The following is a 246,146-nucleotide window of genomic DNA, read 5'->3' on the forward strand; positions in this document are numbered from 1 at the left end:
GGATAAAACTGAGGCCTTGCGCCCTAAAACTGAGGGTTTGGGGCCTAAAAATGAGGGTTTCGACCAAAAAATTAGGACCTGGGGCCTAAAAACGATGGCTTGAAAAGGAGGATGTGTAAAAAAAAAAATTGAGGGTTTGGGATTTAGAATGCAGGCGTTCATTGCAAGAATCGAAGCTTTGGGCTGTCAAAATGAAGCTTTGGGACCTAAAATGGAGGCGTTGTGCCCTCTGTGAGGCACGTGGAGCATAAAAATTGTTATAAGTAGATTTCTCAAACTGATGTGAGTCAGAGCCAATCAAAATTTCAATTGTTTACTTAGCAAGCGGCAACAAGCAAAACAGCGCTGGGCGGCCGGGGAGTTCAACTCCGCCAATGGCGCGCGCACACTTCCTGAAAGTCTTTCCTTTTATATCCTCCGTCTTCCGGTATCTGTGTCCAGTCGAGGGGTGTACTCTGCGTCTGCGCGCCTTGTTGCTAGGGGGTCGTTTTCTGCCTACACGTGGTCGTGGGGATGAAGGCTCGGCGTCTTCCTCGCGTCACGAATTCCTCGTGTATCTCCTGCTTTCCTGAGAGTAGTCTCACAAAGCTTTTGTTTATACCTTATAAGGTAACACAGAGTACAGACACTTCCCCTTTGCCCTTCTCAACCCCCCTCCTTTTCCCTCCTTTCAGTCTTTTGCACAGTAGAAGTCCTTGCTTCAGCATTTTAATTTACATAAGCACTTATAGTCTGTTAGTCGTTACACAATGTAATAGTTAAGATTAATCTTAGGCTTACATAGTTTATGGAATAAAACAGCACAAGCTTCCAGTATCTTTGACGGAATTTGATGAACAAACACTTTACTGTCTATCACAAAAATGAGGGATTTTAAACTAAGAACTTGGATTTGCAGGATAAATCGGAGGCCTTGCGCCCTAAAACTGAGGGTTAGGGGCCTAAAAATAAGGGTTTCGACCAAAAAATGAGGGCCTGGGGCCTAAACAGATGGCTTGAAAAGGAGGATTTGTAAAAAAAATGTGAGGGTTTGGGATTTAGAATGCAGGCTTTCATCGCAAGAATTGAAGCTTTGGACTGTTAAAATGAAGCTTTGGGACCTAAAATGGAGGCGTTGTGCCCTCCGTGAGGCACGTGGAGCATAAAAATGAGGGGTTTTACATGGAGGATTTGGATTTGCAGAATAAAACTGAGGGTTTGGGGCCTAAAAATGACGGTTTGGACCCAAAAATGAGGGCCTGGGGCCAAAAAAGATGGCTTTGACCTTGAAAAGGAGGATATTTAAAAAAAAATTGAGGGTTTGGGATTTAGAATGCAGGCGTTCATTGCAAGAATCGAAGCGTTGGACTGTCAAAAAGAAGCCAAATGGACTGGGACAAAATGCTCATTTTTAGGCCCCAGGCCCTCATTTTTTGGTCCAAACCCTCAGTTTTAGGGCACAAGGCACAAGGCCTCCGTTTTATCCTGCAAATCCAAATCCTCAGTGTAAAATCCCTCATTTTTATGCTCCAAGTGCCTCACGGAGGGCACAACGCCTCCATTTTAGGTCCCAAAGCTTCATTTTGACAGTCCAAAGCTTCAATTCTTCCGATGAACGCCTGCATTCTAAATCCCAAACCCTCAATTTTTTTTACAAATCCTCCTTTTCAGCGCCCAAACTCTCATTTTTAGTCCTCAAAACCAAGTTTTAGGGCACAAAGCCTCCGTTTTATCCTGCAAATCCAAATCCTCCATGTAAAACCCCTCATTTTTATGCTCCAAGTGCCTCACGGAGGGCACAAAGGCTCCATTTTAGGTCCCAAAGCTTCATTTTGACAGTCCAAATCTTCCATTCTTGCGATGAACGCCTGCATTCTAAATCCCAAACCCTCAATTTCAGTGTAGAAATCCTTTTCTGTAGGGTCCAAACTGTCATTTTTAGACCCCAATCTGTGGGAGACGTTGGCCTGTCAGCTCTGCGCAGCCCCTGAGAAGCAGCCAGGCTTTGATGAGAAACAGGCCTTGGGCGAAAGATCAGAAACTGCCGAGTTGTGCCAAGGGGGCAGGGAAAAACAACGGCCAGCTGCAACACTGAGCTGTGGGAAAGTGCTGAGCTGTGAGAAGTTACCGCCGCGTGAACAGCGCGTGAACGAGAGGGTGATTGGTCTGCACAGCCGAGTTAGAGGGGTCTGATGCTGGTAGGAGAAAAGGTTGATAGCTGTCTAATTGCTGATTTGCTAATGATGAAGTAAGAGCTTTGGCGAGAGCAGAAGTATGAACTATTGGAAGAATAAAGGGTCTTTCCTTCTGCACTTCAATGGAGAGTCCGTGCCTCAATTGCCACAAATGGTGCCCCGTGTGAGGCAGTGATAAGTGTGACCAGCTTGGATCACTGCGGTGGCAAACCCCTCAGAACTGAAGAGCTGCTGTGAGGAAGCAGGAGCCGGCATCAATCACCGTTGCAGGGTGAGCAAGATGAGCTGTGGGGAAGCGGTGGGTAGGTCAATATCCTCGGAAGAAAAGTCAGTGCTTGCACTGATGGAAAGACTGTTAGCTAAATATAAGGTGCATATTAACTCGCGTGCCTTGAAGAGAATTTTAAAGTGGGTAGCAGCCGCGGTTATTATATTCACTGTTCCGATATGGGATGAAGCAGGAGTAAGACTGTGGGACTGTGCAACCTGAGGGAATGAGGTTGCGGCAGAACTCTTAGCGACATGGAGATCTCTTTTTGAGATAATAAAAAGACAAGATAAGGAATGTGGCCAGGCTGTTAACACAGAGGATGAGGACACAGAGGGCGAGGACACATGTTGTGAACCCAGGCAGCAAGCTTTATATGCTGGGTCTCTAGACTGTGATAATCTTTTAGACCCTGACCCTGTAAATCCTAAAAGAGATCCTGGCCTGTGTCCTCCCTTAGCTGGGGATGATCCGTGCGGAAAAGTGAGGCAAGAAGCCTTGGTGAAAGGGGATATGGACATGGCAAGAAAGATTGTTGCTCCTGTAATGTATGAACTGGGATGTCAGTCACATTGGGAAGGACTGCAGTTTTCTGTTATTAAAGAACGACAGAAAAGCGTTAATGAGGACGGGCTTTGGAGCTCATTTACAGCGGGTGTACTGGAGGTGGTTGCTAATGGATATCAATTGGTCCCATGGAATTGGCTGGCACTTTTAAAAATGGTATTAACGCCGGCACAGTGTTCTATCTGGAAAACTGAGTGTGTGAATCTCTGTACTCAGCATTCGTGCCCCCCCACCTGCCAGCACGGAGTTGGCGGTGGCGGTCTGGGGCCTCCCCAAGCCCCCCCTGCCGCGGGGCGACCGCCTGCGGCCAGTCTAGCACCACGCCCCCAGCCGCCCCCCCCTCCCCCGCCCCGCCTCCCCCGAACGCCAAAAGTGGCAGTTTTTACAGAAGGTGCTGACACTGGGATGCAGTGCCCCTTGTCTGCCAACACCACATAATCAACTGGCAATGGCTTTATATATTCTTGATGGTGTTTTGATGTTTGTAGTGTTTGTCATTTGATGTTGTGTGAGTAATAAGTGTGAGGGGCCCCTTTGTGTGAGTGTGGGACTGTTCTGCGGGTGTGAGACGCAGCCCAGCTGCAGCTGCGCAGTGCGGAGTTCTCTGACCCGCAGTTCCGTTACCCCGCGAGGGAAGCGGCCGCAGAGGAACGAAGCGCAGGGCAGACTCTGTACCAGTGGGGGGTAGTGCAGGACGAGGGAACATTCCTTAGGACAGAGCGCCCTAGTGCCCGCCCGCTGGGTCACTGGTGCTGCCTGTTTGTTCGGGTCAGTGTTGGAAGTGTCACAGGTGAAATATCTCCTCTAGCGGGAGGCAGTAATTCTGTGTTCATTGTTGTCTTGAATTTAGGTGCATACTCTGTGGGGAGAGTGCACCCTTGTACCATCTGCCTGAGGGGGATATTGTCAGCTTAATCAGGTAGCGTTTTAAGGTAAAGTAGGCGAGATGGGAAGTGGCCAGAGTGGGGGAATAGTCAAAAAGAGTCCCCTAGGCTGTATTTTAAAACACTGGAAGAAGATAGGGGGAGCTCCAGGCACAAGTGTGAATAAAAAGACACTAATAAAAAATTGCAATCAGTGGTGGTTTATAATAATTTAGTTGATATCGATCAGGCATGGACCTGGCAGCCTCTGAGTCAGTAATTATTGAATGGATTTTTTTGTCACACCAAATGCACAAGACGGTCACTACTCGTCCAGAAATGTTTGCCAAACTGATCATGAAAGGTAGGCAGTGCCTACTATTACTTGCTGGGCAGGAACCTGTGTGTATCATTGTTCCGGTTACTATGCACATGTTACAGTGGCTAATACAAATGTCTTTAGAATTCCAGACAGAGATCTGTGACTACCCCAGACAGCTTTTAGTACACAGCCCGTCACATAAATTATTACAGCAAAATTTTTTATTATATGCCATGCCAAAGTGCAGCGATGTACTGTTACAAGCCTTAACAGTGTTTACTGCTGAATCTGGAAAATGGGAAAGTCAGTCATAGTATGGCAAGACCCACATACTCAAATTTGGCAATTAGACATTACCCAATCCCTGGGATCACCACAGATCGTTGAGCTAGCTGCAGTATTACGTGTATTTCAACGCTGGGACACCCCAATGAACATTGTTACTGATTCTGCTTATGTTGCCAATCTTGTACAGTGTATAGAGAATTCATGTTTGAAGGACGTTAATAATCCACTGTTATATCCATTAATGCACACCCTTTTACGATTATTAAATAATCGCAAGACTTCTTAGTTTATTCGAACGCATACTGCACTACCTGGACCTTTGGTTGAAGGCAGTCGATGACCAGATGCGTTGACTCTGGCGGCTCAGGTGGTACCTAATGTCTTTGAGCAAGCACGGCTTTCGCATGCATTTTTCCACCAAAACGCCAGGGCAATACAAAACCAGTTTTCTTTATCAGGGCGTCAGGCTAAAGACATCATTGCCACTTGCCCTGAATGCCAGCAGGACTCCCTCTCTTCAGCAGCCAGTGGTGTCAACCCTTGGGGACTCACCTCCTTAGAATTATGGCAATCTGACGTCACTCACTTCGCTGCATTTGGAATGTTAAAATATGTACCTGTGTTGCAGTAGAGACAGACACGACAAACATCAGATTGTGTGAAATGGCCAAAATGGCTGCAAAAGCCCCTTTATTGTTCTAACAAGCCTTTTTATAACCTTCTTCAAAGTAGGTGTTCATACAGGATTGGTTTACTTTAGTAACTAACAGTTCACGATTGGGTGATAGTTTCTCGCCTGAATCGTCAGGACAGTTCTTCTTATCTTAGTTCTCTAATCTTGTTTCCGTGGCACTTCTCGGGACTTTCTGGCCTCTCATGGATACACTGGAATTTCTTCAAGGTTAAATTCTTCTTCAGTTAGACTAGAGGCAGACCCGCTGCCTCCCCCGACAATTCCCCCTTTTTGTATTTGTGCTAGAAATATTGTGAGAGCAGTCTTCTGCAGGGCCCTTTGCAGAAGACTGACAAGACAGGGCAACATTAAAAGCACGGTCACAATTATCAAGATCACTACCCCCACAGTTTTGACCAGAGATATCAACCATCCAGAAAGTCCCCAACCTTTAAACATCCTTGTTAGCCAATCTAATCCATCCTCTTCTGTTAAACGCTTGACACCATCCCTTAGCTGCTGTATGCTTTTGAAAATAGATTCTGAGTGGTCAGACAAATTCATGCAACACATTCCATCAAAATCTTCACATCCATGTCCTTGCGCTAAAAGCAAAAAGTCAGTAGCAGCTCTATTCTGTAACGTAGCATGTCTAACACTATCAACATCAGTTAAAAGGCCACTTAAAGCTAAAGAGGTAGCATTAGTCTGTTTGCTAAGCCAGCATCCCAACTTATTTAAAGTTCTTAAGGCATTTGCAACACCAACTCCTGGTGCCAATATGGAGGCTGTTATGATCTGGCCTGGATTCCAGAATCCAATGTTATCTTGACAAGAACTGCTAAACTGATGAACAGTCCTTTGGACTCGCTTATGTTTTCGAGTCATATTCAGAATCATTGACACATTAATAACGTGAGGCATCCGAGGCTACACGGGCCTCCATTCAGTTTAGATGGGACGCCTCCCCAGGCACGATCTCCACAGATTAAAAACACACCAGGAGGTAATACAAGAGGAACATTAGAAGACCATGAGATGTTAGTCGAGGTATAATTGCACCAAGCAGTTGAGTTATGATAAGCAGCATTAGTTGCATTCACATTTTGCCCTCTCCGTGCGGAAGTATTATAAGAGTAATTAAAAAACACACAAGCATCCATTGTGACAGAGCCTAGCAACTCTAGTTCTTGGGGTTCTTGCGTAACCTGTGGAAGGTGACTATATACACCATCCCAATTATCTATACAATTTTTTGGAGAGTTGCAAAGAGAGAAAGGCTGAAGGGTTTGTGGGATTGGCCATGTGTCTACTGGCAATCCCACCAAACAGGTGGAGAATGGATTTTCCGGGTTCGCAGTAGAGAGGCACAAGGCTTCTTGATGTGTCATGTTTGCCAAAGTTACCCAGACATTCTGCTTGGGTTGTGGAACTACCCATCCTTCACTCTGATGCAGGTTCCAGCACAGGCCGAACACACCGAGCAGGAACCCAGCAAGGGCCGGCATCTGTAGAGACACAAGCATAACCCCTGCCCCAGGTTAATAGCTCACATGGTCCACTCCACTGGCCAGTAATTAGATCTCTGACATGCACTTTGACACCCTTTTGCAAATCCTGTTTTGAAAAAAGAGAAGAGAAATGCTGAAAAAGAGGAGGTAGAGAAGAATTATCCCCGTAATGGAGAAAGTTAAGAACATAAACTGCTTTATCTAAACATGCCTGTGGTGGTTCCCCAATCATTCCCCCTTTTTGTTTTTGAAGCTGCCGCTTCAGTGTGCCATGTGCACGCTCAATAATTGTTTGTCTTGTTGGGGAATGGGGAATTCCTGTAACATGAGTAACACCCCACAAATTAAAAAATGTTTGAACTTTCTGTGAAACATATGCTGGCCTATTGTTGGTTTTAATTTGGTGTGGTACCTCAAGCATAGAAAAAGCCTTTTGGAAATGTTGAATTACATCTTTTCCTGTTTCTCCATTATGTGCTGTTGTTACTAAGGCATGAGAATAAGTATCAATAGAAACATGAACATATTTCTGTCGGCCAAATTCATTTATGTGAGTAACATCAGTTTGCCAAATCTGTAAAGCCTGCATACCTCTGGGGTTAGTACCAAAATACACTGGTGTGTGAGTTCCTTGGCAGTCAGGGCAGGCAGCTACAATGGACCGAGCTTCAGTATGAGACAAGCCGAACTGCCATCGTAAAGCTCAGTATCCTTGGTGAAAAAATTGATGTGATAATACAGCTTGTTGCTTTATGTTAGGAACAGTATTAAGAGCCATAGCGGAAACAAGAGCATCCGCTCTGGCACTACCTTCTGTATAAAATCCTGGTAAAGTGGTATGACTACGGACGTGCATGATAAAATAAGGTTCTGTTCGTAGTCGAATACCTTTCCAGAGTTCTAAAAGTACATTAAATAATAATTGATTGTCTGACATGGTCAAAACCACTTTGTCTAGTCAAGAAACTAAGTTAGCTACATACGCTGAGTCAGTTACAATATTTACAGGAGTGGAGAAAATAGAAAAAACAACAGCCATTGCACGCAGCTCTACTACTTGTGGAGAGCCATTTTGATATACTACTTTGTTGTTCCAGTTGTTGTTTTCATACCATACTACTGCTGCTTTACCTGTTTTTCCTGAGCCATCTGTAAAAACAGTAAGGCCGTTCACTGGTTCTGGGTGGTTTAAATTTTTCTGACCAAATGGTACTTCTCGAGCAAATTTCAGCAGCGGGTGTGATGGCAGGTGATATGATATCTGTCCCTGAAAGCCTGCCATGGCTGCTTGCAGCTCATAATTATTCACCAGACACCATTCAAAATACCAGTTTTGAACAGGTAAAACAATCGTAGCTGGGTCACGCCCTGTTAGTTCTGTACATCGTTTTCTGGCTTTTATGATTACATCAGCAATAAGCTCAAACAGTCCAGGAGCAGTTTTTCGTGGTCGGAATGACAGAAACATCCATTCCAGAATATGTAATGGGTCATCCCACTCAGAATTCCACTGCACTAAAGCACCAAATGGCACAGTTCTGTCAGTTAGTACAAAGAGTTGTACCAATTGAGACAGATCTATTCGAGAAACAAATTTCTTGTGTATAGATCGTTCCACCATGTGAATTACATTTAATGCTTCCTCAGTTAATATTCTGGGTTCTGTTGGATCATTGGAATTTTTTAATAATTCCAATAAAGGTTGCAGTTGCGAATTGGTCAGTCTGAGATAGGGCCTAATCCAATTCAGGGATCCCATTAATTTCTGTACATCATTAAGGGTTTTAACTTCAAGGTTAAGTTTCACAGGTTGAGGCATTACCTGCTTACCTGTAACTGTCATTCCTAGATATTTCCAGGGTTCTACTTTCTGCACCTTTTCAGGGGCAATAACTAATCCATATTGTTGTAACGAGTCTCTGGCTAAATTCTCCATGTCATTCAACTGCTCCTTGCTGGGTGATGCTAACAGGATGTCATCCATGTAATGGTAACGATAACTGGTTGGGAATCTTTCCCTTACAGGTGACAAAGCTCGTGCCACAAACCATTGACAAATTGTTGGTGAATTTTTCATGCCCTGCGGCAGAACTCTCCATTGATATCTTTTTGCGGTTCTGCATGATTGACAGAAGGCACAGAGAATGCAAATTTTTCTCTGTCTTGACAAGCTAATGGTATTGTAAACAAACAGTCCTTAAGGTCCATGACAATGATTTCCCAATCTTGAGGGATCATGGCAGGTGAAGGCATGCCTGGTTGCAGAGCCCCCATCGTGGCCATGACAGCATTGACTTGCCGCAGGTCATGCAAAAATCGCCTTTTTCCTGATTTCTTTTTTATCACAAACACTGGAGTGTTCCATGGGCTCTGAGAGGGTTCAATGTGTCCAGCAGCTAGCTGTTCTGCCACCAATTCTTGTAGGGCCTTTAATTTCTCAGTTGGTAGGGGCCACTGATCCACCCACACAGGGTTATTCGTTAACCAAGTTAAAACAAGCGTGGGCTGTGTGACACCCTGCAGCACAGTGGCCCCCGTTAAAAATCCGTGGTAATTCTCACCCCCCATTGTGACAAGCAATCCCTCCCCCATAAATTGAGGGGAGCTGCCGTCACATATGGTTTGACGACTGCTTGTTGGCCCTCAGGATTGGTAATCAGAACTGCTGTGGCTGCCGTCCTTGCTCGCGCGGATCCTCCCAGCCCCACTACCCCTGTGTCTGCCACCACCATGGGACAATTAATTGGCCAATTAATATGATAGATAATAGTTACGTCCACTCCAGTGTCCAGAAGTTCACAGATTGAAGTAGAAGGATGTCGGGGGAGGCAGCGGGTCTGCCTCTAGTCTAACTGAAGAAGAATTTAACCTTGAAGAAATTCCAGTGTATCCATGAGAGGCGAGAAAGTCCCGAGAAGTGCCATGGAAACCAGATTAGAGAACTAAGATAAGAAGAACTGTCCTGACGATTCAGGCGAGAAACTATCACCCAATCGTGAACTGTTAGTTACTAAAGTAAACCAATCCTGTATGAACACCTACTTTGAAGAAGGTTATAAAAAGGCTTGTTAGAACAATAAAGGGGCTTTTGCAGCCATTTTGGTCGTTTTCATACAATCTGATGTTTGTCATGTCCGTCTCAACTGCGACAGAAGGAGGAGAACTGTCTTGATTGTAGATGATGCACTTCATGGACAGATGATGTGTCTCAATGGGTTGTGACTAAAAAGCCATCGGCACCCCGGTCGATCCAAAGCTGTTATCCCCATGGAGGCACTGTTCTGCTTTTGGAACACAACTCAAAAAAGGTACAAGTTGAGCAATGCGAGTGTCTTTTGGAATTGTTACAGGTGGATAAGGAGTAGAAATCATAGCACAAATTTGTCCAGTAAAATCAGCATCAATAATTCCTACATGTACAATTAATCCATTCAAAGTGCTACTAGATCTTCTAACCAATAGGGCACTTAGACCTTGCAATTCCATTGTCTTTCTCAAAGCGGTGAGTCCCACCTGTTGAGACTGTTCCAATATAATAGGGGGTCAAATGGCTTGTAGTTGAGGATTACTAAATGGCCCCTCACCAAGCAAAGCATCCTCTCCAAGGTCTAGCCTCGGGTCATCCTGTGGCAGTCGTAAATTAATCTGCGCGGCTGCGCGTGCCATCTGCCTCCAAGTAGATTGAAACACTTGAAATTGCACCGGCTGAAACAGCACTTGTGCGAGATGCGTAACGTCATATGGACACAGCAGAACTGTGCTGATTATTCAAATAAGTTGTATCTCCTCAGGAGAATTGATTCCAAATTTCTGTGCTTTATTCTGCAAATCCTGCACCACTTTCCAGCCGATTGGATTGTGCTCATCGTGCTGGTTTGTGCCTGCAGCAGCTTTGTAAACAGGGAATGCACCAGGAGCCTCTGCTGCCATATCTACAGGCTTTGGACATGCCGGGGTTGGAGAGTATGGGCTGAGGCGTTCAACTAGATCCCGGTTGCCAGCTTCAGCAGCATACTTCCTAACTCCCTCCCAAAATCGATCAGGGGATCTTGGGACTACAGTTATTGTAGATGGAGGGAGAGTCCACGGCTGGGCTTTTTTCACTATGGGTTTATCTGTAATATGCAGAGTTCGCATAGCGGCAGTTAAAGCTTCTTCTCCCTCACTTTCACTTTCGCTCTCACTCTCCGGCTCTGTGTTATTCGCCGGATTCGCCGGATTTTCCTCCTCGGGGGGGGCCGATGGAGTCACCCCTTCTGCCGCTGCACCACTAGGTGGGGGGGGGGGCCCTCATCGCCCGCAAAATATTTCATGGTGGAGGAGGAGGTGGGCGAGGGTGTGATCTGCTTTTGCCCATGAGGGGTTTCCTGCCTGCTACCGCTGACGCTGAGGCATCAGCTTCATTTGCCCCTTGGTCACAATCTCTCCCCTTCCTCACATTTTCTGGTTTCTCATCTTTCTTTTGCTTATCATTCGCCTCACATTCTGCTTTCCATTCCTTCAGGGTCTCGCTTAACAGAGGCCATGTGGTTGCCAACTCACATGCCTCTTTTTGTCCTTTAGAGACCTCATCCAATATTTTCCATCCTATTGCTTGCCATGCACTCACACCGAATGCAGTTACTGTTGTGGCTTCAAAGCCTTGCATCTTACTCCATATCAAAGTCTTTTTCAGGCTTTGTTCTGTGGTTTTAACCCCCTTTCTTTTTAATAGGGCTTTCCAGGTAGACAAAATCGGCTCCTCTTCTTTTGTTAATTGCTGCCCCATAATTACAGTCCCGTTCCCGGTGGCTCACCTTTTTAGGTGTCAAAGTTCAGGACCGGACCAAGCAGATTCCCTCTGCTCTCAGCTTCACCAGGCTCCGTCTCCGCAGCTCTTCCCGCCGCCGTTATACTTCTCCGCAGCTCTCCCCGCCGCAGAATACGTCGCCTTTAAATGATCACTTCACCCGATCACGTCGGGGTCACCATTTGTCGCAGTAGAGACGGACACGACAAACATCAGATTGTGCAAAATGGCTACTTTATTGTTCTAACAAGCCTTTTTATAACCTTCTTCAAAGTAGGTGTTCATACAGGATTGGTTTACTTAGTAACTAACAGTTCACAATTGGGTGATAGTTTCCCTGCTGAGTCATCAGGACAGTTCCTCTTATCTTTGTCTTGCAGTTCTTTAATGTTGTTTCCATGGCTCTTCTTGGGACTTTCCGGCCCCTCATGGATACATTGGAATCTTGTCAAGGTTAAATTCTTCTTCAATCAGACTAGAGGCAGACCCACTGCCTCCCCCGACAAAGCTAACCTCGGCCTCCAGTACTGACAGTTCTTGACATCCGCCTGTCACTCCTGAGATCCAGATAGGTTCTGCCCCTCTATAACTTGATGGCATTAATGTACACTGTGCCCCGGTGTCGATTAAAGCCTGGTACTTCTGTGGATTTGATGTGCCAGGCCATCGAATCCACACTGTCCAATACACCCGATCATCCCTTTCCTCCTCCTGGCTGGAGGCAGGGGCCCTCTATTCCTGTTCTTGGTCGGAGCATTCACTGTCTGACCCTTGCCGTGCCAGGCTGGAGATTCCTTCATCAGGGCCAAGGGAGGTGATCTCAGTCTTCCTGTATCTGGGAGATTGCTGATTACTTTCTTGCGGTTCCACACCAGCTACATTAACAACCTTCTTGGATGTCTTCTTCTTGGCAGGGGTCTTTCCTCGCAATTCATGTACACGGGCTTCCAACTTGAAGGTGGGTTGACCATCCCACTTCCTCATGTCCTCCCCCTGGTCATGCAGGAAGAACCAAAGTTCGCCACGTGTCATGCGCCTGGGTTTCCCTTTCCCTCTGACTGGGGTGGAAGAGAACTGATTTCTTGGGGTGCTCCTGACATCCAGGGAGCTCGCCCGTAGAGATGAGGAGGTACCAAGACTCTCTTCAAAGTTCTGAAGCCAGGAAGAGACTGCCTCCACAGTTGGTGTACATCTTAGTCCTTCTCCCACATCCATTTCTGGATAGTACATCGCAGCCAAGCCCGCAGAATACAAGGATGGTGCACCTTTAATCACCTTCCTCCACATGGCCCGTGTGCACAGGACATCCTCTGGATTTTTAGGGGCTTCATCACTATCTGGATCACCATAGATGACTTCCAGCACTGCTAGTTCTCTCAGGTACTGGACACCTTCATCCGCAGTAGCCCACTTCCCTGGGGAGTTGTCCGTAAGATCTTCCTTGAAAGGATATCTTGCTTTAACACTTGAAAGGAGCCGTCTCCACAGACTGCAAATTCCTGTTTCTTTTCCAATTCCCCTTTCAATTCCTCGATCTCTAGCAAGGGAACCCAGCTGTTGGGCTTCCTTACCTTCCAGCTGCTGAGCATCAGCCCCATTATCCCAGCATCGAAGCAGCCAGGCAGCAATCCGCTCACCCGGCTGGCGGCGATAGTCTTTCCGCAGATCTCGCAGTTCTGATGATGTCAGGGACCGGGTAGTTTCTGCCTCCTGTTTGAGTTCTGTTATTCCCTCTTCTGACCCCTTTGCTGAAGGACCCGCTTCTTTCTCCTCTTTCTCATCCCTTATTAATCGAGGGTATGGCCCTGTTGTTCTCCTTGTCCACTGTTTCTTTTTTACTACTGGGGCAATCTCTGCTGTTGTTGTTTTTGTTTGAGTTCCCATCTCCACCACAGTCCTTTGAGAGCACTGAACTGCAGCTCGATAAGCACAGGCCAGGCCCCAGTACAGCGCTGGGAGTTGCTGATGTTCACTGGGATAGACAAGGCACCCTTCTATCAGGTGTTGTGTCAGTTTTGCGGGGTTGCTTGCCTGTTCAGGGGTAAGATCCCAGGCTACAGGAGGTGATAACCGTCCTGGGAATCTGCCCAAATCCTTCCACTCCCCCTGCCACCCAGGGACAGGCCGCCTCAGGGCACATTTTGGTATTGTCTCACCCAAAATTTGCCTTCTCTTACACCAAAAACCTACCGAGCTCCACACAGCCCACAATAGGCGAATAGCATTAATGAACAGTATCAAAGAGCTAACGTAAGGATTAATAAGTACTTCGGGAGCCTGCAGAATAAAACCACTCATGATGTTCCCAATTTCTTCCAGCATGTTCCCGAGCTTAGCAAAATAAAGATAAGCAGCGCAATCAACAAACCCGTGACCAGCACAAGAGCTTGTCTCTTACTAACTGCTATAGCTATAGCACAATTAATATAAAACTGCCGTTGTCCCACCCCACGTTGGGCGCCAAAAAACTGTGGTGGTTTGACCTTGGCTAAATGCCAGGTACCCACCAAGTCGCTCTATCACTTCCCCCCCTTCCCCTTTTTTTCTCAACAGGGCAAAGAGGGGAAAGAAAATAAGATAGGAAAAAAAGAACGACCCTTGTGGGTAAAACAAAAGGAGTTTCAATATAAGCAAAGCGAAGCAAAGGTCCGCGCGCAGAAGCAAAAAAAAGCAAACAGATTTATTCTCTACTTCCCATGAACAGGCGATGTCGGGCCTTCTCAGGAAGCAGGGCTCCCATACGCGGAGGGGTTGCCTCGGAGGACCAAGGGTGACCCCCCCCCTTCCTCCTTTCTCCCAGCTTTATACTGAGCAGCCGTCAGATGGTCTGGAATATCCCTTTGGTCAGTTGGGGTCAGCTGTCCTGGTTGTGTCCCCTCCCAAGATCTTGCCCACCCCGTCCCACTGTGGGGGGGAAATGTCGGAAAGAGCCTTGGTGCTGTGTAAGCACCACTCAGCAGTAGCCACACCACCAGGGTGCTATCAACACCCTGCCAGCTCCCAGCATCAAACACAGCACCATGGGGGCTGCTACAGGGGAAAACCAATTCTGGCTCAGCCACACCCAGTACAACTGTTTAATTGAGAAGCTGATATAACTTTACAGCACAGTTTCTGATGCTTAAATGAATTTACTTAAACAGCTTTAATATATATTTCCCTTATTTACATAGCTTGAATACTGGTATCTGACATTCCCTTGACATCTCCCATGAGCAAGGGCCTTGAAAAACTTCACTTGCCATAAGCATTGGCTGAAAATCTGTAGGCATTTAAATAAATTAGAGAAGTTTCACTTCCTAAAGAAAGATGTTTCTTTCCAAGTAATGCTCGGGTTCTGGGAGAAAACTTTGTAAGTGAAAAGTAACAACCAGAAGTACTCTGTGGCTGTAGCAATACAAACCCTCAAATTAGAGATGATATGCACCACTACATCTTACTCTAGCTTAGAAACAAGAGCAACTTGCATCCTCTGTAAAGAAGAATTTTACACTGACACAGTTAAACTAGTGCCTTCAAACCAATCAATGATATTTTGTTGAAAATCCAGATCTTATCCAAATTGAGGAAGGCTTTGCTCTCAAATATTAAGCTCCTTCTCCAGAATAGTTCTGATTTGCAATTAAAATTACAACTCACTCCCCTTTGGCATCATCATTCAAACATTGGAATAATTTGCCTAGAGAGACTGTGGTATCTCTATCCGTGGAGATATTCAGAACTAATCTGGACAAGACACTGAAAACCTTAGCTAACTCAGTCCTACTCTGAGGACCATGATGGACCAGACAACCATCAGAGGCCCTTTCCAATGTGAACTATTCTATCATTCCAGAAGTAAACTGATTCCTTTCCTTAACATAGCAGAAAGGAACAGGACAGTAAAACTTCCACCTAATACATTCTGGAGCACCATAACCATATCCTTTTTCATACAAGTCTCACTAATGTGATTTTTTGCCAGATTTTAATTAAAACACTGTTTCTTAAAACTAATAAAAGCCTTTTAACTACTCTCTCTTCCTTTCTGGTAAAAAGAAGACAGGAAGAAAAGTCTGTCTCCTAATTTATATATGGATTTCATATTTCCAAATGCTGTGTGTAGATCTGAGGTTCCCATTTCTGGTAAAGAAACAAACTCTAAATGTCAAAGTGATATCTGGATCTGGACTCAGATTTTAGAGCCTCATCACAGACAGAGATGAGAGGTGTTGTTTCAGTGGTGAAATAAGAACAAATGTCTTTTTTTTTTGCCACTACTGTTTGCAAGCTCTTCCGTCTCATCTCATTTTTTCTTTAGAGACATTAAGGCAAGATAACCTGGATCACTTGGGGGTGTCAGTTGACAAGAAACTCAACATGACCTGGCAATGTGTGCTCACAGCCCAGACAGCCACCTGTGTGCTGGGCTGCACCCAGAGCAGTGTGGGCAGCAGGGCGAGGGGGGGGATTCTCCCCCTCTGCTCCGCTCTTGGGAGACCCCCCTGCAGTGCTGGGTCCAGCTCTGGGGGCACCAACAGCAGAAGGACATGGACCTGCTCGAGCGGGGCCAGAGGAGGCCACGAAGATGCTCAGGGGGCTGGAGCACCCCCCTGTGAGGACAGGCTGAGAGAGTTGGGGGGTTCAGCTGGAGAAGAGAAGGCTCCGGGGAGACCTTAGAGCAGCCTCCCAGGACTGAAAGGGGCTACAGGAAAGGGGGGGGATGACAGTCTTTATCAGGGGGGTAGGGATAGGACAAGGGGTAACAGTTTTAAACTGACAGAGGGGATATTCAGATTAGATCTAAGGCAGAAATTCTTCCCTGTGAGGGTGGTGAGGCCCTGGCACAGGTTGCCCAGAGAAGCTGTGGCTGCTCCCTCCCTGGAAGGGTTCAAGGCCAGGTTGGACGGGGCTTTGGGCAACCTGGGCTAGTGAAAGGTGGCTCTGCCTGTGGAAGGGGGGTGGAACTGGATGGGCTTTAAGGTCCCTTCCAACCCAAACCAGTCTGTGATTCTATGATTGTTAAGGTATCTTTAGCTCAGAGGGCAGAGGTCATATTGCTGCCCCCCCCTCCCCTCCACCATATCTGTGATGTGGCTTCTTTACTATCAATATTTCTATGTAACCTCAGCTCCCGTATTCACCAGAGCTAATACATGTAAAATCCCCCAGACTGCCACTCTATAGTTAAAGGAACATAAGGGCATTGGTCCCTCTCACTGTAAGAGGCTACAGTAGCAGCAATTTTGGGGGACCTACCAAACTTTAATTTGTACTGTTTTGGCATTTGCCAGGTAGTGCCTTGCATTGAGGTGGCAGGTGGGGTGGAGTGTGAGTGCAGAGTTGGTGGCAGGTCTGGGGGTGGTCGACTTTTTTGCATAAATGCTAACTTTTGCTGTCAGGGAAACATTTCTAATGTTGTGATCACATCTATTTCTGATCTGGGATATGGGCTCGTACAAGATCATTCCACATTTGTTTCCTCATCACCCATGCTGTAGCTCCTTTTGGTTCTGCTGGCTTTCCCTTATTCACCATCTGAACAGATGGCCCCGAAATTACAGCCCCAATTTCCCTCAAGGTATCTGCTAGGGCACCTACATTACTCGTAGCATTTGCCACTGCTGGTATAATCAAGGGTTTTAGTGAAGCAGGTGCTCCTCTTAAAAAATGCATTTTGATAGTTCTCATTACTGCTACATTGTCTGGTTTGGATCCCACAACTAATGCATGAGCCATCCCCATCTGCCACAACAAATTCATACCTTCTTCCATTGTACACCAGCTTCCGAGGGATAACATTAATTCGGCAGATTCTGTATATGCTGTTAAAACTGCTGCACACAACCACTGATAGAGCGTAGGTGCAATAATATCTCGCCCATCAGGGCCTCTGATATTTTGCAGCTGAACATACCCTTGTTCTATCTGATCATTATTGGCTATGGGGCTTAATAAATCTTTTTCACCCACTAATAAATGAATAGATGCAGCTCCACTATCCCAAACTCACAAAATCCATGCCAGTATGCCTTCCCCACTCTTTTGCTGATAGTTCTCTAAAAATTCCTTTAACTCTTTTGGAGTGTAAGTACATGTGATCTGCACTCCCCTGTCTGCTTGTTCCTGCTGCCCCATCACTTGTATGAGGGGTTGTGCTTCCTCCACCTCCCTGCCTTTTAAGTCCGGATCAAATTCAAAGTGAGACTCGGAGTCTGAGGATTCACTCTGAATATTACCATCCCATTCCTTGGAATCCCATGACCATTTTGTGGTGAGAGCACGAACTTGGGAAATCAAAAACTTACTTTTTCCATATTTGTCCCTTAGTTTATTAGCGATACATGCTAGCAACCGCTCTATGTTATCTTGCAGCTCATAGCACCACTCTGCTTGAACAGTAATTACTTTTCACATGATCACCTTTGCATCTTGTAAAGTCCCGACTTCCTTTTCCAATTCTCTCATTTTATTCTGTAATGCAACAACTTCACATTCAAGAGCTCTAAGACAGATAACTAACAACCATGCCAATCTCCCCGCTACCCTGTGAGAAGAATCTGATGCTGCTTTCCATTGCAATCCATGTATAGCTGTTTTAATTGTCTCGGGGGTAACCACCACCCCACCATTATTTCAGGCCATGCTTCCAGCAGAGCCAGTTTAACCAGGAAAGTGGCCATGGGGGTTCAGCACTCAGTACTGGGCCATCCCAGAATATGGGGAGTCACCATCGTGGCCTCCCCAGTCCCCAACTTTTTTGCCAGTCATGGCATGGCTGTTCCTGGATCCTGCCAACTATGCCAAATGTGGGAGCTGACACAGGCAGGACGCAGGAACAACCACAAAACCACGGATGAAATGCAGAGTAAATTTATTCTTGTTACCTCGTGACCCGGGGGATCTCCACAGCAATACCTGGGCAGAGGTATGCAAGTGAGGATGCAGGCACTGTGGAGCTCAGGCCTTGCTAGCAAGAGAGAGAAGATTTTGAACCTGCTGCGTTTGCATGTATATCTGGGATTTTTGCAGGTGTAGTTTTTCCACTGTGCTTTGATCTTTCCCACAGCAGGGCAAGAATCTCAAGGATGTTCAATAAGGTGCCTCTGAGTCTCTCACAGGCCTATGTTATCTAAACACAGATGTTCTACCTGTCAAGCACACAAGACTAAACAATGATTAGCATGATATAGGTGTTTTTTGGCATCCCAGCTGCAAGTCACTTGAGCATGTTTACAATCTTCCTCGCCAATCTTCCATTGTATTCCCACACCTGTATTTCAGTTTGTGCCCATTGCCTCTTGTCCTGTTATTGGACACCACTGAGAAGAGTCTGGATGTCTTGTTTATACTCTTCAATCTGGTACTTATTCACATTGATAAGAAGCCTCCTGAGCTGGGGAGTTCAGCACTGGACACAGCATTCCAGATGTGGCTTCACCAGTGCTGAGTAGAGGGCAAGGATAACATCCTCAACTTGCTGATGATGCTCTTGTTAATGCAGCCCAGAGGGCTGTTTGCCGCCTTTGCAACAAGGGCACATTGCTTGCTCATGTTTAACCTGTTCAACAGGATTCCCAGGTCCTTTTCTGCCAGCTGGCTTTCCAGCCAGTTAGGCTCCAGCATATACTGGTGCATGGGATTATTTGGGCTCAGGTATAGGACTTTGCATTTCTCTTTACTCAACAAGATGAGATGCTTGTCAGCCCATTTCTCCAGTCTTTTGAGGTCCCTCTGAATAGCAGCACATACACTCTGATGTATCAGCTGCTTCTCTGAATTCTGTATCATCTGCAAATCTGCTGAGGTCACACTCTGCCCCACTGTCCAGATCATTAATGAAGATATAATAGTATCAGACCCAATACTGACCCTGGCATACACCACTATTGACTCATTGCCACCTGGATTTTATGCCACTGAACCCAATCCTTTGAGCAGGGCAGTTCAGCCAGCTTCCATTGCACCTGATTGTCCACTCATCTAGTCTGCACTTCATCAGTTTGTCTATGAGGATGTTATGGAATGCAGTCACAAAAGCCTTGCTAAAGTCAAGATAAACACTATCAGCTGTTCTCCCCTCATTCATGGAGCTAGTCATTTCATTGTAGAAGGCTATCAGGTTGGTCAGGCATGATTTTCTCTTCATAAATCCATGCTCGTAACTCCTAATCACCTTCTTGTCCTTAATATGTTTGAAAATGGCTTCCAGGAGGATTTGCTCTGTCACTTTCCCAGGGACTGAGGTGAGGCTGACTGGCCTGTAGTTTTCCAGACGCTCCTTCTTGCCCATCTGGAATCTAGGGATGACATTCATCTCCCCCAAACACCACAACCTTTCAAAGATAATTAATGGTGGTCTTGCAGTGACATTGGCTAGGTTCCTCAACACTCATAGGAACATCTCATCAGGTCCCATGGACCTGTGTATATCCAATTTGTTTCAATATTCTCTAACCTGATTCTCCTCTGTCAAAGGTATGTCTTCCTTGCTCCAGACTTTCCCACTGGTCTCAGGAGCTTGCAATTTCCAGAAGCAAGTCTTACCAGTAAAGACTGAGATGAAGAAGGCATTAAGTACTCCAGCCTTTTTCATATACTTTGTCACCAGGACCCCTGCCCCATTCAGAAGTGGACCCATGCTTTCCCTTGTCTTCCTTCCACTGCTGCTATGTTTGTAGGATGTCTTGTTGCTATTCACCTCCCTCATTTGATTCTACTCTAGATGGGCTTTGGCTTTCTGTTACGGAGGCTTCCAAATAAGCAACCCACCACCAATTTAAAAAAATAAATAGATTTATTTTTTTCATAAAACCACCAGTCAGCTCTCCGTAGATTACAGATCCGGATGTCCACAAGAGGAGAACAAAATAACTTTCTGGGGTTTAACGATAACCCGAAATACTTTACAAAGCCCCACACCCCAGGGGTTTAATAGCAACCCCAAACGTAAACTTCACTTCGTGGGTTTAATGAGAACCCAAAACGTAAAACAAAGCCTCACAGCCTAGGGGTTTAACGACAACCCCAAACGTAAACAAAACTTCACTACCTAGGGTTTAATGACAACCCAAAACGCTCTATCGCTCACCTGGAAAGTGAGGGCTCTCAACCTCGAGGACCTGCTCAGGGCAGCGTCCCGACCCAAAGTACCTCGAGGAGTTTCCCTGGGCAGCGTCCTGACCCAAGGGGAGAGTCCTGACTGCAGCATACTGCTCCAGGGGACGAGCTCCAAATGGCTCCCCCAGGGGACTCCATTTATACCCAGGCCGAATCTGACCTGTAGTCAATAGCGGCTCCCATTGGTCAAAGGTCTCAACTACCGTGAGACCCTGAAAACAAAGACAGCCAAAAGCTGCCACGTTTCAACAACCAGGAAGTTCTGTTTTCACTGGGCGGATGCACCTGCCACACTTTCCTAACCCTGTCTTTCTACACTCAGATAGTGCCTCTGTATTCCTTCTGGGTGATCTGACCCTGCTTCTACCTCATGTATGTTTCTTTATTATGTTTTACTTCTGTCAGGAGCTCCTTGTTTACTTCTACGAGCCCCCTACCACCTCAACTTGACTTCCTGCACATCAGGAAGGACTGTTCCTGAGCTTGGAGGAGGTGATCCTTAAAAAAAACCCCAGTTCTCTCGAGTCCTTCTTCTTCTTAGAACCATCTCCCATGGGATTCTTCCAGGCCAGTCCATGAGTAGGCAAAGGTCTGCTCTCCTGAAGCCCAGGGTTGTGATCCTGCTGTTTGCTTTGTTCCCTCCTCTCAGGACCCAAACTCCACCATCTAATGATCATTGTATTTAGGCTGCACAGCCTAAAGGGCCCCAGGAGTAGAATCTGAAGTTAAATTTTACCTTTTGTAAATTGCTTAAGACTTAGAACTATTTGATTTTATATCAAATATATGCACTCTGTGGATTAACATTTTTTTTGAAATCTTTAAGGCTCCGTTTAAAGAAGACTTTCTAATGTTTCTGTCTTTATCCTACCTCATTTGATTTCCATTCCCTAAGCACGGAAGTGCAGTAAATGCCATACTGATGTCCACCTCTAACAGACTACCCAATATCTGCTTTAAAGGTGAGTTCTTGTAAGGAAAAAGACTTTTCTCCTGATCATTTAAACAGGTTTTACTGTAACCTCTTCCTGAATTGCAAATATTTTGCTACTGCTACTTGCAATTAACATTTCACAGTAAATGATTTTTAAACCTTGTGGAAAGACCAGGAAATACAATCTTAGACAAAAGGTTAATAGTTATTTTTGTCTAAAGACTTTACCTTTTTACACATAAGTAACATGGAATTTAAGTTTCATGATCTTTGTAAGGGTAATATATTGCTGTTGTTTTTTCAGAAGCTAAAAGGCAGAGGATGCAGTTTTAGGGGAAGATTATTTTCTATACACAGGAAAAACTCAGCTGATTAATGAAACAAAAGAAGTGTGTTGTAAGGGCAAGCAAATGCTCCATATTCTGAGATTTGCCCTGTACCTCTAAAAAAACCCCACTTTTTTGTTTTCAGAAAGGATTGCTTATTTGTCCTCATGAACAGTCGTATTGTTGATGCATGGATGGTTTATCATTCATTTTCACACTATCTGAAAACTGTGCTCACCAGGGGAACCCTATGAATTGCAAAGTCCCACTCAGTCTAATTTCTGGAGCAACTTTGAAGGAAAGGGAAAGGAGAAACAGAATGTACATGTTTTGACTACACAATGGTTGCTGATAAATCAGTTCTCTTCAAAGCATAGTTTGCACCTGTTTTTACACATTAAGAATATGAATTATTAAGTAATAATTTTCCTCTTCCAGGAAAGGTGTTAATGCATATTTTTGAGAATTTAATGCAATGACTGTAAAGCTGTTCTCTTGAGTACCTCATCAACTCTGGATAACTCTGCAATTGCAAAGGGATTTCTGAAATCACACTTAGAGTTCCAGGATTGGAGCTCAGTCAAAATCTTTTGTTTGGATTGTCAGGAGATTGATGTTGGAATCCCCAACTGGGAGAAGATTAAGGATTTCTGTACTGCAGACATGGAATACCTTGGTCTTTGCTAGTTAACCTGACATTATTGCTTGTACGAGTGAGTTGAAGGTAAAATGAAAGAATTTATTTACTGAATCTGTTACGGAGGCTTCCAAATAAACAACCCACCACCAATTTAAAAAAAAATAAATAAATTTATTTTTTCTAAAACCACCAATCAGCCCTCCGTAGATTACAGATCCGGATGTCCGCAAGAAGAGGACAGAATAACTTTCTGGGGTTTAACAATAACCCCAGAGACTTTACAAAGCCCCACTCCCCAGAGGTTTAACGAGAACCCCAAACGCAAATTTCACTTTCTGGGGTTTAACGGGAACCCGAAACGTAAACAAAACCTCACACCCCAGGGGTTTAATGACAACCCCAAACGCAAACTTCACTTCGTGGGTTTAACGAGAACCCAAAACGTAAAACAAAGCCTCACACCCCAGGGGTTTAACGGCAACCCCAAACGTAAACAAAGCTTCACTCCCTAGGGTTTAATGACAACCCAAAACGCTCTATCACTCACCTGGAAAGTGAGGGCTCTCAACCTCGAGGACCTGCTCAGGACAGCGTCCCGACCCAAGGCACCTCGAGGAGTTTCCCTGGGCCGCGTCCCGAACCCAAGGGGAGAGTCCTGACCGCAGCGTGCAGCTCCAGGGGACGAGCTCCAAATGGCTCCCCCAGGGGACTCCATTTATACCCAGGCCCAATCTGACCTGTAGTCAATAGCGGCTCCCATTGGTCAAAGGTCTCAGCTACCGCGAGACCCTGAAAACAAAGACAGCCAAAAGCTGCCACGTTTCAACAGCCAGGAAGCTCTGTTTTCACTGGGCAGATGCACCTGCCACAGAATCTAAGTGCAACAATCCAGTTACTAAAAGTATATAAACAGATGAGCAAAACTGAAAAGAAGCCCCTACATGTATTAATCCATTACTTAGATCACAGCTAAAGTTTTCTCTTGGCCTACAGCATCCGTAAGATGTTAAGGCATGTCTGTTAACCATTGATTAGAGAGATGACGTTAGGGTGCTGCTTGTGCATTGACACCCCTCCTGCATGTCTATCCATTGTATTTAACTTTTTTCCTCAATAGCTGTTTTTTATTATTGGAGAGAGAATGGCTCTTAAATACTTCTAAATTTTGAAGAGTTTGGCTAAAACAGATTGTTTGCTTCTGTCATTTTAATGGCAGCCTGTGTGAACCAAGGCTTTCAACATTGTTTCTTTTTCTTGCTATTCTTCTGAAATACAAATTAATTTTTTTCATAATTTTGTCCTGAGGTAGGGACTGACAAATATAAAATTTAAACAGTGTTTTGGTTTTGGGAAGGAGACCAGTAGCTGAGAATTTCATATTTACAATTAAAGGCTTTACCTGAGGTGGGGTATCTCAGTCAGTTCTGACAGCACAGAATTTTTCTATTTTAGAGCTCATTTTCTGGTACCCTCCACTGAGAGATGCAAGGAGAAAGGACATGAATTTTCAAAGCAGTAATGTTATAAAAGGATAAAAGAGCAAAAATTAAGCAAAAGATAAAAAAGTTTCTCATATGATCTGCAGCTCAGAATCAAAGTTTTGTTTTGTAACCAGGATCACACTGTAGAACCAAACAGATTAGCTGTTAGAATAATGGTAGAAACAAATAATTAACCTTGAAACAATCCATTATTGTATATAGAACCACAGAATCCCAGAATCATTCAGGTTGGAAAAGCCCCTTGGGATCATCGAGTCCAACCCTCAGCCCTACTCTACAAAGTTCTCCCCTACCCCACATCCCCCAACAGCTCATCCAAACGACCCTTAAACACACCCAGGGATGGGGACTCCACCCCCTCCCTGGGCAGCCTATTCCACTGTCTGACCACTCTTTCTGGGAAACATTTTCTCCTAATGCCCAGTCTGTATGCATGTATGTATGACAAAAAGCCAAAGCCTAGGTAGGATTAACCGGAAGTAGAGACAACAGACTGCAAGGACGTGCCTATGTCTGCCAAATTAGGAGGAGACTAGGTAAAAGGTAATTCTGGCAGGGGGAGATCACAACCACCAACTCATGGACCACCAACTCTACACCCCAGACTCAAAAGAAGGCAGAGAGGGCAAACTAGGCATGTGTGCTAATTTACATGCTAAGCAAAGATTATGACCAATCACTTAGTGGAATATACATATACATATATCAGTGTATTGAATGCGTAAAATTGTGTGTATAAATAATTGTAGTCTTTGGGGCCACGGTGTGCTGTCTTGGGACAGGCACCCGTGCATGCGCATTCATGTAATAAATACAAATATCTTGACTCTGTGTGTTAATTGGCTCTTTGCACACCGGGGGAAGAACCCAGTTTTTGGGACAACAGTAACAGCTTCTACACCTCTACTAACTGTCTTTGGATGAAATGTACTACTCAAAACACAGGAAATCTTTATGCAATGTTCCTATAGATAGAATAATCATACCAGAGTTTAATTTTGCATAATATATAACAGAAGATCTTGAATTCTCCAGTTAAACTTCTCTAAGCTTAAGCTAAATAAGAAGCTATCAGGATGGCTGAAAGAAAGGATTTAACTTGGATCTTAAATCTTGTAGTTTTGGGAATCTGGATTCCATTTAGAAAAAAAATATGAGTGCACTGATTAGCATTTTGAAATAAGTACTACCTCAAACATATGCGTAGGCATTTTTAAATAAAATAAATCTCTGACAATTGGTTGGAATTACCTAAATTCCTGTAACATATTAAGCATCAAAGGAAGCACTACCCAGGATTATCTATGGAGATTCCATAACAACTGACCTACTTGCTCAGGGAAGTATCACAAATTTGCAATCTTTTTCAGCCCAGATAGCTTAAAAAATACTTCAGTCCCTTCTCAGTTCAGGTTTACGGTATGGAAGGTCTTAAAAGCTAGAATATTCATGTCTGAAACCTTAAGTCTTTCAATGCCAAGACACACAGATCTTTACCACCTAAGCAAGACTGCAGTTAGATCCTTAATACTGATCACCCACATGCATAGTGCTCAGTCTCATTTTCTCCAGTCAATTTAACTTTTAAAGAGAACCCGAATTATGACTCCAGGTAAAAATCAATTTAATTGGTATAGATTCCCAGTCAAGTTATAACAAAAGCATTAACAACCTATTCCATTACAACCCTTCCTGTTTAAATGTAGTTAGGGTAAGTTTTCAAGGGTTTATTCCCTATGGTAATTAAACTGCCTTTTAGTGAATTTGGCTACCAAAATGGGAAATCTATTTTTCCTTCAATTTCTTGTGGGTATATTTTAATTTGCTGGCAGAGCATTCAGTGGATTTAATGTCAAATCGATTAATAGAGGTAAACCCGACCTATTAACGGTGGGGGTTTGTACCTAGACTCTTTGGTATTCCGGTTTTAAAATAAACAGCCTTTCACTTTGCTAAAGGACAAGGAAACCACTTAACAAGGTATTCAGGCCCCGTTTGTGCAGGGATTAGTCAGATGTACCCACGGCTGCACCTTCCCCACGTGTGATGGAGCTATCTAACCTCTTCAGTCACCCCAGCAGGGCGCTGCGTGCGGTGTCCGGGACGTTGTGCTCGCTTCCTCTGTTACGCGGGCGCCGGGGCTGCTCATTCCCGCCGTCCCCCACACCTACCCAACAGGATCTGCAGCCTGGGATGGGTAGCGTGTGCGTGAAGAGAGGCCGGGGGAGGGGGGGATGCGGCCCCGCGCTGGTCCCGCCCTGGTAACGACGGCCTGGCTGGCTCCTTGGGAAACCGGAGGGAAGAGGGGTTTTTTTTACTCCCCTCACGGCTGAGCACGGATTCCCGTCCACGCGGAGCGAGGGCACCCATTCCCCCGTGAGCCTCATCCAGCAGGGGAAGAACGGCCGCCCGTCCAGAAACACCTCTAGGGAGCAGTCAAGTTCGCCGCTAGAGCGCCCGCATGCTAGGACGCTCTGGCAGGCGCCGCACGCTCCTCTGTCGTCAGGTTCGCCTCTCCGGCTGTGTGTGACACCGCCGCGAACGGAGCAGTCGTGCAGGCTCCGCCATGATGAACAGTGGAGGGATCGGGGTGCCGCTCGGATTCCCCTTAGGCCCCACGTCTGTCATCCAGGTCACGAACCTGTCCTCGGCAGTGACCAGTGAGCAGATGCGGACTCTCTTCGGCTTCCTGGGAGATATCGAGGAGCTGCGCCTCTATCCCCCGGAGTAAGTAGGGTCTGCACCGGCCTCCGGGATGAGGAAGAGGCCTAGAGGGGTCGAGAGGGTGGAGGGAAGAGGCAGAAGGCCCTATGTGCTATCTTGAGTGTGAGCATCAGAGTCTCCCGCACAGGCGGGGAGGGACGCGTGGTCCCCCCCTTTGTTATGGGGCAGGAGCCTTAGCGGAAAGCGGCTTCGCCTGGACCTAAGATGGCGGCTCTGGTCCTGAGGGGGGGAGCAGTCGCGGCGTCTCCGGAGCGGCCCGTAGAAACACGTCGGGTTTTATGTTCTCGTGGTGGCGGCGGCCAGGGCCGCGGCCACCCGATGGGGGCTGTCGGTACTGAGTCATAGCCTAAGGCCTGACGAGAAGCGCGCTCCCAGGCTGCCCTGAAGCGCTTCCTCAGCACAGGTCTCGTTTCCCCCCGTTTCCTGAAAACTTCTTTTCTGTGGCCCACCTTTCTCTTCGCTCGGACTTATCCCAAGTGGAGGGGGGTCGGGCAGGAGGCGCCCCAGGCCCGACCCTCGCTTGGCTGGCTGCCAGTCCGCGCCGCCCGGTCGATGCGTGCTGGTGGGACCAACTCTTTTTGTTCGAAGGGCTCTTTTCTCCTTCGAGAAAGGGCCGTTCGAACAGAAGCCAGCATAGCTGTTAACAGAGGAACGGTACTTGCCCTGTGCTCAGAGATGTCCCCGATAAGACGTTTGACGTAAATGAAAGTTAGTAACGGACATTACACGTTTCTCTAAATTGTAGCTGCCCTCATTATGCCAGCTGCATGCGAGGGATCCGCTTAAATGGGAGATAATATTGTTATTTTGCAAGCCTCAGTGTTTCTTCCAAGCAGATGGTGGCCAACAGAACAGGGGAGGAAAAGAAATAATTTTTTTTAACGCATCTGTTTTATTAGAAAGTGAATGACAGATGTGCCCTTTCAAACCATTTATCTTTTCTTTTTTCTTATGAAAATTAAATAGGAATAGCAGAAAGGGGCAGGGGGAGTCATTCACATCCATACTTCTATTTTAATACAAAGAAGACAGAGGAATAAAATTTCAAATTTTTAAAAAACTAAATAGCAAAAAAGTTCGTATTTGTCCATTTTTATCTGTTACTAGATTATACTTGGCTAGGTTTGAATGAGAGCCATTCAGAAAAATTAAACGTGATTTAATGTGTATAAATCATATGTAGTAGGCATCCATTCATGTAAAGATAAAACATCCTTACCAAATTTTAAACACTCTTTAATAGATTTATGGTGATTTTTGTACAGTTTTCTAGGTTTTTTTTTATTGTGGAACAAGTCTAAAGTCACTTAATACACTTGTTTTCTCCTGACTGAATATATTTTGTTATAGCTGTTGCTCTTAATTTTCACTAAGTTATGTAGCAGATCTTAAGGCAAATAGATATTTTATTGACATTTTGTATGTAAATAATGTTTGTGCCTATATATAGAATTTTGATAGTCTGTGTATACACATTAAAATATTAAAATCCAGTGCTAGCAGGGTTTGACCTGGAAATGTCAAGGTTATAATGCAGTAAAAATCAGTTTTAAATGATTAATAGTTTTCAGAGATAGGATGTGGGATTGTGATTACTTATTTTACTCTTGGTTTTATTTACAATTTTTATGCATAATTTTTAGAAATATGCATTTCCTTTCCAAATAGCTCTTGACATTTGACCTGACTTTCAAATTATTCCCTTGGAAAAAAAATTATTTAATCTAATATCCTTCTTGTGAAACAGTAAAAACATGCTTCCTATTGACTCTCTGAAAATATATTTCATTGATAGGTGTACGGGTAACAAAAATATCCCAAGCAAAAAGATGCTACAATAGATGTCTGCAATTTGTTAAAATTATTTTCTGCTCCTATTTTTTCCTTAGGTATTTAACAATTTAAGGCTTAGATTTTTTAAAAATAAATTCTTTCTATTAATTCAAGTAAAAAGAAAGTTTGCTTTTTACATTAGAGTCAACATTGGACAAAGATTCATGTCATCCCAGTCTTAGCTTTAAAAACATTTCTGTAAGCATTCCAAATTTCCAATGTATTCTAGAGCATGAATTTTGTTACCTTCGTGGAATGGTGGGAAAGTCTCCTTGAGTCTAGTTTATAGCTGAAAAAAGTAATTGAATTAGTGCATTACAGGTCTCATGGATATTGACTACTGAATGACAAATATTAATATGCTCTTTTAAATTTATTTCATGCTGAGGAATAAGAGGAAGGTGACATGGTAGCTTTCAGTTGTTCCAGAATATTTGTGTTACTTAAGTAGAAGTTTTCACTGAGATTGGGATCCTGTTTGCTAGCCTTTATACAGAAGCACATAGTTAAGAAAATAAAGCCAACAGTTCTTGTTTCAAGAATAGTATATAGTGTAATAGATAAAGTGATGTGGTGAAATAAAGTTACATGTTGCATTGTGTAGAATTCTAACCTGTTTTCTCTAATTCTGTGTTGCAAATATTCAGTGTACACACAAAATATTTTTACTTAGTCAAACATGAGTTTGCAGAGCAGAGTGAAGTTGTGTTCTCTTTATGTGTCATTTCATGTATTAAAAAAAAAGGGCATTCAAGTTAAGAGATTTACTGTAATCCCATTGCCTTTGCTGGGCATGTTTATTTCTAATGGATATGAATTTGTAGTTCTGTTGATGCTCTACAGTAAACAGTATATAGACATATGTATGTATATGTACATGCATGAACACACTTTATAAAGCATATAAACTCCCCTTTTTCTAATCCAGCATTATTGTCTTTCCAAATAAAAGTATAAATTATCCTTCACCTCTTCCAAGTCAGTCATGTTTGTCAGCCTTCTACTTTTTCCCTTAATCTGCTGAAGTCTAATCCATAAAATCTAATTGTATTAAATACTCAAATGTTTTAGTAACAAAAGTACTTTTTTTTTTCTTTTTTGATTGAAAGGAAATAAATTGCATTCTGGTATTTGTGAATTAATTTGGTCAAGGACATGGACCATTTTGGAGCAATGCTCTTGATAATTTAATTTCTTTTTGAAATGTTTTTTCCCATTCTTGGAAGATGCTGTATTACATGTTGGTTTCAGATTTGTTTTTCTTCCTAATCCTCTGATATTTTGCTCTGTCAGAGCAATCCAAGAGGTTTGTAGAAGTGGTGAATTTGATCAGGTGATTATTTCAATCTTATAGGAAATTCCTTTGATAGCACTGTTCCACTATAATTCATTGTATAGCATCCTACTGCTGACTTGAATGAAAAAAAAGAGAAAGTTTATGACTTATTGGGGAGTGAGGATGATGTATTTGGCACCTATAGAGGCTCTTCAGTGATTGCAGAACAAAGTATAGGGCTATGCTATGGTTGTCTGAACTAGCATTAGTTCAGAGAGAGGAGTTCCTTTTTATCCATTTTCTACATTTCTCCAGTCTCCTGTCATTAACAGGTCCCTTGGTTTTATAGGGTGCAACAGAGAATTTCTTTAAAAAACTAACAGGAAGACTCAATTGTTGAATATGATTACTTACAGATTACATTAAATAGAAAGCATATTAATGTTAGATTAGTTCACTTAAAAGTTCTTTGTAAGCATGCAAAATTTGGAGGGGAAGAAAGAGAAAACACTTCAGTTTTTTAATGCATTAAATAAAATGCAGGTTAAGATGATTCTTCAGTATTCCTAGCGAGTTTCCTGAACCTGGTGACTTTTCCCAGCAATTAATATCTTAAGACTATGATTTTAAAGTAGCATTTTCTGTTAGGGTCCTTTATTTTGTATACAGAATTGATTGGAAGGACTTTTATGAATGTTGAGTTAAATCACACTGCTCTTTGGTAGTTTGTCACTTCATGTTTTATCTTCATTCATCAAAGCTCTTCAGTTTCTTCGGTCACTGCTAATCAGACATCCCTTTAAGAAGGATGGATTTCATACCTGTCGTTCCTGAAAGCCTAGATCTCTGTGAGGAAGTGTCTATCTTGTGTATTAGAGGCTTTCACACTTTATGCAGATGGAAGTAAATGCTACTTTATTGTTATTTTCCGAAGAGGCCTGTGTGGACCTTCAGATTCAGCGTTGAGGGCATTGGAAACTATTGGCACTGAAGAAGTTGTTTCCATATGGGCATCATCCTGATTTTAGCTACTTGCCAGCGAAGCTTCATTGGCACTGAAAGCAATATTTCTTTTTATTGAAAAACCATCAACATGAATCATCTTTCAGTGGATCAGAGATGCTTGTTTGTATTTACTGATTTTCTTACAAGAAAATTCTAAATTTGATGACTGTAGAACTATATACTGTTCTGCTCTCTGGAAGGCTTTCCATTGAAACTTTAATCTAAAAATTGAAAGCATCTATTTGATGAATAACATCAGTAAACCAGTATAAGTTATGTGGAGGTGGGAAAAGAGGTGGGGTTTTTTATCCACTCATTTTACTCTTAAGTAATTTGTACTTGATTATCAAATCTTAAAGAGACTGAGTTTGTTTTATCATGTTGCATCTCTCTGCTGTATTGGTTTAAAATTGGTGTCAAAAACTTGCCCAAGAAACTGACTTCATGAGATTTTTAATAAAACCCTTTCCTTGTAAGACTTGTATCATAAAGACTGCTGTAGGTGGCTTTCAGTGCTCAAAGGCCCTTTATTTCATTTCATTACTATTGCCAAGCATTTTGGTCACCTCTTTTTCCCTGTCCCATAAACAGAGCTTTTAGCTTTGAGAAAAAGGATATTCAGATAATTTGTGCTTTTTTTTTTTTTTTTACACCTACTGCTCAGAAATGAAAGTAAGGGATGATTGTAAAATCCATTCAGAAAATAGGATTTCTATGTTGTTGGGTTTTTTAATTTACTTGTAAGCAAAAGGGAAAATACTATATGTACATCTTAAGGAAATAGGACTGAATTGCAGGTTTCTAATTTTACCAAATGAGATCTAGTTTCTTTCTGAAACTAAAGACTTAAATATTGTAAAGAAAAGTTAAAGGTGTATGTGAAAATTATGGTTAGATAGAGTGAAACAGTCAACAAGAATCAAAAATAATATTACAGTCATAGCCTGTGTAAGAGAATTAGTTTATGTACTAAGAGTTGTTATTACATCAGGGCCTCAGTGTGGATTTGCCAATTCTGTGTAGAAGAGGGTGGCTGTAGTGGGGCTTTGCTGTCAGCTTCAGTGATATTTTGTCGTCAGTCTGAGGAAAAACTCCTGAAGTTTTGAATATCTGTGTTTAGTCCTGATTTGGCTAGAGATTTGAATTCCCATGTTGAGAACAGAGAATTTCTGTCATTGTTTAACAAGTGCTCCTCAGTTTGCCATTTGCAAAACTTTCAGTGCTTATTGAGTTTTCTCAAGTGAGAATACACAGAGGCCATTAAGGAGGTAGGAGGGAGGCATCCTGCAAGCCCTTGTGTGCAAAAGATCTCTTGAGAGACCATGCTTGTGTGGTGATGCCAGAAGCATGAGAGGGTATGCTGTTTTTCCTGCTTTGTAGAATATTCTCTGAAACTTTTGTCTCTTTGCTGCTTGTTTTTTGTTTTTGTTTTGGTTTTTTTAATCAGCCTAAAGTTACTTGCACTTAAACTTACAAAATGTGTTGTCCAAGAAAGTATTAATTTGGTACCTTTCTGTTGGCTGTTTAAATAGACTTCTGTGTGAAGATGAAGTAAGACTGCTTCTTCTCACAGTTCTCACCAAGACTGAGACCAGTCTTTCAGTTTGCTGAACAGTTGAAATCTGAAGCTGGTTTGCAGGGTGTGACAGGTCTTTTGCCTTGGGTATGTACTCTGGTATGCCAACTACTCATACAACTTAGAATTGTTTTTTGGCACACTAGGAGACCAGTGACATCTGTAGTCAGATCCTTAGTCCCAGTCACGCTTTTGCGTTAGGCTTGTCACCTAGTTGAAGTCTGTGTTCCAGAGAAGCCTTCAAAATTACATTTGCAGTGATAAGCCTTCAAATGTGGCTGCAAGAGGAGTTTTGAACAGTTAAATATTGAAAAGCTTTATTGAGCAATAATTGAATTTTTGCAGAATGAATTGTTTGAAAGCAGGGAGGCACAAAGTGTCTGCATTAGGTGTTGAAAGCCCTGCTATAATACTGTTTGCTTCTGGATGTTCTGGAGTGGTCTTGGAGGCTAGTACACACAAGTGTTTCTTAGACATTGTTATATCCTTTGGTGACAGCAGTATAGATAAGGCCTTTGAGATAAAACACACAGAGCCTTATCTAAATGTAAACTGCACAATTATTCCAGAACATCTTATTTTGATAGGTTATTCACTTCTGTTGTTGTCTCCTCCACCACCACCCTGAGAAAATTTGGACCCTTAGAGGTATGTTTCATAGCCTTTTATTTGATTTTTCACTGTAGCTTTCAGAATAGGTCATTCTTATGTTTTTGGTTGGTGGTTGTTCTGTTGGGAGGTAGATGTTACTGTCTCCCTACCAAGGAAAACAAAAATTGCAGAAACATCTGAATACTATTCAGATCTTTATTTCCTTTTTGAGTTTTCTTGCTTTCCTAAAGAAACTAGATTATAGTAACTTTAAATCAGAGATGTAATACTTGCTTTTTTTCATCAGTGCTTTGTAACCCTAGGAAGAAGACTATGACTACCTCAATTCAGCCTCAGAAAAGATTGGCAGAAAAAATGGAACAGAAGGAATTAAAACAGAATAGGATTTTTCTGCTTTAAGAACAACTTCTTATGAAGTCAACTGGAGAAGTTTAGGAGGCCCACTTTGTAAAAGGAGAGGACTCAATTACTGTGAAACCTTTTAGAATTTTAGACCTTTTGGATCTTAATCATCTCCCTTGATGTAGATGCAACATTGATGTGTTTTCAGCAGAAGTGATCTCCTTCTCCACTTCATCACTTCTTCAGTGAATTGCATGATTAGCTTTACCTTCAGAAAACACTTTGTACCAAGATTTCTTTTTAGAGTCTTGTTGCAGCAGTGTTATGATTTTAATATTTTTTAACATACTTTCCAGATAGCATTTGTGATTGAAATACAGGAAATACAGGGGGGAAAATATTATAAAAAATACAGTTGTCATAGCTGGCTATATGGATGTTGAAATTTATAAGGTTAATTTATGAAGCCTGGAACAGAATTATGTTTTTGAGTTAGCAATGAAAACAAAAAAGGAAAAAGCCAAGACATGTTAAAAGTCTGGACCACAGAATCTTCAGTGAAGGCTTCGGCCATTTGGATTGTAACATTGGCATCTGTATTTAAAAACAAACTTCAAACAACAACAAAAAACCCAAAACACTCTCCCCCCCAAATGCATGCACACAGACCCCTTTCCACCCCCCAAACCAAAACAAACAAAAAAAACCTGTGGCCATTAAAAAACCAAATCTTTGCAGTGAGTAAAGACTGGCTTTTCAGAATATGTAAGATTATAAATTGTATGCAAACATTTCTGCTGAGTACTGAGAAAGTCATAGCTCTTTGTCAGCCCTGATGGAAAATGTTCTGAACCAAGACCTTATAGATGGCTCAAAAGCCATTTTATACATTTATTTCCTTCCTGAATATGAAAGCGTGAAACTGAAAACATTGTCCACTACAGACAAACTAAACGGACAGAAGAAATGTAGTCATCTTAAATGTTTTTCTAAATTGTATAAGGTTGACTTTCATATTTATGTTTCTCCCCCTCCCTGTTTATTTTTGCTTTCTCAATGTCTCTGTTTTCACAGAATTTTTCATCATAAATGTTTCTGATTGCCATTTTGAAATTGGTTGGCTCTCTAGATATTTTACCTAGATGTTACTTTTCTGGTAACCAGAAACGTACCAATCTGCCTGCTTCAGACTAGGTTCCTGGTTCATTTATGTAATTAATATGATGAAATAATGTGTCTAAAACTTCTGAGTTTGTATTTAAATACTAAAGCCTTATTAATTCCATATGACAACTTTGGGAGCATCTGCTTGGAATTTGAGGGACTACAAGATGGATTGGGCTAAACTTGAACTGCTTCTGATACTTCCAGAAAGTTGACAAGTATTTCAGTTGAGGGAGAGTCAGGCTTAAACAGTTCATGTAGTGCATTTTCCATGATTTACTCCTTTGCTAGAAGACAGATGATTTTTTCAAATGCAACTTGCTGATGTTCTAGTAATACCCTATTGCATTCTGTCTTTGAAGGTTTCACCTTTATTTCATATGAAGAAATAAACTACTTGTATAAAGACTATAAACCTTGACTAGGGAATACATTTTTTTTTTTAAAGCAAACTTTGTTTTTGATCAAGATTACAAAGTCTATGTATTGTGCTTTCTGACATCTCTGTTGGTGTACTTTCTAATGGAAAAGCAAATTACCCAACATACAGATTTTAAATTTTCTTCCTTATTCTAGCCTAATAGTGAATTCCTCCTACCTCCTCCAGTGTTATCCTGTACTACACACTATGCCAAACTAAGGCAGATAGATGATAAGGATTTTTGTTACATTAGTGAACTAAGACCTAACATTTGAAAGAACTCTCAAGAACTGCTTTTATCTTAATATGAATTAACAAAACTTTTTTCATGAAGGCCTAAGAAAGAGTATCAGTTAATATGGGCTAGTATCGGAAGGATCCACTAAAAAATGACTGGCTTGTTTGACTTTCTTAAACAAGAATTATTTGGAAGATGAAAGATAAACTGTAAATTATTTACTCAACAAATGTGTCTAGTAAATATGCTACTTACAACTGTAACTTGGAATGTACTGGTGATTGTTGTTTAGCAGGATTGGTAAGAAAATCAGCCTTGTTAATTTGGGATTTTGGCTTCTGTAAGTTTCCATTAAAAAGGAGGAGGGGCTATGCTATGCTTTTTTTTAGTGACATAGTAAGTAGGCAAATTAGTAAATTTCTATACACTTGTCTTTTGGGTAACTTTTCCAGGAAGTCTAAAAACTTTTTTTTTGTTAATTAAGAAATAATAGTTGAAAATACATGCATACAATTATTTAATATGGCTAATTATTTTTTTCCTTTTATCTTGCAGCAACGCACCTCTTGCTTTTTCCTCCAAAGTATGTTATATTAAGTTTCGTGAAGCATCAAGTGTTGGTGTGGCCCAGCATCTAACAAACACGGTTTTTATTGACAGAGCTTTGATAGTTGTGCCCTGCGCAGAAGGTTGGTATTTTAGACATTCTTTTGTAATGTTGGTCTTTGTCCTGTCTGCTAATTGTTTTAAGCTTTCTATGTAAGGAGGTGGTGCTCTGTTGTTGTTTTATTTTATTGCTTTTTAAAAAAAAGTCTTGAAACAAAATTAAATTAAGAAACCCAATTATATAGATTTAATTGAAATTCAGCATTAGAAAAAATTAGTTGGTTTAAAGTAGGATAATTCAGGTTTTCATCATTATTACATATTTGGGGGGAAAAGAAGGTAAAATAATTCCCTTCAATATGGTTTGTGTTGGCAAGTTTATTCCCACACAAAGTTCTCACTGAAGTCAATGGAGCACTGAAAAGATTAGGCAATTTTCTGGCACTGATAACACCACAGTTTGGATCTTAATGTATTGCCTTTAGTGTGAGGTTTTTTGTGTTGTTGTTTGTTTGTGTTGTTTTTTTTAAGTTACTAATTATTTTTCCATTTTTTTTGTCTGAATCCCAATTTTGTCTTGTAGACATGTGATATATGCATTTGACCATTTTAGATTAATCTAATTAAAATATTTTGCATTTGTGGTGATACTTACTGTTTGAATATAAATGTTTACCTGCTAGTTTAATAAAAAAAAAAAATTCAGTTTTCCTTTCTTGTTCCTGTGGAAAAAAATTACTTTGTATGTAATAAAAAGGCTTTCTTATGCATACTGGTACTCCTTTTTGATTTTAGATATCTCTTTAAAAATGCAGTCAGCTGTACAGAATGCTTCTAGTGTAAAATATTTTTATAAAATAAAATGCTTGGTGAATACTAAATTTACAAGTGTTCCTTTAACTAGCTTTGAGGTCATGCTTTTACAGATGTGTTGAATACAAGGTAATTCTTATTGTTAGTATACTATCCCAGATCTGAATACAGTTCTATGAAGCATGGCTCTACTGTAGGCAGATTGCTGGAGTTAGGCAGAGCCCCATTGACTTCATTGGGTTCATTGTGGGAATTGAGCATCTGCCCATTTGGATCTGGACTTTTTGCCTCTTTGGAGTGGAAACATTCCAGCTGGTGGAGTGAAGTTAACTTCACTTTGAACATGGTAGCTTTTTTGCCATGGACAACAATATTTAGAATGATTGATCCATAAACTGCAGCAAGTCCAGAAATATCTCCTATTAACAGGACTTTTCTAACTGCAAGAGTCAGGTTTTGGTTCAAAAAATACTGTTGACATCTTGGAGTTTGTTAATAGTGGTCCCATAGTACCATTTTTTGCATGTTTGCCACATCATGATCTGTATAGTATGAGATTAGTGCTGCTGTAGTAATGGTCTGGGGTGTTCCTAGCAAACTGACAAGTCTCCAAAATGTCATAGACTCTGAAATTACCTACAATATACTGTCTATTCTTGTAGCCTTGTTAATATGGGCATATTAACAAATCTTTGTGAAGCCTAGATTTTTAGTTACTTTTATGCTTTGTTTTGGGGGCTTTTTCGTTTTATTTCTGCAACTTGTTCTTAAACCACAAAGAGAATATTGCTGTATCCACTTGAAGCTTTGTAGAGGTTTTGGGTAGGCAAAATATATCAGACCAGAGTCCTTATTGAAAAATTGCCCTTAAATAATTGAGTACAAATTCTTCAGGATCTTAGTTTTACATTTCATTGAAAAGACTGTAACACTGGTTCAGTACTGCCAGACAGGAAAGGTTGCTGCCTAATGAATGAACAACACTTCCTGGTGTTTTTCTTGTGATGAGATCACTGCCTGACTTGATATGGCAACAGGCAGGTAAAGCTACTTTTCCTGTGTCTCTTGTTGGTAGACAATGAGTGGAAGGAGAATAAAATCAAAGTTCTGAGAAATCTTGTTCCAACCCTGTTTGTAGCCGACTTATTAGGCATTTCTGAGGAAATATATTACAGAAAAATTGTCACTGTTCCAGATCATTCTGGACCCCACAGAGATTTATGCATAATTAGGTGAACAAGTGATTGGGTTGTGAGGTCAATTTTTTTTTTTTCTTTAAGTCAGAATGCTGTTTCCATATAACTTTACCAGAATCACTAATTTTAATTTGTAAAGATGTGAATTCATATAGGTTTAACTTTCTGAGAAATTTATTCTGTGGAATAAGCATTGCTTTGGAGACCACAGTGCAACATTTTTTATTTACTGTGTATCATTGTTAATGGAGTCTGTGGAGTGTATCACAGGCTTTAAAAGTAGCAATGGCTATATTCTACTGGAAGATTAAATTATATCATAGTCAACAGTGCCAGTAATAAAACGTTTTATGTGCCGAATTGAACATAGAGGAGGGGTAAAAATGAAACTCTGAAAACTTGTTTTAAAAAAACAGAATAAAATCTGAAATTTGAAGTGTATTTAAACTGGTAAATCAAGGGAGTATGAAGAGGGAATTGCTAAACAGTGAAAGCAATGTTAATTTTCTGACATTTAAGAAACAATTTAACAAACATGTAATTGTAAATGAAGTAACATTGAGTTGTCAAAATATGACCCTTTTGTGTGTATCAGTAGGTTTTTCTTTAAACATTATACTTTGAGAACGCAAAGGTTGAAAGATAAACAAAGATGCCACCCTAATCATTCTAAATTTTATGTCCACATTGTCTAGTAGATGGATTTTGACTATTAATTTGGTTTTGTATGTTTTCTCTGTGTGATATCTGTGCATTATTAGATGACTAGACTGGCCAAGGCAGACCTGTTACACTTGCCTGAGTTAGGCATTGTTTGCCGCCAAGTGAAACCTTCATGGGGGAAATGAGATCGAAGTCTGGCCTGCTGAAGATGGACGCCCTGTCTCTGTTTTTATTTTATTTTGCTTTCTTTCCTTTGTTTTGTTTATTTTTATTTTTTCCTTTTTTTGTTTTGTTCTGTTAAATCTCTTTCCCTTGTATTTGTGAACTGGCAATTCAGTTCTGAAAAAATGCTGTTTTGTAAAGGGCTCACTGTTTTATTTTGAAGTTGACCTGAAGCTGCTTGTGGATGGTATACACAAAATGTAGAATACGATTAAGTTTTATGCTGTGATTTATGGATAAATTTGGTTTGGAATACATTTAAGTGTCTAAATTCAACAGATGAGCACATTGTGTCAGACTGAGAATAGTGAAAAATATATCAGTTTTAAGGTGCATTCTATTCATATGAAATGTTATGCTTTATGATCTTATCTTGGAAGAGGACAGTTGAAACTCTTTCTGGAGAAATTAACTTTACAAAGTAAAATCATGATTGTTCTCTGCTATTTTTCCTCTTTTCAGCAGAGTAGTTTTATTTTAGGTTGCATGGTCTGTTTAAAAGAAGGCTTTCTATTTATATCTAATATGAAGAGTTTAAAATAACTATTTCAGATATTGAACTTTCATGAATATTGAATGTCATGAAATATTTGTTTGCTTCTGATGAAACCTTTCTCCAGTGAGGTCAGTGGCAGTAAGATTTCATCCTTTTGTTTTTGTAATATTTAGAAAAATTGTTTACCACTCATAAGTACAAATGCCACCTGAGGCTTTGGTTGAAATGTGTTATGTGAGGCACATTGTCTTTCTTTTAACACTGTTATTTGTGGGAAGATTGAAAAGTTCTGTATGCGTGTGTGTGTGTATGCATGTATTGCACTTTTCCATGCTCCAGTGGTGATTATTTCAAGAAGAGTTTAAAAAAAAAAGTGTCATCTTGCAATCTCAGATGCCCTGGCAGTTCATGCTGGAGTGACTGAGAAGGTTCTTATCCCTAAATGTTCATTCTTATTTCTTGTGAAATGGAAGCCCTGAAACAGAAGTGCTGGTCCAGGTGGTGTGTCTAGTCCTCAGGCATTGCTCTTCCTAGCCAGCTGCATTAGGACCAATTGGTTTCACTCTGGTAATGCACCAGGCTGTGAACTGCAGCTGGGAAGAGCTTTGCGATCTCTGTTGGATTTAGCTGTGCTAGTTGAGGTAATTACCAGTAGTTGTAATCTCTTTAATCTCTGCTGCTAAATCCAATAAGAATCATGAATTGGATCATACAGAAATTATTTTATTTATAAGTGTGTGTTTTCCATTGATTTAAATTAGTAGGAAAATAACAATTCCTTTAATTATGTTTCAAGTAGATGTGAACAGAAAGTATTTTTAAAAGAAACGTATTTATTGCTGAAGCAGTTTTGAGGAAGGGGAGGATTAACCATGTAGTTTCAGTACAAAGAGTAGGAAATTAATTTCTTCTGAGCACATGGAGGGGGATAAAAATACTGTAATTAGTACCTGCTTAACACAGATACTTCTGTTCAGCATTTAGCAAAATGGATTCTAGGTTGAATAGGGCTCTTAAGTACTTTGATACAAAAAAGTAAAAATCATAACTGATATTTAGGACAACTGTACATTTCTGAAGAAGCATAAGGTATCTCTAGGCAATGCAATCTACATTTGCTTCCAAATTCCTTTGGAAAGTGAAGAATAAATAAATGATCATAGAATCTGCAATTTATTAAACACTCATAATCTTCTAAGAAATATTTCTAAGGATGTGGTATAGATGTGGCATATTTATTTTGTCTGTTTCTCTTATTAGAAAATAAATATATTTACCTCATGTCCATTCAGCTTTTAAATACCATGAATTTAAAAACCAAAGCAGTTATTCTTAAACTAAAGTGTCCTAATTTGTTATGTCATTACCCACATGTTTTGTTGTATCTTTGTGGGCTTGTATTCCTTTTATAAATAAATTCATGGAGATAACACTCCAAAACTTAAAGGGTGTAACTCGTGAGGTTATTTGGCCTCACATATTAATTTGTTTTTCAAAACTGTCTAAAGAACCAGGGAAGTAAACTTGCAAGATATTTCAGGTTTGTTTTTTGTTTTTTTCACCCACAACAGTTTATTTTCTATAGAATTTTTTAAAAAGTTTGACCTGATCTTAAAAACTAGAGGGGGATCTTTTGAAAAGACAGTATGTCTGAAAATACAGGCAAATTTTCAGGGTTCTGTCTGTATAGATAGACACTTCTTCATTCTTGAATAAAATAAATGAGCAGATCTTTGTTTGTGGCATGAAACTGGCCAACTAGATTTTTTGTATTTAAAATAAAACATTATGCTGTTGAGAGACCAAAGTATTCTGGAAATAATGCTGCTAAATTTATAATTTAAATATGTATGTTGTTCATTTTTTGAACTGCTATAATAGTTTACTTAATTGAAAGTGTTCAGTTGATTCCTTAAGCAATGTTTGAGCAAATAAATAATTCCAATTATTTCAGTAAGATGACCCGTATGCTTAAAGTTTAGAATTGTATTTAAGTACCTTTCTGAACTTGACTCCCTGTCTGTTTAGTTATGTGCATAACTCAGTTACTATTTAAAATGGGCTAAATGCCTTAAGCATTTCTTAAGTTTCTCTGGTTAAGTGTATGTTGAATTGGCTGTATGTACGTGCATACTTGTTAGGCACATACTTGTTAGGCACATGCTTATGTACATTACTGACCCTGACCAAGGATCTAAATTAGAATGCAGATGCATCACTTTAGGAGCCATTTCTTCCATTGAATTTACTTGAGCCATGTCTGATCCTGTAGAAACCTGTGAGTATCCAGTTAATTGCAAGATGCTGGCTGTTTAGGATAAGGTCTGGTTCATCAATCACTTGAAAACACTTTAAGTATTTTGATCTTCAGAAGCTACATTGACACTGACCTAATTTATTCTCAGTAAAAAAATATTTAGCAAGACGAAAAAGAAAGACAAAAAAAATTGTTAGCAAGACGTTTTGGCTTACACTGGTATATAACTGCATGCCTAATTTGCACACACAATTGGTGGAACTGTATGTTTGGAAGCCTGTTAGCTACATAGTAGACAGGATGTGAGGCAAGGTACCTGATTCTCATGAGCAGTCAGGCAAATCAGGTACACCTCTCATTGCATGCCTGACTTCAAAATGAGACCTGTAAAGACTGCTGAACATTGTGACGATGACTCAGATTCATGCATGTTTTCATAAAAGCCCTAGAAGACATAATTGCACAGTTAATTCTTAAGTGCTAATAATTTTCCTATTTTTCTCCTTTAGATAGCAAAATCAAGTGGTTTGTTACATGTTAAGGAGCAAGGTGCCTCAAAACTTAGCGTAAATAAAATAAATCTAATAGGAGGCATGAGAAAAAAAAAAAAAGTACTGATATTTTATCTTTTCTATTCCACCCATGCTGCATATAAATTAATTTTCATTTAGATTTGTTTTGTCCTTTGGTCATATCCAACTGTAACCTTAGTCCTTGCTGCAGATCTGTAGAACAGGTTTGCAACACTTTTGTCATCTTTTTATTTTTTTATAGTATGATTCCTGTGGGGTTTATTGGAACTTGTATAGCTAAAATTGCACAGTGTTTTGAAACTTATATTTTTCTTTTTTGATAATATTATTAATTTTTAAATCCTGAAGTTAGGTGTTTTATAGTTAAAACATATACAGTTTGAACCAAAGCAGTAAAAGCCACAGGCACAGTATTTGTATATACCTTGACTTTTAAAACAATGTTTAAATAAAAGCATTTACTTTATTAAAGTGCATGGGGTAATACCAAAAGGCTCAGCTGGATAGCATATATACAATTACACCAGTAATTTTGAATAGATCATAGATACCTAGTATAATTAGAACTTCCTTTCTGTAGTTTTTCAGTTCAGTGTTTAATGTTTGTACCAGTTTAAATCCCTTTGCATTTCAAATTTAATACATACATTTAATTTTATTTGTAATTAACTATTACATCTTTTGATTTTTGAAGATTTTTATTGGGGTTCATTTAGCAGTCTAATTGTAACTAACTTTGAATGAAGCCCATGTTTAGTTCAGATTAAATATTACTTAAACTTTTAGCATGATGGGGAATATAATATGGTTAAAATAGTTAGAAACACATATTTCAGGAAAATATAGTTTGCTTAGCTGATCAGTTATGTTTTTCTTCAATCTCAGTAAATTTAAAGCAAATTTATCAAATTTTCACATAAACTGAGGTGACCTAGAATGTAAGACTGTAAGACAGTACAAATCTGAATTTTTCTGCATTCCCCTCCTCCACTCCCAACTTCACTTGTAGTATGTCCTGTGTGGTGTCACAGTAGTTTTTATTTTATTTTTATTTATTTTTACATCAAATATAGGTAACACCAGAGGGGGAAAAAGTGCACTAGTTTCAGTTAGCACATACTTTGTTCTCTTCCTTTTTTTTTTTTTTTTTTTTTTTTTTTTTTTTTTTTTTAACTGATTTGGTTATTTGCCATTTCTGGGGAGATTAAACTTTAAAAAATGTTCTTCTTTTCTGTATCTGATGTTCTGTGTGCTATTAGTGATGCAGCCAACACGAACGGTTGTCATGTGTAAAACAACTTTCGATCACCGTGAAAACACCGCCCTGGGAAAGCGTCCATGCTTGATATCGTTTGGTTCATGAACATTAAGTTTCCAGTACAGGTGACCCATAGCTCAAAGTGTTAAATAATTGTGTACATTATTCAGTTTTTAAAATAATAATCCATTAATGAGATTGTTAGTCTTTGACGTTTTGCTCACTTCTGTTTTTCCTAGTAGAGGCAGGGTAAAAGGAAATACTTAAGTTCATATTTGTTTCTTTGTAAGGATCTGGTAGATAGATTCTTTCTTATTTATTACTATTTTAAATGCAAGGGTAATTGTAAAATCATAGAAAGAGTAACATCTGTGTAGTGTTCCAACTCTGTGTAATGCTTTCATTTGCTTCTTCAGGTAAAATCCCAGATGAAGCCAAAGCCCTTTCTCTATTGGCACCTGCTCCTACTATGACAAGCCTGATGCCTGGTGCAGGGTTGCTTCCTATACCTACACCAACCCCTTTGACTACAGTAAGTAAAATTCAGTCCCTGTTGGATTTCCAGTTTTCCTCTATACTTGGTAGTCTTTCTGTGTTCAGAGAACAAGAACTATTTGATCAGTGGCTGCTGTCCTCTTATATGCTAAATCAGTGAAGATTTAGCTGTGGTGTGTCTTCTGAGGGTAGATCACAAGATATGCATTCACTACCTTTCCTGGGTGTTTCTTTCAGATTCTTGTTTTGCAAAATAGTGGGTAAATACTGGGTTTGGCTGTGTCAATTTTAATTGTTGTCCCTTCCCTAGACTCATTAATTTGATCCAGTGTCAATGCTATCCACCTCCTAAAATTTGTTAAAACATAATAATTAAATTGACACACTTCTTTGGAATATTAAAATGCTGCATTAGGGTGCTTTTACTTGATATCTCTATGACAGGGTTTTTGACTGTTAGCCTAACAATGTTTTCACTGCAAAAAGCATAGGAGCTAGCTGCTGCTGCTTCTGCTCACTTCCCTTTTGCCTCTGTAAGCCTTTCTTGATATCAGCAGGCTGCTGTGCCCTATTCAGGGAGAATTCTGGAAATAGTAAATCCTACTTCAAAAAAAATTTGGCTTAATGTCACTAACCCCATGTTAATTGAAGATGAAAGTCCTCAGTCTCCAAACATACTGCAGCAGGGGCTCTGAAGCGGAGGATAGCAGCGGGGGACCCTTCTGAAAGCATAAAAAACCCGCAGCAAAACCACAAGCCGAGAAGGCAGAAGCCCAGGGAAGAGGGAGAGCCTCAAGCCGCCTCCCCCTGAGCGGGAAGAGTGAGCTGCTAATGGGGGCAGCGGGGACTCAGAGTGGGCAGAGCCTGGAGTGACAATGCCCAACGCCCCTCATGGACAAGAGCAGCCCCTGGGGAGCGCGAGCGACCAGGAACGCAGTGGACAGGACGGGCAAACAGGGCATGGCGCGTCAGAAGGGTGAGGCGCGGCAGTTTGCGCGGCATTTCGCGCAGACAGGGTGCAGTCCATCTCCTGGGTCTAGAACTTATCTGAGCTAGTTTCGTCTTATCGTCCTCCACGAGTGGACTGAACCATGGTCTCCACTCGTGTCAAAACCACCACCAGAAAGAACGTGGTGACCCAGACGGAGCTGCCACGCAAACACGCAGCGGTCCAGGTCCCGGGCTGCAGGGAGTGCCTGAGCCCCTCAGTCCTGCCGGAGGGCAGCAGTGACAGCACCCGTGTGCGCTGCGATCAGCTGGATGACCTGCTCAGCCTGGTGGCGGAACTCAGAGAAGAGGTTGAAAGATTAAGAAGTATTAGGGAGTGCGAAAGGGACATTGATTGGTGGAGTAGCACCTTGGCACCCATGAAGCAACAGGAGCAAATAGAGGCTCCAAACGAGGCAGGCGATCCCTCACCCTCTTGCTGCCAGGCAGGAGGAGGGGACCTAAGAGATGGGGGAGGCTGGAAACAGGTCCCTGCTCAGGGAGGCAGGAAAATCCTCTCCCGACCTCCCTCACCCTCCATGGTGTCCCTTCACAATAGGTACAGGGCCCTGGAACTTGTGAATGAAGTAGAGAAGGACGAAGAAAATGAGTCAAATAAGGAGGAAGATCAAGGTCCATCAAGGCCGGGTCACTCTAGACCAGGTATTAAAACCAGTTCTAAAAAGAACCCCAGAAGAGTCATTGAAGTGGGTGACTCCATTCTGAGGGGTGTCAAAGGCCCAATATGCAGACTGGACCCGCTTCATAGGGAAGTCTGTGGCCTCCCTGGGGCCCGGGTCAAGGACCTCACGGCAAAACTCCCTGCTCCAGTGAGACCCAAGGACTACTACCCGCTCTTGGTTTTTCAGGTGGGTAGCGACGATATTACCGGGAGAAGTCCTAAAGCAATGAAGAGAGATTTCAGGGCCTTGGGGAAACTGGTTAAGGGGTCGGGGGCACAAATAGTGTTCTCCTCCATCCCTTCAGTTGGGGGGATGGATGAAGAAGAATACCAGAGAACTCAGCAGATGAACTTGTAGCTCCAAGACTGGTGTTATCGGCGAGGTTTGGATTGTTCAGTCACGGGTTAATATACAGGACGCCAGAGCTTTTGGCAACAGCTGGGATGCACCTGTCCCAGAGGGGGAAAAGGATCTTGGGGCAGGAGTGAGCTGGGCTCAGTGACAGAGCTTTCAACTAGCTTTGAAGGGGGAAGGGGACAAAACATCAGCCCATCTGAAGTGTGTGTATACCAATGCACACAGCATGGGTATCAAACAGGAGGAGCTTGAAGCCGTGATGAAACAGGAAAATTGTGATGTAGTGGCTATTACAGAAACATGGTGGGATGTCACCCGTGACTGGAGTGCGCCTGTTGAGGGCTACAAGCTCTTTAGGAGGGACAGACAAGGCAGGAGAGGCGGTGGGGTGGCGCTGTATGTTAGGGACTGTTATGATTGCTTTGAGTACAAGTGTAGTGAAGACAGGGTGGAGTGTCTTTGCGTTAGAATCAGGGGGAAGGCCAAACAGGGCAGATGTTGTAGTGGGAGTCTACTATAGGCCACCCACCCAGGACAGAGAGGTGGATGAAATATTCTATAGGCACTTAGGAGAAATCTCACGATGGCTTGCCCTTGTTCTTGTGGGAGACTTGAACTTCCCAGACATCTGCTGGAAATACAACACAGCAGAGTGGGACCAGTCCCGGAGATTCCTGGAATGTGTGGGAGACAACTTCCTGACACAGCTGGTGAGGGAACTGACCAGAGAAGGTGCCCTGCTGGATCTCCTCTTTGTGAGCAGAGAAGGACTGGTGGAGGATGTGGCGGTTGGAGGCTAACTAGGGCACAGCGATCATGAAATAAGAGAGTTCTCTATTCTTAGAGAGGCCAGGAGAGGGCTAAGCAGAACTGACATCCTGGACTTCCAAAGGGCTGACTTTGTCCTGTTTGGGCACCTGCTTGACAAGATCCCTTGGGAGACGGTCCTGAAGGGTATCGGGGTCCAGGAAGGCTGGGCACTCTTTAGGAAGGAAGTCTTAATGGCTCAGGAGCAGGTGGTCCCCAGGTGCTGTAAGAGAAGCCGGCACCAGAGAAGACCCCCCTGGCTGAACAGGGAGCTTTGGCTGCAGCTCAGGGAGAAAAGGAGAGTTTACAGCCTTCGGAAGAAGGGGCTAGCCACTCACAGTGATTACAAAGAGGCTGTGAGGCTATGCAGGGCGGAAATCAGGAGGGCTAAAGCCCAGCTAGAAATTAATCTGGCTTCAGCAGTCAAGGACAACAAGAAATGTTTCTATAAATATGTCAACAGCAAAAGAAAGACCAGGGAGAGCCTCTATCCCCTGCTAGACGCAGGAGGAAATGTGGCAACAAGTGCTGAGGAGAAGGCTGAGGTGCTTAATGCCTTCTTTGCCTCAGTCTTTAATAACAAGACCAGTTGTACTGAGGGAATCCAGCCTCCTCAGCCAGAAGACAGAGACTGGGAGAACGACCCCCCCACAATCCAGGAGACAGTCAGTGACCTACTGCATCACATAGACACACACAAGTCTATGGGACCGGATGGGATACACCCGAGGGTGCTGAAGGAGCTGGCTGGGTGCTCGCCAAGCCGCTTTCCATCATTTCCCAGCAGTCCTGGCTGACCGGGGAGGTCCCGACAGATTGGAAACTGGCCAATGTGACGCCCATCTATAAGAAGGGTCGGAAGGATGATCCGGGAAATTACAGGCCTGTCAGCTTGACGTCGGTGCCCGGGAAGCTGATGGAGCAGCTCATCCTGAGCACCATCACACAGCACATGCGGGACAACCAGATGCTCAGGCCCAGTCAGCATGGGTTTATGAAAGGCAGGTCCTGCTTGACAAACCTGATCTCCTTCTACGACAGGGCGACCTGCTTATTGGGTGAGGGAAAGGCTGTGGATGTTGTCTACCCTGACTTCAGTAAGGCCTTTGACACCGTTTCCCACAGCATTCTCCTGGTGAAACTGGCTGCTCGAGGCTTGGATGGGCACACGCTTTGCTGGGTAAAAACTGGCTGGATGGCCGGGCCCAAAGAGTTGTGGTGAACGGAGTTAAATCCAGTTGGCAGCCGGTCACGAGTGGTGTCCCCCAGGGCTCGGTGTTGGGGTCACTCCTGTTTAACATCTTTATTGATGAGCTAGACGAGGGGATCGAGTGCACCCTCAGTCAGTTTGCAGATGACACCCAGTTGGGTGGGAGTGTTGATCTGCTCGAGGGTAGGGAGGTTCTGCAGAGGGATCTGGCCAGGCTGGAGCGATGGGCTGAGGCCAACTGGAGGAGTTTCAATAAGGCCAAATACCAGGTGCTGCCCTTGGGCCACAACAACCCCCAGCAGCGCTACAGGCTTGGGGAGGAGTGGCTGGAGAGCTGCCAGTCAGAGAGGGACCTGGGGGGGTTGATTGCCAGCCGGCTGAACAGGAGCCAGCAGTGTGCCCAGGTGGCCAAGAAGGCCAATGGCATCCTGGCTTGCATCAGAAATAGCGTGGCCAGCAGGGACAGGGAAGGGGTCTTACCCCTGTACTCGGCACTGGTGAGGCCGCCCCTCGATGAGTGGGTTCAGTTTTGGGCCCCTCACTCCAAAAAGGCCATTGAATGACTCGAGCGTGTCCAGAGAAGGGCAACGGAGCTGGTGCAGGGTCTGGAGCACAGGTCTGATGGGGAGCGGCTGAGGGAACTGGGGGGGTTTAGTGTGGAGAAGAGGAGGCTGAGGGGAGACCTCATGGCCCTCTACAACTCCCTGAAAGGAGGGTGCAGAGAGGGGGGATGAGTCTCTTGACCCAAGGAACAAGCGCCAGGACAAGAGGGAATGGCCTCAAGCTGCGCCAGGGCAGGGTCAGACTGGCTCTTAGGAAGTATTTCTTTGCAGAAGGGGCTGTTAGGCGTTGGAATGGGCTGCCCAGGGCAGGGGGGGAGTCCCCATCCCTGGAGGGGTTGAAGAGTCGGGTTGACCCAGCGCTGAGGGATCTGGTGGAGTTGAGAATGGTCAGTGTGAGGTTCATGGTTGGACTGGAGGATCTTCAAGGGCTTTTCCAACCGAGATGATTCTGTGATTCTGTACTGAAACAGTGGGACTAAAGTCACCAGTTAGAGGTTTAGGGTAATTCTGTTTATGGTTCATAACTGTCATTGTATAAGAGACATTGCATGACTTTGAAAATAATTTTTACTTCACAGGAATATTGGCTTTTTTTATCTTAAAATGGCAGATACTGCCCTCATTGATATGTGAAGTAATAGTTTAGGCATTTCATTTCAAAAAAGTGCTTACTCTTGGTTCTGCTGCATAATTGCTGCTAATGAAGCATAAATAATCATAGAGTCATTTATGTTGAAAAAGACCCTTAAGATCATTGAGTCCAACCGTTAACCTAACACCTAACCTAAGTCCACCACTAAAGCATGTCCCTAAGCACCACGTCTACGTGTCTTTTAAATACCTCCAGGGATGGTGACTCAACCCCTTTCCTGGGCAGCCTGTTCCAATGTTTGGCAATCCCTTCAGTGAAGGAATTTTCCCTAATATCCAATCTAAACCTCCCCTGGCACAACCTGAGGTAGTTTTATCTCCTCCTATCACTTGGTACTTGGGAAAAGAGACTGACACCCACCTCACTCCAACCTCCTTTCAGGGAGTTGTAGAGGGCGATGAGGTCTCCCCTCAGCCTCCTTTTCTCCAGACTAAACCCCAGTTCCCTCAGCCGCTCCTTACAGGGCTTGTTCTCTAGACCCTTCACCAGCTTTGTTGCCCTTCTTTGGACATGCTCCAGCACCTCAATGTCTTTCTTGTAGTGAGGGGCCCAAAGCTGAACCCAGTCATTGAGGGGCGGCCTCACCAGGGCCGAGTACAGGGGCACAATCCCTTCCCTGTCCCTGCTGGCCACGCTAGTGCTGATACAAGCCAGGATGCCATTGGCCTTCTTGGCCACCTGGGCACACTGCTGGCTCATGTTCAGGGGGCTGTTGACCAACCCCCCCAGGTCCTTTTCCGCCAGGCAGCTTTCCAGCCGCTCTTCCCCAAGCCTGTAGCATTGCGTGGGGTGGTTGTGCCCCAAGTGCAGGACCCAGCACTCAGCCTTGTTGAACCTCATACAATTGGCCTCGGCCCATCCATCCAGCCTGGCCAGACCCCTCTGTAGAGCCTTTCTACCCTCGAGCAGATCAACACTCCTGCCCAACTTGGTGTCATCTGCAAACTTACTGAGGGTGCCTGGATCCCCTATCCTGGTTTGAGCCCAGAGGGCAATTGAGCACCACACAGCTGCTCATTCACCCCTTCCCCCTCAGGAATGGGAAGGAGAAAATAAAGCAAAAGGCTCAGGAATCGAGATAAGGACAGAGAGGAGTGACTTGCTCATTATGGTCACATGTTAGGGGAAGAAAAAGAACATCACCTTAATTCAGACACTAACAACAACAACATTTAACAGACAGAGTAGGACAGTGAGAAATACAAGCACATCTTAAAAGCACCTTCCCCCACCCCTCCCTTCTTCTTGGGCTCAGCTTTGCTCCCAATTTCTCTCCCTCCTCTCCCACAGTGGTGCAGGGGGACAGGGGATGGGGGCTGCAGTCAGTTCATCACCTGCAGTTTCTGCTGCTTCTTCCTCCCCAGGGGGAGGACTCCTCGTACTCCTCCCCTGCTCCAGCGTGGGGTCCCTCCCACAGGAGACAGTCCTCCACGAACTTCTCTGACATGAGTCCTTCCCATGGGCTGCAGCTCTTCCTGAACTGCTCCGGTGTGGGGCCCTCCCCGGGCTGCAGGTGGGCATCTGCTCCCCCGGTGACCTCCATGGGTGCAGGGGCACAGCCTGTCCTCTCCCCACGGGCTGGGGGGGGTCTCTGCTCTGGCGCACCTTCCCCCCTCCTCCTTCCTTCCACTGACCTCAGTGCTCACACAGATGTTCTCCTCACAACTCCTCCCAGGTTCCCCTTCTTAAATACGGTACCGCAGAGGCGCAGCCACCGTCGCTAATTGGCTCGGCCTTGCCCAGAGGTGGGTCCAAATCGGAGCCGGGGGAGCTTCGAGCAGCTTCTGACAGGGGCCACTGCTGTAGCCCCCTCCCCTGCTACCAAAACCCCGCCACACATACGCACAAACCCAGCACATCCCCTTCATCAAGATCATTGATAACGATAGAGATATTAAACAGAACTGGTGTAATAGTGGTGTTTAGAGACATTTGTTTCCAAACTAACCTTCTATGGTAAATTCACTTTGTTTTATATACATCTTTAATAAATTATCTGTGAATTTTAGTATATCAAAGAGGAAGTCAATCTGTATAACCCTGTGTTCAATAATAAAAGGATGAACTCAAGTAAAGCCGAAGTAGTTTTCTCTTGTTACATTAAAAAAAAATTACTGGTGGCTTGTTGAGAATTTCTAACGCTTGTTAGAAACTGTTTGCTGGAAAAGCAGTTGCATTTTTGGGTGGAGAAAATCAAATTCATACCAGGAACTCAGCAGACCAATTTAGTAGTGATTTTGAAGTGACTTTTTTAATAACATTCCATAGGAGAAATGTCAATTATCAGTTCTATAAATTAGAGTTGTATTATCATCCTTCTCCAGGAAGTGACTGTGTGTGTAGGGAAAGATCTTAGACTTAATATCCTTTGCATTTCAACTGTAATTAATGTTGCCTTACATGATACATTTGTCCAAAAGTTACCTTATCTGTCCCTTTGGTGGACTGATGTTTGTTATGGAACAAATTGGCCCTGGGCACTTAAATTCCCTTCTCCCCTCATTGGGCGGGGCCTGAGGAATTCCTTATCTGCTTATAATACTACTTGTAGCAAAAAAAAATAAAAAAGAAAAGACAATATTAGCAGTGCTTGAAGTCATCTTACTCAATTTGATTGACTGTAAACATTAGAAATTCAAGCCTGTATGATTTCTGATTGATATACTACATCCCTGGCCAGACCTCTTTGATAAGATGGTAACTGATAGCACACAGAAAATCTTAACTTAGAGAAGGTTAGTTATGAATAAGTTTTATTCTTTAAAAAAAGTATTTGTGGTGGGTTGACCCTGGCTGGCCGCCAGGTGCCCACTAAGCTGCTCTATCACTCTCCCTCCTCAGCTGGACAGGGGATAGAAAAATATAACAAAAGGTTTGTGGGTCGAGCTAAGGACAGGGAGAGATCACTCAGCAATTACCGTCAAAGGCAAAACAGACTCGACTTGGGGAAATTAGTTTAATTTATTGCCAATCAAATCAGAGTAGGATAATGAGAAAATAAAAACTAAATCTTAAAACACCTTCCCCCCACCCCTCCCTTCTTCCTAGGCTCAGCTTTGCTCCCAATTTCTCTACTTTCTCCCCCCCAGCAGCACAGGGGGGCAGGGGATGGGGGTTGTGCTCAGTTCATCACCCGTTGTCTCTGCCGCTCCTTCCTCCTCACCCTCTTCCCCTGCTCCAGCGTGGGGTCCCTCCCATGGAGACAGTCCTCCACAAACTTCTCCAACGTGGGTCCTTCCCACGGGCTGCGGTTCTTCATGAACTGCTCCGGCGTGGGTCCTCTGCACAGGGTGCAGTCAGTCCTTCAGGGACAGACTGCTCCAGCGTGGGTCCCCCACGGGGTCACAGCCTCCTTCGGGCATCCCCCTGCTCCGGCGTGGGGTCCCCCCCAGGCTGCAGGTGGATTCTGCTCCCCCGGTGACCTCCCTGGGTGCGGGGCACAGCTGCCTCACCAAGGGCTGCCCCACGGGCTGCCGGGGAATCTCTGCTCCGGTGCCTGGAGCACCTCCTGCCCCTCCTTCTGCCCTGCCCTGGGTGCCTGCAGGGTTGTTGCTCTCACACATTCTCACTCCTCTCTCCAGCTGCAGTTGCGCAGCAGTTTTTTCTCCTTCTCAAATATGGTCTCCCAGAGGCGCTACCACCGTTGCTGGTGGGCTCGGCCTTGGCCAGTGGTGGGTCCATCTCGGAGCCAGCTGGCACTGGCTCTGTCGGACATGGGGGCAGCTTCTGGCAGCTTCTCACAGAAGCCACCCCTGTAGCAGCCACCCCTGTAGCAGCCCCCCCCACACCCCCCCCCGCTACCAAGACCTTGCCATGTAAACCCAATATAGTATTCAGCTGGGACCTTAGAATTTAAAGTCTTGCCTATGTTCATTAGATTTATTTTTACAGAAACGTACAAGGCAGGCAAGTATTAACAAGTGAAGTATCTCCCACCAGTGCTTGGTTGCAAAGCATATTCTATTTTTGTGGTTTCCAGCTCGGTGTTTCACTTGGCACTTTGGGTGCTCTACCTGCAGCAGCATTGGACCCTAACATTACGGCACTGGGAGAAATATCACAGCCACCAATTATGGGGAATGTGGACCCATCCAAAATTGATGAAATCAGAAGAACAGTCTATGTTGGAAACTTGAATTCACAGGTAGCTCCTTTTTTTAGTTGGCTATACTTAATAGAAGATGCAGAATTGTAATTTATGAATTATAATCTTACATTTTAAGAGGTTTTGTTAGTTGATGCCAATAGGAATTTAAACTGAACAAAATCATGCTCTTTTTGGTTACTAGTCATATTTCAAATTCTGAGTGCTCCTTTGCTAATGAGATCAGTCCAGACTGTGGAATTCATTCTAGCAGTATACCATAGAAATCACACTGTAGCTGAATTCAAGAAACATGCTTATGAGTATGTGTTGATTAATGTCCAGCTGAGTTGTGTAAGCTGAACAGTGCCTCAGAAGTTGTGAGATTATGGTAGCTGTCCCCCACAACACTGTGCAGTTGTTTAAGTGCAGTAAGAATGAATTATTTGTTCTAGGGGGAATTGCAAAATTACCATAAATACCTTTGAGTTTCTCTGACAGGAAAGTTAGGTCTGTCAGAAATTTGTTTTTTCAGAAATTAGTTTTTTCGGCAATTGATTGAATTAATTGAAAAGCAGTTTGCTTTTGACTGATGGCAATATAAGTATTTGATTTGGGGTTTTTTTGACTGCCAAAGTATTACTAGTGTATAAAAGTAGTATTGATCACAATAGAATAAAACAAGGTGGAAGCTAGTAAAAAAAACAGATAAAAGCGGTCTTGTAATACTGTTTGGATTTACAGTCAATAGCTTGAACATAGGTGTATAAGGAAATTCCTCACCAGTTATTTCAAATGAGTTGTTTAAAAAGTGCAAAATCCTGTGCAAGTGCTTTTTTTTAATGTAGATGTAGGACTTCAGGGCTTGTGGTTGCACTATTTTTAATTGTAGTATATTCTTTAGATTAATAAAAGAAAAAAATACCTTTTTCTTTTAAAGCATAACATTACCAAATTCATGTCACCTGTGTGATAATGGTGAGATGCCTTTCCAAAATCTGTAGCTCTTAGATTACCTGATATGTTGGATAAGTGGTTTTCATTATCTATTTTACTTCAGCTGAACTTTTTGACTCTTTCTAGACTACAACAGCAGATCAACTGCTTGAATTCTTTAAGCAAGTTGGAGAAGTCAAATTTGTGCGAATGGCAGGTGATGAGACACAACCAACACGATTTGCTTTTGTGGAATTTGCAGACCAAAATTCTGTACCTCGAGCTCTTGCCTTTAATGGAGTTATGTTTGGAGACAGGCCACTGAAGTAAGAAATGAATTATCCATATGAATATTGAATGAGAGATTTCTTAGTATCCTTATATATTTATGACTCTCATGTGCAGGAAACTCCTGTGATGTATATTTTTCAATATAAGGACCTATTGTTAGTAAACTGGAACACTTTTATGAACTCCAATTACAAGGTTGGGCATAACTTTCTTTAAGAAGAATATGGGATGGCATTGAGTAAAATATTTCTACATCTAATCTTGAGTTAGTGAAAGCCATAACAGTGAAAGAATCTGCAAAGTCCTTGGTACTAATTAAGCTTTATATATGATGTATATGTAATTAGTAGGCCTTAATGTAGAGATTTGATCTAAAATAGAGAAACAGATTTGTACTAGAAAATATTTTAACACAGAAATATTGCACTGCATGTATTTAAAAGTGGTAAGATTTGAAAGCAATGACAGACATTTCAGATACTTAAACCAGAAAAAATCTGTAGTTTTGTCAAACCTTTAAGTTTTTAGTCATATATGGAAGTTGAGGTGTTTTCTTATTTGTTTTCCATTTTCCCTTTTCAAGAGTTTGGGAGTTAAAGATTTTATTTTCCCTTAATTTAGAATAAATCACTCCAATAATGCAATAGTGAAGCCTCCTGAAATGACACCACAAGCTGCTGCCAAGGAACTGGAAGAAGTGATGAAGAGAGTAAGGGAAGCCCAGTCTTTCATATCTGCTGCTATTGAGCCAGGTAGGTATATTATGTTCGTTACCTAACAGACATGTTCTGTGCATACCTTGGCACATGCTTTTAAGAGCACTTTCAAACACAGGAAAAGGTTGTTCACCTTTGAGTACCATGTGTGGGGGAAAACAAAAGAAAATAATCAAAATTGTCTTCATGTAACAAAGCGGTAGAATGAAGCTGACTTTTTATTTCATCATCTTATTTTCAGATACATGCTCACTGAATGTTTTCAAAAATACAAATTCAATATTAAATACTTAATGTTGGTGCTTTTCAAGTTCAAAGTAGCTAAAAACTTAAAAAAACCCACTTTATTTTTTTTTGTTCTCTTCTAGCACCCATTAATGCCACAGTTTCATAATCAGAGGAGAGCTAGCATGCTGCTGAAAGCAGCAATATTATGCTTTCCTTCAGCAGGTTAATTTTGTCACTGTGCTATGCTTTTTTTCATGCTGGCTCAAGACTATGTGCATCCTCATAGCAAATGGGATCAGAGAATGAATCTGGGATAAAACTTAACATATTGTAGTGGACTTTTTTTCATCCAGACTGGTTCCCTGATCCCTGTTAATACTGAAATGCCAGGTCAAGGAGGAAGGTGTTGGGTGGGTTGAGTGGTTAGACAGACATTTCAGTGCTGATTTATGCTGACTTTAAACTGATTGCAAAACCACAGCACAAAAAAACTCAACTTGTTAAACTTGCAGTTTAAATCCTCCTTTTTCTTTTCTTCAGAAAGATTTCCAGACATTGACTGACATAGGTTAGATAATAGAGGGTCTTGAGGGTTGTTTTGGGGGGGGGGTTATGGGGAGTGTGTGTGTATTTTCTGTTGTTTTTCAGGGCTGGGAGAAAAATAGTTCTAACATTTCCTCAATGTTAAGCAGCAAAATAATAATTTTTAAAGTCTGAACCAAAGTCTGCTGAGGTCACTGGTAAGCTTTCTGTTGACTTTCTGGCCTTTGGATCAAACTTTTCACCCCCTTCTCTCCATCCCTTCCTCCTCCAAAACAGTGTTTGATGAATAGAACTTCCAATATTTGTGCAGCGGTTGGAATATCTAAAAGTATAAAAAGTAATTATTATTATTTACATTTTATGCTTGTTTTCAAAATTATGCCCTCTAAATTTACTCTATTCTTCTGAGGTTTTTTAAAAAAAAAGAAAAGTAGTTATATTAAATAATATACCAAAGGAGAATGTGTTGTAATCTTGTGCATTGTGGCAGCAACATAAATCCCATTACTAACAGAGCTAGATGTTTATAATTATCTGGTTTATGTGTACTGCTGCAGGATGGCTGCACTCAACAAGTATATGCAATGACTTTCTTGGATGTTTCTGAAGGATATTTGCAAAGAATGAAGATGTGCAAAGCATAGGCTCCTTGCACTATATGTGTGGTACATTCCACTTGTGCCAGATTGTTAACTGGGATCTTTAAATGTTCTGAGCTTACACTGCAAAGTGGTTTTTTCCTCTCAGAGTCTGGAAAGAGCAGTGAAAGAAAAGGCGGTCGATCTCGTTCCCATTCTCGTTCTGAATCCAGGTCTAGTTCAAAATCCCGATCTAGAAGGAAAAGATCAAACTCAAAACACAGGTAGGTATGTTTTTTATTTTGGACTAAGAGATCATACTGGGGTTTTTTTTTGATTGGTGGTGGTTACTGAGATTTCTTACTGAGTTACGAGAGAAGTATCCCTGTAGAGAAGATTAGTAACTTACACTGACCAGATCAGAGTAACTAGGAAATTTGTCTCTGAACAGATACTCTTTCCCTCTAAATGCTAAATGTTTTCAGGATTACTTTCAGGTAAAACATACTAGAAGGTACTTTTTGTGCCATGTAGCATAACCATTTCTGTGGTTTCATGGTACATTTTGTGCTATGTAGCATAATTTCATTTTGTGACCACTGTATTTTAAAATGAAATAGTTATCTCTGTTTTGTGGATGGAACATTTAGTTTACACCCTGAACAGATAGGCTGGCTGGTTTTGCTGGTAGAAAGTTCCTGCTGTCCTGAACTTCTAAACATCTAGTTAACAAATGCAGTATTTATATTTACTGTACTGTAAATGTAAAGCTATATCTTTTTTAAAAGCCAGAAGAAAAAGGCTTTAGGGGCAGTTTTTCATTCTTCAGAGTTTGTTTGCTTTGCTAATTTGTTCAGTTCTGAAACAGGCTTTGAAATATAGGAGGAAATAAGATTACTAGATCACCCTTAAATTTTACCCATTGAGATTTTTTTCCAAGAATGAGACAGTCTTGCTATGTGAGACTTACAAATGCTTCCTGAAATGGTTCAATGTCAGGAATGTCTTCTGATCATTTACATAATCAATCTAAAGATATTTGGCTTCATTAAGTATCAAAAAAAAACCAAACCAAAACTCAATGTATTTGATAGCTTACACTTTAAAAAGGTGAGTGTTGTCAGTGTTGCAACAGCAGCACTGTTGCATTCTTTCATCCATTGTCTTTTAACAGGGCAACTAGAGTCCTTTTACATACAGAAAAGCTGGCTAGAGGAACACACCACATCAGTTGTACTACCAAACAAATATGATTTAAGTGTAGGCTTCAGTTTTGTAATAGTGTTACACAGTACATGTTATCTAATGACATCAAAACATTGGGTACCTTTTTAATGCAAGGAGAATCATTTGTTCATTTCTTTATTGCTTGCTTCTCTTCTGTTTCTTTAACTCAGGACATAACTGAAAAACAGTCTTTTTTTGTGTAACACTGCAGTAATCTCGGTGCTATTTTGTAGTGACACAAACCAAATTGATTTTTAGAAGATAAATTTACTTTTTTTTTACTTGCAGAAAACCTGTGCTTTAATCAATTGATGATAGTAATACATATATTTTTTAAAAAATATATTTTACCACTGTTACTATCAGGTTTGAGAACATGCTGAAAAAAGGCCAGTCTGATCTGTTGAGGCAACTTCATCCCTAAGAATAAACTGTCCATGCCACTTTGCAGTTTTATTGTTTTATAAAACCCCCAAATCGCTTTCATCTCTATGATATAAAATTTATTCAAGGTCTTATTTGGACTAAATTGTAATTAATTTTCCCTGTAATTAGTTTATATTTCCACACTGATACGTGGAGCAAAGCTGTAGGTAAAAAATCATTGCCTCTCCTCTTGTGGTATATCTTACTCTGTGTGTCTTGAGCTGCAGAAGACAGGTGGAGCTGGTATTTTTTGTATCTCCCTGTTCTTCAGGCTTTATTGATTAATACACATTAATTTCTGTCTTTGGTAAGTTTAACTTCATCGTACCTTAACCTCTCAGGCAAAGTATCCAATGATGTGTTCTTTTGAAACTTACTGTTCAAATTCAGCTTTTTATTTTTGTTTTCCTAGGGAATATGATCTTCCAAATATAGGTAATATTTTTTGGGGAAAAAAAGTATAGTAATTTTTAAAAGTCTTGTTTTCTTCATCAAATCTGAGACTGTACTATATATGTTTCTCAGACTTTAATTGGATTTTTATTGGAGTATCTGCACACTATTTGCATTCATTATTTATCGTGTAGTAAATACTCGTTCCTTTTCTTGAGAACTCTTATAATTCAAATCCATGCTAACATATCCTTTCAACTGAAAAGGTAACTTGACTAAATGCTGAACCAGACATAGTGGGGTTCTTTTTATTTTTTTAAAGTTCAATTGAATTGTTAGGCTGGAGAACAAAGAGGCCAGTTAAAGCCCTCTTTCTTCATTGACCAAGACTGCAATAAGTGACTGGGCCTGGAAAAGAAAAAAAATGTAACTTAATTATTTTTACAAGCTATTAGAAATTGTCTATAGTAATTTTATGCACTAGATTTACTAAGGACAGTTATCCTAATATGATATTAATTTATATTTTTCCAGAATATTCATGGAAGTTATGAAACATCAGTATTACATAAATGGTGCATTGTTTCAAAGGAGAGCATGTGCACCTGGTGAAGCTTAAAGTATCTGTATTTACAAAAATGTTGGTAGGCAGTATATTACTGAGGTGTAACTATATAATTTTATATAGTGAGGCAAGATTTATGTGTGGTTTTTCCCTTCTTGGTTGACCTAATTTTTATGAAGTTTCAATATTGAAGTATTTTTCTTCTGGCGTTTTTCATATAAAAGTAGATCTGGCAACAGATCTCTCTCAAGACACAAGGACAGACGCAGATCCAGAAGTCCCCTGAAAAAACGGTCTAGATCTAGGGAAAGGCAGAAATCAAGAAGTCACTCTCATTCTTGGTGAGTTCAGTTCTGAAGAAATTATACTGTTCTTAGCACACAGTACAAAGTTTTTGAAAAAAAAAATCTAACAAACCTTTTAGGTGATGGCAAAGGATGGAATCTCTAAATGCTTTAGCCTGTCCCTAGGCTTTGTTTGTGGGACAAAAGAATAGAAAGTCAATTTTTATGCTAAGTGTACTGGTTTTGGCTGGCTGGCATATAGTTAATTTTCTTCATAGTAAACTCATATCATGCCTATGGGGGTTAACCACAACACTGAGGTACCTAAACTTTGATACCAATGTCTAGTCTATATTTATACCAATGTGCAAGCTGATTGAAAATAGGTAATTTTAATTGTCAGACTTTAACCAACGGATTAGGTATGCTCCGTGTAGCCCGTGCAACACACAAAAAAGTGGATGATGCTTTTTCAACCTTCTCAACAGATATAGATTGGATTCAGGTTAAACTTGAGCCCATGTTCTGAGAATATGTATAAAGTTTTTGTGCACGAGCTTTTATTTTTGCCTTTGGCTATTTCATATTGGCCATGCACTGTTGTAGGCACAAACGCATATGTTTGTTATGGGGCATATTTACATTTCAGGATCTAATATGACTATATTTTACCTAGTTATTAATTTTTAAGTCTGATTGTCTAATTATTGAACTGAAATTCCAACAAGATAATTCCTTTATCTCCTTGGATGATAACATAATTTTCTGAGGGATGAAATAGTGAATATTCACAAAACAAAAGTGCCTATGAAAGTCGCTTCATGAATAGAAGCCTTGGTACTTTTCTTTCTGTTTCATCTCTGTAATTCCCCTGACTCTTAAAGGGAGCTTTATACTTAGGTTGTGCAGTTGTCTCTTGTTTTCTGAGGGGAAATGTTTTGTGGGAAAGAGAACTGCAGATCTGTGGACCTCAGTGGGAACAGTTAGGAGTAGGCTACATAGCTGGGCTTTGTTGATGGATCCTTTTGAATCTGCTGTTGTCTAGAGCTTCTTGAGATATCTGCTCACTGGAAGGGGCAAGTCCAATGAAATTTCTGTGATAAATAAGTGGAAGGTGCTTCTTGGGTCGTTGTGAGACCCCTTGTTATTGCAGGGAATGTGTGCTGTTTCATCTTTATGATCTTACATTCCTTCTGTGGTACATCTAAAAGAGGTATTTGCCAAAACTTGTTGGGAACCAAAGTCTTCAGGTCACAGACCATGAAACAAGCCTACTATTTATTAGTAACCAAACACTTCTTCCAATGAAGAAAGGTGAGGACTGTGTGTAGGGCCTTTCACATCTGGAGTCTGAGAATCTTTAAGAATCCTAGAATAGGTACCAATACCAATAGACACAACAACTTCTGTCAGTCTGGTCCTCTTGGACATGAAAAGGCCTGGCGATCAACTACTTCTTTTGTGCTTTCTCCTGTTTTTGTCTCTGAACAATTGTTCATTTTCATATATCCTAGAGGCAGATCTAGGAGTCATGTGTCTCTTCTCTGCCAGAAAGGAAAGATGGTTCAGAGTCTCGCACTTCCAAATAATCCTTTACCAAAATATAATCTTCCAGCCAAAGCTGTGATCTAATAACATTTTATAATTACTATTTTTCAACAGAAACATGTATTTTCTCTTGAACAATTACTGTATGTTAAAGAGTTAGTTGTACCTTTTATTGGAAAGTTCAAAGATTAATTTAATGGATTTCTGTTTGGCTTTTCACAGGGACAAGAAAAGAGACAAAGAAAAGGAGAAAGATAGAGACCGAAACAGAGAGAAGGAGAGAGACCGGGACAGAGACAAAGAAAGGGAAAGAGAGCGAGATAAAGAAAGAAACGGGGAGAAAGAGCAAAACAAAGGTCGAGAGAGAGCCAGAGACAAGGATAGGGACAGGGAAAAGGACGAGAAAGAGGTAGACCAGAACAAGGAAAAAGATGATGTTGAGAAAGAGGGGGAGAAGGACAGAGAGAAGATTAAGGACAAGGAGGGAGATAAGGACAGAGGGGACAAAGAGAAGGAAAAAGATGAGGATAAGAAGGAGCAAGAAAGAGAAAAAGAGAAGAAGAAAGAGAAGATACCCAGAACACCCCCAAGAAGCTACAGCTCTTCAAGAAGATCTCGTAGCTCCAGCAGGTTTGTTAGAATTTTTTCATGCTTTTTTGGACTTGTCAGTAGAGTGACGCACCATTAAAATGCGCATCCTAATTTTTATGTATCAATATCACCATGTCGCTTATTAATTCACTTTGTAATTTTTGTTTTGTAGATTACCCTATAAAGTCTGTTAAAAAGATGCTTGATAGAAAATAGTTTCTTGTTGGGCAGCTGCTGCTTGCCTTTCACATAACTGTATAGTATAGTCCTTGAGGACAGTAAGTAGATGGTTCTTATACCTTTTCTCTGTGTTGGAGTCATCCAAAAGTTATGATAGAGGGACATCTTTGTCCCGATGGAAGTTTGAGTCACTGTTACATAGTTCCTTGGTTACTTACATACTGTACAGTGTTGGTCTGTAGAGCAATTGTTGGGTTTACTGTAATGGTTTAGCCCCTGCCGGGGTCTGAGACCACGCGGCTGCTGCCTCTCCCCCACAAAGGGAGTGAAATACAAAGCCCCAAGACTGAAATAAGGAAAGGTTTAATACAACAATGCAATAGCAACACAACAAACAACAACAATAACAATAACAGTAATAGTGATAGCAATGAACAGAGCAAAATAGCTACCAAATACAGCAGTGAGAGGAGCAGATGTACAAAACCACGAGTGCACCGCGCTCCCGCGCCAGGAAATGTGACCTGCCAGGATGTGACGTCCGCATGGTATCTGAATAACCCCGGCTAGAGCTCCCCCCCACTGCTGGGGAAACTTAACCCTATCCTGGTTAAACCAGGACATTTACAAACAGTTGGGTGGTAGTATTTGCCACTTAGCCATCTTAAGGATGGTGGGCAATGAATTTTCTTGGCTGGATGGCTGAACAGCAGGAAGCAAGCATGTCATTTGGCTGGCTAGCCATTCAGAAAGTGAACATATCTCAGCTGGAAGATAAGGATACCTTGTTTAGCTGGTTAAATGGCCAGATACAAGTAAAATTTAACATTCCTTAACCATGCTGATGGTAAACAGCAAAGCATTCATGGTTAATCTAGCTGTTGTTTTTGCCTCTGAGGGAGGGTAAACTGGGTAGAAGTCTGGATAAATTCAGTACAGCAAAAGGAGGCTGTGAGATTGATTATAAGCTCTGTAAGTGAACTAACTCAGGTATATTATAAAAGTGTTGCAGCTAACTTAAATTCAGAAGCTTTGGTGGAAAAAGTCCTTTCTGAATACCTCAGCAATTACGGAGTTCAGTAATATCACGTGTCAAATTTAGATACCAAATTTTATCTGTTACCTTGAGAGAATGAAATGCTGGATGAATTGGGAAAAGTTCTATGTATTATCATCACTTCCCTGGACAAAGGCAAAATTTCCATAGCCCTCAAAACTCAGGAGTTCATGGTTCATATAATGCAGAAAAGACTGTAATGGTTTCTGAACATTCTGTTTGGGTTATATGAAATGTCCATGTTGTTTTGGAGATTTATGGGCAAAATACTGTGGCTTCTTCAAGCATATGCAGCTTCCTGTTTTAATGCATTGTTAACATTATTTCATGGGTTGAATACCTGCACAGAGTAGAGAGAGTTTTGTCAGCTTTGAAAACATAACATTTTCTGCCTGTATGCCACAGGAGTGTTGAATTAGATAAGTATTTGTGGTGGGTTGACCCTGGCTGGCCACCAGGTGCCCACTAAGCTGCTCTATCACTCCCCCTCCTCAGCTGGACAGGGGATAGAAAAATATAACAAAAGGTTTGTGGGTCGAGCTAAGGACAGGGAGAGATCACTCAGCAATTACCGTCAAAGGCAAAACAGACTCGACTTGGGGAAATTAGTTTAATTTATTGCCAATCAAATCAGAGTAGGATAATGAGAAAATAAAAACTAAATCTTAAAACACCTTCCCCCCACCCCTCCCTTCTTCCTAGGCTCAGCTTTGCTCCCAATTTCTCTACTTTCTCCCCCCCAGCAGCACAGGGGGGCAGGGGATGGGGGTTGTGCTCAGTTCATCACCCGTTGTCTCTGCCGCTCCTTCCTCCTCACCCTCTTCCCCTGCTCCAGCGTGGGGTCCCTCCCATGGAGACAGTCCTCCACAAACTTCTCCAACGTGGGTCCTTCCCACGGGCTGCGGTTCTTCATGAACTGCTCCGGCGTGGGTCCTCTGCACAGGGTGCAGTCAGTCCTTCAGGGACAGACTGCTCCAGCGTGGGTCCCCCACGGGGTCACAGCCTCCTTCGGGCATCCCCCTGCTCCAGCGTGGGGTCCCCCCCAGGCTGCAGGTGGATTCTGCTCCCCCGGTGACCTCCCTGGGTGCGGGGCACAGCTGCCTCACCAAGGGCTGCCCCACGGGCTGCCGGGGAATCTCTGCTCCGGTGCCTGGAGCACCTCCTGCCCCTCCTTCTGCCCTGCCCTGGGTGCCTGCAGGGTTGTTGCTCTCACACATTCTCACTCCTCTCTCCAGCTGCAGTTGCGCAGCAGTTTTTTCTCCTTCTCAAATATGGTCTCCCAGAGGCGCTACCACCGTTGCTGGTGGGCTCGGCCTTGGCCAGTGGTGGGTCCATCTCGGAGCCAGCTGGCACTGGCTCTGTCGGACATGGGGGCAGCTTCTGGCAGCTTCTGTCACAGCCCGGACTGGAAGCCCAGAGAATCGCAACAGTTCTGTGATCCCCTCGGGTTAAATTAAGGTGAAACGACACCAAACGACTGGTTAAAATGTTTTACTTGCGGTAGAAAGCAATTTAAACTTGGAAAAGGGTAATAAGCAATGTGGTCTCTTATAAATCTATAAGAAAGAAAAGAAAAAGAAAGAAAAAGAAAGAAAAAGAAAGGAGAGGAGAGGGTCAAAGCAATCCAGATCAGCACCCCTGGATCCAGATCTGTCTCAGGTGGTGGGTGCACACCCAGCAAAGTTTCTGTCGCCTTTTAAGCTCATCTTATCAGCTGATTAGCATACTAGACGAGGAGGGGCAGGGATTCCACAAACTCATTCCCATGAGAGACGAGGAAAAGGTGGAGCAGGGGTTCTGCGCATGCGTTGGGGGGAATGGGGTGCACCACCCCTTGTCCAATTGAGTCGGTGGTTGTACTCACCCTGCCCACCTTTGGTTTTTCCTCTGTTCCCACAGATTTTTGCTGACTTCATACTTCTTGAGCAGTCATCCCACTCTTGGGGCAGAAATGCTCACCTCTTATCAGTTCTTGTCACCTCTTTGGGCTTACACAGTGGAGCCAGTGATTAGCAGTCCTTGTGCTTGAGGGGAAACATTTGGTTTCACTCGGTCCAGTTTCCCCCCTTTGAGGCTTATCTAAGGAGCTTGTCAGTACAACTGTAAGGGAGTGGGGGGGCATCCTTCCGTACACTCCTGCTTCCTTGGGGGACATTCCTTAGACTAATCACAAAGGCCACAGCTGGTCCTTGAGGTTTTCTGTGTCGATGAATGTTTGAGGCATTACTTCCTTCAGTTCCTTACAGCTTCTCACAGAAGCCACCTCTGTAGCCCCCTCTTCTGCTACCAAAACCTTGCCACATAAGCCCAATACAGAAATGTGTAGCTTATATAAGAGCTTTGGTGGAAGACCCAGTTGCTAATGCCGAATAGCAAGTGTAGTTAGCTGGATGTTACAAAAAGTTCATACTCTAGTTTGCAACAGTTATGCTCCCCTTTTAAGCATCCTGCTATTTAAGAAAGCATCACAGAATGCTCAAGTGTCATGTACTTGGGTAGAGTATTCTAGTGAAATTTAGTGCATCTCTTCTAATGGACTTGCAGTACAAAGCCCTACTTTGGTATGAAATTAATTTTTTGTACAGATGCTGTCACGTCCCGCTCAGATGAGGGAGACAAGTGACTCAGATTCGCAAAGCCCCAATGGAGCGGACAACAAGTCTCCAAGTCCAAACATTTATTAACTACCCACAATGTACTAATTGAACACACGATAATTGGCTAAGTATATAGCGAGTTGTGGCAAGCAATACAATATGCCTTGCATTGCTTAATGGGAAACGGGAAGGAGGGAGATAGAGAGAATAGAGGAATAGAGATCACCAGTCTGGGTTTCTGCATCGATCCCGCCAGCGAGGGTTCCAGGAGGCATCTGCCTTTTTCACTTCACTGCACTCTCCAGGCCTCCCCCTTTGCCCCCCCTCAATTTATACCCACTTTCCTTGGGTCCGTCCCCCAGGTCGACCCACATACCTACATATCCCATGTATGGGGAGGGCTCAGGAGTTTCATGGGATGATGTAATTAGCATGATCATGTCAGCCTTCATTAGCATACTGAGGGGTGTTAACTTTAATATGCATTTTGTGGATAATGAAGCAAAGGTCATTCACCGGACAGATGGCCCTTGAAGTTTTGGCCAGGTGCCCCAGAGCAGAGCCGTCCTGTCTCCACAGGGCTCCCTCCTCCAGCTGCATCTTGTGTTATTGGGGCAGCCTTATCAGCTTCGACCTCCACACCATCCACCCTGGGACTCAGAGTTTTGTCTTGTGAGTGTTTGAGGCATTTCTTCGATCAGCCTCAACTTTTGCTTTCTCAGGATGTTTTTCTTAGTTTCTTGCAGGCCTGGTTTCTTGTCTCTCACAGATGCCATGAAACAGGGACAGTGTTCTTTTTGAAGATGGAAGATGAGAGAAATACATGGGTTTTATATATATTTGTCATACAAGGAGAGGGTGAGAGGGCAGGGATTGTTTAGCTTGGAGAAGAGAAGGCTGAGGGGGTAACTTATCACTGTGTATTGAATATCTGATGGGAGAGTGTGAAGAAGATGGAGCCCGACTTCTCAGTGATGGCCAGTGAGAGGGCATATATTGAAATATGGGAAATAAAAGGGTTTTTTTCTAATGTTTAAATTATGCATTTTTTGGGCAAACTGGAATCAGTTGCCCAGAGAGATTGTGGAGTCTCCATCCTTGGAGATATTAAAAACCTGACTGGACATGGCCCTGAGTAACCTGCTCTAATTAATCCTGTTTTGGGAGGGTGGGGGTCTGGACTAGGTGGTCTCCAGAGGGTTCTTCCAGCCTCAGTAGTTCTGTTATTCTGAAAAGTATTTGTCAATAGGTCGGGCTACCAAGTCCTGGTTAGCTTGTATTTAGGGGTACTGTCCTGGTTTTGGCCAGGATAGAGTTAACTTTCCTTGGGCTGAGAGGGAGCCCAGCTGAAAGGCTGGATCCTGATGATCCTTGGAGCATTGGAAGTAAACAAGTGGCCATGTGGCAATTGGCTACCGGCTGAGTTCAAACCACAACAGGTACTTACTTTGGTGATTGATAGTTGAAATGGTTACAAACCATTCAGGAGAAGAATATCCAACAAACTGGCATTTCAGCTGTCTGGATTTACACTGCAGCGTTGAGTTGGGACCATTTTTGAAGATGCAGATCCTTTTTCTGAAGAGTGTAAAATATTGGACAAATAGTCTTCTATTCATCTTTTTGGAGGAAGAGGTGGAGGTGGAATAGAACATATGAGACCTTCTAAGAACTAGGTGGCAGCTCACCTTGTTTTACTAACAAACAGCATGCAAGTGCTAGAAATCAGATGGCTATTTTTGATTCCTAGCTGAAGAAAGAGGCACAGACCAGAGGAAGAGGAGAATCAGGCTCTTTTTCCAAGAGAAATCTACAGGCTTCAGTCATGCTGAACTGAAATTCCAGTGATCTTAAGCTTGTAATGTTAAGTTTTGAAGTTTGTATTGCTCAAGTTATGCCTTTTGTCTTAATGTTACTTTTCATTCAATTGGATTATTTTCCTGACTGAAGAAACTCTTAATTAATACAGGATTAGTGAGTTCAGTGTTTCCATTGTTATCAGGTATAAGTACAAGCATGTGAGGATAAACATAAAACTAAAATACGAAAGGGCACAATTTTTTTTCCCTACTTCCCACTTCCATTCTCCCCTTCTCCCCTTTCCCATCAAACTGAAACATGTGATTTAAGCTTTTTGCTTTGTACAGTTCATATATTATTGGTGATATATAATGTTAAATTTGGGGATATTTACTTAGTTGTGTCAGATCATTTTAAGAGCTTTCTGGTTTTATGCAGTTCCTGGGTTTATTTTTCTTTTTTGGTGTTCTTGAATTTATTGGTCCTCTAGAGAAAGGCATAAAAGGAAGAGTAGAAGTCCCTCCAAGTCTCCAAAAACAACAAGAAGAAAGTCTTCACAAACTCCTTCTCCAAGAAGGTCAGTTTGATGTAAACATAAAAGTTAATGAGGAATAAAGGAGGAAAAAGTTATAGTATTTTGGTTAAATTGAAATGTGATCTAGAGATCAATGTTATGAAAGGAGCTAACTCAACTTGTGTTTCTTCTGGATTTTTTTTTTTTTTGTTATGCAAAAAGTCCATGAATAATAATTTTCGAAGGAAAAGGTCTATTTTTCAATAAACAGAACACTTGAAGGTGGATGCACATACATATCTTAAACAATTTGGGAAATATTTTCATTGATTTACTGCCTTTTCACTAGTCATCTCAGATAATTTCAATTGGTCAGTATGATTCAGTTTTAATTTAAAACAAAAAAACACTTAATGGATTTGATCTTTGGTATGCTTTCAGCAGGAGTGTTTTAAATCTGTTAACAGTGCAAATTTGCTTCAAATCAATAAAAGCCCTTCATCAGATACAGATTAATTTGGATTCCTCTTTGCAAATACTGTGTATACTGAACACATGCATTCTTTAGCTCTCTTCCCTTGTCTTTATGAAGGGGGGTTTTTTATGTCTTGGTTTGTGGTTGGTGTTTTGGGGTTCTTGTTGTGTTTTGGTTTGGTTTTTTTCTTTTTTTGAAACCACCCAGATGAGAGTTTAGTTTGCAGTTAAATGGTTTGAAGGTGACTGAAACTTTCTAAAGGAAAGCAAATCAGGATACCGACATTCTTAGTTACTGTACTGTGTAGTTTACTGTACAGTACACCCAGTGTATGCATTGGTAGTATGTTGGATCAAATTCTGATTTGAGTAAAAAATTTTTTAAACAGAAACAAGAAAGAAAAAAAAAGAGAAAAGGATACAAATAATGAAAGAAGAGAAGGGGAACACTCCACCTCCAAGAAAAAAAGTAGTAAAGAAAAAGAGGGAAAGGAAAAATCTGACAAAAGCACCACTACTTTGAAGGTAAGCTATGTGATGAAGTGATAAGCAGAGTGGAGTGCTGCAAGTGGAACAATTATTGGTATTCCCTCCCTTCTTTCTTTTCCTCACCCTTCTTTTTCCCATTTTCCTTACCAAATTATTGCCACTTGGGTTTAGGTTTTGCCAGTTGGAGACATGAAAGTCATTCTCCAGTTGATATTAGTAGGCCAGATTGAGAAGTCTGTGTGTTTGAACTTTACTGGATGTATAGGAGCTTGTGTGAATAGGTTATGGAAATATTTTGTTTTGGTTTCACTCTCTCTTCTGTTCTGTGCCATATGTTAGGAATTGGCTGGCTGCCTATCTGTATGAGCAGGCAGGAAGCAGATTGTGTAACTAAGCAGCAGAGTTCAGGGTTAGTTTGGCTGTGTTGTGGTTTAACCCCAGCCAGCAACTAAATCTCACCCATCCACTTACTCCCTCCTTCCCCCTCCCCCCCTACCCCCCATGGGATGGGGAGAGAATCAGAAGAGTAAAGTGAGAAAACTCGTGGGTTGAGATAAAGCCCATTTAATAGGTAAAGCAAAAGCTGCACATGCAAGCAAAGCAAACCAAGGAATTCATTGCCCACTTCCCATGGGCAGGTGGGTGTTCAGGCATCTCCAGGACAGCAGGGCTCCATCGTGCATAACAGTTACTTGGGAAGACAAACGCCATCACTCTGAATGTCCCCCACTACTTCTTCCCCCAGCTTTATATGCTGAGCGTGATGCCATATGGTCTGGGATATCCCTTTGGTCAGTTGGGGTCAGCTGTCCCAGCTGTGTCCCCTCCCAACTTCTTGTGCACCCCCAGCCCCCTTGCTGGTGGGGTGGGGTGAGGAGTAGAAAAGGCCTTGACTCTGTGTAAGCACTGCTCAGCAGTAACTAAAACATCCCTGTATCATCAACACTGTTTCCAGCACAAATTCAAAACACAGCCCCATACTAGCTACAGTGAAGAAAATTAACTCTATTCCAGTCAAAACCAGCACAGGCTGTCAAGCTGAAAAGATGTTTAATAAACTTTCACTCTGCAGTTCAGCCTCTCCCTGGTTGCTTTGGTTCTGGGCTGCATATTGAACTCTGAAGGAGTGTAGTTGAAGATTTGAGGAAGAGTAGTATGGGATTTTTCCCTTGCAAAATAGAAGGTGGTGTGATTAAGAAAAGAAATAGCTTCAAATTGTTTAATCTTAGAATTTGAAAAGCAGCATGCCTTTAAAGAGTAGTTTGTGGTACTCAGAATTATTCAGCTGTTGTAAAACAGCTGATTTAGGTGACTGTTCACATGCTAAAGTAATTGTCTTACCCAATAATTCCCATAAAATTTATCAGTTACCTGACAAAAAATATGAAAGAAAAAATTGTAATCCTGCTTTATTTGAAAAGTATGGTGAAGTCTTAATTTCTGGGGCTGTTTCTCATAGGTCCCATGATGCTGCTTGTTCTGTTTTACCTGAGTATTGATGATAAACACAGATAACTTTATGGAAATGATTTCTTGGATGATGGGTTGTGATAAGTGTGTAACTTCAGCCAATTGAAAAGAAAAAAAATAAAAAAAAAAAAATTGCTGAGAAAGGATAGGCGTGTAAATTGAGGTAATCAAAATACCAGGAGTTGGTTTGAAGTCATATCCTGTAATGCTAAGAGTATGTTTTGGGGTTTTTTTGTAAAATAATTTTATCTTTGGTAGGACAAAGATCACCCTAAAGAGGATCCGAATTCAGAAGCTGACAAGGAAGTAGGTAATAGAGATACACAAAGGACTGATGAAGTCAAACTACAACAGAATGGAAACTATCAACCAAATGACAAAAACCTCTCAGTTAAAATGGAGGAGGTTTAAAGCAAAAAATAGATCTCTGACTCAACTAAGGAATGAAATCCAAAGCTTTTATTTCCCAGAATGAGGAAGAAAATGTCAAAGCAATCAACCTGAACATGGTGATAGTACTAATAGCTCTTACAATTCTTGTGATAGCTTTGTTGATTTCTTGCTGTAAAGTAAGAGAGTGGTGGACCAGTAGTTATACCATGAAAAGGCAGATGCCATCAGAACTATTCATCTCTGAAAATCCATGCGTTTTCATGATGGCTGTACTTATTTGTAAAATGATTTTTGTTAAGTTTTGCCATAAGCTGTTACAAATAAGTAGAAACTGAAAGATGTAAACCTGTACTATCCAAAAAAAGCTGAAGATATGCATTGAAGGTTGTTTAAAATACTGCTTGTTGATGAATTTTGTGTTGTTTTACTTTGTGGGTTAAAAAATCCACAAAAACTTCAATGTGTACTGTTTGATGTGCTTGGAAATGGTGCATAAATATACACACTTTCTTGTTGTAAATGACAACTATAAAGGGTTTTTAAACATAAACAGAGTTTTATGGTTCTTACATTAAATGCCCACTGACTACTTCGTTTTTCATTTGCTTACTGCTTGAGATTCTTGGGGTTTATTTAAAACAATTTCTTACTAATATCCCTAAAATTATTATTTCTTTTAAAGTATTTGAACAAAACATGCTACTTTTCTGTTCCTAAAAGGAACATTGCCATGTTATAGATAATAGGTTAGCTTAGTGGGTTATTTTGTTTTGTTGTTTATTTTTGTCCTTCCAGAAGTCAGCACATCTGTATGATATTATTAGAACTTACAGCTTTGTTTTGAGCCGTACTGCAGTGTGTCTGTTCAGCTGCAAATAGTACAGGTGCCATTATGAAAATAATTTTTTTCTTATTTGTTTAAAAAAAAAATATGGGAGCACAAGCAGAAGCTTTAGTGCCTTCTTAGAATAATGTGGTATTTTTTAGAAATGTGTGTGTGCTATTACTCATTTTCAGCTAAATCTTACATGATCTCTACTGCTATTTTGCCACCACTATGCTGTAGACAAGAATGCAAGTGATTTGTCAGAATGATTAATTCACTTGTTAAACTACTAAAGCTCCATTTTAACTTTTATTTTTTGGAAGAGATTTATAGGTGAAAGTGAAGATGAATCTTGGGGACCACCACTGTACAAAAGTAGTAGCTGAATACAAAGCATTTTCTGATCACCTGCATCAAAGACAGCCCTTTAGACATTTAATCTACATTTGGATGGCCTTAATTGTTACCTCTCCATCATAATCTCCAATACCTGTTAGGCGATATAAAAGGAATTGTATGCAAAGATGAGGGGATAATCATTCTTTAAAGAGAAAGCATGTAAGAAGAGAATGACAAAAGACATATTTTTGTCAAGGTAAAACATTGTACTCTCTGAACTAATTTAATCAGTTTCATCATTGTGAGATTTCTTAAGAGTCATACCTTTAAAATTTATACCTAAAATCAAGTAGATTATTTTTAATACAACTTAATACAATCAAATTACTTAATTGCCTTACCTAATGAGAAGTTATTTCTTTCAGTTAAGAAAAAACTTAATAGCATATTAGCTATTTGCTTTGAATTTGTTTTTCTTTTCCTTTGCATAGTTAATTCTTGGGGGAAAAAAAAAGGCATATTACAGGGAATGAAAAATTTGCCCGATTCCAAAGGTAATGAAACCCAATTTGATTGCGAAGCTGCTTAATCACTCTTTTTTTAATAGGTTTTTATGTTCTTGCTATTGTGTACATTTAAGAAGATAGAAAATGCTTTACTGTGTAAAGTATAGGCAGTCATTTTCATTATGTTTAAGCCAAACGATGTTGACTGGTAAACAGCTTATTCTGATAAAAGAATGACAAATCTGTATGCTTATAGAAAGACTGTGAAGGATTGTGTCTTGCAACAGCTGTCTTATGATTTGTAAGTAGCATAGAGCAAAGAGATTCCTTGTATACTTGTTATCTTTGGTACCATTTCACTAATAAAATTATTTTAGAGGGAAGTTTCTGCTTTTATATGCTTCTAGTTGATCTGGTCTTATTCAGGCAGCTTCTTTGATTTGAAATGTGGGTACAAGTGAAAATATACATGTATTATTTATAATATCTTTGAAAAGCTAAGTGTTTCCTTTGGGAGAAATTAGAATTCTTGCAGTGTATCATGTTTCAGTTGAGATTAGTTTGATTTCCTGAGTTTTGTTGTCCTGAAATTGCATGGCTCTATTATATAGCAGTTACAGAATGTGTAAAGGATTGTGTACAGTTAGCTAAGAAATATGCCTTTGATAATAGTTAAGGATGGCAGCCTTACTAGCTAACTTATCACATGTGCAAGTCCATATGCAGCACATTGTTATATTGTATGTGAATTAATGGTTCCCTTACAAAAATTTTTTCTTTTTTTTTAAAAAAAAAAGCAAACACATACACACAAAAAAAAGAAAGTCCACCAAACATATAAATTTCCTCCCCACCCCAGTCATATTTTCTTACAAATGCTGTATTTTCTGCTTTTGCTTTGTAAATACCATGCAGATCTATGAAGTAGTTATATCTGTTTGTATTAGGTGTTTTACAGTTCCCCTCTTCCTAAAAAGACACTGCTAGAGAACTATTATGCTGTAAAATGCCTATCTCTGCTGAGGGTAGCTCATTTTTAAGCCGGTAGCATAACACAGTAATGAAGTTCCTGCTTGCTCCACCAGGACTGTGTGCATCATCCATTAAATGTGTACATCTTCCACTGGAAGTTAATTGCCTTCATTGTTAATAAGTTTACACGCTGTGCTGCTGTGTTAGGTTGTTTGGTTTTGCACTTTATAAATGAGATGAAATTGAGTGGTGGTATTGAGAACAGTATAGTTCATGATAGCTGTATTGTTTTAAATGTAACTTTATTTGAATCAGCCTTTATTTGAAAACTTTGTGACTCATAATTTCTCAGAAAAGTGATGGTATGGTGCCATTTTGCTAAGACCATGTAAAGCACTTATGTGGAAGCTTCCATTAGTGACCACAGTTATTTCACAACAGTGTTTCTGGAAAACAGATAGGATTTTTCTTTGGGTTTTAAAAGAGGAAGGTAGCAGAAGACAACTGTTGGTGGATGAAGCAGGATTCCAAGCTCAAAATAGAGGTGGCTGTGACTTAAATAAATTAATTGAAGTAAATGGTTAAACCCAGATGTGAGGGATGAAATTTTGTTTGCAAAAACTGTTAGTAGTATGGTGTGTGTTTCAAATAAAAAAATAATCTTGTTTTTCTGAATTAGAACTAAGAGGGCAAAAACATTTGAACGCCTGAGAAATCAGTGAGACATGGGTTCTGCCTACTCATTAGTCGCCTGCTAATTTCTTTGATTGCAATTTTAGATAAATATGTTTGACCTAACTTTAAATTAGCTGGCTAACAGTGGAAACCTACATACAGCTTGGATTCTGAAATGAGCTGACCATTTGAGTGCATTTACTCTGCTGCTAAGAAGGTAAATTCTGGAGTCTGAAGCATGCTTATCATTGCTTGCTAGTGTTCTCCAGTCCAGTTACATCTAAGGCAATACTTGAAACCAATTTGAAAGTCTGCAAGCCTGTTTGTTACATGGTAGCTTATCTGTGTTGCTGTTAGCTTGAACTAGTATTTTATAATAGTTTTTAGATTTAGGGATTTCTGTGATTTTTCTTTTGGTCTAAGGAAGAGATAATAAGTAAAGGCTGCTTTGTATGATACAAATTCTTATATACTGCTTACTTATCCTTATTACTGTGACCAGTTATTTTTTTCATTCATGTGCATGACTGTGGTGGTTTGACCTTGGCTAAATGCCAGGTACCCACCAAGTCGCTCTATCACTTCCCCCCCTTCCCCTTTTTCTCAACAGGGCAAAGAGGGGAAAGAAAATAAGATAGGAAAACAAAACAACCAACCCTTGTGGGTAAAACAACAGCAGTTTTAATATAAGCAAAGCGAAGCAAAGGTCCGCGCGCGGAAGCAAAAAAAGCAAACAGATTTATTCTCTACTTCCCATGAACAGGCGATGTCGGGCCTTCTCAGGAAGCAGGGCTCCCATACGCGGAGGGGTTGCCTCGGAGGACCAAGGGTGACCCCCCCCCCTTCCTCCTTTCTCCCAGCTTTATACTGAGCAGCCGTCAGATGGTCTGGAATATCCCTTTGGTCAGTTGGGGTCAGCTGTCCTGGTTGTGTCCCCTCCCAAGATCTTGCCCACCCCGTCCCACTGTGGGAGGGGGGGAAATGTCGGAAAGAGCCTTGGTGCTGTGTAAGCACCACTCAGCAGTAGCCACACCACCAGGGTGCTATCAACACCCTGCCAGCTCCCAACATAAACCACAGCACCATGGGGGCTGCTACAGGGGAAAACCAATTCCGGCTCAGCCACACCCAGTACAATGACTGTTGCAAGCAGTAATGCCATAGTGATGTCTGTGTCTTCTACTTTTAACTCTGAAGCATCTTTGTGTCACTGTCTTTTTGTTAGTTTGAAAATTGCATTATAATGGTAAACCAAATAATTTTTTTAAGATGTGAATTCTGAACAACAAAGTATTGAAAATTGTGGGATATTATGGGTCCGACCTGACACTTGGTGATACTCTCAGTTTTATAGCAATGGATTATTGCCTTTGGTGCTGTTATAATTTTAAAAGTGAGAATTGGACTTAGCCATTTACAGATATCAGCATTTGTGTCACTAAAATAATGTAAATCAGTAGGTGCTCAGTTCAGAGAGATGTAGTTTTCTCACTGGAGAATGGAGTGTGGACAGCTGAAATTTGTAGATAGTGTTATTACCTAAAGAGAATCTAAAACTTAATTTTGTTTGCAAATGTGTAAACAGAAAAAAAAGTTTTCAGACTGTACCTTAGGTTTATTTTTACAGAATCCCAGAATCATCTCGGTTGGAAAAGATCCTGAAGCTCCTCCAGTCCAACCATGAACCTCACACTGACCATTCTCAACTCCACCAGATCCCTCAGTGCTGGGTCAACCCGACTCTTCAACCCCTCCAGGGATGGGGACTCCCCCCCTGCCCTGGGCAGCCCATTCCAACGCCCAACAACCCCTTCTGCAAAGAAATCCTTCCTAAGAGCCAGTCTGACCCTGCCCTGGCGCAGCTTGAGGCCATTCCCTCTTGGCCTGCCGCTGGTTCCTTGGCTCAAGAGACTCCTCCCCCCTCTCTGCACCCTCCTTTCAGGGAGTTGGAGAGGGCCAGGAGGTCTCCCCTCAGCCTCCTCTTCTCCAGACTAAACCCCCCCAGTTCCCTCAGCCGCTCCCCATCAGACCTGTGCTCCAGACCCTGCACCAGCTCCGTTGCCCTTCTCTGGACACGCTCGAGTCATTCAATGGCCTTTTTGGAGTGAGGGGCCCAAAACTGAACCTGGTCATCGAGGGGCGGCCTCACCAGGGCCGAGTACAGGGGCAAGATCCCTTCCCTGTCCCTGCTGGCCACGCTAGTGCTGGTACAAGCCAGGATGCCATTGGCCTTCTTGGCCACCCGGGCACACTGCTGGCTCATTATCAATCAACCCCCCCAGGTCCCTCTCTGACTGGCAGCTCTCCAGCCACTCCTCCCCAAGCCTGTAGCGCTGCTGGGGGTTGTTGTGGCCCAAGGGCAGCACCTGGTATTTGGCCTTATTGAAACTCCTCCAGTTGGCCTCAGCCCATCGCTCCAGCCTGGCCAGATCCCTCTGCAGAACCTCCCTACCCTCGAGCAGATCAACACTCCCACCCAACTGGGTGTCATCTGCAAACTGACTGAGGGTGCACTCGATCCCCTCGTCTAGCTCATCAATAAAGATGTTAAACAGGAGTGACCCCAACACCGAGCCCTGGGGGACACCACTCGTGACCGGCCACCAACTGGATTTAACTCCATTCCCCACCACTCCTTGGGCCTGGCCATTCAGCCAGTTTTTTACCCAGCAAAGCGTGTGCCCATCCAAGCCTCGAGCAGCCAGTTTCACCAGGAGAATGCTGTGGGAAACGGTGTCAAAGGCCTTACTGAAGTCAGGGTAGACAACATCCACAGCCTTTCCCTCACCCAATAAGCAGGTCGCCCTGTCGTAGAAGGAGATCAGGTTTGTCAAGCAGGACCTGCCTTTCATAAACCCATGCTGACTGGGCCTGAGCATCTGGTTGTCCCGCATGTGCTGTGTGATGGTGCTCAGGATGAGCTGCTCCATCAGCTTCCCGGGCACCGACGTCAAGCTGACAGGCCTGTAATTTCCCGGATCATCCTTCCGACCCTTCTTATAGATGGGCGTCACATTGGCCAGTTTCCAATCTGTCGGGACCTCCCCGGTCAGCCAGGACTGCTGGGAAATGATGGAAAGCGGCTTGGCGAGCACCCAGCCAGCTCCTTCAGCACCCTCGGGTGTATCCCATCCGGTCCCATAGACTTGTGTGTGTCTATGTGATGCAGTAGGTCACTGACTGTCTCCTGGATTGTGGGGGGGTCGTTCTCCCAGTCTCTGTCTTCTGGCTGAGGAGGCTGGATTCCCTCAGTACAACTGGTCTTGTTATTAAAGACTGAGGCAAAGAAGGCATTAAGCACCTCAGCCTTCTCCTCAGCACTTGTTGCCACATTTCCTCCTGCGTCTAGCAGGGGATAGAGGCTCTCCCTGGTCTTTCTTTTGCTGTTGACATATTTATAGAAACATTTCTTGTTGTCCTTGACTGCTGAAGCCAGATTAATTTCTAGCTGGGCTTTAGCCCTCCTGATTTCCGCCCTGCATAGCCTCACAGCCTCTTTGTAATCACTGTGAGTGGCTAGCCCCTTCTTCCGAAGGCTGTAAACTCTCCTTTTCTCCCTGAGCTGCAGCCAAAGCTCCCTGTTCAGCCAGGGGGGTCTTCTCTGGTGCCGGCTTCTCTTACAGCACCTGGGGACCACCTGCTCCTGAGCCATTAAGACTTCCTTCCTAAAGAGTGCCCAGCCTTCCTGGACCCCGATACCCTTCAGGACCGTCTCCCAAGGGATCTTGTCAAGCAGGTGCCCAAACAGGACAAAGTCAGCCCTTGGGAAGTCCAGGATGTCAGTTCTGCTTAGCCCTCTCCTGGCCTCTCTAAGAATAGAGAACTCTCTTATTTCATGATCGCTGTGCCCTAGTTAGCCTCCAACCGCCACATCCTCCACCAGTCCTTCTCTGCTCACAAAGAGGAGATCCAGCAGGGCACCTTCTCTGGTCAGTTCCCTCACCAGCTGTGTCAGGAAGTTGCCTCCCACACATTCCAGGAATCTCCGGGACTGGTCCCACTCTGCTGTGTTGTATTTCCAGCAGATGTATTTTCCAGCAGATCCTTCCAGAGGATTGGAAGGACATTTGTATGACCCAGTGTAACTGGAGCTAGCTTGTACTCACATTGAAGTTCTAATTTGTTATTGCTTTTTTTAGCTATGAGGTTCTAAGCCATGCAGTGTTGAGAAGCTACAATATACTCTGTGCTTATATAGATAGCTTGTCTATTTATGTTTTATTGGCATTGGCAGTTACAGCGGGTTTGATATGGCTATGATAATTAAAAATTGCAGAAACACATGTAGCCTCCTTTCCAGAAGTGAGTATGTAGCACTTGAATATACCATACAAAAGTCACAGTGGCCACATTCATTTCAAGCTAGAATGTAACCCACCAAAATCATCCGGATACTGAACACACATCCACAGTATCATACCAACAGGGAATTATTGAGTCTTATAGATCCTAATTCTGGTGACTCCCAGTAACCATTCACATGAAATGAATGCCAAAGTGGTTATTTAATTGCCACTCACAAGAAAGATGAAGATTGCTGATAGCTGGGTACCTTGGCTTGAACCACTACCAGAAAAGTTCAACAGTAGCAGTTACTGTTTGGGAAAGGTCAGAGACTACTCATGAGAGCTTTATGGTTCTGCTATCCGTTTACATACTAGCCATCCATCAAAAACTGACTGCAGCCTGCAATTTTTCAGGTAAAGTAGCATGTCTACTAATCTCCAGTCTGCCTAGACTCCTGTGTTTCCAGAAGGACCAGAACCCATTTCATCACAAGTTCCCTGGCCTGTGCTGGCTGTTGTTGTGCCTGTTGTTCCTTAGGATTTGTCTTTGTCCTGCCTGTGTCTACCACTTCAACAAATCCGAATTATTTCCTTGGTTAGTTTGTTTCTGTAAAATTTCTGCTCTGGCCCAGGGAAGGCTTTATGCTAGGAAACACTGAAGGGATCTCTGAGAATGGGTGATGTGAATGACAGTTTCTAGCACTACAGATTGTTTTCAGTTTTATTAAACTGGTGCTTCCACTATAGAAATAAAATAGATATGGGGACAAGGTTATTTCCCCCCCATAGGCATGGAGTGATTTGTCTTAGTGGCAATCTTCTGTAAACAGTGCTCAGAAGTGACTGATGTAAGCCGTCCTGAGTTTTATTACCTACTTTCATACAGATCCCATCAACACAGTACTAGACCATGGTTAACGTCATCCAGGCAGTAGACACATAGTTCTTCAAGAAAACAGTGCTATCAAGAGAAAGAGAAAAAGGCAAACCAAGAGCCTGTGACACAGAGTCAAAAGCTCTGAGACAAGTGCCTTTAAGAAGAGGGCTTTGATGAAGTGCTTCATTATTTTACAATTTTTATAGCAATAACTGGGGTTGACTCAGATTGACAGGATCCCCCTGTGCTTTCTGCTTTCAAGAGGACTGTGCAAGTGCAGATGCCACTGCATCATAAAGGTGGCTTTTAAGGTTGCCAAAGTACTCCAAAGGCTTAGGTTTTTAGAGGATTTATAGATATTCTGTGGTGGTTATTATTCTATTTGGTAGCTAATACAGAGTGAAAAAAACTGGAATATTGTAGTGTCCTGGTTTAGCCAGGATAGGGTTAAGTTTCCCCAGCAGTGGGAGGGGGGGAGCTCTAGCCGGGTTATTCAGATACCATGTGGACACATCCTGGCGCAGAAGCGAGATGGTTAACATGTGTGTTATGCCATCGTGCTTCTCACTGCTGTATTGGTAGATATTTTGCTCTGTTCATTATTATTATTGTTACTGATTGTTGTTGTTTGTTGTGTTGCTGTTGCACTGCTGTATTAAACCTGTCCTTATATCAGGCCCAGGGCTTTGTATTTCACTCCCTTTGTGGGGGAGGGGCAGCAGCCTCGTGGTCTCAGACCCCGGCAGGGATTAAACCACTACATGTAGTCACTGCAATCTTCTGTTCCAGGCTGAGTGGCTGTATATCTTGTATCTGAAACTGTAATAGTTTTCAGTGCTGTCTAGCTACTTCACTGTAGTCTGACCTTAAGTGTAAAAAGTGTAGAAAAATATATCTCCATGTCCATACTACATTAAAGTATGTAAGAAAAAACTGATCTACTCTGAGTACCAGAAAAAATAGATATGTATTAACTTTGCTCTTTAATGGTGCTGATGTACTTGCTACGATAACTATACTCTTTTTGGTGTCACAGCCGACTCAGTAATGTGCCATGATTTGGCACCCACAAGTCTCTTTTTCTGTGTTACCTACCTAGTTTTTGAGTCTGTGTTATTAGCTATACTTTAGAAATGTGTTTACCAAGAAGAATTTGTTTTCAGGAACACAGGTATGGAAGTACTGTCATGAAACAGGTTTAGCATTGTTTGTGTAATTCTTTCTCTGGCATCATGCACTATTCTGCTGGCAACCAAGGTGATTATTTAGCCATAGACCTTATCTAGACTCTATGAAAATGGTCATATCCTGACCATTTAAATGGTGACATACAGCCAGCTGTTATCTTTTGTTATTTGAACATAGGGCAAATTCACTTACCTTTTGTGTTCACCAGTTTTACCTCATTGTTCATTATTGTCCTATACTGTGATGCTGCATGGTTTTTTTTAAACCCTCCACTACTGCTCAATAGACAGGCCCTATTAGAGACTGAATATTACATTCATTTCTCTGTAAATATAAAATGCTAAAACACTGTAACCCTGCAGTATAACACCCTATGCTATAAATCACTATTCTTATGTGCCTCCAGGCCTACAGTTAAGTGTCTAAGCTTTTACAATGTCTAAATTCTCACTAATGCTAATAGTGGTCATCTAGAGCTATGCTGACTAAAAAAATAATAATAATTTTAAAATGTCATGGCATTTATGATCCTGAGCCTTTATATTTGCAATTTCACTCTTAATGTAGCACATCAACAATACTGAAGCTAAGAACACTACTGAAGCCACTTGAACAGTACTACAATACATAGCTTGCACATATATTAGTAGAGGTAGCCTGCTGCAGTCATACATCTCTATATGCACACACTTTTTTTAACCCAGTTGCCCCTAATCTGAAGACCTAAGCACTGTGTGTCTCCTAGTCTGTGTCCCTGAGTAGGTACATTATTCTACCAAAGCCTCCTTTTTTCGCTGGATGAAACTGTTTAGCAAGTGTATTCATCTATTTCTCTCCGTGTAAAAGGTTCTTTCTTTGCTCTCAAAGGATACATCATGATGGGATGAGTTCTTCATTTATATCTAATCTCCATACCAGATACATTAAAAATCCTCTCATTCTTTCGAATATACAATTTACAGCCATTATACAACTATTAAGTGTAGTATTACTTTAATAAGATCAATAAAGAATTACATATACTGTGAGCTTTATAACTGAAAGTGGAATACATACATCCCTTCTCTTTGAGGAAAATAGGTCCATGTGTACTTCTAGTGAAATTCTAGCCTGATGAGTGGATTTTCCTCAGCAAGGTGTCAGTCAATGTCAGTCATCATGGAGGCAGTACTCACCAGGTCAAAAGCCCAAACTGTCTTGAGTTTCATGTATGAAGGCCCCTTCATATACTGAAACTGCTCACAAGCCATTGGTTTGAGTCTACTTATTTACTTTATACTTTCTACATAACATAATAATATGTACTGTTTTGGTAGGTGCAGAGTAAGAAAAAGTGAATTCAGTGTTTACAGGTGTGCTGGGTTTATGTGGCAGGGTTTTGGTAGCAGGGGAGGGGGCTTGTTATGGAGGCTCTCAAATAAACAACCAACCACCAAAAATTAAAAATTTATTGTCAACACAATTAACTTGCCCTTGACAAATTATAGGTTTGACTGTCTGTGAGAGGAGAACAGAACAACTTCCTAGGGTTTAATAACAACCCAAAAGGCAGAACAAAGCCCCACTCCCTAGGGTTTAAGGACAACCCAAAACGCTCTCTCACTCACCCAACAAGTGAGGGCTCTCAACCTCAAGGACCTGCTCAGGGCAGAGTCCCGACCCAGGGCACCTCGAGGAGTTTCCTTGGGTGGCGTCCTGACCCAAGGGGAGAGTCCTCGACCACAGCTGCTGTTCCAGGGGACGAGCTCCAAATGGCTCCCAGGGGACTTCGTTGACACCCAGGCCCAATCTGACCTGTGCTCAGTAGCAGCTCCCATTGGCCAAAGGCCCCAACTGCCAGAAGCCCCGAGAGCAAGGGCACTCAATAGCTGCTCCGCTTCAGCAGCCAAGAAGCCCTATTTTCATTGGGCGGGGGCACCTGCCACAGTCCTATGAGGAGCGACTAAGGACTTTGGGCTCGTCTAGTTTGGAGAAAAGGAGCCCGAGGGGTGACCTCATTGCTCTCTGCAGCTTCCTGAGGAGGGGAAGAGGAGAGGGAAGTACTGAGCTCTTCTCCCTGAGATCCAGTGACAGGATGCGTGGGAATGGTTCAAAGCTGCACCAGGGGAGGATTAGACTGGACAGTAGGAAGCATTTTCAGGGCAATCCCAAGCACAAATCCAGGCTGGGCAAGGAGTGGGTTGAGAGCAGCCCCAAGGAGAAGGACTTGGGGGGTGGAAAACTGCCTGTGAGCCAGCAATGTGCACTCACAGCCCAGACAGCCACCCATGTGCTGGGCTGCACCCAGAGCAGTGTGGGCAGTAGGGCGAGGGGGGGGATTCTCCCCCTCTGCTCCGCTCTCATGAGACCTCACCTGGAGTACTGTGTTCAGTTCAACTCTGGGGCCCCCAGCATAAGAAAGACATGGACCTGCTTGAGCAGGTCCAGAGGAGGCCATGAAGATGCTCGGGGGGCTGGAGCACCCCCCTGTGAGGACAGGCTGAGAGAGTTGGGGGGGTTCAGCTGGAGAAGAGAAGGCTCTGGGGAGACCTTAGAGCGGCCTTCCAGGACTGAAAGGGGCTACAGGAAAAGCAGGGGAGGACTACAGTCTTTATCAGGGGGGTAGGGATAGGACGAGGGGTAATGGTTTTAAACTGACAGAGGGGATATTCAGATTAGATCTAAGGCAGAAATTGTTCCCTGTGAGGGTGGGGAGGCCCTGGCACAGGTTGCCCAGAGAAGCTGTGGCTGCCCCCTCCCTGGAAGGGTTCAAGGCCAGGTTGGACGGGGCTTTGGGCAACCTGGGCTTGTGGAAGGTGGCCCTGCCCGTGACAGGGGGGTGGAACTGGATGAGCTTTAAGGTCCCTTCCAACCCAAAATATTCTATGATTCTGATTTCTTTACCAAGAAGGTGGTCAAACACTGGAACAGGCTTCCTAGACAGGTGCCCTATGCCTGTCAGTGTTTAAGAGGCATGCTTTAATTTCTGGCCAGCCCTGAAGTGGTCAGGTATTTGGACTAGATGATCATTGTAGGTACCTTCCAACTATTCTGTTTCCACAAGAAGTACTAAACTTCTTGCTATAAATCTCTACTACTACAGTTCTACCAGAGCCAAACAATTTTTGGTAGAATTTTCCTGTGATATGTAAATCTGAAAATTAAGTTTAAAAATTCTATTACCATTAAAGCAAAATACAATACAGTATAATTCCTCAGTGATATATTTACATGTACTGCAAAATGTATACAAAGTCAGTCCAAGATCAGTAAAGACTCAGTTTAGCTTTTTGGACTTTTCCCCTTCCCAAAGATACAGGTTATGTAGAAGTCCAAGTTAATTTAGGACTTGTCTGTATGCATTCCCTTTAGAAGGCAGTGTGAACATTTTGCATTTTCAATTAAAAAGATAGAAACTAAACAACAACAAAACACATCTTAGAATGGAAACACTGAAACCTGCCATTATATAGCTATGTTTCTCATTCTTTTCTTTGAATATGAACAGAACACAGAAAATAAGTGAATTTTATCAAAATACAGCACATTTCTGCTAATATATCAAAAAATCATTTCCTATGTAAATATTACTGAAAATCAACTAAAAATATTAAAATATAGGAAGAGTTGCTAAAGGGTTTCAAATGAAAATTATTAAAACTATACACAGTACAATAAGCAATAGTTAACATCTTTGAAAGAAGTGCAATAATACTGGAGCTTACTTAAGTACTGCCTCTGTTAATTACCATTAGCTATGTATAATTCCTCTCTCTTCCAGCTCATTGTCCCAAAACTACAGGAGGCTGGTGTTTTTGCTAGCTTATTAAAAGCAACTTATACCCATTTCAAACTACCAACTTATATGTAATTAAAAATGAACTGCAATAATTGAATATTGCTCCAATGACAGGCTAATCATTAGCCCTGATTAAAAACAGTTATTGGTCTTCTATGGCACTTTTCCCTGGTCCATAACAACTGTGTATTAATTATCACTGCAGATTATGCAGTCTCTATTCAATTATAAAGGAGAAAGAGAAAAATAAAGTTAATGTTTTTGGTAAACAAAATTAATAAAAGCATAATTGAATATTTTATACAGTAATAAGGAACAAAGGCAGCATGTGATAAATCACTATTACATTAATATAGTTAGAAACCCTTTAATGACTCTGAAGTGTCTAGTTCATTTTTAATGTTACCTGTAGGAACAGCCCTTTAAGAAACATCATTATGAACTGGTGGGTTGTAAGCTCACTATCTCAGCACAGCAATTCTCCATCACTGTTCAAAGTTTCACAAACTTGCTTTGGTTACCTAGCGCCATATGTATGGTTTCCTTTTTGATTAACAAGGCAATGCAAAGGCCAAGCAAAATTGAGATGACTTTCATAACCTTTCCTGCATCATTTACTTTGTGTTTAAATATATATTACAGGCAACCTTAAAAACTGGCCATTTCAGTTTCATTTTTAAAAACGATAAGGTTAAAACAAAGTACTTCATAAAAAGATGAGTATCAACATTTGCACAAAACTGGGGATTTTCATGGCAGAGAAAAACCTCTGGGCACATTTCCACAGTACAGTTGAAAAAGTTCTGTATGCAAGAAAACCCAACTAAACATGAATCACATGTGGCAAATGAATATTCAATGACTACATTAAGAACAAATCCTGTAGAATATCACAAATTTGTATTTACAGTCTTCCTAAAAAAAAACACCGTAAGCTTTTATTGCATTTTCTATTAGTAGACACACACTCCAGAAACTAAACACTTTCTTCTTTCTTGATTCCAGATTTAGATAGCAGATAGTTGTTTCACCTGACCTTTATTCTGTCCAACCAGTACCACCTTCCATCTACCCATTCATCCATACAATGTGCACATAGCAAAGCCAATGTTTCATACCTTCTGTCCATATCTACAGAAGTGGTTTCAACATAACACATTAATATCTGGTGAATAAAAATAAAAGGCAATAAACAGCTACAGGACAGACAGTCCTGCCATGTGTCCATTGGCTACAACAGACTTCGCAAAGCCTTGCACAAAATTTAGTAATGTGTATGAATTACCCAAAAATAAACCTACCATCTGTACAAAAAACTAACACAGGTTTGTTCTTGGAGGAGTGAACCCTAGATTGCTATAATGCCTAAAAAGAAGTTTATTCACCATATGAATTTCCAAAATGATTTCTTGAACGTTCTATGCAGTGTTTTTTTTCCCCCCCTCTAATCACAAGTTCAGGATTTAATTTCCTGTAGAAATTTTAATCATAATTCTTTTCAAGTTCTTTCATGTATAAAAATAGGCAAAATATTAAGTTTCCCATAAAGTATTTCAATTAATCCTGCTGGCTTTTCCCCTCAATTCACAGCATTTATGAAGAAACTTCTCGTACAATGATGAGTTCCACCGCATCCTGAAAAGTCTTTAGCAAGGATACTGCTTGTCCATGATCAATATTGATGAAGCTGTATCCATTAGCCTAAAAAGTAAATTTTAAAATTGAAAATGACAGTCTTATATTTTATGTTAGTTTAAGCTTGAACTAAGTTTAAAATAATCAAATTTTATATGAATGCAGACAATAAAACACTGCGGATTTGTAGATTACATTGTTGATGTGAGTTGAACATGCACCTATATGCTACAAGAAATTAAACTATTGCGTTAGCGTTAGAAGAATTTTGCCCTGAAGTTACATTTGCAAATAGCCAAAAGAGAAAGCTGAACTTTAAGACATTAACATCAGACATTGAATTCATCAGCCTTAATACAGTCATGCCAAAAAAAGAAAATGCAGTACAAATGATACAGCCCAGTTTAAATACTTATCCTGGTTTCAGCTGGGACAGAGTTAATGTTTCTTGTTAGTAGCTAGAATAGTGCTGTGTTTTGGGTTCAGTATGGGATTTGGTAGGAGAAGAACATTGATAATACACTGATGCTTTCAGTTGATGCTAAGAGATCAAGGACTCTCCAACTCCCCATGTCCTGCCCGTGCACAAGAAGCTGGGAGGGAGCAGGGCCAGAGCACCGGACCCAAATTGGCCAGTGGAATATTCCAGATCATACAACGTCATGCTCAGTATAGAGACGAGGGTTGGCTGGGAAGGAGGGGGTTCTCTCTCACTTCCAGGATTGTGGTTTCAGGATCTTGTTCGGGATCGCTAGCTGGGAACAGGCTGGGTATCAGTCAGCATGTGGTGAGCAATCGCGTTGTACATTATCTGTTTGTACTTTCTATTATTGTTATTGTTTTATTTTATTTCAATTATTAAACTGCTTTTATCTCAACCTATGAGTTTCCTTACCCTTACCCCTCTAATTTCCTCCCCCATCCCCCAGGCAGGGAAGGGTGAGTGAGCGGCTGTGTGGTGTTTGGCTGGAGGCTGGGTTCAAACCACGACAATACTAGAAAAGGCATTTGTGAGAAATTAAAATTACTGAAGCCTTTAACAAAAAAATATTCATGGAATTGGAAGCCATTTTGGTAGGACTTTACTCCCCTTTCTAGCACTCAAATTTCTTCCCGTGCTTTGGGTGTTCCTCTGTATCCTCAAAAGTCTAGTACCTTTAATTCCTTATGAAGTATGTATCTAGGGGAACTCTCACCTTTCATGTGAGGGGCTGATTTCACAAGAAGGAGAGCATGTTATCATACAGCAATTAAATCCAGACAATTTAAACAAGCAGTCTGGTAGGAACTGATCCAATTTACTACATGACCTGCTACTATAGCTCGGGAATTGACACAGTAATGATAGGAAGTAGAAAAGAGCTTAGACTACTTGTTACTAACACTAAAAACATTGTGACACACTAATTCCACACCCCCACCAGTCTACCCCTTTGTTCAGACTAGATGTAATGAAAATTCCCATCCCCCTGCCATGTCTAGCAGTGGACCAGGTTGCTCTGAGAGATTATACAGTCTTTGTGCTTGAAAGTTTTCTAAGACCTTCCTGGAGAAATCCCTGAGTAACCTGTTCCAACCTACTAGCTGACCTTGCTTTGAGCAGGACGTTGGGCATGAGACCTCCCCTGAGGTCACCCTCAGCTTGAATTTTCCTATGACTCTAAGCAACAATGTCATTCTTGGGACAGGTTTGGCTTGGCAAACACAAGCAAGCCTAAGTGGCCTACAAAAGACAGGGAAAACATGGCTACTTCTCAGGACATGTTACTGCAAATTCACACTCTGTCTGGGTGGTGAAATCTTGCAGAATGATAGATTTGTCCAATTTAAACTGTTACTGCTTTCAGTTCTGCATCCCACCTTTTTCCATGAGCTACTGCCCCTTATATGGCAACAGAGAGAACTGGTCATGTGCCCTGCACCTTAGCTGTGCCATTTTGGAGTTGCAGCTGCTTATCCCATCACGAAACACTTGCTGTTGCTACCAGCTGAATTCTTTGTTGTAAAGTCAGTGATTTTTAAATCTGTCTAGGGTGGCAGAGAAAGTTTTACATATACTGTTCAGAGAGCAAAAGTGGCAATAACCCTTCCAAATCATCATCTGTACAGAATGTCCTAGTCCTAACCTAATATGCAACAATATCTTAAGACTTACATGTAATTATCTACTCACTAGTCACATAGAATATTTTTTAGACATATGTGTTAGACACACATTATAATATGCATGTCTAATGCATGTTTTACAGAGAATGTTGCAAAATCAAGCATAGCAAAGTAATTTTGAGAAAGATGATATTCAGTCAAAAACTTCAGATGTTGACTAAGCAGCAGTAAGACAGTAAGACTGTCATTACATTGTCACTGGAATTTATCATGCTGTGCTGGGTTTGTGTGGCAGGGTTTTGGTAGCAGGGGAGGGGGCTACAGCAGTGGCCCCTGTCAGAAGCTGCTCGAAGCTCCCCCGGCTCCGATTTGGACCCACCTCTGGGCAAGGCCGAGCCAATTAGCGACGGTGGCTGCGCCTCTGCGGTACCGTATTTAAGAAGGGGAACCTGGGAGGAGTTGTGAGGAGAACATCTGTGTGAGCACTGAGGTCAGTGGAAGGAAGGAGGAGGGGGGAAGGTGCGCCAGAGCAGAGACCCCCCCCAGCCCGTGGGGAGAGGACAGGCTGTGCCCCTGCACCCATGGAGGTCACCGGGGGAGCAGATGCCCACCTGCAGCCCGGGGAGGGCCCCACACCGGAGCAGTTCAGGAAGAGCTGCAGCCCATGGGAAGGACTCATGTCAGAGAAGTTCGTGGAGGACTGTCTCCTGTGGGAGGGACCCCACGCTGGAGCAGGGGAGGAGTACGAGGAGTCCTCCCCCTGGGGAGGAAGGAGTGGTGGACTGACTGTAACCACCCATTCTCCAACTAGTAATGTGGTGAATATATTAATAATTTTTAACAGGCTCTGCAACTTTAAGGGTGGCTACAGCACTGTTCAAATTTTATCTGTTAACCTGTTTCTCTAAGGAAGGCAGGCTTATATAATCCTTTTGTCCATTTCCTTGATCCCTTCCCAAATAAATTATGAGCCCATCAGACAAATTTCAAATAAATCTGATACAATAGAGGTCTGAAAAGGTACCAACTTCCTACAGAAAAGAACTGCACAGCTGCAGCCTAGAAGCTACGGCTCCTAAAGCAATTTACTTGGTGAGCTTGCAGCAGATGGGGCAGCCAGGAGGTACATGCTGTGACCAGGGAGATATCAGCCAGCCAAGAGGTAGCTTCTGCCAGTGCTTGCACATGTCCAGCCTGTCAGATGGGGGAGAGGCAGCGAAGACTGGCACAAACTGTAGGATGGAGGGGGATGTAAGAGTTGCAGCTATGGAGAGGGGTTGTGAGGGGCAACTGTGGTGTTCAGGCAATGCATTATTCAGAAAACTGCATGGGAATAACTGAATAACCACAAGTTAAATAACTGAATGATAGAAAAGTCTAATGACAACACTCACGTTCCATCTTGAATGCCATCATTAGGCCCATTTTTTGTCTGTAAAAGTCTGAAAAATGTCTAGAATTTGAAAAATGATCCAAGTGATTAATGCTTCATCTTGTATCACCTATCTTAATGTTAGGTGGAAGAAAACTAAATTGTCCCAGAATATAAGAATGCTTCAGGAAAAGATACTGGCAATCTAGATACAAATTAAATATTAGAAAAGGTACAAACAAAAAATGAACTGGTACAATTACACAGGCTAGTTAATTAGATGACTACAGTACCTGAATTATTTTATCTCCAGGCTGCAACAACTTAGACGCTGGTCCTTCTGGTTGCACTCTGGTTACAAATATACCCTTGAAACACAGAGGTGGAAAACATTTTTAACAACTTATATCATAAATATTGTGGTAGCATGAAACAGATGCAATTCAAAGCATCTCAATTTTCTATCCTAAGTAGAAGAGAATGAGATATTCTACAGATCTACTGGGTTTTTTGGCTGCCTTCCTTTTCTGATGTTAAATCCAGAACTGCCTTTAAAAGACTATCAAAGGGCAAATTCTGATCTGCCTTTGTTTAATTTGGCAGATGTACATGTCAAGATGAATTATTAACCACCAAAAATAAGGCTGTAGGCTTGTTCTATTTAAGAGGTTTCCTAATTGTAAACTCCATAATTCACTATCTCAAATCTGTTGACTGATATCTAGAACAGTGCAAGAAACAGCCAGAATAATCCTCTGTTTTCATGTGACCACAGTGGTTTCCTACCACCTTGATTTTCCATAATAATTTGTCCTCAGTTTTCTCCCATCACGCCCTGGAATTTAGTGGCTTGGGTTTGGGGGATATATATATTTTTTAACCTGGTAAAAACTAGGAAAAAAAAATTATCAGAATGATTGTAAGATGCATTAGTATAAAATACTCACATCATCTTCAGGTCTGAATGGATTCCCTCTACCACCAACTCCTCCTGATATACTAAATCCAAGTTCTGTATCCTTGTCAATTCTCACTCGAATCTAAATAGTTATAACCAAAGTTTGGACTGGATGAAAATTTGCATCCAAAGCTACCATAATGAAATTACTATTAAGGAATTAATCTGAACAAAAGCTTTAAAAAAAAACCCAAACCCTCAAAAACCCCCATTTATCACAAATCAAGAGCGTATTATATCTCATAGCATTAATTCAGAACAAGATTACAATATAACAGCATCTTGTATCATTGTACACAAGTTTTACTCCAATATTGCTATGATTATAATCACAGTAGTCCATGTGGGCTTTAAATTCAGAGATATTTAGATATTGTGTAAATGCATTTAATGCCCCCAGCAAATATACATGTTCATATGAAAGAACCCGTTCTTCCTATTTCTTTGCTACTTCTAGCTGAATTTTAAATATCAAACCTAGTTCCTATTTTCACTTTAAGTTCTACAGAGCCAAAATAATCTCTCCTTTCTCTTGACAGAAGAGTTGACTAGAAAACTTATTTTACACAAAAAGTGGATGTTTGCATTCTAGCACAGAAAAAACATAGCTCTCAGTATTTTCTCAAAAACCAAAACAATACAGAGGAAACATCCCATGTCCAAGAACAGAAAAAAAGTTGTCCACAATGAAAGATCCATTAAATTGCATAAGAATTTCTTACTCACATCTGTCTATCATAAATAAAACTGATAATTATCAGGCATGCATCAGATGCTCACACTGGTTTTTTATCCTGGTTTTTGTTTAGGGCTGCACATTTCTACATTTGCAGGTTTTTGAGCCATTCCTGCATAGCAATGAATAGATGCAAAGTACTCTAAGTTGTACTGCTACTTTGTATTTTTTTCAGTTACTACATTGTGGGAATACAATGGAAGATTGGCGAGGAGGATTTTAAACACACTCAAGCAACTTGCAGCTGGTGTGCTGAAAAACTTGACGGGTAGAATGTCTGTGCTTTGATAACACAAGCCTGTGAGAGACTCAGAACATCCTTGAGATTCTTGCCCTGCTGTGGGCAAAGTGGAAAAAGCAAAGCACAGTGGAAAAGTATGCCTGCAAAAATCCTGGATGTATACAAGTGAAAGCAGCAGGTTCAAGATCTTTTCCTTCTTTGCTTCTTTCTGACTAGCAAGGCCTGAGCTCCGCAGTGCCTGCGTCCCCGCTTGGGTGCCTCTGCCCGGGTGATGCTGCGGAGATCCCCCAGGTCACAAGGTAACGAGAATTTACTCTTTGCATTTCATCTGTGGTTTTGTGGTTGTTCCTGCGTCCTGCCTGTGTTGGCTCATGCACACATCAATAATTAGTTGGTGATCAATAAATGTAGTCAAGAAATAAATTTCTATCTCAGTATAAAGATGCAAGCCTAAGTTTCTGGTACATTCTGTTAAGAAACTACTGCATTTCTCTTTAAAAATGTTCACATTAAAAGGAAAAAGAGCTCAAAACAAGAAGGAATGTGTGAATTTCAGTAGTAGAACTGCACTGAGATAACACTGTCTTCTGCTGGAGATAAATTCCTATATGATTTCTGTCACCATCTGCAGAGAAACAGTAATAAGCAAAACCAATATAACAATTCACTGCCACTGACAGACAGATGTCATATTCAAGTTAGATTTTATCCTTACCTCTTGCTTTGCCAATTCATGGCTTTGTCTGAGGGAACACTGAGACTGGGTATAGGGATGATGATGGGCAACTTTCAACATCAGATAATCAATTAATTGTTCTCTAGATGGATGTCTTGCTACTGATGATGGAGGAGGAAGATGATGAACTTGGCTGTAGTTTGCCTGAGGTCTTTGAGGCTGGCACATTTGTCCATTTATCAAGGGTATCTGAATAAAATATGAATACTCAATGTCATACATTTTATAAGCAGCAAACCCTCAATTCCTCCTTTATTATTTCAATACTTCTCATGCTTGATTGCTTTTAATTCTAGGAACATTACTAAAACTATTCTTATGGATCATGTACAATTGCACTTAATTTTCATTATATTCATCAGCTCTGACCTCCTGAGAAAAAAGTCTGAAAAACAAAAACTCACTTTGAGTGCTAATCTACTAGAACAGACTAGACAAAGTCTTTGCTTTTAGCACTTGCTTCACTGAATTATCTCAATCATTATTTTCTGGCAGTGCAACTGGCAGTATTGACACTTGGTTGATCTCATTCTAGTTTGCACTTTTATTGCATAAAATTCAGAGATTTTTGTAACAATTCTCATTACACAAAAGAATCCCACACAGCTAACAGACAGAACTTATATGTTCTCTGAGCATCTTTTGGTGACTACTTCACAAGAAAACCTGAGCAAATTCACATTACAAGCTCAAGATTTTAATATGAAAACTGTAATGATATTTCCAATAAATGTTATTTTATTAAAACATGTGTCACTGATTTGATAGGTATAATGATGACAAACAGCAGTAAGGTACACAACTGTAAAGACATACAGTGCATTCAAACCACTTCACTAAGAACAATGCTGGAAATGACAATGTTTCTTACTGAAGCCTCAGAGTTACTGTTCAGCTCTGCAGTTCTGCATTGAGATGGGCAGCCTTTTCCCTCCTCACCCTTATGCCTCAGACTCTTACCCATCTGTATGATTCCCACATTCAAAAAATGCTACAGTCTTGAGTTACAGATTTTTCTGCCTACCACCATTATCCCACTAGTTATAGGATACAAGGATATTAAAATACTCTATTTCTCAATATTATAAATAACTGAAGTGTGCAAATTTCAACCTTTAACCATGCTATATGAATGGACACATATCAGAACCTATTCTGTTAAGATGAGCTTTTTATGCCAAAATGATTCTGAGAAATTGTAATGTGTGTGTATTTTTTTTAGGTTATTTACAGATCAGATGTATTAAATTTACATGATTTTCTACTGCCTTTTCTGAAAATCTAAAGCATGACAGAAAAACTATTTTTTGTTGCATTGCCAGAGGTAGAGTTTACATAGGCAACATGTATCAACAACCATGCAAATTCCCAATATCCAATGTCTGTAGAAATGCAACTGAAATTACTAAAGTTATAAAAAGAAAATCGATTTCTGCATCGTAATAACTTACTACAATGAAACTAAACGGATGCTTGTAAATCCTGCCTGTATAGATGGTCCTTAGAGATGAATACAGAATGTCACCTACAAATTCTAGTTTATCATCAGAATTTCATCACAACAGATTTCAAGTTTGTGCTTTAAAAGGTTTAATCAACTTCAATTTGCTTTCCTGAAAACATCTGTCGTATTCCAATTTCCACTTGCAATTTAGTCTTTTGCTGCAAATTTCTTCTTTCAAAGCCCCTGCTGAAGAAAAATGAAAACTATCCTCCTTCATATAGTTAACTATTTTGGCTTCTAAAAAGAGGATGCTATTTCAGTTACACCACCTTCAATACCTGGGTGAAAGTCAAATCCTGTTTTACATTTTAAAGAATCCCGAGTTCCAACTGCTATCCCAGCATATGCTTCTACAAATAATAATAAATATATCCTATCCATGGTGTCATGTAGATAATTACCTGCACAGCTATTTTCTTCATGCTGTCCAGAGGAATATCTTTGAGACTAAGTGTGGCAGATGAGTAATTCTGCTGTCCTGAAATGAATACCTCATCCTGGCATTGGTCTCCTGGACTAGAAGCCTGGGGATGCTTTAAACAGAATGAAGCAGTAAAGAAGAATAGCTTCATGTTATTCAAATTTAAAAATTCTCATAAGAAGCCCAGAATGAAACATTTTAAGGGCTTTATTGTTCTTTATCTTTTCTTATTAGCTAGTACATTGTTTATGTAGAAAAATCTTACTAGCCAAGATACCCCACCCATAAAATATTGCTGGATATTAACAAAAACTAGCAACTGCAGAGGTATATTTGATCACCAATACATTGATAAGAAAAGTCAACCAATGCTAAAGACTGCCTATTCAAGGATTCACATGGTTAAAAGAAATCTTCTGTTGACTTTATCCTGCTCACTGTGGATACCATAACATCACCCAGGATGCTCAGGGTTAAGGAATTGTTTCCTCATGTTTTCTTACAAACTAAAATACTGTTTTCCTTGAATGCCTAAAGTATCTTACAGTACAGTTTATATCATCAGAATTTCTTTGGGGGAGGAAAAAGAATAAAATTTTGTTCAAACCTTTATCAACCTAGGTTAAATTCAGAATGGTAATCTCTTGTTCACATATGTACAATGAAACCAGACAGTTTTACATATGTTCAACCATCTATAAAAGCCAATTAGAAAACTCAACTTCATGACATTAAATTGAAAAGCCTTGCAATAAGGTTAAAGCATATGAAGTGAAGGTAAAGTCTTTGATTTAATGCCTATAAAAAAAATCCAGTACACAAATTATATTCTTTTTATTAAAAGCATTGTCCATCTATAAAAGGATAACTATCAATTTAAGGACACCTCTCACAGTTTATTCTTTCCCCTTCTATATATCTCAATAGTCTCCTGTAGGTACTCACTCGGACAATGTGCACACCAGAACCTCTTCTGTCTGCAACACTCAAGGCAACACTACCTTGGCTGCCATGCAGATCCCTAGAGCTGCCATAGTGAAAGCTGCTAACTGCAGCATAATTGGAATTAAAGGACCTAGACAGCATGCTCTGAATAAAGAGGGGACAGATTTAACACAGATTAGTGCAGCATGCATAAACCACAAGGCATGTTATACATAGACTAATACAAACATATTCCATTGTCATGCAAGATAAAAAACATGCAAGAACAGTGCCACTGTGATGTACAAAACAACTCAGTGACCCCTATTTACCTTTATTTACTGTAAATCAGCATGCAATCAGTAGTTTACATGCAGAATTACATGTAAATAAAGTCATTCAAATGTTTATGTATCTGGAAAAACAACAAAGGTGCACAGCTTATGAAATTTTCTAGGTTTTCATTAAATTTGCAATATATAAAATATGTTGTAGGAAGAGAAGCTGGCAGTCAAGATACCTGTGGAAAACCATCTAATTACCAGTTATTATTTTGTCTTATTTTTTCCCCCCTATTACTGGCACAGTACAAAGAAAAATTTACACAGACAGAGATTTGACTGTTTGACTGGGTTTTCTTGCTATTGCAATGCTGTCAGCATCCACAATGCATTCCAATAACACTTAATTCAAGAATGTGAACCAGCCTCATATAAAGAAAAAGAGGCTGGTAAGAAACCTTGGAGTCCATCCCTGTGCCACTATAGGCAAACGGGTAACATGAGCTCAAGGACAGAAGCAGCAGCTGTTTGATTTTTGAGGTTCATTTACCTTGCAAACCTGACCTCTGCAATATTGGCAAGGGTAATATAGAAAGCAGTAGACATTACTGTCTTGCTACCATGGACTTTTGTAGTTATAAGAACAAAGCAAAATAAAAAGACTGCACAAAAGAAGAAAAGGAAAATGCCCCCATGTGCCACCTGAGAAATGAAACAAACCTATTTTAAAACAGTGACAAAACCCCATGAAAAAATATGATCATGCTCCTCAGACGCTCTGGTAGCACAATCATTTGAAACCCCCTTGGGAAATAAGTGTTTACTGACAATACTTGGCTTTTCTTGGCCAAGGCTCTTGGATAACCTCTCACTCAATGGCACAGTGAGCTTTCTTCATGCTCCTCTTCTACACCTATCCTGTTCTCTAGTCAATGTATTTTTCAAGCTTCCAGACAAGTCTCTAGAAGTTTCTCCCCTCTTGGGAGGGAAAAATTGTACTGTCATTCAAGTCTCTCTTTACTAAACATTCTATCTGAACTTATTGATCTTTTAGGTTTCAGTCCAAACACCCAGATGAAACTGCTAAAGCCAGTTTTCTTTAGCTCCTTAGTGTCTCAAAGCATCTTCCTACAACTCTTCTCAAAATATTCTATATAATTAGCCAGGTGGCCTTTTCCCCACTTGTACAAAAGCAAGTCCCTGAAGTCTTCTTACAGGAACCTCCTCTCAAAGGCTCCTATATCTCTACATCTTCTGTAAATGGCAAAAAGACAAATAAAAATATAAGGAAAGCATGATGAGACTAGAAAGTTGTCTTCTGAAAGTGTCTCTAGCAGACCATTTTACTATAAAGATCCCTAGATCCATTAGATCCACTCTTCACTTAGAAGGACCCAAAGAGATGATCAATAGTGACAGTCTAAGGTAGATCTGCAATAGGAGGTAGAACTTTCCTACAATTTGCAAAGGCACGAACTTGTCCATCAGGAATTAAGATTTCAGTTAACTCAGATTAGTGAGCTTCAAGGTGATTACACAGCCTGAGAATAGTTTTATTCAAGGGTTTATAAAATCTCCTTTCTTGGTAGAGACTTTTTACAAAGTACAAAAACTGATTGTACAATTGATGTAGGGAAGACATGAGAAGTACTGCAAACACCATTTTTCTCCCTCACTACATTGGGCACAGTGTCTCAACACTAAATTAGAAGGAACCCACAAGTACAAACTGTACAGAACAAATACTATTTTAAATTACATGGGGTTGTAAGAAAGCTTTAGTTTAACGCAAGAAGATATTCCCAGTGACAGATCTATGAAGTATTCTTCCTCTACCTATTTTTAGCTGCAAAGAGAGAAACTGAGGCATTTGGAAAGTGAATGACATATCCCTCTTAATTTTGCTTCTCAACATAAGCATGATGAAGGTTGCACATTTCATAGGAAGATTTCTAAAGATTACTGCACCAACCAGAGAAGACACATCCAGAAGCATGAATATCCAGATGCCACAAAACCCCCTTAATTTTAACTCCAATTTATTAAAAATAAATTAAACATAGAATAAATGTATGGTCTAAACTTCAGATTAAATATGAATGTGAATTCCAAGTACCAACTGCATTCTCTATCTGATTTGCTACAGTGTCTTAGGACATAATGGCCTGCAAAATAATAATTCAAATATTTGAGGCTTAAGAAATCTCATTTCAGCTACTCTAATATACACTAACCAATATACATGCCATGTTCCATTATATTTTTGTGAAAGTTTACTAGAAATCAGTTATTCAACCATGAAGAACACATATTAAAAGCTACAATATATCAAGAAAAAATGGCTATGTATAAAGTAAAAAAGTATTCAGCATATAAATCAGGATTTGTAGTAAAAATCAGCCTCTGAAGGAATCAGTTTAGATGCAGACAGCTAGTAGCATAGTTTTGGGGTTTATTTACATTCTTTTTGAATGCTAAGAATCAGAACATATTCTCTATTTTGCAGCTTACAAGAGAATTAACAATTTCAGATTTCAAATTGGTATCTTTTGGGAATTGAAGTGCCTTAATGCATTTACTTAGGTGCAAGACAATAGTTGAATTTACCTAGAAGAATTTCTATTGGATAATACTGTCGTAATTTTAAGACTGGCTGAAGTCTCTCATAGCAATCCATTAAATTTTGGTATAGAAAGGAACTGATAAAATTCAAATATCTGCAGGGAACAAGACTCTACATTCTACTTATCTTAGAATAGCCTTAACTGGTAACTTAATTTCTAAGCTTAAGTATTAGCCTTTTAAAAAATTTATAGTACTTAGAATCAATTGCCAGCTAAAGGTGGACATAAATAATTCTTTGAGGCTATATAAAATGTCTAGAAATCCTTTCACTTTTCATTCTCATGTTGACTATCTAAAAGTCTTTAGTTAAATTTGATAGGAAAAAGGTTTGCTCAAAGTATTCTGGAACACTTGAAATGCTTAAAATTGATGCTTAAAGCCTTTCTGAATAAAAGCACACAAGCTAAATAAAACAACCTTTGTTTGAAATCTTATAGAATTCTAGTAAGATACCAGTTTATCCCCAAAGAAGAAAAACTTAAACATTATGAAACTATTCTCCTTCAGTCATGAGGGAAAAAATAAATTATTGGGTTTCTGATCCTGAAAAAAAAGTATCTTCAGTAAGTGACAGCATTCCTATTAAAGGGTTACACATGGAGAATTACATATAATTTAAAATCTACAGTCATAAAACGTTTGCAGGATCAGAACATTTGTTGTTTTCATTCAAAATGCACAAGAATTTTATTCCTTTTCAGGTGTGATGTATTGATTTCTAAACTCCACAAACTATCATTACACTGATATCAACACATTGATTGTTCAGTAGCCCATTAAAAATGAAGAAACAAAATAAAACTGAAATAAAAAATTAAAACTGACAGCTACTAAATGGATAGCATTCCTGTAATTTATCAGTGTCAAAATATTCTTCAGACTATGATCTTACAAACATGTAAGCACTTAATTTTATGTGTGCACAGACCCACTAAAGTTACTTCCCTTGATGTATTTAAACAAGCTTATCTTGGAAAGAATCTGAGGCCATACCAATTAAAATATTTTTCTAAATTAGGTATGTAGAGGAAAAAAACCTCAGGAAAAAAATTTAAACTTTTAATTAAAACTGCAATTCTATATAAACACTTGGACTTTTTTTTAAATAAGGCACCATACACTGGCAATTTTGGGAATAAAACCACCTATTTTAATTTCTGAAATGCAAAGTAGGAATCTAGCTTTATGACCTCTTCTCTGAAAGCTCTGCCATTCTAGATAAATAGTAGATACACAGTAAATAAAAGATAGAGCAATTAATTCCAGATGAAATTAGAATTGAAAGGAAACACACACCCAATGAACTCCCAAGGGATCCACAACAACAAAAAAAAGAAAAAATACATATGTAAGGAAAGAACAGAATCAGGCACAGCAGCTGTTTCTGCCCACTTAGCACAGAAATATAATAGATATTTGCAGACAATCATTGCAGATATTTATTATTGCAGTTTATGGATGAGAAATTCTTCTACCACACAAAATGTGTGTGACTAGTGTTTTACACAGGCAGTATTAGTTTAAATTTATAAATCAAAACTTTCAACAAGACTACTATAGAACACTACTGTGACAAATCTGGTAGTAAAATTGGCAAGTCACACTCCAAAAGAAAATATGTTGAAAAACATTACTGTTCTTAAAAACTCACCTGTACACTAAATAAGGTTGGGAGGTGGGGCAGAATTGATTGCATACTTTCCAACAGCTTACATATATAACCACTAGAGAGCAGCTTGACATTTAAAGAAGCCCTTTTCTCTGTCCCACAATAAAATATACTTTGTATCAGGTAAGCAAATAGCTTCTCCTGAATATATGCAAAATTTCTATTTACAAATAGTCTCATGAACTGTTTTCACCTTCCTTAAACCAGATGGATAATTTCAGTTGATCGGAGTATGTCCCCTTACATCTTGTCAAAGGTTACAAATGCTGGTTACTTGGCTGGAATCCATTGTTAACAATGTTTGATGGACTTAAAACTATCCTGTATCTCTCCTCATGCAAATTAAGCTCTTGAAAGTTTTTTTTCCCGCCTGTATCAGGTAAAAAGGGCTAATAAAACCCCCAAGAACTAGCTTTTCCAATTTTGGGCAATAAGCAGACAATGTTTATTTAAGTGGGTTCACCACCACCCCAGCCCCCCAGTTACTAAATTTTGTAAAAACAAACAAGTACTTCAGGAATTTCACCAAAAAACCCCCAAACAACACTACACACTCTTTCCTAAGAAGCACAGCACAGAAATAATAAACGTGATTAAATTAACAGACTTTGAAGAGTCACAGCAAAGGTAATACTATTAACCTATACTGTTATGTATAACCACAGGCAAGAAGATATGAATTAAGTATTCCTCATAAGGCTGAATGTTGCGTACCTGCTTTTGTCAGTGCTGTATCTTATGCTTTAAAAAAAAGAATTGCCATTTTAAATCCATGAAAGCTTTGTCAAAGCAATTTCCAAACACTTGTTCCTTAAACAAGTTCTGCAATTACTGAAATTTTTTTTCAGACTTCAAAAATTTTCAGAAGTCTGGTTTATAGATTAAGCCCCCCCAGCTAATCTTTAATTACAAACAGAAATATCTGAAACCATTATTTTAAAAGAACAAAGAAATATCCAGTGAATCCCTAAATTCTCCACATTATCATATTTGCAGCTGCCATATAAGATCATATTTACATTTTTTGCAGTTCAGAATTTTTTTAAAAGGTCAGTCATATCCCAGAGAATATAAAGTAGAAAATTAGATACACATTCACTTTTAAACCCATAAATAAGTCCCAGATTGCTAAGTAAAAGCTACTTTAAAACTCTTCAAGGTCAGAACAAAAGAAATACACACATATAAAGCAGACTTCTAAAGATCTGTTAAATTAGATGCACAGCTAAGAACTCAAGAACAGCTATTCCATATCATTCTAGTAGGAAACAAAAATTAAAATTTACATATAAAGCATGAAAGAAAGTATGAACATATATAGAAGGCCTCAAGTCAGACAATCAATTTCACTGCAGTTAAGGTGACTACACTACAGTAACTGAACAGATCTTACTGGTGTATTAAACATTATTCCTAACATCAGATGTAGATAATATAAGAAGGAGCTATAAACAAATTGCATTAGCAGTATGCTGAAGATGTGTTTCCCTCTCCATTCAAGTATTGCTGGGATTTTAGCTTCTCTATTGTTTCATGTGAGATTTGATATGTCCATTCAGAAGAATGGAAGATCAAAGAATGCACTATTAGGGTTGGAACATAGTGAGGTTTATGATTGTCTCATGAGAAAAAGGGTCTCCACACTACAGCACAGTACTGTGAAAGTCTTAAAATATTTTGTTGTACCTGACTCAGAAAAAACATAGTTAAAAGTAATTTTTTTCAACTATCTCCAATTAAATTTCTTTAGCTTTCAAGGATATCAAGGACAACAAGAAAAGCTTCTATAGGTACTTTGGTGATAAGGGGAAGACTAGGGAAAATGTGGGCCCTCTCCAGAAGGAAACGGGACACCTGGTTACCTGGGATAGGGAGAAGGCTGAGGTACTCAGTGACTTTTTTGCCTCAGTCTTCATCAGCAAGTGCTCCAGCCACACTGCCCATAGACACAGGAGGCAAAGGCGGGAACGAAGAACTGCCCACTATAGGAGAAGATCAGGTTTGAGACCTCCTAAAGAATATGAAGGTGCACAAGTCCATGGGACCTGATGAGTTGCATCCACGGGTCCTGAGGGAACTGGAGGATGAAGTGGCTCAGCCACTAGCCATCAGATTTGAGAAATCCAGTGAAATTCCTGCTGACTGGGAAAGGGGAACCATAACCCCTATTTTTAACAAGGGAAAAAGGGAAAAAAAGGAAGACCCGGGGAACTACAGGCCAGTCAGTCTCACCTCTGTGCCCAGCGAGATCATGAAGCGGATCCTCCAGGAAACTCTGCAAGGGCACATGGAAAATAAGGAGGTGACTGGTGACAGCCAACATGGCTTCACTAAGGGCAAATCCTGCCTGGCAGATTTGGTGGCCTTCTACGATGGGGTTACAGCGCTGGTGGATAAGGGAAGAGCAACTGACATCATCTACCTGGACTTGTACAAAGCATCTGACACTGTCCTGCACGACATCCTTGTCTCTGAATTGGAGAGACATGGATTTGACAGATGGACCACTCGGTGGATCAGGAATTGGCTCAATGGTCACACTCAAAGAGTTGCGGTCAATGGCTCCATGTCCAAGTGCAGAGCAGTGACAAGTGGTGTCCTCAGGGGTCAGTATTGGGATCAGTTTAACATCTTTGTTGGGGACATGGACAGTGGGATCGAGGCACCCTCAGCAAGTTCCCCGCCGACACCGAGCTGTGTGCTGCGGTAACACGCTGGAGGGAAGGGATGTGCCATCCAGAGGGACCTGGGCAGGCTGGAGAGGGGGGAAAGGGCAAACCTCATGGAGTTCAACAAGGCCAAGGGCAAGGTCCTGCCCATGGGTCAGGGCAATCCCAAGCACAAACCCAGGCTGGGCAAGGGGTGGTTGGAGAGCAGCCCCAAGGAGAAGGACTTGGGGGGGGGTTGGGGGGTGGAAAACTGCCTGTGAGCCAGCAATGTGCACTCACAGCCCAGACAGCCACCCATGTGCTGGGCTGCACCCAGAGCAGTGTGGGCAGTAGGGCGAGGGGGGGGATTCTCCCCCTCTGCTCCGCTCTCATGAGACCTCACCTGGAGTACTGTGTTCAGTTCAACTCTGGGGCCCCCAGCATAAGAAAGACATGGACCTGCTTGAGCAGGTCCAGAGGAGGCCATGAAGATGCTCGGGGGGCTGGAGCACCCCCCTGTGAGGACAGGCTGAGAGAGTTGGGGGGGTTCAGCTGGAGAAGAGAAGGCTCTGGGGAGACCTTAGAGCGGCCTCCCAGGACTTAAAGGGGTTACAGGAAAGGCGGCGAGGGTCTTTTTACAAGGGCATGCAGTGATAGGACAAGGGGTAATGGTCTAAAACTGACAGAGGGAAGATTTAGATGAGATCTAAGGAAGAAATTCTTCCCTGTGAGGGTGGTGAGGCCCTGGCACAGGTTGCCCAGAGAAGCTGTGGCTGCCCCCTCCCTGGAAGGGTTCAAGGCCAGGTTGGACGGGGCTTTGGGCAACCTGGGCTAGTGGAAGGTGGCCCTGCCCAGGGCAGGGGGGGTGGGATTGGATGGGCTTTAAGGTCCCTCCTCAACCAAACCATTCTACAATTTGTGATTCTATGATTCTATGATATCAAAGTATTTAGCATAATAATCACAAAACAAACTATGTTCTTTCAAAAGAAAAAGAAAATCCATATAGCTTGTATAATCAAAGTGTATTTTGGCTGCTTTACTTCCCCTCCAAGAAAACAGGATCGGGTAATGACATTATGCCCAATATTTAGTGATATTTTAAATTGGTTTAGCTGGACAGCATAGATTATACTCTTCCAGTCTCAAATTCTTTGAAGATACATTAATTGTTCAGCTCTACACATCAACTCAAATTCTTGATAACATTTATCGTACATAAAGAATCCTTTTCATCATCTCTAGTTACATCAAAACCTCCTGCGATTTCCTGAAATGAACAAGATTAAGTGTTCTCATCTCACTGTACTAAATATTCATCCTACAATCTGTCAAATATCCAACTTCAAAAGACAACTGGCTTGGAGGCAAATATATGTTAATTATGGCTTTTGAATTCTTTAGGAACTGAAGCTGTAGATCTATACTTCCAAATAGATTTTACTGATTTTCTTTTCCTTGTTCTTAAAGTGGAGAAATAGGGAAAAAAGGCAAACCAGAAAGATCAAGAAGTGTAAAGGAATATTTTAGTATAATATGAATACAATGCTACAACAACAATAAAAATTACCTGGCCTAAAAGAGCTGGCCTTGCAGTCCAGCAGGTCAATATGACATTATTTAATGTATTCTAAAGTAAGAAGCTGGGAAGTATGATGTAAAAACAACAGGGACGTTTTTTTAATTCGTTTGGGGGAAAAGTTCATTTACAATCTACCATTTGACTGTTTCTCACATATTCAGCACAAACATGTTTATCCTTTTTAAGTCAGTATCAGAAATACATTTTCTCTGGTAATTAAGAGCAGTTCAAAACACAGAATATTTAACTTATTCCATATCCAGATAACAGAAAGGTAGAAAAATTTAAAAATTATTATTTTTACCTTTTCTAGCTTTTTAGCCTCAATGTGTTGCAGCACCTGTTCCCTCCAGTCATGAGGAACTTTACTTTTTCCTGAAGGATCTAATAAAGAGTGGTCAGAGTTGACCCTTGGGTTTGATCTCTTTGAAGGGCTAGTCCATGAGTAATTAAAGTCACTAACTGACATAGTTCTTTCTGGTATTTCATTCACCAATGGCCGAGCACTCTGTGGTCGGGGTACATTCGGACCATCAATGCTATATGTCCTGGCAGAAAGAGGTCTCTGCTGCCCAGACATTACTGGTAGAGCTCTTCCCACTGAATGCAAGTCTCTGTATGTTAAATAGTCCCCTTCAGGAACCTGTGCCTGCCTTGAAGGTCCAATATCCCCAACATTTATAGAAGCGGTAGAGGATACACTGCTCTGCCTTTGAAGAGTGTGTCTGGTTACTCCTGGGAGCAGTCCATCATTTGGTGTAATAGCCCATACATCTATGTATCTCCCAGCCATCTGTTGTTGAGTGTTATACACAGTGCTGGCTCGGATATTGTTAAGATTGGATAAATTCATATTGGCAGAATGCCTTACATAGCTGGCGATTTCTGTACTGTCAGACCTAAGCAGACGTGAAGGAGGTAAGCTGCCTTGTTCTACTTGGGTGTTTTGTTTCTGGGGTCGCAAGGTGTCTTTCATTGTTGCACTGCTCTTGTACTGAATATTATACTGGGGAGTGCAGAACATCTGTGCACCACTCGTCACTGATCCTCTTACTTCAGGATTGTGATTTGAGTCAAACTTGAACACAGATTTTGTAGAAGATACTAAATCAGATGACAACAATGGCCTAGGAAAAACCTGCAAAGGCTGATCATACAGAAGAGTAGCAGATTTACTTTGGACTATGATTTTTCCATCTGCACTACCAGATGCTGATTTTACCACTGAGTTTGGCTGTTGAGATCCATTCTCATTGACAATATTGTAGATTTTCAGACCAGTGTCCATACTGGTGATGCTGTGAGATTTCATCACAGGACCACTTCTCTGTGGGGACAAATCTTCAGTGCTCCTTGAAACAGACAGCTCAGCAGAAGAATCACCATTAACTACACTGCTTCTCATCAGTTTGCCTTTACTGGGAGACTGTACTGCTTCCTCAGGATGTCCATTTACTTTATTTATAGGATATTTATTTCCATTTTCCAAGTACTCACTTTCTTCTTTCATATTGCTATTCAAAAAGTCCTTTACTGAAACTATTTCCTGTGTTTGTAACCTTTCTACAGGAACTGGCACTGCCTCTTTGCTAACCAGTTTATTCATATTCATGTTTATTTGGTCTGATTTGTGAGACTCCTCCATAGGAGTGCTTAGATCAACACCTTTTCTTATCAGGCCTAATCTTTCCTCAATGCTTAATTCATATTCAGACAAATTTGTAACCTTCACTTTCACATTTATTTTTTCTTCTACTGTAATGCTCAATTCACCTCCATTTTGCAAAAGATTATCCAAATTTTCATCTTCGCTCCTGAAAAAAAAGATGGCTCTTAAAAGAAATTCCAAAAGGAACCAACATATTCCTTTAAGAACTGTTTTAGATAAATTATTCATTAACATGTAACACACAGCCATGCTGTATACACAATACAGGACAAAGACCAATATACAACCAAATTTATGATTTGCTATCTTACCATTACAAAAATATATTATACAGAGGGCTCATTTTGGAAACTTGTTTGTGTCATCAATTATGTGAGCATATTCTAATTTCAGAAGTTTTATTAAATTCAACAGGAATTATTAAAGACAGTTTAAAAGTGTCAAAAAGTGCGAAAACGACAATAACTCAATTTTTTTTATCAAATACTTGCAAGTTCCATGACAATTTTGGATAAATGTTTGTTTCTATTGGCAAATTTAAAGAAAAAAAAAATCCAAAAAACCCCACAAAAGGCACCTTTTAACTAGAAGCACAAAAAGAGAAACAACCTGTAAGTCCATTCTTTATAAGTTTCTAAATGTTTTTTATAATTAAATTTATCTTCAACATTATGCAAATAAAAACACAGAGCTTTTAAAATGGTGCCTTGAAAGTATTTTGCAGGGATAACAATTAAGGACAAAATTATTATACCATATTAATAGAACAGATGGGAAACATGTCTTATATACTAAAATTGGCCTCTGAATTTTATTGTCCTCCTGTTTTTTTGTTGATTTTGGGTTTGGTGGTTGGTTTTTTTCGGTTTTTGTTTGGGTTTGTTTTGGGTTTTGGTTTTTTTTAAAAAGATAACTACTCCATTATTTAACGTTATTTTAAAACATCAAAATTTAAATTATTTCATGAATGATAAAGGAATCATTAATGAATGAAAAGGAATGGACATGTAATATGAAAGATTAAGTAACACTTTTCTATTATATTTGCTCAGTGGTATACAGTATTTTACAAACCTGATCTTGGATAAAACAGCAGCATGTATTTCTTTGTCTGGAGAACAGAGAGAAATATCTTGGCTACTATCAGTATTTAAGGAAACAGAATCCGACAATCGAGAAGGAGAGGAACAGTTGCTGTTATTTTGATTGCTATTGTGGATAGCTTCGTCTGATAAGGAATCATCATCTTTTGAATTATCTGAAATAAAAATTTGCCAATTTAATTAAATGGCTATTAATACAGATGTCTGTAACATGTGCACGTTACAGTGTTTAGAAATTGTATCTTGTTCTTCAGTAATACTTATTACTAGAAATTAACATATAAGCTAACACCTTTGCAAACCTTGTATAAACTTACAAAAGATTGTTGTCAATAGTTCCTATTTTTAAAATATTTGTCTCAATGTAAACAGCCCTCAGCTGTTAATAAAATTTAACTTGTTGCTTTATTCCAAGTTTCCTTGACATAAGCTAGTGCACTACAATATGTATTATTTCCCAAAAATATCTATCAAATCTTATTTCTGTTTTTGCAATGAGTCCAAAGTTTTGAACTACATGAGTCTATTGGCCCTTATGAATATGAAGTACACTGCTTCACATTCAGGATTTTGAAAGTGTACACAGTTCCTGCTTTTGAACATTCTGTCACTGTTAAATAGCTATTTATTAGACCAAACAGTCTGGAAAGACCTAGACCACTGGATGAGCTCTATATAGTTTTATAAATGTAAAAAACAGGAAAGAAAAATATTCTTCTGCAGAGTTGGAACCAATACATTCCCATGCTTTGCAGATCACTAAGGACAACATTTTCATTTACACCTGTGCACACTGATTCTTGCATAATGCATGCATACTTACATCCTACATCCATATAAAAAAATCATTTATCTATGGGACTTCAAGCCAGCCATGATTCTGACATGGGCAAACATAAGTGTACAAACAAATACACTTAAATTTTTACTTCAAGACAGTTACAGGTGCCAAAAGCATAAATTTTGTGAAACTAAATTCTATCTCCAGAGACAAGAAAGAAGTTTTGACTTAGTAATTTAGCCAGGCATAAAAACCTAAATATGGCATTGATAAACATCAGTCTTTTCACCTGCATGTAATCCTCAGGAGACTCTTCTTGCTACCTCTGTGTGGTTTTCCTTCATCTTCACTAAACCTTACCCTTTTACATATAATGGGCAGAAAAGTCTTTTGTCCTGGAAAGTACTGGACTATATCATATGAAGCAAAATACAATTTGCTCTTCAACTGTTAAATTTTGTTTTCTCTGAATCTTAGGTCATTCCTTACTCTCAAGGAAATGGTTACCCAGAATGAAATTATCTTTCAGAGGATATAAAACTTAGTTAATAAAACCAATGTTCTGAAGTTTCCTGTGAGAGGAAAGAAGAAAAAATAAGAGTAAAGTGACCCTGGAGAAGGAGTTGCCACAAGAGAAGTTTATTCTTAAACCTTATGAAGAGAACATGGCTTCTCTGAGAAATTTAAGCAAGTGATATTGCTGCCAAAAGCAGCAATAGTCCACAAAATTGGGGGGAAATATGGAATATTTCCAAGGCAAATACCATTTTCTGCAATCCTTTTCTTAAATATATCAAGAGTGTGTTCAAGCTAATGGTCCCCCAAAACACAAGCATTGGTTTTCCCCCTCTGCTTTTCAACTAATGACAAGAATCAAGAAAATGAGGATGTGAACACAGCTTTCTCTACCACACACTCAAGTATAAGATAATGCAGAATTTTTTTCTGTTTTCATTACTTAACTAGAGAATTGATCATCTTTCTTAAAACACAAAAATCTACTTTTACATAATTCAATTGGGAAAAAAGTAGGCATTTTGAGTCATGAAATTATCAGAATCGCACACCACTTCTATTGGGTTTTTTTATGGTATCTAACCTTTTTTGTTATTGCTAAGAGCTACCACTTTTGGTTGACTTATGGAGGCTTCTATCAGTGGTGGTCGCATTTCTGCCATTTTCATCTCTTCATCAGAGGAGAGTTCTTCTGATTCCTGCTAAAGGAAAACCAGCTTTATTATGCTGTGCATTTTTTAAAAGTGCTTAAAAGGTTAAGTAAATGCTATCTAAACTGTCACCCACTGTACAATAAAAAAAGATTAACAAGCAACATAGCATAGGCATAACATAGGAGCTGTGTAGTACATTTGTAGTGCAAGTCAACTGAATTTAGTAATATTTGCCACTGAATTATCTTTAAGAAGCAGCATAAGCAGACTTGCATTGTCACTGATGACCAGTCAAACCGGTACTAACTTCAACTGCAAGAACCTACTTAGAGCAAGCAGATGCAGCTGCTGTTCTACCACTGGAGAGAACTTCCAGTTGAGTGCAAGTCAAAGTTATCACTGAACCAGCAAGCACTCCAGACTGACTAGCTAGGTACTGGTTTTGCAGAAAAGAGCTCAAACTGAAAATGCTATGGAGTAGCGTTACCAAGACAGTCTTAGGAATGGAGAGCTTTGGTGTGAGAAAAGACTGAATGACCTTGGCTTGCCTAGTCTAGCAAAAAGAGCAAGTGTAGCTTGGGTTGATACCTTTAAGTTTACATTGGGAGTAAATTCCAAAAGGAACAGAAGTTCAAGAACAAGAGCAGAGGAATAAAGCGATGCTGAATACATTTCAGCTAGAAATCACTACTTCCTAACTATAAAATGGAGCTCAGTGCATTTATGAAAGAGATTAACTGACAAAGCTGCTGCAAGAGCAGCCATGTGATGAATTCAGTATCCTACTACCAGGCCTATACCCCTCTATCATCTTCAAAACCCAATTGTTTTCAGTAATATTTTGAAGGGAAAAAGCCTTCTTTCCCTAAAGTATAAACTTCTTTCTGGTAAGCACGCTTCCTCTTTCAAATGCTACAAAAATCTATGCCACTGTACTGGGTGTGGCTGAGCCGGAATTGGTTTTCCCCTGTAGCAGCCCCCATGGTGCTGTGGTTTATGTTGGGAGCTGGCAGGGTGTTGATAGCACCCTGGTGGTGTGGCTACTGCTGAGTGGTGCTTACACAGCACCAAGGCTCTTTCCAACATTTCCCCCCCTCCCACAGTGGGACGGGGTGGGCAAGATCTTGGGAGGGGACACAACCAGGACAGCTGACCCCAACTGACCAAAGGGATGTTCCAGACCATCTGACGGCTGCTCAGTATAAAGCTGGGAGAAAGGAGGAAGGGGGTGGGGTCACCCTTGGTCCTCCGAGGCAACCCCTCCGCGTATGGGAGCCCTGCTTCCTGAGAAGGCCCGACATCGCCTGTTCATGGGAAGTAGAGAATAAATCTGTTTGCTTTTTTTTGCTTCCGCGCGCGGACCTTTGCTTCGCTTTGCTTATATTGAAACTCCTTTTGTTTTACCCACAAGGGTCGTTCTTTTTTTCCTATCTTATTTTCTTTCCCCTCTTTGCCCTGTTGAGAAAAAAAGGGGAAGGGGGGGAAGTGATAGAGCGACTTGGTGGGTACCTGGCATTTAGCCAAGGTCAAACCACCACAGTTTTTTGGCGCCCAACGTGGGGTGGGACAACAGCAGTTTTATATTAATTGTGCTATAGCTATAGCAGTTAGTAAGAGACAAGCTCTTGTGCTGGTCACGGGTTTGTTGATTGCGCTGCTTATCTTTATTTTGCTAAGCTCGGGAACATGCTGGAAGAAATTGGGAACATCATGAGTGGTTTTATTCTGCAGGCTCCCGAAGTACTTATTAATCCTTACGTTAGCTCTTTGATACTGTTCATTAATGCTATTCGCCTATTGTGGGCTGTGTGGAGCTCGGTAGGTTTTTGGTGTAAGAGAAGGCAAATTTTGGGTGAGACAATACCAAAATGTGCCCTGAGGCGGCCTGTCCCTGGGTGGCAGGGGGAGTGGAAGGATTTGGGCAGATTCCCAGGACGGTTATCACCTCCTGTAGCCTGGGATCTTACCCCTGAACAGGCAAGCAACCCCGCAAAATTGACACAACACCTGATAGAAGGGTGCCTTGTCTATCCCAGTGAACATCAGCAACTCCCAGCGCTGTACTGGGGCCTGGCCTGTGCTTATCGAGCTGCAGTTCAGTGCTCTCAAAGGACTGTGGTGGAGATGGGAACTCAAACAAAAACAACAACAGCAGAGATTGCCCCAGTAGTAAAAAAGAAACAGTGGACAAGGAGAACAACAGGGCCATACCCTCGATTAATAAGGGATGAGAAAGAGGAGAAAGAAGCGGGTCCTTCAGCAAAGGGGTCAGAAGAGGGAATAACAGAGCTCAAACAGGAGGCAGAAACTACCCGGTCCCTGACATCATCAGAACTGCGAGATCTGCGGAAAGACTATCGCCGCCAGCCGGGTGAGCGGATTGCTGCCTGGCTGCTTCGATGCTGGGATAATGGGGCTGATGCTCAGCAGCTGGAAGGTAAGGAAGCCCAACAGCTGGGTTCCCTTGCTAGAGATCGAGGAATTGAAAGGGGAATTGGAAAAGAAACAGGAATTTGCAGTCTGTGGAGACGGCTCCTTTCAAGTGTTAAAGCAAGATATCCTTTCAAGGAAGATCTTACAGACAACTCCCCAGGGAAGTGGGCTACTGCGGATGAAGGTGTCCAGTACCTGAGAGAACTAGCAGTGCTGGAAGTCATCTATGGTGATCCAGATAGTGATGAAGCCCCTAAAAATCCAGAGGATGTCCTGTGCACACGGGCCATGTGGAGGAAGGTGATTAAAGGTGCACCATCCTTGTATTCTGCGGGCTTGGCTGCGATGTACTATCCAGAAATGGATGTGGGAGAAGGACTAAGATGTACACCAACTGTGGAGGCAGTCTCTTCCTGGCTTCAGAACTTTGAAGAGAGTCTTGGTACCTCCTCATCTCTACGGGCGAGCTCCCTGGATGTCAGGAGCACCCCAAGAAATCAGTTCTCTTCCACCCCAGTCAGAGGGAAAGGGAAACCCAGGCGCATGACACGTGGCAAACTTTGGTTCTTCCTGCGTGACCAGGGGGAGGACATGAGGAAGTGGGATGGTCAACCCACCTTCAAGTTGGAAGCTCGTGTACATGAATTGCGAGGAAAGACCCCTGCCAAGAAGAAGACATCCAAGAAGGTTGTTAATGTAGCTGGTGTGGAACCGCAAGAAAGTAATCAGCAATCTCCCAGATACAGGAAGACTGAGATCACCTCCCTTGGCCCTGATGAAGGAATCTCCGGCCTGGCACGGCAAGGGTCAGACAGTGAATGCTCCGACCAAGAACAGGAATAGAGGGCCCCTGCCTCCAGCCAGGAGGAGGAAAGGGATGATCGGGTGTATTGGACAGTGTGGATTCGATGGCCTGGCACATCAAATCCACAGAAGTACCAGGCTTTAATCGACACCGGGGCACAGTGTACATTAATGCCATCAAGTTATAGAGGGGCAGAACCTATCTGGATCTCAGGAGTGACACGGGGATGTCAAGAACTGTCAGTACTGGAGGCCAAGGTTAGCTTGACCGGGGACAAGTGGGAAAAACATCCCATTGTAACTGGCCCAGAAGCCCCTTGTATCTTGGGCATTGACTACCTCAAGAGGGGGTACTTCAAAGACCCAAAAGGATACCGATGGGCTTTTGGTGTGGCCAGTGTGAACACAGAGAAGGTCAAACAGTTGTCTAATCTGCCTGGCCTCTCGGAAGATCCTTTTGTTGTAGGACTGTTGCGAGTTGAAGAACAACAGGTGCCAATTGCTACGAGGACCGTGCACCGACGGCAGTATCGCACGAACCGAGACTCTCTGGCTCCCATCCAAGAACTGATCCGTCAACTGGAGAGCCAAGGTGTCATCAGTAAGACACATTCGCCTTTTAATAGCCCAATATGGCCAGTGCCAAAGTCTGACGGAGGGTGGAGGTTGACAGTAGACTATCGTGGCCTGAACGAAGTGATGCCACCACTGAGTGCTGCTGCACCAGATATGTTAGAGCTCCAATATGAACTGGAGTCAAAGGCAGCCAAGTGGTACGCCACAGTCAACATTGCCAATGCATTCTTTTCAATTCCTTTGGCAGCAGAGTGCAGGCCATAGTTTTCTTTCACGTGGAGGGGTGTCCAGTATACCTGGAATCGACTGCCCCAGGGGTGGAAGCACAGCCCCACTATTTGTCATGGACTAATTCAAACTGCACTGGAAAAGGGTGATGCCCCTGAACATCTACAGTACATCGATGACATCATTGTGTGGGGCAACGAGGCAGAAGAAGTGTTCAAGAAAGGACAAAGAGTAATTGAGATTCTTCTGAGAGCTGGGTTTGCCATAAAGAAAAGCAAGGTCAAGGGACCAGCACAGGAGATTCAGTTCTTGGGAATAAAATGGCAAGATGGACGCCGTCATGTGCCTATGGATGTTGTTAACAAGATAGCAGCTATGTCTCCACCGACCAACAAGAAGGAAACACAAGCTTTCTTAGGACTTGTGGGATTTTGGAGGATGCACATTCCAGGCTACAGTCAGCTGGTGAGCCCTCTCTATCAAGTAACCCGAAAGAAGAACAATTTTGAGTGGGGTCTTGAGCAACAACAAGCCTTTGAGCACATCAAACAGGAGATAGCTCGGGCGGTAGCTCTTGGGCCTGTTCGGACAGGACCAGATGTGCAAAATGTACTTTACACATCAACTGGGGAGCATGGCCTCACATGGAGCCTCTGGCAGAAGGTAGCAGGTGAAACTCGGGGTCGACCATTAGGATTTTGGAGCCGGGGATATCGAGGATCAGAAGCCCACAACACTCCAACTGAAAAGGAGATACTGGCAGCATATGAGGGGATTCGAGCCGCCTCAGAAGTTGTTGGTACAGAAGCACAGCTCCTCTCGGCACCACGATTGCCTGTACTACATTGGATGTTCAAAGGAAACATCCCTTCTACGCACCATGCAACCAGTGCTACCTGGAGTAAATGGGTAGCGTTAATCACGCAACGAGCTCGACTGGGAAAACCCAACCGTCCAGGGATCCTGGAAGAGATCATGGACTGGCCAGAAGGTAGAGATTTTGGAGCACTGCCTGAGGAGGTGGCTCGTGCCCAAGAAGCACCGCCATATAACGAATTACCAGAAGATGAAAGGCGGTATGCTCTGTTTACTGATGGATCCTGTCGTGTGGTAGGAAACCATCGGAAGTGGAAAGCTGCTGTGTGGAGCCCCACAAGAAAAGTCGTTGAGGCCACTGAAGGAGAGGGCGAGTCAAGACAGTTTGCAGAAGTAAAAGCGATCCAACTAGCCCTAAAGATTGCTGAACGAGAAAAGTGGCCAGTACTGTATCTCTACACTGACTCCTGGATGGTGGCTAACGCCCTGTGGGGGTGGCTACAGGAGTGGAAGAAGACCAATTGGCAGCGCAGAGGTAAACCCATCTGGGCTGCTGCATTGTGGCAGGACATCGCTGCCCGAGTGGAAAACGTGGCTCTAAAGGCACGTCATGTAGATGCTCACGTGCCCAAAAGCCGTGCCACCGAAGAACATCAAAACAATGAGCAAGTAGACAAGGCTGCCAAAATGGAAGTAGCTCAGCTGGACCTGGACTGGGAGCGCAAGGGTGAGCTATTTGTAGCTCGATGGGCCCATGAAACATCCGGGCATCTCGGGAGAGATGCAACGTACAGATGGGTTCGTGATCGAGGGGTGGACCTGACCATGGAGGCCATCTCCCAGGTCACTCGTGAATGCGAAACATGTGCTGCAATCAAGCGAGCCACACGAGTAAAGTCTCCCTGGAACAGAGGGCGATGGCTGAGTTTTCGATATGGTGAGGCCTGGCAAATTGACTGTATTGGACCATTGCCACGAAGACGCCAAGGCAAGCGCTACATACTCACCATGGTGGAAGCAACTACTGGTTGGCTTGAGACATACCCTGTAAATCATGCCACTGCCCGAAATACCATCTTAGGTCTTGAAAGGCAAATTTTATGGCGACATGGTACTCCTGAAAGAATCGAATCAGACAATGGGACCTGTGGGAGGCATCGGCCTGTCAGCCTTGCACAGCCTCTGAGAAACAGCTAGGCTTTGATGAAAAACAGGCCTTGGGAGAAAGATAAGAGACTGCTGAGCTGTGCTAAGGTGGCAGAGGAAAACAACGGCCAGCTGCAACACTAAAACTGTGGAAAAGTACTGAACTGTGAGAAGTTACCGCCGCGTGAACAGTGCGTGAACAAGAAGTTGATTGGTCTGCACAGCGCGTGTTAGAGTGGTCTTATGCTGATAGGAGAAAAGGTTGATAACTGTCTAATTGCTGATTTGCTAATTATGAAGTAAGAGCTTTGGCGAGAGCATAAGTATGTACTATTGGAAGAATAAACGGCTTTGCTTGTTATAACTCTCATAGAGTTTTGCAGATCCAATATCCTCTCGCAACAGGGACCCATTTTCGAAATAATCTCATAAACTCCTGGGCAAAGAAACACAGCATTGAGTGGGTGTATCACATCCCTTATTACCCACAAGCGTCTGGAAAGATTGAAAGATCCAATGGACTGTTGAAGACTATGTTGAGAGCATTGGACAATGGGGGATGGAAGCACTGGGATATAAATTTAGCAGAAGCCACTTGGCTAATTAACACCAGAGGATCTGTTAACCGTCCTGGTCCTGCCCAAACCAAACCCCTTCATACTGTGGGAGGAGATAAGGTCCCTGTAGTACCCACAGGGCAATGGCTGGGGAAGGCAGTGTGGATTGCTCCTCCCTTGGGAAAAGGCAAGCCCACTCGTGGGATTGTTTTTGCTGAGGGACCTGGATGTACTTGGGTAATGCAGGAGGATGGGGCTACTCAGTGTGTGCCTCAAGGAGATTTAACCTTGGGGGGAAATAATCTGTGGGCTGAGTTGTATGTTGCAGGAAGTGATGGAGGAAGTAGGAACGACGAAGAGTGAACCAGATACGTGCGATGATGACCCAAACCTAGCCGGTGCTGGAGTCCAGCAGTCAAAAATACTGCTCTGTCCTGAACATCCATCTTGACAGATGGCAGCCAAGTCACTGAACATCTGGAGGAGTGAAGAAAGCTTACGGAATGGATAAATGAGTGTTATGTGGGACCTGGGCATGACGTAAATGGTATGGAATAAGGGGTGGAGACTGTACCGGGTCTGGCTGAGCCAGAATTGGTTTTCCCCTGTAGCAGCCCCCATGGTGCTGTGTTTGATGCTGGGAGCTGGCAGGGTGTTGATAGCACCCTGGTGGTGTGGCTACTGCTGAGTGGTGCTTACACAGCACCAAGGCTCTTTCCGACATTTCCCCCCCTCCCACAGTGGGACGGGGTGGGCAAGATCTTGGGAGGGGACACAACCAGGACAGCTGACCCCAACTGACCAAAGGGATATTCCAGACCATCTGACGGCTGCTCAGTATAAAGCTGGGAGAAAGGAGGAAGGGGGTGGGGTCACCCTTGGTCCTCCAAGGCCACCACTACGCGTATGGGAGCCCTGCTTCCTGAGAAGGCCCGACATCGCCTGTTCATGGGAAGTAGAGAATAAATCTGTTTGCTTTTTTTTGCTTCCGCACGCGGACCTTTGCTTCGCTTTGCTTACACTAAAACTGCTTTTGTTTTACCCACAAGGGTTGTTTTTTTTTCCTGTCTTATTTTCTTTCCCCTCTTTGCCCTGTTGAGAAAAAAAGGGGAAGGGGGGGAAGTGATAGAGCGACTTGGTGGGTACCTGGCATTTAGCCAAGCTCAAACCACCACAGTCACAAATTGCAAAAATATTTTTTCAGTGTTCATTTTTTTTACAAGTTTCAGAATATTTAATGTGTAGAACCTACTGGAGCACCACCTTTCTCATGATACTAAGTACCTGGCCAGTTCTTTGGACTGAAGGAAGGACAAACCTGACTGAGATGTAGCAAACAGTGTATGATAGTCTTCATCAAAAAAAATCCACCACTTATATGCATGCAAACTTTAGATATCTGGATTCAATTGCAACAGAGTTACCAGCAGGTTATTTACACAGAAGTAAGGAATTCAGTATCTCTGATCAACTACACGCTGCTGCCTCACTTACTGACATACAGTCAACTTCAAAGAATTGTTGTCACTATCATTAAGACAACTAATATGATTTTCTGAAATTATGTATTTAAACTAAAGAAATATGTCAAAACCAGTATTCTCAAAAAGGATGTAAAAGCAGGAACATGGTAGTGGGGAAAGAGCCAGCAACAGCCACAATGGCTTGTCACAAAGCCTCTTCAGTAAAAGCATGATACACACATGTTCCACTTCTTACACAACACAGGCAAAAATAACCTGCTCCTGAAATAATGAAAAAAGCATTTTACAGGTTGTGATTGGTAACTGATAAAGTGACAAGTTCCAAAATTTGTCATAAGTCTAAAACATATTCTAAATAAAAAAACTATTACATGCTGTGTGTCACAGAAATGTACAATGAGTTCAGAAGTTAAAAATCTGACTCTTTATAAGGAGTAGATACAATTTAGTCATATTCATGACAGTTCACTAATACAGAGGAATACTTTTTTTTTAAACCCACCTTTTACTTTTCATTCCAAATGAATGGGCAGAGTCACTTGGATATACAAGTTTTTGATTGCTCCCACTAATCAGATATACTGACATTTCAGTGACAATTATCAATTATTTACTGAACAACTGACAATCAAGCAAAAACTGAAAAATCCTATCTGAGTCTTTTCACAGTTTGATGATTAAGTCAACTTTTAATTGAGTTTGCTTTTTCTTTAAATGCATACATCTTTCATTATGAACTTTTTATTAGCTATTTCAACTTTTACTTAATATAGTTTGAAATGAGGAAAATATTGCATTACAAGCCATCTGTACTTTACAGCACTTATGGATGGCAATTTTCTATTGTTAACATAAATTTTCATCTCTCAGAGTAACAAATTCAGTACAACACCAGCACAATTCTTTGACTGCTATGATGTTCATTGCAATGCCATACCTTGAGCGTGTCTTCGTGGTGGACAATTGTTTTCACATTCTGCAAGGTTTTAACAAGAGCAGTCATCTGTGAATTTGCAGTGCTGTGCACAGCTTCTGGTTCAGTAGGCTTCTGCACAGAGCTTCCTGCTGAATATTGCTTTCTCACATCTGCTTTTTTCTTTATTGAAGCAATTTCTGAAGTCTACACGATTAAGAACATTAGCAGAAAAAACATCCTGAAAGGTTTTCAGTAACATATGATAGTTAGTTAGGTAACATCATATATTTTGGGAAACTAAGGAATGACAGATCTGAGCTTTGAAATGATAAAATACAAAATGCACCAGGTAGAGAGAAATCTCTGCAGATTATTGAAGTACAGTCCCTACCCTTCGCCAATCAGTTTGACTCTCCTCCTTATTGGGGTCAATTTGTACCATTAAATTTCCAGTTAAATAAAAAATGGCCAAGAATATCTACAGTGAGACATGTTAGCACCAAACAGTAGCATTATCACGCTACATCAACCTGTTAACGACTCCTATGCCAGCTTGCTATAATTGCCTTCCCAACTTATCGTGCAAAACCTTCAGTCACGAGGGAAGCGCAGCAAGATCCTTAGAGATTATCCTGATTTTCATTGTGAAGTCTAGTGGATAAAGGAGGATCAGAGGATGACAAAGATGCCATCCTCCAGAAAACAAAGAAGCCAGCTTCTTAACACATCCATAGTTTGTATTTCCCTGAGAATCAAGTCACTTTCCTTATTCTTAGTGTCAGAGGAAAATTGCTACTGCAAAACAGACAGTTATTACAGACTTCTTTAGACAATGAAGAGGTAAGTTCTGTTCTTTGACATTTTTTTTCCTGCTAAAGCATTAGTGTTGAGAAAGAAGAGAATTAAAAGCAATCAATGACACTAGATCTTTGGAAGTTCTTGCAAAGTCAGAAGAGAATATTATATCTAACCTTTACCCCCACATCTTTTACAGAAACTGTCTGGCCTTCTTGTTTTGACTCCTTAGCAACATCTTCAGTAGATTCTTCATCCTTTAGCCTATGTACAATTGTCTGGACTGTTTTAACCATATTCTTCAGTTCATCAGGATACGGAGTTGGATATCTCTTCAGGTTGCCTTCCTATATAACAAAAAGCAATAATGTTCTGAATTTAATTAAATGTTATAATTAAAACATCAGTTTTAAAACAGACAATTAATTAGGACAAAACACTCAGCAGAGCAATCCAGGATCTCCATTTCACTGTTTGAGTCTACCTGGTTTAACTCAGACTTAAGTTTATAAAACCCAGCAAGATTACAAATAACTTTTTTTTTTTAATTTAAAATTTGTCCATTGATTGCAAGCAGGAAGAATTATTACAACTGTAATTTACTTAAAGAAAAATCAGGATTAATCATTGTTTCCCCACTATTCTTCCCCATAGCACCATCAGTCCAGTAGTGTCCTAGTTATGCCCTACATTGCCTTACATCAGCTGAGACTCTTCCCCCTTGTGCTCCACTCTAAATGACTGGGGGTGGGGTGGGAAGCGTTTCATCCTGTTAGATACTCTTAAACTAACAACTGAAGACTTGATTTCTTCAGCAGAGCAAAATCCACAGCAAGGAAAAGGATAGGATTCAGGGGTAGGGGGAGGAGAAGAGGGAGCGAAGCCTCAAGTATTAAAAACTAAATTTAATGCTAACCCGAGGCGGTGCCTCTCTCTCATCTTTGTCTTCATCGCACTCAAATGCCACCTGAGCACGCTGTTTCCTCTGTTCGTCCCACAAAGATGGATTGAAACTTTCATTATCAGATATGAACATAACTAGATAATAATAAAAAAAAAAAGAGTCTTGTAAGAATAGGATACATTATGCAAAATAAAAATCCTCTTTTTCTTGGATGGGAATGACGTGTTTTATATGTATTCTTAAAAGTTAAGAGACTAGCAGCACCATAAATTGACAACTAGCTGCACTGCTACTGCTTTATGAACTTGGCTGTATTTTCATAATAGTAAAATCCCTATCTGTAAAGTAAAAAAAAAAAAAAAATTCACACACAGCTGTACAGTAGTCTGAACACTCGCAGTTACAAATTTTCTGAACTCTGCTGCAAAGTATTTTTATCCATATATATGTATAAATATGAAAATATGTATTTTATATATAAAAAGTAAATGATACTTATATAGATTTATGTAGCTTGACTTCAGTGAGGTGGTCTCATTAAGCATGTATAAGAGCATTCACCTGATTTCACGTAATGAAAATTTTTTAAAAAAGGAAGACTAAAATGACTGAGAAAAATCTGCATTATTACTATTCTCTACTATTATTACTAATCCTGAAAAAACCAAAAGCACCTAAAACTTAAGGTAAACACATGAGTTTGCAGAAGTTATATAAATGACAGGAGCTTTACAAAGTATTACTTGCTTAATTTTACAAGAGATAAAAAAATATTTTGGCTACCCACTGTCTCTTATTCTAGCATGTCTCCATACCTTGTGTTACATTCTAATAGACTTCACTATCACTGAAACAGTTCTTGGCACAAAAAAAAAAAGAACTTACTAAAGAATTTTAAAAAGGCTATCTATTAAACTTTAAACCTTCTGTTTGGAATGACTGCCTCAGAGGGAGGTATTCTGTCAACTTAAGCCAAACAAGCAGCCCTTTCCTCATCTACAGATATAAAATATAAATTTTATTTTATAAAATACTATGCTATGTACTTTTCAAATAATACGTACTCAGTAATGGATGAAAGATTTTGTTAAAATAGTCAGTCTGAAGCAGACACCTGGCAAGGAGAATTTCAACCCAAACCATTACGCTCTGCTGGAATTAAACAGGGTGTCTCACTGGGAAGTGGCAACCATCAAAGAACGTGATCTCACCAGTCCATTCCTCACCTCAGTCCCCATACATGCACACTTCCAACTGAAACAGTTTCACCTAGAATTTACTGATATGTGGATCACATTAAGTTACTGCTCTCATTCTTCAGATGTAACTCTTCATCACTTACAAGTTTACTTCAAACTTGTATCTAAGTATTATCTAGTGAGAATCATGTTAGCTGAACTGTCTTCCCATTATTATTTTCAAAAGTGAGCATTCTGACAGGGTATTTCAGAAATTCTTACCATCCTCAGTCCTTGGTTGCTGGGGGAACATGTAATTAGTAAGCACTGTTTTCTGTGTGTCAGGGTCAGCTTCTTTTTGAAGAGGGATAAGTGGTTTAGACTAAGAAGCAAATGAAAGAAGGGTATGAGAATATATGTGTAAAAAGTAAATATGATCTACATATCACAGAGCATGCCTGTCCTATTACTTTGCAGATTACACTGCCTTGTATTAAACCATTTCTCTTCTGAATAATTTTCATAAAATGAAGTTATTAACATGTCTGACTGAGGACTGGCTTTGAGAACTGAAACTCAGTAACAGCTTTAGGAGAAGAGCAAACACTGGATATCCTAAGAGTAACTCAGTTTCTTGCTAGGACTTATTACTGTCCCAGAGGAGGCTGATCTGAAATACACAGATATATTTAGCCATTTAAAGCTATGGACAATCATATATAGAGAAAAATTTCCTAATCAATTTTTTATATTGACACCACATTGAATATCCCCCACCCCTTACAAAAAAGGGCAGGGGATTCTTGAAATTACTGTATTGGTAAAAGTGCTTACATTCTACTACACCTGAGGCTAGTGGATTTCTGGCAGCTCTGTACACCTTAATGCCCTTCAGGAAATTGGCATAGCACAGAGGGCTTCAATACAAGGGAAAAATACAAGCCAGAAGTGCATGAATTGCTTCTCAATAGCTTGAAACTTGGATAGTCACAGAGTTCAAAGGTGGGACAAGAAACCCAGCACAAAAAAAGGCATGTTAAGTTTCCCCAATGGTATATCTGTGGAAGAAACAGCATGCTACACATCCAAGTACTAGCTTAACAAGCACTACCTTTCCTGTGTAAACAAGCCTGAATTAAGGTAAAACAAAAACCAAAAAAACAACATCTGTCAAATTGCATTTCCTAACGGAACAGAACTTTGCCAGAAATATGAAAGTCTCCAAAGTCAGGTAGGCTCAGTGTTGTTTGTTTTAAGAGAGCCAACACAGTAATAATGTCAAGGAAGTATAGATGTATATACCCGGTACCACTTCTTGTTATTTAACAGATGTCTCTGTACTTGTCAATTCCATTAGGAATAAAGTCAACATCATCAATTTTTAAAAACTTAACCTGATTGTCTGATAGCCACATAGCAGTGAGCTGTTGCAGTTTTGTAAAGGTAAATGGCAAATTCTTCAGTCTGTAAATCACAACAAGAAGAGTTTATATAAGTACACTTATCAATGCTGTTAAGAAACAATGCTGCATTAGCATGTAAAATGCTTTAAAAGACATTTACAGATATAGCCAAATGAATAAACTATTGACAGTTGAAAGGCAACAGCTTTTATTTTAGATTCAAAGCTATACCCAGAATTTAAAAAAAAAAGAACACAACAAAAACCCCCCCAAAACCCAACCACATTTCCGTCCAGTTTAGCAAGCAGATTAAAAAAAAAGAGACAACTTAACTTGAATTTAACTCAGTTCAGTGACTTGAATACAATTTTGAGGACAATCATTGGCATTGTGCAAAAATCAACTATCCAGCTTAAAATCAAGGCTATTTTCACACTTTAATCTGAATCCTCAGCAATTTTATCTTTCAATACACATGCCTTCCAATTAAGAAAAAAGTGCTAAACCTGAAAAAAGTGCTGTTTTTCTCCAAGAAACGTGTATGGGAATGGGGCTTCCCTGGTAAATGAAAGCTGTGGCATTAATGGATAAATCAGGCTATACATGGAGAACAGAGAAGCTGGATTGGCAGAACAGGACAGAGAGCTCAGACTTATCTTTCCCAATACACTGAAATGCTACAAATTGGCAATTCCCAAAAGAGAAATGCTTTGTCAGTTTTTAATGACCAGCTCTAATAAAAACACAAGTATTTTTCCCCTTTTTCCAGCACACTCAAGTGTTTTACAATATACTGTGATACTGTTTTGTCCTCTGTATGTAATACAGTAAGCTATTAATGTTTAAATAAGAATCAAAGTTCTATGAAAATAACCGAATTCCCTAGAAAAATACATGCCAACAGTCATGAGTGTTTTGAAGCTGTGCTTCCATGCGTGTGCTTAAGTCATTAAAATTAACACAGCTTAATACAATGGAACTGCAAGATCCAGAATACAACAATAATACATTAAATACATTTATCTCAGCTTCTAAGCTGTGGGTGAGATAAGAAAAGATAGCATAACAATACCTCTACTCACATTTGGGGGATAGACATCAGTTACAATATACTATATGCAATGCTATTACATTTTACACAACTTCTATTTGAATTAATATATTCACGAACCTATTGTCACTCAGATTGATGACTTTTAATTTCTGCATATCACCCATTTCTTCAGGGAGAAATTCAAGCTTATTAGAATGCAGAAACAACACTGTTAAATGCTTCCAGTTTCCAATCTGAAAAAAAACCCCAAAGAATTAACTCATCTTCACAACTCTAAATACACTGATTTTTACTGTTTTAAAACAATTAGTATTACAGCTATTTTTGGTTGTAAAGTAAAATTAGATTTATTCTTACATATTAAACCTTCTTTTAGTTTCAATACACTAGCAACAAATTTCTACTTCTTGCTTAAAAAGAATTCAGAATTTCATTATTTTAAAGTTTGTATATTTGTATATACCTGCCTTTAAAAACATACACACAGAATATCTACTCAAGAATTAACTTATGCAAAAGTTGTACAGACTGTACAGTTTAAGATACATAAAAATTTTAGTTTTGTAACTAAATACATACCTCTGATGGCAGCTGTCTTAAAAAGTTATGATCTGCAGCAAATGTCCTTATGTTAGAGAGTTGCCCAACAGACGAAGGCAATGTTTCAATCTCATTGAAACTACAGTCCAGTTCTTCTACTGATAGTAACCTGAAAGAAAAATAAATTAAAAAATTACTCCTCTATACAGGTTAATTCATCCAACATTAATTGAATACTTTAAGTTTAAATGAAGTCAATGCCACTATCAATTATAAATCTCAAATTAAATTAAAAATAAAACTCTGAAACACAAGGGAATTAAAATCCAAGAGAGATCCTTTACTAATTGCCTACATTGTGTTGGGGGGGAGGGGGCGCGGACGGGTGGGTGGTGTGTCTTTTGTTTGTTGGTTGGTGGGTTGCTTTTTGGTTTTGTTTCTTAAAATCTCCTTTACATTGTCCTCATAAGAGAGCTGTCAGTAAAAACAGGGGAGTCAGCAAAATCAAGTATTGTGTACTACATGAAAACATGCTAGTGCAAGGCACTGAAAACATTCAGAGGGGGACAGATTATAGCCAAACAGGAGTTGAGTGCAGCTTCTGAACAAGAAAATAATTTAAAGAGTTAAGGACAGTGAACCTAAGACTTTGGCAGCAAAGAAGTATTTTGTAAATTCGGACAACAAAACATAACCTACATTAATTATAATAGGAGAACAGAAATTGGAATAAATACACTTCATTTGCATAGCACTTAATTCTGAACCAATTATTTTTGCTGTCATTTGCGAGTTTTAAATTAAATTACACATTAAAAAATCCTGCTGAGTAACAGGTGAAAATTCTCCTTATAATATAAAAAAAGATAAATGTGTGTGTTCAGATACACTTTTTACAAGCTTTTTGATATTGGTTCAATCATTTGCAGTATACCACAGCCATGTTACTGCCATAAAACCCCACTTTCAGACAACTGACTGCCTTTTTAAACATCTTGGTTTAATTCACGTTCAATTTTTTTTTATAAATTGGTGGCTGCATGTGAGGAACATAGGTATTTTGATATTAAAGAACGTATATGCTGTGAACTAGAAGATATGAAAGCATTTGCTTTCAATTTTAAGATGTTAATATATAGAAAAAATTAAATCAAGTAGGTATAAAAATATTCAAAAGAGTAGCCACTGTTACAGAAGTGTGGAGAAAGGCAATGCAACCTTTTATTCAGGTGAAATACCTACCCTCCTATGGAGTCTGGCAAACAAATTAATTGGTTTTCATCAATTTTAAGTGTTGTTACCTTCTTCAGGAAACCTGTAGTAAAATGAACAAGTAAATCAAAAAGGACATTTGAGTTCATTAAATTTAGTTTTAATTTTAAATTAAGGGGAAAAAACCCTATGAACAAGCAACCACATCTGCATTCCCTGGCATGCCTATGATGCTACTAAGGAAATAGAGAAGCTTACAGAACTTATTTGCCAGCTTACCATGGGCCAGCCATGGAGGGGGGGAATCTTTTTACTCCATTACAGTCAACAGTTTGTCATCCATTTACAAACTACTGTATAAAGTCAAGAATGCTCCAAAACAAATATAAATATTATTATTCAACTACACATTACAGCTTTGTCCAAAACAGGAACTTTAAAATCAATTGAATCTTAGATCTAAAATGCCACTTGTCTATTTTCAAGTGTTCTGTGTCTAAACTATAAGCTTTTAAGAATATGAGTTAACTGAAAATACAAACCAATAGACTCTGGCAGTTGCTGAAGTGAATTACTGGATAACAGTAGGTCTTGTAGGCTTTCACAACCTGAAATACCTTCTTCAACTACTTCAATGTTGTTTTTAGAAATATCCAAGTAGGTCAGTTGTTTCAAAGTTCCTATGAACTAAAAGCAAGAGAAAATAACACATTCTAGGAAGTGTAAGTTCAAAACAAAAAAAACACAGCAGATTTGACAAACTGTCTCTCAAGTGTAATGCCACAGGAAAAGAGAAAACCTATTTTCAGTGCTGAAATACAATTTTATGCAAAATATCCCAACTTTATAATGAAATATTTTGTGCAGATATGCACAGTTGATGTTTTTCCACACACAGACACACCAATTATTCTGCGGGTATCTCAAGTCAGTCTGCTGTAAATTCAACTGTTTGATCAGTTATTGTGAATCAAGTGACTGAAGCTTTAGAAAAGACTTCAGAGATGTACACAGTGTAACATATAAGGACATAATTAAGGCTCCAATAAAGTCTTTTAAATGCTTATTTCAGCCTTTTGTGTAAAACTGTATCTTACTTAACCTCAAAATCAACAACAATGAATCCCTAATCGTACTACACTGAAAAAACAAGCCAAAACATAAGCTTGTATTACATTTCCATATGAACTAATAAGCTTAAAGATTTGTGCACACTACTGAAATCTTCACAGGGAAGATGCAGTCACTTTCACAAATACAGTTTTACTTTTACTGTAGAGTAGAAAGGTTTAATACATCCACTCAACTCTTCTTCAAAGAAGAATTAGCTGAAGTGAGGAAAGAAAGTAAAGAGGACTACTGATCAGGAAAGAAACCCTCACATCAGAAGATTGCTAGTGATTTTAAGTCTGAAAACAGACCAGCTGCTTCCCAAACTTCAAATACTAATTTACTTGATCATAAACACAGGTTTACAAGTGCTGCAATAATAGGTCATCCTGGACCTCATGTAATTCTAAGAGTTGTCAGGAAAACCTGGTTTTAGTCAACAGAACATTTTATCAGGAACTAGCTATACTCTGTGTATACACGACAAAAAATTATTTACGGTCATTGCTTGTTTTACAGCCATGACCAGTAAAAATTCACACAATGTATTTATCCTGTAAATTCCTGCTTGCTAACACAAAATAATTCCTTTTGGAAGGACCAGTCAACCCTAAATTTCATCCAGGATTTGATATAGGATTTTTACTCTTTTCTTAAATTGGAACATAATTTTTAGATGAGAGGATTATAACTCTCAATGAAAGAAAAGCTGTGTACTCAACTCTCATGATCAGTGACCATTTCTAAGTAGACTAGTCAAGCATTTAAGTGGCATTTAGCCTTTTGGCTTTATGTAACATTAAAATTATACAGCAACTTTAACATATATGATAGCTAATAAAGAAAATACCATTGTAAATTAAAATACTAAATGTTTAACACAGTAAAAGGATTTACCCCTGGAATAAGTGTTAGTCTATTACCATCCATCCAAAATTCCTTTAACCCACTCAGTTGTTCAAGTACTTCAGGCTGTAAAGGAAACAGTTTTTTAAAAACTTCATTGAAAAATAGCGAAAGGCAAAAACAATTTCAGTGATTCATTTATTGCAACTTTAAGTAACGTCTTATAGCTGTTATATGCACTGTTTCATTGTGTCATCAAATAAAACCCAGATAATTCACTTTTTAAAATGTAAATATATACTAGATATACAAAAAATATTTTAAGAACTTGATTACAGCACTAAATCCTTACAGAAAGTGTTAATTTTTTAATACAGAAAGTATTATTTTTCAACTGTGTGATGGTGTGCTCCCCCCAACACCTGACCTTTATTTCCCATAACCCTGCTCAAGTAATAACCACCAGTGGCACTTATAATGGATATGTCTGGTCATGATAGCTGAATCCGGCTCAAAGTGAATTCAGGGGAGACAGATAACACCACAACAGGCAATGCCTAGTTGAGCATGGGCCAACTGAAATACAGCTGTGTCACGGTTTGAGCTCAGAGGGCAACTGAGCACCACGCAGCCGCTCACTCCCCCCTTCCTTCCAGGGCTGGGAAGGAGGGAAGCAAAAGACCCAGGAACTTGAGATAAGGACAGGGAGGGATGACCATTATTGGCATAGGCAAGAGACAGGCTTGTTAGGGGAAGAAAAAAGAACATAAAATTTAATACAGACACTAACAAGAGCACATAACAGACAGAGTAGGGCTGTGAGAAGCATTACCACATCCTGAAAACACCTTCCCCCACCGCTCCCCCTTCTTCCCAGGCTCAGCTTTGCTCCTGCTATCTCTACCTCCTCACTCCCAGCGGCACAGGGGGCAGGGGATGGGGGGTGCAGTCAGTCCCACTGCTTCTTCTGCCTCGGGTGGGGGGGGGAACTCCTGGCATTCCTCCCCTGTCCCAGTGTAGTCCCCTCTCATAGGGGACAGTCCTCCACAAACTAACTCTGACATGATTTCCTCCCACAGGCAAGTGGATCACCCCCGCGTGTTGCAGCCCTCCCAGTGCCCAACTACAACAGCAGGGCCTTCTTCCCACAGGGTCCTGGCCTTCTTCAGGCACAGTCACCTGTCCCGGCATGGGGCCCCCTCAGGCTGCAAATCAGTCTCTGCTTCACTGTAGGCCCCCATGGGTGGCAGGGGGGGGGCAGCCTTGGCTGCAGGGGAGTTCCTGATCCAGTACACCTCCCCCCCTTCCTCCTCCTTCCTTCCACTGACCTCAGTGCTCACCTCCGAATCGGAGCTGGGGGAGCTTCGAGCAGCTTCTCACAGGGGCCACTGCTGTAGCCCCCTCCCCTGCTACCAAAACCCTGCCACTCACTCAAACCAGGACAGGCTGGTATGCAAATATTATGAGTCAGTTATCTTACTCTATAAATAGTGGACAGCCCAGGGCCTGTTGAGCTCTCCTGCATGGCAGCAGGCTGCACACCAGGATCTCCCCTTGAGTAGGGACACCTCTCAAGGTTAACTCTTGAGGTTGAGAGAATCTTTATTGCGTCAGATACTTGGTAAGCAAATTGGGAAAAAGAGCACTGAAACATCAAAATCTTAGCTAAGTGATATAAAGGACTGATTGTGCATATATAATCCTTCAGACAGTTGACCAAGTCTGGGACTAAGTCTGAATCCATCCACGCCTAACCTCCTGTCTGAGAAGGAGTTTAGAATGCAGGGGGGTCCACTCTGAACCTTGTGACTCAATGGGAGGGTCTCCCTGACAGTTTCATCTGATCCTGTCCTCTATGCACTAAATACCCAAGTGTACCTTGCCATTGAATCTTGTTAAATCACTGTCGCATTTACCATTGAACTTCATTAAATTGCTGGTTTATATCAATAAAATACATTGTTGCTTCTGTTTTGTGAGTGAATGACTCCATCCGTGACAAACTGGAGCACACAATAAATCAATCTTACATGTATAATTCCCCCTCTCAGAGGTCTAAAACCCCTTAAATTCCATCAACTCAGAAGAGCTGTTTTTCAAAAACCACAAAGTTTTTGTGGTTTTGGAGAAATGGGAAACAAATTTAATTTTCTAGCAGCAAACAAAGGGTGCATCTGCCTGATACAAGCAAACCACTCTATCCATAAAGTGAAGTGCAGGATATGCTCCCACTACAACTTAATGTTAGAATTATCTTATGTATCGGGGAAAGACCATGTCTTGTTAAACATCCATGTTGCATATGCTTTCCTATTTAAACATCCCCCCTGAGAAATTAATACAAAACAGGTGCTAGTGCACCTTAACAACTACAAGCAGTTCAGATAAACAAGGAACTCAATTTTGTTATATTGTAAGTATACAGTATTCCTGCATAAATTGCAGTCCTGGCTCCCAATAATTAATTTTCCAAGAGAAAAATCTTAACTGAAGACTACCTTTTAGTCATATCTTTACCCAAAAAGCAGTTTCAAACCTTTCTGTGCTTTAACCAAAAGATCTTAATGAAGTTCGTTACCAGTAGTTGACTCTTCTAGATAAAAGGCTGGTAGAGATGAAGCAATCTGCCAAAAATATACCCAAACAGGTAATTTTACAGCCTATACTTAGTTCCTGGCTGTTATGGCTTAACGTGGGCCTGAGCATGTTGGTTTAAAGCTCCCACATGAATATCTACAGCATAATGAGAATATGGCAGTAACAGCAACGCCTAGAAGTGTAATACTAAAGAACAATTCCTTAAATACACTTCCCTATCTGCCAAAACATACAGCTAGGCAAGTGTTCAGCTCTGCACAATCTGTAGCAAATGAAGTACCCTACTGGTGGCACACAGAGGCTTGACTTTGTCATACAGCAGATCAGTATGTTCCACTATATTTCTATTTCAATTCCCTTATACAAGAAAGCATTTGTAGAAGCAGAGGGATATTAAGTGTTTGTAAATGGAAGATGCATTGGTCTGATATAATGAACAGGAAACAAGCTGATCCATGTTGAAGGAAAAATCTGAGCACTTCAACTGTAAATACCATTTTTTATAATTAATATAGTTTCCTTTGGGTCTAAATTGTTTGTACACATAAAGAACTGGAAACATTAAATACATGATAACCAATAAGTGTTTAGAATTTTTTATAAGTCAAATGATTATGTTTATAATTCAAACACATATTACCATTAACTTTTTACCAGTAACATAACCACACTATACCACAGTGTTTAATTTTCAAATTGAGGAAGAACACATACTCATAAGAATATGCACATAATTTTTATAACAGGCTCTATAAAGTAGTATAAGGTATACATAATATTTGCTCAGTAGCAAAACTCTTAAAGCTGATTTTTACATTTTTGTATTGATTAAAAATAGATTAAAGGATAAAGAGATTTATAAAAGATACAAGGCCCTGTTACTTAGGCAAAACTCACCACTTCTGTGAATTCATTACTTCCTAAATCCAGTCTCTCCAGCTGAGTCAGTCTGGAGATGGTTCTGCACAGGAAGGGGATTAATAAGGAATTAGATTTAAGAAAATACCAGTCACATCCAATCTTCCTGTATTCATACAAATATATTATTTTAATCAGTATTAAGTAGTGATGCTGTTCTGTTATTGGACTGATATCTAAATAAGGTTAGATTTTCCCACACAGTTCAACTAGGCACACATTAATGATCATGCTGACTGTGTCACAAAAAGAATACACTGCAACTCATCTACAGATTAGTTTACAAAAAACTAAAGACCACTAGAGTCATCCTTATGATAAAGAGTAACTCTGAAGTTACTCTTCTTTTGAGTGCCTTTCCTCCCAAAGACAGACCACTGCCAAATGATTATATTCAACAGTGGTCTTTTCTGTTTTATCACAGTAACCACCAACACCTTTCTGACTCTCCTCTTTCTCTGCTGACAAAGTTGCTTCCATATGATATGGTCTGGAATCCTAATTATTCCTTTAGTCCTACAAAAAACCAGATTACTAAATTGGATTTCATGACACATCAATACTGTTCAAGCCAATTTAGGGCAAAGATTAAATCAATGACTGAAATAAAGTCAAATCCATTATTTCAAGCTGTATTTTGGCAAAATTTTTCCTCCATTTAAGTTTACTTTGGGGACCCCATAGAGATTATCTACCATGGTTGTCTACACAATCAGTCAACAGCAGTACTACCTAAAAATATTTTCAAAGGGGCTGTGAATCCCTCATATGACATTATGTTCTGTATTTATTTAATAATAGCTTTCAGTAGAACAATTAATATATCAAAAACTTTCAAATATAAACCATAAGTGTGTACATAGCTATGAAATTCTGGAAAAACTAAATAAGAGCTAACTGGGAGAGTCTTTTGTATTATCAGAATGTAAGTATGAATATTAATATCTTTAAAAAGCATCTGCACGAGCACAAGATGCTCTATGCAGATATTCAGTGTTCCAGTTGTTCTTCTAAGACCTCGCACAAAGTATTACAGTTATTCTGAATACACAGCTCAAAAATTACATTCTACTGAAAAATGCCTTATTTATTGAAAGCAAATTTAAGTGATTATTAATATTATTCATTAAATAATCTCCAAAAAGGATTACACTCAACATCTATATATAGATTTGATTTTTATTATGTTATAGTAATCATGCTAGGGACAAACTAGGAATTTAGCATAAATAAGTAAAGACACGATCAAGACAAAAGCAGAAGCCATTTTTATTCCACTGCATACACAGTATACACAAGCTTTAGGGGAAAGTCTTTAACTCAAATTCCCACTGTCTCAAAGAAGAAAAAAGAAAAACCAAACCCAAAAAACCCATGAGAAGGCTACCTCCAGAAGAATCCAAGAAACATTTTCCCTCATTTCTAAAAACTCATAAACAGGAAAAACAATAAGCCAACTGCTAAAATTCATTTTTCAAATTCTAATATAAATTAAGTCCCTCTGAAATACTGCATAAGCTGAATTTCTCAACACTTTATGAGACTGTGCCAATACCAATTTTCATGCCATATGCTATGAATAAATTTGTCCTAATGCATCTCCCTGAAGCACAGCTGAAGGCTCACTTAAAAGGATCTAGTGTATCATTCTTCAACTTTCAAAACTCTGTGGGCAACACCATAATCTATTTTTACTGATGGCTTCAATTTAAAAATGTTTTACATTTCTTCTGTTTTCAAGCTATGCTAGCTAGACTGTGGGCTACTAGAGAGAGCAGTCCAAAACTCCACTGGCAATCTAAATTTCAGACTCAAAAAGCAGATTTAGGGAGATCACAGCTATGTGAGATTGAATTTGACAAAGACAGATAAATGATTCTTTGGGAAGAAAAAAAAAGGTTTATTTTAACATTTTATAGTCCTTTCAACAGTTTTTAGACAGTGCCTTGATTTTTATTAGAACTGAATTCTCAGCTTAAAAATAAATACAAATTTTAAAAATGAAGGAAAACAACAGGTAACATCAACAAAACTTTAAAAGTTCAATCTGATTTAAGTGAATTTTGATGAGGCTGAATTGAAACAAAGTTGGCTAGGGCCTTTTACTGCAGTTTGAGATAAAAGAATTTTTTTCTTTCAGTTCAAGATGAAGTCTTCTCTTTTTATTTTAATGGCTTGGTAAAGAGAAAAAAAAAATTCAATCTCCCAAACCAATAAACTCCAAGGTCTGAGTTTTTTTATTTTTCCCCTTCCTCCTGTACACCACTGAACTCTGAGGTCAAATTGTTTACACAGCTAACACCAGATTCACAGAATCTAAGCAATAATGTTCACCCCCCACCCCTGCTGCCAAATTATACCAGATACACAAATTCTTCTCCAAACAAACCCAAGATCTAGGTGATCCCTCCTCTTTCCATCCTGCTAGTGCTACATCCTCAATGGCTTTAAAGCAACCCTGAAAAACACTGTAGTCAAAAAAATTCCCAGCAACTTCAACAGAAGTGTTTGGCTTAAATACATTACAGCATTTGTTTAAGTATCTCTTATCACTACAAGAGACCTCCATAAACTACTCTTTTAAAAATATTGCATGTAGTTCATACTATCAGTATTAATTATAGCAATTAAGGTCAGAATAATTTTATAAGCAAAATCTGAATTACCTATAAGCTTTAGTTATAGCTACTGTTTCTCAGTTGGGAGTAACTTAATTTGCAAAGCTACTAGTCCAAATTACACGTCCTCTAATTTTTTCTACTGAAAATTAGCAATAGCAGAAAGAGCAAAGAAGGATAGAGAGTATTTATATCACATGAATGAGTAGAATGTTTCAAACTTGGAAGATTTAAATTCACACTTTCTGATGCTATACATTTCATTCCAGATGTGAGTTCTGGCTTTTTTATACACTAGAGTACAGTATCTAGGCATATAAAAAGGGAATTCCAATGGAACATACCCCTTGTTCATGTCTTAGGTAGTTAGCTAGAGTCACTAGAAAAGCTGGCTGTTGTACTTAAAGGGCTGGCAACTCACACTTCAGCCTACTGCATGCAAGTCTGTTAGCATATGAGCTGGACAGAATGAATATTCAACTGTTAGCACCAGTGTCTGTTGCCTGAGACTGACCCCTTTCATTGCACAGGACAACATATTCAGGACTCTACCACTAATTATTCACATCCCATCTTTGGGATCTCTTTCTCTCTTCACTGACCTTTTATACCTCCATTAACCCACTTAGACCTCCAGGGTCCAAGTCAGAAAATTCAGAGCATTGCTCTAGCTCATAGGAACAGCAGGAACTGCAACACCATCAACCTGGGTTGTTTGATGAAGCAAGTGAGAGTTGCAAGGCAGGGCTTAGAAAGGTAATAGATTTTAAGAGATAAGTACCATTGTATTTACTGTGAAAACAAATACTATAACAATTTCCACAACTATTTTACAATTACAGAAAACATGGCTGACTAATATGCTTCCATTATGTTAAACAAGCCTGTTGCATCATAGAATACATACTGCATAACAGACTCTGTGTAACACAGTAAGGAGTTTTTACTTTTTCAAGAGTGAAGTATATTAAACAGGGAAAAAAATCGTTCACATCATGCATATCACATTCCCTCAGTCATTCTGAGCAAGCATCTCAAACTCCACATTTGATTTAGAGACAATGCCTAAGTTTCAGGCACTCAGCCATCAGAACAGTACCCAGACAGGCATCTGGGCATCAGTACAATGCTGTGTGGAAAAAGAACAATCATCCTGAAGTGCCCACATGCTGACTCAAAAGCTTGACAGGTGGATCAGAAATCCAGAGCTGAAGAGGGACAAAAAAAATTCAAAAATCTCTGAAAAGGAAGACCAGTGAGTCTGAAGAGAGATATAATTTCAGCAGTATAAAGTGAAAGTTCCTTGTGAGAACTCAGTCCAGTTACTTAGCTACACATTTTAAGCTGTGATCTACTTTTTGATATGCACTACGTTATTAGTATAACTCCAGAAAAAAACCTTCCAAAGATTTTTAAATAAGTACATACTTACTTGGGCAATATTTTTAACTGGTTTTCTCTAAGTTCCAATACCTGGAGTTTAGTTAATCTGTAACAGAAAGGCATAACAAATTACCACAATATACTTGCTTTTATCATAAAATACATCTCGGAACTTATTTACATTTCTAAACTTCAAAAAAGATCTACAAGTTTGAAATATTTTTTTGTGTAAGGATACAAGTATGTTTTGTGCAAAAATCTGCATGTTATTTTAAGTTCATTTATTCACTGGGAAGTAAGGAAAGGTAAAGCAGCAAACAAACTGGCTCTTGCCTGCTTTTCTGCATCTGCTTGAACACAGTTTTTTTCCTTCATCCCATAGATTTTAAACCACTTCATTAGATTCATTATGGGTATATGCTATCATCATATACAGAAGTAAACAGGAACTAAAAGAAGAAAGGCAGGATTGGTCCACACAAGTTAAGATGATGAATTTCTAATACAGTCAATATATTAAAAACATTCCATATAAAAAGCCTCGTCACAGGAATACCTGTGGTCTTCCACATGGTAAAAACAACCTTTAAATTCATTTTGTATTTCCTTCCATATTCTCTTTCTATTCAGCTTCGTAATCCATTTTGATATTTCTATTACAAGGCAGTTTGACCTTTCTTTCAGTGAATTCCTGGTTGCAAGCTAAATAACCTCTTGTGGTGGGTTGACCCTGGCTGGCCGCCAGGTGCCCACTAAGCTGCTCTATCACTCCCCCTCCTCAGCTGGACAGGGGATAGAAAAATATAACAAAAGGTTTGTGGGTCGAGCTAAGGACAGGGAGAGATCACTCAGCAATTACCGTCAAAGGCAAAACAGACTCGACTTGGGGAAATTAGTTTAATTTATTGCCAATCAAATCAGAGTAGGATAATGAGAAAATAAAAACTAAATCTTAAAACACCTTCCCCCCACCCCTCCCTTCTTCCTAGGCTCAGCTTTGCTCCCAATTTCTCTACTTTCTCCCCCCCAGCAGCACAGGGGGGCAGGGGATGGGGGTTGTGCTCAGTTCATCACCCGTTGTCTCTGCCGCTCCTTCCTCCTCACCCTCTTCCCCTGCTCCAGCGTGGGGTCCCTCCCATGGAGACAGTCCTCCACAAACTTCTCCAACGTGGGTCCTTCCCACGGGCTGCGGTTCTTCATGAACTGCTCCGGCGTGGGTCCTCTGCACAGGGTGCAGTCAGTCCTTCAGGGACAGACTGCTCCAGCGTGGGTCCCCCACGGGGTCACAGCCTCCTTCGGGCATCCCCCTGCTCCGGCGTGGGGTCCCCCCCAGGCTGCAGGTGGATTCTGCTCCCCCGGTGACCTCCCTGGGTGCGGGGCACAGCTGCCTCACCAAGGGCTGCCCCACGGGCTGCCGGGGAATCTCTGCTCCGGTGCCTGGAGCACCTCCTGCCCCTCCTTCTGCCCTGCCCTGGGTGCCTGCAGGGTTGTTGCTCTCACACATTCTCACTCCTCTCTCCAGCTGCAGTTGCGCAGCAGTTTTTTCTCCTTCTCAAATATGGTCTCCCAGAGGCGCTACCACCGTTGCTGGTGGGCTCGGCCTTGGCCAGTGGTGGGTCCATCTCGGAGCCAGCTGGCACTGGCTCTGTCGGACATGGGGGCAGCTTCTGGCAGCTTCTCACAGAAGCCACCCCTGTAGCAGCCACCCCTGTAGCAGCCCCCCCCACACCCCCCCCCGCTACCAAGACCTTGCCATGTAAACCCAATACACCTCTAGATCCCAAACTCAACTGCTTGGACAAGTTCAAAGCAGTCTTGACATTCAAGCAGTGTACCATCCCCAGTGAAATTTTTTGCATTAGGACAGAAGTGACAAGACTGTCTGTTAAATGAAATGCAGAAACAGTTTCATTTAAATAGAGACAGGGTTCTATAAAGAGTTCTACATGTGACCCACCGACAGTCCTAATACAACACAAAATAGGTCATTACACTACCAGACTCAAAAAGGAATTTAGTGAACAGATCAGTCTTTCCTGAAGATGCTCAAATGAGTATGTTTTAAGGACACAGATAAAAACCTTAACTCCAATTAAATAGTAAGAACTATACTTAAAGTAAAAATAGAAAGCCTGAAAACAGTATTTCTTTTTCCTCAAGACATTCACTCATTTTTAGATGCATTTGAAAGTAGCAATCTGTCACAGCTATGAATACCCTAAGAATAAGTCACCTTGAAAGAGAGCAGATTTTAACCTAGCCCAGCACTGCAAGTAGTACTTGCCATCAGGTAGCAACTGCTGGAGGGAAACCTCCTCCCCCCAACTTCCCAAAGAAAAAACAACCCTGTAACAATGCTGAAAGAATACCCTAATAAAAACTCAGTTCATGGCAATAACACTGCTGTCAGTCTAGGACATAACTGGAAAGGACCTCCTAGCCCTCTTACCCTACCTGCATCCTAAGATATGAATCTGTGACAAAACAAAATTTGTTTGTCGAAGCACCCTCAGATTTGAATGGTCACTTTGTGCTTGGACTTCTGAACCCAAAAACTGGATTACAAAGGAGCAAGTCTCACACCAAGTGAATAACTGCCTTCACTAGAAGATACTTCTGTGGCATCTTGTGGCTTGCACAGCACCTAGATTATGCTCAAGGGTACACCAGACATATAGGAAACATTTTCCCATAATTATTTAATATCCTAGTCTGCTACAGGACTTTCTCAATTCCCTGCATTTTCTGCAACCAGGCAGGAGTCTTGCCTAGCAGCACCTCTATTTTAACATCAAGGTAATTATTTTTTTATATTGAGAAGATACCACATTTTCCTATGCACCAATACATGGACAGAAATGGGGATCCTATGATAACAGCAAAATGTTGGAAATATCAAGCCAGGTTCTACAGACTTTTATCCCTGCATTTTATTAACATTGTCTTATAACATTAACTTCTGTTTCCCAAATCTTTAAATGTTCATGTTACCCACTGTAAATCTTCTCCCTCCCAGATTCATTGCAGACTTGGATAGTATGCAACAGCAGGAGGTTTATTGTTACACCTTTAGTATCAGGGATTATCAAAATATGACAAACAGAATGGACAATCTTCTCTAGAAGGAAGGAATAGCAGTCATTTCTCTTTGGAGACTGCAGGTGTTGCTCTTTATAGTCCTAATGATGAACTTAAAACATCAACAGCAGAACTGTAGCTCTTGGCCACTTTTGGTATTAGATCATCTCCATTACCAGCTCAGATTAGAGGCAGCCTCTGAAAAGGTAAACAGTTCAAGAACTCTGGAGAACAAGGAAGATCTGCCTAATAAGAGACCAAATTCTTCACATTAAGAAATTATTCCCCACCACCACCTTTCTGATGCATCCCACAACTCCGTATACCTGCTCAGCTTCTTACAGTTTTGTAGCAGGGCTCTTTTTAACACTCAAACACTGCATTAGGCTCCAGTTGGTGTTTTGATTTGATAACACAGAAAATAGCTAGACAGTTTGTAGTTTTTCTTCACAACATGTGCGTGCAGTCAAAGTTCTCAGTTGAAAGCAGTAGAAGCAAATTTCCATTCATATGCTAAACTATGTTTATGCACACCCACACTTTGTTGACTTTAGCCAGAACTCACTGTACTACACCTCTAATAAGCTAATTCCATAAACTTAAAGACTGCCTTTGGTGATAGAAAGGTTCATAGCTTTGTGACCTTGTTTCATCTTCTACTCCCTACAGCTAACCCTAAGAGACTGGAGACACAAATATCTAAGTTCTTATGTGTAGAGCTACACAGAGGCTACTAGGGAAACATTTTCAACCTCTCCTGGCTGGGAGATACAGGCTGCATCTAAACTAGTAATTTTCTTGCAGTAATTGATGAGAAATATTGGCCTAAAGCAGTTGTCACTTCTTCCATTATGACTGGGAGGGTTAATTCAAGTTTAATGTAATAGTACACATAAAATACTCAGCCTAGCTGCTCTTTAAATTGATGGTGTAAATGCCCATACTAAGCATCTGAATTGCTATAATGGAACCAAAAAACTAGGGTTTAATTCAGGAAAGAAATACAGACAGAGAATTAGTCCACCTATACTAAAGGAAAAATAAAAGTCATAATGACAAAATGTATATTTCCTCTGCCATTATATCACAAAGATTTGTTATACTCATACTGAAACATTTCATTTCTCAACTGTAAAAACCCATAACCACAGAAATATTTGCATCGCAGATAACAACTTTAAGCATACCTGGTGTAATGGTCTCAACAAAATTATTATTGCAGTACTGTTATCTTATGTAACCAAGTTAGCTTGCTTTTAAAACGTAGCTCAACTTTTAAGACAAAATCTCTACATGAACACTTTGTCAGGATAAAATCAATATTCTTCCTAAGTCTGATTTCTTTAACTATACAATCTGGAAAACTGTAGAAGAAATACATAGCTGGTATACTTAGAAACTCACTGTTCAACAGCATTCATTCCTTGGAAAGCTAAAAATATTTCAGAGAGATGTTCTTTATTTTTCACCTCCCTTGCAGTTTTGCTAATGCAGAAATATTTTTTTTAAAAATCATAACTAAAATATAGAGGCAAGAGAACTGAAATACATGCACCCTACAGCAGGTTGCATTTTTCAAAAGTTTCAACAAAATTGGATATATTTAACTAAATTAAATCCCAAATTTTCTCATCATTGTACATTTATGTAAAAAGATAACCCAAAGTAGATACTACTAAAAATATCTATTACTGCAAATGCTACTGGCAAGCTGTTGAGAAACAAGATTAAAAGTAAATTCAGTGCAGCATGACAGTAAAGTCTCTGGAAGCAGTACCCCACTATAGACATTCTCAAAGTTTTTAAAATTACATTGAGGATAAACTCTTTGCTTATCTTAAACACCCATCAGTAAATAATGTTTCCTTTTTAAAGTCCTGTCTCAACATTACCATGCAGTGAGCTTCAAGTTTAGAATGCTCTCATATATTTGTATAATTAAATGCAAATATACATGATGTATTCAGATACAACAGATATGGTTGTCTTCGGTAAGCACAAGCAATTCTCAGACTTCTGTGCACTGGCATAAAGGCTAATTCTAGGATCTGGGCCAATATTAATGCATTCAAATTAAAATTTGGGACTGGACGAAAAACACCCACTTTGTCACCTCAGAATTCCAAAGGAACTGACACATTTAATAAAAAGTCTGGTGATTTTTAACAGGTCTAACAGGTTGGACTGGTACAACATCACTGAAGGACAGCAAGTATGAAACATTCATAAAGAAGGGAAAAAAACATTAGGTAACCTTGACCTCAATATCATGCAAAGCTTTAGCACAAATTTTGAAGGAGAGAATAAAACATGGAGGTAAGTATAATAAAATACTGCATGGATATACTAAAAGTAGTTTGCATTAGACAAAGTTTTCTTTCCTAAGCATCAGGCTGAATGTTAATGACAGAGGTGCTCAAAGACCCATTTTTGGACTATCCTATTCAACTTTTTTTAACAGCAAACAAAGGATAGGAAAAATGTTTCAGTTGGCTGATGCCATAAAAGACAGTCACAGATGGTATAGTGAATTATTAGGACACCATAGGGGAAAAAACAGCACAACGTTAAAGGACTGAAAAAAGTAGAAAAGGGACAAGATGCCACAGTACTAAATCAAGTACTTATGATTTCTTTGTAGAGTCATCAGTCATTTCTGAGCTAATGCATTAGTTAATCATAAAGGAAATGACATTAGGCAGCCTGCAAAAAGAGCTAGTGGAACACCAGATGGTAACCACAGACATTTCCAAGAGAAACAAGAAGATAAACATGACATTGTACAAGCCATGAAGAGATCTCAATTTGAATTCTAACTATAGCTACATATGCTGTCATCCTCTGTCAAAAAAAAAAAAAGATTAATTCAAACTGAAACCAGTTCCAAGATCTATTAATATAACCAGGCACAAAGGAAAGCATGCCATAGCAGAGGGAAACAATTTTGTTTAGTCTAACAAATTAAAAGTAGCATATTGGAACACTATAAAAACAACAGGTGAGAGAATCGGGGACAACACTTATGAGGACAGCAATTAAACTGTGAAACAAATGAATATAAACAGTCAGAGAGAAACTGATGTGGGGAACCAGGTTTCTAATGTGAACTGGTAGAAGAGAGACCCTGACACATGGAGCAGAAAAATCTAGCTACCTTTAATATGGCACTGGTTTAGTTCTTAAGAAGCATTATTGCCTACAGTTGCCAGTAAGAGCAGGCAACAGAACTCAGTTACTTTGTATGTTCCCATGTAATGAAGAGTAATAGCTATAAAGCCATATACAAAACACTTGATGCACCAAATCGAAAGAAATTGAAGGCTTGTCCTGGATGGGAATAACTAACAATGCTCTAACTACCTCAAAACCTTCTAACAGAGCTTTTTCCTCATATTCCAAAATACAAGTTATATATCAGACCATTTGTGCTAGCAAGTGTTTATACCTAGTTGCAAAGCTGTGGGGTGGCATAGCAGTCTGATCACTTACAAAACAGAAGTAATCAATGTCAAAGGGATCTGAACCTTACTTTGAAATGACATGTTACCAAATTAATTGGTTTTTAATTTATTTGATGTAAACATTATATTCTTATAGAATAGTACTTATTCTGTGCAACACTGCAATTAAGAAGGCAAACTTATATAAATACTTTGAATTAATTTAAAAACAACTGATGAGAAACACCTTAATTTCAGTTTCATTCTCCCAGCTACAAGCTAGGATGCTGCAAGTCACTACTTATATTTTAAAAATCAAGGCTGAATTCTTCATAGCTATTAAAGGGAAACACTACACTGGAGAACTGGCTTTCAAGTTGCCTTCAATAACTGATTTATTCTTAAGCATCTTGTAATTAATGACCTAACCATTAAGCATCACAGAAGGGGACAGTGATGAAGAAAAAATAAAATCTAATGAGGCTTTTTTAAACTATGTGTAAGATTAGAAGATAAACCATGCGTATTGGTTCTGGCTGGGATGGAGTTAACTTTCTCCACAGCAGCCCTCATCATGCTGTGCTTTGTATTGGTAGCTAGAAAGGTGTTGAGAACCCACCAGTGTTTTGGCTACTGCTGGGCAGTGCTCGACAGCATTAAGATTCTCTCCAACATCCCCCCCAAAGGCCAGTAGGCTGGGAGTGGACAGGAGGTTGGGAGGGGACACAGCCAGGGCAGCTGACCCAAACTGATCAAAGGGATATTCCAGACCATATGACATCTGCTCAGCAATAAAAGCTAAGAGAAAGGAGGAAGAGGGGGGGGCGTTTGTTGTTATGATGTTTATCTTATGGAGCAACCGCTACGTGTACTGAAGCCCTACTTCCTGGGAAGTGGATGGACATCACCCGCTGATGGGAAGTAGAGAATAAATCTTTTGTTTTCCTTTGCTTCTGTGTGCGGGTTTTGCTTTTATTAAGCTGCCTTTATCTTGACCCATGAGTTTTTTCCATCTTATTTTCTCCTCCCCCTCCCTGTCTAGCTGAGGAGGGGAATGACAGAGAAGCTTGGTGGGCACCTGGCAGCCAGCCAAGGTCAACCCACCATAGTTCTTTTTGGCACCCAACATGGGGCATGAGACAACAGCAGTTTTGTATTAAGTGTGCTATAGCTAGAATAGTTAAGCAGTGAGCTCCTGCGCAGGTCAGAGTTTGTTGGCTGCGCCACTTATCTCTTTATTTTGCTGAGCTTAGGAGCATGTAAATACAAACAGTGTACTTTGTCCTGGAGTTGATGGCCTTGCTGTGCTGGGGGAGCTATCCTGTGGAGAGGATGAGGGAATACATCTCCCTCTTCCTACCCAGCACTGATGTGGGTGGTTTTATTACACAGGCTCCCGAGGTCCTTGTTCACCCTTACGTGAGCTGTTTAATACTACTAATTAACACAGTTGGCATATTGTTGGGTTTGGGGAATCTGGTGTTTTCATGGTGTAAGAGACCAACTTTCGGGTGAGGTTATACTGAAATGTGCCCTGAGGCAGCTGGTCCCTGGGCGGCAGGGTGTGTGGAAGGATTTGGGCAGGTGCCTAGGGCAGTTATCACCTCCCATAGCCTGGGATTTTACACCTGAACAAACAAGCAACCCTGGCAAACCAATGCACCACCTGATAGAAGGGTGCATTGCCTACCCCAATGAAAGCCAGCAGCTTCTGGCATGGTACTGGGGTTTTTCCCTGTGCCTACTGAGTCACAGTTCAGTACTATCAGAGGACTGTGGTTATGGCAAGGACCCAAACCTCCTCTGAGAATGCCTTGGCTGAGACCTGGGTGCAAATTACATCTGAGAACATGATAGTAGAGATAGGGACCCAAACTGCATCTGAGGACACCATGGTTGAGGTAGGGACCCAAACAATAACAACTACAGTAATTGCCCCAGTAGTGAAAAAGAAACAGTAGACAAGGAGGTGAAGGGGTCCATATCATCAATTAGTGAGGGAGAAGGAAGAGGAGGATGGGTTTGATCAAGAAGCAGAAAAACAGAAGGAAGGAGTGAGAGAATTCAGACAGGAAGCAGAAGCTACCTGGTCCCTGACCTCATCAGAACTTCAAGACATGCAGAAAGATTACAGCCACCAGCCAGGTGAGAAGATTGCTGCCTGGCTGCTTCGATGCTGGGATAGCAGGGCCAACAGTCAGGAATTGGAAGGTAGGGAAGCCCAGCAGCTGAGATCTCTTGCTAGAAACTGGGGAATTGAGAGAGTAATTGGAAAAAGAGGCAGCAATTTGCAGTCTCTGGAGACTGCCTCTCTCAAGTGTGAGGGCAAGATACCCGTTCAAGGAAGATCTTGTAAACTCCCCAGGAAGTGGACTACTGAAGATGAAGGCATCCAGTACCTGAGAGAATTAGCAGTGCTGGAAGTCATCTACAAGGATCTAGAGTCTCCAAAGATCCAGAGGATGTCCTGTGCACACAGGCCATGTGGAGGAAGGTGATTCAAAGTGCCCCAGTGTCATTCCAACAGCTTGGCAGTGATGTATTGCCCAGATATGGATACACCAACTGTGGAGAGAGCATCATCTTGGGTCCAAAACTTTGAAGAAAATCTCTCTCTCTCCTCATCCCTAAAGGCCAGCACCTTGGCTGTCAGGGCACCCCATGGAGTCAGTCCCCTCCTGCCCCAGTCAGAAGGAAAGGAAGCCCCAGGCACATGCCACATGGCACACTGGTCCTTCCTGCATGACCAGGGGGAGGACAGGAGGAAGTGGGATGGTCAACCCACCTTTAAGCTGGAAACCCATGTACATGAGCTGAGAGGGAAGACGGCTGTTAAGAAGGGGCCACCCAAGAAGGCTGTCAGTTTAGTTGCTGTAGAGACACAAGAAGGCAATCAGCGATCTCCCAGACATAGAAGAAGGACTGAGAGCACCTCCCCTGATCCTGGTAAGGGGACTTCTGGTCTGGCACTGAATGGGTCAGACAGTAAATACTCTGACCAGGAACAGGAATAGAGGGTCCCTGCCTTCAGCCAGGAGGAGGAAAGGGATGACCAGGTATACTGGACTGTGTGGATTCGATCACCTAGCACATCAGACCCATAGAAGTATAAGGCTTTGGTAGACACTGGTACACAGTGTATGTCAGTGCCATCAGGGTATAGGGGCACAGAACCCATCTGAATCTCTGGAGTGGCAGAGAGGTGCCAGGAATTGTCTGTATTGGAGGCTGAGGTGAGCTTAACAGGGAACAAGTGGAAAAAGCACCCCATTGTGACCAGCCCAGAGGCCCCTTGTATCCTTAGAACAGACTACCTCAGGAGAGGGTACTTCAAGGACCCAAAGGGCTACCGATGGGCTTTTAATGTAGCCACCATGAACACAGAGAAGATCAAACAGCTATCTACCCTGCCTGGCCTCTTGGAAGATCCCTTTGTCGTGGGATTGCTGTGAGTTAAAGAACATCAGGTGCCAACTGCTACCAGGACAGTGCACTGGCAGCAATATCACACAAACCAAGACTCCCTGGCTCCCATCCATGAGCTGATTCATTAACTGGAGAGCCAGGCAGAGTCATCAGCAAGACTCATTCACCCTTTAATAGTCCCATCCGGCCAGTGTAAAACTCAGACAGAGGGTGGAGGTTAACAGTAGACTATTGTGGCCTGAACAAAGTCACACCACCACTGACTTCTGCTGTACTAGATATACTAGAGCTCCAATATGAACTGGAGTCAAAGGCAGCCAAGTGGTATAGAATCATTTATGTTGAAAAAGACCCTTAAGATCATTGAGTCCAACCGTTAACCTAACACCTAACCTAAGTCCACCACTAAAGCATGTCCCTAAGCACCACGTCTACGTGTCTTTTAAATACCTCCAGGGATGGTGACTCAACCCCTTTCCTGGGCAGCCTGTTCCAATGTTTGGCAATCCCTTCAGTGAAGGAATTTTCCCTAATATCCAATCTAAACCTCCCCTGGCACAACCTGAGGTAGTTTTATCTCCTCCTATCACTTGGTACTTGGGAAAAGAGACTGACACCCACCTCACTCCAACCTCCTTTCAGGGAGTTGTAGAGGGCGATGAGGTCTCCCCTCAGCCTCCTTTTCTCCAGACTAAACCCCAGTTCCCTCAGCCACTCCTTACAGGGCTTGTTCTCTAGACCCTTCACCAGCTTTGTTGCCCTTCTTTGGACATGCTCCAGCACCTCAATGTCTTTCTTGTAGTGAGGGGCCCAAAGCTGAACCCAGTCATTGAGGGGCGGCCTCACCAGGGCCGAGTACAGGGGCACAATCCCTTCCCTGTCCCTGCTGGCCACGCTAGTGCTGATACAAGCCAGGATGCCATTGGCCTTCTTGGCCACCTGGGCACACTGCTGGCTCATTATCAATCAACCCCCCCAGGTCCCTCTCTGACTGGCAGCTCTCCAGCCACTCCTCCCCAGGCCTGGAGCCCTGCTGGGGGTTGTTGTGGCCCAAGTGCAGCACCTGGTATTTGGCCTTATTGAAACTCCTCCAGTTGGCCTCAGCCCATCACTCCAGTCTGGCCAGATCCCTCTGCAGAGCCTCCCTACCCTCGAGCAGATCAACACTCCCACCCAACTGGGTGTCGTCTGCAAACTGACTGAGGGTGCACTCGATCCCCTCGTCTAGCTCATCAATAAAGATGTTAAACAGGAGTGGCCCCAACACCGAGCCCTGGGGGACACCACTCGTGACCGGCCATCAACTTTTTTGGCCCAATTATATTGCAAATCATATTGAGCTGGCTGTTGACCAACATCCCCAGATCCTTTTCCAACAGGCGGCTTTCCAGCCAATGCTTCATTCACAGAATCATTCAGGTTGGAAAAGATCCTCGGGATCATCGAGTCCAACCATCAGCCCGACTCTACAAAGTTCTCCCCTACACCACATCCCCCAGCATCTCATCTAAATGACCCTTAAACACATCCAGGGATGGGGACTCCACCCCCTCCCTGGGCAGCCTATTCCACTGTCTGACCACTCTTTCTGGGAAACATTTTCTCCTAATGCCCAGTCTGAACCTCCCCTGTTGCAGTTTAAAGCCGTTCCCTCTTGTTCTGTCACTAATTCCCTGTGAGAAGAGACCAGCACCAACCTCTCTACAATGTCCTTTCAGGGAGCTGTAGAGAGTGATGAGGTCTCCCCTCAGCCTTCTCCTCCTCACACTGAACAGTCCCAGCTCCTTCAATCTCTCCTCACAGGATTTATTCTCCAGGCCCTTCCCCAGCCTCGTTGCCCTCCTCTGCACTCGCTCCAGCCCCTCGAGATCTCTCTCGTATTGAGGTGCCCAAAACTGGACACAACACTCCAGGTGTGGCCTCACCAGTGCAGAGCACAGGGGGACTATCACCTCCCTACTTCTGCTGGTCACACTATTGCTGATACAAGCCAGGATGCCGTTGGCTTTCTTGGCCACCTGGGCACACTGCTGGCTCCTGTTCAGCTGCTTGTCAATGAGAACCCCCAGACCCTTCTCTTCCAGACAGCTCCAGCCACACCTCCCCAAGCCTGTAGCCATGCAGGGGGCTGTTGTGGCCCAAGTGCAGGACCTGGCACTTGACCTTGTTGAAGCCCATCCCGTTGACGTTGGCCCACCGATCCAATCTATCCAAGTGTCTCTGTAGAGCCTCCCTATCTTCATGCAGATCGACACTCCCGCTTAACTTGGTGTCATCTGTGAATTTATTGGTGATACACTCTGTGTCCTTATCAAGATCATCAATAAAGATGTTGAACAGAAATGGTCCCAACACCGAGCCCTGAGGAACACCACTTGTGACCGGCCGCCAGCTGGATTTAGCTCCATTGACCACCACTCTCTGGGACCGTCCATCCAGCCAGTGCTTGACCCAGCAGACCGTTCGCTCATCCAGGACATGGGCAGCCAGTTTTTCTATGAGAATCCTATGGGGAACTGTGTTGAATGCTTTTCGAAAATCCAGGTAGACGATATCCACAGCCTTTCCCTCATCCAATAGTCAGGTCACCTTGTCATAGAAGGAGATCAGGTTTGTCAGGCAGGACCTGCCTTTCATAAACCCATGCTGACTGGGCCTGATCCCCTGGTTGTCCATTATATGGCTTTTAATGGCACCCGAGATGACCTGCTCCATGACCTTCCCTGGCACCGAGGTCAGACTGACAGCTCTATAGTTTCCTGGATCGTCCTTCCTGCCTTTCTTGTAGATGGGTGTCACATTTGCCACCCTCCAGTCCAATGGGACCTCCCCAGTCAGCCATGACTTCAGGTAAATCATGGAAAGCGGCTTGGCGAGCACATCTGCCAACTCCCTCAGCACCCTTGGGTGTAACCCATCCGGTCCCGCAGACTTGTGTGCAGCCAAGTGGTGTAGCAGGTCTCTGACCACCTCCTCTTCAACTGTGCTGACCTCAGTCTGCTTCCCCTCCCCATCTCCCAGCTCACGAGTCTGGGTGTCCAGGGAACAGCCACTTCCACTGCTAAAGACTGAGGCAAAGTAGGCGTTGAGCACCTCAGCCTTTTCCTCATCCTTAGTTACCATGTTTCCCTCTGCATCCAGTAAAGGAGGGAGATTTTCCCTAATCCTCCTTTTGTTGTTAATGAATTTATGGAAACGGTTTTTATTATCCTTAACAGCTGTAGCCAAGTTGAGCTCTAGCTGCGCTTTGGCTCTCCTAGTGCTCTCCCTGCATAGCTTCACTACGTCTTTATAGTCTTCATGAGAGGCCTGGCCCCTCTTCCAAAGGCGATAGATTCTCCTTTTGTTCTTGAGATGCAGCCAAAGGTCCCTGTTTAGCCAGGCCGGTCTCCTTCCCCGCCTGCTTGTTTTCCGGCACACGGGAACAGCCCGCTCCTGTGCCTTTAAGACTTCGCTCTTGAAGTATGTCCAGCCTTCCTGGACTCCCATTTCCTTCAGGGCAGCCTCCCAAGGGATTTGGTTAACCAGTCTCTTGAACAGGTCAAAGTTAGCCCTGCGGAAGTCTAAGGTGGCAGTTTTACTAACTCCTCTCTTTGTTTCTCCAAGGATCGAAAACCCAATCATCTCATGATCACTGCACCCCAGACGGCCTCCGACCTTTACCTCCCCCACAAGCTCTTCCCTGTTCACAAGAAGGTCCAGGAGGGCACCTTCCCTGGTCGGCTCACTCACCAGCTGTGTGAGGAAGTTATCCTCCACACATTCCAGGAACCTCCTGGACTGTTCCCTCTCTGCTGTGCTGTGATCCCAGCAGATACCCGGGAGGTTAAAGTCCCCCACAAGAACAACGGCAAGTGACCGCGAGATTTCTCCCAACTGTTTGTAGAAAGCTTCATCCCCCTCACTGCTTTGGTTGGGAGGTCTATAGCAGACTCCCACAGCAAGATCTGCTTTATTGGCCCTTAACCTAATCCAAACACTCTCAACCCCGTTATCACTGTACTTGATTTCTGAGCTCTCACAGCATTCTCTTACATACAGGGCCACTCCGCCACCTCTCCTTCCCTGTCTGTCCCTCCTGAAGAGCTTGTAGCCATCGATTGCAGCACTCCAGTCGTGTGAGGCGTCCCACCACATTTCTGTTATAGCTATGATGTCATAGTTCTCGTGCTGCATGATGGCCTCAAGCTCCCCCTGTTTGTTGCTCATACTGCGGGCATTGGTATAGATGCACTTGAGATGAGCTCATGAGTCCAACACCCTTTTGTGAGTGTGGGCCCCATTCCCTACCAGACCCTTCTCAGGTGCTTCCATGATTTCTAAACATCTTTCCCTTCTCTCAAATGAAATGGCAGAGGGAGAGCCCTCAGCAGTCCACCATCCTTCAAGCCTTGTCATGCTTCCCTTGAGCTTATTCCTAACAGGCCCAGTTATCTCCCCGTCCTCCCTCATATCTAGTTTAAAGCCCTGTTTAACATTGACATTGTTACTGCGTTTTTTCAATTCCTTTGGCAGCAGAGTGCAGGCCATAGTTTTCTTTCACGTGGAGGGGTGTCCAGTATACCTGGAATCGACTGCCCCAGGGGTGGAAGCACAGCCCCACTATTTGTCATGGACTAATTCAAACTGCACTGGAAAAGGGTGATGCCCCTGAACATCTGCAGAACATCGATGACATCATTGTGTGGGGCAACGAGGCAGAAGAAGTGTTCAAGAAAGGACAAAGAGTAATTGAGATTCTTCTGAGAGCTGGGTTTGCCATAAAGAAAAGCAAGGTCAAGGGACCAGCACAGGAGATTCAGTTCTTGGGAATAAAATGGCAAGATGGATGCCGCCATGTGCCTATGGATGTTGTCAACAAGATAGCAGCTATGTCTCCACCGACCAACAAGAAGGAAACACAAGCTTTCTTAGGACTTGTGGGATTTTGGAGGATGCACATTCCAGGCTACAGTCAGCTGGTGAGCCCTCTCTATCAAGTAACCCGAAAGAAGAACAATTTTGAGTGGGGTCTTGAGCAACAACAAGCCTTTGAGCACATCAAACAGGAGATAGCTCGGGCGGTAGCTCTTGGGCCTGTTCGGACAGAATTGTAGGGAGTGGCGTTCGGAAGATCTCGCGATGTACGGAAGGAATAGCTGTAGCCCTCCCTTGTTACGAGGTAAGGTGATGGATAGGCTTGTAATGTTAAGGGCACACCCACGAAGGAGGTACTTGGTGAATGTATATAGGTAAGATACACAGTTTAATAAACGGACATTTTGTATCCATCATATTGGTGTTTGTACTGATGTCCCCGTGAAGGTCTTAACCTCCTGCAGCATTAGTCTGCGATCTGAGCGCCACTGATATGTGGATTGGCAGGTTTAATGAGGCAGGCTAATTGTGGTGTTGCAGTATTAGTCTCTGCAACCTGAGCGCCACTGACACGTGGAGAGGCAGGTTCAAAGAGGCAGAGCTAACTGCAACAAATGGTGACCCCGACGTGATTTACGACATGATTTTGGGAAGAGATAAGCTGTGGCAGTCAGTGGTGCACAGCAGGAGGTGAGGAGCTCTACGCAGGACGGGAGACTCCGCGGCGCGCCATAGATGTCACAGTTAAGGTACTGAAAAGATGGGGTAAACAAAATAAGACTTCTATGAAGTCGAGAACATTAAAAGCAATGCTACAAAGATTGATAAGGCTCGGCGTTTTAGCAGAGCCGATAGACGGTATGAAGCCAGAGCTCTGGCCACAAATAGAGGCGGAGTTAGCAGAACAAGCGAAATTAGGAAAGCCGGAGCATTTAATGGCTTGGGGGCAGGCAAATGCGATGATGAAAGCTACCCCGGAGGAGCACTCAGCGAGCTCCGACGATGGGGCGGACCCCCAGAGGAGCACTCAGTGAGCTCCGACGATGGGGAGGGGGAAACCGAGGTGCGTAGGGGAGAATTAGCAGAAAAATGGAAGGCGGACATGCAGCGTTGGGGGGCGGAGATGTGGGAGGCATTGGCCTGTCAACCTTGCACAGCCCGTGAGAAAGTGCTAGGCTTTGATGAAAAACAGGCCTTGCAAGAAAGATAAGAGGCTGTTGAGTTATGCCAAGGTGGCAGGGAAAAACAACAGACAGCTGCAACACTGAACTGTGGAAAAGTACTGAACCGCGAGAAGATGCTACCGCGAGAACAGCGCGTGATCAAGAGGGTGATTGGCCTGCAAGCGCAGAGTTGACGGCGGCGGCCCTGGGCCTTCCCAAGCCCCCCCCTCCAACGCCAGAAGCGGCAGTTTTTACAGAAGGTGCTGACGTTGGAATGCGACGTCCCTTGTCTGCCAAGACCACATAATCAATAAGCAATGGCTTTATATATTCTTAACAGTGTTTTGATGTTTGCAGCGTTTATCATTTTATGTTGTGTGAGTAATAAGTGTAAGAGACCTCCTTGTGTGATTGTTTTGCGTGCATGAGACGCAGCCCAGCGGCAGCTGCGGAGTGTGGAGTTCTCTGACAGAGCACCTTAGTGCCCGCCTGCTGGGTCACTGGTGCTGCCTGTTTGTTCGGGCTCAGTGTTTTAAGTGTCACAGGTGAAATATCTCCTCTAGCAGGAGGCAGTAATTCTGTGTTCATTGTTGTCTTGAATTTAGGTGCATACTCTGTGGGGAGAGTGCACCTTTGTACCATCTGTCTAAGAAGGGTATTGTCATAAAAATTATCTACAACCTTACAGGGGTTGTTCGTTTTACCAGAGGTCAAACTTACTCAGCTTCTTTATTTTACTACAGCTGGGGTGACTCAGGATTTGGACCAGCACGTACCCCTCAAACATTTTGAGCTCAGACAGGGAGACAAAGTCGACCTCTGATAAAATGTAACCTCACTAAAGCCGAAGAATCTGCTGAACTGACAGGCATTTTACATACTGGTGCGGATGTGACTGTAATGTCTGTGAGCTTCGGTAACTCGAGTGCTTTTCAGGGTTGGTGGTCATGCTGTAACATTTCAAAGCAAAGATCTCATTCATGTAAGGAGCCCAGTAAACTGGGTAGCAACTATTTGTCCATTTATATTAGAAACCCCTATTACCTTATGGGGTCGTGACTGTATGGCTCAATGGGGAACTCCAATTGGATCAAATTTGTCTTAATTGCCACTGCAGCACAGCCCACCCCTAAACCCACCCTGAGACTAACCTGGAAAACAGAATCACCTGTGTGGGTGGGTCAGTGGCCCTTGCCAAGGGAAAAGTTGTGCCACCTTAATGATTTAGTTCAGGAACAATTAAGTGCAGGACATATCATACCTACCACCAGTCCTTAGAACTACCTGGTGTTCATTATTTGAAACAAAAGTGGTAAATGGTGACTTTTACATGATCTCCAACACATTAATGATGCCATGGAGGATATGGGTGCGTTACAGCCAGGAATGCCCTCCCCAACAATGATTCCCTGAAACTGGCATCTTGCAATAATTGATCTAAAGGATTGGTATTTACCATTCCCTTGCATCCAGATGATGCACCTAAATTTGCATTTTCTGTTCCCAGTATTAATGTCAGTGAACCTGCAAGACGGTACCACTGGGTTTTTTTGCCACAAGGCATGAAAAATAGTCCCTCGATGTGTCAGTGGTTTGTTGCAAAGGCTTTGAGCCCTGTTAGAATACAGGTCCCCCAGGCTGTTATATATCATTATATGGATGACATCCTCATAGCAGCAGAAACACAGGAGATCATGGAAAAGGCTCTTGCTTTACCCAAAGACTCAGTATCTCAAATGGGGTGACAAATAGCACCTGAAAAGGTACAGAGATCATCACTGTGGCAGCACCTGGAGTGGAGAATTTGTGAACAGACCATTGTCCTGCAACAGGTTAAACTTAAAACTGATGTTAAGACTTTAAATGATTTACAGAAACTGTTACGAGCTATAAATTGGATACAGCTGTTGTTGGGCCTAACTAATGATGATCTGCATAGCTTGTTTGATATTTTGCGAGGAGATCCCTCACTGACATCACCCAGAGTACTTACAGAGAAAGCAAAACAAGATCTCCACCGGGTAGCTAACGCCATCTCAGAAAGACAAGCATCGTGATGTGTGCCCGGCCATCCGTATCAACTGATATTGTTTAATCCTTCAGGGCAGCCCTATGCTCTGCTGTTCAATGGGATGAAACACTTAATGACCCTGTTGTTATTATTGAATGGATTTTTTTTTGTCACACCAAATGCACAAGATGGTCACTACTCATCCAGAAATGTTTGCCAAACTGATCATGAAAGGTGCCACCAATATTGCGTCACTTCTCGTCGCAGATACCAGATCAACAAGAAGTCCAGGGCAGGGTTCAAGTCCTGGAAAGTGGTAATTGGGAAGGACCATATCCTTTAATAACCTGGGGAAGAGGTTATGCTTGTGTTTTCACAGGTCACAGTCCCGGTGGTTACCAGCAAGCTGTGTGTGACCACACCCGAGGCGTGAGAGGCAGCTTTTGGTGGACACCCAGGAGCCGGCTGTGGGTGCTGTGGGTGCCCCTGTGCCAACAGTTTGCAATCTCTTCAGCTGATCATTTAAGCAGAATGTATGGGTAATGCTTGCTGCTGCAATAGGACAAAATATCTCGGTCCTTAATCACACTATGGTTGCCAACTCTTTTAAGAGAAAATGCTGACAGTAATTGTAACTCCTTGATGAAATATATAAACTTATTAGTCACCAGTAAAAGATGTAGCTTAGATAAAATGTAGTTATTAATAAGGATGGAATGCTGTAAGAATGTGTGTATTTAAGTTCCTTGTTTAGCAGTATCACGAAGCAGGACCCCAAGTGTTCAACCTTATTAGAAACTCCCTTGGTTTTCCCCCTTGAGTGGTGGCCAGGCTCTGGGTGGAACCCAACAGGAGGATGAAATCAGATGTTTCCGCTCAAAGAAAATTGCCAGTTATTTTGGCCTGCTGATTTAGATATATGAGGCTGGACCTGCTTGCAGCGATGTTGGATGCCTCACCTACGGATGGACGCATCGCGTAGGATTTCCGGTTTGTGAGGAAGGGCACTCTAAATTCTCGCTGCATCCAGGGTTCCCCAGCAATTGCGGATCTGAATGTTAGTACCCCATTAAGTAAGTGTGCTATTCCGTATTTTCCTTATTGTTTATTTTTGTAGTATTTAGTCATATCCCTCAAAGTAGTGAAATTAGCCTACTCTTTTAACTAGTAACTGTAACTACTGTATTGTTTCTAGCCTTCTGTGGAACTATTTTGAGTATGCTGCATTTTTTGAAGTTTCCCTAACCCTTAATTCATAAAGTCTTGAAACAAGTGTTGCAGGTGCTGCTGCAAAACAAAGAAAAGAGGATGTGGACTCAGACTAACAAATCTGTACAATGGTTAGAGGCCAAAGCAGTCCAAATGGCACTCCAGCAAGAGGCAGAGAATCCTGTTAATATTGTTACAGACTCTTTATATGTTTATAAACTTGTACACAAAATGGCAACAGTAGGATTTGTGCAGACGGAAGTGTCGACCTTACTTTATGAAGCTCTACAACAGCGCATAGGGCAGGCCTTTATTACACATGTGAATAGTCACCAATCCCTACCAGGTCCGATTGTAGAAGGCAATCATAAGGCTGACCAAGCGGCACGGGGTGTGTGGTCATTGGGCGCCGCAAAGAGTTTACATGCCTTTTTACACCTTGGAGCAAAAGCCTTAGCAAAAACATGTCATATTTCTCTGTCACAAGCAAGAAACATAGTGGCACTTTGTCCCTACTGTCAAAAAGGCCAACTGTGGGAGGCAGGTGTCAATCCACGGGGGTCTCTCTTCCAATCAGATATGGCAAACTGATGTAACAACATGTGAATTGTTAAAACCAAATAAGTATCTCATAGTAACCATTGACACCTTTAGCTCTACAATATTAGCCACAATGGCTCGTAAGCAAACAGCCAGACACACTATTGTTCATTGGGAGGGCGTTATCGCCTTGTTAGGGAAGCCACAAGAGATCAAAACAGATAACGGCCCTTGTTTTGTTGCTAGACGCACAAAAGAATGGTGTGCATTGTGGGACATCAAATTAGTACACGGCCTTCCTTATAACAGTCAAGGACAAGCGATAGTGGAACGTGCACATCGCACCCTGAAAGCAAAGCTCCAACAGCTTGGGGAGGGGGAAGGTCATAGAGGGACAATACCCATAGACCGCCAACAGGCTCTTTTGTCACGCGCTTTGTATACCTTAAATCATTCTGTTCGAGGCGATGAGTCTACACCTCCCCTGTGGAAACACCTTATACCAGCCCAGGCGACGAAAAACTATCCTTTGGTCCAGATCAGGGAACCGGGTGCGATAGCTGGGGAGTCGGGGTGGTCACTGAGGGTGTTTGGGCGTGGGTACGCAGCAGTGGAAAAGGACGGCCTAATCAAATGGATACCCGCACGGTGTGTAAAACCTGATCTAACATAAGATGGAGTTTTGTGTTACAGCGTTGGTGGTGGATCACCCTCCTTGGTTGCGTGTTGCCAACTCACGCAGGATATTGGAGAGAGCGGGCACGAGCACATCACCGCGAAGACGTCTGTTTTCCTCTGGATACAGGGGCAGAATCTTGCTATGTCTTCATCACAGTCACCTTTGTAAAACCAGAATGGTTTGGGTGGCTTGACAACGTGTGGACTTAGATTACTAATTAGCTTGGTTGGGATTGGCTCATTTGGGGAATTATTAGAATATGGGGTGTGCTTCTCGCTGTCTGTATTGCCTTTACATGTATTAGTGCCGTAGTTCGTAGATTGTTTAAGAAGGTTAATGTTTTGTTCTTAGATCGACATATGGGTCTTGCTCATCACCGCTTGGAACAGCGCAATAATGACAATCAATCAGGAATAATGATGTTATAAAGCATAGGGAGGGGGAAGTGTAGGGAGTGGCGTTCGGAAGATCTCGCCATGTACGGAAGGAATAGCTGTAGCCCTCCCTTGTTACGAGGTAAGGTGATGGACAGGCTTGTAATGTTAAGGGCACACCCACGAAGGAGGTACTTGGTGAATGTATATAGGTGAGATACACAGTTTAATAAACGGACATTTTGTATCCATCATATTGGTGTTTGTACTGATGTCCCCGTGAAGGTCTTAACCTCCTGCAGCATTAGTCTGCGATCTGAGCGCCACTGACATGTGGATTGGCAGGTTTAATGAGGCAGGCTAATTGCGGTGTTGCAGTATTAATCTCTGCGACCTGAGCGCCACTGACACGTGGAGAGGCAGGTTCAAAGAGGCAGAGCTAACAGCAACACAGGATCAGATGTACAAAATGTACTTTACACATCAACTGGGGAGCATGGCCTCACATGGAGCCTCTGGCAGAAGGTAGCAGGTGAAACTCGGGGTCGACCATTAGGATTTTGGAGCCGGGGATATCGAGGATCAGAAGCCCACAACACTCCAACTGAAAAGGAGATACTGGCAGCATATGAGGGGATTCGAGCCGCCTCAGAAGTTGTTGGTACAGAAGCACAGCTCCTCTCGGCACCACAATTGCCTGTACTACATTGGATGTTCAAAGGAAACATCCCTTCTACGCACCATGCAACCAGTGCTACCTGGAGTAAATGGGTAGCGTTAATCACGCAACGAGCTCGACTGGGAAAACCCAACCGTCCAGGGATCCTGGAAGAGATCATGGACTGGCCAGAAGGTAGAGATTTTGGAGCACTGCCTGAGGAGGTGGCTCGTGCCCAAGAAGCACCGCCATATAACGAATTACCAGAAGATGAAAGGCGGTATGCTCTGTTTACTGATGGATCCTGTCGTGTGGTAGGAAACCATCGGAAGTGGAAAGCTGCTGTGTGGAGCCCCACAAGAAAAGTCGTTGAGGCCACTGAAGGAGAGGGCGAGTCAAGACAGTTTGCAGAAGTAAAAGCGATCCAACTAGCCCTAAAGATTGCTGAACGAGAAAAGTGGCCAGTACTGTATCTCTACACTGACTCCTGGATGGTGGCTAACGCCCTGTGGGGGTGGCTACAGGAGTGGAAGAAGACCAATTGGCAGCGCAGAGGTAAACCCATCTGGGCTGCTGCATTGTGGCAGGACATCGCTGCCCGAGTGGAAAACGTGGCTCTAAAGGCACGTCATGTAGATGCTCACGTGCCCAAAAGCCGTGCCACCGAAGAACATCAAAACAATGAGCAAGTAGACAAGGCTGCCAAAATGGAAGTAGCTCAGCTGGACCTGGACTGGGAGCGCAAGGGTGAGCTATTTGTAGCTCGATGGGCCCATGAAACATCCGGGCATCTCGGGAGAGATGCAACGTACAGATGGGTTCGTGATCGAGGGGTGGACCTGACCATGGAGGCCATCTCCCAGGTCACTCGTGAATGCGAAACGTGTGCTGCAATCAAGCGAGCCACACGAGTAAAGTCTCCCTGGAACAGAGGGCAGTAGGTGGGTTCTTCCTTTTAGTAATATTATCCTTTCACTTTTGCTCCCAAGATTTAATTCATTTTAAAGAGGTAGGGGTTTAGTGTTTGTCTCTTACTTAAGCTATTACATGGAACAATTCTGCTCAGTCAGCACACCATAAAGATGCTGTCTCTCAGATTCCTGACAAGGCAGTGAAGTGCTAAGGCTTGGACAATAAGCCCAAGCCAGAGTTGACCTATAGATGAATCCTGTATGTTTTATAATTGACAAGCATTGTATCAATAGGTATTGTACTAAAATTATAACAGACCACCTGTCCGGATGTAACAGGTGGGAATATTGAAACCTGAACAATAGGTCTTGAACCAAAATTGCTTACTCCGTATGTAGTCATTAGTGAGATATGTATAGAAAATGTAACTTAAACATCATAAAATATATATCCTTCTTTGTGTGTGTAAACAAGGTAACAAGACCACAATAACAGGACCACAGAGACAATTGTCTGGCCCTGTGACCTGGTGTGTGACCTTGCTCATAAATCACCTAGATAAGCTGGGAAAACTCCCTTAGTTTTTTCCCTGAGCCCGGGCCAGGCTCTGGGAAAATCTAACGTGAGACTGACTTCAGATGTTTCCGCTTAAAACAAAGGTGCCAGCTATTCTGGCTTACTGATTTCAGGTATATAAGGCTGGACCCGCTCACAGCGACTTTGGAAGCCTCACCTACGGGTGGACGCACCGCGTAGGATTTCCCACTTGCCGGGACAGGCTCTGCAAATCCTCGCTGTAACCGGGGCTGCCCAGCGACTGCGGGTCTGGATGATGGTAAAGTATGCAAGTGGTGATGGATCTTTCTTAATCACTATTCTCTCTCTCTCAGGTAGCAATGATGTGATGCATTACCCTGTATTTTCCTATTTGTTTAAGTGCACTATTCTGTCTTTTCTTACTGTATGTTTTCTGTATCATTCTGTTATATTATTTAGTTATTTCTAGTAAAATACGCCTGCTCTTTTCACTCTGGTGTCTGAGTTTAATTGATATCCCTGATCAGCAAAACAGGCAGCACTTGAAAATTATAGATGTGCATGAAGGAATCTGTGCATCCAGGAGAGGACAAGTGAAATTACAGATGTCATTATTTCCTTCACTCCAATTACTAAATGATAACCAAGCCATATTTCATAAATACTAGTCTCCCATACTTATCAGACTTGTGTTGCAGAAGCAGCAAGTATGTAAGTTAATTTTATTTCTTGGGTCTTTATAAGTATTCTGTCTGTCCTACAAAAATCCAGTTTTAAAAAATGGTGATAAAGATTTGGGGTTTTTTGGTAACTAATGTGTGGCATAAATGGATTAGTAATGTATACTTCTTCCCCTCCTCCAGTTCACACTTTGCTTAAGAAGCAACAGAAACTGCTCTGCATAAATTTAAAACTAAATGTAGATACTGTTTCAAATTCAACTTACCTGCCAAAGTTGGCTGGCAAAAACTCAAGAAAAGCATCATTCAGGTACAGCTGCGTTAGGTTTAACAGTTGGGAAAATCCATCTGGAAGCCTACATAGAAATAAAATAATGTAGTGCCTTTGTTTCAATTGTATTCAGGGTATTAAGTCATATTTTCTTAAACAACAGTATAGTATTGAAGTTCTATATATTGATACCATTAAAATTAAGGTGGTACTAGAATTTCTACAAAATTGCACTAGATATCTGTTCATTATAAAAATAATTTTGAAACTAATCTTAAGTATTGAGGACAATATCTACCTGCAATAAAAACTACAAACAACAAATGTAGTCTTGCTATGTATTTGTGATCTCTTGACCCCTAACGTGAAGGAGGCATTCATTAGAGAAGATAAATTAAAACCTATGCAATACTTTTTTTCCACCCAGCAGAGTTAGCTTGTGCAAAGTTTATATCTCTGGCAGTGCTATTTCCAGCAAATTAATTTTGTCACTATAGAAGATGACAGGGAAATCTACTCGTATAAGCTGAGTTTGAAATAACAGTGGTAGAGGCTTTAGAGTGAAATTAATTATTGTTATTAAGAAACAAAACTCTTTGCGTATTTCTCTAACTTCACAGAGAAGTGTTGGACTTAACACTGAGAAAGCCATGTGGTGTAACATAGGACCGCTCACATACATAGCCTATTGGACAAAATACTGACAGCTATAATGTATCACAGTGCAATGAGGCTAATGAAGATACTTCTCAGGTAACTCTGCTCCTTGCCTCCAAAGGTTGACTCACAGAAAGTTGGCTGGGACACATCTGAGACTCAGCAGTGTATACTGCATAAAACACAAAATGTGACAAAACTTACTTTGAAATTGGATTTACACTGGCCTCAACAACTGCCAATACTTTACAATTTTTTATATTTTCAGGAAACTCTTGTATGCCTGTAAAATACAGGGAGAGGTAGGGAAACGTTCATTTAGCAACCAGGGGACTGGTTCTCTGATATTTCATTTTAGATACAGTTTTCATTAAAAAAACACTCTTATGCAATATCAATTATTTTACTATTCATTCCTAAAGCATTTCATACTGCCACTTAGTAGGCAGCTCCAACAGCATTATAGACACACAATGCACTAACAATTCCCACTGCTCATTACCAAATATTAAAGTACTTGTACTTTGTAATGTACTTAAGATCAGACCCTCAGTCTCAATTATTTATTTTTTTAAAAGGCATTCATACACATAGTAGAACAAAGTTTCCAACAGGATTTGTCTGTCAAATACATGGCTTGCATGACATCCAGGTTAAATGGTAAGGCTTCAAAATCCTAAAGTAGGTTTCAGAGCATTCATGGTTCTGAACAGAACTCCTCCCCTGCTCCAGCGTGGGGTCCCTCCCACAGGAGACAGTCCTCCACGAACTTCTCTGACATGAGTCCTTCCCATGGGCTGCAGCTCTTCCTGAACTGCTCCGGTGTGGGGCCCTCCCCGGGCTGCAGGTGGGCATCTGCTCCCCCGGTGACCTCCATGGGTGCAGGGGCACAGCCTGTCCTCTCCCCACGGGCTGGGGGGGGTCTCTGCTCTGGCGCACCTTCCCCCCTCCTCCTTCCTTCCACTGACCTCAGTGCTCACACAGATGTTCTCCTCACAACTCCTCCCAGGTTCCCCTTCTTAAATACGGTACCGCAGAGGCGCAGCCACCGTCGCTAATTGGCTCGGCCTTGCCCAGAGGTGGGTCCAAATCGGAGCCGGGGGAGCTTCGAGCAGCTTCTGACAGGGGCCACTGCTGTAGCCCCCTCCCCTGCTACCAAAACCCTGCCACACAAACCCAGCACAGCATCTCTCATCATCCTTCACTAAGATTGGTGATTAATCCCCTGCATTATTTTTTTTAATAAATTAAGATAAAGCAACCCCTGTGCTTCCCACAAAGTCCACTGCTTCCACATGGTATTATTTCAATATCTAACAAGGAAAAAGGAAGAATCTGAGAAGTTTAATCAGTTTTGCTAGCCTTGGAAAACTAGCAAAAAACCTTATATTTTGCTCCATTATAGAGGAACATCAGAACAATCATGGACAGTGAGAAACTGAACTGTAAATTCTTACCAAGAGAAAAAGGGAGACACAAGGGAAGAGAATAGTCTTGCAGTTATCAAAAAAAAAAAAAAAAAAAAAAAGTTTCTGTGGTTGCAACAGTAGATAGCTAAACAGAAAAGGCACTTGAGCCAACAAAGTGAAGTCTCAAATATTACCAAATGTATTAGGAGCCAGAATAAACAGTATTTTTTACCTTGCCCAACAGGGACAAACAGGGACCCTGATTTGTTTTTTGTAGTAAATAAGCATGTGATCTCAGGACTATTTTTCACATGTAACACTAGGCAGAGAAGCTATCCAAACTGTGATAAGATTGCAAACACGCACATAATAATAATTTAAATAGATCTGTGACCTATTGTTTCTCTGAAAAGTGTTAAAAACAAAACAACTCCTAGAAAACAGAGCTTCACAGTTTACAGAGATAGTGTATTATTCAGCTATTGCCTCCTCAAATTCTTTATATGCCTCAGAGGAACAAGCGCTCTTTCAGCAGCTCTGAAAGCTTAGCTAAAGGTTACACTATTTTGGACAGACAACTAACTCTAGCTGGTAACTGACCAGCTGCCTATTTATGTACATAAACTAAGGAATTTGCCAGCACTAGAACTCTAAACCCCTTTTGCTGCTTTCAAGTCTTCTGCATTGTGAACTTGTGTTGGAAACAGTCTTTTTACACAGTTCAGTTGGGGACAAAAAAAATGATTCTTTCTCTGTTGTGTGTTGAAAGTTTAAGGCCGGTGTTCTTTAAAACAGACTATTAATTCGCTTGTACCAGGAACAGAGCAGTGACAATCAGATCAGTTTATCACACTAAATGCTGTGTTCATTAGGCAGAAATAATAAAGTAACAGTTTAAGTATAGTTTGGGCTACAATGGACAATAAAGGAGAATGCCAACACCTCAACAACTGGAATACTTTCTTAATAAATCATAACTTCATTTTCTGGAGTCATAATTAGCTAGCTGTCCAAATAAAACAATGAATTTGATATGATAAAATCTTTGGCATATCTATACAATCCTTATTTTCAAATAAGATTTCAAGGAGAGGTCCCATAATTTCACTTTCAATTAATAAGACAAGACTATTATATGCTCATCAATTAGCATGACTGAATTCCCCCCTCCAAATAAGCCACACAAGTCTGATGACAATCTAAGTTATTTCAATTTCCTCAGTTGCCAACTTGCCAGAACATCACCATTAATAGACCACATGCATACAATACTTGACTGATGTTTCATAATTTATAAAAGGCTGACTTACACAGAATGATAGATTTTTAACAAGTCAGACAAATGAACCAGTCATTGTCCATAGTCACTACTTTTCCCCATGCAGAGATTACCATCTGACAGCATAGCAGCCAAGTCCTACTACAATGTTCAGACAGCTCATTAAAATAAATCAAAAACTTTTTTTTCATGAAACCAAATAGAACAGAGAATCCAGGAAAATTTCACAAATTCTTGTGCAAACTCTTCAGTGTAGTGAAACATGAGGAAAGCCACTAAAAGTAATAAATTTGAGCATATACATTTTTGAAAGAATATAGAAATATTTTCACCTCAAAGTACAAACCAATTTTATAGAGATAATTAAAAACAAATATCACAAATAGATCATAAAAGAGCATCTTTTATGTTACGCAGTGATTTAGAGTAGTAAAGTTTACTCGCTATGTACCTTCTAGAAATTACACTTTCCCTAGTATCTTTGTACAGTCAATGGTGATTTGCCTTTTAGCTACCCCACTAAGTGAAGTGACTTACCATTCTTACTGACATCCAGTTCCCTGAGATTAATGAGGTTTGCAATGGATGCTGGCAGTGTAGTTAGATCATTGTCTGGCAAACTCAGCTTGTGCAGAGACTGACAGTTAAAAAGTTGCTGTTGAAACAAAGAAAAAAGTGAATGCAACTTTCTCTTAGTTTCTTCTATATACCTTTTATTTTTAATTCCTTTAAAACTTCTGACTTTAAATAGTCTGGCCTTCAAGCCACAAAGTCTTTGGCTACAAAAACTTTATTTATTTAACTAGCTTTATTCAAAATTGACTGTTTACAATGCTTAGGAAAGCAAAAAACTGCAAATGGTCACAACAAATTCCTTCCAGTATCTCAGAAATTGTGACCTGTAGTTAACACATAGTCCTGCAAACATTGCAAAATATTTTCCATAACAAACATGCCATCTGATACCCTAGAAGTAATTAGTTTCTTAAAAAAAAAAAAGAAAAATACATTTTTAAAAGTCAAATAGTTCTGGAAGTTAGAATTTGATCTCCAAAAGTTAAAATTTTATTCCATTATATCTTACAAGAAATTTTGGGGGTTTTCCCCTTCCATGCTTCCTAGCTCAAGTACACTAAAATCCAACAAAATGATGATGAAAACTAGCAAAAGTTTGATCTAAGGATACAGAAAATTGTATAATCTCTTTTGTATATATATGTATTATAATTTGTATCAAATACTAGCTCAGAGCCAGATCTCTTCCTATATGCAAGGTACCTTGAGATTCTTACCCAAAGCTTTACATTTTGACAAAATAGGGCAATTAGTATTACTGGAACAGAAGAAAAAAAATCCTCAAATGATCCTCAAAGCTTACAGATAGTACAAAATAAATATCTGTAAGAAAGTGGATGAAAAGGTTCATCTGAACAATTTATGATGAAATATTCTTTTCCCAACAATTTTGGATAAGATCATTCATAAATACCTGGGCTTAGTGTTCTTTTCTTACAGAATTCTGAGAAAAAAAAAAAAAATCAGACAAAACCAGGAAGTCTTCTACGACTAAAAAAAAAATTTCAACCCAATCAATGTCCTAGCAACAGGTTTAGTTCAATTGAAATTTCTTGGGTCTTTCTCAATTACGAAGCCATTATTTCAACCACAAACCATTGAACAGGCCCCATTCATTTAATGTTTACATATACCCCCTCAGAACAAAAGCAGACAAATTAGCAAGATGGGCAGCTCAAGGAATGAGCTTTAACTTGCCTACTGATGTTTCCAATTCCTCAGAAACATGCACATGCTAGAACTAGTTGATATCATTAAGGCTTTGAAGAGTTAAAGTTACCTTAGGATATTATATGGGAATGAGAACTTTAATGAGCTCATGTGTTTTGGAGCCATTCCTTTATTTTAGTACTTCAAGCAAGAATATATACTTAAAACTCATCCCTGAAAACAATAATCTGGAATCATTAGAAATTTCCCTGATTAGTCAGGTGAAAACAAATGCAGCACAAGATCCCTAAAGGAAAAGGGGGAAGAGTTTTTTAGGGTACTAAATTTGTAGTTGTTCCTTTTGTTGCTGTTGGTTTTTAATGTTTGCATATTCAGTGATTAAGTAAATCATCATTACTGGTAGTAAACATGAGAAGTCATACAATTAAGCTTTACTTTACTACAGAATTCCAATTTTTTCCAAACAGCAGTGAGTGGGAAAACTAAAACTGCTGCATTTTGAGCTTCTCAGCTCAAATGCACACAGTGGCACTTGAGATAAATAGGGTACTTTTTCAGATGTGGTTTAGCACACAAGATGAAAGCATTTCAAATGCCCAGTCACTTCTGAAACTGAGAATACAACACCATGTGAAGAAAACAGCATTTGATGTGAAGTCCTCCTCTACCACCATCTTTCTTCCCATCGCAGTTTGCCCATGCTGCACCCTCAACCAGTCAACTTAATTGAAGAGCTATGCTGTAAGAATCAATTTTTGAAGTACACTGGGGTTCTGAAAAGACTAGGGGCAATTCAGAAAAAAAACAAAGCAAACAAACCAACCAACCAGAAAACAAAAAAAAAGCCCAACCACATACACTGACAGGCCATTTCAGTGATCAGGTTGACAAGACAGCCCAAGAACAGTTGTGTTGTGGCATACAAAGGGCAGCAAATTGCAAAAGAGGAATAAGAACACACCACCAGGGGCAAAGAGTAAAGGGGAAGAGTGGGAATTTCTTAATCAGGCTTCAGAAAGCTAGAGACAGCCTAGTAAGTACCGCACCCTTCATCTGAGAGGATGGCTTAATTAGAAGCCTGTTTCAGAGCTGAAAGGCTAAATAAACTTGGGTTAGGGAAAAGGAATACACAGCTTGAAACTCTGGCCCCAAATTGGCTAGGATCATTTCAAACATTACAGGCCTTCCCTTACAGATCTGCTATGGATAGTTTTAAGATTACAACTTCTATCAAATGATTAAATCAAACATTTTTACTATGTCTTTACTACTCCCCCTAATCTATCTTCTTGTTTGATTTACAGTATTTGAATTTACATGTGGAGTTCTTTTTCTTATGAAAATTGAAAAAGTAAAAAATAATGACCAAAATTACTTAAAAAGCTGAAAAGAATGCTTAGCTTCTCAAAAATAAGCCTATAAGGATGATTTATTACGATGAACAAATACATTAACATGAAACAAGTATAGAGTATTACAGGTTCCTGCAGTCCAGCAAAGAAAAGCAAAAAGGAATAAAACGCAAATGTTCAAGCAGTCTTTCCAATTGTGTGGATAATTTAATCTTAGACTAGATCAAGTTTCAGTTCACTCACGTATCAAAACAGTATTTCATATAGGAACTGATTAATGACATCAAATGGCATGTAACAGAAAAGGAAGACAACGCAAACAGCCTCTTCTGGTCTAAAACACCAAAATGCATTAATTTGATCACTACAGTACTGTCTTCCTCTTTTAGGGTTACTAAAAGGAATTTCTTAGACAATTATCAGTTTGGAAGATGTTTGCTTAGTTCTTATGATTTGAGAAATAAATTAGAAACTTAATGCAAGAAGAGTTCAGAAGATACAATTTTTTGGCTAAGAAAGGTATTTTATTCTGGTTTTTAAGCATTCGGTTTTATTCTTCTTTAATAAGGAATGAGAGAAAGGAATGAAGTTCTGAAATCATCTGAAAAAATCTCAAAGGCTGATACAAAGTCTTTAGAAGCAAGGTATTAAAGCTAAAGTGTGTAGTGCTAGGGCCTGAATAATAGGCCCTGAAACAAAGTTGACCTCTAGATGAGCCTCACAACCAAATGTTATCCATTATTAGTATGTTTATTAGCAAAATCTGTATTACCATTAGCATTTGTTAATTAGTATCTGATCATTAACAAAGTATGTAAGCTCACTAGTGAAAGATGCAGCTTAGACAGAATATAATCAGTAGTGAGGATGAAATGCTGAGAGAATGTATCCAGCTTCCCTTGTTTAGCCTTGTTCAAGGCTGAGAACCCAAGTATTTGGCCTTGTTAGAAACTCCCTTGGTTCCCCCCCGAGCCCTGGCCAGGCTTTGGGTGGAATCCAACAGGAGAATGAAACCAGATGTTTCCACTCAAATCAAAGGTGCCAGCTATTCTGGCTCGCTGATTTTTGGTGTATAAGGCTGGACCCGCTCACAGCGACTTTGGAAGCCTCACCTATGGGTGGACGCACCGCGTAGGATTTCCCACTTGCCGGGACAGGCTCTGCAAATCCTCGCTGTAACCGGGGCTGCCCAGCGCCTGCGGGTCTGGATGATGGGAACGGGTGCAAGTGGTGATGGGTCTGTCTTAATCACTATTCTCTCTCTCAGGTAGTAATGATGTGATGCATTACCTTGCTTGTTCTTATTTTCTGTAATTAACTGTATGTAGTAATAACTAAGTGTGCTATTCTGCATTTTTCTTAGTGCTTATTTTCTGTATTACTTGCTTATATCCTTTAATTATTAAGAGTAAAATCAGCCTACTCTTCACTCTGGTGTCTGAGTTTGACATCCTCGATCAGCAGAACAAAGCACCTAAGTCTAAAGTAAAGAAATATCTGCTTGGGAAGAGACAAGATTAGAATAGCAGAAGTTCTAAACTGTAACAGACTAGACAAAACATCTACTTTTAACTAATATGTTATTAGCTCTATTCAACATATAAATATGGATTGTCATTGATGGCTTTTAAGCATTTAAGGGTGGAGTTTCAAAAGCATTCAGCTGGTTGAAGTCAGCTTTACTGGGATCCAGGCCTTCTGATAAAGCAATTTCAGGACAGTAACTTGACAGTTATTTCCTTATTAGTTTCATTTATCTTTCAAAAAATCCAAACCAACAAAATCTGAAGTGGTTATAGGACGTTTTCCATAACTCTAACAAAGCATTCTACAGTTGTCCCACATGACAGTGAAGATTTGCACACAACTGTGACAAAAGGTTTTTAAATATTAAGTCTTTAATTTAACTATTAAGTCTTTAATTCCATCAAGGTAGGACCAAGTAACGGAAAACAAGTCTATTGTAGTGATCACTTTGTACTTCCCAAAAGTCTCAGTGGCACAAATTTTCATTCTTTTCTCTAGTATACCAGTAATTAAGTGTGCAGTTTGTCCTCAGATTTCAGAACAAACAGCAAATATAAATTTCTATAATAAAGATGTAATCAAAGTGGCAAGTGGAAGTAAACAACTGGCCACATGGCGATTGGCTACCGGCTGAGTTCAAACCACAACACACTGCCACAGAAATAAATCAGCCTGCCTCTTCTGCTAGGTAGCTCTCTTGGGCTGGACCAGTTGTTTAAGCAGTTTCATCCCAGTTCACCATAGCAAACTACTGAAAGCAGGAACACATAAAACATTCCTCCTACCATGGTTTGCTTCTTCTGGGACAGACTGTACCGGGTGTGGCTGAGCCAGAATTGGTTTTCCCCTGTAGCAGCCCCCATGGTGCTGTGGTTTATGTTGGGAGCTGGCAGGGTGTTGATAGCACCCTGGTGGTGTGGCTACTGCTGAGTGGTGCTTACACAGCACCAAGGCTCTTTCCGACATTTCCCCCCCTCCCACAGTGGGACGGGGTGGGCAAGATCTTGGGAGGGGACACAACCAGGACAGCTGACCCCAACTGACCAAAGGGATGTTCCAGACCATCTGACGGCTGCTCAGTATAAAGCTGGGAGAAAGGAGGAAGGGGGTGGGGTCACCCTTGGTCCTCCGAGGCAACCCCTCCGCGTATGGGAGCCCTGCTTCCTGAGAAGGCCCGACATCGCCTGTTCATGGGAAGTAGAGAATAAATCTGTTTGCTTTTTTTTGCTTCCGCGCGCGGACCTTTGCTTCGCTTTGCTTACACTAAAACTGCTTTTGTTTTACCCACAAGGGTTGTTTTTTTTTCCTGTCTTATTTTCTTTCCCCTCTTTGCCCTGTTGAGAAAAAAAGGGGAAGGGGGGGAAGTGATAGAGCGACTTGGTGGGTACCTGGCATTTAGCCAAGGTCAAACCACCACAGTTTTTTGGCGCCCAACGTGGGGTGGGACAACGGCAGTTTTATATTAATTGTGCTATAGCTATAGCAGTTAGTAAGAGACAAGCTCTTGTGCTGGTCACGGGTTTGTTGATTGCGCTGCTTATCTTTATTTTGCTAAGCTCGGGAACATGCTGGAAGAAATTGGGAACATCATGAGTGGTTTTATTCTGCAGGCTCCCGAAGTACTTATTAATCCTTACGTTAGCTCTTTGATACTGTTCATTAATGCTATTCGCCTATTGTGGGCTGTGTGGAGCTCGGTAGGTTTTTGGTGTAAGAGAAGGCAAATTTTGGGTGAGACAATACCAAAATGTGCCCTGAGGCGGCCTGTCCCTGGGTGGCAGGGGGAGTGGAAGGATTTGGGCAGATTCCCAGGACGGTTATCACCTCCTGTAGCCTGGGATCTTACCCCTGAACAGGCAAGCAACCCCGCAAAATTGACACAACACCTGATAGAAGGGTGCCTTGTCTATCCCAGTGAACATCAGCAACTCCCAGCGCTGTACTGGGGCCTGGCCTGTGCTTATCGAGCTGCAGTTCAGTGCTCTCAAAGGACTGTGGTGGAGATGGGAACTCAAACAAAAACAACAACAGCAGAGATTGCCCCAGTAGTAAAAAAGAAACAGTGGACAAGGAGAACAACAGGGCCATACCCTCGATTAATAAGGGATGAGAAAGAGGAGAAAGAAGCGGGTCCTTCAGCAAAGGGGTCAGAAGAGGGAATAACAGAGCTCAAACAGGAGGCAGAAACTACCCAGTCCCTGACATCATCAGAACTGCGAGATCTGCGGAAAGACTATCGCCGCCAGCCGGGTGAGCGGATTGCTGCCTGGCTGCTTCGATGCTGGGATAATGGGGCTGATGCTCAGCAGCTGGAAGGTAAGGAAGCCCAACAGCTGGGTTCCCTTGCTAGAGATCGAGGAATTGAAAGGGGAATTGGAAAAGAAACAGGAATTTGCAGTCTGTGGAGACGGCTCCTTTCAAGTGTTAAAGCAAGATATCCTTTCAAGGAAGATCTTACAGACAACTCCCCAGGGAAGTGGGCTACTGCGGATGAAGGTGTCCAGTACCTGAGAGAACTAGCAGTGCTGGAAGTCATCTATGGTGATCCAGATAGTGATGAAGCCCCTAAAAATCCAGAGGATGTCCTGTGCACACGGGCCATGTGGAGGAAGGTGATTAAAGGTGCACCATCCTTGTATTCTGCGGGCTTGGCTGCGATGTACTATCCAGAAATGGATGTGGGAGAAGGACTAAGATGTACACCAACTGTGGAGGCAGTCTCTTCCTGGCTTCAGAACTTTGAAGAGAGTCTTGGTACCTCCTCATCTCTACGGGCGAGCTCCCTGGATGTCAGGAGCACCCCAAGAAATCAGTTCTCTTCCACCCCAGTCAGAGGGAAAGGGAAACCCAGGCGCATGACACGTGGCAAACTTTGGTTCTTCCTGCGTGACCAGGGGGAGGACATGAGGAAGTGGGATGGTCAACCCACCTTCAAGTTGGAAGCTCGTGTACATGAATTGCGAGGAAAGACCCCTGCCAAGAAGAAGACATCCAAGAAGGTTGTTAATGTAGCTGGTGTGGAACCGCAAGAAAGTAATCAGCAATCTCCCAGATACAGGAAGACTGAGATCACCTCCCTTGGCCCTGATGAAGGAATCTCCGGCCTGGCACGGCAAGGGTCAGACAGTGAATGCTCCGACCAAGAACAGGAATAGAGGGCCCCTGCCTCCAGCCAGGAGGAGGAAAGGGATGATCGGGTGTATTGGACAGTGTGGATTCGATGGCCTGGCACATCAAATCCACAGAAGTACCAGGCTTTAATCGACACCGGGGCACAGTGTACATTAATGCCATCAAGTTATAGAGGGGCAGAACCTATCTGGATCTCAGGAGTGACACGGGGATGTCAAGAACTGTCAGTACTGGAGGCCAAGGTTAGCTTGACCGGGGACAAGTGGGAAAAACATCCCATTGTAACTGGCCCAGAAGCCCCTTGTATCTTGGGCATTGACTACCTCAAGAGGGGGTACTTCAAAGACCCAAAAGGATACCGATGGGCTTTTGGTGTGGCCAGTGTGAACACAGAGAAGGTCAAACAGTTGTCTAATCTGCCTGGCCTCTCGGAAGATCCTTTTGTTGTAGGACTGTTGCGAGTTGAAGAACAACAGGTGCCAATTGCTACGAGGACCGTGCACCGACGGCAGTATCGCACGAACCGAGACTCTCTGGCTCCCATCCAAGAACTGATCCGTCAACTGGAGAGCCAAGGTGTCATCAGTAAGACACATTCGCCTTTTAATAGCCCAATATGGCCAGTGCCAAAGTCTGACGGAGGGTGGAGGTTGACAGTAGACTATCGTGGCCTGAACGAAGTGATGCCACCACTGAGTGCTGCTGTACCAGATATGTTAGAGCTCCAATATGAACTGGAGTCAAAGGCAGCCAAGTGGTACGCCACAATCAACATTGCCAATGCATTCTTTTCAATTCCTTTGGCAGCAGAGTGCAGGCCATAGTTTTCTTTCACGTGGAGGGGTGTCCAGTATACCTGGAATCGACTGCCCCAGGGGTGGAAGCACAGCCCCACTATTTGTCATGGACTAATTCAAACTGCACTGGAAAAGGGTGATGCCCCTGAACATCTGCAGAACATCGATGACATCATTGTGTGGGGCAACGAGGCAGAAGAAGTGTTCAAGAAAGGACAAAGAGTAATTGAGATTCTTCTGAGAGCTGGGTTTGCCATAAAGAAAAGCAAGGTCAAGGGACCAGCACAGGAGATTCAGTTCTTGGGAATAAAATGGCAAGATGGATGCCGCCATGTGCCTATGGAGGTTGTCAACAACATAGCAGCTATGTCTCCACCGACCAACAAGAAGGAAACACAAGCTTTCTTAGGACTTGTGGGATTTTGGAGGATGCACATTCCAGGCTACAGTCAGCTGGTGAGCCCTCTCTATCAAGTAACCCGAAAGAAGAACAATTTTGAGTGGGGTCTTGAGCAACAACAAGCCTTTGAGCACATCAAACAGGAGATAGCTCGGGTGGTAGCTCTTGGGCCTGTTCACACAGGACCAGATGTGCAAAATGTACTTTACACATCAACTGGGGAGCATGGCCTCACATGGAGCCTCTGGCAGAAGGTAGCAGGTGAAACTCGGGGTCGACCATTAGGATTTTGGAGCCGGGGATATCGAGGATCAGAAGCCCACAACACTCCAACTGAAAAGGAGATACTGGCAGCATATGAGGGGATTCGAGCCGCCTCAGAAGTTGTTGGTACAGAAGCACAGCTCCTCTTGGCACTGCAAGTGCCTGTACTACATTGGATGTTCAAAGGAAACATCCCTTCTACACACCATGCAACCAGTGCTACCTGGAGTAAATGGGTAGCGTTAATCACGCAACGAGCTCGACTGGGAAAACCCAACCGTCCAGGGATCCTGGAAGAGATCATGGACTGGCCAGAAGGTAGAGATTTTGGAGCACTGCCTGAGGAGGTGGCTCGTGCCCAAGAAGCACCGCCATATAACGAATTACCAGAAGATGAAAGGCGGTATGCTCTGTTTACTGATGGATCCTGTCGTGTGGTAGGAAACCATCGGAAGTGGAAAGCTGCTGTGTGGAGCCCCACAAGAAAAGTCGTTGAGGCCACTGAAGGAGAGGGCGAGTCAAGACAGTTTGCAGAAGTAAAAGCGATCCAACTAGCCCTAAAGATTGCTGAACGAGAAAAGTGGCCAGTACTGTATCTCTACACTGACTCCTGGATGGTGGCTAACGCCCTGTGGGGGTGGCTACAGGAGTGGAAGAAGACCAATTGGCAGCGCAGAGGTAAACCCATCTGGGCTGCTGCATTGTGGCAGGACATCGCTGCCCGAGTGGAAAACGTGGCTCTAAAGGCACGTCATGTAGATGCTCACGTGCCCAAAAGCCGTGCCACCGAAGAACATCAAAACAATGAGCAAGTAGACAAGGCTGCCAAAATGGAAGTAGCTCGGCTGGACCTGGACTGGGAGCGCAAGGGTGAGCTATTTGTAGCTCGATGGGCCCATGAAACATCCGGGCATCTCGGGAGAGATGCAACGTACAGATGGGCTCGTGATCGAGGGGTGGACCTGACCATGGAGGCCATCTCCCAGGTCACTCGTGAATGCGAAACGTGTGCTGCAATCAAGCGAGCCACACGAGTAAAGTCTCCCTGGAACAGAGGGCGATGGCTGAGTTTTCGATATGGTGAGGCCTGGCAAATTGACTATATTGGACCATTGCCACGAAGACGCCAAGGCAAGCGCTACATACTCACCATGGTGGAAGCAACTACTGGTTGGCTTGAGACGTACCCTGTAAATCATGCCACTGCCCGAAATACCATCTTAGGTCTTGAAAGGCAAATTTTATGGCGACATGGTACTCCTGAAAGAATCGAATCAGACAATGGGACCCATTTTCGAAATAATCTCATAAACTCCTGGGCAAAGAAACACGGCATTGAGTGGGTGTATCACATCCCTTATTACCCACAAGCGTCTGGAAAGATTGAAAGATCCAATGGACTGTTGAAGACTATGTTGAGAGCATTGGACAATGGGGGATGGAAGCACTGGGATATAAATTTAGCAGAAGCCACTTGGCTAATTAACACCAGAGGATCTGTTAACCGTCCTGGTCCTGCCCAAACCAAACCCCTTCATACTGTGGGAGGAGATAAGGTCCCTGTAGTACCCACAGGGCAATGGCTGGGGAAGGCAGTGTGGATTGCTCCTCCCTTGGGAAAAGGCAAGCCCACTCGTGGGATTGTTTTTGCTCAGGGACCTGGATGTACTTGGTGGGTAATGCGGGAGGATGGGGCTACTCAGTGTGTGCCTCAAGGAGATTTAACCTTGGGGGGAAAATAATCTGTGGGCTGAGTTGTATGTTGCAGGAAGTGATGGAGGAAGTAGGAACGACGAAGAGTGAACCAGATACGTGCGATGATGACCCAAACCTAGCCAGTGCTGGAGTCCAGCAGTCAAAAATACTGCTCTGTCCTGAACATCCACCTTGACAGATGGGAGCCAAGTCACTGAACATCTGGAGGAGTGAAGAAAGCTTACGGAATGGATAAATGAGTGTTATGTGGGACCTGGGCATGACGTAAATGGTATGGAATAAGGGGTGGAGACTGTACCGGGTCTGGCTGAGCCGGAATTGGTTTTCCCCTGTAGCAGCCCCCATGGTGCTGTGTTTGATGCTGGGAGCTGGCAGGGTGTTGATAGCACCCTGGTGGTGTGGCTACTGCTGAGTGGTGCTTACACAGCACCAAGGCTCTTTCCGACATTTCCCCCCCTCCCACAGTGGGACGGGGTGGGCAAGATCTTGGGAGGGGACACAACCAGGACAGCTGACCCCAACTGACCAAAGGGATATTCCAGACCATCTGACGTCTGCTCAGTATAAAGCTGGGAGAAAGGAGGAAGGGGGTGGGGTCACCCTTGGTCCTCCGAGGCAACCCCTCCGCGTATGGGAGCCCTGCTTCCTGAGAAGGCCCGACATCGCCTGTTCATGGGAAGTAGAGAATAAATCTGTTTGCTTTTTTTTGCTTCCACGCGCGGACCTTTGCTTCGCTTTGCTTATATTAAAACTGCTGTTGTTTTACCCACAAGGGTTGGTTGTTTTGTTTTCCTATCTTATTTTCTTTCCCCTCTTTGCCCTGTTGAGAAAAAAGGGGAAGGGGGGGAAGTGATAGAGCGACTTGGTGGGTACCTGGCATTTAGCCAGGATCAAACCACCACAGCAACATTTACTTAAAAGTATTTGGCAAACTGCAACCTAAAAGCTGAACCATGAAGCTAGGCACTATCAGCTTCTACAACGCTGATGAAGTAACAGAGTTAATAAATGTAACTAAAAGGAAAGCCACCCAACGTACCTTTGGAAGCTCTTCGATTTGATTAGAGTCTAAATAAAGCTCTTCCAAGGTCTTTTCAAAAGTAAAAATCTCCTTAGGCACCTGATCCAGGCTGCAGTGAGAATAATCAAGCATAGTGACCACTTCCTCCTCTCCACGCAGACAGCGGCAGGGTACCAGCCGCACAAACAAATTCCGCTTTGTTGTCATTTTCAGGCACTGTAAAACAGAAATTGGTCTGTTTTAAAAACCAACAAGACAACTTCAGAAATACTTATGTGGGCAGGTTATCAAACTTCCCCTGGCTGCTAAATACTTAAAGAGAAAAGTATATACATACATGCATATATATGTGTGTCTATATACACATATATGAGAGAGAGAGAATGTATTTATTTTATTTTAAACGCAATAGATCTGTAGTGGTATTAAGTGTGGTTAACACACCTACAGACCCCAGATGAAGTAAAAATTTAGTCTGTAAACTGGTCACCCAGTATAGCCCTACATGGCAGAGAAGCAAAAAATTTTGAAGCAGCAGTTCTGAAGTGTCAATTGTGTTTTTACAACATAGCTTATCTTACCATTACAAGTGTTATTGGGATGATATTTTTGCTTAATATATGAAAATCCACCCTCTACAGAGCATTAAAATTTAGCTATAGTAAATCTAAATATTTTCTTTGTGATGAGCAAGATTAAATTCATGTACCTTTATTTCAAATCCCTCATTTAAAGACAGAATACAACACAAAGAACCAGCACAGATTCCACTCTTCTATCAACAATTTAAAAGGAAAGGTTTCTAAGTGCAAAGGTAAAGTTCCTTTAATTTTTGCAATTCCATTCAGTTTGGAAAACTTCAACACATCTTGCTGTGCACACTGGAACTAATGAAACTTCACCTTGCTATGGAAATGCATCTTCCAGTCATTGCTATAGGAGTCCCCTCTACTCTCCATGGCTTCCATAATATTCCTCCTCAGCAGGAAAGAGCAAATCTAAATGGTGCAAACTGGCTAGCTGATTACTGACTGCGTACGCCAGCCATGTTCTGCCTCCTTTTTCCTCAGCAAGAGCACAAGTTTAGGTCTCTTTCCTCTAATTGATGCCTGCAAGCAGTTGATGCCAATTGCTGTAAGGGGCCTCAGATAAGAATGCGCCCAAGGACATAATTTTTGCAACTGCGATGGGTACATCGGGGGGGGGGCGGGGGGGGGCACCTGTGGAAAGCAAAGATAAGGAACCTGAGAAACTTTACAGAGAGAGTGATGAGCCAAGAGCCAAGACAAGACCTTATATGAAAAAAAAACACAACTCAGAGTTCACGGAAAGGACACTAAGACACCTCTTCAACAGCCACTAGGGACCACCACAGGCCACTGAAAACCCCCATGGAAGCCCCTCAGAGACCCTTCCCCAAATTCTAGTATGCTTGTGCAATGTATTAACATATGCATTAGATACTCTGGAAATAGGTGGGTACTTCTCAGAAATTATGTGAATATCCATTTCTTTTATTGTATATAACGAGCATGCCTTTATCTTTTGGCATGTGTGTTAGGTGGAATGATCCCCTGTGCATCCAGCGCTGCAATACAGAATACCTGCCTCCTAAAACTACAAACTAAGTCTTAGGGGGTTCTTTTGAGACCGAATTTACAGTAACATAATTAGCAATCAATTTTCCAAAATTCAGAAACAATCGTCATCAAAATTTTACTTCAAGTTTCAAGTTTGTCTGAAGCCAAATGACAGGCTCAATTTTTCAGGAAGAACCAACACATGCAGACAAACAATGTAATCATGTAAGCTTCATTTCCTCAGGATATTGATCTAAAAATACATACTTTTCCAAAACAGCACTGACTATTTTTTTTCCTTAGTCAAACTGCCAACACTCCAAATTAAAATATGTGCTTTTTTTAAACCCCTTCTTTTTGAATTGCAGACATATTTCAATTTCTGGATTGGTGACAGGAAACTTTCTTCTCCAAGTGCAAAAAAAGGTCTTTCAGACACATTTAGCAGATTCCACTTCAACATACACAGAGTATGTTAGGAATAGAGGGAGAAAATAAAATACCGTGGCCACTGTGCTATATGAAGTCACAGGCTGCAAGACCCCTCTTCTTATTAAGACATGAAAACAGGTCATGTACTTGGATTTTCATCTATGAGCAGCTAGCTTACCTAGTACTTTACAGTATGTTTAATTTATACAACAGATCATGGGCTGCTGTACTTCAGTATTTTCACTAAAGACAAGTACATTTTACCACTCAGGCTGGATACAGTCAAGATTCTACATCCATCCATTAAAAGGATGGAAGAAAACTTCATTAGATGGCATGAAGTCAAGACTTCCTTTTGTAACAATGAATTAATGTCGCTAGGATTCTATTACAGTGCTGATTATGTATCAAAACAACACTTTCCATAAAAATCTGTCTCTTATTTAAATAAAAAGCCATCTAAAAATAAGAATATTTAAATGTATTGCAACACAAAGCATTTAGAGACTGCAAATTCCATGCTGGAGATTTCCACAGAATGACAAAGTCAACAAAAGAAACAGCATAGCCTCCTACTGCTTCTTTTACAGGAACAGGCTCCAGCATGACATCCTCCAGCCACCCACAGCCAGGTGCCAAAGATGCTACTGAAGCTGACATACTCACCCTGTTGGAGCTACCCACACCTTCTCCAAGCCTCGGAGACGGCATTGAAGACACAAGAGGAATTCCACTGCCAACATTTACAAACGAAAAGCCTTTAACAAAAAGAAATATTGTCTCATTTTGTTCTATCATTTCAGTAATCTGCAGAGCCATGGAAAAACGCAACACTTCAAAAAGAAGCACCAACAGCAGTCTCTTCAAACATGAGTATAAACCAGATGAACATATGCCTTGGAAACAACAAGGACTGGAAGCAGAGATTGTACAGATGAGATGATGTGCTGGTTTTGGCTGGGATAGAGTTAGTTTTCAGGGATGTTTTAGTTACTGCTGAGCAGGGCTTACACAGAGTCAAGGCCTTTTCTACTCCTCACCCCACCCCACCAGCAAGGGGGCTGGGGGTGCACAAGAAGTTGAGAGGGGACACAGCTGGGACAGCTGACCCCAACTGACCAAAGGGATATCCCAGACCATATGGCATCACGCTCAGCATATAAAGCTGGGGGAAGAAGTAGTGGGGGACATTCAGAGTGATGGCGTTTGTCTTCCCAAGTAACTGTTATGCACGATGGAGCCCTGCTGTCCTGGAGATGCCTGAACACCCACCTGCCCATGGGAAGTGGGCAATGAATTCCTTGGTTTGCTTTGCTTGCATGTGCAGCTTTTGCTTTACCTATTAAATGGGCTTTATCTCAACCCACGAGTTTTCTCACTTTACTCTTCTGATTCTCCCCCCCATTCCATCAGTAGTGAGCAAGTGGCTGTGTGGCAGGAGAGACACACCTATATCATACTAACTGCAGTCATCAATAAGTTTGCTTTGTCGAGTCATTTCAACTTCTGAGAATATGTTTTGGTTTCCAGAATATGAAAAAGTTAACTAGATGGTTCATATAAATATGAAGATTATATTTTTCATTCAAATCCCTCAAAAAAGAGTATACACTACATTGTTAAAACTGTTTGCCCCTTCTTTTTCAGTGGCTGCTGTTTTCATACTTACTTGCTCAGGTCTTAAAAGTTTCTGAAGCAACAAAACTCAAGGCCTAACAATGCAAAACACACATATTTAGTTTTCCTAACTTATTTCTTATTCTGTAAGAAGAGATCTTGAGATTTTGGGTTGGGGAGGAAGTGTTTTTAAGAAGAATCACATGCATCCACAGCACTGGAAACATGGATCAATAAACAAATGCCTGTACAACATCACAATGTTAGGTCGTATCTCCAGTCAGTTATCACATCAGTTAAAAGTACCTAAACTCACAGTTCATGTCCCAAGCCAAAATAGTCAAACTCATATTTAAGTACCAAATAAAACAACCCTCTCCAAAAAGCCTACCCACCCAAAACCATTGATTTTACCAACTTGAGTGCACATTTAATTATAACGCTTCAAAAACCAGAATGAATCAAGAGAGTTGCTATAAAAGTAGGAAACGATACAACATGATTTGGTTCAAATTTGTTTTATGTTTGTTCGTACTTTACTTCTAAACATATACGAAAATTGTTTAGCATTGGTGTTCTACAAGAGATAACTGCCAATACTAGGAAAGAGGCGCAGCAGGATAGGCATGAGTATTCTACACCACCACTCTTCTGCAATATCTATATCTATTTATCTATATAATCAGACACACACCCACCCTTCCTTATCAGTCTACCTATCCTGTGATCAGTTGCCCAAACAAAAAAAACTGTAATGAAGGACAGAAAGAGAGTCCACTGTTATAACTACCAAAGACAGGAAAATGTGATGTTGCACACGTGCTTTTCTTATATTGCTCAAACTACAAACTCCATGGATTATTTGGGTAAATATAGAGAAGGTAGAAGGGAACACAAAGCATAGCATTGTTTCCTTTCCCACAAAACAGGGAAGTCTGCCAATCAGAAAAATCTTAGTTTCATAATATACCACATCATGAGGCCATCTGAAGGCACCAAATCAATGTAAGATTGTTTTGCAGATCTACAACACTGTGATGGCTTAATTTTTCTCCACCACTAAACAACTCAAAAATTTAAGAAGCAGATCTACTAAGGAACTCAGAGGAAGGGGGTAAAACCCACAAACCAAACCTCCTTGTTCCCTAAACCATTAAAGCTTTGACACAAGTTTACCTCAGGTTCGGTGTTTACAGCCAGAGGAAAAATCAGGGTCTTCGTACAGTTGAGTTTTTTACTTCATGAAGAAGTACGAAGGGAAAAACATCACTCTATAATCATAAGCTTTTCTTTGTAATCATTAAAGGCTCAAAAGTTTGAAGGCATAAGGGAGAATTACCTGTGTTCTGTTTATAAAGACTTAATCTACCACCCCAAAAAATTCAGTGTTAAAAAATACCTAGCTGAAATAGATATGTCAGCTAATTATAAACTATCAGATTTCTCATCGTATTTTTTTGTTCCATGAATCACTTTTAGCATTTATTTCACACCTTCTCTTTCAAGCTTATTTGAGGATCACACCTAAGCATTGGAGATGCTGTAGTATCTGTAGTAAACTCAAAAATACATAGGTGGTTTAAACTACACAAATGTGTATTTTAGTCAAGTATAGTCTTCACCCATTTGTATACATTAACTGTGACAGTAATAGGTAGGAAACAAATTCCACAATAACTACAGAAAAAGGGACAAAGAAAAATGTTATCTTATTTACCTGTCTATATGCTGAAAGTAATGATGACTATGCGAACAAGTTTTCCTCTAGGAGTTCGATAGCGGTGAAGACTAATTATTCTGTGAAGTCTCATATTTGTGAGAAAAGTTAAGCGTTTTCTGATATAAGTATGGTGGTGTATGTAAGTATGATATAATGGTGGTGCTTAACTAGTATGATCAAAACCAGAGGGAGATAGATCACAACTGAATGATGTTTTGCTATGAAACTGTACATAATTTACTTATAACCTATGTCAAAGCTTCATCTTTTCTGCTTTATATCTATATATCTAGATAGATATATATCAGTTCATATAGTCTATTCTGTTTGAGACACAGAATGACTGAGAGTACTTCAAAGATTCAGAAGTGATAAGCAAAGCCAAACTGATCAAAGGGTATTATGAATATTTTCTTTTTTTTAAAAAAAAGAAAAAACCTCAGCTCTTCAATTTTGAAATTGAGGATTCTCTACTTCCACAGACATGTTTCCCCTTCCTCAACTCTACCAGCCTCTGACTTAATGATAGCTATCAGCCCTCCTCTGTGAATCGCTGGAGAACAACGAACATGTTTTGAGTGATCCAGACTGAGTGGCCTCACTGTAACAAGCTGCAGCTGTGTTCAAGGACATAAGCAAGGCCGAGACGGCCTGAGAAACTACATTCCTGGCCAAGAGATAAAGGTGTTGGAATGTCAAAAACAGGGGGTCTACCTGGGGGGAGAGCAGCGTGTGGACACCACACTGGGACCAATCATAGAGGGCAGAAGGGCGCGTGAACAAGTAGCTTTAGCCTATTATCAATAAGATAGTGGTGCGTGAAGCTTGAGATAGAGTATAAATTGCTGTGTAACCTTTAATAAAGCGGCATCAACTTGATCACATTGGTCGTCTAAGTTGTGTCTGGGACTTCTGTGTCAGCAAGTGGCGCCCAAACAGGGACCTGCAAGAGCCTTATCGGAAGTATGCGGGACTCAAGCCCTGGGAAATCGGGACCCTCCCGTCGGTGCCCTCCCGAGCAAGAGAAGACGGCCCAGAGGGGGCAGAAGCAGCCGTAGCAGGCGCTGCCCCGGTGCCCGGGAAGACGCGCGCGCAATGGTCGGGAATCTCGCCCTGATCAGGTGAGCGGCTGGGGAGGAGATGGGGTCCGCGCTGGGTAAAGAAGAAGCGGCAGTGGTTAAGCTCCTCCAACATATACTCTCTAAGAGAGGATTATCTTATCAGGGGAACCTGAGGAGGGTGCTCTTGTGGGCTCGGCAGCACGGACTAATCCCCTCAGTGACCGCAGCCTTTGAATTAACCTCTTGGGAAAAGATCGGCGCGGCACTGTGGGACGACATTAGTTCAGGTTCTAAAGACAGTAGGAAACTCTCCACCGTGTGGAGATTGGTCCTAGACACTCTGACAGAACTGAAAGCGGAACGGCAGACCCCCACCTCCGCTTTCGCTGCCTGGTCAGCAGAGGCCGAACGCGCTGGCGCTCAGGATTCCGTCACTGCTGGGACGTTCGCGGGATCCCTGTTCCCCAAGGCGGCTCCTAAAAGGAGGGACGGGGACGCTGCACGCGCAGCACCCGTGCGGCAGGAAAGTCAAGAGCAAAAATCAACAGATTTACTCCAGCTCGACTCCCCCCCCTCAAGCCCAAAAGATCAATCACTGGAGCGCACGTCCACTGGAGGACGGCGCCGACCCAGCCCTGCCCCCGTCCTCGCCCCCGACACCCCGATCGGTGCAAGAACAATCTCGTTATGGTTTACAAGATCAGCACTTGCAAGAACTAACGAGAAAGTTAGAGCAACTTGAAATGCGAATGCAACAAGCGGCTCAGCCCACCCCCACAGCACCGCCGCCTCCCCCTCTTCCCATTAACCCCTTCTTCTGCGACCCGGGGGGAGGGGGGGTGGGTCAGAGGGAAACGGGGGCTCTCGGGTCGCTGCCATCGTCGGCCCAAATGGGAGGGGGGGCACTGGGAGGCACGGGTGGTAATGGTAATCCAGCACACCGATGGTGGGGAGTTACTCGGGATGCAATAATAGAGGGGCAGTTTAACGAACTTGGGCCAATGACGTTCCCGGTAATAGTGATCCCACAGGGCAATGAGTGGGAAGCCTGAGATTGGAGAATGATGGGGATGTGCTGGGTTACTGAATTAGTATATGGGGAATATGAGTTAAAATCACCGTGTACTGGTTCTGTAACTCAACTTCCCAACAATTGCAACTTTTCCAACGCTGGCAAGTGGCCTGCGAGGCTGCGGCAGCCACACCCCATCAGCAAGGAGATCCTCTATATGGGGGGCAAGCTCAGATGCTGATGGGGGCAGGCCCTTTTGCCAACCCAGATTGGCAAGCAGGGTTTCAACTGGAAGTGTTACCGTTAACCCAAGAATTAGCCCTAAAAACGATTTTAGCCATACGTGATGGAAAAGTGGCGCCAGCATTTACAGGAGTAAGACAGGGGCCCACGGAGCCCTACCCAAAATTTATTGATAGACTACATGCCGCTATTAATGGCAATCCTGACTTAAATGATGAAATGAAAGTTAAATTTCTTGATGTGCTTGCTTATGATAATGCTAATGAGAAAACTAAGAAAGCCTTAAGTCTCTTACCCACCTGCGGCCGAGCCCGGCACCACGCTCTCAGCCCCTCCCCCCCCTTGCCAAAAGCGGCAGTTTTTACAGAAGCTGCTGACACTGGGATGCAGCGCCCCTTGTCTGCCAAGACCACATAATCAATAAGCAATGGCTTTATATATTCTTAACAGTGTTTTGATGTTTGTAGTGTTTGTCATTTTATGTTGTGCGAGTAATAAGTGTAAGAGGCCTCTTTGTCTGATTGTTCTGCGTGTGCGAGACGCAGCCCAGCGGCAGCTGCGGAGTGTGGAGTTCTCTGACAGAGCATCCTAGTGCCCGCTGGGTCATCGGTGCTGCCTGTTTGTTCGGGCTCAGTGTTTGAAGTGTCACAGGTGAAATATCTCCTCTAGCGGGAGGCAGTAATTCTGTATTAATTGTTGTCTTGAATTTAGGTGCATACTCTGTGGGGAGAGTGCACCTTTGTACCATCTATCTGAGAAGGGTATTGTCATAAAAATCATCTACAACCTTACAGGGGTTGTTCGTTTTACCAGGGGTCAGAGATGCCGATTATGAATGGGCAATCAGAATTAGGGCCTGGACTCCTGTACCCCCGTGTTCAGTAACAAAAGGGTCAAAAATTACTCAGCTTGTTTATTTGACTGCAGCTCCCCCAAATAGTATGCCGAGAAGCCGGGTGACTCACAATTTGGGTCAGCATGTACTCCTCAAGTATTTTGGGCTCAGACAGGGAGACAAGGTCAACCTCTGATAAAATGTGCCCTCACCAAAGCAGAAGAATCTGTTGAAATGACAGGCATTTTACATACTGGTGAGGATGTGGCCATAATATCTGTGAGCAGATTGGCCGTTAGCTCGGGTAACTCAAGTGTTTTTCGGGGTTGGTGGTCATGCTGTAACGTTTCAAAGCAAAGATCTCATTCATGTAAGGGGCCCAGAAAACTGGGTAGCAAATATTCCTCCATTTATATTGGAAACCCCTATTACATCATGGGGTCATGACTGTATGGCTCGATGGGAAACTCAAATTGGATCAAATTTGTCTTAATTGCCACTGCAGCACAGCCCACCCCTAAACCCACCCTGAGAGTAACCTGGAAAACAGAATCACCCGTGTGGGTGGGTCAGTGGTTCTTGCCAATCAGGAACAATTAAGTGCAGGACATCTCGTACCTACCACCAGTCCTTGGAACTCCCTGGTGTTTGTTATTTTAAAGAAAAGTGGTAAATGGTGACTTTTACATGATCTCCGACACATTAATGATGCCATGGAGGATATGGGTGCGTTACAGCCAGGAATGCCCTCCCCAACAACGATTCCCCAAAACTGGCATCTTGTAATAATTGATCTGAAGGATTGATTTTTTCCCCATTCCCTTGCATCCAAATGATGCATCTAAATTTCCCTTCTCTGTTCCCAGTATTAATGTTAATGAACCTGCAAGACGGTACCACTGGGTTGTTTTACCATAAGGCATAAAGAATACTCCCACAATGCAGGTCCCCCAGGCTGTTATATATCATTATATGGATGACATCCTCATAGCAGCAGAAACACAGGAGATCATGGAAAAGGCTCTTGCTTTACCCAAAGACTCAGTATCTCAAATGGGGTGACAAATAGCACCTGAAAAGGTACAGAGATCATCACCGTGGCAGTACCTGGAGTGGAGAATTTGTGGAACAGACCATTGTCCCGCAACAGGTTGAACTTAAAACTGATGTTAAGACTTTAAATGATTGACAGAAACTGTTGGGAGCCATAAATTGGATACAGCTGTTGTTGGGCCTAACTAATGATGATCTGCATAGCTTGTTTGATATTTTGCGAGGAGATCCCTCACTGACATCACCCAGAGTACTTACAGAGAAAGTGAAACGAGATCTCCACCGTGCAGCTAATGCCATCTCAGAAACACGGTAAGCACGGCTTTCACATGTAATTTTTCCACCAAAACGCCAGGGCAATACAAAACCAGTTTTCTTTATCAAGGCCTCAGGCTGAAGACATCATTGCCACTTGCCCTGAGTGCCAGAAGGACTCCCTCTCTTCAACAGCCAGTGGTGTCAACCCTCAGGGACTCACTCCTCAGAATTATGGCAATCTGACGTCGCTCCCTTTGCTGCATAGGTGCCGTCAATATTGCATCACTTCTCATCACAGATACCAGATCAACAAGAAGTCCAGGGCAAGGCTCAAGTCCTGGAGAGTGGTAACTGGGCAGGACCATATCCTTTAATAACCTGGGGAAGAGGTTATGTTGTGTCTCCACAGGTCACGGTCCCCGGTGGTTACCGGCAGGGTGTGTGCGACCACACCCGAGGCGTGAGAGGCAGCTTTTGGTGGACACTCAGGAGCCGGCTGTGGGTGCTGTGGGTGCCCCTGTGCCAACAGTTTGCGGTCTCTTCGACTGATCATTTAAGCAGAATGTATGGGTAATGCTTGCTGCTGCAACGGGAGCAAATACACTATCTCTGTCCTTAATCACACTGCAGTTGCCAACTCTTTTAAGAGAAAATGCTGACAGTAATTGTAACTCCTTGATGACATATATAGGCTTACTAGTCACTAGTGAAAGATGTAGCTTAGACAAAATGTACTTATTAATAAGGATGAAATGCTATAAGAATGTGTGTATTCAACTTGCTTTCTTTAGCCATATTAAGAATTAGGAACTCAAGTGTTTAACCTTATTATTAAACTCCCTTGGTTTTCCCCCTTGAGTGGTGGCCAGGCTCTGGGTGGAACCCAACAGGAGGATGAAATCAGATGTTTCCGCTCAAAGAAAATTGCCAGTTATTTTGGCCTGCTGATTTAGATATATGAGGCTGGACCTGCTTGCAGCGATGTTGGATGCCTCACCTACGGATGGACGCATCGCGTAGGATTTCCGGTTTGCGAGGAAGGGCACTCTAAATTCTCGCTGCATCCAGGGTTCCCCAGCAATTGCGGATCTGAATGTTAGCACCCCATTAAGTAAGTGTGCTATTCCGTATTTTGCCGTACTATTTATTTTTGTAGCATTTAGTCATATCCCTTAGTTATGGGTATTGAAATTAGCCTACTCTTTTTACCTAGTAACTGTAACTGCTGTATTGTTTCTAGCGGTCTGTAAAACTGTTTTAAGTATGATGCCTTTTTTGAAGTTTGCCTAACCCTTGATTCATAAAGTCTCAAAATAAGTGTTGCAGGTGCTGCTGCAAAACAAAGAAAGGGGAGATGTGGGAGGCATTGGCCTGTCAGCCTTACACAGCCTCTAAGCAATAGCTAGGGTTGATGAAGAACAGGCCTTGGAAGATAGGTAAGAAACTGCTGAGTTGTGCCAAGGTAGCAGGCAAGAACAGTGGACAGCTGCAACACTGAACTGCGAAAAAGTACTAAGCTGTGAGAAGTTACCATCACGGTAGGGCGGAATGAGCCAGGGAATATAAGAAATTAGTTCAATTGACCCGTGAAACTGATAATGGACCAGCCTATACCTCTCAAAAATTTGCTCTTTTTTGTCAACTCTGGGGTATATGTCACATCACAGGTATACCACATTCCCCCACGGGGCAAGCTATAGTGGAGAGAGCGCATCAAAACTTTAAAAGCGCTTTTGCAAAAACAAGAAGGGGGAGAGGTCTTGGCTGCTGCAGAACCATTTGCAAAAGCGGTGTATGTGTTAAAGTACTTACAGCTCACAGGTGATAGGGAGGAACCACCAGTAGTAATACATACTATGGATCTGAAATCTGATATAAGCCGGTGTGGAGATGGTGCTTTTGCTCAGTACAAAGATGTTGCTATAGGAGAGTGGAAAGGACCTGTGGAACTAACAATGACGGGTCGAGGCTGTGCCTGCGTTATTACCGATACCGGCACTAGATGGGCTCCGAGTCGATGGGTGCGACCCTGGAAAAAGGAAGTTAAGAAAGATGAAACAGAAACCGAATGAGATAGTAACTTGGAGCGAGGGTTATGTTTGTGTTTTCACAGATGCCGGCTCTCGCTGGGTTCCTGCTTGGTGTTCAGCCTGTATTGGAACCTGTCTCAGGGTGAAGGATGGGTGGTCTCACAACCAAACGCCACCGCAAGCCCTGAAAATCCGTTCTCTACGTGCTTGGTAGAAATACCTGTGGATACATGGCCGAACCCACTGCAGTTCCCGAATCTCTGTGGCTCTCCAGAAAATTGTACAAAAAACTGGGATGGTGTGTATGCACACCTCCCGCAAGTTACCCAGGAACCCCAGGAGCTAGAATTATTAGGATCTGTTATGATGGATGCTTGTGTTATTTTTCAATTACCCTTATAACAAGACTGCTCGCCAAGGTCAAAATGTTAATGCAACCAGTATTGTTTATCACAATGCTACTGCGTGGTGTAATTATACTGCACTTAACACTTCACGATCCTCTGTTGCTCCTCTCGTGCTACCTCCTGGTGTGTTTTTAATCTGTGGAGATCGTGCCTGAGGAGGCGTTCCATCTAAACTGAATGGAGGCCCGTGTAGCCTCAGACACCTCACGTTACTAACACCAAACATATCAATGATTTTGACCATGACTTGAAAGCATAAGCGAGTCCAGAGGACTGTTCATCAGTTTAGCAGTTCCTGTCGCGATAACATTGAATTTTGGAATCCAGGAGAAATCATACCGGCCTCCGTGTTAGCACCAGGAGTTGGTGTTGCAAATGCTTTAACTACTTAAAATAAATTAGGGTGTTGGCTTAGCAAACAAACTAATGCTACTTCTTTAGCTTTAAGTGGTCTTTTAACTGATGCTGATAGTGTCAGACATGCTACGTTACAAAATAGAGCTGCGATTGATTTGTTGCTTCTAGCGCAAGGACATGGTTGTGCTGAATTTGGAGGAATGTGCTGTATGAATCTATCCGATCATTCAGAATCTATCTTTAAAAGCATTCAGCAATTGAAGGATGGAGTCAAACGCTTAACAGAAGATGATGGCTTGGACTGGCTGACAAGGATGGTTAAAGGTTGGGGATTATCTGGTTGGTTGAAAACATTAATCAAAACTGTAGGGGTAGTCCTTTTGATTGTAGTGACTGTGCTCTTAATGTCACCTTGCCTTATTGGCCTTCTGCAAAGGGCCCTGCAGAGGACTGTCGGTGCAATGTTTTTAGCACAGGACCACAGGGGGGTCTGGATCACTCAAAACCAAAAAGGGGGATTTGTGGAATGGCTGGAAAACAACGGACATGTTGTGAGCGATCCAGACCAAGGGGCCTCACTGTACCAGCAAGCTGCAGCTGTGTTCAAGGACATAAGCAAGGCCGAGACGGCCTGAGAAACTACATTCCTGGCCAAAAGATAAAGAAGTCGGACTGTTCAAAACAGGGGGTCTACCTGGGGGGAGAGCAGCGCGTGGACACCACACCGGGACCAATCATAGAGGGCAGAAGGGCACGTGAACAAGTAGCTTTAGCATATTAGCAAGAAGATAGTGGCGCGTGAAGCTTGTGGTAGTGTATAAATTGCTGTGTAGCCTTTAATAAAGTGGCATCAACTTGATCACATTGATTGTCTAAGTTGTGTCTGGGACTTCTGCGTCGGCACTCCTCTGTTACAAGCAGTGGTTGACACTTACTAAAAAATAGTGAAGTAACAACTGGAGAATACCGTGTAATTAATACAGTATCCAGACAAAATTATTGGAGAACCTAGGGCAAAGTAAGGACTATAATTCTACCAGATTTACACTGTAACAACAGTGGACTGTATCTATAAGTGTTGAACCATCTTCACTGGATAAAATACAAATCACTGGAAGCAGAAAGCAAAGCATCAGTTTGAAAGACCATGATCAATGAAAGAAAGCGAGATCAACAGCAAGCTTGGATACACACTAAATATTAATCCAGAAGAGAGCGCATTGTCCAGTGAGACATCACTCTTTCCTGGAACTCTTTGATGATTCCCTGCACACTCCCATTATCCAAGTATCTGGCAGCCCAACAGCACCCACAGATCTGCTAGAACGCTGTGGGAGAGAGCAATTCGGCATTGGCCTGTCAGCCCTGCACAGCCCCTGAGAAGCAGCCAGGCTTTGATGAGAAACAGGCCTTGGGCGAAAGATCAGAAACTGCCGAGTTGTGCCAAGGGGGCAGGGAAAAACAACGGCCAGCTGCAACACTGAGCTGTGGGAAAGTGCTGAGCTGTGAGAAGTTACCGCCGCGTGAACAGCGCGTGAACGAGAGGGTGATTGGTCTGCACAGCCGAGTTAGAGGGGTCTGATGCTGGTAGGAGAAAAGGTTGATAGATGTCTAATTGCTGATTTGCTAATGATGAAGTAAGAGCTTTGGTGAGAGCAGAAGTATGTACTTATTGTAAGGAGAGAAAAAGAGAATAAAGAAAGAAGATGGCCCCTGTCCTGCAGAAAGAAAGAAGAACACTCTGACTCGTTATTTTGGCTGCTACAGAACCCCACAGGACATTTTTGTTTGACCACATGTCTAGCTATGTTTTGATGAACATTAAAAAACAACAACACAAAATCCCCCCACACACCCCCCCCAAGTATCCCATTTCTTTGAAAATTCTGAACTCACACTTGTTACAAGTAGAACCTAAATTCATATTAATTTTGTTCCTAATCTCTGTTAATTTGCTCTAAATGTAATAGTTTCACTGTACCATTAGTCCCTTAAATTTCCTGTCTGATGCTAACAGGATGGAACTGCTCATACTCCAAGCTGGTGAAAGCACTTTCAAAAGGGTGTTTACCAGTTTATCAGTGGCAGAGCTGAAAATGAAACCAGCTATCAGATGCTTATACAGAAAGGCAAGAACAATTAGGCACAAAAATATCTGGTCAGGTTCTTTTTAGCCCACTCCACTATCTACAAACAAGTTCAGGATTATGGAGCTAAGTATGTGTAAACACAGGAAATTCAAAGATGGGGGAAGGGGGGAATGACAGGACACATGTAACCTAACGAACACCAAGAGGTTTATTTGGCCAACTGACAGAAGCTCCAACATACTCCTGTTCAAACAGAAAATTATGAAGAAAAAAAATAGTTGTTTATTAACAATCTTATTTAATCCACTAAAAAAAACCCAAAATAATTGTTTACTACCTCTACATTAAAAAAAATAATAAGAAATGAAGCTTCCAGTAGTGGAAATAAAAAAAAAAAAAAAAACCAACACCCAAACAAGCAAAAAAAAGGAACCAGTCTGTCTTTAAAGATGTTAAACGTTTTTCCACTTCCTAAAGCAGCACCACACACCACAGAAGGTACCCAGATACAGGCTATTTGGCTGGCTGTTAAAAGAGGCTATATTGTGATAACTCCCAGCACATTTTATATGAATCTCTTCCAGCTAACAACAGCACTAGTCCTCATGAATTTGGGGAAACTGTAAGCATCTTAGTACTTTAAATAACACAAAACATCCTTGGCTCTTACAGGAAAGAACACACACAGTTTTTACAAATTCTTCACAAATATCTTGTTCTCTTTAGGAGAGGAAAGTATGACTCAAACCCGATAGCCCCTGACAAGGAGCTGAAACATTTAAAGACTGCCTCTTTGTAGTGGCACTAGCATTCTGGTTGTGGCGTCAAAACCTCATTTGGTGACAATGCCAAGTTAAGGTATTTTTACCTCCTCCTCCCTCCCATCCAAGCTATTTCTTTCTGTCTCTTCTAGGGAAGAAAAAAAAAAAAAGCAAAATTGGATTGGTTATGTCATTCATTTCACTGAATGAGACTGGCAAACACTCAGGTCAGTACAAAACAATGAACCACAGTGCTGTACTCTGAGGAAGAGAACAAGCAGTAGGAAATAAAAGTGGTTTTTGGAACCATTTCACCATTTTTATGTAAAGCTATAGTCTGAGTCTCCCCATTCCTGATATGAAAACAATGTTCAACTGCATCCATGCCCGCATATCCTCACACAGGCAGGGAACACCAAAAACTGTTACAATGCACTTGCTCACATACAGCATTCAGAGCAAATGAAATAAAAGGCATTACTCATTAAACAACAATAGGGAAAGGTAATAACAGGAGAAGGAACATGTTAGTAAATAACCAATTATTAAATGCAAAAATATGAAGGATGCTTACTACAATTTTTGAGAACATAAAGGGAAGAGAGAGGACAGATATCAGTTTTGCTTTTACCAATTTAACAGTCACTTAAGATACAAGCAAAACCAGTGATACTCCTAGCTCACTGAAATAAAAAAGCTGGTAACAAAACTGTACTGGGTGTGGCTGAGCCAGAATTGGTTTTCCCCTGTAGCAGCCCCCATGGTGCTGTGTTTGATGCTGGGAGCTGGCAGGGTGTTGATAGCACCCTGGTGGTGTGGCTACTGCTGAGTGGTGCTTACACAGCACCAAGGCTCTTTCCGACATTTCCCCCCCACAGTGGGACGGGGTGGGCAAGATCTTGGGAGGGGACACAACCAGGACAGCTGACCCCAACTGACCAAAGGGATATTCCAGACCATCTGACGGCTGCTCAGTATAAAGCTGGGAGAAAGGAGGAAGGGGGGGGGGTCACCCTTGGTCCTCCGAGGCAACCCCTCCGCGTATGGGAGCCCTGCTTCCTGAGAAGGCCCGACATCGCCTGTTCATGGGAAGTAGAGAATAAATCTGTTTGCTTTTTTTTGCTTCCGCACGCGGACCTTTGCTTCGCTTTGCTTATATTAAAACTGCTGTTGTTTTACCCACAAGGGTTGTTTTGTTTTCCTATCTTATTTTCTTTCCCCTCTTTGCCCTGTTGAGAAAAAAAGGGGAAGGGGGGGAAGTGATAGAGCGACTTGGTGGGTACCTGGCATTTAGCCAAGGTCAAACCACCACAAAAACTCAAAGCTTCTCTTGGAGTTAACTACTTTCCAAGTTCTCAATGTCTATATACTTAAAAAAAAAAAAAAAAAAAACCCACACCACAAAAAAACACACACAAACAAAACACACCCACCACCCACCTCCAAGGGCCAAGGCAGCAAGATAATTTCAGGTAACTTCCCGAAGATGCCAGGTGTGAATTCTGGAGACATTTACTGAAATAATCTGATTCTTGTATTCTATGAAGTAAATTCTAATCAGATTTCTATTTACTATTTCCATTTGGTTTGGTTTAAAATATTCAGACATCCTTTATACAATTAAGATATGAAGTTCTGGATCAAACTATTTTATAAAACCTCTTTACTTATTTATAATGGTGTTGATGGTATCAATAACATTTTCTTGGTTCAACAGCAGCATTTCCTGCTTTATTGAAACTAGAGACTAACCAGATATTTGTTGCAACAGTTATTTTCCAGCTTAAAAATTTATCTAAATTGACTACACTAAAACCAACCTGAAAAGTTATTATGACAAGTAAAACCTAGCATAAGTTAGCAAAAAACCTCTTGTCAAATAACTGCACAATAAGATATCCTACACCTTTAACTGAAATGCAATAATATTCAATAGTCTGTTATATTCCTAGACTGAGGCATCATTAAGGCACAGGTATACAGGAATACACATCTGTAATTTAAGGCAAGATCTATTGCAGAAACACCTTTAACAAAAAAGAGGACAAGGAAAATTATAGATTAAGTTTACAGTAAAAAAAAATTAGAATATGTTCAGATATCCAAACAATTGTAATTTTGGCTTTTTTAATATTTATATTGACAGTTTATATTAACACTACATAATAAACTCCCTACCCCCCATCACTACACAATTGCAGCCCAGGTAGTTGCAACTTATTTCTCACATTTCCTTTTGCTCTGTTTTTAATGCAGCTCTAGAAACTAACTTCCATTTGGACAGCCAAACTATTCAAGTAAGTGCTACTGTAACATTTCATCTGAAGAATGATCTCTAGTTGTATACCATTAACAATGCTGCTGAGATTAGTATTAGATCTGAGCTTCATTTCTGATGTTTGACTTGACTGCATATTCTTTGGGGGTAACTATTTGCAGTGTTACTAAGAAAACATTAGGAGGAATAAATTGATTTTTAAAACCACTGTGCTTGAGTCTCACTTGTTTCTCCTCCCCAAATCAAAAAAGCTATATAAATTTGAAGATATCTACTATGACAATCTGAAATTTAAAGGAAATCATAGGAGCCCCTCAAACTTTCATGGAATATCCAAAAAACTGAGATTTTTTTTAAAAAGCCATGACACAGATGTTTCAGTATTTCAACACTGATGTTTTCAAATGGCTACAGAATTCCTTTACATTATAGAACTGCCATGTTTGGGGTTTTGCGTTTGTCACTTTTGAATTAATACACAGCTGGGAATATGAAATATTTATCCCAGTAGTATACTGAATTGAACTCCATCCCCCACTATCCACCATATCTTTTTTTTAAAAAAAAAAAAAACAAAAAACAAGAACACAAACAAGCAAACCATGCAGTACAAATAATCACTGCTACTGTACAGCTAGTAATCACAGCTATTTGGTACAGCTACCTGTACCAAACTACTTCAGAACCACTTTGCTTTGAATTCACTAGTTCCTACATTAAATAACTCCATTTTCTTTCATTGTTTGTTTCTATGGATCTTTTTCACAGCAACAAGACAAGGTCCTGACTTTCTAGAGAAAGAAAACAGTGAAAATTAAATACACAGAGCAACCAGACTAAAAGATAGTAAGCCTCTAGAAGAGGTATAAAACCTCTTATACTTCTGGTTTAGTCCTTTGAGGGATTATGTCTGGATCTACTGTATAAGCGCTTCGTATCAAAATGTCAACATCTATTCAAGCAGAAAGGGAGATACTGTCTTAATTCCTTCAGTTATAACAACATAGTCAGAAGAGATGAACCAGCACAGGGGAAGGGAAGAGGCCATGCTAGTCATTTGTCCATAGGAAGCCACAAACCTTATGGAGCAGTAAGCACAGCTGAGGCAGTGCAGCAACAGCACAGTTTCTTAGCTCAGCAGAGTGCTAAAGCACACAAAGCTTACAGCCTTGCAGACTACACAAAAGGCTGGAAAAAAGTGAGCACGTGCACATGCTTCTATCGCCTTAAGTTATATGCTGTTTGTAGCAATGCCAAATAAAATATGCAGAACATTTTTTATATTTTAAACTATTTTATAGTAAGTCTCAAAATTACAGTCACTGAAGTGTCAATATTTATTAGCATTTCCACAGTCTGAGCAGTATTAATAAAATTGGAGCAGATGGAAGCCGCTCTCATATGTTGTTGGAGCTTTTTGGGGGGCAGGGACATACACACACAGACACAACAATTCCTCCACAGAAATTCATACAGAAGTTCTGAAGACAAAATATTATATTGGGCATTCTTTTTATTCATGAGAAATACTTGCCTCTAGAAATGCTTACAATATGAGATGAAAGCAACTTAGTGCCACCTGCACTGCCATCATTTAATAAAGAAAAAGGTTGATTCTGAACATGTGTTGCTTTAAACATTATTTGGCTTCTTGCTACTTTTGATCTTCTTAAATATCCTCTCTAGCTAAATAATATTAAATACACAATATGATGTTCACATGGGCTTTAGATCAGCAAACCAGAAAGAAGAACAGTAAGAGGCCCAACAAGCATACAAAGCATTTTTTTTTAAGCATCTTTTACCCAAGTTTTTTAAAACATGCTTATACTGCTTTTTAAAATAACTTTTTTTAGTCCTTAGGAAAGATAAAATGCTAGAGCTCCACAAGTCAAAACATTTAATAATAGGTATTAAGCTTTAAAACAGACACTTATTTTCCTGCAACTTAGCTTCCCATATATTCCCCTTTCTATATATGCACACAATTAAATGTAAATACATATTATTCCCTTGGCTCTTCAACAGATATTTATAACTAAAACAGTTGCCTTCAGAAGAACATGAGATGATGCAGAGTAAAATTCAAGTGCTTTGGAGGTGATTATTACAACATATGAATAAAGAAAAGAATTTATATTTTAATATATTGTACAGCTGGTTCAGAGGAAATAAAAATAGTGTACTTACCACTGTGTTACTTTTTTCTCCCTACTGCTTCTTCCCTGAGCTTTCAAAACCAACATTCTGTTTAAGACAAAGGTACAAAAATTTTAGTCAACCCTATCCCTACTAGATAAGAATAAACTGATATTTTATTGTATTGAATATTTATTTTGCTTTTAGAGTTTCGGGGTTTGGGTTTTTGGGTTTTTTTGTTTGTTTGTTGTTTTTTACTTCATCACACCCACATGTTGCGTATCAACTTTTATTAGACATTGAAACACTTTAGGGAGGGACATATCTAATTTTATTTGCACAATACTTAAGAAATATGGCACCATGTCTTATAGGGACCATGGGAGTGTATAAAATGCTGGTGACACCGAACACAAACACTTCTGTAAGCAAGGAGTGATTGGCTAAATATTGTATTAAGCAGATGATGACTCACTAACACAGATAGCCTGTTAACTTAGTATGAGGAAGACAGACATCATCTAGATACTAAAGTGAATATGACTACCAAGCATGAGAAAAAGAGAAGCACCAGGAATAAGAAACTTTGGTAAAGATTTTGGGCACAATATTTAACTGTATACTGAATTTTCCAACAAAAACTTGTGAAACTTAATCAAACTAGTCCCAGGATGGGTCATTCATTTGAATGACCCAAAGATTTTCACAGAGTGTACACTCCTGTCCTAAAATACAAATGACCTGAGATTCAAGTCCTCTTGGACAACCTTTAAGTGTAGGTTTCCAGCATCCCAGATGAATAACCTACTATTTCTACCCCATTATTTAGAACTATAAAGGTGGTATATTTCCCTCTATTTAAAACCTACTCAGGTATACTCTGAATATACTTCCTGTATCAGGCAGACTTTGTCATTTATGTCACAGCTTATGCACAAAATTGGATCCTAGAGCTGTTTCAGCTTATTAAAATAGAGAAGGCTGAGGATACATGCTTACAGCAGAAACTTAGGCATAGACAGAATTCAGACTGCAAACTTTATAGACTCTATGAATGCTCATTGCACTCTAAATGCATGAATTTGTCTTCTGCTTGTGGCCTTTTATTGTTACTGGCTAGTCCAGGAGATTCTGCATCACAGTTTGAACTGCTAAACATCTGAGGCTATATATTTGAATTTATCAAATTAAGCATAAAATATATTGGACTCAATTGTTAGAACAAATAACCACCTAGTAGTTAGTTGTCTGAAATTAGGTTAGAAAATAGGTATTAGGAACTTGATGAATCTTTTAAATATCCCATATTTCAGAAACACAATTTTATAGCATAATAGAGATTTCAAACTAAAATTGTTTAAAAAATAGCAACTGTTTGCTGTTAGCTTCCGCTATAATTGTATACTTAATTATAGATCTCACTAGGATATTTAAATTCCCAAGTTCTCTTTCCTTCCAGGGCAGAGGTGAGCAGTGCTAATTGAGCAACACTGAAATCTATCTTCATATGTCATTTTCCCCCCACATACATGTACAGGCATAACTTTTCAATTAACGACTGCTATTATGAACCTTTTACTTCCTTCTACATTTATTTTGTTCTTCACTGCTTTACAAAGTTGAATGAGGAGACATCACTGACCAGTTTGATTACAGATACAATTAGCAATCTGAGAACTTACTTGCGAAATTGCTAAACGTTCATAGCTACAAATGAAGATATCCTCTGCTGTGCTTAAACATACAAAATGATACAAAAAATATTAGGGTGTTATTGCTTGTTTGGGTGGGTTTAAAGAAAAAAAGTAGTCAAATATCTTTTATAGCTTCAACTGTCAATTTTTGTGCACATCAATTCACTGTCATAAGAGTGCATTATTAACTCACCCCATATGCCCATTATGAAAATCAATTCCTGAATGTCAGTGTTCTCTATAAACAAAGAAACCAAGATGAATAATAAGCTTCTATATTCAAAACAGGAATTAGATAGTAGAGCAAGAACAAAGCAGAGAGATGATTTTTTTATAAATGCACTGATTTGAAGCAGGGATATACTCTCAAGGCAAGTGTCCTGTATTAAAACCTTTTAGCAAACCGTGAACAACAGAACAGGTATCTTAGTGGAAGCTGAAATTTCCTGTCTGAACAGATATTAAATGCATAACTAATAGCAACAGTGTGGTGGTGCAATTCTTACCCCTCCCCGCCCCTCCTTGTTGGGCTGCTTGGTGCTAGGTGCGATTCCACCCACATCCCCGGAGCTATACACCAATCTGTGGAGATAAGGACTGACAATGTTAACGAGCCTGGCTCCTGCCCCTCCTGATTGCTCGGAAATGGTTAAAATGGCCCATCAACTCCTAAGGGCCTGGCACACCTGTGCCTGGGATGTGGTCAAATGAGAACAATAACAGAGTCGCACATTAATCAAATTCTTGTGTAACTGCTGGAAGGCACCAGAAGGCATTTGACAAAAGTCAATTATCTTGGACCCTATAAATGGCGACCACCAGGGAGACCCTTTGAGCTCTCCTGGATCGCAGCGGGCCTGTGACCAGCATCTCCCCTGAGCTGGGACGCCTCTCAGGTACCAAACCCTTAAGGTGTCGTCTGCTCCAGACGGAAGGCCAGGGCGAAGTCCCCTGCTCGAGTCTCAATTATCGCCCGTTGAGGAATGTCAAGGCATTGGGAGTATTTGCTCTAAACTCGAGAGGGAAATTTTCTTTGAGCTAGCTTCTCCTTTACCCGTTCTTTCTCTGCTTATTGGTGTGTGGGTACGTACTTCATTCTACTGGATCCAGATACTTTCGTTTCTGTGTGTGTGTTTGTCCGTTTTGTGATAGACAGTAAACTGTTTGTTCATCAAATTCCATTGAAGATACTGGGAGCTCGTGACATGTTATTCCATAAACTATGTAGGCCTAAGCTTAATCTTAACTATTACACTGTGTAACGACTAACTGACTGCAAGTGCTTATCTAAGTTGAAATGCTGAAGCAAGGACTCCTATTGTGCAAAAGACTGAAAAGAGGGAGAAAGGAAAGAAGGACAAAGGGGTAGAAGGGGTAGTGTCTGTACTCTGTAAGATATAAACAAAAGCTTTGTGAGCCACTCTCAGGAAAGCAGGAAATACGAGAAGCTGGTGACGTGAGGAAGACCCGGATGGAGCGACCCCCTAGCTGCAAAGTGCGCAGACGCAGGGTACACCTCTCAGAGAGACCCGATAACGGAAGGCGGAGGATATAAAAAAGACGGACCCTCGGGAAGTGAGTGCGCGCCGTTGGTGGAGCAGGGACTCCCCGGCCGCCCAGCGCTGTTTTGCTTGTTGCCGCTTGCTAAGTAAACAATTGAAATTTTGATTGGCTCTGACTCACATCAGTTTGAGAAATCTACTTATAACACGTTTTGTGTATGCGCATGTATACGTGTATAAATTAAGGTACTGTTAAGTAAGTTGGTGTGAATCTTGGCATCCTAGAATCTGTAAATAAGTCACTTTTCTTTCAACATTTCTGAATTATTTTGTAATAATAAATTGGTGTTAGTTATTAATAAATCTAGATTTCCTGCTAAACCATCACTGTGTTAATACTTTCATCCGCGACAAACAGCTACTGATTGTGACTAAGCATATACAACATCATAGCAAAATGTATTTGTACTCTATTACACTTCACACAGGCATGTGCCATCTGCCACTGAGGTATGCTCCATTTCTCTGTGACATTATCACATTACTCTTGAAAAGACTAATGCTGCTGCTTAATCTTGTGGTTTGAGCCAATTTATAAACATTAAGCCTTGGTTTACTGTCAGACCTCTTTACTACCTGCCTGAGAATCAATAATAAGTAAGAGAGCAGATTGTTACTTTTTACCATATAATTTAAAGCTACCCAAACCCCCATTGCAAAGCTAATTTACATTCTGCAAATACTGTTCTAGAAGCAATTTGGTTTATGGATGCAATGGAACTATACAATCCCCTTGGATTTTTACTATGTAACAGGATTATAATCCTCTTCTAACACACAAAAACAATCCAGGACCATGAGCCACCTGAACTAAAAAGGCAAACAGTTCATTATGGTAATAAAGATTTCTATCATTTGAAATCACAAAGCTGCAACGTAATTAATTCCCAGCTTGCAAGAAAATTTAAGGAAATTAATATGCTGAATTCAACTGATTGGAAAAAGGTCCTAGTTTTTTCTGGAAAAAAATAAAAATGAAAAAACCCAAACAAAACAAGCCACCACACAGCACTAAACCACTCTGCAGATTGAACTTGGAAGTAACCAACACAGAGATAGCTTTTGAATCTGAAAAAAAACAAAACACAATTGTTATTTAAAATCGTGGTTAGAAGATGGCAGTGTCCAGAAAACAAAAGGATACAGGTTTGCTGTATCAGTAGTGAGATTAATGGACTAATTCCAATCTAGATATCAGCTTTCATTTTGGTACCATTAAGTGATCAGAACTGAGACAGACTGATAATATCATGGATAAAATCATTCAACACAGCTTTGACATGCTCCAAGACTAAGCACATAGTCCAGTTTTCTCATAAAACTATATAGATCTAGAAATGAACATATTTGAAGTTATCAGTAGTCTGGTGTTCACACCAATGAGAGACTGGGCTGAGAATAAATGCTAACTGCATGATCTATAAAAATAAAGACCAGAATAAGCACTAGCAGTGCTTTTAGCTATTAGCACTCCAGTTAAAAAGAAAGTTTCAACAGCTTCAACTAGACCTGGCAGGCTAGTATCTAAACCAAAAATAGGAAACACGAAGACAGAGCTTAACCAATTTATCTAACACCCACTAGTTTAAGACTAATGAGTCTTAAACTTAATTCTTGCTAGATGTAAAGATGCCTGGGTAATCACTCCCAACAGAAACCACATCTCTACTCAATCAGTTATTGCTTGCTTTAAATGCACATTTAAAGAAAAGTACAGCCAACATGCTTCAAAATGAGGGAAAATTAAAGGAGGAGCAGTTACTCTCAAAGTTTTCTCTTAGAGAGGTATAGGAATAAAAAGGAAAGTAAGGAAAGTCATATTAATAAAGGGAAAATAAAAACTTGGCTGGTTTGCTAACATGCCTTCTTATCAGTCCAAGGTTTCTCAGACAACTCTACAGGTGATCCTTCCAATGATGGTGTCCTCAATAAAGGTGAGAGCCCTGAAAGAGTAATCTCTCTTGCTTCCTCATCCATTCCATCACAATTCCTTGTGCTGGTGGCTAACCCATTCCTCTCCCCTTCTGCTTGTTCCTCTTTCAAGTATGTTTTTTCCCACCCCAAGTTGCTTCCCTTCCATCTCACAGGAAAGCTCTGGATGATAAGCACCTCTGGGAATTGCCTACTTAAATTCAGTGCATATAAAACCAGAACTTGATCTCAACCACTACCACCAACTGTTCTTATCACATGCTTGGATTTTTTTATTACTTCTGTGTAAAACACTAGCATCCTGCCTGTTACTCTGACCCACAACTCTCCTCAGTTGTTTCTCCCTTGAGTTCCTGTAGTCACACTTCCCCCCTGCCGCAAACACCCAAACCAAAACCTTAACCACACAAACTTGCTCCACTTACTACAAAAATAATTTCTAGGACTGTGGTGGGTTGACCCTGGCTGGCCGCCAGGTGCCCACTAAGCTGCTCTATCACTCCCCCTCCTCAGCTGGACAGGGGATAGAAAAATATAACAAAAGGTTTGTGGGTCGAGCTAAGGACAGGGAGAGATCACTCAGCAATTACCGTCAAAGGCAAAACAGACTCGACTTGGGGAAATTAGTTTAATTTATTGCCAATCAAATCAGAGTAGGATAATGAGAAAATAAAAACTAAATCTTAAAACACCTTCCCCCCACCCCTCCCTTCTTCCTAGGCTCAGCTTTGCTCCCAATTTCTCTACTTTCTCCCCCCCAGCAGCACAGGGGGGCAGGGGATGGGGGTTGTGCTCAGTTCATCACCCGTTGTCTCTGCCGCTCCTTCCTCCTCACCCTCTTCCCCTGCTCCAGCGTGGGGTCCCTCCCATGGAGACAGTCCTCCACAAACTTCTCCAACGTGGGTCCTTCCCACGGGCTGCGGTTCTTCATGAACTGCTCCGGCGTGGGTCCTCTGCACAGGGTGCAGTCAGTCCTTCAGGGACAGACTGCTCCAGCGTGGGTCCCCCACGGGGTCACAGCCTCCTTCGGGCATCCCCCTGCTCCGGCGTGGGGTCCCCCCCAGGCTGCAGGTGGATTCTGCTCCCCCGGTGACCTCCCTGGGTGCGGGGCACAGCTGCCTCACCAAGGGCTGCCCCACGGGCTGCCGGGGAATCTCTGCTCCGGTGCCTGGAGCACCTCCTGCCCCTCCTTCTGCCCTGCCCTGGGTGCCTGCAGGGTTGTTGCTCTCACACATTCTCACTCCTCTCTCCAGCTGCAGTTGCTGTTGCACAGTAACTTTTTCCCCCTTCTTAAATGTGTTATCACAGAGGCACTACCACCATCACTGAGCAGTTTTTTCTCCTTCTCAAATATGTTCTCCCAGAGGCGCTACCACCATCACTGATTGGCTTGACCTTGGCAGGTCTGTCTATCCATCTAGGTCATTTTATCCTGTCCTGGAGGACATACAATCTCTTGTCTATCCCACACTTGCATTGAATCATGATAGGTAATTCCTGTTTGTTTACTAAAACTCCTTTGGGTTACATCATCACAAAGGGTGATCATACTGTTTGGGAAAAAATTGTTTTTACCCATCCTGCTTTGAAACACATTAAAATGCATTACACACATTACATTTGTGCTAACATATGCATAAAAAAACCCCAGCACAGTTACAGTGGTACAAGCATTTAGGCTTTTTAACTAGAACATTTAAGGCAGAGATATTTATCTGGTCTGTTTCTTTATTATCCCAAATAGTAGCAAGCAAAAATACAAATAAAGTTTAATAAGAACATAAAATTCAAGAGAAGAAATACACTATGTCCTGACTGTATTACCATATAACAGGGAAATGAACAAACTGTGGGAATCAGTCTGCAATTCTACCTTGATATGTGCTGTGAGCAATGACATAAGGCAGTGGTCAAAGAAATTGCTTGACATCTGAAAGGTGGTACTTTTTTTTCCCCCCCTTGTGCTCTGATTAGCTCAAGTCACAGCTGTAGAAACTACCTTTGTTTTTTCAGAGAGTTTTTCCTCTGGATTAAACATGAACACATTTATAACTGAATACAGATATATAATACGTCTGGAATATTTTTTATTTGAAGTCTGTATTTTAGCAAAAAAGTTAGGGAAGGAATGAAGGACCATCAGCTGCCATATAAGTATCTAGACTGAGCAAGAGAATGGCTTGAGTTCTAAATAGCCTGGTAGCAGCAAAAAGACCACAAGAGGCTTCTTCATCTAGCCAAGGATGAGAGGTAGATCAAGCAGTTTCATATCCTCAAATAGCAACAGTAACATGCAAAAGATGAGCAGTACTCCTTTCACACATATGCAACTAGTTCAAGGGGGAGAGGAGGGGAGCATGAGAAGAAAACACTTCACAAGGAAAAAAAGTGAATCCTCTAACCTAAAAACACATTGAAACAAATTAGTTATAGGATTATAGTGAGTAATCAAGAAATTTAAAAAGTGAGCCACTTGTCCGCTGAAGAAGCCTACAAAGGAGTCAGATTTTTAAGTTTGTTCATCAAGTCCTTCTGGATTTTCTCAGTTACAAAAGCTTCCTATTTTGCCAAGTAACTGAAACATCTGTTAAGCATATCAAAAACAAAGGGTTGTTTATTTTATCTCATTCTCAAGCACCTTAGTGGCCCTAACATTAGCTTCCAATATATTTTGGGTGGACCTCCTGCATCCTTCACTTTCTGTAGTCTTTAGCTTCTAACCCATAATTCATTGCTGTAGCTTTTTTCCTCCATTTAACTAATGGATGGATACTTTTCACTACTATGACATTACCCTTGTTTAGATTTGATGTTTTCTAAGCATCTAGTAAAACATCTTTAACTGATTTCCCTTTAAAACCAGAGTAAAAACCAAATGTCTATACGGGTGATTTGGCTGAATGTCTTCCAAGTGGTCTTTTTAAAAAGGAACAAATAAATGCTGCTGATTAAAATTTATTTTTATTACATACAATCAAAATCAATTCAGTCATTTATACTTTATCAAACACAATGAGGTTTTAAATATGCAATTAGTTACTTGGCACCTTTCAATATCAGGTGTTATTCCAAATCCTTCTACAATGACTTTAAGAATATTGTATCCATCATCTTTTTTAATGAACATTAGCAGTATGAGACCACCTGCACATAAAAATTAAGTTTTCTGTATGTGACTGCAATTTGATGGTCCATAGGAAGCTATTTATGCTGTGGCTTACCAGAGAGAAAACTGATTAACAGTTAAAACTAAGTAAAGTTATTTTAATCAAAATAGCACTATATTTTTCCCTCACTTTGTCCTTCCTAAAATACAGGCAGTTATTTTAACAAACACATCACTCTTCCTACCAAGGGCCAGTGATATTAAAACAGACCAAGCATAAGCTTTTTATCCACCCCCCCACCCCCCCCAACAGGAGTACCTAACACTTCTTACTTTATAAAAATCCTTAGAATTATTCATCAGTCCTTGATGACCTGTACTTTCAATATCTTGTTTTTGTATTAGAATAAAGTTTTTCTTTCTGCACGTTTTATTTACTATTCTATTTGCCTCTCCTCTGTAACTGATATTCACTTCAAGTTAGTATCTTCAGAAAAAAAAAAAAGTCATCTCTTTTTGCCCTAAAACCAAACTACTGTTTCATAACAGGAAAACCCATACCTTCTGCAATGCTTATGTAGCCAGCTAGCTCACTTCTATCATCATCTGCCTTTGTCCTCACTGGCAGGAATAATGTCAGAAGATCACCTGGACCTCTGGAAATGCAGTTCACCTGCCTTTTGCCCATTTATACATTACAGTCTTCCAACTGTCTTGGTGCAAAAATCACTCAAAGAGTTTATCTGTCTTGGCTAAAGATGTTTACGAATGTGAAATCTGCAGGATGACAATTTGATGGCAATTGGATGTTCCTAAATACACAGAACTCTTCCCATACTACCCTTTCCCTAGAAATCAAAGCCTTCATTCTTCCTGCTTTCTGGGTACAAAGCTTCTTTGGCCTGAACTAGCTTCAAACTAACCAGCTGCATTTTCCACTCTTGTTCAGTGATAGCTAATCTTTCTCATACTGATAGGGAGTTTTAGAATACATCAGTCTGTGCAGCTGTCTACACCATTGTTGTATGGCCCTCCAGACATTGTAACAATACTGAAAGAAATCGGTACTTCATATAAATTTGTACAATTAAATTTGTAAACTTGTACGATTTCATATAAAAGAACATATTTTGGCAGAACAACAACCTATGGCACATCCATTACAGCCCCCCCCATGGCTGCTTATGACATCATTGGAAGTAAAGCATTTTACTAGGTAGTGTGAAAGATGAAAAGCCAGGCCTGCAAGAAACAAGGACTGAGAGAAACAGCCTGAGAAAGAGATAAAGGATAGCGGGGAGAGTGGGGGCCCTCTGAGCTAAGGAATGCCTCAAACACTCACAAGACAAAACTCTGAGTCCCAGGGTGGATGGTGTGGAGGTCGAAGCTGATAAGGCTGCCCCAATAACACAAGATGCAGCTGGAGGAGGGAGCCCTGTGGAGACAGGACGGCTCTGCTCTGGGGCACCTGGCCAAAACTTCAAGGGCCATCTGTCCGGTGAATGACCTTTGCTTCATTATCCACAAAATGCATATTAAAGTTAACACCCCTCAGTATGCTAATGAAGGCTGACATGATCATGCTAATTACATCATCCCATGAAACTCCTGAGCCCTCCCCATACATGGGATATGTAGGTATGTGGGTCGACCTGGGGGACGGACCCAAGGAAAGTGGGTATAAATTGAGGGGGGGCAAAGGGGGAGGCCTGGAGAGTGCAGTGAAGTGAAAAAGGCAGATGCCTCCTGGAACCCTCGCTGGCGGGATCGATGCAGAAACCCAGACTGGTGATCTCTATTCCTCTATTCTCTCTATCTCCCTCCTTCCCGTTTCCCATTAAGCAATGCAAGGCATATTGTATTGCTTGCCACAACTCGCTATATACTTAGCCAATTATCGTGTGTTCAATTAGTACATTGTGGGTAGTTAATAAATGTTTGGACTTGGAGACTTGTCTCACCGTTGTCCACTCCGTTAGGGATTTACAAATCTGAGTCACTCGTCTCCGTCATCTGAGCAGGATGTGACAGGTAGGCATTTCTGCCTCATCATCCTTTCTTCCAATTAGCAGGAAAACATACTTTCATATTATAATGGATACAATTACATCATTAAGAAAAAAATCCATGAAAAAAAATAAATAAAAGAAGGACATAGTCAATTAGGTCCATGAGTGACAGAGAATTAAGTCTTAACTAATTTATACAAGCAAACTTCCTCTTGAAAGTTATCTTTGAAAGTCTTGGACAATGCAGTTTGCTCCAAGAATGCCTGTGCTTCTTAATACCTAGCCTTTGCAAAGAATCAAACAAATTTGCCTAGATGCATTCAGGATGAACACTGTTTTCCTTAGACTATCCAATTCTGGCCATGTGACAACCAGGAAACTTATCACACAAGCCAACCCTCCAATAACCTAATCTTGTTTTAGACAGACTCCATCAGCAGTATGCACATTTTAAGTGACAAACTAAAGTAACATTCAGCAGATCAATCTAAAATATTTTAGTGTTGAGTGCCCATGGGCCTAAAACCATTTCACCTATCAAGATAGTTTGTCCATACCTCTTATGCACTACAGGGAACACCAGGCTGATGGAATGACACGTCCCCAACATACATTACCAAAATTAAAAAGTCATCTTGTGCTGACTGGATTAACCTCCATAGCTGAACCACCTGAGATACATTTGAGCAGGCACTTCATGCCACAACTTGTCAATATGTGTTGGGTTTTTGTGTGTGGCGGGGTTTTGGTAGCAGAGGAGGGGGCTACAGCAGTGGCCCCTGTCAGAAGCTGCTCGAAGCTCCCCCGGCTCCGATTTGGACCCACCTCTGGGCAAGGCCGAGCCAATTAGCGACGGTGGCTGCGCCTCTGCGGTACCGTATTTAAGAAGGGGAACCTGGGAGGAGTTGTGAGGAGAACATCTGTGTGAGCACTGAGGTCAGTGGAAGGAAGGAGGAGGGGGGAAGGTGCGCCAGAGCAGAGACCCCCCCCAGCCCGTGGGGAGAGGACAGGCTGTGCCCCTGCACCCATGGAGGTCACCGGGGGAGCAGATGCCCACCTGCAGCCCGGGGAGGGCCCCATGCCGGAGCAGGGGGCTGCACCCAGAGAAGGCCGGGACTCTGAGGGGACCCCATGCTTGGGTGGTCTGTCGTTGGGGGGGCTGCACCCCACAGGAGGGCCCCACACTGAAGCAGTTCAGGAAGAGCTGCAACCTGTGGGAAGGACTCATGGGGACATTGGTTGTCCCCGAGCAGAATGATGAAGTACCAGGTGGTCCTGTCTGAACAAGATGATGTGGTTTTAAAAACAATTAACCTGGTAAACCCTGGAGTTTTTCTAAGTTCTACACAGGAAGAAGGGCAGCTGGAGCATGACTGCCTGACTACCACTGAACATGTGTACTCCAGTCAAGAGGATTTGAAGGACACACCTCTGGAAGATCCCGACTGGCAGTTATACACAGACAGCAGCAGCTTTGTGGAACATGGAGTTCGATACTCTGGATATGCCGTAACAACAGACAACTCCATCATAGAGGCAAATGCGTTGTCTGGCACCACTTCAGCTCAAAAGGCAGAACTCATTGATTTAACCCAAGCTCTTGAATTAAGTGAAAAGAAGAAAGTAAATATCTGGACTGACTCACAGTATGCTTTTGGGGTAGTACATGTCTATGGAGTCTTGTGGAAAGAACGAGGATTATTGTCCTCCCAGAGATCAAATATTAAACATCAGGATGAAATTTTGCAATTATTGCAAGCAGTTCAGAAACCAACTCAGGTGGCAATCATGCACTGTAAAGCACATCAGGTTGGGAATACAAAAGAAATTGGAGGAAATAACTTAGCAGATAGGGCTGCCACAAAAGTAGCAAAAGAAATAACATTACAAATGGCATTGATTCCAACCAAAAGTGTAGTTCTCCCAAGGGAGAAACCTAAATATTCAGAAGAAGATGATAAATTGGGGCAATTAATGAATGCTAGGAAAAATTTAGCTGGATGGTGGGTGACATCTAATGGACAAGTAATAGTACCACCTCTTCTAATAAGAGAAATAATTCAGGTAAAACATCAGCAATGTCATTGGGGTGTAAGAGGCTTTGGTAACCCTTTTACAAAGACAAGTAGTATCAGTTAAGATGCCAGGAATTGCCAAAACGATAACTGCAAAATGCAAAGTGTGCTTGAAAAATAATCCAGTAGTGAAGAAAAGGGTTCAAATGGGTAAACTCAAATCTGGAACAGAACCAGGAGACTATTGGCAAGTACACTTTTCAGAGTTGCCTAGACAAAATGGGTATCGATACATTCTGGCGGGGGTTGATACTTCTACAGGATGGCCAGAAGCTTTTCCCTGTCATACCACTCAGGCAAAGAAAGTGGTGAAATGGTTACTATGAGAAATAATCCCAAGATCTGGAGTCCCTACTGGGATCTCTTCAGATAGAGGCCCACACTTTGTTGCTGAAGTAGTACAAAGTGTCTGTAAAACTCTGGGAATTGCTTGGGATTTACATACACCATGGAGGCCACAATCCAGCAGAAAGGTAGAAAGAATGAATCAGACCCTAAAATGGCAAATTAGCAAAATATGTCAAGAAACTAATTTAAAGTGGCCTCAGACACTTCTATTGGCATTGTCGTGAATCAGGGTATAACCAGAAAGTGGCACATCAGTTAGTCCTTATGAATTACTATATAGGAAACCATATGAGTCTCCGGAACCAAATCCAAATGCGCATGCAAAAAGGAAACAAGATGTATATAATTTACTCTCCTTAGGAAAAACCCTGACTGCAATCCGAAATGCAGTAGTGTGGAACTGACCTCTATCCCTGGAAAATCCAGTACATGACCTTCAACCTGGAGACTACGTTTATGTGAAGACATGGACTTCTGAACCCTTACAAGAATGCTAGAAAGGACCCTTTCAAATACTGCTGACTACTTTCACAGCTATCAAAATTGCAGAATCAGATGCGTGGATACACTATACTTGAGTGAAGAAGGTGTCCCCTTCCTGGAAGATCTTCAGTAGGGATCCGGGAACTTCAAAATTGACTCTAAAATATGTCTAACTTTATATATTAATCAGAAATTGTTTTAGATTTGATTTTAACCTGGAAACTGATGCTAGTGGAATTCTGGTTTGCGGTAACAATCAAAAGACAAAAATGCGACTGAGAATTATGAGGAAATGTTAGACTTGAAGGTGAAGAACAGAAAGCATGTAGAAACAGAACAGCTAACATACCTCCCAAAGGAAACACCGAATGAAAATTTGATGTTCGGATTAATTAAGGAATTTGCTGAACATAACACAAATTACTGCTTGTTTACCAATACCAAGAGCAGTAGATGAATCTGTTCCATGGGGAATTTTAAAAATTAATTTGACCAATTTAAGACACAAAAATGAGAGTACTCATTGCAAACAAAAAACGTGTTGTTCAGTAGTATGAACAAGTAAAAATTATCAAGAAACAATAGAAGTCCCCAGGAAATAAAGCAGATTATGAAAAATTGTTAAATTGTGTTTTCACAAAAACAGGAAGATATTAAACTGTTGAGTGGTGTTCTTATGATGAACAAATTGGAAACAATGTAAGTATAAACATCACGGAATGGAAGTGTGACCAAACCAATCAGACTACACAAGAGTAGGAGGTGCAATAGGATTCTATATGGCCCATGACTATATTCTCTCAGTTTCAGTATATGGCTAGAACTCCTTGGTGTTTTACTTGGGATGGGACAGTTTTTGCAGCCTTTCCATCAGTAAATGATAAAGGAAGCACACTGAGAGGAAAGGAAAATTTAGTGTCTTGGTGGAAATGTGAGGAAGTACATAAGTACAGCAATGTAGACCTAATAATTCAGAGAATTCCTGCTTTGGCTGCTGCCTTAAGACATAGGTGTCTTTGCCGAGAACTTAAAAAAAAATGGTCTTATTTTAACCAAAACATATATACCCAGAAGAGGAACAATATTTAGCTGTAGAAGATCTGCAATTCAGAGTCCAGGACGTTTAGTTTGGGCAATGAGTGATGGAACCTGGACAATGCATCTGCCCTTGGATGGAAAAAAAAACAAAACAAAACAAAACCAGATTACTTTAGATATGCCAACGTTGTGCCCAATTTGGGAAGAAAAAAAAAAAAAAATCTTCCTTTAAAGGATCCTTAGAAAAATTAAAATTAAAACGGGTTAAAAGACCAGAGATAGATAACACATAGAATGAACCCTTGACAGGAATAAAAATTGGTTGGGCTCTAGAATCCCTTTTGAATCCCACAGCATCATATAGAAACAGGGAATGGTTGTATCAACTAACTGGACAGGTAGAAAAACTGGCTAATGTCACAAAGAAAGGATTCAAGGAATTAAATTTTCAATTGCAGGCAACCTCAAGGATGACTTTGCAAAACAGAATGGCACTAGACATGCTCCTGCTTAAAGAGCATGGAGTTTGTGGATACCTCAAAGATAGAGTAGATCACTGCTGCATACATATCCCAAATGTGACACAAGATGTGCAACATGACCTAGAATTACTAGGAAAAATTGAAGGAGATACTGAGAAAGTCTAAGAAGATATGTCAGAAGATTGGATAGACAAAATTTTTAGTGGATTGAGTTGGAATTTAAGTTCATGGATAAGGTCATTAATTGGCATGTTATTTAACCTGCTGGTTGTTTTCTTGATCATAACATTGATTTATTCCTACTTTAAAAAAAAAAAAAAGCTAATTACCAGCAAAATTGCATTCAATCGCATGATCATAAGAGAAATCCCAAGACTCCCACCAGCATACAGTGAGACAGGAATGTAATAGGCTTTGATATGAAAGTATTGAAATGATTTTCAAAGCTTTCAAAGGGGGGAAATGTTACTGATTTGTTATTAATTTGAGCTGATTTTAATGATTTTTGATGATTTGGATTTAAATAAGGAATGATTTAGAGTAACCATACAAACAGTTATGCTGCTACAAAGTTCTTTGTAAAGGCCCAGGCTGAGGCTATGTAGACTAGTGATAATCATTAACCAGATTTCTATACAAAGAACAAGACTCATGATGAGATACCATTGTTAGACTGTTTGGTGAGGACGATTTATAGCCCTGTAGACCAGGTGTTTTAAAAGTTACATTGTGGAAGGGCCTCGAAGCATGTTAAAATTGCAGTGTGAGCCAAAGTCCTTGGGTCAAGGGCATTGGAGGGTCTTTCTTTTAGGTCAGCAGTCCGTGGTGGTCGCAAAAGCAGCCCCCAACTCATTTCAGGACTCAAGTGCGCGTGACCGGAAAGGGGTGGGAATATGAAAATGAGTTATGGGAGTTAACATGTTTATGTATGAGAACTTGATTAATATGTATGACTGTACCCTATATAATCAGCACATTACACGAGTTAGGTGTGCATTGTTGGTGAGAGGACTCCCCTGCACACCCGGCCGTTTAATAAAGGAGTGTCTGCTTATCTACATCCCATTGGTGTCGAAAAGTTCTTTTATCCCGTTTTGGTGACACATTAATACGTTACCTTTGTGCTGGACCTAAGCATTTAGCAGTGTGCTAATTGTGGATTTAGCAGCATGACAAATTATGGCATCTTTTCCATAAACCTTCATTATAACAACTTTGAGAAGCTGGAGAACACATACTCAACTGGTATTAAGAAGCCTCTATCAAAGAGGATCACAAAACATCAAAAATGCTTACTAGGTTTCTTATGATACCTATAGTAAATACTTTATCATAACATGCTTTACAGTTCAACTATTCAAGATCTGCTGGCAGCCACAAGCATACTGCAAAGCCAACATTTGCTTCCTAATCCTGTTTTTTTTAGCTGGTAGAGATTTTCTTCCCCTAATAAATGCTCATTAATCAAGTCTGCCAATGAACCAACAGTTAGGAGTGAACAAAGGACTAGACATAAAATAAGAGCAAACTACTGCAAAGTAACAAGAAATAAACTGTAGATTAACCATTCCATTTGAGTTATCTTAATCAGACTTAACACAAGCATTTCAATGCCAAAACAAGCAGATCCACAAGGAAATTAGGATTATAAAACAAGACTAATTCAACATAAAATTCTCAACAAATAGGTGTATCAGCCTATTTTCTTATGCATATTAGGGAATGTTATTGAACAATATGAAGAGCATAATAAAGGAAAGAACTCTCTCTAAATCCAAGCTGTGCACTGTTGCTTGAACTCCCCGATTTGTTACTGTTAGCTTAACAGTAAATAGGACAGTAAAAGCTTATTAAAAGTCTCAGCCTATCCACATGATAAAATCTTGTGATGATTACTTCACAGTACCACTCACTAGTCAGAGAACTGTGAAAGAAGTCTCAAAAGTTCGATAGAGAAAAATGGCACTTTATCCAATTCTCTGTAACCAAGAATCTATAGAAACAATAGTTCTGAAGTTCTCATACAGTATATCAAGTACTTTTAATAAATATAATCAAGATTTTCCTCTCAAAAAAACCCCCCTGCTCCTCAGTATACAGTACATTCTTGCCTTTCATCTTTACTAACCCGTTTTATTAAAAAACTTTCCCCATGTATTGGATTTGCATAGCAAGGTGGGGGGGGCATGGCTTCTGTGAGACATTCCTAGAAGCTATCACTATATCAGATAAGGCCAGTGCCAGCCATCTCCAAGAGGACCCAATGCTGGCCAAGGCTGAGCCAATCAGCAACGGTGGTAGCACCTCTGGGAGAACATATTTGAGAAAGGGAGTGCATCTGCTACTGAATTAGGGGATTAAAAAGAAGTTTAAATAAAAAACCCTTCAGTCTCAGCATCCCCCAAAAACATACCACTAACAACTAAATTTATGTAAATTAACAAGAATACAAACTTAAAACAGTACATGCTTTCAACTGCAAACAAAAATCCCAATCATATTAACCTTTTGGTGGATAGGATAAAAGCATCTAAGTTAGCTTACCCAGGGCAGAATTATTTGTTTGAAACTGCTTTTATTTTTGCACAAGAGCCACCTGAATACAGTACCATAAAATGGGTCACTGCCTTGCATACATTACGTAGCATTCAAACTAAGTAATGCAGAAGATTATACCAGAAGCAATGGAAGTCAGATTGCCTATACACAAGTGTGCACGCAGAGCCATATGAACATGTAAAAACTGCAGATACACAGGTCCAGAGGAGGCCACGAAGATGCTCAGGGGGCTGGAGCACCCCCCTGTGAGGACAGGCTGAGAGAGTTGGGGGGTTCAGCTGGAGAAGAGAAGGCTCCGGGGAGACCTTAGAGCGGCCTTCCAGGACTGAAAAGGGCTACAGGAAAGGGGGGGGGACGGATGGACTCTCGATCAGGGGGAGGGATAGGATGAGGGGGAACAGTTTTAAACTGAAAGAGGGGAGATTTAGATTAGATCTATGGAAGAAATTCTTCCCTGTGAGGGTGGGGAGGCCCTGGCACAGGTTGCCCAGAGAAGCTGTGGCTGCCCCCTCCCTGGAAGGGTTCAAGGCCAGGTTGGACGGGGCTTTGGGCAACCTGGGCTAGTGAAAGGTGTCCCTGCCCATGGCAGGGGGGTTGGAACTAGATGGTCTTTAAGGTCCCTTCCAACCCAAACCAGTCTGTGACTTCCCATGACCATTAAGCACCTTCTCATTACTAAGTCAGAAATTCAAGATTTTTCTCTTTAATAAAAAATTGACTACCCTGGCATACATGCTACAACTGCTCAGTGTTGAGATAGATCCCAGAAGTTAGGGGTTGGGGAGAAGGAGTAGGAAAATAAGCATTTTTGCACATCTTTAGAATTAAGATCTTTTGCTCTGGCACTTCTTCCCCTAATTTAAGTTTTTCCCACAACATAATTTAGAAATTAAGTCAAAGTAAGGCTACAGCTTACTTCTGGCTTTTTCATTATCCCATACTGTTTTTAAATTTTTTGTTAATTAAAAACACATGATGCCTAATTAACATCAAGAACCAATTCCAACTCAAACTCCTGATGGGCAGGTCACTGTATGAAAAAGCACCCACATTACATTTGAGTTACAAACTCATTTCAGAAGGGTTATAAACAACCAGGACTTTTTAGAACTAGGTAAAATTTGCACTGTTCAATGCACAAAATAATCTCTTACAGACAATACCTGACAGAGAACAAGTATTTTTGTGGCTGCAAAGCCAAGTATGAGAATAATCAACTTGGATTTTATTCCACCTAACACTTGTGACAATCACTGTATTTCAAAAAAAAAAGTTGTGAATTTAAAAAAAAAGAAAATGTTTTCATTGTACTCTGTTTCTGGTCCTCTATTACTGTTGTTCCTTTCTTCAATAGCTCTACAACATCAGGGTCTGCCTAGCTATATGAAGTTTTGTTTAGCTATTACAAAAAAGAAGGTGGGGTTAGTACTGCTATCAAACACTGCAGACTTTGAAAGAACATATCCTACAGCCCATGCTTGAATTAGTAGCAATATTGTATTATAATTTAAGTTCATCTATCACTTTGACTAGTCCTACTGGAGGAAGATGCCAGATGGAACATTGTAATGGACACTACTCTCATTACATATTCCACACAAAGCCAAGAAGCATCATCACACTGCTATCTTAACAATACAGGTGAAATTACTGATAGCAATGAGCAATCAAAATGATCACTTAAAGCAGCAAAATTCATTAGAAATGTTCCATTAATCAAGTTTTAATAGGGTCAAAAAGACTATTTGAGATATGTTAGTTCTACTGCATCAGTAGATCTTGTATTAAAAACTATCATTTTGCTTTCACAAGGAACAAAAAGAAAATTCAGTTACTACTACATGATTCTCCTCTTTCCATTTTCTTCATCTAACATGACAAAAGAAAAAAAGGATATTTAGATTTGTTTTAAGCATAGTTTAGCTGAATTAATCATTCAAAATAAGGGAAAAATAAGATAAAAACATGAACTTATAAATTCATGAATGCAATTACTAGGAGTGCACATACAAAATTGATAATTTAGCAGCTACATTAATGCAATTGGATATGAACAGAACAAACAAATGTTCTCTGCAGTTACTTTCTGAAAGCAACTAAATACTTTGTGTAACTGATTTTTTTCATTAAGTGGGGCAAAAAAAGGATGCATATAACTACAGATAACACACACCTAAGTTATTTAGCCCTTATTACCAGAAGTTGTTTTGACACATTTATTCCACTCAAAAAAAAAAAACCAAACCACCACCAAAACCAATAAGTAGTGCTTAAACATATTTGACTACTATCCTTCAAAGCGTTAACAAATAATTTGGTTATACAGAAATTCAGTTTACTGGAAGCTAAGAGATGACAGGAGAGGGCATCAACTTGCAGGTACTTTATAAGCTTAGGTACTTGCCATTGAGTAAACTGTGGGGGGGGTTTTTGTTCTGTGGCTTTTCTGAGGGTTTTTCTGGTTGTTTTTTGTTTGTGTTTTTTTTTTTTTTTTTTTAAACACAGCCTAAACACATAAATTTGACATTGGACCCTAGTCTCTTTTCCAGGTGAATGACTCAAGGGGAAGGGAGGAAGGAGACCCTCCTCAGCAGCATATGTTAATATCACTAAACTCAGCTTCACTACTGGCTATAATTTCAGCATGCAAGACTCACAGTTCATATTCAAGAATCAGAACTGATACCAGAAAATGTATGATCTTAGCCAAGGCAGTAATTTCTGTTTTTTGGATCTTAAAATATCCATTTTCTCCTCTTACTGCAAGATATATAAATATATACACATATATTTAAAAAGCACTGTCCAACTTGTATTCTAATCACACAGCAGAAAAAAATGTGGAAATACCTATAGTTATCTTCCATTAATCTTTTCTGCCTGAAAGTGCTCATACCAATGAATTTCCGATTCAGACTAAACTGTGACGCAGGAAAGTTTGGCTCGTGGTTGTTTCCCAAGGGCTCCTCAACTGTTCTCCCTCGGCCTCTTTGTCTGTCTAGACAAAAGTAAACCGCTCCCTCTAGAACTCACTGGTAGCGGCCTTCAGTGGGTGCTTGGGCAAACTGAGATAAGGGGCAACTGAACCAAAGGACCCAGAGATACCATCTAGGGAGGGTGAGCTCACGGAGTTAGGAAGAAGACACCTGGACTTTACTGGATTTTACTTCACAGCACACGCTCTGGAAAGAAGGTCAGCTAGTGAACACTGAAGAAGACTATTTACTTCTCCCCTCGACCACCGAAACCCCTCACCCTATTTTCACTACACATGCTCGGATTATGCAAATGAATTCCGGGAACTCATTATCATAAGACACCCCTTTCCAGGAAATCAAACACAAATCATACATATTTGTTAGTGTAACCTGATGTCCCTTGCTATTTCGGGGGAGCCCTTATGGTAGAGAATCCCCAGGGTGACCCCAGCGCTGCTAATAAAGAATTCCTGCTGAACAGTTCGATTGCATTCTGACTGTTGAGTGAATTTGTTTCATGCCCAGCATTAAGACATGACTGAAGCACTGAAAATAACTCCAGTTTCTTAGAAGTCTCTGACTCTTTCCCAAAATCAATAAGACTATCTACAGTATAAAAAAAAAAAAAAAATGTAGAAAATTTACTTCACATTTTAAGTGAGAAAAACTGAGAAGGAAGATAACTAAAAAACAGAAAAAGTGAATGCAGTTCATATTTTAATCAAATACATACTTGGAGGGGGAAGGAGGAATACAAACATGAATTTATGCAAAAAACCCAAAACAAAAACACACACACCTTTAGGTTCAGAGTCAATTCCAATTTACCAGGCTCTAGATTCTTATTACAGATAGACACAAATATCACAAATTAAGTGGACACATGAGGGGTGATACAAGGAAATGATCACCTGCTTTGCAACTTATTTACTTATAGCAACTTATAATGATTTCTGAATATTGCTAAGAATCCTGCTTGCCCAGACTGTTCTGTGGAATTTTACCAAGGACTACTGTGTCCATCAAAACAAAGCAGTTTACTGTGGAAATCTACCAAGAACTGCAGTGTTCAGCAAAATATCATGTTTTTGTCCTTGGGAAACAGATGTGCTCTAACTAGTTGGGTCTTGGTAAAGATAGCCATATACAGACAGTAGAAGTTCCATTGGTTCTCTTAGATAAGAGAGAATGAAGAAACCAGCTGAAAAACACTCTTGTTATTCAAGAAATTGGCCAAGAGAATCTGCGCATGCTCCGGGGCAAAGTACAAGGTGAGGAGGACTGTGAGCCTTCCTCCAACAGACCCCTGAAGACACCCCCCAGGAGGCAATGCACAGGTGCAAAGAGAACATAAACTGCTGCCCCCAGCCTCTAGAGCTAACCCAGCCTCACTCATGCATATGGATGTTTGTGTTATGTAATCCAGTGAATATGTATATCCACACTCAATAAGTTTTTGGTAAAATGTGCTGTTGGCGTGCAAGCTTTGTGGAGAAATCCCCTTGCACCCCGGCCGGAGTAAAACATACCTGCTTTAGAACTCTCTCCGAGTTGTAGAGTCTCTTTTCTGCAAATCAGGGGAACATGAAGAAATGTACAGTTATTTCACACTCATTTGCAAGGTCAACAAACACTTCATTTTTTAATTCTTAACCAGACTGTGAAAGCTTTTTTTTTAAACAAATCCTAGTATATTTTGAATCATGGCGGGGGGGACAATGGGAACATGAGACTCCGCACTGCATTATCTGGGTTTCACAAGGTAAAATTTCAGTCCCAGAGAATTTAGTATCATTACAGTAGTTCCTCTCAATTATGCAGAAGGTCACCTTTCGGAAACTCACTGTCTCCAGATCCTGCATAGGTCAATCCTTGTACTACACAATTTGAAAGAAAAACAAATTAATTATCTTCTTGAATATAACATTCAAAATAATTTGGGACTTAATATATTCTGCTGAGCTCTGTTTCCATCCTTGTACCCTAAGAAAAGAAATTATCTTCCATCAATCACTATTTCCTCTATGTGCTACATGAAATATTTATCAGTACTTGTCAATTGATGAGGGGAAAAAGTTAATAACTAATCTGTACCTTTAAGACTCTGAGCCTTTTGCCCACCTAGCTGCAGAGAACTGATGAAAACAGCAGGTCCTCAAAGATAAGGGAGATACAGCCTGCCTAGAGACAATGGGATTCTGACCACCCGAAGCACACAGCTCAGCAGAAACTACCAAAGTTCAGAAGTTTACCAGCAAGGAAGACTTCGAGCCTTCATCAAACGACCACCAGAGAACACCCATGACCACCACTACATTTTACAGAGCATGCGCGGTTGGGGCAGGAACTATGTAAACGATTTCTGGGAAACCATTTGAATACTCTGGCCTTTTCTTGGAAAACTCATGCATATGTATGTATACTGCCTATATGGCCTGAGGGCTTTTAACTCTGGTGTGTGTGTATTAGGAGGAGAGATCCCACACACCCGGCGCCGTAATAAAGGAATACCTGCTTAATAACTCCACTTACTGAGTTTTCACTATGTCACAATCAACCCACATCATCCGTGACAGACATTTCTAATTGCATCATTGTACCAGTGATAATACATAACATATGAACTTGTCTACTAATCACACTGACTGCCCATCACTTGTCAGTTCTCCATTCACACTAGCCTTGGGGTCTAACTTGAAAGTAGAGCATCCCACATGCAAGCACTGTTGACCTACACGTTTCAATCAAGAGATCCCCCCCAGATGATGAAAAATATGAAGTCACCAGAAATCCCTAGGAACAAAAGTCTCAAGAGCAAGTAGTCTGGAAGGTAGCTTGGGGGGGGGGAGGGCAGGGTGGAAAGGACTTGATACCCCCAGCAATGAAGGTCTGAACAGCTCTCCACTTCTTCCAATTTCAGTTCTTACTGCAGTTAGTAATTTCCCACCACTACAGCAATTACAAACTATTTTACAGATAGGCATGAAATTCCCAGCCTACTGGTCCAAAGTCTAGAAGTCAACCTGCAAATAGCAAAAAAGCAGGAAAGACAGGGGATGATCACTTTATAACTCCCCCAAAAGAGATATAACTGGGTAAGTATTCCAGTTTTCAACTGTACTTTTGACATTTATGAAAGGATTATTGAGGAACAAATCAGTGATGAAGAACAAAATTTAGATTTACTGTGATCAAGTATAAGAATATTCCAACCCAGCAACTGGAACTCAAAAAGCAAGTGAATTCCCATTGCGCTTAATCCAAACTAGAGACCACCAAAGAGCAAGCCCTGCCTTCCCCTACTTACACCTGCCTTTTCTTGATTATTATTGATATTTTTCTCTTAGTATCAAAAAACATATGCAAACATAGTTTAATGCTCACAACAGCACATTCAGATCGCAAAATTCATTCGTGGAGGTCACATTTTATAATTTAGCCTGCCTTGGGTTCATAGTTTTGATGGTGTTTTTTCTGAAAGAATCAACCAGTGAAAACAGGAAGTTTGGGGAGGGGGCAGGGGGAACAATTAAAAAAACAAAATAATTAACCATGCCAAATATCTCAGTTGTGCAGATGCTGCAGGCAACCAAGAAGCAGCAAAGACACTCAGGTCAGTAAACAGTTATGGTCTAGACAGTATTACATCAGCAGTTCATGTTCTACACTGAGTTCAGAACTGAAAGAAATATTTACAGGATGTGGTCTTCTTAACTGGAAGACACCCTTGCTCAGCAAGTGCTGGGCATATTTTTGCAACAAGAAGTCAATTACTTGCCTACAAAGCAATGCTTTACATTTATAAAAAAGGCCTGAGAGAATGGGACTACAGTATACACCACAGACCAGCATCCCCAACACGGTGACTTTAAATATTTTTAACCCTTTCTTTTAACCAAAAAAACTCTCTTAAATTCCAAACTGATCAATACAAGAAGGTGTCTTGTCAAGAAGTGCTCATGGTAAAGAGTTTTAATTGTTCAGTGGGGCTTAATTGTAATATTAAGGTTTTAAATATTTTGTAGAAAAATATTCAGGGAATATCAACTTGTAATTGAAACCCTGAATAAATTTGTAAAAAGAAAAAAAAAAATACCCGAAATACAAAACAGGGTCACTGCTGAGACAGGACACTGATCTAGATGCATCTTTCATCTGTCCCAGAGCTCTTACAAAGTAAGTGAAGATTCACAAGATGTACCTCAAACTTCCTACAGCATCAGAAGCTGTGATTTTATAGCAAATGATGCCCATTACTTAGAGCAGGATGCACCCTATTTCCAGTCTTAAAAAGAAAGATGATTTCTCCCATATGAAGTCCATGTAATAAAACAGTTCCTGTTAACCTTTAGGTGTTTGGATATAAAGTTAATAATTGGTATGGACAAAACCAGTCTCTGCAGTGCACACAAGCTTCTAATCCAAATTTCTCTTCTACTGTCCCTCCTACTAATTGATTAATTAAGAGCCACCAACATCATGCACCTGAAAAAACACACCTAACAGTAAATCCTGATATGAAGAAATGGAAACAGCCTTTTTTTTTTTTTTTTTTTATAAATAAGCTTCCATGATGCTGTCTTCTGGCCTTCTCTCAAATCAACATTATTAAGGTCTTGGAGAGCCTAAAGAAAAGGGACACATTCAGGAAGAAACAAGAAAGGACAAAACAAAGCATAACAGGCAATATGCTTTTAAAAGTCACATCAATTATATATCATGGTTAATTAAAATCACACAGAGTAGAATTAAGTTGCAAAGTACCTTAAAAAAAAAAGTGTCAAGACAACTGTTTAATGGAGAGGTAACAAAAGAGATACTGGGTAAATCCAAGAGGTTGGTACTACAAAGCTATCAACAGCACAGAAAGATGCTAGCAGAAAATCTGTAATGAACTCTAAAAGAGGAGAAAAACAACAACAAAAAAATGACACACCCCCCACACCCCCCCCCCCAAAAACTACCACAACAAGCAACAAAAAACCTCAGTAGACTCCATAGAAAAATATTAGTTAGAAACTGATCTGATGGAATTACAGCTTCTAGAGAAACATGTATTTTTCTGTCAACACAATTTTTAATATCTTTACCTTCCAACTAGGTTGAATCAAATTGACTACCACCTTCTTTGTAAACAAGGAAATAATATGCAACAAAACACACTCCGCCCTGGGCTTGTTTCTTTATCATAATAAAATCCTGCAATATTTGGAGCTATTAGTTGTTCCCACTTCCTGTCTCGAGAACTTGCTGGAATTACAGTTTGAGCAGAAGCAACATCCTTCACTGCTCATTTTTGTTTTAACAACCCTGGTTTTTTATCTGCTGTGTCAAGCAATTATATACAACTCTCTTAAGGATGTAAAGAAACACATAAGCTGCCAACCTTAAAAAAAAAAAAAAAAAAAAAAACCAAACACACACACAAAAAAAAAAATCAAAAACCAAAACCACCACACACCACCACCCCAGAAAAAACCCAAAACAAACAAAGCCAAGCCCCACACCAAAAACCTGTATGCTGTGCACAGGCCTAGATATCCAAGGAGGAAAACATAATATTCCTTTTCCTATGCAGTACCCCTATTGATAGCCTCCTTGTTTCAATTTCAGTCTATAGCTGAAAAAAGGGTATGAGGAAACAAACAGTAGTGAAAATGCTGGAAGTATGTCAGCAATTGGTGTTTGATACTATCCTCAATAATTAATACAAGAAGTCCTTTTTAACCTCTTAATTCAAGAAAGAAAACAGATTTGAAAAAACAGAAGTACCATATTCTGTTTCATACAAGTGTGATATTTTTATTCATTTGACATATGTTGTTTCCTGAACAGATTTAATGTATTTTGGCATTCCAGAACAAAATTGCTCTCAACATGTTTGGCATTTCATGTACAATGCAGCCAGGAAACCACTCCTTAGATTATGCAGCCATCTGCAGCAGATACCAAAGGTTTTTAAACAAGCAAGCTGCACTGCTGTAAATATGCAGCATTTCAATACACAAGAAAAGTTCTCATCTATTAACTAGACTTTCCATCTAATTGCCTGCAGATAAATTCAGGTAATCTGCAACACAACAGTACAGCACAAACTAAAGCAGAAAGGGAAAAAAAGAAACTATTTCTTATCAGAAGATTCCTATTTACTTAATTATTGTTTTCTAAACTGCATGGTCCATATATTAAAACAAAACAGCCCCTGATGCCCTGCTTTACATGCACTCACCCCAAAAAGTAATTGCTAGAATTCCTAATTAAAACTAGGATCATCAAACAACAGAGGTCAGAAGAACATAGCAGGCCCAAAACAAAGATTGAGAAACAAAGCAACCAGAGGTTGGGTCCGTGGGAGGAGAAGGAAGAACCACACTCAAAACCCTCTAGCTAATAGCAAAATGGATAAACTGCTCATAAAAACTGCTGCACCAAATCAAACTGCTGCACCAAATCTAACTGCTACACACAACTCAGTCTGTGGTGAGAGGAACCCAAGTGGAAACACATTCATAGACAAGACCAAAAAAAAAAAGGGGGGGAGTGCACATGGATGTGTGCATTCATTCCCCATTTCTTAGATTAAAAAAAAAAATCCTAACAAAAAAACACAATTAAAGATGCATCTTGACACTTAAAATATTACACAGTGCCCTAAATGAAAGTTACTACTTACAGAAACAGCATACAACTGGACTTCCATTTTACTTTAGAATACTTCCCTTATAGAATATTTCTGTCTTAAGTGCTACCCACCTCAACAAGCTAGTTTGTTTTTTGCTTTTGCATTTGTTTAGTATAAAATGCAGTACTACAAACAGTAAGCTTTTATTTAGTTCAGCTTTAAAGTTTTCCTTTAATACACCTTTTTCACTGCTACAATAAGGAGTAGCCGCTACTTTTGTAAAGAACAAAAGTTAAAAAAAAATAATCAGTATTTTCCAGATTCTAAGCATCTTCTCCCTCTAGTTTATACAGTAATTATGACACATATTAACTCAATATTATTCTTAGCGGTTTTAAGTCACTGCCCTGGCTAAATAAAGAAATCCCTAAACTGTACCTTTCTCCACTTTATCTTCTACATTCATTTTACCACTGATACATAATTCCAGACCCATCCCAATTAGTAGCTCACAATTGTGATGCACAAGAATTAATCTTCACCTGAACTGTGGTTCTAACTACAAGACTCTTCACATCTCCCATGTGGCTAAGCACCATTATTATTGTCCTCTATTTACTCAGCTTTGCTCTCACAACACACATTTGATTTTTGCCAACTTATATCTCCTTTCACTCCCAACACAGTAATGAAGCATATAAGCCAATATTTTTTGCACTAAATTATTTTTCTCTTCATTTAGTGTTGTGTTTCTCTATGCCAACAACTGATGATTAAAGAAAAAGAGAGATGTTATTTTTATTTTACTACATCAGGCATTTTGGAGATCAGATAAGCAACTGTTACAACAAAATTAACAGAAGGATATTCTTGAATGGTTTCCAAAATATTGTTGCCTCTTTAGATGAGGAAGAATGATAGCTTACTGTTTACAATAAAAAAAAAAATATTTGGAATTTAGACAGTTATACTGAAGCACAGTTTTTTTTAAAGTGCTGTTATCAACATAGATAATTCACTATGACAGGAGGCTTAAGGAGAACTAAGATTCTTCCTTCCCATCACAGTGTAAATTATAGCCTCAAAACTGAATTAAAAGTTGATTTAATAACTTGGCTTAAAGTGTTACTTAACTTCTGACATCCTGTGCTTTCTAGCAGGAGGAAGGAAAAAAAAAATAAAACTTACAATACTACTTCGACACTATTGAAGTAAAATGTGGGACAGTGCCCTACTGATTTGCTATTAACATGTCAGCCTCTTTCTCAGAATAGGAAAACTGAACCAAATAGCACAAGGTAGGAATTTCAGAAAATTTCATAACTTTGATTTCAAATAATTTTAATTGTCCAGTGGGTACTTCCCTTCAGACATTTAAAAGATTAAAAACAAGTTAATATAAGTTTGGGGAAAATGAGTAACATTCTGATTTTGAGTGAAAGTTATTCCTCTATGGATATTTCATATTCTGAAGCTGAAATTTAAAACTTTGTCAAGATTTAACACAAATGGAATGATGGGTGATCCATGAACCTAAAATGAGCAAATATATATTTGAATTCAGTGGAAACAGGCAGGGACTCAATCCATCTGGGACAGATGAAAGGAGAGCACCATTTTAAAAGGTTTAAGAAACAATTTGTTGGTTCTTGACCAGTTGTTCTATGCATAGGGAAGAAAGAAGTAAAAAAGAGGATGAGAAAAAGACTTATTTCTCTCCCATCCCCATAACACTTTATTTTAACCTGCTCCATCGGCAGGGCCATGATCTTTCCCTTGAGGTGTCACAGACTGCTGCAAAACCAGTTCAGTAACACTAATGTCATGAAAAGCTACAGGACATTTGAAGTCTTGACAACACCTCTCCCACAGATTTCTCAGGAAAATCCCACAGAAAAGTCTGCCTGCTCCACTGCTTTTCTCTAGTAGGAGCAGCACTGCAAAAAGTACACAGTAATGCCATGATCCTCAGCACTTCTGCTTTACTTCAGTAAAGCAAGACAAAATAAATGCTCCTTGAAAAATAGAGGAACTCACCCAGATAAATACAAATGGAAGAGTAAATTACTCCCATCTGAGTCTATTAAAATCTATTTTAAGTCTATCTTGCTTTTCTAGTACTTGTATTGTTTACTTATTTAGATGAAAGTTCTGGTACTGGACCCAAAGCATTAAAGTCTAGATTAAGAATAATGCACAGGAAGAACAGGATTTTCTAAAAGCCACAGAAAGCTCCCTCTCCTACAAAACATCATTCAGAAGAAAGTATCCTAAAAGAAAAGACATAAATAAGATGCACTATAGTTAAACAATAGTACAGTAAAATAGTAAAGCTCCAGTTTCTCCCATATTAACATTTCTGATCTTATCCATCAGAATCAGAGCCAAACAGCTTGCCAAATTCAGAGTTCCAGTTGATTTCCCCTTCCTGTCATATTACCAGAAAGGATGGAAACTCACAGGTTTAACCATCTTTTTCTCCTCTTCGTACTTAGAGTTGAGTCCTTAACTTAATTTTTACCTTGTTTGTAATAGTTTTCCAACACCCATATGTGAACCAACAAAAGTGACCTTAAAGTAAAATTCTAGGTTTGTTCCAAATATTATTTTCTAGCATTCTTCACTCGATTCCTTCTGCCTGTAACTCCTCCCTAAAAAGAGATCTACTAAAGAATTCATGAACAATCTCAATAACTTAGAATAAATCATCCTGTATAAGTTTACTAAAGCACAACTGAAATAAATGGTATAGAGGCTGGATAGCTGTATCAGAAAGACATGAACTTTTGAATTTTCTTCCTTAGTGATAAACTTTATTGCCAACCCCCAAAAAATTATAAAGCACCTCAGAATTTAAATGACCTGCAGCTCCCAGGTTAACATCACATATGATTATGTGACCAGAAGTAACCCAAAATTACAGTGTTCTCCTAAAAGGAGCTAACCACCAAGCTGACAGTCCAGGTTGCCACAAACTAATTTGCCACAGCAAGCAAATGTACCAGCAGCAGGCTATCAGTGCACATGAACAGCTGTCTGCACATCCATCTCCTCACTCAGGTACACCTGCCAAAGTGTGTCCAAAGGGGAAACTAAGTAAATTCAACACCTGCATGTAATACTCTGTAGCATAAGCATGGAAAGTAAGTACAGAGCATTTAAGTTATGAAAGATTTAGACTGTCATACTTTTCAGTCTACTTTTACTGAAAATACAGTCCTCCTCAACCTTGTAAATGCTTCTGCAACCAAGCTTTTTCTTTGTTTTAACCACAGGCATGTATAAGCACATACAATTATTAAGCATAGCATTTCCCCAGAGGAAGAAAAACACTATAATTTACGTTAGCATCATTATTTAAATATGAGTTCCCTAATATCTAGTTTCAAATATAAGCCTCCATCCTATCATCAGGGTTACCTGTAAGTAAAAACAGATGACCTGCAGTAATTTGATCAAACTGCTGACAATTGGGTTCTTCTAAACTATCATTTCTCCCCTCAAGGAGATTAATTCCAGAATGACTAGTCACACATGGGGGAAAAAGCAGCAGTTCTCAAAAAGTTCCTTTACAGCCTACCAGAAGTATTCCAGACAAGCCTGGAAACACTTTCCACCATCCAAACACTTAAAATGACATCCATAGTAATTTTGGATGACTGAACCTATGACTGACACTCACAGACATCTGGCACTGCATTTCAGACATTTGTTCTGATGTATTGATGCAGCTCAAAGCATCTATGCCCTCTCCTCTCCTTCTTAGGAAGCTTTGGAAGTTTTAGAAAATATGTACTGAAAATCTCCAAGGACAAGGAAGGCAAGGAAGGCTGAAAAAGTAATTTCTGCAACTGTACTAAACTTAGACCCCACACTAGGGGACAGAGGACTATGGAAGAACATGAAACTTTTCTTCCAGAACCATCTGGGAAGACAATGCCCCCCACGTGCAGGTGCTACAGGAACTTCCCATGCCAACTAGAGCTGAAACCTGATGAGAAGGCTCCAAAGGCAGCAGTAAAACTCAAAGCACAGTACTTCAGACACCAAGACAGATACTGGTTTTTAACCATCCTTCTGCAGCTACCTTTAAAAAACTAACATAACTTCAAATATTTTGAATTCAGTTATTAACATTGTAGCTTTCCCCACCAAGAATAAACCCCTGGCCACTTGTAAGGAACTGAAGGAAGTAATGCCTCAAACATTCATCGACACAGAAAACCTCAAGGACCAGCTGTGGCCTTTGTGATTAGTCTAAGGAATGTCCCCCAAGGAAGCAGGAGTGTACGGAAGGATGCCCCCCCACTCCCTTACAGTTGTACTGACAAGCTCCTTAGATAAGCCTCAAAGGGGGGAAACTGGACCGAGTGAAACCAAATGTTTCCCCTCAAGCACAAGGACTGCTAATCACTGGCTCCACTGTGTAAGCCCAAAGAGGTGACAAGAACTGATAAGAGGTGAGCATTTCTGCCCCAAGAGTGGGATGACTGCTCAAGAAGTATGAAGTCAGCAAAAATCTGTGGGAACAGAGGAAAAACCAAAGGTGGGCAGGGTGAGTACAACCACCGACTCAATTGGACAAGGGGTGGTGCACCCCATTCCCCCCAACGCATGCGCAGAACCCCTGCTCCACCTTTTCCTCGTCTCTCATGGGAATGAGTTTGTGGAATCCCTGCCCCTCCTCGTCTAGTATGCTAATCAGCTGATAAGATGAGCTTAAAAGGCGACAGAAACTTTGCTGGGTGTGCACCCACCACCTGAGACAGATCTGGATCCAGGGGTGCTGATCTGGATTGCTTTGACCCTCTCCTCTCCTTTCTTTTTCTTTTCTTTCTTATAGATTTATAAGAGACCACATTGCTTATTACCCTTTTCCAAGTTTAAATTGCTTTCTACCACAAGTAAAACATTTTAACCAGTCGTTTGGTGTCGTTTCACCTTAATCTAGCCTGAGGGGATCACAGAACCGTTCCGGGTCATGACACCACTTCAGGAGGAGATACCATCCAGTCCAAATTAAAGTTGTATTAGAAATGTTTTATTTCAAGTATTTGTAACTTTTAGTAAGACTTCAAGCCACTTCAGAGCTCCTTTACTCCTAAAGCTAACCTCAGACAACTGACACAAGGTAGCCACTGAGCACTAAGAGCTCACAGGAAGACAACTATACCCTGAGCATCTACTTCAGAAGTGCAATTTTAAGTTCAAGAGAACACAAAGCTCAACACTTAAAACAAGTATTTCCTTCCTAGCTGTTCCTAGAAAGGAAATTCTACTCAAATAGCTGCAGTCTCCTCCACTGGAAGTGCGTGATAATCCAGAATAGTCAGATAATTCACTACCTGGACCATGTTTACGTATCTCTGTTCATTCCACCCCAGCCAACTTCATGACAGGGTCTACAAGGCATGAAGCACAGTACTGTACACGTTGAGCTATACAAACTTGGAGAATTCAGTGTGCTTAGAAGACTTTTGTGTTTGGAAAAGGAGCTCACGGCCCAAGTGAATTCTGAACTGATCACTCTGAGGATACTGATTTACAGTTTCTTCCAGTTATTCTCACAATGTGCATCTAAATAAGAGAATCAGAAAGAACATTTGCTTTTAACAGTTGTTTTACTTTGCATATATAACATAGCTTTATGCTTGCAGAATTCAATTATACAAAAGCATGAAACAAAAGGTTGAGAAACCATAGTTCTATTTACAAAAGATTCAAGGGTACATAATATTGGATATTTTACAGTTGAGAAACTATGAAAAAAGTTGTGCATTTTGGAATCACTTACCTTCTTTCTGGTAGCTTTGCTGTTATATGGACAGAAGTTGTCCTTACTATCTTAATTCATCTTTAGGGTCTAGACTGTGCTTAATCATTGGACAGATACAGAACAGAGGAAAGCACAAAGAATTCCTCCACCTTCTTTAATCAACAAAATTGTGTAAAAGACTTGTTATCTAACATTTTCTTGGCCATACCAAAAAATAGGACAGAAGAGTATGGCCACCCCATTCATTATCTACTGAAGCAGATAGAGGGGAGGAGAGTATACACTATCTTACCTAACAAGATTCAGCCTTTGAACACAAGAAGCTCCAGAGGCTTGGTTACCTTCTGACATTATTACAACTTCCATGATAGCCACAGCAGCCAAGATAGTTCATATTGTCCTCAGATTCTGCTTAATCATCACTCCTCATTCCTATGTATAATGATTGCTTAGTATCAAGTATCTACAAATTAGTTCTGGATACAGAAAGAACAAATCTACTTTTCAACTTAAACTACCCTAGGGAAGCTAGTCACAATGTTGATGTTCTCCAACATAAGTATACTTCAGTTTGGTTTCATTTAGACCAAATGAAGGGGTCTGTTTAGCATTATTTCTCAATCATGCAAAGTCACAATGTATTTTTAAAGGTGGAAGGTGCAATTTAGTGTTGAAATATTATGCTCCTGTATTACCTTCAGGGGAAGTACAGGTGAAACTAAACAGAGTAATAAGCCAAATGCCCATATTGAAATCTAAGCATCATAGAAACAATTATCTTAAGAAGAACTGGTAACTAACAAGGAGGAGCTGCAGAAAAAGCAAAATTATCCCAATAAAAATATTACCAATTCCAGTATAACAATATTCACTTTTTCCATTTTTCTTACACAGGCAGAAAACCCTCCTAAATCAGCATCATCGCTCTCAAAACTTGACATTTAAAAGGTTTTACTCCCAATACATGAACACTGTATTCTTATTTAGAAATGAAGGCTGTATTTCAGTAATCTTTTTCACAACAAAAAAAAATCCTTAAAAAAACCCCACACCTATCTTGTCATTAGAGCAGTCACGTTTCTCTCTGTATCACATGTCCCCTTACAATCTTAAACTCAGTAGAATTGCTTAGTATCCCAGGCAGTGTTATTTAGGCCCACTAATTTTTACTGATATTTACTCAGCAGGAGACAGTGTGCCAACTGTGCTATACAGCAGGCTCTGCATGCCACCTTCACAGTTGAAAACTGCAGTGGCACACTGCAGCTGCTCCCCAAGAGATGAGAAGAACTATAAGGATTACAGCAAAATCATGTGTGAAGCTTTGACAAGCCCCCACCCTGACAAAAAAGTATTTCTGTCCAGAACTGGACCAGAGTCTGCCACATGAGTAGCCATAGCCACAACTGTTCACAAGTTACCCACAACACTAAAGTAGCAATTTAATAGGTTACCACAGATATTGCACTTTTTAAATGTGAAAAAAATAAAAAATAAGTTATTTATGGACTATTTACTACATAAACTAATATATTACCTTTAATGTTTTCATTCTGATGTGAAGCGTTGTCTGACATGTTGTTTTACTTGAAAGTTGACAAAGGTAGAATAGCAATGTTTCTAAATCTTCATTTTCCAAAGAATTTGCATCTAACTACCTATATCAACTGTCACCATCAACATTTGCATGCTCACATAGGGATACAACCTACTATTTTCATATCTGTAAGAATAGCTTTTCCATCAACTCGTTACTTGTTTGAAAAAGGTTAGATTTGTAATTCCTCTATGTGGAGTAAATGTCAGACCCTTCAGCAGATCAGGTTATTCCATAGGGAGAATCTACTGAAAAGATGACATATCAAACATTTGATCTTTATGTAACATTTTCCCTAGAAGATTTTCCTTTTTGCTTCGGAGCAGGAAGGACAAAAACAAAACAAGAAAACAAAGCAGACAGCCAATAATTCATTACACTCCTACAGGAAAGCTGAGTGGAGGAATTTGCTTCCATGACCTTCTATTTCTCAAACCTTGGCTAACATGCTACCTTTAATGTATGTAACATATGTGCAAGCCTTCCCTTAGCTTTGATGTTCCAAGCATGGTGCTCTATACCTAGGACCACAGACTCTAAACGAACTCCACTGAGGACAAGTCATAACACTGTTTTCTTACACCACCAGCTTAGTACACTAAGCAACTTTCAGTCAATAACACTTTTGCCATGGAGTCCCCTAACCAATTCTATATGAATGTGATGTGCAAACAGATACCCTATTGAGCACTACATTTATACCAAACATTATCTACTGGGCAGCTTATTCGTAAGACAAATCTAATCATATTTTACTAATATGATAATCACTCTCATGATAATCATATTCCATAGTATGCCATATGCTGTAACTTCTAGCTCTTTGATTGCAAGCATACCTACTTAAAATCACCAATGTTTACATGAGTTTAATTTAATTCATAAGCAAGGAACAGCCTGGTCAAAAGAATGTTTCCCCAAGCAATCAACAGGTACTATGAAAGCACTGTTTCAAGCAACATGAGCTACTGTGTGTATACTTAAATAATTTTATTCATAATATGAATATCAGTGTCAGCCTGTTTTTTAGGTGAGACAGTTGATCTCAAGAAAGAATACACCCTTCATAACTCCTAAACTATGTTAATGACATAAATGGCATTCTAGGATATAACTGTTAGCTGTAAAAGCAGTACTGAATTACACTTTCATCATTAAAAACTGCCTTATCCATAGCTACCACGGTGACAAAACACTGATGTAGAAAGTTGTGGCTCCACTACAAGGATCTATTTTTCTACACAACATTGAAAAATATCAAGTGCATCACAAGAAACACAAAAGGTCTGAAAAGAAACAAAAAACTTCAGCCATTAAGAACACGGGGGTTCACAACTAAATTTGTCATGTATTGCTAAAATTCTCCCCCCCCAAGAATCTCAAGTCATTGTTGGGACTGAAACACTGCTTTGAAAAGCGATTGTTCTTTGCAAAAGGATTACTCTATTTAGACTTCATTGCTTTTCCGCCAAACATCAGCCATATAAGGAAACTGAAGTTCACTGCCATTTTATATTGTTCACCCCCTTCAGGTACCTAAGAATAACCTTTATTGCTGTCTGGAAAGGTAAGCCTATACATTGCAAGCTAAATTTACTTGTTATCAGCCACAGAAGCCATTTTAGGAGAGTTAAATGTTGACATTTTTCTTCACATTTTATCAAACAGATGGAGCTGGATTAATAACTTTTTCCTCATACACTACGTTACTTGGTGCTGTTAAAGAACTACATATGTAGGAGTGTTAAAAATTTTTGTATAGAAATGACTTTGTCAAAGTCTCACAAATACCAACACATCTTGGACCCTCGAGAGACTGAAGCATGCACATCCTATCTGATTAACATACTGCTTTTGAGTTCGTCAAACAGGAACAAAAATTTAAATAAGATAGCACAGAGCTATAGCTTCTGGCTCATTTTGAATATTCACAATAGGAGAAATTCCTTGCCTTCACGAAAGAACTAATCAATAATTACCTTTCTGAGGCATGTGAAATGAATCCGTGGTGAGCAATACTGCTTTCACTACATGCAACTGTCAATTGGTGTAACATAACAAGCATCAACGGTACAAAACCTTACACCAAAACTTCGCATTTAGAACTGAGAGGTTCAACTACACGTACTTTTAATAAGTCAGACCACTAGCTAGCCTTTTTTTTCTTTTTTAAATGGAGGTTCTTAAGAAAAACTTGTGCAAAGATCAAAATGCAATACAGAACTCTCCTGTAAAAGCTGAAAAATACACAGTTCAACTCGTCATCTTGAGGACAGAATGGGGGCAGAAGGGAGGAAAAGGGGTGGTGGCAGCAGTCGAGAGGAAAAGCTGCAACAACATTCACAGCGGACTACGAGGGCACGTTTTTATAAAGAAATTTAACAGCTATCTTGAAGACGACCGGCTAGACACTGACCGATATTCCAGAAAACAAGATAAAAGAAACAAGAAACGGCAGATACAGGGAGCGCCAAGCCTCAAGATCTTTTGATTAAATAAAAGAGATTACCTCTTTTAGAACTTTCTTATTTCCTGAGAGCTTAATTATACTTGCAGGGTTAGCAATCGTTTCGTAAAGGAAGGAGCGGAAGAAGCACAGTCACGGAGTCGAGCAGTTTCGGTTCAATACGAACAAAGAAACTTCTGTGTCTGAGGAGCTTAAAAACTTTCGATCTCCCCAGATTCTTTCTTCAACCTCCATGATTATGTCCATACAAACAGCATTTCGGTAAGAGGAGGAGAAACACAAAAGACAGCTAAACTATGCAAGGCAGAAAACAGAAAAATAAAGGCCAAAACCAAGATATCAAAATGAAGCTGAACTCCTTCCTTTTTCCCCCACCCCCTTCAGCAGAGGAAGGATTTTTCGGTTGTTGTTGCTGCTGCTCCCCAAACCTTTACTATTTAATTTACCTTGTCTGTCGGGCGCCTAAACCAGATCCAGCAAGCAGGAGTTTCTTCTGACCCCAAGGAAATATATTAAATCAAATCAAGTTTTCTTCTCGTTAAGAGGGGAAAGGAGAGGGAGGAAAAAAAATACAACAGCTTTCGACGAGGACGGGGGCGTTTGCAGAGCGGAACGTGTGACGTGCGTGTGCACTGGGGGAGCACGTCAGTGGAGCCGGGCTCCTCCTGGCCTCTGCCGCCAGCGGCACCAGGGTCTGTCCCGCGACTGTCCCAACAGAAACGATGCCCGGCGGCGAGACCGCTGCCTCCCGCCACCACCGCCCCTCGCCCGCCTCCCCGGCGCGCTCAGCGTCGCCACTCCGCCCCCAACTCCTCACCCCAAGCCACACTCCCCGGGAGCGGCAACTACCACCTCCGCACTGCCGCCGCGGGCACGAGGGGACCGGGATGGCCTCCTACCTACCCACCACCGCCCTTTCTCCCCGCCTCCCTCCGCACACTTCCCCTCTTTTCCTCCGATTCAGCCTCCCGCCCCCCTTCCCATTCTCAGCGGGGACCCAGGGGGGAGGTAGGGCTGTAGAGGAAGGCCCTGGGGGGAAAGGAACGGGGACAGCAAGAAGGCACCGCAACTCGCACCGCCACCCAAGCTCGGGAAAGTACCACAGCGGCGGGGAGGGAGTAGACGCAACTCTCGCTCCCCCACTGGTCGCGACAGAAGGAGGGAGGGAGGGGACAAACAGGTACCACAACCACCGATCCCCACTAACCTTCCCTCTTCCTGCACTGGTGTGAGGCTGAGTCACGGTGCAGGCAATCCTGAGCCAGGGACGTCGTGAGGGATGGGCCGCCGCAGCCAATGGCGCTCAGCGGGAGGCGGGAGCCCGCTATGGAGGAATGGGGCAAGGTGGGGGCTGGGGTCGTTGGCGTGGGGGTCAGGGGCCTGGGGATAAAGGGCAGGGACAGGGTGAAGGTGCGGATGTGAGGGCAGGAGGAGACCTGGGAGAGTTGACAGGAGGAGGTGGGAGTGGCGCGCTACAGGGGGGACGTGTTCTGGGGCCGCGTAACGGGCTCTCCTGTCTCTGCCCGACATGCGGCCTGGGCCGGGGACTGGGATGGGATCTGTCCGCGGGCCTGGCTAGGCCGGGCCAGACCGCGGTGGGTGCCTGCGGGGGCCCTTCCTGGCCCGGTAACCGACATGGGACTGAGGGACCCCTGCTCTAGGGTACAAGTGTCCCTGGTTTCCCCCGCATTTTTGGCATAGTTTGTCGTCTGCAGGGGCACGTCAGTTGCCCAGACAAATTCAATCCCGAATGACAAATGTTTCCTCGGACTCAGTTTCCTAATTTAATAATTGCATATATTATATCTAAAACGCTGAAACGATTGATCATGTATTTGGCGTTTGATGTCTTGTGTTCATGGCCATCCCAGCAGCTGCCACTCCATTGTGCCTTACGCCCCCTAACTTTCAGTTACCAGGAATTAGGAGAACAAACACATCTGGGAAAAAACCCTAACAACCTCCACCCAAACACAATGTTTGAATATGTTATGTTAAATTTTGATGCAAGCAACAATAAGAGTAAAGCCACATACATACTCACACTGTTTCACATAAACCCCAGAATACAGTTGTAATTTTTCTTCAAATATTTCAACCCCCTCAGTACAACATTGTTATTGAAAATGCTGTTAAACTGTAACATAGTAATGTACAAATATGTTTGAAAAGCAGCCAATGGGTTTATTGTAGGTAACGTGACTTCAATATTCATGTTTGTTAGATCTCAACAATATGTTGATGGAAATGTTTTCCTGTTTAATTTCCTTGTTTGTTTGAAATAGGTATTTGATAACCTATTGTGTATGCAATATGCCATTTTAACAGTCCTGGAGCCTGAAGTTCTGCTCAGCCACAAAACAGTGCACAAAGCTGACAGCAGGGTGGATTTGCACATGCTGCTCACCTTATGCTCTTTAATTGTGTTCTGCAGAGACCATGTCTAAGAACAGAGATAGTTTTGTTTTCACACCCATTTAATCCCTGGCTTCTCTACTGGTACTGCCACCAACTAAGCTGGGATCCTGTTTTATTATGATAATCTGTTTACTGAGAAATGGACAAAATGCTAAAGAATGCCATTTTACATGAACAGCAACAGAAAATGGTATGTCAGGTTAGCATTGACCTGCCCCTGATTTTAGCATACAACTAGAAGTGAAAAGTCCTTTAAACCCTCACCAGTCCCTGAAAGTGATATTTCCTGTTCAGGATCATTAGTTGCTTTGTTCACTTTCTTATGAGGCTTTGGATGAAGATGGTTTAATCTTTAGCAACAAAACATACAGTTCATCACATTTATAAAAGTCCACTATGTTTAACAATACTGTTATTTATTTTTAAATTCTTGTCTGTGTATGGGCATTGTATGTTTGAGTATCCAATTTGTATCCAGATATAGAAAATAAGCATGCATTTCTACTAGGGTTATATGCTTATTGTTTCTTTACTAATCCTCCCTCCATCTTTACAGAGCATGCAGTCCTCTTTGAGGACTACATCTATGCCTAAATTTAAATAATTAAACTAAATATAACCATCAGAGTTTGTAAAAAATAAAATTATAAGCATATATATATTTCCCAAAACATTAAATCACCTCCATTTTTTCTTGTTCAGATAAGCCATTTTCTTCAAATGACTCACCTTTGGACTAAGGCCAAGTATGAGAACTTCAGCCCCTCAAGCTAAGAGCACTGACAACAGATTTAGAATTTCTCACTATAGTGCACTACACCAGTGCTATAATAAAATTACTAATATTTTCTCTCAGAAGAACAATTGATCATTCCTGTCTAATACCAATAATGTATCTTTATCATAATTAATATGAATGCCTCTGTAACTGATGTCCTTCATCATGAACTCAAGGCACCTGTTTTATGCATGAATTATCATAACTTTTTTTAATGTAAAAATGTTTACCACAAATTGCTCAATACATTTATTAATGCAACAGGGAAATAGATGGGTGCGGGAAATTTATAGCAACTGTTGCTCCCATGGTGAATCTACTGTAGTTGTAGTGTTAGTTTCAGTGTAAGACACTATTATTTAACTTACAGTTTTAGCCATCAAAAATAAAAGCCTATCCAAAGTCTGCTGAAACTATAGCTAGCTAGACCACAACTCCTGAAGACATTTTACATAGACAAGATACAAATATCTATACAAATTAAGAAAATACCAGGAATTATCCCAGGAATTTAAAAGCACTATAAATATAAAACCAGTATTTTGATTGCAGCTTCAACAGAGTCCTCAGCAACATTAATTCCCAGAGTTGGTATCCCAGTTACCATATAATTACAGATTAAGTGCACAAAGTACAAAATATAGTTACATAATGGGTCTTTCAAGTGAGACTATGTAAGTGATCCCACTGAAAGTTTAAACAATTTTTTTACTAACGATTTCAAAGTAGACACCAAGCCCAACCTTCTCCTATTCAAATCTCTTTTTACATTTGAACGGCAACATTAGTAAATACTGCAACAACATGCAGCTAAACTGAAAGAATGATTGGTGACAGCCACCTCTATGTTTGTCCCTTTCAAGAGTTCAGTGGTCTGAACAATGTTTACATAGTTTTTCAGAGTAACAAGGTTTTATTGCTGCTTTTCCCTATTCTTACTACTGTTGTTCGTTATGTTCATGTGTTTCCACTTTTCCAAGAGCTAGATTGAAAGGCCTCCAGACTTCTTCTCATTAAGTGCTCTACTTGAACAGTGGTTTTTAAGGTGATTTGAATTGGTACTTCTGGACATCATTGTAATATAAATATTAAATAATAATTTCTGGAAGTAATAACTGCCTGAAAGACATAATGAGGCAATAAGTAATCTTTTCTCTAACAAGTATATATTGAAGTTGGGTTGTTTATTTTGGATACTCCAGAATTTAAATTTGCCCATGGTCCATTCAAAATGTCCTATTGTAACATTTTCTGAATTGATCTGACTCATAACTGGATTAAACCACATTTATGCTGGTGAAATCAACAAAAAAACGTATAATTCAGTGGCAATTAAGGCCTAGAAGTATATTGTTATGACTTCCTAAATGCATAATGCTTATCTACTCTTATTTAAAGAGAAGCTAAGTAAACAACCTCTGTTCAATTTAACTTTGATACAGTCCCGAATTTACCCTGAATAAATATTGCGTTATGCCATGCAAAGAGGTTTTCTCTATATTTGGCTGCATTATTTTTCAAATAGTAAAATCAAATAGAGCAATGAACATAAATGTATTGTGTGACTAAGTTTTGGAGTATTATGCAAGTACTAATAGAAAACCTTTGTAACACCACAACCTATTTTGTATATGCTGTGTGAATATTAATATTTGAATATGAATTCTGACCAAGGAACACTTGGCACAGTGTTTCACATGGAGGAGAAAAGAGAAAAAGGTGATGTTAAGGCACCTCTACTCTTCCCTGATTTGGACTGCTTTGCTCCTGAACAGTCTCCTTAACACTGACTTTAAGCTATGCTGCAGCCTCTTAGCCTGAGTCTGTTTTGACAGCTGATGCCCCCACATAAATCTTGCACTGGTCAAAACAAATGGAAAGGAATGAAAACTGCAGCTATGCCGTGTGAAGACATGGACATCTGCAGCTCATAACCATCAGTCCTTTGCTCACAAGCTCCTGCAGAGCTGCTTCTGGCCACACTGCAGACAAAGAATTAAACATGAAGTTGTCAGAAAAAGCCAAATATGAAGTTGCCTAAAATAAGCTATTTGCTCAGTATTTTGCCTATGCACTCATGATGGTTCTGAACTGCGTTTGGTAAGGTTCTTGGATCTAAAAAGGGTAACAATGAATGCTACTGAGGATATTTGCGTCCAAAAAGCAATCCTAAAAGAATACTGTACCAACTTCTAATCAGACCTGGAATAGCTAGCTCTATAGTAGCTCTAAACTGGTTATATTGCTCTTCCAAGGTGTGACGGGTGCACTCCTCCTGTTTGAACTAAGTATACTTTGGTTCAGGCAGTTGCTCAACAAGTAGGCCTAACTGAAGTTAATTCTGTTGTGCAAGGCTATGCCACATCAGCAAGAACCCAGCACCAAACCACAAAACCAGTTTGGGCTGGAGACTGGGCTGATAAGTGTCAGAAACTGCATGAACACAGCAGAAAACAAGCCAACCACTTTATGCTATAAATATCTGCAGCCACCAGGGTCTGTTGAGCTCTCCTGCATGGCATTGGGCTGCATGGCAGTGATCTCCCTGTGACTAGGGATGCTCTCTCAAGGTTACTCCTCGAGGCTGAGAGATCCCTTACCCAGCATCTGATGCCTACAGTGAGGCAAGAGATGTTTTTTTACACATCAAACTATAGTTTAAGTATTAAACATGTAGTAAGTAGTAGAGTGCTTGACTGCTGTTTAATCATTGTTTAATAAAACCTTTTGGTTAACCCCACAACAAGGACTCATCTCAATAATTCCCCTGCAACACAAGGTCAGTAATTAGTTCTGCATCCTGTAGGAAAACTATCACTCTTCTCTCTCCACTGGTAGGAAAGAAGAATTTCTGTGGCAAGTTTGTTTAAAATTAATTATGGTGGATCTTTTTAAGCTGATGGAAACACATTAGAATGAGTTCTGGAGTAACTGAGTTGGCGAATAGGTGATGTGTAAATAGACACTGTAAATGTTATCACAAATATCGTTCCAGAATTATTCTATATAGGTACATTTATGATACTGATACCCATCATGCTAACCATTAAATAAATCCAGATTTCTCTAACTGTAGGATGAATTGCATTTATTTTACATTTTATGGCTTCCTCATCTCTATTCTGACCATTAATTTTTCTTACAAGGAGCTAACGCTGACAATCCAAATCTCTTAGTAGTTTTTAGCAATACTGTTGTATATATGTGCACACTTAACAAATTCCTTACTTTTTCCTTGTCATCTTATTTTCTGTGAATAATCTCAGTCACATAAAAACAAGGACTAACAATATGTGAATTCCTGGCTTCAGTGTTGGCTTGATATTTAAGGATGAATTTTCTATGGACTGCCATGTTTGGAACGACAGGTTAAATCCCTTTGAAGCAAGGAGATCCAGGCAGTACAGTGAGATGAACTATCCTGTCTCTAGGCCTGTTAGACTAATAGATTGTACTTTAAGTAAAGAGTTTTTGATTTGTAGAAAAGCTACAATGAAACATTTTTAGGAGAGTTCAAAAAATAATCCTTTTGATTGTCCTCCATCTGTAAAATATGGCTCATGATAAAAGATAACTTTAGTTTGGGGAAAATAATTACTTTTTCAGAATCTGTTAAAACAGTTGTAGATTTTTTCATCATATAAGAAATTCAATTTTAAATATAATTAAAGGAGAATCAGTTTGTCTTCCCTGTTTCTCTTTATGAAGTCTTCAGTTCAATTTCTTCAGTTATTTTTTCCCTTTCTTCTCCCCACCTGACAAATATAAATGACATAGTTCTAAGTGTTAAGAAATGTTCTCCTTTTTTTAGTATTTTATCCCTTCTCCTTTGAACGAGCAAAATATAAAAGATTGCCCTTGTATGACTAACATAACTGAAAACCATTATAGACATTTTTCATTTTCCTGTGTGAAAAGTGGCTTCAGAGTGGCTTTTTAAAATCTAAAATAGACATTTTCAGTTATATCTGTCCTAAGACATGAGAGTTGCAAATAGTGAAACTAAAGTATATTTTTAATGTTTTAATTCAGAGGTTTCATTTATTAGTTTCATCCATCAAAAGGATATTTTAATACAAGCCTTACATGGCAGATGTGAGTAATATATTAAATCAGTAAGGAAATATTGACTTTCCAGACTACAAAAGGTGAAAAATGTGTATTAACTTATTTCCATGCCTGCAAACAAGCAAAAGCTCTCAACAGAGAAAGTGGCTTTACCAAGTGCTTCTCAGAAGAGTGCTTTAGTCTAGAACTGTAATTACTCTTTATTATGATTTATATAAATAAAATATTTTAAATAACTTTGTTAAACTAAGGTTAAGAAAATGCATAGATTCTGATTAACCATGCTATCAGCAACATAGCAGAGTTTACAACTGAGCATCATGACAGCATCAACTCAACACATTTTCCATTAACATATTTCAAAGTGTTACGATTAGACAGTGTACATTCAGATTAAACAGATACACAACTTTGGCAAGAAAGCCCCCCCTTTGAATTTACACAGAAAAGATTTAAACAAGAAAAAAATAGCCTTGTTCTTGGTCTCTTGGCGAGACAAATCCACTTAAATATAAATGCAGGTGGCACAGAAACTTATCAATTAATAGAAAAACGTTCAGTGTAAAATACAGTTGCTATTATGAGGCCCTTAGGGCACTGCTTTCCAACCTTTGTATAGTGGTTTGTCTTTATCTGAAGTTAAAATTTATTGTATTATTTCCCTCTTCCTCCTATACCCATTTCATTTGCTGTGAAAGTAGGAGAGAAGTGTTTCAATTAAAAGTTTATCTCACTTCTGTACATTTTGAGAGTGCAGTTATGATGCTGTGGCTAATATATTGTGCGATACAAGTGAGACAAGCTTTGTAGAAGAGGTGCTATCTTTAATTAGACCAACTCATAGAACTAGAGAAAACAAACAAACTTTTGGACTTGACTGACATCCATTAATCAGGTCTGACAAGTAGCAAAATCCAAACTGTGGTGGTTTGACCTTGGCTAAATGCCAGGTACCCACCAAGTCGCTCTATCACTTCCCCCCCTTCCCCTTTTTTCTCAACAGGGCAAAGAGGGGAAAGAAAATAAGATAGAAAAAAACCCAACCCTTGTGGGTAAAACAAAAGCAGTTTTAGTGTAAGCAAAGCGAAGCAAAGGTCCGCGCGTGGAAGCAAAAAAAAGCAAACAGATTTATTCTCTACTTCCCATGAACAGGCGATGTCGGGCCTTCTCAGGAAGCAGGGCTCCCATACGCGGAGGGGTTGCCTCGGAGGACCAAGGGTGACCCCCCCCCCCTTCCTCCTTTCTCCCAGCTTTATACTGAGCAGCCGTCAGATGGTCTGGAATATCCCTTTGGTCAGTTGGGGTCAGCTGTCCTGGTTGTGTCCCCTCCCAAGATCTTGCCCACCCCGTCCCACTGTGGGAGGGGGGGAAATGTCGGAAAGAGCCTTGGTGCTGTGTAAGCACCACTCAGCAGTAGCCACACCACCAGGGTGCTATCAACACCCTGCCAGCTCCCAACATAAACCACAGCACCATGGGGGCTGCTACAGGGGAAAACCAATTCTGGCTCAGCCAGACCCGGTACAGTCTCCACCCCTTATTCCATACCATTTACGTCATGCCCAGGTCCCACATAACACTCATTTATCCATTCCGTAAGCTTTCTTCACTCCTCCAGATGTTCAGTGACTTGGCTCCCATCTGTCAAGGTGGATGTTCAGGACAGAGCAGTATTTTTGACTGCTGGACTCCAGCACTGGCTAGGTTTGGGTCATCATCGCACGTATCTGGTTCACTCTTCGTCGTTCCTACTTCCTCCATCACTTCCTGCAACATACAACTCAGCCCACAGATTATTTTCCCCCCAAGGTTAAATCTCCTTGAGGCACACACTGAGTAGCCCCATCCTCCTGCATTACCCACCAAGTACATCCAGGTCCCTGAGCAAAAACAATCCCACGAGTGGGCTTGCCTTTTCCCAAGGGAGGAGCAATCCACACTGCCTTCCCCAGCCATTGCCCTGTGGGTACTACAGGGACCTTATCTCCTCCCACAGTATGAAGGGGTTTGGTTTGGGCAGGACCAGGACGGTTAACAGATCCTCTGGTGTTAATTAGCCAAGTGGCTTCTGCTAAATTTATATCCCAGTGCTTCCATCCCCCATTGTCCAATGCTCTCAACATAGTCTTCAACAGTCCATTGGATCTTTCAATCTTTCCAGACGCTTGTGGGTAATAAGGGATGTGATACACCCACTCAATGCCGTGTTTCTTTGACCAGGAGTTTATGAGATTATTTCGAAAATGGGTCCCATTGTCTGATTCGATTCTTTCAGGAGTACCATGTCGCCATAAAATTTGCCTTTCAAGACCTAAGATGGTATTTCGGGCAGTGGCATGATTTACAGGGTACGTCTCAAGCCAACCAGTAGTTGCTTCCACCATGGTGAGTATGTAGCGCTTGCCTTGGCGTCTTCGTGGCAATGGTCCAATATAGTCAATTTGCCAGGCCTCACCATATCGAAAACTCAGCCATCGCCCTCTGTTCCAGGGAGACTTTACTCGTGTGGCTCGCTTGATTGCAGCACACGTTTCGCATTCACGAGTGACCTGGGAGATGGCCTCCATGGTCAGGTCCACCCCTCGATCACGAACCCATCTGTACGTTGCATCTCTCCCGAGATGCCCGGATGTTTCATGGGCCCATCGAGCTACAAATAGCTCACCCTTGCGCTCCCAGTCCAGGTCCAGCCGAGCTACTTCCATTTTGGCAGCCTTGTCTACTTGCTCATTGTTTTGATGTTCTTCGGTGGCACGGCTTTTGGGCACGTGAGCATCTACATGACGTGCCTTTAGAGCCACGTTTTCCACTCGGGCAGCGATGTCCTGCCACAATGCAGCAGCCCAGATGGGTTTACCTCTGCGCTGCCAATTGGTCTTCTTCCACTCCTGTAGCCACCCCCACAGGGCGTTAGCCACCATCCAGGAGTCAGTGTAGAGATACAGTACTGGCCACTTTTCTCGTTCAGCAATCTTTAGGGCTAGTTGGATCGCTTTTACTTCTGCAAACTGTCTTGACTCGCCCTCTCCTTCAGTGGCCTCAACGACTTTTCTTGTGGGGCTCCACACAGCAGCTTTCCACTTCCGATGGTTTCCTACCACACGACAGGATCCATCAGTAAACAGAGCATACCGCCTTTCATCTTCTGGTAATTCGTTATATGGCGGTGCTTCTTGGGCACGAGCCACCTCCTCAGGCAGTGCTCCAAAATCTCTACCTTCTGGCCAGTCCATGATCTCTTCCAGGATCCCTGGACGGTTGGGTTTTCCCAGTCGAGCTCGTTGCGTGATTAACGCTACCCATTTACTCCAGGTAGCACTGGTTGCATGGTGTGTAGAAGGGATGTTTCCTTTGAACATCCAATGTAGTACAGGCACTTGCAGTGCCAAGAGGAGCTGTGCTTCTGTACCAACAACTTCTGAGGCGGCTCGAATCCCCTCATATGCTGCCAGTATCTCCTTTTCAGTTGGAGTGTTGTGGGCTTCTGATCCTCGATATCCCCGGCTCCAAAATCCTAATGGTCGACCCCGAGTTTCACCTGCTACCTTCTGCCAGAGGCTCCATGTGAGGCCATGCTCCCCAGTTGATGTGTAAAGTACATTTTGCACATCTGGTCCTGTGTGAACAGGCCCAAGAGCTACCACCCGAGCTATCTCCTGTTTGATGTGCTCAAAGGCTTGTTGTTGCTCAAGACCCCACTCAAAATTGTTCTTCTTTCGGGTTACTTGATAGAGAGGGCTCACCAGCTGACTGTAGCCTGGAATGTGCATCCTCCAAAATCCCACAAGTCCTAAGAAAGCTTGTGTTTCCTTCTTGTTGGTCGGTGGAGACATAGCTGCTATCTTGTTGACAACCTCCATAGGCACATGGCGGCATCCATCTTGCCATTTTATTCCCAAGAACTGAATCTCCTGTGCTGGTCCCTTGACCTTGCTTTTCTTTATGGCAAACCCAGCTCTCAGAAGAATCTCAATTACTCTTTGTCCTTTCTTGAACACTTCTTCTGCCTCGTTGCCCCACACAATGATGTCATCGATGTTCTGCAGATGTTCAGGGGCATCACCCTTTTCCAGTGCAGTTTGAATTAGTCCATGACAAATAGTGGGGCTGTGCTTCCACCCCTGGGGCAGTCGATTCCAGGTATACTGGACACCCCTCCACGTGAAAGAAAACTATGGCCTGCACTCTGCTGCCAAAGGAATTGAAAAGAATGCATTGGCAATGTTGATTGTGGCGTACCACTTGGCTGCCTTTGACTCCAGTTCATATTGGAGCTCTAACATATCTGGTACAGCAGCACTCAGTGGTGGCATCACTTCGTTCAGGCCACGATAGTCTACTGTCAACCTCCACCCTCCGTCAGACTTTGGCACTGGCCATATTGGGCTATTAAAAGGCGAATGTGTCTTACTGATGACACCTTGGCTCTCCAGTTGACGGATCAGTTCTTGGATGGGAGCCAGAGAGTCTCGGTTCGTGCGATACTGCCGTCGGTGCACGGTCCTCGTAGCAATTGGCACCTGTTGTTCTTCAACTCGCAACAGTCCTACAACAAAAGGATCTCCTGAGAGGCCAGGCAGATTAGACAACTGTTTGACCTTCTCTGTGTTCACACTGGCCACACCAAAAGCCCATCGGTATCCTTTTGGGTCTTTGAAGTACCCCCTCTTGAGGTAGTCAATGCCCAAGATACAAGGGGCTTCTGGGCCAGTTACAATGGGATGTTTTTCCCACTTGTCCCCGGTCAAGCTAACCTTGGCCTCCAGTACTGACAGTTCTTGACATCCCCGTGTCACTCCTGAGATCCAGATAGGTTCTGCCCCTCTATAACTTGATGGCATTAATGTACACTGTGCCCCGGTGTCGATTAAAGCCTGGTACTTCTGTGGATTTGATGTGCCAGGCCATCGAATCCACACTGTCCAATACACCCGATCATCCCTTTCCTCCTCCTGGCTGGAGGCAGGGGCCCTCTATTCCTGTTCTTGGTCGGAGCATTCACTGTCTGACCCTTGCCGTGCCAGGCCGGAGATTCTTTCATCAGGGCCAAGGGAGGTGATCTCAGTCTTCCTGTATCTGGGAGATTGCTGATTACTTTCTTGCGGTTCCACACCAGCTACATTAACAACCTTCTTGGATGTCTTCTTCTTGGCAGGGGTCTTTCCTCGCAATTCATGTACACGAGCTTCCAACTTGAAGGTGGGTTGACCATCCCACTTCCTCATGTCCTCCCCCTGGTCACGCAGGAAGAACCAAAGTTTGCCACGTGTCATGCGCCTGGGTTTCCCTTTCCCTCTGACTGGGGTGGAAGAGAACTGATTTCTTGGGGTGCTCCTGACATCCAGGGAGCTCGCCCGTAGAGATGAGGAGGTACCAAGACTCTCTTCAAAGTTCTGAAGCCAGGAAGAGACTGCCTCCACAGTTGGTGTACATCTTAGTCCTTCTCCCACATCCATTTCTGGATAGTACATCGCAGCCAAGCCCGCAGAATACAAGGATGGCGCACCTTTAATCACCTTCCTCCACATGGCCCGTGTGCACAGGACATCCTCTGGATTTTTAGGGGCTTCATCACTATCTGGATCACCATAGATGACTTCCAGCACTGCTAGTTCTCTCAGGTACTGGACACCTTCATCCGCAGTAGCCCACTTCCCTGGGGAGTTGTCCGTAAGATCTTCCTTGAAAGGATATCTTGCTTTAACACTTGAAAGGAGCCGTCTCCACAGACTGCAAATTCCTGTTTCTTTTCCAATTCCCCTTTCAATTCCTCGATCTCTAGCAAGGGAACCCAGCTGTTGGGCTTCCTTACCTTCCAGCTGCTGAGCATCAGCCCCATTATCCCAGCATCGAAGCAGCCAGGCAGCAATCCGCTCACCCGGCTGGCGGCGATAGTCTTTCCGCAGATCTCGCAGTTCTGATGATGTCAGGGACCGGGTAGTTTCTGCCTCCTGTTTGAGCTCTGTTATTCCCTCTTCTGACCCCTTTGCTGAAGGACCCGCTTCTTTCTCCTCTTTCTCATCCCTTATTAATCGAGGGTATGGCCCTGTTGTTCTCCTTGTCCACTGTTTCTTTTTTACTACTGGGGCAATCTCTGCTGTTGTTGTTTTTGTTTGAGTTCCCATCTCCACCACAGTCCTTTGAGAGCACTGAACTGCAGCTCGATAAGCACAGGCCAGGCCCCAGTACAGCGCTGGGAGTTGCTGATGTTCACTGGGATAGACAAGGCACCCTTCTATCAGGTGTTGTGTCAATTTTGCGGGGTTGCTTGCCTGTTCAGGGGTAAGATCCCAGGCTACAGGAGGTGATAACCGTCCTGGGAATCTGCCCAAATCCTTCCACTCCCCCTGCCACCCAGGGACAGGCCGCCTCAGGGCACATTTTGGTATTGTCTCACCCAAAATTTGCCTTCTCTTACACCAAAAACCTACCGAGCTCCACACAGCCCACAATAGGCGAATAGCATTAATGAACAGTATCAAAGAGCTAACGTAAGGATTAATAAGTACTTCGGGAGCCTGCAGAATAAAACCACTCATGATGTTCCCAATTTCTTCCAGCATGTTCCCGAGCTTAGCAAAATAAAGATAAGCAGCGCAATCAACAAACCCGTGACCAGCACAAGAGCTTGTCTCTTACTAACTGCTATAGCTATAGCACAATTAATATAAAACTGCCGTTGTCCCACCCCACGTTGGGCGCCAAAAAACTGTGGTGGTTTGACCTTGGCTAAATGCCAGGTACCCACCAAGTCGCTCTATCACTTCCCCCCCTTCCCCTTTTTTTTCTCAACAGGGCAAAGAGGGGAAAGAAAATAAGATAGGAAAAAGAAAACAACCCTTGTGGGTAAAACAAAAGCAGTTTTAGTGTAAGCAAAGCGAAGCAAAGGTCCGCGCGCGGAAGCAAAAAAAAGCAAACAGATTTATTCTCTACTTCCCATGAACAGGCGATGTCGGGCCTTCTCAGGAAGCAGGGCTCCCATACGCGGAGGGGTTGCCTCGGAGGACCAAGGGTGACCCCCCCCCTTCCTCCTTTCTCCCAGCTTTATACTGAGCAGCCGTCAGATGGTCTGGAATATCCCTTTGGTCAGTTGGGGTCAGCTGTCCTGGTTGTGTCCCAAGATCTTGCCCACCCCGTCCCACTGTGGGGGGGAAATGTCGGAAAGAGCCTTGGTGCTGTGTAAGCACCACTCAGCAGTAGCCACACCACCAGGGTGCTATCAACACCCTGCCAGCTCCCAACATAAACCACAGCACCATGGGGGCTGCTACAGGGGAAAACCAATTCTGGCTCAGCCACACCCAGTACATGTTTTTCTGATTAAGGATACCAATTAAACTCGGACACCAGAGTGAAAAGAGTAGGCGTACTTTACTAGTGATAACCAAGTAATGTAACAGCGTAATACAGAGAACATGCAGTAAGAAGCAGCAGAACAGTGCACTTAAAGCAACAGACAGAGTAATGCATCAAATCATTACTACACGAGAGAGAGAGAGAATAGTAATTAAGAGAAATACATCACCACTTGCATATATTATCATCATCATCCAGACCCGCAGGCGCTGGGCAGCCCCGGTTACAGCGAGGATTTGCAGAGCCTGTCCCTGCAAGTGGGAAATCCTACGCGGTGCGTCCACCCGTAGGTGAGGCTTCCAAAGTCGCTGTGAGCGGGTCCAGCCTTATACACCAAAAATCAGCGAGCCAGAATAGCTGGCACCTTTGTTTTGAGTGGAAACATCTGGTTTCATTCTCCTGTTGGATTCCACCCAAAGCCTGGCCAGGGCTCGGGGGGGAACCAAGGGAGTTTCTAACAAGGCCAAATACTTGGGTTCTCAGCCTTGAACAAGGCTGCGAAAGGAAAGTCGGATACATTCTCTCCCCTCTACTGATTATATTTTGTCTTTCACTAGCGAGTTTACATATTTTACTAATGACTCCATGCTAAGTTAGCAGCTTCAGCTTGGGGCCTGTTGTTCAGGCTGCAGTATTTCAATGCTTTAGCACTTTTTACACCAGCATAAGTGGGTTGTTATAACTTAGTACAATACCCACTAGCACAATGGTTATCAGTTATAAAATATACAGGATTCATCTATAGGTCAACTCTGGCTTGGGCCTGTTGTCCAAGCCTTAGCACTTCAGTACACAAACTAAATACAAGTGGGACATGATTGTTCTTATTATAATAAAATTATTTTAATCAATTAAACCACTGTAGGGACAACAGTTGCTAACATGAATGTACAGGGATGAATCAGCAATAAAACTATAAGCTTTAAAAACAGTGTTGCTAGTGAGTCCACAATTTGTTTATCCACTGTTAAGAATTTATTTCCCAGGATTATTTTTTAAATATGACTTGTAGGTCCCCTGTGAAGATCTGGACTATGCAAGAGACAGAATATTTTCTTTATGACAAAACCATTCTCCTATCCTTTTCTGTGTTTTGTCCTTGATCTGTGTGAGTTCATGAATAATGGTTGATTAGTTTCATGCACACAATTCTCATGAGGGTATGTGATATGTTTAGTGCAATATATATTTTTAAAAGTGTATGAACAAGATCCATGGAAATTAAAAGTTCTTTGGGGCACTTACATCAATAAATACATTAGTATTCATGAATTTTGCATTTGCTGTGCAAGCAAGCTTTGTTTCTCGTGGGTGTTTGTTAGTACAAGGGAAATTTGGTTTTGGATTGTGAGTTTAATACTGGAAGCATTGTTTGAAAAGAGAGGTGGAAAAGGGCTTGGGGAAGAACTCTTCAAGGATGTGTTTTAAGTGGATGCTGTAATTATTTAACAATTTTCTGTATACATACCAGCATTGAATAGTATGTAATAGGAATATACTGTCAGTGAGGGTTTCCCTTCTGTGTTAGATTCATAGATGATGTTCAGGTGACTAATTCAAATACACAGCCTGATTCTTGCAGGGCAGTTCTAGAGACTTTTTTTCTAGTGTGTTTTGCATGGTAGCTGATTTTGTGAAGAGTGTGTTGATTTGTGGTTTCCTATACAGGGTAACTTGTATTGTCAGTTTTTGTCATCCATGTTATCTAGAAAGGTGATGTTCCTATTATAGTATGGGCAGTAAATACTGAATTAGCAATGCAAATCAGTGAAGTTCAGGTGATAAATATGTGTATCTTTTAGATACAGAGTAGGTTTGGTGGCACAGTTTCTCAAACACTTTCCCATGAGTAGTTCATGAACAGGCTGGCATACTGGTATGAGGGAGAAATTTTAAAACATTTGCAAACATTGGTTGCCCCATCCTACTGATTTGCACAATTCTTTATGAGTAGCAGCCACCTCCATCTGAAAACCACTGATTTAGGTGTATCAGCATTTTATTAAAGGAGAGAAACAACTGTACTCTTTTTCAGTTCTTTCTCTACCTTCAACAAAAAACATCTTGAATTAATCCACTGTACAACCAAGAGGCCTTTGGGAGAGAAATCCTCAAAGATGTGAATATACATAAATTACTTTTTAAGACATTGACATGTGGAATGACACTGGCCTTGTCAGGCTGTTCAGCATTTTAAATCTGCATAAACATTTTGTCATGCTAACTCTGAAGAAATAGGGAATTGCCAGGGTATGGTTGCGTTCTTTTCCATGACATCTATATTTATTATATGAGCTAATTTGCCTGCAGTTCAGCTGTGTATTTATGTTTCAAT

At 41.4% G+C, this 246,146-nt stretch overlaps 2 protein-coding genes across 59 annotated transcripts; one reads left to right on the top strand and one right to left on the bottom strand.

The window, feature by feature from the left end:
* Positions 1–26,304: 26,304 nt before the first annotated feature.
* Positions 26,305–72,383, top strand: LOC141917763 (uncharacterized). 9 transcript variants are annotated; one of them, XM_074811205.1, is made up of 15 exons: positions 26,578–26,683; positions 35,703–35,730; positions 35,808–35,836; positions 38,524–39,271; positions 43,193–43,316; positions 43,608–43,723; positions 52,925–53,089; positions 54,113–54,291; positions 54,878–55,008; positions 56,491–56,605; positions 59,157–59,273; positions 60,987–61,394; positions 67,480–67,566; positions 68,367–68,502; positions 70,195–72,383. In XM_074811205.1, the coding sequence occupies exons 6-15, from the start codon at positions 43,661–43,663 to the stop codon at positions 70,345–70,347; spliced, it is 1,554 nt and encodes a 517-aa protein (XP_074667306.1). In that variant the 5' UTR covers positions 26,578–26,683; positions 35,703–35,730; positions 35,808–35,836; positions 38,524–39,271; positions 43,193–43,316; positions 43,608–43,660; the 3' UTR covers positions 70,348–72,383. The 9 variants fall into 9 exon arrangements, with proteins under 9 accessions (XP_074667302.1, XP_074667306.1, XP_074667307.1 ...); XM_074811206.1 differs by lacking the exon at positions 38,524–39,271; XM_074811203.1 differs by lacking the exon at positions 26,578–26,683 and adding an exon at positions 33,000–33,018 and having other exon boundaries at positions 35,703–35,836.
* Positions 72,384–81,433: 9,050 nt separating this feature from the next.
* LOC141917561 (erbin-like) lies at positions 81,434–230,519 on the bottom strand. 50 transcript variants are annotated; one of them, XR_012621323.1, is made up of 33 exons: positions 214,824–215,058; positions 214,259–214,296; positions 194,664–194,739; positions 194,351–194,395; positions 192,515–192,571; positions 184,214–184,430; positions 175,269–175,360; positions 172,609–172,806; positions 161,173–161,290; positions 158,152–158,230; positions 157,286–157,375; positions 133,505–133,561; positions 129,434–129,497; positions 125,990–126,064; positions 124,525–124,669; positions 124,013–124,085; positions 122,810–122,939; positions 122,348–122,463; positions 121,168–121,237; positions 120,056–120,155; positions 118,608–118,729; positions 117,868–118,038; positions 116,918–117,100; positions 107,867–107,984; positions 105,958–106,141; positions 103,519–105,028; positions 94,431–94,574; positions 93,466–93,597; positions 91,540–91,749; positions 89,837–89,929; positions 89,183–89,257; positions 87,897–88,749; positions 85,392–85,477 (listed from the first exon to the last, which is right to left on the bottom strand). XR_012621323.1 is itself a non-coding variant. In XM_074810838.1 (29 exons), exons 4-29 carry the CDS (start codon positions 175,311–175,313, stop codon positions 85,370–85,372), a joined length of 4,410 nt encoding a protein of 1,469 aa, XP_074666939.1. In that variant the 5' UTR covers positions 175,314–175,360; positions 192,515–192,571; positions 214,259–214,296; positions 214,824–215,058; the 3' UTR covers positions 81,434–85,369. The 50 variants fall into 50 exon arrangements, 8 of the variants coding, with proteins under 8 accessions (XP_074666939.1, XP_074666947.1, XP_074666941.1 ...); XR_012621329.1 differs by lacking the exons at positions 184,214–184,430; positions 214,824–215,058 and adding an exon at positions 229,638–230,136; XR_012621325.1 differs by lacking the exon at positions 184,214–184,430 and having other exon boundaries at positions 214,982–215,084.
* Positions 230,520–246,146: the final 15,627 nt, after the last annotated feature.

This window comes from Strix aluco, chromosome W (genome assembly GCF_031877795.1).
Source record: "Strix aluco isolate bStrAlu1 chromosome W, bStrAlu1.hap1, whole genome shotgun sequence".
NCBI lineage: Eukaryota > Metazoa > Chordata > Aves > Strigiformes > Strigidae > Strix > Strix aluco.

Excerpts from the sequence above, each read along its gene's own strand:
- LOC141917763 (XM_074811198.1), top strand. The coding sequence starts at position 44,778 with ATGGTCTCCACTCGTGTCAAAACCACCACCAGAAAGAACGTGGTGACC. Across the intron at positions 45,543-52,924 it reads ACCCGCTCTTGGTTTTTCAG|CTCGGTGTTTCACTTGGCAC; the intron begins GTGGGTAGCGAC and ends TGTGGTTTCCAG. Across the intron at positions 54,292-54,877 it reads TTTGGAGACAGGCCACTGAA|AATAAATCACTCCAATAATG; the intron begins GTAAGAAATGAA and ends CCCTTAATTTAG.
- LOC141917561 (XM_074810838.1), bottom strand. The coding sequence starts at position 175,313 with ATGCCGTCTCCGAGGCTTGGAGAAGGTGTGGGTAGCTCCAACAGG. Across the intron at positions 91,750-93,465 it reads TGAAGAAAATAGCTGTGCAG|ATACCCTTGATAAATGGACA; the intron begins GTAATTATCTAC and ends TATTTTATTCAG. Across the intron at positions 89,258-89,836 it reads CATTCAGACCTGAAGATGAT|GGTATATTTGTAACCAGAGT; the intron begins GTGAGTATTTTA and ends CTGTGTTTCAAG.